The following is a 288358-nucleotide window of genomic DNA, read 5'->3' on the forward strand; positions in this document are numbered from 1 at the left end:
ACATTCATTTCCCAGTGTTCTTTCTTTGGGTGTAGCTGCTCCTGTCCATCCTTGATCAATTGGAACTGAGTTAGATCTCTTTATCGAAGAGATCCACTTCCATCAGAATACATCCTCATACAGTATCATTGGTGAGGTATACAATGATCTTCTGGTTCTGCTCATTTCACTTAGCATCAGTTCATGTAAGTCTCGCCAGTCCTCTCTGTATTCATCCTGCTGGTCATTCCTTACAGAACAGTAATATTCCATAACATTCATATACCACAATTTACTCAACCATTCTCCAATTGATGGGCATCCATTCATTTTCCAGCTTCTAGCCACTACAAATAGGGCTGCCACAAACATTTTGGCACATACGGGTCCCTTTCCCTTCTTTGGTATCTCTTTGGGGTATAAGCCCAGTAGAAACATTGTTGGATCAAAGGGCATGCACAGTTTGATAACTTTTTGAGCATAGTTCCAAGCAATCCCCATTTATTAATCTGAGAGCCTGGGTTTTATATTCTTTACTTCCAGGTGAAACCATATACATTTCAGAGTTAATGAATAAACCATATTTTGACATTTCAGGATCCACCTTAACTATCTACCAAAGTACTTACCAAAACAGAATTGTAAATAGCATAGTTGTGATGCTAATCAATACCAACAGAATTGTAAATAGTTGTAATGTTCATCAATACCAAAGTACTTGTCAAAACAGAGTTGTAAATAGCAGAAATTATCATACTAATATATTTACCAAGACAGATTCATAAATAGCATAACTGTGATGCCTAGTTCCAATCACATGAATTCTCCATCAAGATTATCCAAAATTTGTCTGGAGTATGTCTTTCATTCATTGTTGGGGAGATGATGAACCAATGCTTTGAATTGATTAGCCCTTACAGACATCAAGTCTCAGGTAATACTTGGACCAGACTCTTCCTATACATAGACTTATTCAATACTGGCCTTCTACAACTATTTGTGAAAAAAAAAAATGTTTTAAAACATTCACCTTATAATCTGGCCTCATATTTCTTACTTCTTCTTCTGAACCTGAGCATTCTGTCCATTTTACTGCCTCTTAACTCCTCCCTCCAATAGTCAATATTTGTGGAGAACTTATTATGAAACCTCTTTGAACAAAGAGCTTTAATAGATTTCAGCTCCCTAGGCTGCAGAGGCAGGTTCCCCACAAATAGAAATCAGAAACAATCAAAGTAATAGAGTTTTTCTCAATCCTGTATCTCCATCGCTGTGACTTCTGGGATTCAGAATGATAGTTGACACTAAACTTCATCAAAAAAAAAAAAAAAAAAGGTTAATGTATTATGCTCATTGTCAGAAGAAAGGAAAAGAAAAGAAAGAAAAAGAAAGGAAAAAAGTACATCATTCAAGTGCTCTCTCAGACCTGGATCTGAAATTCCCTCCACCCTAATTAATCCTGATAAAGATCACAAATGTTTCTTTGGAATGGCACATTCCTGTACCAGAATGAATGTAGAGTAGACACCACAATTTTCAAAGAATGGGCCCATGGAAAGGTTTTCTGTCCAACAGGAAACAACTAATGGGGAGGCTCAGTCACAAGACTACTGGTATTACCTTCATAAAAACTGTCTTGTGAAACCTAACTAAAAGTGACTGTAATATTTGAAACACAGATTCAAATTAAGATATGATAACAATAACAATAACAATATTGATGATAATAACTGGCATTTTCATAGTGTTTATTATGTACCAGATACTATATAGTTTTTATCTCATTTAATTCTTACAACAATCCTGGGAGGTAGGTGCTATTATTATTATTATATAGTTGAAGAAACTGAGGCAAATTCACCCAACATCACATAGCTAATAAAATGTCCAAGGCTGAATTTGAATTTAGGCTTTCCTAACTCGCAGCCCCATATTCTATGCACTATGCCACCTAGCTGGTTCAATAGAAATTATAATCACAGCTTTTAGTTAATGCAGAGGTCAACTGCTTACACACAAAGCAAGATGCATTTGATTCTCAAATTAACATTAATATCTACAAGTTAATAGTTGTAGCATAGTACTCAACAATCATAGAGATCTTTTCAAATATCTGGTTCTTTTCTTGTCCTCCTTATTTAGTATATTCCTATGCAAATGTCAATGATAAAATTAAGCATCATAAAAAATTTAATTGCATTCTGGTATTTTATATAAAAACAAGCACACAACAATTTACAAAGAAGCCAAAGGCAAGTTGTGAAGTGAGGCAAACATTCTGGAGAGCAACTTGGAACTATACCCAAAGGTCAATAAAACTATTCATACCCTTTAATCCAAAAATACCACTACTAGGTCTATATCCCAAAGAGATCAAAGAAAAAGGATAAGGACAATATGTACAAAAGTATTTATTTGCAACTGTTTTTGTGGTGACAAAGAATTGGAAACTGAGGGGATGTCCATCAGGTGACTAAACAAGATGTGATATATGATTGTAATGAAATATTACTGTACTATAAAAAAATGACAAGCAGTGATTTCAGAAAAAATTTCTGAACCCTGTGATCTCCATCGCTGTGACTTCAGGGATTCAGAATGATAGTTGACACTAAGCTTCATCAAAAAAAAAAAAAAAAAGTTAATGTATTATGTTCATTATCAGAAGACAGAAAAAGAAAAGAAAGAAAGATTTGTGATTCAAAGTAAAGCAGGCAGAACCAGGAAAAATTACATAGTTACAATATGGTACAATGATCAGCTGTGAAACACTTATTTTCAGGAATACAATGATTCAAGACAATTACAAAGGCCTCATGACAAAAAATGCTATTCCCTTTAGAGAAAGTACTGATGGAGAAAGCAGATCAAAGCTTTTCACTTTCTTTCCCTCTTTCATTTTTGGGGGTTCAAGTTTTCCTCCACAAAATGACTAATATGGGAATAGGTTTTACAAGATTGCATATGTATAACCTATATCAGATTGCTTACCAACAAAAGGAGAAGAGAGGAAAGGGGAGAATTTAAAACTCAAAACAAAACAAAACAAAACAAAACTCGAATGTTAAAAATTGGGTTTATATGTAATTGTGGGGGCTATTATTTAGAAGAATAAGAAGCCACAGATGGAGAATCAAAACTAGAAAGATGCTTGTTAAGGTTAACAATGTTGGCTTAATGTCTCAGATCTCTGGGCTGCATATCAACTTCTCAAGGGCAAAAGCCTCTTATGATGAGGCGGTTCCTGGTCAGGGAACCAAATGATGAGGTCTAGATATGGGGTACAGGAAGTCAAATAGTGTTCCCCTGCAACCCTTTTGGATTAAATGGGGTTAAATGAGGTTTAATAATGGCGCGAGTTCCCTATAAAATAATTTATTGGCCCAAAAAGCTAGATTGATAAAAGAAGTTTATTATGGGGTTCGGAAGTAAGGTTAAAGTATAGTTAAGGAAATAGGTAAAGGTAGAGATAAGAAGGGCATCGGACAAAGAGTTCCAGTGGACAGAGGGTCCTGGCATGCCAGGCGTAAGGCTGGCATGTTTGGAACCTCTGCAAAGAGAGGCTTCCAGCTTGACTCTTTTATAATGGGAGATTTAGCTAGAGGGGCCTGTGGGTGCAGTCCCAAGTTGGCTCAGATCCAGAAGGAGCTGGGACAGGCTTGATCTTCTATTGGAATTCAAAGGGACCAGGATTTGTGAATCCTTGATTGATAATTACATCAACTAGGAGAGGTTGGGAATCAGAAAGAAAGGAATCTTAAAGGGACCACACCTGCGTCATTTAGAATGGGGTTTATAAATCCAAGGTTGAAGGCTGAACATCGGTTTAGCAGCAGTACTCATGCTGGGAAGTCCCTGATACATGTAGTCTTTTCTCAGCAAGTTTCAGAATAGCTTTTTGTCCTCAATTCCTAATTGGGAGTCAAAGTCATCTACACACAGCGTCATCACAAAGGAATAAAAAATGGTTTACAGTTTTATTATTCTTCCCTTTTTTGTCATCAACAGATGAAGCAACCCAGTCCCCAGTGATTCCAAAGATTCCAGAATAATGTTTAATTTTAAATCTATAGCCACATGTAGAATAACCATCCTTTCATTTGGCAGGAGGAAGTGGAGGACCTATGAATGCAAGTGAAATACCCCTCCTCTTAAAAATTTTAATACAGAAAAAAATTGTTAAAATAATAACATTAATTTATATGTAAGGTCATAAATATGTCATAAATATGTATATGTACATATGGGTTATCTAAAATGCAGCTCAAGGACAGCATGAATTGATATCTCTGGATTAGTCCCAGACCTTTTTAAGGAGACAGATTCTTGCCTTCTTCAGAACAGAAGGACTATAATAAGTACTTTTTCCTCTATTCTCTGACAGGGTTACTAGATCAAAATTATCTTTAATTAAAAAAAAATCTGCCATCTAAATATTGCTAATCTAGGGATACAATAGGTTCCCCCAAAAAAACAAAAAAAAAAAACTTTTTTCTTTTAATGTGGGAGGGTAGTCTCAAGTTAATAACTCCTATGTTGACCTTTTTTCACCTAGTTACACAAATAGCAACTAAATTCACTTATCCAAGCAACATAGCAAACAGAAATGGGATAAATTAATTAGATTAGAATATACCAAAAAAACACGAATCTTCTGATGGGAGCAAAATGAAATCACACATCCTAATCTCACTCAGGAAAATTCTCCCTTCAAAGTTTCTAGAGAGAAAATGTGGAATTCAGAAACATTTTGAGAAGCTATCTTCTTCTCCATGTCCATAACTTCCAAAGTCTTTTCTACCCTCAGAAGATCCTAAAGAATATCTAAAAGCACATGTTTCTCTCTCTCTCCTTTAATGCCCCTCACACAGCCACTCAGAATCACATCAGCCTTCTCTCTCTCCTAAGCATATGGGTTATAAAATAATAAATTCTATGTATGTTATTTTTTAATTGTTTTCAATCACATCCAAGTCTATGGTTTTCTTGACAAAGATACTGGACTAGACTGCCATGTCTTTATCCATCTCATTTTACAAATGAAGAAACTGAGGCAAATAGGGTTTTTAAAAATTGCCAGGATTACATAGCTAGTAAGCAAAGCTAGATTTAAACTCAGATTTTTCTGACTCCAAACCTGGTGCTCTCTCCACTCCACCATTTAGCTAACCTCAAACATAATTTAACATCCATTTAATGCCATGGTCTGCAAACTATACAGCCCATGGACCAAATTTGACCCATTTTTTTGGTATCTTGTGACCTAAGAATGTTTTTTACAAAATAAACAAAAACAATCAGTGGGCTAGATTTGAGCTCCAAACTGTAGTTTGATGACCTCTGACATAACTTTTTAAAATCAAATTTCTAATGATTGTGGACTTTCATGTATACCACAATAGGGTTTTGTTTTGTTTTGTTTTTTTTAACAGTATTGATAATTAGGACAGGTTAATGTAATGAGATGGGGGAATTTTCAAAGAAATATCTATGGGGTGATAGTAGCATAGGAAGGATAAGAAAAGGAGACATAATGATAATTTCTCATGAACCCCCTGTGGAGGAGCTGCAGGATTTGCAGTATAGTTCAATGTGTATGCCCATATTTTTATTTACATAATACTCTGTGGGATAAAGAATGTACAAAGAGTTCATTCCTTTGGCAGAACTCCTAGAAAGGAACACATGATAAACACCAGAAGCACATGTTCCAAAAAATTTTTCAAGTTGAGCATTATATTTCTGAATATGTTCACTTGTATTCCCCATACTTCTTTCTTTCAAAAATATTGGAAGGAACATAGTATCATAAATTGGATAAATTTGTTCTAAGTTTTACAACAAGTAAATGAAAAAGAAAATTATTCTTCCCAACCTAACTCTCCCAAACTATGAAAGATTTCTGTTACACAAGACACCAAGTTGGTGCAGTGGTCATTTGGTGATGTGGCACAGAAGCTCAAACCTGATATATGGATACGGGAGTCATCTGCAGAGAGATGGTAGTCAAACATGATTATTGATGGATTTAATCATTGAGAATTTTAATAATCACTGTAACCAATTTCTAAAGCTTAGGTTGGAATTTATTTTATCTATCTTAGTAGAAATGTTTGTACCCAACTGAAAATGATCCTGCGTCTTGAGAGAGATAAGGAAGATTGATGGAGGATAATTCAATCTGGTCAGATGTTCCTAGCATTGGGTCTCTCTAATTTGTGGGAAGGGGTGCCTGGCTGAGGACTTTCCAAAGGGTGTTGTTTAGCTCTGAATTTTCCTTGTTACTATGGCTTTAAAGATCCTGTTCCCTCATGCAAATATAATTATGGGCCAATCACAATCTTAAATTTAGTTGGCACCAGTAGACCTTATGTAATAATCTTATGCAACCTAACTTATAAAAAGCTGCTCTGATTGGTCACTGAGGAACCATTGACTTCTATTATTGGCAATTGCTAAACTTGCTAATAAATAGATTAAGCTTAGATTTTTTTGTGTGCCTCAGTTTTTTTAATTGCAGATTTATCTTGACAAACCCATGGTAATTGATGCACAGCAGAAAGCATTTGGATGGCCTCTCTCCACAGAGAAAACCTTCTTCTGAGAGAATCACCATGTCATGAAAAAAAAGTGCCTTGAAGAGACAGACTATGGAAGATGCAAAGATATTCTATCACTGGTTCTAGTCAGCTCACTATATGTTGAAGAGGAGAGTTTTTCATTTGCTCCAAATGCCTTCAAAAAGCCCTGTCAGGTTTAGGCACTGTCTCTGCTTCATTCCGTTCTTGGGAGATCTTGGTGACATTTAGTTCTAGTGACAACCTTGAGAGTTTCCAAATGTTGGGAGAGCAAACTGCATGAGCAAGTCAGAGACTAGGCCAGATATCTGAGCCAGCAGAGCACTGATGCCCCAGGGACCACAGAACAATCTTTAGGAGTGACCTCCAAAACTCCAGCTAAGCAGAAAGATTCATTCAGCGATTATGCTGCATCTGGACATTGGTGAAACCAGTGCTATACGGGAATAGAGCTGCATCAAACCTACTCTGTACACACACCCCACCCAGTCCAAGGTGGTTAGAAGGTAAGGAAAGGGGAAGAGTATAAATATATATTAAGCACCTACTGTGTGCCAGTTAGATGACTCAATGGACAAGCACTGAGCCTGGAGTCAGGAAGACCTGAATGCAAATCCAGCTTCAGATACTTAATAGCTGTGTAATCCTGGGCAAATCATTTAACCCTTTTTGCCCTACTTCCCTCATATGTAAAATAAACTGGAAAAGGAAATGGCAACTCCCTCCAGTGTCTTTGGCAAGAAATCATACAGAGTCACAAAGAGTTGGACATGACTGAACAACAACAATGTATTTCTAATTATTCACTTAAGATTTATTTTGCATATATTTACATATGTAAATATATATTTTTGACTCCTATAGAATATAATATATTCTATTATAGAATATAAATCTCTGCAGGTAAGATCTTATTCTTTTTACTTGTATTTCCAGCACTTAACAGAGTATTTGTTGCACAGTAAGTTCTATTGACTAATTGATTGATAGTGTTCTAAAAAATAATGCCTTAAAAAAAACTCAGGTATATAATACTCCTAGAATTCCAGGGCAAAGGCCCAGTAAGCAGTCTGTGTTCTGAACATAACAACAATCCTTTGCACTCCAAATGATATCACCCTCTGGCAAAGCATATTGCCTGGACCAGCACCAGGTGTTCACTGAGGGATTTAGCTCTCCCTAGTTCCCAGGGCCATTCAGCACTAGTTCACTATTCCTGTCTCTTGTCCCTGACAAATACTGCATTCCTGTTCCCATTACAGAATTCTGGTTCTGTGCCCTTCAGGGTAGGCATGATCCCCAAAGACTTAAGAAAATATTCTTCCCATAGGGTGTGTGGAAACAGTGAAAAGTCAAAACCTAAAAATGATTATGTCATAAACTAGTCCACTTGTGGTATATAAGATCTGCCTTTGGTTCAGCATATTAAACCTCACTTTTTGTTGGGGAGGAGGGGGGAAGAGAAAGAAAGGTAGGGCAAGGGAGAAGAGGCCTCCATTTACAAATGTAATTTTCCTGACTATGAAATAAATTAAACTTCTGTTTTTGTCCTATGTCTCCTGGCTCTAGCTGGCTCAGTTTCAGCTCTGGCCACCTACAGGTTAGAAGCCAATTCTGGTCTAGTTGATATTAATTGGTGTCAGAAGTGGGATTTGATACAAAAGCAAGCCAAATGGACCTTCCCATACCAATGGGAGGGTGAGGTTGGGGGGAGGGGGGTGGACTAAATGCCACTGGAGATATATTTCTCTGAAATCTGACCCACCCACTCCCCTTGTCTAGTAAGTCCACAGCCCTTGCCTGCTCAAATTCTCCAGCTCACCCTTAATTAAGCTTGACTTTCTTTCCAGGGATTGTTCCAGAGCCTTTCCTCTTAATTTGTATCACTTTGCGGAGGCCTGTTTTTAAACACAGAATTTGTGTGTGTGTGTCTTCTCTTTTATAAATGCATGTCTAGCTATAGACTGTGTGTTTTATTTTCTGCATGCATAAATTACATTTGCATAAGAATTGCTTATGCATTTGGTTTCATATGTATTTAGAACTAGTTAAAAATAGTATTTTAATTGGGCACTTTGTTGCTTGTAGTTGTCTTGTCAGTTTGTCTGTGTCTATGTCTGTGTGTTTACACAGTCTGTGTAGTATTTGTGCTAGGAGATAGAGTCTGTTACCTTGAAAGGCTTAAAATGCAGCCAACCAGGAAGGCTGTTTAATTTCTCTAATTTCTTCTAAGTACTATAGTTAGAGAGAATGCTGTATAAGATTCATTAACTTTACTAACTCTTATCTTAGGCTTTCCATGGGAGATTAGGTTATAAAAATTAAGGAAAAGCATATAAGACATTTTTTCCTGTGGTCCCAACATTCGTTAAGTTGGAGCTATAAAAATAAAGTTAGATAATTAAAGCTGTAAAACTGCTGAAAAATATATAGCATATTCTGGTGGTCTTAAGATAATCTTTAAGGAGTTTGGAAATTAATCATTTTAAGAGTGCAGGAGAGAACTCCTGAGATTTTGGGGTAATTCCAGGAATTCATCCCCTCTGAAACATCTTAATAAGTTTTAAGATAACATTCTGTAGAATTTATTTTAAGGAAAAATAAGAATTAAGTTTAATAAAAGGCTCTTTTTTAAGTTTTTAAAAGTAATTAACAAGATCAATAACTTCATTATTCTAGGGCAGGGAAGGAAAGTTAGTTGTTAAAAAGCCTAAAAATGAAGAGTGAAGAAAAAAATAGATAAATGACAACCTCTTGTTAACCCTTCCTTGACTTCCTATTTTATCCCAGAGTTGCCTTCTGCACTATTAGGGAAGGAAAATATGGTCCCCTTTAAATAAAGACTAGAATAAATACTGACAAATGGAGAGCACCACAGAAAATATTGAGGGAGCCTCCCCACAAACCTAATTCACAAACAATTTTCCCTAGCCCTGCCACCCAGAACTACTTCTAATGGGAAGGTCCTGGCAGCAGTCATCCTAGCCCCTAAGAAGAGCCCTCTCCCTTATTCCCCCAAACCTAGTCAGTCAGCATCTCCAAGGCAGGCCCAGTCCTCAGCAGGCCCATCCAGCTGTTGCTTAGTAGAATCTGGGTGCACTGGCAGTGACTAACATGGCAGTAACACAAGGTGAGGGAGGCAGCCAGCCTCTGCCCTTGGTAAACTCAACTTTTTCTGTTCCAGTTGTAAAAAATGTATTAGCTGTGTAATTTGTGGCAAGTTATTTTATCTCTATTTGTACCAATTTCCTGATTTATAAAGAGAGGTAATAATGGTTGTTATTGTAAGGTCAAAATGATATAATGATTAACACAATGATTAGCATATGCTAAGTATTATATTACTATAATTTCTCTAATTGAATGAATGTATTTTATAACTTTAAAGCAGTTTTAAAATAACATCGGTAATAAGAGCAATAATTTTTATATATGATAATTTGGAAATACAATTGATGTCATATAAATTTTATTGTTTATGTTATTATATTTTTTAATTTATGTTGTAAAATTTGAGAGACCATTGTAAAACAAATGCTATCAAAGCAATTTTAATCTGGATGCTATCATACATGAATTGACCTTTTAAAATCATGTGATAAAAATAAATATTTGATAACTTAAATATTTAGCAAGGAATAGTTATAAATAGATAATAATACTATTAATAGTAATAATAATATTTATCATAATAGAGATTTACATTTGACTATAATGAGAGTATGTAAGGTAATTTAAAGATGTAGCTTCAACACATTAAGAATGAGTCAAACATCAGATATTTGTTGTATGTTTGAAACTCCAGAATATGGATAGTTTTAATTTATAAGTAAAGAACTATTAAAATGTTAAATGTTAGGGAAACATCAGGAAGATATTCAATTCCAAGTTATGTTTAGTAAAATTTTTCTACTTAAGGTAAAAATTCCTGGAACTGGAACTTATTTTGAGCTTTGATTACTAGGATAGTTGTCTGAATTGACATCAAGCCAATAGTAGAAAATGGTATATGGGCAGCCTGGGGACTACTAAGAATGTCTATGCCTGAGAAAGTTCGTGAGAATGACCTAGGACATAACCTTGGTAGCATATTCCTGATTCTATTTCCCCATTGTGCTATTTCCTTCCTGAAAAGGGAAATTCTCCACCTGGTTTATCTTAAGCTTTGCCTTTAACAATCTTTGACTTCATGATTGTCTGTCAAATGTGATCCATACCTGGAATCAAACAGATCTAAAGCAATATTTTTTTTCTAACAGCTAAGGGAATTTTCCTTCTGTTATGATATTATTGTGTTCCTTTTTTTACTTTTATAACAAATTCTATAATCAAGAAATTTTGTAAGTACAATACTAACTCTATTAAATAATGGATTGATAGTGAAATATCTGAATTATTATGATATGTTTCAAATGTGAACATCTTACAATTTTAGCCTGTATTTGTGATCTAATTATAATATAGGGATGATATCCTCCAAAGTGAGAAATGATTAGTCAAGATAATAAAACAAAGATGCAATGTAGCAGTTTTCTAATTAAGTGGAATAGTAAACAGGGTTAGCTGTTTTCTCTAAGAACTAAATACAGATGTAATGATTGGCTTCTAAATCTAGCAGTCATCAAAATTCAGGCTTTAAGTATGTTTTAGTAAAAAGTTTTAATGTTTTGTTAATTAAAGATTAATTGGGTTTTACACATAAATTGTTTTGATAATTATAGAGAAAATAAAAATAATTTCCCATTTTTTATATATCTGTCTGATTTTTAAAAGCAGAAGTACAAACCATAAATGAATTTCCTTTTAAAATGGATGGGGGCATTACAACCAGACAGATTGACAAGTGAATTCTATCAAATAATATATCAAGTACAAGATTTAGGTAAGGATAGAAACAGCAGTTGATATATAGATTGAAATTCTCTGAAGTTTCAAAATTGGAGAAACCAAATTTAAATGTTTGTATTAAATTAGTTCATAACTTCTAGATTTTGAACAGAGAAGCAGAACCCCTTTCAGAGTTGTCCTGAAAATAATACATATCGTCCAAGTAAAGATATGTAGGCATCAGATAACTATGTGAAACAACTGAGACCAATTGTTTCTATATGGTCTGTTCCCCTAAGCAACTGTTCCTACATACTGTGTTTCAGCTTCAGTCCCCCCACATCTTACCCTGTAGACTGCTTAGCTCGTGCTTCTGTTACATGGAATTTTCACATTTTCTTGGCTATTTTGGTGACATGTAAATCTTCTTTCAAACTTTTAGTCCATTGTAAGCCCTCTAAGTAATTTGACATGTACATCATTTAATGTAATTATGGAATTAAGGGACTTGTGAAAAAAATTATTGCATTGTTTAAGCCTTAATCATCTAATCAATCCCTGACTCCTAAATGTATGAACCCAGAAGTATCTGACATCTAAATGAGACAACTCTCCCAAGATTCCAGACAAAGGCTGAATCTACTATCTTATTTTTTGTTAGTCTTTTTTCCCTTCTCTCTCCCCTTTTATTATGTTCTGGGCCTACCAAGGTCCTGATTCAAGCATTTGTTAGCATTTTCTCACTCTGACATTCTTAGTCCCCTCTTTTTTCAATAAATTACCTAGGACACACTTTCACAATAGGTCCTCTTAAGGAACTAATCCTTTGGTCAATATCCCATGGTGTATAATTACCTTTCCTTTATTGTACAGAAAGATAGGAGTCCTTTGGCTGTAAGAGGGAAATGTCAAAAATTTTTTGGAGATAAGCTGTTTTCCAGGACTAAGATCCAGCAGTCAGATTGATTCCTGAGTTTGGCATAACAATAATCCTTTGCACTCAGGATATCATCCTCTGGAAGTGTATTGTTTGGACCAGCACCAGGTGTTCACTGAGAGATTCAGCTCCCCTAGTTTCCAGGAACATCCATCGCATGTTTACAATGTATCTTTGTCACTACTAGGTACTTTTCCCAAAGACTTGAGATAATACTCTTCCCATATGGCTCATTAGAACAACAAGTAAAGACCTAGAAGTGATTATGTCATAATCCAGCCCACATGTGATGTATAAGATCTGCCTTTGATCTAATACCTCCTTTTTAGGAAGGGGTTTCCATTAGCAGATATTATTTTCCTCACTCTGAAATTAAGCTTCTGTTTGTGTGCTGACCCTTCTGGCTATAGCTGGCTCAGTTTCTCCAGCCAACCACAGCTTAGAAGCTGGTTCTGGTCCACCTGTTATTAGATAGTGAAGTGGGCTAAGCTATCTGTTATCTACAGATCCAGAAGAACTATTGAACAGTATCCTTCCTTTCTTTGGGAATATGTAGTATTTTTTCCAGTTCTCTTCTCCCCCAGGGTAGTGGTTTTCTTTTCAAATTCAGCTCATCAATGTAGCTGATCCCAGGAAAGAAAAAATTCACACATTTTTCCCTTTCACAGACTTGGTCTGGTTGCTAACTTGCTCATATTTCAGGAAGAATATGACCCCAAATAATATTCTCTTTCTCCATCCAAGGTCCTGTACTCTCAATTAAATATGTAACACATTCCCTGCCCCACTTCCTCAGCCAACTTACATTGATAAAATGCAAATTGCTTTTACAAAGCTCCAATATTTTAAATCTGTTCCCCTTCTTGGTATCTCTTCCCTGTATTCCTAATTTCACTAGCATTCAAGTAAGCAGTAGAAGCACAGATTGAATGACTATCCTAATGTAATACATTGATATAAACATACTATTAAATACTTATAACAATGTTGTTTATAAAAGCAGGAGTTTTTAAAAAGCAGTCATTAAAACCCATGCAGATTTGGGAAGAGATAGCTATCTCCAAAACAAGTTCTTTTCCCCCTCTCCACTCCAGATATAATTTGAATTCCAACATCACATCCTGACCTCTTAACATTAACTCTGGCATCTTCTTTGCTTACTTTCTTGTGTCTCTTTTGTTGGACTTAGCTCCTCCTCTCTTATTCATAAATAATTTCTCAAGGTCAGTGTCTCAGTTTATCTGAGTAGCTTACCCTCAAGTTAAAATTCAAATCCTCTTGGAGTTTAAGGAATGATAAGAGAAGACTACCATCAATAAATAGCCCTATCCTATCCTCCCATATTTTTGTGTCCAGTTTCTTAGCAGAGTTCCATATGGTAGGCTACAGAGACATTTATCATGATGACTAACAAAAATGATAGAAGAGACAACCAACTTTGGTACTTTCCGGAGATAGAATTGAGTTTCAGGCCATTTTGTATGTCTTTCTACATTCAACCACAAAATGGTAATACTCCAGGCATGGGTAAAAGTAAAATACAACAGCTTTTCCGAAATTTCTTTTTAGCCATAATGATGATTATGATAGTATTTATATAGAACTTTAAGTTTTACAAAGCACTTTACATATGTGTTATCTCATTTAATCCTCACAGCAACCCTATGTGTTAGGTGTCATTATTTTACGTGATATGAAACTGAGGCAAGGAAAGACAAACTTATTTATGCAGATTCACATAGGTAGTGAGTGTCTGAAGCAAGATTTAAACCTAATACTTTGATTCCTAGTTCAAAATTCTGTCAATCAAGCTACCTGGATTCTTCTCTGATAAAAGTGTCAAGACTCAAATAGAAATGGATCTCTCAATTCATATAGTGGTTTGTAAAACCACAAAAAAGGTCCTATGTTGTATTTTTATTTATTTTGTTAAACCTTTCCCAATTACATTATAATCTGAATCTAGTAGCCTTGGAGTTTGTCAGTTATGGGGCATGAATTTGATATCTCTGTTTTACAAGAGATTTTCGTGCAAAGGATGAATGACAACTTGCCAGGTATGGTATGGAGGAAATTCTCGATCATTTATGTATAGGACTGTGTGGTCTCTGAGGTCCTTCACAGCTCTGAGATATGAAGGTTCTTTGATTCTGTATCTCATATGCTTAATTGGCTCTATCATTAACAAATTATTTAATATTGAACAGATTTCACTTCTTTAAATCTTGGTTTCTAGTTTTGTAAAATGAAGTGGTGGTATTTTTCCATCTGCTATATACTACTATCTGCTTTATTCTCTGGTTGGTTTGAAATATATTCACTTTAGAAAAATCTCTTAATTCATCAGGAAAGGACAAGTTGAGGAATTAAGTAGCAGTGGACACAGCTATATAGGAAGTTTTTCTAAACTTCATCCAATCTGCTTTTGATGAGAGGGCTGTTCCATGTCAAAGCTTGCCTTTTAAGTACCACCCCAAAATACTCTCCCACCTACTTTCAAGAAATTGAAAGCATTCTTCACTGTCTCTACTGACATGGTTCTCCCCATAGATAAATGGGAAAGGGAGAGTAAGAAAATATCACTCATTTGGCATGTCAGTGTCTCTATGGAAAAGTCCTAATTAAGGACTCAGAATGATCGACAGATTGTGGAAGCCCAGGAGAAACATATTTGACAGGCAGAAGGAGTAGTATTTGAGATTTTGAAATTTGGCACTTGAAGACCATAAAAACCATTTGCAGGCAATACTATAAAAATTGTGCTACCAAGCTATATACATTATAAATCAATTCAAAATAGCTGCCAAGTGCAGCCAACATTAATACTGTTTTGTTTCCTTTAATGATATGTTATATACATTTAATGGTACTTGTTATTGAAATTTTAATGGAACTTTTTTTTCATACAATAAAAGATGCACTCATTTGGGATAGACATCTGCTAAGGCAGTTTGACTTACTGGAATGGCTAAAGTGAGGGGAGGATGAGAAGAGAGAAAATTTGATTCTACTCCCCTCCCTTTTCTATTCCCATTCCTCCTCATCTTCACTTTCCACCTCCACTTCTAGCCCCCCACCACCACATATACACACATACACCTCATCTTATTTTTTTTTCTTCCTTCCTTTCTCCTTTTTTAAAATTTAATTTAATTTTATTTTATTTTATAATAACTTTTTATTGACAGAATCCATGCTAGGGTAATTTTTTTACAACATTATCCCTTGCACTCGCTTCTGTTCCGATTTTTCCCCTCCCTCCTTCCACCCCCTCCCCTAGATGGCAAGCAGTCCTATATGTGTTAAATATATTGCAGTATATCCTAGATATAATATATATTTGCAGAATCGAACAGTTCTTTTGTTGCACAGGGAGAATTGGATTCAGAAGGTAAAAATAACCTGGGAAGAAAAACAAAAATGCAAATAATTTACATTCATTTCCCGGTGTTCTTTCTTTGGTTGTAGCTGCTTCTGTCCATCATTTATCAATTGAAACTGAGTTAGGTCTCTTTGTCAAAGAAATCCACTTCCATCAGAATACATCCTCATACAGTATCGTTGTTGAAGTGTATAATGATCTCCTGGTTCTGCTCATTTCACTTAGCATCAGTTCATCATACACCTCATCTTAAAGAAAAATAAATGAAAGGACTTTACTCTTTGTGTTAGAAAAGTCCTTAACCAGTTGACAGCATCTTGGTTTTCCTTCCACTTTTCTTGTAAAAATGAATATTCAGGACTTTTATCTTTGACACACACAAACACTTCCAGCTATTTTTGTCCCTTCTCAGATTTCTCCTATCCTTTTCTTTTCTTTTTCTCTTCTCTAGATGCTCTTTTTTTATATATATAACTTTTTATTTACAAGATATATGCATGGATAATTTTTTTCAGCATTGACAAATGCCAAACCTTTTGTTCCAATTTTTTCCCTCCTTCTCCCCACCCCCTCCCCCAGATGGCAGGGAGACCAATACATGTTAAATATGTTTAAGTATATGTTAAATACAAAATATGTATACATATCCATACAGTTATTTTGCTGCACAAGAAGAATTGGACTTTGAAATAATGTACAATTAACCTGTGAAGGAAATAAAAAATGCAAGCAGACAAAAACATAGGGAGTGGAAATGCTATGTAGTGGTTCACACTCATTTCCCAGAGCTTTTTCACTGGGTATAGCTGATTCTATTCATTATTGAACAAATGGAACTGATTTGGTTCATCTTATTGTTGAAGAGAGTCACATTCATCAGAAATGATCATTATATAGTATTGTTGTTGAAGTATATAATGATCCCCTGGTCCTGCTCATTTCACTCATCATCAGTTCATGTAAGTCGCTCCAGGCCTTTCTGAAATCCTCCTGCTTGTCATTTCTTCAGGACAATAATATTCCATAGCATTCATATACCACAATTTATTCAGTCATTCTCCAATTGATGGGCATCCACTCAGTTTCCAGTTTGGGGCCACTACAAAGAAGGCTGCCACAAACATTTTGGCACATATAGGTCCCTTTTCCTTCTTTAATATCTCTTTGGGATATAAGCCCAGTAGTAACACTGCTGGATCAAAGGGTATGCAGAATTTGATAGCTTTTTGAGCATAGTTCCAAATCGTTCTCCAGAATTCGACTGGATGTATTCACAATTCCACAAACAATGTATTATTGTCCCAGTTTTCCCACATCCCCTCTAACATTCAGCATTATTTTCCCTGTCGTCCTAGCCAATCTGACAGGTGTGTAGTGGTATCTCAGAGTTGTCTTAATTTGCATTTCTCTGATTAATAATGGTTTTGGAGCAAAAACAATGGTTTTTGTAATTTTGCTTGTATAGTTCCTGACTTTCCCTTGGCAGATAGATTCCCAAATATTTTATACTATCAGCAGTTACTTTAAATGGAATTTCTCTTTGTAACTCTAACTGTTGGGTTTTGTTAGTGATATGTAAGAATACTGATAACTTATGTGGGTTTATTTTGTATCCTGCAACTTTGCTAAAGGTGTGGAGTATTTCTAATAGTTTTTAGTAGAATCTCTGGGGTTCTCTAAGTATACCATCATATCATCAGCAAAGAGTGATAATTTGGTTTCCTCATTGCCTATTCTTATTCCTTTAATGTCTTTCTCAACTCATTGCTTTTCATATAGCTAGAAATAATTTCAATTTCTTCATCTGAAAATTGTCTTGTTCATATCCTTTGACCATTTATCAATTGGAGAATGGCTTGATTTCTTATAAATTAGATTCAATTCTCTATGTATTTTGGAAATGAGGCCTTTATCAGAACCTTTGACTGTAAAAATGTTTTCCCAGTTTATTGTTTCTCTTCTAATCTTGTCTACATTAGTTTTATTTGTACAAAATCTTTTCAATGTGATATAATCAAAATTTTCTATTTTGTGATCAATAATGATCTTTATTTCTTCTTTGGTCACAAATTCCTTCCTCTTCCACAGGTCTGAGAAGTAAACTATCCTGTGTTCTTCTAATTTGTTTATAATCTCATTCTTTATGCCTAGATCATGAACCCATTTTGATCTTATGTTGATATAGGGTGTTAAGTGTGGGTCAATGCCTAGTTCCTGCCATACTAATTTCCAATTTTCCCAACAGTTTTTGTCAAACAATGAATTCTTATCCTAAAAGCTGGGGTCTTTGGGTTTGTCAAACACTAGATTATTAAGGTTATTGACTATTTTGTCCTTTGAACCTAATCTATTCCACTGATCAACTAGTCTATTTCTTAGCCAATACCAAATGGTTTTAGTGACTGCTTTATAATATAGTTTTAGATCTAGTACAGCTAGGCCACCTTCATTTGATTTTTTTCCTATTAGTTCCCTTGAAAGTCTTGACCTTTTGTTCTTCCAGATGAATTTTGTTGTTATTTTTTCTAGATCATTAAAATAGTTTTTTGGGAGTCTGATTGGTATAGCACTAAACAAATAGATTAGTTTAAGTAGTATTGTCATCTTTATTATATTTGCTCCACCTGTCCAAGAGCACTTAATATTTTTCCAATTAGTTAGATCTGACTTAATTTGTGTGGAAATTTTTTTGTAGTTTTGCTCATATAGTTCCTGACTTTCCCTTGGCAGATAGATTCCCAAATATCTTATACTATCAGCAGTTACTTTAAATGGAATTTCTCTTTGTATCTCTAACTGTTGGGTTTTGTTAGTGATATGTAAGAATACTGATAACTTATGTGGGTTTATTTTGTATCCTGCAACTTTGCTAAAGGTGTGGATTATTTCTAATAGTTTTTTAGTAGAATCTCTGGGGTTCTCTAAGTATACCATCATATCATCAGCAAAGAGTGATAATTTGGTTTCCTCATTGCCTATTCTTATTCCTTTAATCTCTTTCTCAACTCTTATTGCCAAAGCTAGCATTTCTAATACAATATTAAATAGTAACGGTGATAGTGGGCAACCTTATTTCACTCCTGATCTTATTGGGAATGGTTACAGTTTGTCCCCATTACATATGATGCTTACTGCTGGTTTTAAATAGATGCTACTGATTATTTTAAGGAAAAGTCCATTTATTCCTATACTCTCAAGTGTCTTTAATAGGAATGGATGTTGGATTGTATCAAATGCTTTTTCTGCATCTATTGAGATGATCATATGTTTTTTGTTAATTTGGTTATTGATATGGTCAATTATGCTAATAGTTTTCCTAATATTGAACAAAGCCCTGCATTCCTGGTATAAATCCTACTTGGTCGTGGTGTATTATCTTGGGGATGATTTTCTGTAATCTTTTTGCTAATATTTTATTTAAGATTTTAGCAGCAATATTCACTGGGGAGATTGAGCTATAATTTTCTTTCTCTGTTTTCAACCTACTTGGTTTAGGTATCACCAATACCATGTCTGTGTTATAAAAAGAATTTGGTAAGAGTTTTTCATTCTCTATTTTTTCAAACAGTTTATATAACATTGGAATTAATTGTTCTTTAAATGTTTGGTAGAATTCACATGTAAAACTATCTGATCCTGGGGACTTTTTCTTAGAGAGTTGATTAATAGCTTGTTTTATTTCTTTTTCTAAAATGGGACTATTAAAGCAATTTACTTCCTCCTCTGTGAAGCTGGGAAGCCTATATTTTTGAAGGTAGTCATTCATTTTATTTACGTTGACAAATGTATTGGCATAAAGTTGAGCAAAGTAACTCTAAATTATTACTCTAATTTCCTCTTCATTGGTGGAAAGTTCCCCCTTTTCATTTTTAAGACTAACAATTTGATTCTATTGGTTTTTTCATAAAACCAACCTTTAGTTTTATTTATTAATTCAATAGGTTTTTGGTTTTTTTTACTTTCAGTTTTATCAATTTCTCCTTTTAATTTTAGAATGTCAAGTTTAGTATTTGATTGGGGATTTTTAATTTAGTCTTTTTCTAGCTTTTTAAATTGCAAGCCCAATTCGTTGATCTTCTCTTTCTCTATTTTATTCAAGTAAGTCTCCAAAGATATAAAATTTCCCCTTATTTCCACGTTAGCTGCATCCCACAAATTTTGGTATGTTGTCTCATTGTTGTCATTCTCTTGGGTGAAATTATTAATTGGGTGTCTATGATTTGCTGTTTCACCTAGTCATTCTTTAAGATGAGATTATTTAGTATTTAGTATTTAGTATTTCTGCCCTGAGAAGCACAGCAGCCTTGCCGAAGTTCTATTGCCCCGGGCTGAACCTTTTTGCTTTGCATATTTGCAGCTCTCCTGGACAGAGCTCCCTCACCCTGCAGATTAAAGGCTACCTCCTGGTGAGCGCAACCCTCCCCTCACTCCCCCCCCCCCATCCCCTGTCTTGCAGAAGTGTCCTGCACAGCTGTACTGTGGTCTGTGCTGAGTCACTCACTTTCAGTGCTATGTGGGTGCAGCCAGATGCTATCAGATTTTGATGTTTTTTGGAGTACACTCTTCCTTTGGCCTTTTTGTAACTTCTCTGCTACTCTACTGTTTTCAACCAAAGCAGAGCGGCCAACCTGTGGTAGAGTCCTCCCTGTAAAATCTCCACCCACTGGGAGATCACTCCAGCCCCAGTTCGCTCAGTATGCCAGCCTCTTGTTCTATCTCCCTGCCTGTACTTAGCCTGCTCCCGTCAATTAGGACAAACTTTTTCTGGCAACCTTACAAATTATCTTCTGCTGATAAATTGTTGTACTTCCAATATTGATAGACTTTACCAGTCAGGCACTATTTTTGAGGCTGAATTTTTAATTAGTAGTGAGGGTATGAGAGGAGCTTAGAATGTTGCTTGTGTCTTCTCCACCATCTTAGCTCTGCCCCTCTCTCCAATCTTTTTCTTTCTAATTCCCTAATACCAATTCCACAAAAGACTCCTTTAAACCTTGTACCACTAGGAAAAGATATTAAAATGGAAGCTCTTTGAGAGCAAACACTGTCTTTTTCTTATTTCTCAACATCCCCAAGACCTAAGACAATATCTATTGTACTGAGCAAAGTGCTTAATAAATCCTTGAAGATTGAATAATTGACCTGATACTTTATACCTTATCTTGATGTATATCACTATATATGGTCTCCAATAGGTATTAATATTTTGACTCTCCTAGTTATAGAATTCATAAAAGGTCTAAGCCATGACCCCAAAATCAACTTAAGGTCAGAATATAAACTCATTTGCAAAATCTTTTGTAGGAGATAAAATAGTTAAAAACTATGATGGGAAAACTGAGTCTACAAGTTTGGTAGGAAGACCAAATAAACCAAATCAAAATGTCAAGGACAAGAAATAGACTAAAAATGGAAAAGATATAAAAAGACTTGTATAATAAACTTGTTCCTCCTTTAGTGACATTGGAGACAGCATCTTTATACTTTATCAACTATTCCCAGAATGTGATACAAGAAAATAGTAAAGGTACTATAAAAACTCATAATGAAAGAGCAACTGACTTAAACCAAAGATACACAGGGGTGGTTCATGTTGGAAATGATGGATAGAATAAAGAAGGGATATAAATGGCTAGCTGAGACATATCCAAAATTAGACCATCCTGATTAGTTATATGCTCTACAAAACTGATGCAAGAAACAGCTGGAGTGGAGAGTCCTTTCCTTTTTTGGAATAGTGCTGATTTATCAGAGATAAAACCTCTGGGATACCCAACCTGACATTTACAAAAATGATGATGAAACATTCCATGATACCATCTGTTTGAAGACAGTATAAAAGATGTGAAATCCAGTATATTTGATGGTTCTAAGCACAATCCCAAACCTTCTTGACAGTAAAACAGGTATGCTGGTCAGATGCCATGATACAGGAGTATCCCATAATAAATCAATAAGCATGTATTAAGTATGACTATATACGAAGCTCTGACACTTACTATCTGTGTGTGCTTGGACAAGTTAATTAACTTCTGACTGGCTTAATCCACTAGGGGAGGATATGGCAAAGCATTCCTGTATCTCTGCCAATTAAACCTCATTGACAGTATTATCTTGTTATGGTCCATGTGTTCTCAAAAAGTCAGACAGGACCAAATAATAACAATGTGTCATACATGATGTTAAGGATACAAAAAGAGAGAAAAGATACTCCCTTCCCTAAAGGAGCTTACAATTTGAAGAGGAAGACAACATGCAAACAAATATATACAAAGCTAACTATATATAGGATACATAGGAAATAAAGAAGAAAAAAACAAGAGTTAAGAGAGAAAAGATTTCCTGTAGAAGGTGGGATTTTAGTTAAAATCTAAATGAAGCCAGGGAGGTCAGTGTTTGGAATGAAAGAAGGAAAGGATTCCAGGCATGAGAGCACACTCAGACAAAAAGCCTGAAGTCAAGAGATAGTGTATTTAGTTTGTGGAAATCATTGTCACTGTTAATGTCAAAGAGTAAGATATAAGAAGACTGGAAAGGTAGGAGGAGGCTAAGTTGTGAAGTACTTTGAATTTCAAACAGATTGTGCATTTGATCCTGCAGGCAATATGGGGCTATGGGACGTTTATGGAATAATGATGGAGAAAAGGGTGGGGAGAGACCATCCTTTATCATTATCATTATTATTATTATTATATAATATTTATTATATATTACATTATAATATGTAATAAGTATTACATATTATAATAATGTAATAAGATAATGCATCATAATAATATATCATTAATTAATAATTATAACATTAATAAAATAATATATTATTATATGTTATATAAATCATATCTTTAATTTAATAAAATATGAATGTGAATATATAAATGTACATAAAAATATTATAACAAATAATGTTTATTATAATAAGATAAGTGATATAATATATAAATATATTATTATTATTATTATTATCAGACCTACACTTTTAAAAAATCATTTTAGTGACTAAACACAGGATGGATTGGATTGGAGTGAAACTTAAGGTAGACAAATCTACTAGCAGGATATTGCAATTATCCAGGCATCCAACAACGGGGACCTTCACTAGAGTGGTAGTACTGCCAGAACAGGTGCTGCCTCAATCAAAATGAGACCTGTTGAAGAGTTAAGTTTAAAAAGGTCATATTCTAGTCTTGCATTGCTTCCAGGACCATCTCTGTCATCCTGTTCTATATTTTGTCACTTGACCCAGATGGTTTTGGAGGGGAAAGTGAGACAGGTGATCTTGGACAGCCTACCCTCACTTAAATCCAATTCACTTTCATGCCATGGCATCATCTCCTTGATGTCATGGTCCTCTTCAAGAACGAAAGACAAACAACAAGAGAGAAAAGTAATCTGAGAGATTTTGCAAACATGAAATTGAAAGACCTCAGCAACAAATTGAGGAAGAGAGTTGTAAGAAATATTGAGGAGTCCTGGTAAAACTCCTGGATTTCAAAATTGCTGAGGGACTGGAAGAATGGTGTTGTCCTCTACAATGATAGGGAAGATGGGGATGCTGAGATTTAGAGAGGAAGATAACGAGTTCTATTTTATGTATTTAAAAGTTTAAGATGTCTACTGGACACCCAAGTTGAGATGTGTGAAAAGCATTTAGAGATATGAGGTGGGAATTAAGATTTTAATCTGGGACATGAATGATAGATTTGAGGATCATCAGCAGAGAGAAGAATCCTACTTTTAGCATGAATTCCACCTCCAATCCTCCCTGGGTAACCCTGTCCCACCATTACCTAGAATCAGAACATCCCCAGCATCCCTACCTCCATCATCAGGAATGAACGGAACAGTGCCCTCTCCTCCTCCTGGAAGACTCCCTGGTGCCTTGGGGAGGCTCACTTCAAAGACTAATTCAGTGAAAGTCAAGAAATCAACTCAGATTAAGTTCTGGCTGCCAGTTTTCAGCTGGTTAACCCTAAAACCCAACCAGATCAAGATATGAGTGACTTTGAGCAACCATTCAAAACCAAGTCTCAGGACACTTCTTTAGACTTGAATGCCCTAAAAGCCAAGATAGCACAGAAGGCCACAAGTAAAGGGATGCTCATTGAGGCCAGTCCAGTAAAGAATATGGCCATCACTTTACACAAATCAACCTGAGCACTGATTGTATCTGCCAGGCCATAGAGATACAGGATTTGCAGGCCTCCAACCTACATTGCTTAGAGGTCCTGATTTGATAGGATTAATGGTCCCTGAAGGTGTTAGAGGAGAACCAGTTCATGCTGGGATTCAACCACAAATCCCCTCTGTCTGAGGGCTTTCATAGGCAACTTGCCTGATATTGCTCAACTGCTCATGTCAAAATGAAGGCCATTATCACTGCTTCTATATTCCTCGAGTCTTTTGACAAGCTCCAAAATATCTTAGAGATTATTCTGGCCTTTGGGAATTACATGAACAGCAGTCATAGGACAGCCCATGGTTTCAGGCTACAAAGCTTTGAACTACTGGAGATGAAGTCAACAGACCAGAAGCAGACACTACTGAACTATCTGGTGATGGTGATTAGAGAGAAGTACCCAAAACTCAACTGTTTCCATGCTGACTTTCCATGCTGACCTGCCTTTCTTGGATAAGGCTGGGGCTGTGTCCCTAGACAGCATCCTCCAGGATACCCTAGTTCTCTAACAGGATATGGAGCTGACAAGGTGGGAGTTCAAGTGCCAAGATGGTAATCCAATGCTGAAGGAATTCCTGGAGGTCAGTATTCCCAGTATGGAGAAACTATTGGCCAATGCCAGGACAACGCAGGGGGCATGTGAATCTGTGGCAGAGGCCATACTTTTATCTATGGTCTTCCTTGTGTTCAAAAACTTTGTCAAAGTCTATAAGAAGGTGGAACAGGAAGTGGAGCAGTGGAATCAATAGGAGGTTGCAGTCCAGGAGACTGGGGTTCCCATCATACATCCAGGAGCAGCAAATGGACCCGTCCATTTCAGAACTGAAAAGGAAACAGCAGAGCCACAAGAACAATCAGGGACATGTCAACTATTCATGGAACCAACTGAGAACTGCCTTCTCCGTTGCTTTAAATGTGTTCTGATGCACTTTGGAATAACAATCATGAGGAAAGAGGGATTAGAAGCATGTTCATTTTCCTGCTTGCTAGGATTCCCCCAGGTTGCCTCTTATGAACAACTCTCTATAAATGCACTTCTTACCAGAGAGGACAGCAATCCAGATCTTAGCCTCTCAATAAGGAAATGTTCCACCACCTTTCCCCCTAATGCCAAATTCTTCCCCCCCTTTTATCTTTCATCATGTAAGCTATGGGTCAGCTACCAGAAATATGGAGCTACAACTTATGAAATGTCTCTTCATTCCTTGCCCTTGACCTGGGCTAGAGAGATGGCAATAAAAGATGAGCAGAGGAGAAGGGAGGAAAAGAGGAAGAAATTCTTGGGACCTTATTTTTATACATGAAACTCAATAATTGAACTTGGGGGAAAGAGGTGGGGATTATTATAAGGATCTTGATGGTAGCTGCTGCAGTTACTGATTTAATTGGCATTGAAATTCCATATGCTAAGTAAGTATCAACTACATTGAATGCAAACCTCTCGCCCTGCAATGGAGGAAGTGGACCAACATGATCAATTTGCAAATTGGGGGCAGATTAAGAGTCATGTAGGCTCACTGACTATTGATGCTTCAAAGGCTGAGTCCCCAAAAAGCATAAGGAGCATCCTTAAGTAGATATAATCTTTTGTTAAAAGAATCACATCTACCACAATATGACATTATAGCCCCATGAACAAACTCATGATGGACCAGTCTCTAATCTCTGATTTTCTACTGGGAATATTAGCTACATTATTCAATTCAGCACATCTCTGGTTTTCCACAAACAATTGTAAGCAGTAGGAGGCATTAACAAAATTCCTCCATTGATCTTGTCTCCAAAGTAAAAAGACTTTCATTGTCCAAATTAATTCTTTCCAAGCCCAAACCAGTCAAATCCATAGCCAGCTAAGTGGTGAATTGGATAGACTAGGTCTGTAAGTAAGGAAGACATAAATCTGACATTTAAAACTAGCTGCGTGGACAAGTGACTTAACCTCACTCAGCCTCAGTTCCTCACTTGCAAAAAATAGAAATAATAACAACACCCATCTCCCAGGATTGTCATGAGAATAAAATGAGAGAATATTTGGAAAGTGATTTAAAAATCTCAAAGGCTATATAAATACTTGCTATTAGTATTATACCCATTATCTAGGTATCAATATCAATAAAAATTTTGCCTGTCCTTTTCCTCAAGGTTCTTTCACATATCAGTCTTAACCAATATTGGTAGGACTAGAAAGGATCTCCATCCCTAAGGGTATACCACATTAAGGGATTAATGACTACCCAGGTCTAGTTGCACATGCCTTTCTCCCAATGGGCAGACTGATTAGTGAATCAAGCAAAACAATGTTCCTTGAGAGATAGATCTTCATGGACATATACGGCTAATGGAAAAGACAAAATATTGGAGCTTGGCATGAAAGTCTCAGCCTCCCATAATGTCACAGCCCATTCAAAAAGAACACTAATACCAGAGGACCCCTGGGCAAGCCTGATTTTGGAGGTAACATTTACATTCAACAATGGAAGTCTTCTATGCCCTATCCACCTTACATCACCCAACTCATAATAAGTAACTCTAGGCAAAAGATTGAAGCCAATATGGCAGAGGAACAAGAAGTACAGTGAGCCCTTTGCCCCTCCCAGTTTGCCCAAATGGATCTAGATATTGTACCTGATTGAAATGAAATCAGGAAATTTAAGATGAAAATTTCAATGAGTCATTTTTCAAACCAAGGTTGGCCTGTATATAATAAGGAAATAGACTAAGATAGTCTTTGCGATCACTTTCAGCTCTCAATGTTGAATCTTATCAATTATCTCAACTTGATCCTTCAGTTAGACTTTTTTTTTAAAGGTTTTAGTCTTAATTGTGCAATGAACGGGTTTTCCCTCATTCAGGAATTTGGAGTATAAGCAAATAGATGATGATATGTTCTATAGAGGGAGGAATTCCCCCCAAATCAAATAAAATCTACCTAGCTGGTCAAAGAAAGATTAACCTAATGTAGTCTTTTAGGGAAATAGAATCAAGGAAGCAGAAAGAGCTGACCATGATCACTTCTAAGCCTTGTTCTATTCCAACTTTCTGTTAAAGATCTGATTAAAGCTTTTGTCATGAGGAAAAATTGTGGCTCCTCTTTACTGATTTCTTCCAATAATTAGAGCCTGCTCTGTCCTAATACAGAGATCTCCTCCTCTTTTAGAGCTTACCTCTATCCCTGTACCTTGCCTGAATACAAGTAAGACATTCTCTCCCACCACAGCCCCCAAAACTTAACCCAATTCCTACACTCCCTTTCCTTTATCTGCTCCCATAATCTCAAACATAGAGTTTATTTTTCTGATACATTCTATATTGGCTTACTTCCCCTCTTCTCCTTCAACTTCTCTCCCTTGAAGGTCCAATTTAGGAACTAACCTTCTTGCTCATCCTCCAAGCAATCTCTCACGCTTTCCATAGGAATTTGAATCTTGGGTGCTTGTGAATGGATCCAGCCATTCTGGAGAGCAATTTGGAACTATGCTCAAAAAGTTATCGAACTGTGCATACTCTTTGATCCAGCAGTGTTTCTACTGGGCTTATACCCCAAAGAGATACTAAAGAAGGGAAAGGGACCTGTATGTGCCAAAATGTTTGTGGCAGCTCTGTTTGTAGTGGCTAGAAGCTGGAAAATGAATGGATGCCCATCAATTGGAGAATGGCTGAATAAGTTATGATATATCAATGTTATGGAATATTATTGTTCTATAAGACAAGATCTGATTTTAGGCTGATTTTAGGGAAACCTGGAGAGACTTACATGGACTGATGGTGAGTGAAATGAGCAGAACTAGGAGATCATTGTTCATGGCAACAGCAATATTATATGATGATCAATTCTGATGGACATGACTCTTTCCAACAATGAGATGATTCAGGCCAGTTCCAATGATCTTGTGATGAAATCTATACCCAGAGAGAGGACTATGGGAACTGAGTGTGGATTACAACATAGCATTTTCACTCTTTTCATTGTTTGCTTGCATTTTGGGGGTTTTTTCCCATTTTTTTCCTGTTTGATCTGATTTTTCTTGTGTATCAAAATAATTATATAAATATGTTTACATATAAAAAAAAAGAATCCAGGGGGGAAGGAAGGGAAGATAATCTTTTTTTGAGTTCCTTGTTTTTGTCATAGCTATTTTTCTATTTCTAGTCCTAGCATAATGAATGACTTGCATGCACATAGTAGTCACTTAATGAATGTTGAAATTGAATTGGTATGTAGTATTCTAGCACTCAATTCTCTCATTTCCCACTGGAGCTCAGAGAGATTGCTATCAGTATTAAATGATTTTTAATACTTGTAGAGTATGGGCTAGTTCCCTGGAGGGTCTCAAGGTCAGCCAGAGTCAGATTAAATTAAAGTCCTTAGTCTTTAGGGGGAGAAGTGAAGGAGGCAGGCAAACAGCCATGCCAAAGATCTCTCCTGGATTCTGGAATCCTGAGTCACCAGACTCTCTCCTCCTCATCCTGTCATCAAGTGACTCTCTGGCCCCCTTCCCTCTGCCCTCCAATCCTTGCCTATGATTATCTTAACACCAAACATTCAGCAAGCACCAATGGTGAGAAGAGCCATTTATCCAAATATATGTTAATAGAGTCATTGTCTCACATCAAATAGGTAATTAGCCTTAAGTGCTCAGTTGTCTGATTCAAGCATATCTTTTTGGAATTTCAGCCCTCTACAAATACTAATCTTCCCTGCCTCAACACACACACATATACAGTCACATCCTGGAATCTATGGGTCCTATATTGTTTTCTGAGCCTAGTTAGCAAGTTTCTTATTTTAAAAAAGTCAGTCAATAGCCTGCTGTCTCTTGCTTAATGTAGGTCTTACAATACTAAGGAAAAAAATCTGTTTCTCAAAAGTTAAGCTATTTTTTTTAAAAAAGCCAAATTGAGGACTTGAATCAAATTCTTTTTGACTCCAGAAATTCCAATACTCACAGTATAATATCATGTCTCTTTCTCCTTTTCTCATCTATTTATGTATATTTATGTAGCTACAATATTCTCTCTGCATAACCCTTATAGTATCATTTTTTCTTCCCTTAATTGATGATTCTAGTTCAAAATGGGGTGCATGTTATATTTGATAGGAAAACCAAAGAAACTGAATGTTAGAACCTTTCAAGGCAAAGAACACAAAGCAAGCAAAGCTATGTGTATGGGAGACAGACTTTATTTTAACCATTTTAAATTTAATTAAGTGCTATATTCCACAGGTACAGTAAGAGTCATTGTTGCAGTTTGGGAGAAAAAAATCATAATAAAATGCAAGGACATGCTGGGAGCTATATATGGAAGCAATAGGCGATGAATATAGAGCATTCTGACCAGTTAAAAACCAGCATCTATAACAAGGAGGGGTAAAGCAGGGAATAGGGAGGAGGAGGAGGAGGCAGCAGGATTTCTCATTACAAAATTACATTAAAGTCACTTCACAAAGTTTCCATTCTCATTTAGAACTAAATTTAAATTATAATCATAGTAAAATTATTTGGAACCCTTAAAGTAAATTAGGATTTTCTACCATGATAATCACAATGGCAACCTCAATCAATGGCAGAAACCATCTACAGATCCTTACAAGGGAAGGAGGAAGTAAGAGAATAAGCATTTATATAGCCTACTATGTGTCAGATACTGTGTGCTAAATGCTTTACAAATTTTATCTCCTTTGATCCTAACAATCATCCTGCAAAGTAGATGTTATTATGATTTCCATTTTACAAATGAAGAAACTGAGGCAGAGAATAAGTTACTTGCCAAGGGTTACATTGCAAGTAAGTATTGAAAGTCATATCTGAACTTAGATTTTTCAGATGGGGGGAGATAATAGGGGGAAGAGGAGAGGATATTTTCTATTTTACCTTTTACATCACCACTTAGAAGTCTTATTAATTCTCAGTAAACAGAATTTATGATGCTTGATGACCACTGATAGATGTTCACATTGTTATCTTGTTCAAGTCAGAACACAACACTGATATTGGGTGATTCAATATAAAATATCTCCTCTATAATTCCTCAACCTGGAGTAGACTATCACAAACTTGGCATCCAAAAAAGCATTTCTCCCACATCATTGAAAAATTGAGTTGTCTTTTTTTTCTGTATTGAAAAAATAAAAGAGCAATGAAGAGCACTAGCTAATGTCCACAGCAGGGAAGAACAATGTAACAAATCCAGTAATTGGGGCTCTTATTTTATATTTCTGTTGGGTATTCACTGGTTTATTCTAAGTAGCATGCCCTAGTTTTATTGGAGCTATGGATAGCTTTTGCTAAATGCTAATGTGTTTGAATTTTAGCAGGATATTTGGATTTCAAACTTCATTTTATGGCAGAAAACTAGACTTATTTGAAACTTTTTGATGCCACTTGCATTTAAGGAAGACATCTAATCCAATGTCTTTATTTTACAAGAAGGAAACTGAGGCTAAAAGAGATTCCGTAGCTTGCAGATGGTCAGACTAGTAGTAAGGGGTAGAATTAGGTCTTCTGACTCCAAATGCAGGGCTCTTTCCATGCACTACGAAAATTTTTAAAAAGGCATTTCTCAAGTTAACAGGATATTAATTAAGTTGATTTGTAATTGTTACCCCGGTACCGAAAAAAGCTAGATCTTGAAAATAAGATGTCTATTGAAATGCTAAAATCTCAAATTGTATTTCCAAATAAATATTTGAACAATTTTTTCAAAGTAATTATTTTTTAGATAGATCTAGATAGAATAAATATTCTATTTAACCAGACATGTTAATTACAGGAAAATGAAGACTACTTTTAAAATCAATGTCAAAGGAATTTATTCCAGTACTTAAGGAAGGGCAATATTTCTTTGTCTTTTCTATCTGGAGCAAAAAGCAGAGACTTTAAAAAGTTTGTTAAACCATACTAAACCAAGCATTAGTTACATATCATTCCAGTCTTGACATGACGCTGTTCTCAAGGAATTCTATCCTGAGAATATATTCTTTGTTTTGATGCTGCCATTTACAAATTCTTTTCAGATTACAGATGACTTACAAAAGGGCTGGTAGAGGATATGTTTTAAAAAGGAAGTTCTGAACCATTTTTTCCCACCGGTTTTTAAAGTATCTTAGACAGCTATTCTTAGCTTATTCAACTTCAAACTAAGATAATTCAACTGCTTTTTGAAATATATTTTTATCATATTAAATGATGTAGATTTGCCTGTGACACATACTGATTGTATAATTAAAGGCAAGCAGACTAACCTCTCAGTAGCACAGTAGAGAGGCAATTCTTTTAGTTCTGTTACAAAGGACTTGTCAATCTGCATCTTTCAATGGGATTTCCCTATCATCTCACATTCCCCAGAAAACAATCAGTAATAATAATAAGTTTTATCACTAACCAGATTCAAGTTAAAAAGAATTGATTAGCTGACTTGTACAATTTGGGAGATACTTTAAATAAATGAAAATCATTTCTCAATCAGTTAAGAAACTTTAGGTGCTTTTCCCCCTCTGTTTGATAAAATATTATTTTTTGCATTGGTGTCATTGCGGCCATGAACATCTGTAGCACATTAGATAAAACATTAAGACTTGAAATTAGGAATATCTTTGTTGAACCCTGCCTCAAACTTTTAATAGTTGTATAATCTTGGGCAAATTACCTGACCTCTTTTAATCTATTTCCTCATCTGTAAAATGGAGATAATGATAGCACTTACCTCATAAGGTTAGTGAGAATATCTCATAAAATAATATATGTAAAGCACTTTGCAAACCTTAAAAAACTGTATAATTTCTAGATTATTGATTAAAAATCAATAATGAGAAACAAATTTTTATTTTATAGGGAAAGAAATAGAAACTATGTGGTGATTGTATAGGGAACATATTATTGGACCAACAAAATGACTAGTCAATCAACTAGCATTTATTTAGTGCCTACTCTGAGCAAGCACTTTACAAGACATTACTGTGCTGAGGATATGATTCTGTGTTTAGAGTAGGTATTGCACAATATCCTATCAAGTTGCCTATTCAAAAGCATCGAGATCTACTACTCTTATTCTTGAGAAAGAACATTGCCTTCTTTAAATTTACTTTCAAGACATCATTGACAAACATTATATGAATCCTCAAAGCAACCAAATAAGGAAACCTCTCAGCCATCTTCTTAGCAATTTAGAGAGTTGAGAGGTTAAATGATTTGCCTTGGGTGACAGGACCATGTCAGTGGGAGGACTTGAATACAGATCTTCCTGGTTCCAAGGTCTCTTCTCTACCCACTATTCCATACTGGTTCTCAAGCCTTCATAACCTAGTATCTTCAGACAGTCTTCCATTCAAGTATTAACCAGGACTAACTCTGCTTTGCTCCTGTTATCAGTCAAAAATGAGTGCATTCACATAAGCATATATATTTAGCACCTATTACTTTAAAACACACTTAAAGATTTCTGATTTTAAAATTGTATTTGTTTCTCTTCTGGCAGACTTGTGTATCTTTTCTCTCAGACCTAGAAATATATCTGGGATAGTTTAGGCATAATCCCTCCTTAAAATTGAAAAAAGACTAAATACATCATTAAAGTCTTTTAACAAAAAAATCTACATAATTTTATAATGATTATCATCTCATCACTATTCCAAATATAAATTGATTTTGATTTACTAATGTAGATGACCAGTGGAGAAATTCATGATGGGTATAATCAGGCTATAGCAAATTACCAATATATATGACTAAAGGCAGGTTGATGATTTGGTGAATGAATCAAGAATTATTCTAAGTGTTACACTGACAAAATATTCCATTATAAAACAGGAGAGCCTCTTCTGCGTTAAACAGATGCCTTAAATAGAGGATTTCCAGAAATATGTGGGCAACAATGACACAGGATGAGCCACAAATAAGTTGTCATTTGCTATCTTAGAGAAAGTATCCACACCAGTGAAGCTCCCTATCCAATGAAGTGAGGAATAATAAAAAACTTCACTGGTCAATTTCAATCTCCTACATTCATTTTTAGACACAGAACTGTTATTTTGATTTAACCCAATACAAAATCTTTTCAGATTTGTTCATTTTTCTTCATCTCTTTCAGGAAAACAGGAAATATCAAGGAAAAAATTAAAATTAAAATAATAGCTTTAGGTTTACTACCAGAATTCCTAGATGAAAGAAGACATTCAGCATTTAGCATTTTTCTTTATAAAAATCTAATTAACTTAATTAGATCCAATATATGTGATTATATCCAGTCATGGGGTTAACACTGCACAGTGGATGGAATACTGAGCTTGATGTTAGGAAGAACTGTGTATATTTCATCTCTGACAATTGCTAACTGAGCACCCTAGGAAAATCACAATTTCTTTGCATCTTTGACAACTCCTTAGAATTCACATCTTATGGCATCACCAAAGAGTTACATCTACATTGGTTTTGGAAGTTCTCCCACTCTAGTGAAATATGATAGGAAAAGCCTGAAATATCCACATGCCCAGGTGGTCAGAGACAAAGAAGCAGAAAAAAGTTTTTCAGATGCTAGTTTCTTCATTTGCCTGCCAATTCAAGTTTACTTTAAGTTAAAATGAAAATATTCTAATAACACTAGCATGATTAATTTAATTCCATAGCTTATAGGCAAGATACTTAAGATATAAGTAGAATGTATGGAAAAAAAGAAATATTAGGCTCCCAAGTGAACTGAAAGTCTATAGAACTGTTGTGCTGATCTCATTGCTGTATGCTTGTGAAACCTGGAAAGTCTATCATCAGCACCATGCCAGGAAATTGAATTGCTTTCATTTGAATTGTCTTAGGAAGATTCTGAAGAACTGGCAAGATAAGATACAGGACACTGAAGTTCTCTCTCAAGATGAACTGACAACCATTCAAATTCTGCTACATAGAGTGCTACTCTGATGGGCTGGCCACATTATTTAAATAATTACTGCCTAAAAGGTTATTTTACAGGAAAATCATACCAGGCAGATATTCACATGTTAGCCAGGAGAAGCAATTCAAAATCACTCTAAAGATTTCTCTGAAGAATTTTGCATCAAAATCTACATCAAAAAGGTCCTATGCTCTATGAACAAAGCAGAATTGCAATAGCTCAAAAGAAACATGAGATGCCCAAACTTAGAGATATCTCCCAATTGGTCTTCTAGCTATTTGGGCCCAACTTATGGTAGTCTTCCAAGCTCACACTGGTATGATCAGTCACAGATGAACACACAGTGCATTGACCCATGTGATGTCATTTTGGTTCTCTTCAAGCACAAAAGACAAACAACATTCCCCTGGATTTATAGTAGGTGATCTCTCTCTCTCTAATTTACCAAAAAAACTCCAAAAGATTTATACTGACTCAAAATGTAATTCTGTTTTCTTAATCTTTTATCTAATTCCTCTCTCTATCCCTATAATTTTGAAGAATAAATTTTATTTTCTTAATAAAATTCCCAACTCTGGTATGTTATTGTTGATAGCAACTGTCCTGAAATTCTCAATTCCTGGTTAAATTGGTGTTTATAAGCTTATGGTTAGTGAATTCATTATCAATTCTGAAAATGTTTAATCATTAAAATCACCAAGAAAGCTGACAGTTAGCTTGCTACTATTGGGAGTAAGGAAGAAAAATTTAGATACATTTGTATTTCACAAATGCATGTTTAGGTAGCATTTTGAAGTTTCTCTATTGTTTCTTATTATTATAATCTGAAAGCAGATTGATGGAAAGGGGCTTTGAGCAAAATAAAATCTATCTCCTATGGAAATCTAGCTTAAATTAATATATTAAAGAGTCCAGAGCCTTTATCCATGGGCAAAATAAAATTAAATCCTATTACATTTACATGGTTATCAGTGACCTTTAAATTTTTGATTAGGTCTGCTTAATTAACACTATTCTTTCCCTAAGGGGCTGCTGTTACTATTTGCTGTGAAATCTGATATATAGGGAAAATATTCTACTTCTAACAACATAGACTTCTTAAACTCACAACAATCAAGACAACAGGTCTATTTCCTATGTGATTTCATTGATAATGAGTTCCCATATGAGGGAATTCTTAATCTACCAATTCAGATCAACACTTTCTTGCCAATTTACGGTCATAAAGAATTGCCAAGGGCAATGAGAGGTTAAGTCATTTGCCCAGTGCCACACAGCCACACAAGGAGGCAGGTCTTCCTGGTCCTAAAGCCAAAACTTGAACCATTATCTCATACCACACCTCTTCTAATTCCTTATGCAATTACCATCACCCCCCACAAGAGGGACAAGTAGTATTCTACCACTCAAGATTAAACAGTAATATGTCTATTAATTCCCCTAAAATGTACAGGGCTGGTGAGATGTTCTGACGGCATGTGCTTACTTCATTGTGACAGACATAAGTAATTTGCTGAAACCCCTTCATGATGGTGATCAGGGGATTATAAATTTTTCCCCATTAGAGAGTAATTCCCAGTAAATTCAGATCACTAGTTTGCATTGATGAAGTCAGAGCAATATTATGAAATAATTGGCCTTTCTGCAATCACTCACCTTTTTCTTCACCTGTTTAGTAGCAAAATACCAGAAATAAAGAGGCCAAGGGAAAGGAGAAATTTTTTTATATTGTTTCCAAGCTATTTTTTAGCCTTTTCCCAAGTTGTTAGCAATAGTTTCAACAGCATAATTGATATTTTGAGTAAAATATCCATAATCATTCCAAAAATATTCCAAGTTATTTTTTTTGCTACTTAACCATCATTTTAAAAATAATTAAAACTTTAAAATTATTAAGTGGAGGGTTATTTATGGCATTACACCTTTCAACAATTCAAAATTTATCAATATTTTTCAAGTCAGTCAACATAAACTTATTAACAAATGCATTAATTAACATTTTTATTAATAAATTCATATTGACTGATTGACAAGTCTGACTATATCATTCTTCTGCATAAAACTTTCAGGGGCTCTCTATTGTCTATTTGGTTTTTTTAAAAAAATGAAAATCTCTTTGTATTGTTTTTAAGGCACTCTACAATCTGATTTCAGCATATTTCGAATATATTATATATCTTTCTAATAATTAGTTAGCATTTACATAGCACTTCAAAGTTTGAACAGTGCTTTACAAATAGTATTATGTTTTATCCTTATTACCTTTTATCATCACAACTCTAGGAATGAGGTACTATTATAATTTCCACTTTACATATGAGGAAGCAGGCTGAAAAGGATTAAATGATTAGTCCAAGGTCATATAGCTAGAAAAAGCAGGATTCAAACTCAAGTTTTCCTGACTCCAAGTCATTCCATTCACTGTGTCTCCCAGATGACTCTTTGAAACCTGAAGCAGCCTATTCCATTTTGGGATAGATCATTGGACTAGTAGTCAAGAAATTTTTCCTTATATTGGCTAGCATCTGCCTCTTTGCAACTGCCCTTCATTATTCCCATTTCTGCTCTCAGGGACCCATCAAAGCACACCTAATCCATCTTCTTCAGATCCTTTCTAAGTCTTTTCTTCCTGGGCTAAATGTATGTACTTCCTTTACACATCCCTCATTTAACATGGTTTTTAGAATTCCCTTTTCTACAAGTCTTTTTGTTTGTCAGTGTCTCTATTAAAATAGACAACAAAGAACTGAACATTATTCTTCAGATGTGTTGTAATCAATACAGAGTATAGTGAGACTATTACCTCCATTGATCTTTTTGGTGGTGTTATACTCATATGGTTCAAGATGGCACTAGCTTTTTTAAAAGCTCAAAATAAGCAATTTCTAGATCTTTTACCATGAAGTATTGTTAAACCAAGTTTTCCCTCTATTCTGCACTGGTGCCACTGATTTTTTTAAATCACTTTCTCAATAAACTCCAGGGGCAATTTTAAACCTCTTCACATCATGACCTCTTTTTATCTTCCTAGTCTATATACACTTTGAAATCCAGTCATATTGGTCTACCTGCTATTTTATGCAATCTATGAGCCATCTCCCACTTTTGTGATTGCTGGACCTCATGCCTAGAATGTGCTCTTTCCTCCTCTCAACCTTTTGAAACCCTAAGTTTCCTCCAAGGTAGCTCAAATACCACCAGAATGACTTTTCCAATGTCCCAAGTGTCAGATGAAACTTTTCCTGATCCCATAAGCTGCTAAGATATATGGGGGTCTCCCTCATTCAGAAATAAACTCCTTGAGAGCAAAGACATTTATTTTTATGTTTGTATCCCCAGTGTTTAGCACAGTGCCTGGCATATAGTAGGTAATTAATAAATGCTTGGTGATTGATTTATCAAATGATTACTGAAATATAAATCTATTTATATTTCACATTCCTTTGAGTCTAAGAACCCTATAAAAAAGGAAAATGTCCACTAGAAAAGAATTATTCATCAAAAATCCTTGGTATCTTCTGTTAATCACGCTTTTCTTTTCAATTATTCACACACATAACACACAAATCTGTTTAATAATGCTACTTTTTTCAGGAATTGATGTTAAGCTTACTGGCCTTCTAAATCTACCTTCTTCTAACTTATGCAAATTGATATATTATCCTATCTCCACTCTTCTGACACCTATACCATTCTCAATGAAAAGTGGTTCTGTAATGATATCTGCAAGTTCTTTCAATCCACCAGAACCTAAGTTATCTCTGCCTAAAGATTTGGATTCATCTTGGACTTCAAATTTGTCTTAATATTTGTTTTCCCCTTTCCAATCTGAAGATCATTTCCCTCAATATAAACATTAAAATAGTAGTCATTTTATTATCAAATTCCCGTATCTATATCTCCCATATTCTTTACATCAACTCCTACTCTCATTTCCCAACATCTTTACCTGATTATTGTTTATCCCTAGGCCACTAAGCTAGACACTTGGAAAGCATATTTATCATTTCTCTTCATATACCTATCTAAAGAGGGAAATTTTGTGCCATGGACAAACAGAATGAAAAACAGTGTAAATGGAACTCAGAAGAATTAGTAGTGCTGCTTTTCATAAAGAATGCTATATATTCTTTTCTCATATAAGTTTTCTTTTCTTTGTTTTTAACTGATATTTTTCCTCCACCCATTTTCATTCACTAAAATTTCAAATTCATAAAGTATGATATTAAATCTTAAATGCTAAAGTTTATTACAGGCTACTTTATTAAAACAAGTGAAGGACTTTAATTCTTATCCATTTCCCAAGTGCTATAATCTCCACACTTCATTATGAACCCACAGTTTCTACAAGTAAACAAATTCTGCTACAAACTCGTTCCTATTTCCATAAACCAGTTCCACCATCATCATTGTTGCTATTTTATCCATGAAGTCAATGCTAACTAGTTTCTTACCATTTTTTTTCATATGACCAAGAAGCCCTCCTACTACCATGAATAGCATCAATGCTAGGAGTAATCCAGTATAAGAATCAACAATGGGACCCAGCCCTCATTTATTTTTGAATACCAGACTAAATCTTCTTGTGGCCAGTGAATGGTAACTTGGCCACTGGAAATTTTGAGTTTTGTTCTCTTAAGCTATATAGTGATAGTATAAAGTAATCCTAATGTCATTTCTCCATAACATTTACAGGCTATAATCCAATCTCAGTCTTATGTCACAAAAATTTATTATAATATTATTGACATTTCTTTTCCCTTCCTTATTCTCCTAATACACGAGCAACTCAGGGATGATGACGTACTCTGCTTCTATAGTAAGATGGAGAACCATGATGCCTTACCATGTGCTGTGCCATTCCATCCTTGAGACCTGACTCTGCCATCTGGTCTGCTGATCGAGAGTTCCCTTAGGAATCCTGGGGCTTATCATAACATCCATAGCTGCACCCTCAGAACTTCAGGGACTTTTCCATCCTCTTTTCAGATAGGCTCTCTTATATGTGTTCTCTCTCCCATGTGACAGCATGAACTATCTCACTTTTCTATTTCTATCCCCAGCACTTAGCATAGTGCCTGGCACATAGTAGGTAAGCAGTTTTCATATATTCACTTATTCAAGATGCAAAATGAATGGTTGCCAATGGTGTACACAGCCTCTTGAACCTTAGCATTTTTAAGTCCTCAGAGCTTGCCTCCCATCTAATTTGTAATTTGTTTTTACGGAACAGAGTGTCTCCTGTAACTTGTTTAATTAACAATATATTTATACAAACTAGCTCTTAGTCAGGGTATACCAGCATTAACATTCACAGAATCAATATACTGAGCAAGATACAGCCAGACCTTTCTTTCTGATCAATGTAGAACAATAGTATTATTGACAAACATTCTGCTATTGTGAAAATGACTCAAATAGATAAATTAGTTATGCTATAGACTAAATTATCCACAGCATATAAGTGTCTTGAGGATCAAAAAGGACCCATTTATTTGAACAAGCAATGTCACTGAGGTTTACACTGAAAAACATGTCTTTTTTTCTCTTTGTCTCTGGCACTTAAGTCACAATCCCCTGACTATGCAGTCTGATTTTTTGCATAAGTTTAAATTTCTACATCATTCACATACATTCTTCTAGAAACAGATAAGAAAGGAGGTAACCTCTCAAAAGAGGTTTAAATTCTTCTTAATGCTCTGTAGATACTGATGTTTATAAGTTTAGCTTATTATTCATGGTCTAGTTAAGGCATCAGTTCAACAGGCTATGGCACTAATGATTTTTAGTAGAAGAGCACATGATACTGAGATCTATAGCTAATTTATGAAGAAAATATATTGTTGCCGCTAATCCTTATAGAAACTTATGACCATGTGAGTGCTCTTGAATCTGAAGAATCTATCCTGAAAACTGCTCAAATCCCAATTTAGTTCCCTGTAACAGGTAAAAAGTTGTCTCTATACACAAATATTTAAAACAATTACCTATTGCAGGTAATAGCTCTTGAAAAGATCATGACATCTACTCAAGGCTTCTGTTAAATCTGATTTTTGATTTTACTACTTCCCTTGTCACTACCTTATATTTGCTTATTATAGTCTTATCTATAGCATCATCTAGTATTCAGTTCTTTCTATCTAATGCTACGCATGTACATTTCTCTGGGCAAAAATAATTGAAAATGTCTAGAATAATAGTTTATATCACTAATGTTTAGCAAAAAATTCACCTGAGTCTCTAACACCTGAGTCAGCTATAACTAAAGGATGGATTTATGAAGAAAATGTCTTTCTGGTTTCCCAGCAATGATATGTAGGCTCGACATGATGGACAGAAGATAGGAGAAAAAATTATTTGTGTAAATGACTGGTAAAGAAACAAAAGAAAAGTAGAGAAAAAATTTTCATTTTAAAGAAATATAAAAATTCATTTAAAGAAATATAAAATGGGATCAACTTTATTGAAATTGATATAACAGAATCCTGTTTTTTAAAAGGATGGCTCAAAAAGGTCATTACCTTTTTAGGAATGCAGTCAGAAAAATACAGGCCTGGAGAGTCAACATATACAAGTTTTTATGTTGGAACTGCCATGGATTCACTCTTATTATCTTGAGTAAGTCAATTAATTTCTCTCGGCCTCAGGTTTCTCTTCTGTAAAATTGTGATAATAATATTTGCCCAGAATGGTTTCGAAGATTAAGATAGCAGGTGTAAAAACACTTTGAAAAACATAAAGTTCTTAGTGTGTTATTACTTCTTTACTCAGCAACTTAGCTTTCATCAGTCTTAAGCCTCTAGTTTCCAATTACAAAAACAAGACCAGAGAATGATGCTCCAAGGTAGTTTGGGAAATACAAGTGAAATTCCAAGAGAGCCATGTTATGGATCTGGCCATAGAACCAACTATGATTGTCTTTTTTTTAAAAATGAAGCCCAGCTTGACACCTACCACCATAAAAACTTATTTCTTTGACAATAAAGAGGTACATAATTTAAAAAGTAAAACTCTCAGCAATTTAGTTCAATTTTCACCCACATGCATAAGCATATAGTAGATCAAAACTCTGGGGCAAAGATCACACTCTTTTTTTCTCTTGTCTGTCTGACAAAAACAAGTGATAACTCAAAGAAGTTAGTGGCTTTTCATGAAGATCATCTAAAAATCTGTCAATATGTTTGTTAAAATATATTGTGCTACTAAAGAATGCATTCAGTTCATTTAGACATCGAATCAATTTGTTCTATTATTGTTTCTCCATGATTCTACTTGCCAAGAAAAAGAACTAAAAGGAGCATGAAAGAACAGAACAGGAAGCCTGAGGCACATAATGCAACATATCCATAACTCCATATGTAATCATGCTGTACTGACAAATCTCCTCAATGAAAAAGATTTGATTCATTCCAAATTATAGCTACATTTAATGGCATTTGATTGCTCCAAGATAAGAAGATGGATAGAGATCATCATAAGTGATTGCTTATTAAGACTTCTATTCCAAAATTGAGCACACCTCAGTTACAATAACAGTTAAGATTTGTGCAGTTAATCTAAAACAAGAAAAAGACACTGATAAAAAAACAAAATTTTATCCCATCCATTCCTATTGTATAATAGGCACACTGCATATTTATGAGATACAGTGTATGGAAGTGGAAATTCACAACTGCATAAAAACAAACATCATCATCACATATTACATTTAGGACACAGCATGCCCTTTTCTGCTCACTGAAAAGAAAAATCGTTATCCAGTGGACAGAAGACTAGAGGGCCTGGTAGTAGCAATGCAGCAGGATGTCTTTCTTTGCCCAAAAGTAAAAATGAAATAATAATATCATTAGATATCACAATGGAACCATGGCCGAATTCAAAATTCATCTTCAGAACTGTCAGCCAGGAGCATCACTCGATCTTGCATACTGTTAAATTCTCTCTGCTGAAGAAAAAAAAAAGAAAAATTATTCAATTCTTTGTGCCAAAAGGGAAAGATTCTAAAACCAATTTCAAAGTAAAACAAACAAGTAGCAACAACATCAATAGTATACTTGCTTCATTAGGTACCATTTCCTTAATGGAGTAAATTGGACCTCCAAAAAAAAGTGTAGAAACTTAGTATATTTCTGTATTTTTTTCCATACCTTTCTTTTATGCCTTTTGAATCCATTTCGCCTTCGGCGATTCATAATCTTGATACTGTAAAGTGCTCCCAGGATGAATAGGGCTCCTGCTATCCCAACCCCCACAGGCACCAACATTCCTGACATGTATCCTGCCTGCATAAAAAAGGAGACAAGCATTGGAATACTAAACAGACTGCCACTCTGGTTTCTTATTACTTCTAGGTTATAGCATTTTTATAGGTTTTGAATTCTCCTATTTGCCATATTATGGAAAATTGTGCATGTGGTACAAAGTCAGGGAGCAAGGTGTGTGAGTTGTGAAGACTATTTTGGGATCCTTCAAGAACTTGGAAGAATATACTGAAATAAATCATTCAGATTGAGTGACACCTCCAACTACTTGGATAAACACATTTGTCAACATTAGTTTGGTGTGACAAATAAAATTTTTGTTAAAGATGGATGAAGGGGGTTTCTAAAAATATTACCACTATTTAAAGGATAGAAATTCAGAATTTCTGCTAGAGTCAAACTATGATTTGCATGGAGTACTCTCTAGCACAGAAAAGGACCTAGACTTTGGTGTTCATGTTCTTTAAATCTCAGCCAGCAAGATTAACGTCTGTAACACAAAGGAAAAAAAGAAGAGGGGAGAAAGAAAAGGGAAGGGACTTACAAAAGAATAAAAGAGAAAAAGGCTCTGAAAACCACAGGAAAGGTAATTTCCAGCAAAAAGAGAAAAAATGAGTTGTAGAAAGGAAGAAAATCTTTTTGCAGAGATGGGAAAGAGGGTACCAATGAAATTAGTTGCCTAGTCTATAGGCTCATGGGTGAAACAAAGTAGTTGTCTAGAAGTTAATTCTAGGGAAATTCCCTATTGTGAAAAAGGGAGAAATGAATCTGCACAAAAAAACCTGTTCCTTTTTAAATTTTTTTTTTTATTTTTAGGGAGGATTCAAAATATATAATAAATTATCAGTTCAATAAAAAGATATATAATAGTAGAAGAAATTATTTTCATGAGTTTCCATCTTTTTTTTTTTTTTTTTTTTTTACTTCCTTACAGGTTGTTCTTTTCTTGTCTTCTGAGCACATTTTTTTTTTTTTTACTTTTTCCCCTTTCCTCCTCCCTATCTCTCCCAATCAGGCTATAGTTAAGCAATGATATATTTATGTATGCATATATAAATAAATACATAAACACATACACACACTGCTCCCACACACATATTTCCTAACCCTGCTGACTCTTTGCTTTAATTCTGCTCTTAACTTGCCTTGCTATTACTTAACCATCCCTCCCCAGCAGATCCCCACCTTGTCTTCTTCCCCTTCCCTCTGCTTCCCTAAATGCCCATCCCTCCCCACTTATTTCTGTGTAGATTTTGGACGGTTCTATACCCTTCATTGTATGTATGTAGTATTGCCTATTTTACCCATTACTGGGTGATTAGGTTTTCAGAACTACAAGCCCTCCTCCCACCTCTGTATCTATTCTTCTCTCCACCTCATTTGTATAACATAATTACTATTTTTACTTTAACTATGCCCAAATCTTTCTTTTGAGCTACTCAATTGCTGGTGTTAATCTTAAACATATGATATATATTTCCATGTAAAAATCATATGCAATTTGTCCATGTTGAGTTCCTTGAAATTAATCTTTGATATTGGCTCTTTCACGTTAAATTTTCTATTGAGTTTGAGTTAAAAGTCCTGAAAATCTGCAAGTTTGTTGAATGTCCTTTTTTCATTCAATATTATGAATAATTTTGCTGGATATGATATTTTTGGTCACAGGCCTAGTTCTTTTGATTGTCACTATATTTGATTCTAGGTGCTGCAGTCTTTTATTAAGGCTGGTGATATTTCTAGGTCCAGAATATTTAAATAGTTTTTTTTCCTTGTTTCTTGCCAAATTTTTTCTATGATCTGGAGATTTTGAAATTTGGCAATACTATTCCTATATGTTTTCCACAAAGAATCTCTTTGAGGTGGTGATCAGTGAATTTTTTTGTTTTTCTACTTTCTCATCCTATTTTATCACTCCAGGAAAATTTTTTTGGATTATTTCTTGCATTATTGTGTCAGGTTTTTTTTGGGGGGAGGGGTCAGAGCTTTCAGGCAGTCCAATCATTCTTATATTTTCCTTTTTTGATCTGTTTTCCAGATCTGTTGTTTTTCTTATAAGATGCTTTACATTATGTTCTATTTTTTTCATTCTTTATATTTTATTTTGCTATTTCTTTGTCTCATATCTTTACTGGCTTTCTCTTGCCCAATTCTAATTTTCAAAGAGTTATTTTCATTTTTAAGACTCTACTTTTCTAGTTAGTTAACTTTTTTCATAATCTTGTTTCTCTTAAATGGTTTTTAGTTTTTAATTTTTCCTCACTGTCTCTCATTTGATTTTTAAATTCTTTTTTGAGCTCTTCTACAAATTCTCTCTGAACAGGGAGTCATGTAATGTTTGAGCCATGTATCTCTTTGAGACAGAAGAAGCTTTTTTTATATCACAGTCTTCCTCTGAAGATGAACCCTGGTCTTTCTTGTTCCCATAGTAAATTTCTATGGTTGGGTTTTTTCTTCTTTGTTGGTTATTTTTTAAATGAAAAGTGTTAGTGTAAGCATCTCTAATCATGGGGTGGGGAGATGGTGAAGCAGGAGGGAAACTGTTCCCTTTACTGAAGCTGTTTTCCCTTTAAGATTATCACTGAAGCTGTGTATCACTCTGAGATTGTGTCCCCTTTTCTGATCTCAGATCAGGCTCCAATCTGAAGAGTTTGAAATTTACTTATTCTTCTTCCCAGAATTCTCCCAAGAAAAAAAATGTTTTAAAAATCATCATATGGAGGTAGCTCTTTTCAACAACAAGGTGATTCAGGTCAGTTCCTAATGGACTGGTGATGGAGAGAGACATCTGCACTCAGAGAGAGAACTGTGGAGAGTGAGTGTGAATCACAACATAGTATTTTCATTAAATTTTTTGTTGTGGTGGTTTGTTTTTTGTTTTCTTTCTCATTTTTTTCTTTTTTGATCTGATTTTTCTTGTACAGCATGATAATTGTGGAAATGCGTACAGAAGAATTGCATACATTTGACATAAATATATATCAAACTTGCTGTTTGCTTGCTATGTAGGAGAGGGAGTGAAGGGGAAGGAAGAGAAAAAAATTGGAACAAAGGTTTTGCAGGGGTGAATGTTGAACACTATGCATGTGTTTTGAAAAAAAAAAACTTTATTTTAAAAAATCATCATAGACTTGGCATTGGAAAGGACATTCAAAGGATATTTATTTAGTTCAACTTTCTTATTTTAGAAATGAGAAAATTTTGATTCAGAAGATTAAAGTCATTTGCACAAAATCATGAATATAGTAGATTACATTCCAGATTTAAACCCAGATCTTCTGAGTTCAAATCCAGTTCTTGTTCCTCTATATCAGGCTTTTTCCACTGTGTGTGTTTGTTGTGTATTTGTATGTTCAGTGCCTGGCATATAGTAGGCAGTTAGTAAATGTTAGTTGAGTGAATGATTGGATATTAATCCTTTCTTCCCTTCTTGGATAACTTAAAAGCATTAGATCCACTATATCATGTGACATTAAAGAAACAACTTCTCCATGCAGGCTCAAGTTGTCTCCATAATTAGACACAATAGTACAATATACCTAATCCCAATTAGACTCAAGTTACTTCCAAATATCCAATTTGGGGATTATTACCATAATAAAGGAAGGCAAGGCAAGAAAAGGCAACAGTTGCTACTAATAATGTCACAGGTGGTTAATAAATGCTTATTGATTGACAAAGATATTATCTTCTCTACTCCATTAAGATTCCCTATTCTGCTTATTAGGGCAAACCTAACCTGATTCCAGGATGGTATTTCCCAAAAAATCATTATGTTGCAGAACAGGCATAAAGGCAGAGTAAGAAAGCCAGCTAAATGTGTTCACTGGTAGTGTTTAACTGAATCACTACCACTGGCTGTCCCTGTATTCCCTGAAGTTATACTGCAAAAACACTTTAGGGACCCTTCCTAATTTTCTCAAGTGTGCCTGAATCAGGTACTCGTGTGTGTGTATGTGTGTGTGTGTGTGTGTGTGTGTGTGTGTGTGTGTGTGTATGAACATACCTACAGATATTCCCACACATACCTTAAAATTTTCCCACCCAAACTTCTTTATATATGTGTGCACACAGACAAACATACACAATGAAATGAAAAAGAGGGCATTTGAAAAAGGGAGCTAATTTGGTGAAAGCTATCATTAGACAATACAAAGCTTGACCTTTTTATTGACTCTTCCTCTAATTTCTAATTAATCACTAGGGTAGTTCTGAAAATAGAATGGGAAAGAAAAATAAGTTAATAAAGAAATGTCAAAATATGCTAGCCATAATCCTTTCCCATCTTTCTAGTTCCCTGCTGCAAACCAAAATGTTAGGAAAGGGCAATATATTCTAAATCTGCAATATGTTTCTCTTATGCATATTTTTATTCCATTTTCTTGAATTAGTATTAAGGACAAGAATTTTGCTTTTCATTGAAGAATAAAAGTATCCTCCTCTTACTAAATATTTTCCCAAGGGAAAAAAAATTCTGTGAGTTTCTAAAAGGGCATAAAAGGCTTGTATAAACTCTGAACATAAGAGTTTTTCTAACCCTAGTTAAGATTTTTTTTTTCCTTTGAGTTTGGTTTAGTTTGTTTTGTGGTAAGAGTTTTTTTTTCTGAAAATGAGAAGATAGAAGTAGATTAAAAAGTTATGAATATAATATATTAATGAGTCTGATATTGAAATAAATTTGCATTGTGAAATAATCTGTGCCTTAGAACTAACATTCAAGATTTTACAAATCCACATGCTGAAAGAAAAAAATTTTCCCTCCTGGACAGATTTCCAAGAGTCTGAAAATGAAAAAATGCTGATCAAGAAAATGAATATTCCAGAATATGTTGTTCTTATATAATATCTACTTTATATGTTTAAATTATTTCTGTTTCCAAAGCTTTAAACAGAACCTCACAGAAGAAGTTCATCCTTTATGTCATTTTTGAATAAAATAATGGAGAAAGGGGGAAGAAAATGTCTTTTCCATTAGCATGGGGTAGGGTGAAAATATTGAGCATTTTTTAAAGGGGGAGTTACCTTTTAAAAGCATGTGATAACACTTCTCCTGTATTTTAGAAATCACAAATAAATTTAAAATTTAGATAATGTAATAAAATAACATTAACAGTATTATTTTCCTTTTATTCATACAACAATCTTTGGAGGTGGGTGCTATTATTATCCTCATTTTACAGATAAAGAAACTGAAACAATAAAAGTTAAATGAGTCATGCAGCTAGTAAACATCTTAGACCAGATTTGAGCGCAGATCCTTTTGATTCCAGGTCTAGTATTCTATTAATTAACTTATTTTTCCTAAGCAAAAATTATTTTTAGTATTGTCTGTGATTTTTTTGCTTTCATTTAACTGATTCTGCTAATGTTATAAATTATGCTTTGCAATTCTGTCTTTTTAGAGCTACACAGTATATGACTGATTTTAACCTATGCAGGAACAAAACAGTTACTTATAAGAAAGTTACAAGAATCATCTAAGCATTTATGTAATGCTTTATGATTTACAAAGCATTTTACATGTGCTATCTCATTTGAAATGAAAAGGAAAAGCAAAAACTTTTATTTGAAAAGAAAAAATTCTAAGTAATTCTTCTAAGCCTAATTCCACTGAATTCTTTAAGAAGTTAGATGATGATGATGATGATGATGATAAGTATGTATAGTTTTAGTTCTTGCTTCCTTAGTTCCCATTTATTTTCATTTTTGAAAAGCAATCCAGACCTTCAGTTACAACTGAGATTGATACCCTTGAGACATACAAATGGAAAGACTCAGAGTAGGTCAGTCTGGACAATTAGTAGTGATGAGACCCAGGAGAGTGAATGAGCCAAGTATGTTAGAACTTATATTGAAACTTAGGACTGGAATGGAGCAACTAGCTTCAATAAACTTTTTAATTAAAATATTAAATTACAGTAAAGGCAAGAATGAAAGAGATAAAGATCAAAATTATTTTCCCAGTAATTAGCCTTTTGGTCTTTTTGAGGACCTTTTTGCGAATTTATCTCCTTAGATTCCTCCCTAATAGCAGTCTGATCTACCCAATCCTTCAGAGTCAGATATATTCTTTAAAGACAGATTGCAGTGATGGTGTCTTTGTAATCTTTTGATGGATTTCCTACTGCCCAAAAGAACCAAGAACAATTCTTAACTAATGTCAAGCAAGCACTTTTTTTTGAGGGGAAGTAGCAAAGTCCTTGATGAAAAGGTTTACTATATTACTGTATGATTATCCTAAATTGCTTAATAGACATAATGAGATATGGTTGATCAAGAAAATGACCATTCCTGATCCCATCAAAGTAGATAAATCAGAGAAAACTCTGCTGCTTTGGGCAAAAATTCCATTTAACATAGACATCAATACTTCTATTAAGCAATTTCCTAATCTGGTATCTTCTATATAAGAGCCCTATAAAGGGCTCTTATATGTAATCTAATAAATTTTCTAATATGCCTTTTTCAATTTCTGAATCTTCTTTGTCTTGCTACATGGATAAGCTAGCAAATCATAATTTCCTGCCAAAAATTTTTTTGACTTGATTAAAGTCAAAAAGCCTTGCTCTTATTCTGCCAAAGATCACAGGAAATGCCTATACATGTATCTTAGTTAGATTTCTTTTAAATTAATGTTATTTTTTACTTTGTTTCTATGGACAGACCATGAGTATCTCCTCCACTATTAAAATTCTTAAATTATTTGCTCTCTATGAACAATGCCAATCTATCAGTCCTGAAATTCCAAAGTTCTCACAGGACAGTGGTTTATTCTAAGCTTTTCCAATTCTTCATAGCTCCAAGGTTAGCCTATTCACTATAGCAAATAGCTTCACATTTAAAGACATAACGCAGATAAAATATTTTATTTGAGGATGAAAAATATCAGAAAATAAGACTTGTTAATACATCATATTCTTAACTTTTGCATTTCTCCTTTACCATATTCTATCTACTAATATCATATGTTTTGTGGATACGTCAAAATTCACAATTAAAAACAATTCAGTACTAGTTTTAATATCTAAGAGAAAAACATATTCTATTCCAACAGCATATATTTACAAAACCTGAACAGAATAAAGATAATTTACTAAATCTGGATGCCTAGGTTGAGGAGAAGAGAGGCAAGGAGAAAATCTGTATATATACACATGTGAATTTTTGAAAAGGTCATTCTACTGTGAAAATACTTAACCCTACAGCATGAAACTGTCTAGCATCCAAATTGTCTGATGAGTTATAAGAATCTGAGGTAAGTCCTTTACCATTATAGGGAAAAAAATGATTTTTCTTGTGCCTAAAAATCCCATTTAAATCTGGAAAATTAATGAAATCTGACACAAGCTACAGCAATGAATTCAAGACCTGATAAATGCCAGTCATTATGGCTTGAAATTGGAAAATAATTTAAAATTACAAACTTAAGGAGAAAGGGAATAAATCAGAAGGAATAAAAAACTTAAACCTGGAAGGAAAATGCTTTATCTCTGAGCATGTTAGCATGAGTGTTGGACATAATTCAAGGAAGAAAAACATTTTTTGGTAGCTCAACTATTTCAAGCAGGGTTTTGAATGAGAATCAATTGTATACAGGGGCATGTAACTCCAGAGAACCCATTTTAAATTTTCAGTCAGGCAATTACTAGAAATCAAGGCTTAACTTATCATTTTGATAATTATCTAGATGTAAGAAAGTATAAATAAGGCAGATTAAATTTTAAAGTATGTGTGCACACTTTTTTAAAGAGCCCAATTATTAACAAATTTATTAGCATACCTTATACTGCTGTGTAAACACAGTTTGAACACAGCAGTAGAAGATATTGGGAATAAAGATATCTAGGGGTTGTCAGTTAGTACTAATAACAATAACTGGCTTTTATATAATGCCTTACTATTTCCAAAGTGCTTTGCATCCATTATCTTATTTGAGCTTCTCAATATCAATGCCATTCATCTTTGAGTTTATAAAACGAATACATAAATACAAGATAATTTTGTAAAGGAGGGCTCCTGATTAAAGAGATCAAGAAAGGCTTCATGTACATGTGATGCATGAACTAAATTTTGAAACATCCTAAGTGTTTGGTAATGGAAAATTGAAAAAAATATATTTTCCCTCTTAACTCTTAACCTGTGACACTAGAGGGTCAAACTAAAGTAATGAATTAAAGTCACATTATTCTGGAGGACTTTTATTTAAAAATTTCACAGACTATGATATATCCAAAAAAAGAAAATATTTCCTACCTTATCTTTTAGTTTTTCCATCCAACTTCTCACTAGAAAAAAAAATAAAATTTGAATAGACATTGTTACACTTAAGTTTTCATGTTGTTAATTCAATAGCATAAAACATGGGAAAGAATTAATAACATTAACATAATGAGAATGCCTGATTTTATTTTCTTATTTCTTAAGAGATGCAGAAATGTAGCAAAAATACCTTGTCAATACCAGATAAAAAATTAAATCTTGTTTTGTTCTCTGAGTGGTTTTTATTATTGAATACTTCAGAAGGTAGACAACTCATTGTTGGGGAGAAGTGGAAACTCTAGAAAAGCCATTTACTTTTTCAGTTGATACTTATTGTGTCAAATTATTTCTTATCTTCATCATATGTCAAGGGTGAAATGAGCAATGCAAGATTAAAATTACTTCAGTGGGAGCAACTCTACACTTAGGTCCATATGACAAAGTGTGTATGGAGTGAGGTAAGAAAGATCATTGTTTCAGGGACCCAGTGCTTTTCTATTCATGGAATTCAAGGAGATTTGACCCCCCAAAAAATTATTATTGTTATTATTGTTGTTTCTTTAAAATTATTTATAATCTACTTAGATGTTACATTATCTTACGGATCCATAAAATTGTAAAATTATAAAAACGAAAGCAGTACTACAGTAATCTTCCCTTTAATTTTAGAAAGTAATATGTTTTAGTTTGTACCTCTCATTATCTTTCAAAAATTAATAAAATTCCTAAAGGAATAGCTCCTTCCCATCCCTAAGAAAAAATTTTAATAAAAAGTAAAGTTATTCATTTTCTTAAAAGAATAGGGAAAAATATATAGTAAGATTAAAAACAGCATATCTACAATATATTCCTTGTTTTAAAATGAAATATTTACTAAATAGTAACAAAAAAAATAATCATAACATTTATTCATTGGGAGGTGAAAGGAACAATCCAAATATAACAATCTACATATAAATATGGACAACACATTCTCATCAATAAACCTATATATACTTGTGTACATCTCTATATCTGTGTATAGTTATATATATGCCTGTTTTCCCACATTCCCTCCATCATTTATCACTTTTTTTGTCATTTTTGCCAGTCTGATAGTAATGAGATAGAAACTCACAATTCTTTTAATTTCTATTTTTCTAATTATTAATGATTTGGATAATTTTTTCATATGGCTAGAAATTGCTTTAGTTTCTTCTCTTGAGAACTATCTCACAATTGTATAATAATAATTAAAACTATAGCTATCTTTATGCCTCTTATTCTTATAAAATTGAATTCATTTCTTTCATATTGTGGAAATAAGATTTTTATCAGAGAAACTTCTTTAAAAGATTTTTTTACAACTGATTCCCTTTAACTTTATTGGACTTTTTGTGCAAAATCTTTTTAATTTTATGTAGCTAAAATTAGCCATTTTATCTTCTGAGATTCTTCCTATACCTTATATAGCTATGAATTTTTCTCATATATGAAAATCACTATTGATCAGAGAAATGCAAATTAAGAAAACTGAGATACACTACACATCTGTCAGAGTGGCTAAGATGACAGGAAAAGATAATGACAAACATTGGAGGAGATGTGGGAAAACTGGGACGCTGATACATTGTTGGTAGAACTGTGAACAAATCCAATCATTCTGGAGAGCAGTTTGGGATTATGTTCAAAAAGTTATCAAACTGTGCATACCCTTTGATCCAGCATTGTTTCTACTGGGATTACATCCAAAGAGATCTTAAAAGAAGAGACCCACATGTGCAAAAATGTTTGTGGCAGCCCTTTTTGTAATGGCAAGAAACTGGAAAATGAATGAATGCCTAATAATGAGAGAATGGCTAAATAACTTACAGTATATGAATGTTATGAAATATTATTGTTCTATAAGAAATGATGAGCAGGATGATTTCAGAGAGGCCTGGAGAGACTTACATGAACTGATGCTGAGTGAAATGAGCAAAACCAGGAAAACATTACACATGACAACAAGAAAATTATATGATGATCAATTTTGATGGTCATGGCTCTTCAACAATGAAATGATTCAAACCAGTTCCGATTGTTCAGTGATGAAAAGAGCCATCTATACCCAGAGAGAGGCCTGTAAGAACTGAGTATGGGAACACAACATAGCATTTGCACACTTTCTGTTGATGTTTGCTTGCATTTTGTTCTCCTCAGGTTTTTTTTTCCTAGATCCAATTTTTTTTGTACAGCAAGGTAACTATATAAATATGTATACATATATTGGATTTAACATATATTTTAACATATTTAACATGTATTGGACTACCAGCCATCTAGGGGAGGGAGTTGGGGGAAGGAGGAAAAAATTTGGAACAGAAAGTTTTGCAAGGGTCAGTGTTGAAAAATCACCCATGCGTGTGTTTCGTAAATAAAAAGCTTTCATAAAAATAAATAATTTTTTTAAAAGTTATCTTCCAAAAAATAAAAAGAATTTTTCTCATATCCACAAGTTTGATGCAGGCATTTTCCCCATGTTTCCCTAATTTTTGTGGACCTCTAATAAACACATTTTGATATTGCCTTTTATATATATGGGTCAAATTTCCATTTGGAATTTATTGTAATACAAGGTGTCTAAAACTAATTTCTTCCATATTACTGGCTGATTTTTCCAGAAGTTTCTATCCAGTGATGAGAGTTGTTATCTTGGTAGGTTAGGTCTTTATGTTTAACATTTAGGGTTCTAGATATAATTGCTTCTGTGTGATGTGTACTTAATCTGTTCGCTTATCAATCTATTTTTATAATACCCAAATTACTTAGAGAATTACTGCTTTGGGCATAGTTCCAAATTGTTCACCAGAATAGCTGGAGCAATACCCAACTCCACTAACAACATATTAATGTACCTTTTTTCCACATTTCTTCCAGCATTTGAGATCACACCTCAGATTTGTTTTAATTTACATTTCTCTAATTACTAGTGGTTTAGATCATTTTTATATGACTATAGTTAGCTTTGATTTCTTTTTCTGAAATTGCCTTATCCTTTAACTTTCAATCTCCTTTAACTATTTATCAATTGGGCAATGGGCTCTCATTTCCATAAATTTGACTAAATTTCCTATATATTTGTGAAATGAGTCTTTTTTCAGAGAAATTCACTAATAAAAATGTTTTTCCCCCAGTTTCCTTCTAATTTTGGCTACATCAATTTTATTTGAGCAAAACTTTTTTAATTAAATGTAATCAATTTTATCCATTTTACCTCTCATGATCCTCTTGTGCTCATGAATTTTTCCCTTATCCACAGATCTGATGAATGATTCTTACAGTGCTCCTCTAATTTGCTTAAGATATTGCTTTTTATTTTTAAAACATACCCATTTTGAAATTCTCTTAGTATACTGTGTGTATACTTGGGCTACATCTAGCTTCAGACAGACTGCTCTTCAGTTTTCCTAGCATTTTTGTCAAATGGTGAGTTCTTATTGCCCCAAGAGCTAGGATCTTGGGGATTATAAAAAAACTAAATTACTCTGGCCATTTAATCTACATCTTATATACCTAATCTATTCCACTGATCAATTATTTTGTTTCTTACTCAATACTATATTGTTTTGATGATTCTACTTTGAGTATAGTTGGAGATTTGGCCTTCCTAGGCCCCTTTCATTCCTATTTCATTTCATTATTTCCTTTAAGATTCTTGATCTTTATTTTTTGCTCCCACATGAATTTCATTATTACTTTTTCTAGTTCTATAAATTAATTCTTTGGTATTAAGTAAATTAATTTAGGTAATTTTGTCATTTTATCATACTGACCCATTAATATTTTTGCTAGTATTTAGATGTGTATTTCCGTAAACAGTGGTTTATAGTTTCATTTATTTGGTTTCTGTATGTTTCTTTATAGAAAGATTCTCAAATATTTCATATATTCTGTAGTCATTTTAATTGGAAATTCTTTTCCTAACTCTTCCTGCTGCGGTTTATTGGTATATAGAAACATTAATAATTTGAATAATGGATTTATTTTATGCATTTTTACTAAAATTATTGTTTCAATTAATTTTGAGTTGACTCATTTGTGGTACTTTTAGTACACAATCATAACTGCAAAAAGCAATATTTTTTTTTCTTAACCTCTGTTTATTTTCTCAATTGTTTTTCTTTTCTCATTGTTATAGACTGTGTTTCTAGTACTATATCAAGCAGAAGTTGTAAGAATGATATCCCCTTTGTTTCACCCTTGATTTCATTGAAAGGGATTCTAATTGATCACTGTTCCATAAAATGATAGGTCTAAGTTTTTAATATATATTTTAAGGAAATACCCATTTATTCCTATGATTTCTAATGTTTTAATAGAAATGTGTATTATATTTTGTCAGAAGTTTTGTTTCTTGCCTCTATTAATATAATAATGATTTTGTTTATTTACTAATATGGTTAAGTTTATAGTTTTCTTAATGTGTTAAACCAATACTGAATTTCTTGTATAAATCCAATCAGGTCATAGTATATGATCTTCACAACATGTTGTTTTAACCTCGTTACTAATAAATTATTTAAAATTTCTGCACTTCTGGAGAACAATCTGGAACTATGCCAAAAGGACTATAAAACTGTGCATACTCTTTGACCTAGCAGCGCCACTACTAGATCTGTATCCCAGGGAAATCACAAAGGAGAGCAAAAGACCCATGTGGGTAAAAATATTTATAGGAGATCTTTTTGTAGTAGCAAAGAATTGGAAAATAAGTTTTTCCATTTAGGGAATGGCTGAACAAACTGTGGCATATGAAGGTAATGGAATATTATTGTTCTACAAAAAATAATGACTATGCTGATTTTAGAAAGGCCTGGAAAGAGTTATATGAACTGATTCTGAATGAAACAAGAAGAACCAGAAATACATTGTACACAATAATAGCAAAGATGTGCAAAAATCAACTATGAAAGAATTGGTTCTTCTCACTGATTCAGTGATCCAAAGCAATCACAATAGACTTTGGACAGAAAATGTCATCTGCATTCAGAAAAAGAACTATGGAGATTTAATATAAATCAACACATGCTATGATCACTTCTTTTTTCTGGTTTTTTTCTCTCACATGTTTTTTTTCCCTTTTGTTCTGATTTTTCTTTCCCAACATGATTCATAAAGTAAAATGTATTAAAATAAATATATTTTTAATTTCACTAATCTTCATTTAGGATACTAATTTATGATTTCCTTTTCTGTTTTGACTCTGGATTATATATCAAAATCACATCTATGTCATAGAAGGAATTTAATGGGCTCTCTTCTTTTACTATTTTTACAAGCATTTTATATAGTATTGGAATTAATTGTCTTTGAATGTTTAATAGATTTCATTTGCAAATCTATCTGGTCTGGAATTTATTTTCTTTTAGAAGTTCATTTGTGAAATTTTCTTTCTCAGAAATCAGATTGTTTAAATTCTCTGTTGCTTGTTCTATTAATATAAATATATTACATTTCAATAGTGTTTTATTTGTCAGTTTTATTGGCATAAATTTGGACAAAATAATTTCTAGTAATGTTTTGATGTTAGTAATTTCAATTTCCTCTTTCTTCTTTTTATTCAAACCAGTTAATGACATCTATTTTATTGACTTCTTGGGGGTTTTTTCACCAAAGATAACAGTCCATGATTTTATCTACTAATTCAATTTCTTAGATTCAATACTAGATTCAATCTCTTATTTTATTTCCAAGATTTCTATTTTGGTGTTTAATTGAGCTTCCTAAATGTTAGTTTTCTAGTATTTTACTGCAGTCTCAATTGACATTTTTCTTTTTTTGTTAACAAAAATATTTAGACATAAATTTTTTTGCCTAAGAACTGCTTTTTTCATTTGCTGTCTCATTGCTGGTATTATCTTTAATGGAATTACCTATCACTATTATTCATTCACTATCACTCTTCATTCTTGTGGTTTTTTAAATTTTATTCTGATCTTTGCTCTAAAAAGTTTATGACCTGACTATACACAGACAGTTAAATCAGGAATAACATCAATAATAAATCTTTTCCTGTATTTTAAAACATAATCTCATTCATTCTTTATAATGTTCCTTGATGTTTTCTATGTTTAGCATCTACCAATTCCTTTTTTAAATAAAATGTTCCAAATATAGAAGTATAAGACTTCTGTGTTATTTTGAAGTCTTGTGGCCTCTCTCCTTTCTTATTCCTGAAACATGCTTTTCCATTTCTTCCATCTTCAATTTTTACCATTTTTTAAAATTGAAACCGCTAAGTATCACTAAGACCAACTGTTGATTTATAGGGTTTTATAAAGTTCTTCAAAGAATTTCCCTACTACTCAATTCTTAGCAACTAATGATAGCTTATAAGCTGTAATTATTTTATGGGCTTTTTTTTGCAAATACTTGTCATTAGTGCTATAATATATGAAAACCAAACATCTCATGAAATAATCTCTTGTCATCTCTGAATGTACAATGAAACCCATTTTGCCAATTTCTGTTTTTACTTCTCCAAGGAATACCTATTACCCGGGATTCCATTTAACTACAAATTCCTTCTTTTACAAGTCTTTTATCCATCCATCCAAGTCATTTAAGAATCTTTTTTAGATGAAACAACAAATAACCCTATTCAATCTCCCTTTAAAAAGAGACATCAGGTATGATATGATAGGTATATGTATGTTCACCAAATGTATTTATCACTAAGCTGGAAGACCTGGAATCCAGGTCAAACAGAGATGCCCAGTAACTTGTGAGGTCTTTCAGATACTTCTATTTGCAGATGACATAGTGTTGATTATTTCAAGCTATATGGAACCTCCTGAAAAAAGTTCTGTAATAACTCAAAAGAATTTGGTCATGAAAGACAAAGCAATAAAAAACATCTATTGCCCATATTTCATTATGAATTTAAATAAGTATTAACATAAAACTATCTGGCACAAACTTGTTCCAGAAAATATTGTTTATAAAATATTGGGATTTCAGTTGAAAAAGAAGAGCAAAGCAGACTTCATTGCTTTGGAATACTATAAACTTTTATTTAATCTTGTTATTTGTCCTTCATTCTTGAAGGAGACCATGACATCAGGAAAGTAATACCATAACTTGCAAGTGAACTAGATTTAAGTGAGTGTGAGCTTTGCAAAGTCACCAGCCTCATTTTCTCCTCCAGAGCCATCTGGGCCTATTGACATGAAATGGACCAGGACAATCAGAAATGGCCCTGTATGTAATTAGAGAGTATGTAATTGGCCTTTTTAAGATTAGGTTTTTCCACCAAGACACATAGCAACAACAAGATTATGCAATATCAGTTCTGATGGATGTTGCTCTTTTTAACAATGAAGTAATTCAGGCCAATTCATACACTTGTAATAGAGAGAGCCATCTGCATCCAGAAAGAGGATGTGGGGACTTTCACCTTTTTGTTGTTGTTTGCTTGCTTTCTGTTTTCTTTCTCGGTTTTTTGTTTGTTTGTTTGTTTTTCATGTGAATTTTTTTGTGCAACATGATAATTGTGGAAATATGCATAGAATGTGTTTAACATACTTTGGATTATTTGATATCCATGGGAGGGGGTGAGAGGAAGGGAGAGAGAAAAAAAAATGGAATGCAAGGTTTTGCAAGAGTGAATGTTGAAAACTCTCTTTACATATATTTTTAAAATAAAAAATTATTATTAATTTTTTTAAAAGATTAGGTCTTTCTCAGGTCTCAGGTTAAGTGAGGTAACCCTTATTTAATTAATTGATGCTTTCCATGAATGCAAAAACCTATCTTTTTATACCAATATTTTACAGATATTGCTACCAGGTAATAATATGAGGAATACCATGAGGAACTAAACATAAATATCACCCAAAGAGCAATGGAGAAATGCCTAATGGGTGTAAACAGGCAATAAAATATAAGCAATAGGACCTTTGAAGAAAAAAATGTAAAAGATATTATCAAAGAATTTTATGATAGGAAAAAGTAATCCAGTCACATGGCAAGAGTGAAGGAAGACAAATGGACATCTGAAACTATTCACTGATGCCTTCAGGATATCAAAAGAAAGCAAGGAAATCCTTTAACACAGTAGGTAGATTCTGCTAAGTGAACTCTGAAAAGAGTTCTGAGAGAAGAGAAGAATTCTAAGAAGAATCTTAATAAGAATAACCCAAGATGAATGAGCATGGATGTGTTACAATCCAAATCCTTGGAAGGAACATGAGTCAAATGAGATCACAGATTCATTTGAATATTACATACAATATCTCATGCAATTCTAACAATCCTGTGAAGTACAGTACATGTATTGTTCCCATTTTACAAACAAGGGAATTGAGACTCGAAAAGCCTAAATGATTTGCCCATGTCATAGAGATAGTATTAAAGAAAGGCTTCAATATGATTAGTTTAAGTTCAGCCCTTTTTCCTCTACTCTCCCTCTATTTCTTACATTTTACATAGGCATACATCTACATAAATGAGACATATAGGGACACAGCAGTAATCACAGATTGCAGCTATCAAACAGGGTAAACACATAAAGATGAAATACACACATAAACACATATATTTACATATTATATATCTATAATTAAAATAATAATAGTCAACCTCCAATATTATTTTGTTTATGAGTGCTAGTAGGCCCTACTTCATTTTCCCCCCACTAGCAGATTTTCCTAAATTTCATTTAGGCTGTCTACAGGGTCCCAGATACAACTGGTACCCAGAAAGACCTCCTTGTGATCGACCCTCTGTGGAGCAGCCATTCCAATACATGTTAAGGAATCCTGGGCTTCACGAACATCAATCTTGTAGCTACACCGACCTCTAGGTCTCTTGATCAGTCCTACAACTAACCCTCCTATATGTATTGCCTACCCTAATTAGTCTGTGAACTGTTTCAGAGGAAAGACTATTTTCTTTTTCCATTTGGGTCCCCAGTGCTTATAATAGCACTTGGCTTGTGTTTAATAAATGGTTTTATTCATATAAATGTTTTTTCCTCTCTATATAACGTGAAACACAAGGGTTTGAAAGTTAGTGCTTTGTAGCATTTTCACTCTTTTGTTTGTTTTATTTCTTGTGTTTTTTTTTTCTTTTGGTCTGATTTTTCTTGCACGTGACAAATATGTAAATATGTTTAAAAGGATTACATACGTTTAACCTATATCAGATTACTTACTCTCTTGTTGGGACAGGTTAGGGAGGGAGAAAAAAATTAGAACACAAAGTTTTGCAAAAATGAATGTTGATATATTGGTCAACCTGCCATCTGGGGAAGGGGGTGGGTGGAAGGAGGGGAAAAATTGGAACAAAAGGTTTGGCAATTGTCAATGCTGTAAAATTATTCATGCATATAACTTGTAAATAAAAAGCTATAATAAAAAAAATGAATGTTGAATGTTTAACCTATATTATATTACTTGCAATCTAGGGAAGAGGGGAGGAGGAAAGGGAGAGAGAAAAATTTGGAACACAAGGTTTTGCAAGGGTTTATATTGAAAACTATCTTTGTATGTATTTTGAAAATAAAAAGCTATTATTAAATTTTAAATGAATGTTGAAGACTATATATATAATTTGGAAAAATAAAATAATATTGAAAAGTTTAGTGGTTCAATAGGAATAATAATACCAACTGTTCAGGACAACTAAGAAAATTAAGATAAGGAAACAGTATAGAATCATGTTTTTATTCCTTATAATTCATATATTTCTTACAAATAATTCATATGTGGTTCATATAGTCATTTGTTCAATATGCATTTATTGAGTTCTACAGTAGGGGGATTAAAAAAAATATGTGTCCCTATCTATGAATCTCATAATTTCATTTCTTTTCTGGATGGAAAGAAAACATAAGCCAAGAAAAATAACAAATAGTAAATAATATGAGCCTTCAATGCCTAAAACCTCATCCATGCAGTCATAAGAGGATTACATCTAAATGTAGTGGAAAAAAATAGGTTAATATCAGATAACTCAAAATACCACTTTCTTTGAAATCACTAGAACCTGGTGAACAAGAATTGTATATTTGAAAAATGGAAAATTTTGGAGTCTATATCTACTTTACTATTCTTGATAAATATTCAATTCCACTCATACAAATTAGACAGTTCTCATTACCTATCACATTATGTCTACCATGGGTACCACTATTTTCTGATGCCTCAAATTAAAAACTTTGGAACCATCTATGGCTCTTCTCCTTTAACTAATCTGTCACCCCTTTCTCTGTATTCCTGCTATAAGCCTTGATGTTTAAATAGTGGTGAGACAGACCAAATTAGGAAAATCTGGCACCAAGAATTCAGCTGAACTTGAAGGATCAAGTAAAAGTTAAGTTTCTAAATAAGGGAATGAACTCAGAATATGGTCATTCTAAGAATGGACACAAAGAGGTTGAAAATAGGTCTGAGAGTAGTTTGGTCTTAGGCAAGAAAGAATAAGTGAGATGCAAGTAACAAATAGCCTGTGAAGAAGTGATAACAGTATAATTAAATGGAAAAGGTTTGGTAATTACTCAATTGTTATTTACTCCCTCCCAGATCTATAAATGGATGGTAAAGATATTCTTCTGATGCTTATAATCAGTACATTATCCATGGCTAGTAAATTATTTCTAGGAGTATAGGCTAAGTGTAAGAGGCTTTTGGATACAGATCTATTCAGGCAAAGGAAGTCTTCTAGTACAAGCTCATGATTTTTGGGGGGAAATGTGGTCCAGCATTGACTTTTAAGAGTAGTACATCAGAAATCAAACCACAAAATAAATAAGAAAGAAGTCAAAGAGGTAAATAGAATACTAGAAAAGTTAGATATGATAGATCTCTGGAGAAAATGTAATGGAGACAGAAAGGAATACACTTTCTTTTCAGCAGTTCATGGAACCTATACAAAAATTGACCATATATTAGGACATAAAAACCTCAAACTCAAATGCAGTAAGGCAGAAATAGTAAATGCATCCTTTTCAGACCACGATGCAATGAAAATTACATTCAACAAAAACCAGGGGGAAGTAGACCAAAAAATAATTGGAAACTAAATAATCTCATACTAAAGAATGATTGGGTAAAACAGCAAATTATAGACATAATTATTAATTTCACCCAAGAAAACGATAATAATGAGACATCATACCAAAATGTATGGGATGCAGCCAAAGCAGTAATAAGGGGAAATTTCATATCTCTAGAGGCCTATTTGTATAAAATAGAGAAAGAGAAGGTCAATGAATTGGGTTTGCAACTAAAAATGCTAGAAAAGGAACAAATTAAAAACCCCAGTCAAACACTAAACTTGAAATTCTAAAAATAAAAGGAGAGATCAATAAAATTGAAAGTAAAAAAACTATTGAATTGATTAATAAAACTAAGAGTTGGTTCTATGAAAAAACCAACAAAATAGACAAACCCTTAGTAAATCTGATTAAAAAAAGGAAAGAGGAAAATCAAATTGTTAGTCTTAAAAATGAAAAGGGAGAACTCGCCACTAACGAAGAGGAAATTAGAGCAATAATTAGGAGTTACTTTGCCCAATTTTATGCCAATAAATTCGACAACTTAAATGAAATAGAAAAATACCTCCAAAAATATAGCTTGCCCAAACTAACAGAGGAAGAAGTAAATATCCTAAACAGTCCCATCTCAGAAAAAGAAATAGAACAAACTATCAATCAACTCCCTAAGAAAAAATCCCCAGGACCAGATGGATTTACATGTGAATTCTACCAAACATTTAAAGAACAATTAACTCCAATGCTAAATAAACTATTTGAAAAAATAGGGATTGAAGGAGTTTTACCAAACTCCTTTTATGACACAGATATGGTACTGATACCTAAACCAGGTAGGTTGAAAACAGAGAAAGAAAATTATAGACCAATCTCCCTAATGAATATTGATGCTAAAATCTTAAATAAAATATTAGCAAAAAGATTACAGAAAATCATCCCCAGGATAATACACAATGACCAAGTAGGATTTATACCAGGAATGCAGGGCTGGTTCAATATTAGGAAAACTATTAGCATAATTGACTATATCAATAACCAAACAAACAAAAACCATATGATCATCTCAATAGATGCAGAAAAAGCATTTGATAAAATCCAACATCCATTCCTAATAAAAACACTTGAGAGCATAGGAATAAATGGACTTTTCCTTAAAATAGTCAGGAACATATATTTAAAACCATCAGTAAGCATCATATGCAATGGGGAAAAACTGGAACCTTTCCCAGTAAGATCTGGAGTGAAGCAAGGTTGCCCTCTATCGCCACTATTATTTAATATCGTATTAGAAACACTAGCCTCGGCAATAAGAGTCGAGAAAGATAGTAAAGGAATTAGAGTAGGCAATGAAGAAACCAAACTATCACTCTTTGCAGATGATATGATGGTATACCTAGAAAACCCCAGAGATTCTACTAAAAAGCTATTAGAAATAATTCATAATTTTAGCAAAGTAACTGGCTACAAAATAAATCCCCATAAATCCTCAGCATTTTTATACATCACCAACAAAACCCAACAGCAAGAGATACAAAGAGAAATTCCATTCAGAATAACTGTTGATACCATAAAATATTTGGGAATCTATCTACCAAAGGAAAGTCAGGAATTATATGAGCAAAATTATAAAAAAGTCTCCACACAAATAAAGTCAGACTTAAATAATTGGAAAAATATTAAGTGCTCTTGGATCGGCCGAGCGAACATAATAAAGATGACAATACTCCCTAAACTAATCTATTTATTTAGTCTATACCAATCAGACTTCCAAGAAAATATTTTAAAGATCTAGAAAAAATAACAACAAAATTCATATGGAACAATAAAAAGTCGAGAATCTCAAGGGAATTAATGAGAAAAAAAATCAAATGAAGGTGGCCTAGCTGTACCTGATCTAAAATTATATTATAAAGCAGCAGTCACCAAAACCATTTGGTATTGGCTAAGAAATAAATTAGTTGATCAGTGGAAAAGGTTAGGTTCACAAGACAGAATAGTCAACTATAGCAATCTAGTGTTTGACAAACCCAAAGCCCCTAACTTCTGGGAAAAGCATTCATTATTTGATAAAAACTGCTGGGATAATTGGAAATTAGTATGGCAGAAATTAGGCATGGACCCACACTTAACACCATATACCAAGATAAGATCAAAATGGGTCCATGACCTAGGCATAAAGAACAAGATTATAAATAAATTAGAGGAACATAGAATAGTTTATCTCTCAGACTTGTGGAGGAGAAAGAAATTTGTGACCAAAGATAAACTAGAGACCATTACTGATCACAAAATAGAAAATTTTGATTACATCAAATTAAAAAGCCTTTGTACAAACAAAACTAATGCAAACAAGATTAGAAGGGAAGCAACAAACTGGGAAAACATCTTCACAGTTAAAGGTTCTGATAAAGGCCTCATTTCCAAAATATATAGAGAACTGACTCAAATTTATAAGAAATCAAGCCATTCTCCAATTGATAAATGGTCAAAGGATATGAACAGACAATTTTCAGAGGATGAAATTGAAACTATTACCACTCATATGAAAGAGTGTTCCAAATCATTATTGATCAGAGAAATGCAAATTAAGACAACTCTGAGATACCATTACACACCTGTCAGATTGGCTAAGATGACAGGAAAAAATAATGATGAATGTTGGAGGGGATGCGGGAAAACTGGGACACTAATGCATTGTTGGTGGAGTTGTGAACGAATCCAACCATTCTGGAGAGCAATCTGGAATTATGCCCAAAAAGTTATCAAACTGTGCATACCCTTTGATCCAGCAGTGTTTCTATTGGGCTTATATCCCAAAGAAATACTAAAGAAGGGAAAGGGACCTGTATGTGCCAAAATGTTTGTAGCAGCCCTATTTGTAGTGGCTAGAAGCTGGAAAATGAATGGATGCCCATCAATTGGAGAATGGCTAGGTAAATTGTGGTATATGAATGTTATGGAATATTATTGTTCTGTAAGAAATGACCAGCAGGATGAATACAGAGAGGACTGGCGAGACTTACATGAACTGATGCTAAGTGAAATGAGCAGAACCAGGAGATCATTATACACTTCGACAACAATATTGTATGAGGACATATTTTGATGGAAGTGGATTTCTTTGACAAAGAGACCTAACTGAGTTTCAATTGATAAATGACGGACAAAAGCAGCTACACCCAAAGAAAAAACACTGGGAAACGAATGTGAACTATCTGCATTTTTGTTTTTCTTCCCGGGTTATTTATACCTTCTGAATCCAATTCTCCCTATGCAACAAGAGAACTGTTCGGTTCTGCAAACATATATTGCATCTAGGATATACTGCAACATATCCAACATATAAAGGACTGCTTGCCATCTAGGGGAGGAGGTGGAGGGAGGGAGAGGGAAAAAATCGGAACAGAAACGAGTGCAAGGGATAATGTTGTAAAAAAAAAAAATTACCTTGGCATGGATTCTGTCAATATAAAGTAATTATTAAATAAAAATTAAAAAAAAAAGAGTAGTACATCAGGTTGGTGATGATTGCTAGAGACTAAGTGTGAGACTCTTGATGAGAAGTGTGCCTGAAATGACCTGAGACACTGCTTTAAGTAATGTCTCTATGGTAGAAATGAGAAAAGACTTCAATGTGCTTTAATTCTCCTCCACCTGAAATGGTAAATGTCTCAGGTGAAATGTCCACCTGAGACATCTTTTTTTTCCTGTAAACGTATGTTTTTAATTTATCTTTAAACTGTCTGAGTTTTTACAGTCTAGATAAAAATCTAACCAATCCAACTCTAAATGTTGTTTTGATCTGTATGTTTCCTTATTTATGAACAGCAGGCTGCAAAAGAAAATGCCAGTAAATGGTAAGGATTGCTTCAAAAGATACAAAAAGAACCAAGGTTCAAGCCTTAGTCTAATGAATCAGACTTTGTTCTTGGTTAGAACTTTGATCCAAATATCAATGAGGTCTTATTCATTAAAAGCTTCCTAAAATAAGAGTATAATTAAACTATGTGAATCCAAAACAGTAACACTTGATAATAATTTTTAAATAACGAATAAGCAAATTTAAATGGTAGAAAGAAGTTTGGTTAGTAGAAAGATGCTTTTCTGACAAATAATTAGCTTCTGAAAATTTTAATCCCTCCATCATCTCTAATACAAACTCTGTCTTACTAGATGACAAATATCAGTAATTATTTTTTTCTAATGAGTGTCTTCCTGTCAAGAGTACAAGCTCTTTCAAGACAAAAACTTATTATTTACTTCTTATATCCCCATTCCCTATCTCAGTGCTGAACAAGTGTTCAGTTAATACATGTTAATAACAATGCCTAATATTTATATTGGATTTGAAGGTTGTAAAACACTCACATATATTATATTTGAGCCTAACAACAACTCTATGGCAAAGTGCTATTATTATACCCACCTTACATATAAGGAATCTGAGGTTAAGAAGTTAAATGATTTTTCTGGAGTAAAACAACTAGTGAGAATATTTACATTTTTAACTCCCAACTTATTCACATTTACATAGCATTTCATTTTATAATTTGAAACATATTTTGATTGATTGATTTCTTAGAAATAACCAGTAATCTCTGAACAAACCCAATTAATTTTTATATACATATTAGATTTCTATAAAACTTTTCCTGTAAATCACTTTACATGTGTAAATCTCTTAAGATCACCTCAAATCCCAGAAGAGCCCATGCCTACCCCAGATTACCCCAGCCTCATTCTTTCTTAAACCCATTCTTTTTCCTCATAATGATCTCTAAAATCTCCATCTATCACCTCTGCTAGCATCACTTCCTCCCTTTCCTAATCTTGACCTTAGAGTTAGCCTGTTCAACTTCTATTCTAAAACCTCTTGTCCCTTGTCTTACAGTTGTTCACATTTTGCCAAACCCCAATTTTGAATCATTCCAACCATTTGTTCTTTTCACTGATATTCACATTTTGCTGAATGAAGCTGGAGGAAATCATACAACTGAGTTGACTGGGTCTACTATTAATTTATATTATCTAATCTCAACAGGGCTCTTAATATAAGGCAATCATTTCACTGCTCTCCAAACCATTTTCTACTCTGTTCTCCTCAGAGTATCTTCTAAATCTTCTCCTTTCTCAAGTTTCTTATGTCATGCCCTTCTTCCATACTCTTAGCTCAAGATCTCACCTCAAACTTTGAGAAAATATAGACTACTCACCATGTGGTCCCTCTATTCCCTTTCTTCACATTTCAAAAATTCTTGCCATCATCTCTTCCCCTAAGTTTCTACATATTAATCTCTAAGAAGAAATGGCTCTTCTCCTTTACTAGATAAATCCCTCCACAAGTATTCCTCCTATTTTCTCTAGCAAATTGTTTATTATTTTGAATAGAAAAGATTTCGCTGAAACTCTAATCTTCGATCTCTAATGATTTCCTCTCTATTATCTACAAGCATGCTCAAACTTCTCCCAGACTAAAAACAAACAAAACAGTTTTCTATCCCCGTAGTTTTTCATTCTATAAACTTTTCTCCTTTTCACAGTCACTCTTTTAAAAAGCTGTCTATTTTTATTGTATCCATTGCCTCTCTTCTCATACCCTTTTTAGCCTTTTGTAAACATAATTCAACATTACCCTTTCTAAAGTTACCAACAATCACTTAATTGCCAAAAATAATAAGACTTTTATCAATCCTTATCTTTCTCAAATTCTCTGCAGACTTTTTTAGTCAGGGTAATCAAATGGGTCAACACATCAAAGGCTGAGCAAGGAAATTGATGAGAGACTTAAATGCCTGTTCTGACTACAATCCTCTTCTTCATTTGAAAGTCTGCTTCCATGATAAGAGCAACATGTGCTACAACCATCTAGAGGTGATAGTGCTGCTTGTATTCCTCAGTGTACAGACCATGCAAAAAACAAAAAACAGGGGATTGTTAAGGGACAGGTCAATTCTCCAAGAGTCTCCACTGCTGGGGATCATAGCATCTGAAGGAGTTGCAAAGCAGCCTTTGCTGACACAGGTGTTGTGGACTGGGAATGAGATAAATTGGAGGCAGAGGGAAGAGGAGAGAGGTCAGACAATGCCAACAGCCTCTCAATCAGAGAAGTCAGAGAACAGCAACTACCTCTCAGTCTCCTTGTATCATCTTCTCACACAAGGAGATCCATTCTGCAAGTCTGGGTTAGCTCTCTAGCAGCCATTGTCAGGTAGCTCCCATGTATTCTAACACTACCCCACTCCTCAATATCCAATTGGATTCCAAATCTGGCTGTAAGAAGATCTCTCATCTCTAGTCTCTTTTTTCTATTCATATGACTCTGGTTCAAGCTCTCACCACCTCTCACCTGAACTATTAAATAGTCTCCAAATTTAGCCTCTCCATATTTCAATCCATCTTCCACATAGATGCTAAATTGATTTCCCTAAAGTCCCTAAAGTAAACTGACCCTATCACTCTCTTACTTAATAATCTCTAATGACTTTTTTCTTATTGCCTTTTAAATCAAATATAAACATACCCATTTGGATTTTAAATCTCTTCACAATAAAGCCCCAATTTACATTTCCAACTTTGTTATGAATTACCCCCTTCTCAAAATCTGCAATCAACTAGACTAGTTTTCTTGCTGTTCCCCACTCATGATATTCAAGCTTCCATTTCTGCACCTTTACACTGGCTATCTTCTAGTCCTGAAATGTGCTTCTTCCTCACCTATGAGTCTTAGAATTTCTTGTTTCTGTCAAACCTCAGCTCAAGGAATATCTTCTACATGAAGCCTTCCTCTTGCTCTCACCTTTATCTGCCAGTATATCTTCCCCCTCAAAAAAAACATACATATATCTTGTAATTATTTTATATAGTTTGAATATATATATACATATAAATATATATTAATGTAGTTTAAATATATCAAAAAATCTGTGTGTGTGTGTGTGTGTGTGTGTGTGTGTGTGTGTGTGTGTGTGTGTTTGTGTGTAGTTTGCATAGAAGCAGCCTAGGTGTTACAAAGGATAGAGCCCTGGAACTGGAACATGGAAGACCTGAGTTCAAATTTGGCATCAGATACTTACTACCTGTGTGACCCAGGGCAAATCACTTAACTTCAGTTTACTCATCTGTAAAATGTGGATAATAATAGGTCCTATCTGCTAAGGTTTTTATAAAGATCAAATGAAGTAATATTTGTAAATTGCTTTATAAACCTTAAAGCACTGGCTATTAGTAATATTGCATATATCTATATATATAGATATAGATATATAGATATACCTATTGTTTCCCCTGATAGAATATAAACCTCTTAAAAGTGGAGATTATTTCATTTTTGTCTACACCCGGAATGTTGGAGTCATTTAACAAATGCTTGTTGATTAGCTCCACATAATTTTTATACAATAATCATTCTTAAACATAAGAATGAAATTTGATAAGGAAATGAGAAAGGTAATCGAAAGGAAACTTAAGGGAAGGCTTACTTATAAAAAGAGAAAACATATAAGGGAAGCTAATAAATAGTTTCAAAAATGAAATACACCAAGAATTCCCCCTTCCCCTGACCATCTAGGTCAAACAGAAAGAACTTTAAGGGTACACTTTTCTTTATCTTGCCTTATCCCAAGCTACCCACAGCCCAGATAGTCAGGTAGAATAAACACTCTAAAAGTTCCTTTCTCCCCCAAACCTTCTACCAATACACTTTCTCCAACCTAGTTGGATACTGACCCTGAATCAACCCAATCACTATCTCTGTAGGAAAGAACTTACTTTCTATTTCACTTTTGATAAGTGGAGCACCTGCAGCTGACATTGCTGCTCATACCACTTAGATGAACAGGGGTTCATCAACTATAATTCATCTAGAAAGATGGAAGCAATCTCAGTCTTAGCATCTACCCACATTCTAAGGTCTTACCTTCTTCCTTATCTTTATACACTCTAGACCATTGTACACTGAGTCTTTCCATTCTTCTTACTACTATATTCTTAGAACTTTCTAAGAACTTACCATTTGCCCAATGTTTAAACTCTTTAATATGTGTTGCCTTTCTCAATTAGAGCGTTTTTTGAGAGTAGTCTCATTTTTCTATTGTATCCCCAATGTTAGTGCAATGTTTGACACATAGTCAGCACTTATTGCTTATTTCTTTGACTCATTCACTTATTGACACATTAATTCATCTATCAGCTTCTTAAGTTTGATGGAAAACTAGGGGTATGGAAATAATGCAAATGCTAAAGTCTTTTCCCTAGACCGTGAATCTCAAACCCATATCTCCAAGATATATTCTCCTTGCAGTCTCAGAAGTTATATCATTCATCTTTTTATCCTTTTATTCAGAAGAATATATAACCAACTTAAGTCTGGGAAGAGAAACAAAAATTTAGATAGCAGTAATCACTACACAAACATATGATGCTCCACAGTTCTTACGTGCTTTCAATTTGGGGAGGGAAGAGGATATAAGTGTCTGTATAGCACCTACGATGTGCTAGGTACTGTGCTAAAAGCTTTTTACTCATTTTATAATCTTATTTGATCCTCACCATAACACTGCAAGGATATGAACTTAGGTCTTCCTGACTCCAGATTGAGAGCTCTATTCACTAGGCTATCAGCTACCTCAAACACAATTATCTTGAAGTCTATATGAACTTAATCCCTATTTTTCTCATACGAATGACCAGGGGCACAAGCTTTATGAATATTACTTGCAACATCTACATGGGCCTGCAATTATGTTGCCAAGTCCTTGGCATCAGGTCTAGAATGTAACTAAGCAAAAATGAGAGTTTTCTCAAATTCCATCCATTACACTGCACATCCAATGGTGTCTACTGAGCTCACCCATTCAGCCCTGAATGGGTTGGTGGTCCTCGGCATCACAAATAATAATTTGGAGCATTAGACACTTAGCAGATCATAGGATTGGAAAGAATACAAGGAGAATTTGGATAGTTAGAAGGGAAACTAAAGGTATCAGATGACTGGGGAGCAGGAAGAAGAGGTATCAGAAGGCACAGTAGAAGAGAAGAAAGGAAGTAGAAAGGAAGAGGGAAGCTCAAAAACCAAAAGGAGTCCACATTTTAATTTTGCCAGTCAACAGACCTGCCTCTAATCTTTTTTTCCCTCTCACGTGTCAAGTATAACATTACCATTTAACTTGTTAATCCTATCAAGCTTTGCCTTTCCTGGATAAATGATAAAGAACAAGCCAGCCATATAAGCTAGAGATATAAAAGGACTCATGTAAAAAAAAAAGGCTGCACACAGCAAAGTGGGTGTTCAATGTTGATAACAAAATTGGTTTTCTTTTCTGAAGTTTGTGGGGTTTTTTCATTGATACTAAGGGGATTCTACTGGAATGTCTCAAATATCTTTTAAAGAAAGCCAGGTTTTATTGTGGAAAGAACACTGGATTTGGAATCCAAGAAGATGGAGGTGTAAACACTACAACTGTCTCATCTATAAAGCAGAAATGATAACACTACAGTGCTTATCCCCAAAGTAATAAATCTGTGAGATTCAAATGAGGTAAGGTGCATAAACATCTTCAAATATAAGAGCTTTTCCAAAGTTAGCTATTTGTTCTATAAATCCTAACTCTGTTCAGTTCACTCTAAAAATGTTTTTAAGAAAAGGCTGACAGTTTTCAAAAGAAGTACTGGCATTCCCCAATTTATGAGCAGCTTCTATTTCAATAATCATTTGCTATCTAATTATTTAGAACAAGTAAGCCCAAACTGACCTGACTGGTCACAGTTGCATACACTGTAATTTGGCTCCAATGTAATGATGTCTTCAAGAACAAAGATAAATAACCAGACAATCATTTAGAATAAGATCATGTCTTCCCATAGAAACAACTCTATGTTAGGCGTTAGTCTTTCCAACACAATCCCATTTAATTCCTAAATTATCAAATGGATCTGTGAGCTAACCAATTTGAACATTCTCCCCATATTGCAAGTAATCTTACACCTACCCATTCTATTTCATCTTCATTATATAATACAATGTTATCCCATAAGTTTGGCAGAGGAAGTCCACACAAAGTGTTTGAAGCCTTTCTCACTTCCTCCTCAGGATATCAGTGGAATACTTGGGTTTTCTACATTAATCCCCTGCTCTTACAATATGACCAGACCATATTATTTTTTGATCATATATTACCCTGATATGCTCTATCTTACCACTTTACTCACACATACTCTGCTTCTCACCATTGCACTCTGTGCAACTGACACTCATTTTTAATCCTTATGAGGCTGTAATATTCTATGTTTTATAGTCACATAAAAACTGTAGAATATTAATATTAAAATTATAGACCTTTGTTTTCAGAATAAGCTTATGGTACTTAAAGAAGTTTTGTAATATTCTGAGGACTATCTAATATACTCCTTGCTTAATTCTAGGCTCAATTCATTTATTATAATCTATCCTAAAGATACAATATTGTTAGACAAGTTGTATATGTTGCTTATCTAACTGTATGTAATAATCAGAACAATTAATATTCTTCATTAATTTGTTTTTTCTTAAGTGGATATTTAGTCAAACTCTTGCAATGGTTATAGCCCTTTTTGAGAAGGCTCTGCAAGGATCCTGGATGCAACCAGTTATGATGGTATTTACAAACAGGAGGATCTGCAAAGCCATACCATCCATGAGAATCACTCTTGGAGCTTCATCATCACAATAGTTGACATCTTTGCCAAGCATACATTTATTTGTTTTATTCCTCATGTGATATTTATGATTAGAGAGTCGTCAAGTTATCTGTTATTAGCACTTTCAAGCAAAGGTGAATAATTTTGATGTACATAATAGATATCTTGCTGAAAAAAAGTTTTTAAAGTATTATTTTATTCTACTGAATAAATTGCTTTACTGTAAACAGTAAATAACAAGAACAGCTTGATTTTATTTGTTTTGTATCTCTTAGTCAATTTTTTAGGGTAAAGATGTGGTCTACTATGGGATATCACTTAAGGAAATCTTTTTTCTTACTAATACCCCCAATCAAGGATTCCCTTCACTTATCTGCAGACATTTCTCATAAAAATTTTATGTAGAGCTAGCTAGATGGCACAGTGCATAGAGCACTGGTTCTGAAATCAGGAGAACCTGAGTTCAAATGTGACCTCCATACTTTTAACATTTACTAGCTGTGTGATTCTAGGCAAGTCAATTAACCCCAAGTGCCTTGTAAAATATGTATAAATGTGTGTGTGTACATATATATGTAGATAGAAATATGGGCATATAATTGTGTGTGTGTATATATATATATATATATATATACATATATATATATATATATATATATAGTCACTTAGATTGGTAATTACTAATGATGTCTCAGTAACTTTCTTAGTAACTTTTAATTAAGTCCATGATACTGTGCCTTTTCCTCTTTCAACACTTTGTATCCCTCAATACTTTCATAATTGTGTCATCTCTCTCACAGATCTCCTCTATGTCTGATTTGCCCAATTCAACAATTTTTCCTGTCTTTATTTTTCTCAGTGCTATTTCCATCTCCTCCATAAGCACTGGGAATATGATTTTACATCTCAAGTATAGTCCTACTTCCTATGTTGGTTAAAAATAAGATTATTGTAAAAATCTTTGTAGATCCTTTTCATTTTTCTTCATTCTTTTTCAAACTTAAATGTCCTCAGGATAATTTTGTTTTGTTGGATCTTTCCACTTTATGAGAAAATATTGCACATAATCTTTCATCATCCTTCCCTGTAGGATTTTATTTTTTAAAGTTACATTCTAACCTTGTATTGCCTTTTGTAGAATAATTTTCTTTGCTTGGCAAGTAAGCCAATTATTTATTGACTAAAGTGGTTTTTAGCTTTTTTCTGTTGCTTTGGAAATTAATTTACATTAATTAAACTTTTCCATGAACTATTATAGTTTGAATCCATAATAAAAGAAAGGTTATTGATAGAATTCAATTTTTCCATCAGTATATCCATTTATCTAACAAGAATCTTACATTTAGAGTATCAATAGCCTAACTAAAATTTAGAAATGCTCTACAAATTATGTGTTTCTTAATGTAAAAACATGGATTTAGAGTTGGAAAAGACTTTAGAATTCATTTTGTCCAAATCTCTCATTAATGAGACCAAGTGAAATGAAATGACTTTAACCAAGACCACAGAGGTAGTAAATAGAACTGTGGTACTATAAAGAGTCACATAGAGGCAAAAGAAAGATAAAAGAGAATGCTTGAAGAGGGGAAAAGGGGATGTATTGCCATATCCTCTTCCCTTTCTCTATTTTTAAGAGGTTTTTTTTTAAGTTTGTAAAATGGGCCTTTGGACACAATGTAATGCATCCCAGGGCACAAGTGATTTAAAAGACTTGGGAATAAGTACCTGTTTCTATTTGGGAAAAAAAAGATGGTCTTAACTGCCAAGCTACTTCCTCTTGCCTTTTGGTCTTGTGGGCACAAAACGGGAAAACTAGGGAGATCCAGGGTGGTAAAAAAAAAATAAGGAGTGGTCACCATGAAAAGTGCATGAGAAATCACCAAAACTCAAGGGGATGTTACTGAATCACAGTAGTATAAATGAACTATGCATGTCATATTCAGGATAGAACCTCCATCAATAAAAATTTATTGAGGTCAAGGCAGGAAATTTCCGTTTCTTCTTTCCTTTTTCTTCTCTCTCCTAAAAGCACAAGTAGATGACTCCTATTGAGACTGATACTTCTCTTACGGCTTGGGAAACATTTATCCTTTTATGTTAAAAGTTTATTTTGTGTTTTGAACCATCAAATGTGATAAAGCTTTGGTCAATGGAATTACTAAAGTCTGTGTGCTTTTCTTTGAATGCAGTGTGTTAAAGGAGGCAATTGGGAATGACTCAGTAGGGGAAAGAGATTTAAAATTGCTGTAGCTGCCAAATCAAGACTTGTGGGAGGTGGAGGGAACAGTGAAAGGGGAATCAGAGTCAGAGGAGAAAGTTATTGATTTATTTTAACAACTTCACAGAGTACAGAAAAAAATCATTCACCAAAATTTCTCTGGGCACCAAAACAAATCAGTATTAGTTAAGAGTGAAGGAAGCTAACTAGCTGGCATCAAGGCAATCTTCTGCCATTACTTTGTGGCCTGGTTTAAAGAAAAACAACTCCACAAAGAAAGGGGCCAACTGAATGGCTAGACCCTACTGAAAGATACAAGGGAATAAAAGGATTGACAGCTCTGTCTGATTGCTTACTGGTACCACAATTATTATATTTGTTCACTTTTTGCAATGGTTTCCATGGAAATTGCATTGGGAACTCCCAATATTTACAGAGCATAGATCAATTGTAACTTAAAGATGTTTTTACATGATTCCTTAGCTCTACATTTTAAAGTTTTTTCAGGTTTCTCTGGATTAAAAAAAAAAATAAAGGGAAAGAGAGAAGAAACTCAACCAGAAAAAAGTGGCCATAAGCTACTCCAAGGACTGGTGCTAAAATGTAATGTCTTCTTAATGGACAACTATGTTGTTGCTATGAGGACCCAAGGAATAGTTTTTTTATTCTCAGATCTCAGAACCTTGCTTTCAGACTTTGAACAAGAGCTGTCTTTTTATTATTCAAGTTAGTGAGGAAGTAGGTGAGTAAATGGTAAACAAATGAGAAAGAAAGGTCCTCTACATAGTTTAGTTTGGAGGATATATGGTTTTTGTCCACTTTACTTATATGCCAGTTAAAGGTAAGAACAATGAGCAAATTCATAACAGCCGTCTTTGTATTGTATTACTGAGGCCAGCCATTTGTTTGCTTAAGCCATTTGTTTGTTTGTGATTAAGATGGTCTTCCTTCAATAAAGAAACATATATACATGTTGACATGAATAAATGATAATGTGTTTGAATCGTATAACTTGCATTTTACATCAAGGACGCAGCCTCAGTCAATACTCTCTTTGTTTCTATAAAGAATTAAAATATTACTTAAGCCAATAAATTATAATATTTCCTAATAAAAGTATAAATAATAACAAAGATGTATTAATCACATATTATGTGCCAAGAAATTGTGCTACCTGCTGAGAATACAAAGAAAAGAAACAGACAGTCCCTGTTCTCAAGGAGTTCACAGTCTAAAGGAAGGACAAAATGCAAACTATGTATAAACAAGATGTGTGGCTACAAACACACACACACACACACACACACACACACACACACAGCCGACAAATTGGAAATTATTAACAGAGGAAAGAACCTTGACTTCATGAATTTGCTAATAGACCTAATTTAGAAATTTCGCATTATATATACATATATATGTATTCATATTTATAAACACAAATACACAATTATCGGGCAGCTAGATGGCATGGGGAGAAAAGTGTTGGGCCTCAGGAAGACTCATCCTGAGTTCAAATCTGACTGCAGCCACTTACTAGTTATGTGACCCTGAGAAAATCACTTAACCCTGTTTAGTTCAGTTTCCTCATCTGTGAAATCAGCTGGAGAAAGGAATGGTAAGCCATTCCAATATCTCTGCCAAGAAAATCCCAAATAGGGTCACAAAAAGTCAGGCACAATTGAAGCAACTGATCTACGATGCACATTTATATGTATATTAACATATACACATATTATGCATAAATATCAGGTCTCCCCAAAATCTTAGGACAATTTTAAACTTTAATAGCTTAAATAGCAAAAAAATTCACCAAGACTTTTGGACATCAAAATCATCACCATTGTTACAAATAATATTTATATATTACGGTTTTGTTTGGGGTTTTTACAAGGCAATTGGGAGTTAAGTGATTTGCACAGGGTCACACAGCTAGTAAGTCTGAGGCCAAATTTGAACTCGGGTCCTCCCGACTCCAGGATTAGTGCTCTATCCATCCACCATATCATCTAGCTGCTCTGAGTAGCATTTATATAGCATCTACTATGTGCCAGGCACTGTGCTAAGCATTTTACAAGAATTATCTCATTTGATCCTCACAGCAACCCTGGAAGGGAGGTGTTACTATTATTCCCATTTTGCAAAACAGGAAACAGAGGCAAATAGAATTTAAATGACTTGCTCAGGGTAACACATCTAGTAAGGTTCTGAGTCCAGATTTAAACTCAGTGTTTAGGTAAACATTTGACTCCAGGTCCAGTGTTTTCTATGCACTATGATGCCCCCGAGCTTTTTACATTCTCAGCTATTAAATTATAACAGAGCAAGCTGGTCATGAATTTGTGCTTCTCTTGAAGGTGGTCAAAAACCCAGAACGCTACTTGCCAAAAAGAACAATAAGATTTAGTTCTGTATCTTCAAGTAGATCATGTCTCCTTTCAAACCCATATTTGAGACCTATAGATGATTATTACTAAGTTCCTTATTAAACTTTCCTTTTTCAGAAAGTCAACAAAGAGTAAGCTTTTTATAGGTGGATTTTATGTTTCTGTGAGACACTGCAGAGGAATGACAAAGTATTTAAAAGAGTGCAGATGAAAGAAGAGAGGGTTTTGAGGATTGGGAGGAACATGAAGAAGAATTCTAAATACTCCTAGTTCCTATTCTCTCGCATCATTCTCAACCCTCCAAATACAAAGCTTATGGCATTTCTAGTGCTCTCTGGGACCATATGAATTTCAGACTCTCCATAACAACCCACTGATTGCCCTACCATCATTTCTGAAGCTATAACATTGTCTATAAAACCTTGTTTTTACACCAACTCCAGAACTGAAAAAGGTTTTAAAGGGGAAATTTGAGGCATGTTTTATAGAGAGTACATAATGTACTATTTTCATATTCTGAATATACCTACCAATCTAAAAGTGGTATAATTGGTAAAATGGAATGGAGGGAGGAGAAAACATCTTGACAACTTTCAAAGAAGTTCATCCTTTTAAAAGATTATATAGCATTTAATTTTCCCAATATTATCAATTATAATATTTCTCTGAGAAGAATAATGCCCATGATACTATTTTTTTCCCTTTTTTCAACAAAGCACATAACATCTCATCAATCACCAAAGTCAGAAGTTGGCAATACAAAATATATGCATAATAGTAAATGATATGTGGAACAGTAAAATTTGTCTTTGCGAAGAAACCCAGATGTTCTAGGTCATTCAGTCTCCAAGGGATATTCCTAAGAATTTTAATTTTAGCTGTGGTCCTTATAGCATTATATTTAATTTTAAATATTTACACCTTATTTCCAGTCTTTTTAAAAAAAAATTTAGACAACATGTCATCACTAAGAATCTGAAGAGTTTATTCACAGCTAATTTATGTAAATATTTTAGGTTCCAAAAATATTGTATTAGCTGTATTAGATTAGCAATCAGAGTTAATACCATAAAACAAAATTTTTTGCTGTTCAGTAGCATCCAACATTTCATGACATCATGGAACAGAGAGTTTTCTTGGCAAAGATACTAGAGTGGTTTGTTATTTTTCTTCTCCAGTAGATTGAGACAGAGATTAAGTGACTTGCCCAAGTCAAACAGCTAGTATCTTTGCTCCAGATGCAGTGTTTTACCAATTGAGCCATCTAGTTATCCTTTAACAGAACATACTGATAAAAAAAAAAAATGAGGCACTATAATGGACACTGGATTTGAAGAAAGAGAACCTATGTTTAAGCAACCTCTCCAAAACTTATTAGCTATGTGAACTGGAATTTGTCATTCAGCAACCTCAACATTGATTGAACAGCTACCAATTACACAGCACTGACCTAGAATCTAGGTGAGATTAAAGATTTAGGTAAAATATGGTTCCTGTTTTCAAGGAGCCTATGGTCTAGTATGGGACTATGATACATGCATACATAATGGGATTTAATCAAGAGTCCTTGATCAATTTGATAAATTTACCCAATGAATTTGACGAGATTAGAGGAGTGAGACATTGATTTGGAGACTTCTGAGAAACTTCTCTTTATGAGAATACAGTTTTACTATATTTACTATATATAAACATATTATAGTTACTATATTATATTTACATCTTTACACTTATTTAAAAGTAAAATAAAAATTTGTATTTATGTAGCATTATAACACTGAGAGAGAATTCACCCTGTGAGGTACATAGTAAAGTTATTATTATAACTATCTTCGTGATAAGGAAATTGAAGTTTTTAGAGAAGTTAAATTCCATGTCACGTCTCACAGCTAATAAGTGTGAAATCTGATCTTCTAATGCCAAGGCTTGTATTTTTCCCATTACACCATATGTTTTCTCAGTGACCTATATGTAGGAATGTGCTAGTAAATGTTTAGCAACCAGTTCCCCAGGAGAGAAAAATATACCTATGATATACTTTTAAATTTAATGTGTTGGCAGTTAGATAGCACAGTGAATAGAGCACCAACCCTGAAGTCAGAAGGACATGAGTTCAAATTCAGTTCAGACACTTAACACTTCCTACCTCTGTCTTCATAGCTCTGTGATCCTGGGCAAATCATTTTACCTTAATTGTCTCATCAAAAAAAATTAATTTGACATACATTATCTTTTTCTTTACTACTTTCTTAAGTTTAGTCAATCAACAAAACAATAACTCAAACCTTAATTTTTTTTTACCATTTTACTATTCCTGTAAGACATTTCTGTGTAAATGTTCACATAAAGTATTTAACAATCAGCTATCAAGAATCAGCACAAATTGGCAACATCAGATCTTTTACTACTTGACATGACTTGACAGCAAATTTTCCTGACAATACCTCCCCACAAAATATTCTCTGCTGACATTTGAAAAATTTTTAATGAAGAAAAAAAATTTCATTTCATAATTGGTAGCAATGCTTAGCAAGTATCCCCTGGCAGATCTTATATATTGACTTAAATTAAGGGGCCTCTAATCCAAAACCCAACCCCATGAATAAACCTCTACTACAACACAAATGATTGCCAAATCATCTCAAATACAGTAACTAACAACTCACTAGAGTTCAGATAGGCTACTGCATTTTTAGCAACCTCCAATTACTAGGACCTGCCTCTATATTTTGAGATTAAATTTGTTTCCATTTAGACCTTCTATTCATTTGTCCTAGTTCAGCCCTCTAAAGCTGTACAGAATTAATGTAATCCCTCTTCCAGAATAAGATTCCAAAATAAATATTTTAAAGCAAAAATTATATTTTAGTAATATAATTATATTACTTTTTTTCCATAGAAAAGGGTTTTGATAGAAGTGGGAAGAGAGCACCACAGCACCTTAAAGAGGGTGGGAGAGAAGAAAGAAAGCTGAGTTATGGAGATTAAAGAAAGAATAAAGCAAGAATAAACCAAAGTTTTTCTTCAAGAGAGGTCCTGAAGAGAAACATCACTGACCTGACAAGTTTCCCTGAAGTCAGACCTACAGTTATTTTCCAAACTAGGGAAAAAAGTTTTCTCATTATTTTGTCAAATAAAAATTGCATTTTATGGTTCTTTTTCTTAAGCATACTGTCTGAACACTAAAAGTGAACTGAAATAAAGAACACTGATTTTTAACATAAAACTACAACTTTTAGCAGGCTGCTAAGTGGTACAGTGAATAGAGCACTGGCATTAGAATCAAGAAAACTTATCTTCCTGAATCCAAATCCAACCTCAGATATTAAATTTGTGACCCTGAACAAGCCATTTAATCCTGATTTTTCAGTTTTCTCCTCTAAAGAAGGAAATGGCAAATCACTCCAGTACTTTTGCCAAGAAAATGCCAAATTGAATCACAAACAGTTGGATACAACTAAAATGCAAAATAACTTTTAGTAATGTCTAGAAATTAGGATTCCTTTAATTAAACTAATTTACAACTTTCTATATAAGCTTCAAGGAGTTTTTGTTTCTTTTTATTAATTCATAATTTCGCTAAGATAATTCTGAAATATGTAGTGAATTAACAAAAGAGAGTACAAATGTCAACATTAAGAGATATTTGACTCTGTCTTCAACAGGCATGATCAAACAGAGAGGAGGAAATAGCATGAACGTAAGATCTATTATTATTATTATTATTAAAATAACACATTAAAATAATTTACATACAATTTACATAATTTATATTACTTTATGGTTGGCAGAATTCTTTCTCATAAGAAAGAACTCAAAGAGGCAAGGGGAAGGGGAAGGAGAAGAGTACTTACTAAGTAACTAATATGTGCCAGGAACTATACTAAAGACTTTACAAATATTAACTCAATTATTATTATCCTAGTTTTGCAGAAAACTGAAGCCTAGAGAGATTAAGTGATCTCAGAATCACACAGGTAGTAAATGTTAGGATTTGAACTCAAGTGTTCTGCCTCCAAATCTAGTGTTCTCACATACCGTGGTGAATGAAAATTAAGACTGCAAAGAATTTAAAGAAAGAGCAATTGAATTGCATTTCTCATCATTTTCTCTAGTAATTAACTCCTAACTCCCAAAACATCAATTAGACACTGACACTAGAAATAAAATCTGATTATCTTAGAGACTCAATTCCATGAAATCATTTTTAATATGGGTCTGAAAATGGCCCTGAATTAGCTGGAACCAAAATTATATTTACTTATACCTGTTACCAAACAAAATGAGCTCTATGCTAGACTCATTTATGAGTTCTTTCTGCTGAAAGTAACGTTCAGAAATCTTCCATTTAATCAGCAATATAACCCTCTGCATTATTAATGACAAGTTTATTTTCTTCACAGAAGTCTAAAGGCCATTAAGGCTCCAGCAACTTACAAATGTGTACTAAGAGAATCTAACCAAACTACAATCATTTCTTCATGCTCCTATATAATAGGCAAATATTTTCCTAAATTTGCATAATTTTATATTCACACAGAAACATTTGCAATAACTTTCAGAAAGAGTAATAGCCGCTCTGATCTTGGCTCTCAAAAGAGATGTTTTCCAAAATTCCAATACCACTTCTGTTAGAATTAAGGAATTAAGCATCCCAATTAGGTATTAATTATTCATAGTTCCTTGTAGGAACTCAGATCCTAATCATCCACTAGCCATCAAAAAGTAAGAAAGTCCTAGCAATCTCAAAACACAAGTTTTTGTTTGAGTAGTCAGAAGTAAGGCCTTCAATAATAATATATTCTCAATAGGTTTACAGATTTAGCTGCTGCTATGATACACCTGAGGATAAATAGAGGATGCATACATTTTGTTCTTATGGCTAACAAATAACAAGCAAAAAGAATAGGGATATCTCCTTTTTTCATCAGCCTTAGGATTCTATCTCATCACTTAGAATTCAATTTATGGGGTCAGGAACTCTAAACCTATGTTTAAGAAGATAATTCAACTCACACATCTCATTTTCTCACCAAGCTGTTTTGCTTAGGGACTTTTTTTGACTTTTTTTTTTTAAAAACTTCTCCACCACCAAACCTCCATGTTGTGGATCTTTTCTCCCACCACCCCTTCTTCTTCTCAGCTTTCTTTTTTGAGTGCTGTCTTCCTCCATTAGACTGTAAGTTCTTTGCAGGCAGATAGTGTTGGAATCTTTACAAACTGCTAACAAATTAGAGTTGATCTAATCTTACAAGAAGATGTTTTGGGCCAGAACCTGAAACAAGGTACTAAGTAGAACTAATTAATACAAGGCTTGTGTTCACACCTTTACTCATTGGAGTTCACAAGTATGGGAGTTTCACAAAGTAAACTTTGTAATTTTATGAGTTCACACCTCCCTTGAAGCTCTTTGGGCCAGAGAGCACTATGGGAGAAAACCCACAATCCCTCTCTTGAAGGAGCATAAATAGAGCTTCAATGGGCCAGTCAAAGAAGTTCTTCAGAGTGAAGAAGCTACAAGTCGAGATTTCAGCGGAGTTACGCCAGAAGCCCTCTCTCCGAGGCAAGGCAAGAGAGAATATATTTTCCACTTGGCTGGCTGGTCACGGAAGAGAGTTCAGCTGGACTGGAGAGAAGTACTCTGGTGCAGAGAGCACTTTGAGAGATTTCACTGGAATGACATAAAGAGTGGAGCTGGCTGGAGGCTGAAGAAAGCAGAGGCAGAGGCTGAAGGACAAAATCTTTGGATTTGGTGACATTTGGAGGGAGCTCTTGGAACCAAGCAGAGAGATAGACCTCTAAGCTAACCAGGCTGTATTGGAGATAATAAAAGATCTGAACTTTTATCACCTGGCTGTGTTTTGAGAAGAAAAAGCTCACAACATTTACATTTGAACTCATAACAAGATAGTGCCTTCTTTTTTTCAAATTTACACCTCTTGCTCTTAGCACAGTTCCTGGTACACAGAAGAAGCTTAATAAATGTTTATCAGCTGACTGACCAACTAAAAGTTGCTGCAAGATCAGAACATATACGTATCCAAACCAGAGTAGTAGTATAGCTATTATTATTGCATTAATTACAATATATTTATTTATTTCTACCACCTGATATCAGAAAGTATTGGACAGGCATATAATCTATTCCCATTCACTGTTTTTCTTATGTAGGAAAGCTTCTTACTATCTATCTGATCCTGTTATTTGAGGAGCACGAGAAGAGCTATCCATTTGCCCAAATTCTTCCTCCCTAGCCTGCTGCTTGCAGCATGAGTACTAGTCCCCTGAGAGTCAGAAAAGGGATGTCTTAGATAGAACTCCAAGACTGAAATCTTAACTTTCCACTTGCGTAAATTTAAACAAATCACTTACCTTCATTAAGTATCAATTTTCTCATCTATAAAAGAAAGGGCTAGTGTAGAGCAGAGGAAATATAAGTCAGCTATAAAAAGTCAGCAAAATTCTTGAATGCCATTGAACCAGATTAAAACACAATTGAGAAATGTTCGACAAAATAGAAAAATAATTAAATTATAGAATAAAAAATAATTAAAATAAATAAAAATTTAAAATATAATACAAAATAGATCATGTGATTTTTCTAAGTCAATACGCACTTTCAGGGATCAATTTCTATTTGAGTTTGATGTCATTGCCCTAAATGACCTCTGGCCTCCAAGGTCCCTTAAAGTTCTAATCTATGTTCATATGAATTAAGTCACTGAATCTAAAGAAATCTATTATAAAATGAAAAAAAATGAAAAACACTACCAGTCATTCATATAATTTATCAAACACAAGAAATAAGAGAACCACATCATTCCCTCTGAATTTTACATAACATTAGTGGATTGTAGCTAGATATATCAGATTTATGCTTCTAGTTTATATGAATAAATTGTTGCTATTTTCTTCCATACAGAGTTGACTAGTTGGAAAAATATCTGATCAGGAAAACATGATTCATATAGAATATGTATTATCTTCATAACTAAAATACAGGAATTCCTGTTCAGAAGTAGAACACATGAAACATCAGAGAAAAACCATAATTAATTCCACAAATATTGTATAATACCTGTACAGCTAAATCTTGTAAGCCCATGCTATAGAGTTAAGAAATGTTTCCTGTCATCAAGGAGCTTACAATCCACCTAAAAGCAAGGCATAATTGAATTTACTTTCATAATTCAAAAATAATAATACATTTGTTAATGTGTAGACAACACAGTTATATAGACATAAAATATATAGATAAACTATAATTCCATAAATGGGCAGGTAGTTGGTACAGTGGATAGAGCACCAAATCTGGAGCTAGGAATTCCTGTTCAAATCCAGCTTCAGATACTGACTACCTATGTGACTCAGTTTTCTCATCTGTAAATTGAGCTAGAGAAGGTAATGGCAAACCATTCCAAGGTCTTTGCCAACAGTAACTCGAATGGGATCATAGAGAGGAAGGCATGACTAAAGCAACTCAACAATAACAACAGATATAAGATATAAATGTATAGACAGAAACGTAGTGTTATATAATCTATAAAGATTCAGAGTCTACTGAAAGAATGACTAAATAAAACCTAAGATCTGGCCCACCTTTGCCTGGGGGAAGAGGCAAACAAGGTCCACGAACAACAGTGCTTAGCATTCTCCTCCAGTTTCCAAGAAGGATATGAGATTAAACATATTTCTCTTTCACCTCTCAAATATCTCTAGTTCAGAGACATGATTTGAGGATGTTAAAAATGAAAGCTATTTCCCAGATCACTCTCAAGTGAGGAGGGTAACCTTAAACTAAAAATCACCAACTTCGCTTTTTCCCACCAAAAACTAGTTACACAAAAGGCCATCACAAATAATGAATAGCAAGTACATCCATTTATCTAAGAAAACGCAAAGAAAAAGTGGAAAAATTCCACAGATAAGAAGATAACAAGGAATACACAGGAATATATTGAGTCTTCTTCTGAAAATGAGATAGGATTTCCATCAAAATCAGGAGATTTCTAAATCTAAGGAGAGAGGGAATAATTTCACCAAAGGGAGTCTACTCTCTAGAGTTGTAGATGTTAGAAGTCAAGAAACATAATGGAAAATGAAATGGAGAGAGATAACTCTCCTATATATCTGGAGCTTTGGAGCACCAAGATCCATTCAAAATTTTGCACCTCACCTCTATTGATCTATATCTCTAAGGATCCTCTTATAATGTATCTCTAATTAACGGGACTAAGTCCCTTCTTATGAGCAGCTCACTGTTCTCTCAACTAATCAGAAGCCATGTACACAACATAGGTCACGAGTCTGCCCCTCAAAAAAACTACTCCAGGTTTAAGCAAAAGGATAACATAGACAACAATTTCAGTGATGTCATAAAACATTACATGATTAATTGCCAAATGTGTGTAATTGACCAGTATTTCCCAATCTAGTAGATCACTTAAATATCTGAATTCTCCACCTCAGATCATTTCTTCTTGTAAGCCTCAGAACTTCTTAATAGTTCTAAGAACAGGACCTAGAGCTAAAGAAAAGGGAGAGGGAGAGATAAAAGTGAGAAAATAAGAAATCTGTTTCTTTACATTTGATAGAAAATATTTGTGAACCAGTAAAAAAAAATTGTCACAGACCAGAAACTGAGAAACTTTGGCATTTACACGAGGAAAGCTTTCTAAGGAAAATGGATTCTTGAGTTGGCCCCTGTGGATGGGGAGAGTATAAGGAATATTTGAGGATCAACAAATACACCAAATTAGCTGAAATGAGTAAATTTATCTATGAGATTAGGGGAAGATAACGCTGGGAAAGTAAATTGAAGTCAGACTGTAGAATCTGAAGTGTATTCAATGAATGACCTTCCTCTAAAGCTTATTTCTCTCTGTTGATTTTTGGAGCTCAGATTAGGACACAATATTCTAGAAAGGACCTGCCCATACTGCTTACAATGAAAGAATGCCTTTGTAACTCTCATACTTTATGCATGTATTCACAAACACTTATATTTCTTAACTATAGTGCTACAACTATAATTTAAGGGTATCTAAATGGTACAATGAATAGAGTGCTAGGCCCTGAGTCAGAAAGACCTGAGTTCAAATATAGCCTCAGACATTCACTGGTTGTATGAGTCTGGGCAAAACCCTTAACTCTGTTTGCCTTCTTTATTTGGAAAATGGTCTAGAGAAGAAAATGGCAAATCATTCTAGGATCTTTGGCAAGAAAACCCCAAATAAAGTGAAGAGGCAGACATGACTGAAAACAACTAAACAACAATAACATACAGGTAATAAAATGATTGCAGAAAGGTACATAAAATTAATCAATGAGAGAGTTACATAGCTCCAATTTCTAGTTTCTTATTTCCATATTCTGCTTGCTGAATAACACTACCTTTTGGTTTTTAAATTATCTTGAAACTTCTAGCAGGGATCCTCAAACTACAGCCCGCGGGCCAGATGCGGCAGCTGGGGACATTTATTCCCCTCACCCAGGGCTATGAAGTTTCTTTATTTAAAGGCCTACAAAACAAAGTTTTTGTTTTTACTATAGTCCGGCCCTCCAACAGTTTGAGGGACAATGAACTGGCCTCCTATTTAAAAAGTTTGAGGACCCCTACAAAGGCTATAACTGTTTTGTTTATCTTTAAAGCCCTCCCAAAATTTTGTACTAAAGGGAAGACTTTATTATGGCCCACTTTGCCAGTACCTGATCAGGGGCAGCAATGAAGATGAAAGCAGTTAATTTGATAAACACTAAGTGGGGTTAACCTTAGCAACATAATACATGTGGGTATAATGCATGTAACATAAAGGTCTAAGGAAGGGGGAAAACAAGGCCTGCTGCTCGTAATAATTTGGCAGTTTCTAGTGTGGAGTCTTTGAGTTGTTTGTAGAGAGTTAGGCCCAAGTAAACCTCAGGGTCTCAGTAAATGAATGGCTATATTGATACAAGGAGTCTTTCCTGATATGTACACACGGATCCATAAGAAGGCAGAAAATCTGTAATCCTTTTTCTTGGTATCTGGTGTGTTGTGGGTATGATCAGTACTTCTCACTTGGGTGAAAGATTCATCATTTGGTATAGGCAAATCTATGATGATAAGGACTTTCTGAGTCATCATTACTGTTCTATTAAAAAATGATGACCAGACAGATTTCAGAAAAGCCCGGAAAGACTTATATGAATTGATGTTGAATGAAGTGAGAAGAACCAGGAGAACATTGTACACAGAAACAGCAAGATTATGTGATGATCAAGTATGACACACTTAGCTCTTCTCAGCAAAGCAATGATTCAAGATAATTCCAATAGACTTGGGATGGAAAATGCTATTTGCATCCAGAACTATGGAAACTGGATGTGAATAAAAACATACTATTTTCACCTTATATTTTTCTTTCTCGTGTTTTTTCTCCTTTTGGTTTTGTTTTCCTTGCACAACATGACAAATATGGAAATATGTTTAAAAGAATTGCACATATCGGATTGTTTGCTGTCTTGGAGAGGAGGGAGATGAAGGAGGGAAAGAGAAAATTTTGCAACACAAAATCTTACCAAAATGACTGTTGAAAACTCTCTTCGTGTACTTGGGAAAATAAAATACTACTGAGGAAAAGAAAAAGAAAAAAAGAAAAAGAGCAATAAATAGTCTGAATCCTCTGTGTACTATCTGATCTTACCCGGTCAGAAGCACTCAGTAGAGACAGAGTAAGAAGGCCTGAAGGCAGACCAATCTCACAGACCAAAAGCCTGCAGGAGCTTTGAACAGGGACAAGGCAGAACACAACATGAGCTCTGGTATTTGGGATCAGGAGCCAGGGATATCTTCATTCTGGTCTGTCAGAACAGCAGTGGAAGACAAAACCATTCCCCATAGGTGGGGGGAAGAAGGGGAAAAATTGGAACAAAAGGTTTGGCAATTGTCAATGCTGTAAAATTACCCATGAATATAACTTGTAAATAAAAAGCTATTAAAAATTTTTAAAAAACATTCCCTATAGGCAATGGCTCAGGAAGACTAGGCAGGGCAAAGCATAAATACCTCTATGCACTTGGAGCCAGCAGCTGGTGAAGGGGACAGCTCAATGACCAATGCATAAGACTACTGGCTTTGCAGAAGGCCTGAAAAGGCCTCCAGCATGTGATGCAGATTTATCAAGGAACAGAATCAGATCCCAGTAGATGATTGTACAAGAAATAAAAAGAGAATTTCTAAGACCAGCACTATGGGTGCATAGTGAACAAATAGGAGAGAAGGCAGAAGGCAGGGATCAGAGCAGAGGACAGAGCCTAAACAGAGGCGTTGTACCCAGAACTCTACCATCAATATCTAAATGGACTTAGTAGGGCAGGCTGATCCCATCCAAGAGCACAAGAGAAGATGAATCTTGATCCTAGTATAAAGTCTCAAGACAAAATCTGAGGCTGGAAATATGGACAAAAAAAAAAAAAAACACTAAACACAATGAAGCAATACTCTGACTTAATAGAATCTCAAAAGGTCAACTCAGAGGAGATTAACTCCACAAGTGCAAATAGAGCTTCAGAGAAAATAATGAATTGGCCATAAGGATTTCATAGGCGATTAGAAAAAAAAAATCAAACAAATTTTAAAAATAGATATCCAGGGGAAAAATGGAGTAACTTGGAACAGAAAGTAAAAAATATTACCCAATATACTGAACTTGCTAAAAAACAAAAATAATAAATAGACAAAAAATTCAAATATTAGAACAAAGTCAAAAGACAGAAAAATTAGAAAATCATTTACAGTATCTACCATCAAAAACAACTGGGATAGAAAACAAGCTGAGGAGGCAGCATGTAAGAGTCATTGGATGTGATTTACAGTTTATGTGGTAAAAGGTTGCAGGGAAATCCAGATTCCAGCAAAAACTTCAGCAAATATTTGAAATGGGTCCTAGATAGATGAGTGATAAAGAAAACTAAAGAAAATGAAAGTAATCTGTTCTATTCTATCCAAAACTACACGAGAAAGAAACACAGAAACCAATCACAATAGCACAGAGGTTTGTTATGGGCCAGAACTTGAAACAAGGTGTTAACTCATTGGAGTTGATGGAAACAGTGCTTGTGTGCTTAGGATTTACATCTTTGGGGGAGTTCACACATTAGAGCTCACACTTTAGAGCTCACACCTTTGGGAGAGTTCACACATTAGCTTACACATTGGAGTTCACAAATTCGGGAGATTCACAAGTCAGAAACCCACAATCCCACTCCTTCAGAGGAGGAGTCAACCTTTGGGTTCACACCTTTAAGAGATCATATGTAAGAAGCTCTTAGAGCCTCAGTCAGGCAGTCAGGCAGTCAGGCAGTTCCTGAGATTGACAATCTAGAGACTGCAGTTGTGCAGAATAAAGGATTCAGAGGAGTAGAACCAAGATTCAGAAGGAGCTGGAGGCAACAAAAGACAAGCTGCAAGAGCTCTTGGAACCAAGGAGGGAGATAGGCCTCTAAGAAAGTTATCCCGGCCCAAGGAAAGCGACAAGACTTGGAAGGAGACAATAAACGTTTGGATTTTAACTCCTGGCTGTATTTGAAGTGATTATTACTTGGAACTGAAACTAAGGCTGCCTCCAGAAACCTCTCCAAGAAACCTGCTCCCAGAGAGAACCATCATATTTTAGAAGAGAACACCACAGAAGTTGTTATTTATTTTTCATTCTTAAATGACATCAGGGAGGTGATGAAATATCATGCACTTGAATGGAATTTAAGTGAGGGAAGCCTATGCAAAGTCACCAGCTTCACTTCTCATCTGGAGTCATCTCCATTGGGAATCTAGCAGTGGGAAAATATAGATCAGGACTACTGGAGATGGTCCTGGATATAATGAGAAACCTTGCCTTTTTAAGCTAAGGTCTTTAACAGGTCTCAATTTGACTGAGACAACACCCATTTAGTGATTAAGGATGGGTAAGAATTGAAGCAAAGAATTTGGAACTATGCTCAAAAGATTATCAAACTGTGCTTACCCTTTGATCCAGCAGTGTTTCTATTGGACTTATATCTACTGGATTTATATAGAGAGAGATGATCACTTCTGATGGATGTGGCTACTCTCAAAAATGAGACAATTCAGGTCAGTTCCAATGATCTTGGAATGATGAGAGCCCTCTATACCCAGAGAGAGGACTGTGGGAACTGAGTGTGGATCACAGTATCGCATTTTTACTTCTTTTGTTATTGGTTGCTTGAATTTTATTTTCTTTCTCACTTTTTTCCTTTTTGATCTGATTCTTCTTGAGCAGAAAGATAATTGTATAAATACATATGCTTGTATGTATATATATGTATGTATATATATGTGCAAGTAAATCTTGGATTTATATATATATTATCATGTTTAACATATATTGGATTACTTGCCATCTAGGAAAGGGAGTGGGGGGAAAGGGAGAAATTGGAATTCAAGGTTTTGCAAGGATCAGTGGTGAAAAATTATCCTTGCATATGATTTGAAAATAAAAAGCTTCAGTAAAAAAAGAGATTTGAAGCAAAGAATGGCCTCTTTTACCTAGTCAAAAAAAAATCATTCTAGGAAAGTAAGACCCTTAGGGTTTCTGGCCCAAATAGAAGCAACTACTATTTATATTCCCTCTAAGTCCATCAGGGTCCAAATAATGACCAACTGGGGTTTGGCCTGAGATTTATTGCTCGCCAATCAATAAAAGCCAGAATGATTCTGGTTTAAGAAATGATCAAGAAAGAATTCTGTCTAGTAACCCTTACAAGGGAAGCTTGCATGAGCTCCCACACAAGATCGGTAGACTGCTGGACGTCTGAATAAGGAGGTCACAATCCAACAGGAGCTCTAAGTCACTGAGACCTTGAAGCCAAATTCCAGATCAAGCCTTTCAGAACAGAAGTGGAGGACAAGAGTCAATCCCCAAAGGGAGGATACTGCACAAAAAGACATGGACTGGTTATGTACTCCTCAGATCTCTGGGAACCACATCAAGAGAACAAGGCCATGTCAGCGTCTGTCCCATGGGTACTGTGCAGATCTGAGGTCAACATGATTTCCAACATCTGACTAAATTCTATCAGTTTTGCAGCAGGAAAGAAAAGCAATTCCCACTGGAGACTATGGTAGAAATAGGTCACAGAGACCTGCTGAGACTAGAACCTGCTACAAACAACCAAGAGACTAAGAAAGAAACCAAGATTTGAAGTAGAAAAATAAGGTATCTAGAACAGGAATGGCTTTGATATCCATACTACAGAAGGAATAGGATCAAATAATTCTTATCCCAATCCATCTAAGAGTTCCAGAGGAGACAATCCTAAAGACAGAGTTCCACAGATTATCTAAGAATTCAAATTAAAACTAAGAATAATGAAAAGAAAGGCTCAACCATGACAGAGAAATTCTTTTGAGTTAAGAAAAGCTAAGTGGCAAGTCCAGAAGAAGAAGAAAGCAAGATCACAAAGATTATAAGGAATGCCTCTGAAAAAAAAAAACAGTTTGGCCACAAAGATTTCAAGAGGAGTAGCAGAAGAAATGAAGCTAGAGATTAAAAAATAAAATTATAAATGAAATGAGAGTTCAGGAACAAAAAATAATTTATAACAGCAAAGCTTGGGGAAAAAAACTGAATGATGACAAGAAAATAAGCTCAGTTACTCCATAAGAAAATAAGAAATATTAGAATGAAGTCAAAAAATTGAAAAATTGAAGAAAATTTAAGTTATATGATATCAAAAGTAACTAATCTATAAATAGTTCAAGAATAGATAATTTTAAAATCATCAAGGCCCCTGACACATACATAAGCCATGTCACATGAAAATAATGTAATATTATTGTGACATTTTTAAAAATTGCTCCATTTTACAGATGAAGAAATTATGGCAAACAAACTTTCAAAGTGTCACATAGCTAGCTTCCAAGGCTGGACTAGAAGGTTGGACTGTCTAAGACTATGCAAATCACTTAACCTTTCTCAGGGAATTAAATGGGAATTAAAATGGGAATTAAAATGGGAATCTTATATCCCCGTTTTATATCCCAAGATTATTAATAGGATAAAATGAAGTAATATAAACCTTAAAGTATAATAAAAACACTAGCTATTATTATTAACTATATGAAGGACTCTGTACCAACATTTATCACCAATCTTGGTTTTATGTACTGTAAGCATTGATAGAAAAGTCCCCTGAGCTGGTATTCTTGCTGGTTCTAAGTCTTTTTATGAAAGAATGTGTATCTTAAAATATCTAATAAATAATTCTGGCAAACCTATGGTAAATGGTAGTTGCTGTAATGACTGCTAGAACTTTGTTCAGGTGGCAAAATAAAATGAGTTCATTTCAGAATGATAATTGCATCTTTTATCTTCTGCCTGATCCAATGTATTTGAGGTGAACTTTTGCCAGTTTATACCTATTTATAATACATTCTATTGGCACCAGGTTAAATCATATTGCCATAGGCTGAAAAGATTTGATGTGCTATCCAAAATCAATAAAATTTCTCACTTTTTGAAAAGCTTATTTAGATATGATTATTAGGTAGCTGCCTAGAAAAATAATTTATTTTGCATGGTGATAAAAGTATTTTGTAAAATGGCAGTATATTAATGAAAAATATGAAAGATTCTCATATTGCTGGCTAATCTAATAGCAGAAAATTCATTATTTTCCTTAGGCTTGAAATTATCTGCACCTCTGTCCCTGGTAATCTACACCTCATACCCATCTCTGAAGCTGAAAAGAACTTGTCAGTTCTCACTAATGTATGATTTTTTTTGAGCAACAAAGAGAGGCAGAAATGATATAAATGAGGACAATAGGAAATAAGAAGATATTGGAAGTGAAAGAAAGAAATAAGGGAAGAAGAAAAGAACAAGAACAAAAAATAAGGCTAAAATAATGTTTTTGAGTGAGACTGGGGAAAGCAGAGAAGATAATGTTCAGAAAGAACTTCTATCATAGGATGAGGTTAATACCTAGCATTCATATAACACTTTAAGGTTTGCATTGTGTGTATGTGTATACCATTTCATTCGATCTCAGCCCTACATCTAGAAGATACATTAGAAGTCAAAATTTAATATTCTGTGAGTACCAGTGCAGCACTCAGGCTGAGGCATACCAATCATATCTCACTCTCCTTATATGACCTCACATCTTTTTCTATAATACATTTCCTGGAATATATCTTTTTTCACTACTTTTTGCAAAGGGTCATCAATTATATTCTACAATCCACTTATGCTTATTATGTATTTCTCTATCACTTTTGGGGTCTCCCTATCACCTCTTTGGGGAGCGTAGTATAGCACTATCTGTAGCCATATAGCATTGCTAGAAGGGTGACATTAAAAGAATTGAGCTTTGCTGAAAGTACTATGCAATATGAGAAATGCATTCCAGTCTGATCATGTCCTCTTCCATTTGGGCCCAGGCTCAGGTCATTATCCATTCATATGTCTACTGACAAACTCAATCAATAGACTACCCATTCAACTGTATATCACAATCTGAACAATGAATATTCTTCATTCATTTGATTTTCCCATGGGGATTATTAAACTCCTCTTTTTAAAGTAGTCGTGAATCTTATTGGGATGATCCTGTAGTATTTCAAGGATCAATTATCTTTCTGTTTCTGCTTTAATTAATATTAATAGAATATGAAGTACATTGTGTGCAACATGATAGGACAGAGGGAGAGGAGGAGGAAAAATAGTGACACAGAGCATTGATTACCTTCCTCATTACAATAATTTCTGGATAACAAATATAATCATATGTGCACAAACCCACATTCTTTTGTGGAAAGACTTTTCAAAGTGTGCCCTTACTCTCATTCTCTCTCGCTTATTCTCTCTGTGTGTGTCTCTCTCTCCATTTCTCTTTTTCTTCTTCTCCAATTCTCCCCATCACCTACCCCCAGCAGGGTTATACTTCATTAGCCAGTTTTCATACAAAATGATGCGGCCAAAATATTTAACCTCCCCCCCCCCAGCCTTCTTTTTCTTATTTGGAAAATGTTGGGTTAGACTAAACTGGTCTAGAGTGCTTTCCAACTCTCATTATACCTTTCTGGATGTTCACCTACTGAGGTGACCTCATGCTGTGATACAGGAACACTGCCAACAGCAAAAGATCTGAGCAGGAAGTGATCAAAAAGAAAATGAATGTCTGTCAAAGCCCTGGAGCCTGAATGTTGGTTTATCTGCCTTCTAGTCTGATATTGCGAAGGTGAGCGATTCTACTGAGAAGCAATATTGGCACAACCTTTCTATCGATTTACCTAGTCTTATAGGAAATCAAAAATGCCTGAGACAAACTTAGCATTTGCCATTTTACACAATGTACATTTTAGGCACTTGGAATGACATTTTTCTTCCAATAAGCATCACGTGGAAGCTTTTTCTAGTTTTTCTAGCTATTGAAACATTTTTCTAATTGTTTCCCTATTCCTATCCCTAATGCTTTAATGTCCAAACTAGAAAAGAATAATTCTAAATATAGAAGAAATAAAGATCATTGTCTCTGAAGCTCTGAAAAGCTTGTCCAGTCCAGTACTGATTAGTACTGTGGTACTAATGATGACTAGGAGATAGAATGCTTTATTTAAAATCAGAAAGTTTCAGCACTTATTAATGGTGTAGTCTTGGGCAAGTCCCATGAATTCTACCTGCCTCAATTTTCTCATATGTAAGAATAATAGTAATAATAGCACTGTTGTTCACAGTGCTGAAATAGTTTTAAAAATTTTATTAAGGGATCCAGAAAGGATCCCTTCTGGGATGTGACTTCTTTCCACCTAAGATCTGGAAGGTTTAGATTACATAGGAATTAGGCAAAGGTGTCCACAGTAAGCTAAACATGGCAACCCAAAATAAGAAGGTTTTGATTGTATCTAGGACTTGGGAGACCTCAAAATTCCTTATAGCCATCTCCAGCATTCATAGTTACTAGGGTTAGGCAATATTGGTTGCAGACAACCTTTAATCACATGGATTTATACTATATATCAACTTTTCCAAATAATATAATAAATCATTTTTACCACAGCACCTACCTCTCAGTATTATTGTAAGGATGAAATAATACAAAGTCTTTCAAACTTTAAAGTGCCATAAAAATACTAGCAGTTATTTTTAGTAATAATAACACATTATATTATGCTCACTTTCATATAGTACTTTAAAATTTGCCAAGTAATTTCCTCACAACATTCCCATTGGGTAAGTAGTATTATTATTTATATTCCCAACTAAGGAAACCAGGGTGTTAAGATATTAAGTGACTTGTTCATGATCATGTAACTACTAGCTATTTGAGACAGAATTCAAACCCAAATCCCCTGACTTCTACTCCAAGACTTTTTTCCATTATATTATGCTATTTCTGGGGGGACAAACAAAATCCTTAAGGTATAGATTATAGATTATGACAGAGAAAGTGACTCCCTACCTTCAGCAGCTCTACTAAGATCATCCAAACTGAAAGAGTATGGGGTCTGGATATAGAAAGTCTTAAATTCAAATTCAGCTTCAGACATTTACTAGCTATGAGACTCTGGACAAGTCATTAAAATTTTTTCAAATTTCATCTGTAAAAATGGTAATAATAATAGTACCTACCTCCCAAGATTATTGTGAAGATCAAATGAGATAATATCTGTAAAGCAATACATTACAATGCTTGGCACATAGTATATTCTATGTAAATGTTTGCTATTATTTATATTAATAATGTTACTTCATTATTAATTATATCAGTAATAATGTTATTATTATTAAATTCATATTCTTCAGAAGCTTCTCTCAACTTTACCTATTTCTTTCCCAAATACAACATCCTTTCACCATGTCTGATATAGCAATGGTCAAATGAGGCCAAAATATGAACATGAATAATATGGCTCTATTGGTACTCAACAATGAACACACATGTGCACACACACAGCAGCCAAGGGTAGAGACAAGCAACTCATCTAAGTAATTAGAAAGATTGCTCTGTTTACTATTTCTTGTCTTGAATTCTAATAGATAACTCACTCTTTGAGAAAATTACTGAGCATGAAAACTTCCTCCATTCAAATGCTTATTTGGAAAGGAAGAGCAGATGAGGGGGAGGGTCATTTGATATCATCAAGATAATTTGTTCTTTAAAGATCACAACGCTTTTATTTCAAATTACAAAGTGCAAGGCAGAACAATATTAAAGATTGCTTTTACTATTTATAGAAACAGTTCATTATTTATAATCCTTTGGACAGTATAAGATAGAAGTAAATATTTTAGGGACACTGCTGATCATATAAGACAATGATATAAGGAACAATACCAGTCTTAAATTTCTTCCTGGTCGGGGGGAGCTCCAGAAAATCAATAATCTTAATCTCTCTGTTCTAACTATAGTGGTGAAAATATGACAAACCAGCATGTGAGTAATATGCATTGAAGAGCTTTCCAGAAGAATGACAAAAAAGCAAATGAAATGCTGTTCACTTCCAGCACCAGTTCATGGATTAAAATACCAACAAATTAGTCAAAAGGCTCCCTCCCCAACAAAAAAAAAAGTTATATATTCATTTTCAGTATCCCCAAGCTCTCTGAGAAAGACTGAGTTGGGAAGCCTTGCTAGAAAAGCTAATCTTGAGAGAGCTTTGTGCACCTTACTCAAATGACAAATAGAACCAAAGCTCTAGCTCTCCCAATGATAAGCTCATTCTCATTTCTAGGAGCACTAGACCAAATCTACACGCAATATATTGTGCTCCTGCAAATTCAGACTCATAAAATTACAAAGGAAACATTATGATAGATATAATAATGGTTTTAGAATTGGAAGAGACCTTGGAAGTCATCTAAGCCAAACCCCATTATTTTATGAAATTTTATGAAATAAGAAAACCAAGATCCAAAGTGAACAAGTCAGTTGCACATAGGTAGTAGCAAAGCCAATATTTGAACCCAAATCACCTGCTTTAAACACCAATACTCTTTTTACTCTATCACAATAAACTTCTGCAGAAGAAACTATCTTTATTTGAGTAACAAAGATAGTCATTTTAAAACTTTTATTAAAACTTTTTTTAAAAAAAATTTTGTAAAAATTTTAAAAAACATTTGTAAAAACCATTTCAGCTAGTTACTTTATTTTCATTGGTAAAGTCAATTTTGCATTTTGTGGAGCTTCTCTCCCCCATCTCTCAGTTTTTGTCAGTCTCTCAAGGGCACCTAGAATAAGATCTGAGTTCAAATACAGCTTCAGACACTTACTAGCTGAGTAACCCTGGGCAAAAGACTTAACTGTTTGCCTCAGTTTCCTCAATAGTCAGATCAATGAGAATTAAGAACTCTTGTAACAAGTTACAGATCACTCTTCTCTCTTCCCAAACCCCATCATTCCACTTTTTTCTTTTAGATGCAGAGGAAAGAAGGAAGCAGGGATGAGTAAAGCATTCAACTAATTGAGGGGATTAAAATAGGAATGCAACATTTTTTTGCATCTCTTTCTCTTCCTAGGACTCCCAGGATTTGAGCTAAAGGCAGGTAAGTTACCCTTCCTGGGGCAGGAACACTAGGAGACGACAATTTAGAAGGACACTGGACAGACTAAGAAGGCAGCTTTGCCTAATAAGCAGCAAGCAATCAAGAAGTAGCAGTCAGGGAGTAAGACCAAATGGAAGTAAAAAAATTTCTCCTCACACTATGATTATAATTTGAGTTAGAAGGGTCTCTTGTTCCCCTACATCTCTATAACAACAAAAATAGAATTCAGAAAAGAAGATAGGAAAAGTTGATATTTTTGGTCAAAGCTAGTGACAATCTGTTTCTATGAAATTCTAAGCATGTATCTCATATGTGAAGAGAACTGAAATGGAAAACATGTATTGCTGTACTCCAGGTACTGTGTTAAGCAACAGAAATTCAAATACAAGCAAGTCAGACAGTCCCTACCTTCAAAGAACTTGTATTCTAATTACTAAAGAGACATCATATGGCCAAGGATGAAATGTTTAGATAGTCTTGCTAAAGTAGCAAGTGGTAGTGAGGGAGGGTTTGCACAGGTATAAAGATAGCCTTGGAGTAGGTGGTGAGTCTGTGTGTAGGCTATATAAAGTGAATATTACTAATCAGAATCTCTGGGTCCCAGGGCAGAAGTTTGGACTATGGGATAAAAAATGGAAGCCAAGGCACAAGAAGACAGTTGCACAGTTGCAAAAATTATGTTTTGATTTCCCTTTAACCCATACAAAAATAGGAAATTCTTCTAGAGTCATGTTGAAGAAAGAAAAGAAAAGGTGAACCAAAGGTGGGGGTAACAAACTAAGAAGTTGGGGATTAAACCCATGCTTTGATTGACAGAGGGAACTCTCAGCTAATCAAACTAATGGTAGCCATTTCTAAGGCAGGAGAGGAAGGAAAAAAGAAAGGGAAAGAAAAAAAATAAATTTATTTAATAACTTTATAATATATTTAAAAGGAATAGCAAGCTCTACATAACAGATTTGCAGTTTCATGTGCAAACATCTTTTTTATTATACTATGTTATGAAAATACTTGTTTTATTTCATAAATTTAAAATAAAATATTTTTTAAAAATAAGAAATTACCAAGATTTCATATAGGTGGGCAATTTTTCTGCAACTTATAGTCTTAGTAAGTTGCCTATACTATCAAGAATTAAAGTGACTTTTCCAGGATCACCCAAAAGCAGAGCTTAAACTGAGGTGTTTCTAGCTTCAAGGTAAGATCCTTATGCACTATCTCATAACTGCTTCTATCTCATACTGCTAACTAGTCAACTACTTATAATATTCAAAGGAATTAATATATACGCCATACACTAATAATGCAGAAAATGAATGCTTAGTTTGTATTAAATTTCTTGGGGGAAACAGGAGACAAGGGATGGAGAAGAAATGTGAATGTTGAGTCATGTTGGCAATGTACAGCATGAACTTGTACAGATCAAGCTTGGAGACCCACCTGGTGGCTTGTACAGATAATTGCATCACTATTCCAGCCACATATACTCTTAGTGCCAATGTACAGGGCAGAAGGGAAAAAGGGGAGAAATACAATTGTATGTGTATGCATAGATGCTTTACAGAGGTGAAATATATACTAAATATTGCAGGTCTTAAAATGCTATATAAATGTAAGCTATTATTATTGTTATATATACATCTATTCATGTCATTCCTCTGCTCAAAAAATTTCAATGGCCTTTCTTACCTACTATTGAATAAATTTTAAATTTTATGAGAAATGAGTATTTCTCTCTGATAAACTGACAAGCAGTGATTGTATTAGGACCAAGGTTTTCCCTTTTTCTACTTCCTTATCCAGAGACCAACAGAGAGAGACCAATCTCTCTTAACAATTTACCTAGGCCAAGATCTAGTCACAAAGTAAAAGAAATTTTACATTTGGATTAATAGATGTATTCCTGCTCATTGTGTTTTCTCAGACATGTCTGGAAAGTGTTGATTCACTTTTGTGAATTTGTCACAAAATTTTGTCAGACAAGTGATATGGAAACTGGTAAGTCTTTGACCAAGATCTGGGTGACCCAAGTCACGTACCTCAAGACGACCCTCATTATAATATAGTATAACATAGCCCATTCTCTCACTGTAATATTCATTTTCTCATTAATTGTGAACCGGAGTTGATTACTACTCCTCAGGAACACCTACTTTTCAAAGAGCATGTCTAAGAAAGATGGCCTTTTATTAAAATTATTAATAAAATTATAAAATTACCCAGAAATCACATCTCTCAAACTTTTTAATCATCACAATTTCTTTACCTGGTATTCAAGGCCCTATACAATTTGGAGGCAACCTACCTCTCTAGATTTATATCTTATTATTATCCTTCATCTATTCCATGTTTTACCTAAACTAGATTATACTCTCTGTCACTCAAACACACACTGTGCCCTCAAGGTCCCATCAATCAATCAACCAGCATTTATATTAAACATAATTGTGTTCCAGACACTAAGCTAAGAGATGAGGATACAAAAAAAAAACCAAATAACATTCCCTGCTTTCAAGGAGCTCACGGTGTAATGGTGAGACAACATGAAAACAATGACATACAAACAAGATTTACCAACAGGCTATTGCAATAGTCCAGAAATAATGGGAGCCTGCACCAGGTGTTTGCAGAGTCAGAAGAGAGAAGGGGAGAAATGTTATGTAGGTAGAAATGACAAGATTGCCTTTACTTATATTTTCCCTGTATCTAAAATGTCCTCCCCTTTAATCCTTTACCTGTTTGTTGCATTCCCATCTATTTTTAAAAGCCCAACTCAAGTGCCACTTTCTCGCTGACTCCCTTTCTGCCCAGCTGGTAATCACCTCCAAATTTGAACTCAGGTTTTCCTGATTCCAGATGCAGCACTCTATCTACTAAGATACCTAGTTGCTTGCAATGCGAATAGAGGTTAAGTGATTTGCCCAGGACCAAATAGCTAGTAAATGTCCAAGACCAAATTTGAATGCATATATTCTGACTATGGACCCAGCACTCTCTCTACTATACCACCTAACTCTAAAACTTCTCTCCTTATTTTAATCCTTCCTGCCCATATTGTTCATTAGTAGAAAGAACAACTTACAGAAGACAGAAGAATTTTATCTAATATCATGTTAAAAGTCAGTGAAAAACATATCTTCCAACTCAATCTGAAAACATGTTAGTAAAGTCAGTCATCAGCAAAATAATAAATGCTGTAGTTTAAAAGAGGAAGAAACCAATGTGTTTTAGGATTTTCATTTTATTCGCTGTCAGCCCAGGCAAAGTCATTCATTTAGTAAATATTTATTGTGCTTATTATGTCCAAGATTCTATGGGGTGATACAAACAATGAACACAATTCTGTCTCTGCCCTCATCAAAGATTATAGTCTAGTGCTTATCATATAAACATTTACATATATTGGAAATTTTATTACCTGTTCCATTCTAATTTCCCTAACTTTTGCCATTACAATCTTGCCAGCAAACTAACCAATGAAAAAAAGTGATGATAGGAATTAAGGGAGAGTTAGCATTCTAGAGATAATGAATAAATGAATGAATGGCACTTATTAATTAATTACTTTGTACTAATTAACTACTATATACTAGATATTATGAGTAAAAAAAAAACTGCTATTGTTGTTGTTTATTCTTTTCAATTATATCCAACTCTTCCTGACCCTATTTGGGATTTTCCTGGGAAAGATATTGAAATGGTTTATCATTTTCTTCTCCAGCTCATTTTACAAATGAGAAACTGGGCAGGCAGGTGGCAGTGTTAGAGCACCAGCCCTGAAGTCAGGAGAACATCAGTTCAAATCTGGCCTCAGACACTTAACACTTCACACTTCCTAGCAAGTCACTTAACCTCAAATGCCTTAGGGAAAAAAAAAAAGAGGAAACTGAGATAGACAGGGTTAAATGACTTGCCCAAGGTGACATAGCTAGTTAGTGTCTGAGACCAGATATAAAATCAAGTGTTCCTGATTCCAACCCCAACATACTCGATCCACTGCACTCCATAGCTGTCCCAAAATAAAGCCTTAGAAGAATTAACCAACACTCCCTTTCTAAGAACAGAAAGTGAATTTGATAATAGCTAAGGGTGTGGGGAGAATTCATAACTGGTGGCAAGATCACTAACAAGGCTATCAAGAAAACTGACCAAGAAGTGGAGGATCACAGCTTCTGTGAGGATGTGAGAAGATGCCCAGAGAACAGAAAGTCAAGTTAAACAAGCCTCAGTCAGGTTCCCTTAAGTCCAGCTCAAGGAAGCAGTGGATGAGGTGAGAAAAGGTTGTCCTTGAAGCCCCCTGCTCTGCTTTGTGGCACTATTGCTTCACTCAAGGTCAACCAAAAAAAATGTTTCCTTAGTCAGGAATTACAGCAGCTCCTAACTGCACCCAAAGAATCAGAAAAGTCATAAGCCTGCAGCTCCTCTGTCCATAAGACATCCATCTCCCCTCAACTGAATCCAAGTCAGGAATTCTGAGCACTAGCAGCAAAATGTCTTGGCTTTATAGACAAGTTCCCCAGAACTAATTAATATTTTATGTCAGGATCATTAAATTCCAGGTAATAAAAGGGTATGTAGGTTTATGAAGGAAGCTATGAAATTCATCAAAAGTGAGTTGTATTAGCTAAGGTCGAGTTTGATAGACTTCAGTATCAGGAAAAGGTTATATATTGAAATGTAAATGCCTTTTCGACTGTTTCATTTTTCCCAGGATACAGATAAATCTGAGTTGTGCATTAACTGGGCCTCCTAAAGACTAAACCACTTTGCAGACATTTTTTTCAGACCCCAAGCAACAAATATTTTGCTAATAAGGTACAAGACTTTACAAGGGCCATGATAATATGATGCTAAATCTAATCAGGGACTGAGCTATAATTCTGAAATCAGTTTACAGCTAAACTTCAATAGTGAGTTTGTGTTTCTTGAATGAGAGGAAAGAAGTTCAAAATGCTTCTTTTTTTATTCTTCCTGAGAACCCATTTCTGAATGGAATACTGAAAAGTGAATCAATTAATGTCTGCATTACTAATTCTTCCAAATTTGCCCCATAAATAACTAATTCATCCATAGACAGATAGATAGATATGTGTTCTTTGTGAGAGATACAGAGGCAAGAGAGAGACAGAGAATCACTGAAAATTCTCTGTTGCAATAATGATGAGAGTATTCTGTTTTTTATGGAAAATTAAGCACCAACTAAATTCCCTCTTCCATCTCCATGCCTTAACAAAGTGTATCTGTCCACCCCCTATTCTTGGAATGCACTTTTTCACTTCTGCCTGTTATTCCAATGTTTCAGTAATGTTCTTTCATGACCTCACTGGGGTTTTCCTGGCAAAGATACTAAGTGTGAATTGCCATTTCTTTCTCCAGCTCATTTGACAGATGAGGAAACTGAGATAAATAGGGTTGAGTGACTTTCTTAGGGTCCCACAGCTAGTAAGTATCTGAGATCCAAACTTGAACTCAGGAAGATAGTCTTTCTGACTTCAGGCTTGGAGTTTTATTCACGATACCACCTAGTAAGTTGCCTTTTCATATTTAAACTCAACTCAAACACTGATCCCTTCAATTGTATCTATATCTGCCTTCATATTTACCTCATATTTATTTTGTATATACTCATTTTGTGCATCCTTATAAATGTACATTCTCTCTCCTGCCACAAAAGGTAAGCACCTTGGGGTAATTCTTGTTTTTGCATCCCACAGTACTTGACACATATTAGGCAATAAATGTTTATTAGTTGATTGCTTGAAACCCAAAAAGCATTAATCCATAGGAGAAAAAAACTGACATATCTAATTCTTTCCTCTAAAGTAGCATCTTCAAATTTGGGATAAAATATGAAACCAAGGAGATGCTACAATATAATGTAAACTCCCTAACATTTTTAAATAGCCAGATGGGTTTATATTAGTAGAATCATCTATTTATTATCATTCCAGATTTCAAGCAGTTGAAATGCTAATAAGATTTGGCAGGATGATGTTTATATTTTTAAGTCACGCTGTCAACATGTACACAATAATATGAGACTCAGAAATAGTATCTAGAATCTGAAAAAATATGATAATGTCTTTTTATAACATTATGTTTTAATAACATTTATATTTATAATATTTTTAGAACATCATGGTAAACTTTGGTCAAATGCAGGACTATTTATGCATTTTATTTATTTTAATTACAATTTCATATTTGGTTCAATTTGCTTTATTTTATATTTTATTTACTCTTTCATTTTGTTGCCTATGTAAAAGAGATTGCGTAATTCATCTCTAGAGTCTCTTAAACTCAGTAACAGAAGCATCAATTTTACTGTAGTTTTCTACATCACTGTGTTAGCAACAGAATTTAGGCCTTGATTTTATGCCCCATAGTATTCATTCCAGTTTTTTAACCTGCATTTTACATGGAATAGGAAATCTGTTTTTACTTCAAACATAATTCATCATCACCAAAAGATGAGACAAACCCCACCAAGTTATAATGATTCTGCTGTAGTGACTGTAGTCACTAAATTAAGAAATGTGGAAAAACCATATAGCCAGGGAACATTCTGAGTATGCACAACAGAATACCCATCTGAAAGAAAAATGCTACTGCTCTTCAGAAGCTATCAAGCTATTACTGCTGTTATTCAATGTTCTGGTCATTTTTGTTTTTAGTAAGAAGTAGAAATCTCTAAGGTGCTTAGAGCTACCATAATACTCACAAAGTTCTCAGAGACCATGACTCTATCTCTATATGTACTATACTAGATGGTATAATTGGGAAAAGTCCTGAATTTAGAGTCTGCAAGATCTCAGTTGAAATGCTACCTCAGATATAAATTATATGACCCTGGGCAAGCCATTTAATGTAGGGATTAAATGAGAATGTGTGTGTGAATGTGTGCATGCAAACACACATATGTGTGTGGGAGAGGTGCTAGATTCCCTTTCCCAAATTAACTAATCAGAGACATCTTCAGGTACAAAGAGAAAGCATTTATTTAGTCCCTGCAAAGAGAGGCCCAGCACACCTGGGAGACATCTCAAGTTCCATCATGTGCTCGTGGAGCCTGGCCAGCTTCTGGCTTCTCTGGATTTAAAAAGCAAGAAGCCTGAACTTCTCATTGGATAGACTAAAAGGGCATAATCATCCTTGACCAATGGTCACCAATGTTGCCTGCTTTCCACAGGTCATGTCACTTCCTGTAACTTCCTAAGGATCTGACAATGTGATTCCCTGCAACCCAGGATTCAAAACCTCATCTTCCAGCTCTGGGAATAGGGATCATGTGACCTAGTCTCAAACTGAGAAAACTTCATCCAATTAGTCTCATTCAGTCCCCTCCCTTTTTCATCCATTTGAAGTATTCTCACCCCAATATATATCTTCCACTGGCCACTTGCTTTAATTACAGAAATTTGCTATAAGAGGAAAAATCAGGGACCTGATTTAAATAGTATCAAAACTGGTCCTTCAAGTCTTGACCTTAAAGCATTCTTTATACAGTTTTACTTCAGGTAATTGTCTAGTTTTTAATAATTCCACCTTAAGCCAGACTCAGGAATAATCAGGTGGATTCTTATCCAAAAGAATACCACTGGGAATTTGAGTCTACCTTCATTAGAGGCCAATATTGTCTTTCTGATTCGTTCCCAGATACTAACTTCCACCTGTAACAATTTCTTCTGAGTAGCTCATGGCATATTCCTTTCAGATAGTGTTTCACTACTTGATGATCAGACAGTCATATCTGAATTTAAACCTCCAAATAAATATCAGCTGCAGTCCCAATGGATTTTATCTCCAGTAACAATTATCATTAATCAAAACTTCAGATGAATCTAACTCTAAAGGATCACAGTAAGAGTTTCAACCTAGAAAATTCACAGCTTATCTTTCATATCTAAATAGATGGTTAAGTTCAACATTACACAGATCATTTTGCTTTTAAAACGCTCAATACATAGAAAAATTCTAAATTGCATATTTTCCATAACAGAAACATGTTCAAAGGAACAAAGGCAAAAATTATTATTCTCAGAGTCCTTTTAAATAATGGGTACAACTTTAAGATGACACAATATAATCAATTAAAACTCATATAGAATATAGAATATTTTAATTTCACATAAAAGAACTTTATCAGAATTCACAATTTCTTTATTCTTAAAAAAAATTGTTAAATCAACTTCCTCCAATTGAGGAGTCCCTATAAATTTTTTGCAAATAGCCCTATCAACTTATCAAATCAGGTTAAAATTCTACTCTAGATGTTTCAAGAAACCTATAGATCACATTTGTTATCATATTCCTTAAACAAAGAGACCATTATGCACTGAGAGAAACATTAAATAATTTGCTAAAGACAGATGGACACCTTAGTAGAAATAAATCACTTTCAGAAAACTTGTGGTTCCAACAAACTTCTTAGAGCAGCTATAAACTTGAAAAATAAAAATAAAACATTCAGTTATTAACACCATATAAATCTAGGCTGTTCCTTTAAACAATATAAGCAATTAATGTTTCATATAGCGAGGGGGAAGGGAGCTCCAAAGAACTGCAATTTGTTAAAAAAGCAGTTACACCACACCTAGTGGGAAGGAGGGGAAAATTAGATTGTGCCCCAACAATCTAACCTGACAAGCTCCTCTTACCCTTCCTCCACTCCATGTGGCTGCTCTTCTCTCCCTCCTCCCCCTATTTCTCCCAACTCCACCATGCTTCCCAACCCCCATATCTCATAGCTAACTTTTTAGGATGCCAAGTCTCCCAGGATCCAGCCTGCCAGCCAAAGACATGCCCCAACCTCATGGGGCATCTCCTTTCCCCCTGGCAAATGGCAAGTTCCACTAGGAGTTGCATCTTTCTGTCCATTCTAATGCTTAGGTTTCCCCTATTTCCAATACACCATTTTCCTCTCTCTTTCTTTTTCCTCTCATGCCATCTTTTCCCCTGTCCCATCTCTCTCTCTCCTCCTGATTCCAACATACTCTATCCTTCTCCAACATACTTTCTTCCTTTCTCTAACATGCCCCCAAACCAATAACTCTTCTAATTAGATGCTCCATTCAAAATATTAATTGCTTTTGCAAATCAATCTTTCTTGTCCCTTGTCTTCAAATCATTTTTTTAAACTTTAAGCTTTAAGATTCACAATTAAATGATTTTGGATCAAATTTCATAAAACTTATACATATATCCAGCAGAACTGACAAAATGTTAAGGCATAACTCATAATTTTACAAATTAACCAATATACTTTCAGAAAACAACATATCAAGTAATTAGGGGGACACAAACATCATCTCCCCTAAGGTAAACAATCAGAACTTGGCTTTCATAATTTATATTTTAACTTAAAGTCAAATCAAATACAGCTTTAAAATCCCAATAATATAAAACTGCTTTTACTATAGTATCTCAAATAACAAATTTCACTAAACTGATTGAGCATAGTTTCTTTCTGTCCCTCTGGCCTCGTGTGTCCCTGTTGCAGGCAGGGAATAGGTTAAAGGGGAAGAAAAAGACTCTCTTTACTTTATGCACAAGTTTATGCCAAATTTCCTAATCATTACTCTCAAAGGACTTTCCAGCTTTGGCCAGAGTTGCGCTCTCTCTCTCTCTATCTCTCTCTCTCAAACAAATTCTAGCTCATGGAATAGACATAACAAAGACATTCTGCACAAAGACACAAACAGATAAAAATCTCATAGAAAAGAACCATCCCTTCCCCACACACAACAGAAATACCCAAGTGCATTTTTCCCCTTCTCTTTTGCTCTGAAGATTTGAGTTGGACTGTTCCCTCTCTTTAATGATCCCAGGATCCCCTATTCGAGGGCAACCTCTTCCACTGGATCATCAGAACATCCAATCTCACAGCTTGATCCTCTATAATTCCCAAAGTTGGGTCGACTTTGGTGACTTGGCTGATCAAGCTTGGAAGGAGTTGTCTACCTTCCTGGCCAACCAGAGTGCCCCCGCCCTGTGTCATTAACAAGACTTCCTTCCTGGTGCACCAACCTGGATCATCATCCTTGATGATCCCAGGACCCATACCACCTAGGGACAGTCCAAGGACACATTCACAGACAGTGCCCCTGTGGATTACGCATGCATAAATTACCTGGCTCTCTTACCCCGGCTTCATCTTTGAAGACTTGTATGCCTTCTGTTTGTATCTGAGTGTCTCTCCTAGGCCCAATCTTCACAGAGAGGGAGGCTGAGAGTCTTATCTCAAGGTCAGAAGGAGAAAAGCAATCCTGGGGCCTGCCTTGAAATCAGGATCCCAGCCACATCTCTGGGAAGCCATAGATCCCAGACCAAGCCCCCATAAGCTGTGTGGGGACAGGTGCTAGGCCCCCTTTCCCAAATTAACTAATCAGAGACATCTTCAGGTACAAAGAGGAAGCATTTATTTAGTCCCTGCCAGGAGAGGCCCAGACACACTTGGGATGGCTCCCAAGTGAGCCATCCTAGCCTCACCACGTGCTTGTAGAACCTGACCATCTTCCAGCTTTTTGGAGTTTAAATAGCAAAAGACGCAAGCCTTTTCACTGGATAGACTAAAAGGACGTAACCATCCTTGATGGTCACCCATGTTGTCTGCTTCCTGTGGGGTCATGTCACTTCCTGTAACTTCCTGAGGGTCTGCCCTTTAGAGACCATATGATTCCCTATAACCCAGGGTTCAAGACCTCATCTTCCAGCTTTAGGAATAGAGATCATGTGACTTAGTCTCAAACTGAGAAAACTTAATCCAATCAGTCCCATTTACATGTGTATATACACACATATATATACACAAATATACATGTGAGTATATGTGTAACATGAATATAGAAAGTATTATCTACACATATATATATGAAAGCACTCTGAAAACCTGAAAGTGCTATATAAAAGCTAACTGTAATATTTATTTCTATCATTCCTAAAACATAATTTCAGGTATGGTTTTTTCCAAGGTATAAGGATGGCATTTCCTACTTCCAGGTCTAGCTTTGTTCTAGAAGTAACACAGGAATTGTATGTAGCACTAGTGGCCAAGAATAAGAATTCAATTTCTACTTCCACATTAGCAATTTCCTCCACTTTTATGTATTTTATTTAATGTATTTAAAATTATTTTTCAAAGATTTAGCCAGACTGCCATGACAGCAGAAAAGTTGAGAAATGCTGAGCTTAAGCTACTTCCTAATATGCTAAATAATAGGGTGTCACATTTAGACAATTTTAATCTGATAAAGTCCAGGTTACATCTAGGGCATCTAGGTCATTTGGTGGAGAGAGCAGCAAAGCTGGAGTCAAGAAGATCTGAGTTCAAATCTGGCCTCAGATACTTCCTAGCTATGTGACAAATCACTTAACCCTGTTTGCCTCAATTTCCTTGCCAAATGATCTGGAGAAAGAAAGAGCAAACCACTCCACTATCTGTGCCAAGAAAACCCCAAATTGGGTCATGTAGCATCTGACATAATTAAAGAACTCAGACAACTATAAGAGAGGAAAAATTTAAGTCTTAAAAGTTACCATTTGGTCACAGAATAATAGGATAGAATTAGAGAAAATGACTACAGTGGATGTGAGCTATTTTTAAAATTATCTTGCATTCTCTGAGTTACCATCATGATAATCTAAAATAAGTAGTTTAGCTCCATGCTAAATGCCAATGAAAAATCAAAATGTATTAAAGTACCATGGATAGAGCACTATCCTAGGGCTGAAGATAATACAAAGTTTAGATAGAATATGGCTCCTTCCTTCAAAGAGTTTACAGTTTAGTATATGAAGACAAACTGGAAATATTAAAGGTTTTGACCCAATTCTCTCACATTCTAAGCCTTCTAACTACAATTCACTTTTGGACCAGGTGGGCCTTGAATCAACCAACTAGTGTCCATCTCCTGTACTCTGCTGCCACTATTCCCTCTCGGCTCTTGGTTTTCCTAAATTGTATATTCTATTCAAAGGGATGCCCACAAGGACATCTTCTGTCCAACACTATAGTCAGCTTACTCCAAAGGACTATCTTGAGGTTCATGGGCTAGATTTCTTTTTTTTTAAGGACCATGCTTTAAACCCAAATCATTCTGAATATGTCTTAGTGAAAGCCTCAGTTTAGTCATTGTGTGAGCTCTGTTAGCTCATAGTGAGCATAAATAGTAATTCTTTTTGTTTTGGCCAAAGAGGCCATTCCTTGCCTCCTTTCTTACCTAGCCTTAATCATAGAATGGACATGGTCTTAGTCAAACAGATCTGGGAAAGACATTGGTTTAAAATGATCAATATCTCCCATTGAATCTTGAGGTCACCTCCAGTCATTCTAATTCATATTTTGCCACTGGACCCAAATGACTCCCAAGGAGAGAATAAGGCTTGTGACTTTCTATAGCCCTGCGTCACTTAAATCCAATTCACTTGCAAGTCAGGACATCACTTTCCCAATGTCATGGTCTTCTTACATAATAAAGGACATACAATAACTATTAACAACACTTATTCCCCAATAATAGCACATCAAACTCTTAAAAACAATTTACCAACAAACACTTCAAGTGAAAAAATATACAGCAGAAGAAGGAGAACTACATAACAATGTAAATTATAGTTTTATATTTTGCAAAGATTCTAATAGACAACATCAAGGAAATACATGACAAGAAAAGTAATGAGCCAGACAGCCATGAAGCAAGAATAACAGAGGCTAGATGGGCATGGGACATCAAAAGCTATTAAGTAAGATTCAAAAAAAGCCTCTGGTGCTTTGGGTAGAAGCCCTAAGGAGGATTTAAGGAAAGATGAAAAGTCAAAGATGGAATGTGACCTGTTCCCATGGATGGTGTCACTGAATCAATAAAATTAGAGTCTCTTACAGTTTATTCCTCATCCTCAGTACCAGTTACAGAAAAATCTTCTTTTTTTTCTTATTTCCCTACTGCCTCAGTGCCTTCTACAGTTCCAGCTTTGATGTTCACTTAGTTCTAATTTCCTTACAGTGGATTTTAGCACGCCAGGTAATTGTCTTTCAGCATTTCTAGCCTTATTTTTCAAGTCTTAGTTATGAGGTGTGGGAGTTATAGGCTTAAGCAAGTCTTTTCACTTTATAACACCTAGATAAAGCTTTATCAAAGTACTTCACTGCCTAGGCAATGTACTTGTTGACTCCACATTCAGTGCAAGAATATACCACCACTACCACCCTCAAGCATTTATTTTAACTTTGAGGAAAACACTATGCAAGTTGCTGAGGACACAAGAAAAAATAACAATTGCTGCAATCAAGAAGCTTATGCATTGAGACACAAGAAAAGGGATTAGATTTCATAGATACAGGGAACTTTTAGGTAAGAAAATTCTTTCAACTAATGCATGTCATCACCAATGACTTAAGTCTTAAAGAACTACTTAAAGGACTGAAATGTAAAGTGACTTGTCCAAAGCCAGATGTATCCAAAATAGGATTTAAGCTCCTAACTTCCTATCTGCTTCAACATGTTTGCTCCATTATAGTGAAGGAATTCAACATATAACAGATAAGCACATACATAATTATTTGAGGAGGAAGATAATTAATTAGGGAGATAAGGAAAAGTTTTCATAGCATAAATTTTCTTAACGTGGGGTCTGTAAACTATTTTGAATATATTTTGATAACTATGTTTCTTCTTTTAAAATTTGTCCATTTTATTTTTTATTGAATAAAACAAGCATCTCCATAACATAGTATAATTTTTTAAAAGATGATTGCACATGAAACTGAAAATCTATTATGTACAACTTGCTATTCCTTTTAAATACATAACAAAATAAAGGCAGCTAGATGGAGCAGTAGATAGAGCACCAGCCCTGAAGTTAGGAGGATCTGAGTTCAAATACAGCTTCAGACACTTAATACTTAACTAGCTGTGTGACTTTAGGCAAGTCACTTAATCTCAAGTGCCTTGCAAAAAATAAAATTATTTTTATCAAGCAAAATTTCTTTTTCCCCCTTTTTTTCTTTCCTCATTACCTTCCCCTAGAAATGGCTATCTTTAGACATAAATGTGTGTATATGTGTGTGTTTGTGTGTGCGCATAATGTAAAATTATTCTATACATACTTCTATTTATCAGGTCTTTCTATGGATGCAGATAGCATCTTTCTTCATTAGTCTTTTGCAGCTAATTTGGGTATTTATAATAGTCAAAATAACCTATTTGTTCAAAGTTGTTATTAAAATAATGTTACTATTACTGTATACAATGTTCTCTTGATTTTATTCATTTTTACTCTTTGTAATTTCATGCAAACCTATCCATGTTTTTCTAAGACTATCAAGTTCATCATTCTTATATCACAGTAGTGTTCCATCACAATCATTTATCACAACTTGAACTATTTTCCATTTGACATGCATCCCTGCAATTTCTATTTCTTTTTTACTACAAGAGCTGCTATAACTGTATTTCATTATTGTTGGTTTCACTTGTAATCCTATGCATTTAAGCACATCATTCTAAGAAAGGATCCACAGGTTTTACCATGCTGCCAAAAGGGTCTGTGACCCAAAATAATTAGGATATAAATCCCTGCTTTGGAAATTGGTATATAAATTGGGTCTGGAAAATAATTAAGAATTCTCAGAGGAGAGGTGAAGTACATTCTAAGCAAAGGGGACATTCTGGGCAGAAACATGAAGGCTGAAAATGGAATACTGAGTTTGGAAATATTAAGCCAACTGCAAATAAAGGGCTATCATGAACAGTTAAATCCTCGTCTGGCTCATAAATGCATTTAAGGAGTGATTTTTGTGGACAGAATTTTCCTATCTCCCTCACTGTTCCCTTATGGCTATGGGAATCTATTAAATTTATGTGCTCTCCACCTCCTTACTATCCTCTGCCTCACTGCTGCTTGGCAAACTGGCATCACTTACTCTTGGGAGTTTCTAGCTCTCTTTAACCTTGTGTATTTGCTTTCTGTCCTTTTATAATGGGTTTTGTCTCAAGATAGAGATAAGCTGATTTTTATTGCATTTTGAGCTAGTGTTTGCCACAAAGTAGGGAGAAGGGTAAAAGGAAATCTATGAGACCAATTGCCCTAGATTTAATGGGAAACCTATATCAAGCTCTCTCTCTCTCTCTCTGTAACCACAAATGGAAGCTTTACTAGTATTATATCCTAGATTCAAACTTAGGTCTCCTTAGACCAAGTCCAGCACATTTTCCACCACGCCACCATGAATAAATAAAATGTGACTAGAAGAGATTTCATGTGCAGAAGATTTTAGCAGAATGCAAACTCAATATGAATTAATAATGTGAAATGACAGCCAATTGAACCCTTAGGATATACTAACAGAAACATAGTGCCAGAAACAAGAGAGATTATAATCCTGCTATACTGTACTAGTTAGACAACTGTACATGTAGAATACTGTACTCAGTTATGGGTACCATATTTGATAATAATTTGGGAACTTGAAATTTCACCAAAGATCAGTTTAATTAAGTGGTATAATGCTTAGCTTGTCAAAAAAGATGATTAGGAAAGAAACATAATAGATTTACATAAATACCTCTACTTCAAAAATTATTTTTGAAGATGGATCTGTATACATTTGAAATGTTATTTTACCTAGCTCCAGAAGTCAGAACTAGGACTTATGGACAGAAAGCATACTGAGGCAGATTTTGGCTAAATATAAAGATAACAATCAGAACTTCCCAAAAGTAGAAATGTGAGATGTGATCAACTCTTTATTCTGAAGGTCTTCAAACCAAGTCTTACTTGTTATAGATGCTGAAAAGTTCTGGTTTGTATTAATTAGAGTAGAAGACCTCTGAAGTCCCTTCTAATTGTGAATTTTTATAAATCTAGGATTCATTTGGAGACATATTTGTGAAATAGGGTGGGTGATTAAAAGAGATTACTTCAAAGAAAATTCACTGTGAGATGGATCATTGTCACGGTCAAAGAACCAGCCACTGAGACATAATTCACACATTTTGCATTAAGCAGATTCTCTTCACAACTCCAGAATTTCTTCATAGAAACACTGACTACTTGAATGTGGGATCAATTTGAATCATAAAGAAAGAGAATGTTAGAGTTTAAAAGGATCATCTTCCAGCTAGTTGGCTCAGTAGGTAAAGAACCAAAGTTGGAATCAAGAAAGACAAGAGTTCAAATTCTATCTTGCAGAAAAAGCAGCAGGTACAGCAGGTAAATGGATACAGAGGCTTCTATAGCTCTAAGCTCAGAGAAGTAAGGGGAGAGAACTCTTTACTAGCAAGGGGGAACAGAACTCTTTGTATTGTCCATATGCAGCTCTAGATCACAGTCCCAATGCAAGATGAGAATTAGTAGGAGGGAGGACTGTGACAAAGCTCCAAGGCACAAGCCAGGAGACCAGTTACCATACTTCTCCTAAGATTATACTTCTTATAAAAACTGAAAACTTACAAATCCCCCAGAACTAACTCTGAAAACAACAACAACAACAACAACAAAAAAAAAAAACCTGAAGCTTGGAACGGTGTCTTCTCCATCCCTGGAGCAGAACCCAACTTTAAAATAAAGTTAAAAGTCTTGATATATGATGGAAAATGAACAAACAACAAAAAAGAATCCAACCATAGAAAGTTACTATGGTGACAGGAAAGATTAAAACAAACTCAGAAGAAGACAACAATTTCTAAATAGCTAACATGTGAAACATCAAAGAATAATTCCTGGGAGAGCTCAAAAGGGATTTTAAAAATTAGATAATATAGTCAAAGATAAATAAGGAAATAAATTAGAGTGATGAAAAAAATCATTATGAGTTAACCACTTAGTAAAGGAAGAACAAAAAATACTGAAGAAAATAGCACCTTAAAAACAGAATAGGCCAAATGGCAAAAGAGGCATAAAAATCCAATGAAGGAAAAAAAAACTCCTTAAAAAGCAGAATTGGACAAATGAAAAAATGTGTACAAAAATTCATTGAAGAAAAAAACTTTTAAAAATACAATTGACCAAATGAAAAAGAAAGTACAAAAAATCATTGGAAAAAAAATTCCTTAAAACTACAATTGAACAAATGAAAGCAAATGATTCTATGAGATAACAAGAAACAATAAAATTAAAGAATGAAAAATAGAAGAAAATGTGAAAAATAGTAACACTGGAATATGGAAAAATAACATTAAATCGAGGAAAACTAATGTAAGAATTATTGGAATATCTGAAAACTATGATAAAAAAAAACCTAAACATCATCTCAAGAAATTATCAAGGAAAACTATCCTGATATCCTAAAACCAAAGGGTAAAATAAAAATTGAAAGAATCCACTGATCATCTCCTGAAAGTGATATATAAATGAAAACTCCCAGGAATATTAAAGCCAAGTGCCAGAGCTCCCAGGTCAAGAATAAAATATTGCAAGCAGACAAAAACAATTCAAATATCAATGAGTAAAGTTGGGGTGACACAAGATTTAGCAGCTTCTACATTAAAGGATTAGAGGATTTGCAATATGATATTCTAGAGGATAAAGGAGCTAGAATTACAATAAAGAATCATCTATTCAAGAAAGCTAAGTTTGATCTTTCAGGAGAGAAAGTAAGAGAAAATAGTGCTAAATAGAAAATCTGACTTTCAAATACAAAACTCAAAAGAAATATAAAAATGGTAAGCAGAAAAGAGAAATCATAATGGACTCAATAACTGTTTATAATCCTACAAAGGACAATGATATTTATAACTCTTAAGAACTTTATCATTATAGGGAAGGCAAAAGGAGTATAAACAGAAGATGAATGGTAGTTGACTATGATGGGATGATATCCAAAAAAATTAAGGTGGGAGAAAAAGGCATATACTGGGAAAGTAAGGAATAAAGAGATAGAATGAGGTAAATTATCTCATGTAAAAGAAACATGAAAAAGCTTTTACAGTGGAAGGGAAGATGGAGGAGTGACAGGCAATGAGTGAATCTGATTCTCATCAGAATTGTCTCATGGAGGAAATAACAAATGCACTCAGGTGAATATAGAAATCCATTTACTATAAGGAAAGTAGAAGGGAAGAGGATAAGAGAATGGGGGTGTTGATAGAGGGAAGGGTAAATTGGAAAAGGTGAGGGTCAGAAACAAAAAAATTTTGACAAAGGATAGAGTGAAAGGAAAGAGAGAGAAGGATAAATGGGAAAGGGAGAAAAATAGAATGGAAGGAAATACACAGTAATTATAACTGAGTATGAATGGGATGAACTCACCCATAAAACAAAAGTAGGTAGCACAGTGTATTTACATGATTTAGACATAAGATGGTGATATAACCATAAGGAAATTAGAGAAGAATCTATCATATTTGTTAAGAAGAGAAGAATTACAATCAAATGAGTTATTGAGAGTATTACAAAATATAAAATGGATAATCTTGATATTAAATTTGAAAGTTTTTGCACAAACAAAACCAATACAGCAAGATCAGAAGAAAAGAAGAAAACTGGGGAATTTATAGACAATTTCTCCAATAAAGGCCTCATTTCTCAAATATATAGAGAATAGAGTCAAATTTAAAAGAATACAAATATTCCCTAATAGATAAATTTTCAAAGGATGTGAACAGTCAGTTTCCAAACAAACAAAAAAATCAAAGCTATCTATATTTACATGAAAAAAATGCTCTAAATCATTATTTATTTAAAGTACAAATTAAAATAATTCTGAGGCATCACTCTACACCTATCAGATTGGCCAATATGGCAGAAAAGAAAAATAACAAATATTGCAGGGGAATATAGGAAAATTAGGACAATAATATACTTTTGGCATAGTTGTGAACTGATCCAACCATTCTATAGAGCAATTTGAAACTATGCCCAAAGAACTATAAAACTGTTGACCCAGCAATACCACTATTAGGTCTGCATCCCAAAAAGATCAAGGAGAAAAAAAATCTATATATACAAATGTATTTGTAGCACCTCTTAATGGATGTAAATATTGTTTTTACATGAAAAAAGGAAGGAGTAAGGAGAGGGAGGAAGGGAAGGGAGGGATAGAAGGAAGAAGGGAAGGAAGAAAGGGAGAGAAAGGATGTGGAAGGAAAGAAAAGGAAACAAGGAGGGAAAGGAGGGAGGGATATTCAGATAATATCAATTCTTTCTCTGAGGGTGGACAGCTTGCTTCATCATGAATCCTTTGGAAATTGTCTTGATTATTGTGTTCCTGAGAATAGCTAAGTCATTCACATTCATCCTACAATATTGCTGTTACTGTGTACATTTTCCTGATTTTGCTCACTTGATTTTGCTTTGGTTCATATAAATCTTTCCAGGTTTTTCTGAAGAGGTCCTGCTTGTTTTTTCTTATAGTACAGTAATATTCCATCATAATCATATACTACTGTTTATATACCATTCCCCAACTGATGGCATGCTCTCAATTTCCAAATCTTAGCCACCACAAAAAGAGCTACTATAAATATTTTTGTATGTTTGTCCTTTTCCCTTTTAATGATCTCTTTGGGATACAGAGGTATTGCTGGATTAATGGATTTGCAGTTTTATAGCCCTTTGCTCTCCAGATCATAATAACATCTTAATCTGTTTCAGGCTACCCTAAAGACTGTTGTGGCTGCATTGTAGGCTGCATGTTTGGTACTTTTGATCTACTCCCTTCTACCAATGTGGAGAATGACGTCCTGAGAGGTGAAGAAACTTTTCTAAGATTACACAGAAATTCAACATCAGAGTCAGGACTAAAACAAAGGTTTGATCTCTAATTCTGCACAAACTGTGCCACTCTTACAAATTAAATAAGCAAAACAAATGATTTCACTTGTGATTTTCAAACCTAGGTTCTCTTGGGTCTTAGGATAGTAGAGTTTTCCATGGGAAACTTTGACTTTTTGCTTCAAGGTTACACTAAAAAGTCAATGTTTAGTTGGCAATTGCTATTTTCCTCAAAAACCTATCATTTTTCTCATTTTTTCCTCAAAAATGCTGTCAAATATCTATCTCTGGAAATGGATAGTACAATCTTCATGTAAATTTTCCTCATGTTCAAGGGCTAGTGTTTTCCCAAAACAAATCTAAGTATATCTTTAGTCACCACTATCATATCTTCTTATCTATTTTAAGTACATTTCCAATATTATTTTTATCAGTCACAAGAATGGTTAAATAATTTCCTTATACATCATCATAGCATCTATTCTAGCTCTTTAAACTGTTTGTATCATTTAAAAGCTCATGCTCTTGACATTCTTTTCTTCCCATGTTTCTTTTAAAATGTCAAGTGTTTCACCTGCAAGTTTAACTTTATACAAGATACCACTCTGTTCTAAGTAACATCCACTCATTGTGATGCCATTTAGTCCATTCTGTTTTCACCACAGTTGATAGTTTAAAATCTACTGGAAAAACTTATAAGCATTGTTTTAGCAAGCTAAAGCAAAATCACAATAGGTCACTGCTATGGTTACTCCTCCTCTCCTCCCATTAGAAAAAAGTTCAAAATGATATCATTCTTTAGTGAACAAGATTAAATATATATCAGTGATGTCATGAATATTCAGAGAAATCTCATAATAACAACCTTTAATAATCAGTACTAAGAAGAGGTTACAGCCTTGAAATTGTATTTTGTATATTTACTATATAAATTGTATGTCTAGATATAATCTTCTTACATCATCTTTGGTATCATCTTTGCCTCATTCAGTATTCAGTATCAAGGCATTCCACTGATATTAATGTTTTCCACATTATACATATTTTATTTGTAAATGTATGTGTGTGTGTGGCAGAAACACACTTGTAAGTTACAAAAGAATAAATAAAAAGGCAGTAACAAAAAACATAAAGCACACTAATCTGGTATCCAAGGCAGGAGCCCACAAAATTGTAAGTATATTCTTTTTCCAACTCCTCTATTTATTCACTTTGAATTTTTGAGCTATAAGGAACCTTAAAAATCATGTAGGGGCATCAAGGTGTCACAATGGATACAGTGCTGGCTGTGGAGTCAGACAGGCCTGAGTTCAAATTCAGCCTCAAACACTTACTAGCTGTGTGACCCTGGGCAAGTCAGTCAACTCCATTTGCCTAAAAAAAAAAAAAAAAGAAAGAAAGAAAGAAAGAAAGAAAGAAAGAAAGAAAGAAAATGAAGTTCAGATTCAATTGCAGTGGAGAGAATGCTAGATTTGGCATCAAGAAGACAAGTTCAAATCTAGCCTTGAATACTTACTAACCATATTACATTAGGTAAGTCTCCTAAACTCAGCTTTCTATCTTTAAAGTGGGAACAAAAAAAAAAAAAGAAAATAATTATAATACTTACTTAAGATGAATGAGTTAAAACTTGTAACGTGCTTTATAAACCTTAAAACATTATATAAATGCTGTTATTATTATTTGTATTATTACATCTTAAAATCTCGATAAATCTCTGGGTCAGATGCCACCTGTCTCCATAATTTTAAAAAACACTTTGTTTTCAGTATTCATTAGTCTCAAGCCTTTTAAGAAATGAAAAATAATTCCTCACAAAAGGGTGGAAACTTAAGATCTAGGACTTGGTGTCATCTTCATTTTTTTAATAGTGTATATTTTGGGAGAGTAAGGCACTGAATCATTAGATACCTTCCCCATGGCCACATTACTACTTATGCAAAATTTAAACCCAGCTCTCCTAACTTCAGAGTCCAAAGTTCTTTCCAGACATCACACTATTTCCAATTCAAAATTTATGAATAAATAGAATATGTGGAATTACCTGGATAGGGAAGACAGAAAAGGAAATTTCAGATGATATTGAGAAAAGGCATAAAGATCTTTTCCATCTTATTTAGTTTGGAGACAATGGATGTGCTGACACTAGGCATGAATAGACATTATCATTATTTTAATGTGACTATAAATCAGAAGATTATATAAAAAAAATGTTTCATTATTTTTTAACTTAAAAGAAATATAAGCTGGCTCTTCAAAAAAAAATTGTCTGCTGCCTTTGAAATGCAAGTTTTTATGCGGAGACCACAGTTTTCTTAAAGCTCCCTAATACTATGCAGTTTGAATTTATTCTTTCCAAAAATTAACATTTTGGTCTCATAATTTAATTTTTGATATTAAAGCATGATTCACTTGGGAGACAACAAATACTGAAGAAAATTCATATGTATATATATAGAATATTCTGTACTATCTGATAATTATTTCTGAAAAACAGTTTAAAAGACTGCATTTTCTTGCCAGCCAATTTCCATTACAATGGATGAGCTAAGTTTCAGTCTGACTTTCTAATCCTCTGAAGATACCTAGAACTTTTTAATTTAATCTTAAAACTTCTGTGATGGAGAACAGGGACAGGAAAAAGAAAGTGTATACTTTTTAATCTTATTGTAATGACATTCAATTCACTCCTTGGTATATCTACTAGTATGTGTGGAAGTTTCTGAAAGAGGAAATCAATTAAGGAATTTTCAAGCTCTCGAAGAGGATTCAACCACAAACTATATGATTACTTTTTAGTAATTTCAAATGCTCTAAATATACTGAAAGGGAGAAAAGTTGCACATTATCCCCATTTAAAATAGCATTGATAAAAAGAGATATATTGATTACATTAAATTATGAAGTTTTTGCACACAAAAAAAATCAATGCAAGATTCCAAGGTTGGAAAGGAAGCAGAAAACTGGGGGGAAATTTTTACAGTCAGTGTTTCTGATAAGGGCTTCATTTCTAAAATACATAGAGAACTGATTCAAATTTATGACAATGCAGGCCATTTCCTAATTGATAAATGGTCAGGAAATATGAGTGGACAATTTTCAGATGAGGAAATAGAAGCCACTTCTAATCATATGAAGGAGTGCTTTAGATCATTATTGACTAGAGAAATGCAGATTGGGACAATTCTGAGATACAACTTCACATCTCTCAGATTGGCAAGGATGGAAAAAAGATACTGATAGAACTGGGACACTGGTTCATCATTGGTGGAGTTGCGAGATGACCCAACCATTCTAAAAGACAGTTTGAAACTATGCCCAGGGGCTGTCAGGTTATACATGCCCTTCAATCCAACAGTGTCTCTGCTGGGTCTATATCCCTAGGAGATGGTAACAGGGAGAAAGGGACCCACATGAGCAGAGTTGTTTGTAACAGCCCTTTTTGTGGAGGCAGGAAACTGGAGGTTGAGTGGATCCCCATCAATTGGGGAATGGTTGAATGGATTATGTTTGTGAAAATAGAGGAATATTACTGTTCTGCAAGAAATGATGAATGGGCTAGTTTTTGGAGAAGCTTAGAAATACTTACACCAACTGGTGCTGAGTGAAGTGAGCAGAACCAAGAGGACATTGTACACAATAACAGCAAGACTATATGATGACCAACTATGATGGACTTGACTTTTCAGCAATGAGGTGATTTAGGACAATTCCAATAGACTTGTGATGGAGGGTACCAAACATATCCAGGGAGAGAACTATCGAGATTGAATGTGGATTGAAGCATACCATTTTCATCTTTTTGTTGTTGTTTGGTTTTGATCTGATTTGTCTTGCACAGCATGATGAATATGGAAATATGTTTAGAAGAATTACACATGTTTAACTTACTTTGCTTACTGTCTAGGGAAGGAGGAAAAGGGGAAGAAGGAGAAAAAATTGTAACACAAGGTTTTGTGAGGGTGAATGTTGAAAACTGTCTTTGCATATGTCTGGAAAAATAAAATACTATTAAAATAAATTTTAAAAATTTAAAAATTACTCTTCATAGGACAGAGAGAGACAGAGACAGAGAAATTCACAACACTATATAAATCTAATTGCATTTTAAATACTGTGAGTCATCTATCACTTTCATAATCTTGGTTCAAAATCAATTTAATTCTTTATACTTCTTATTTTCATAGCCCATCAACATAGCTTTTGAACAAAACACTTGAAGAAAATAATGTTTTCTGAAAGAAGTATTAATTCAATTATGTTTTTGTTTTTTGTTTTTTTTAAAGAGACGCATGAGGGAGTCAAAACTCTAGGGTTTCTTAGAACAGAATCATTTTGGTCCAACATTCCTAGACATTTTAGTTGGCTGCAGCGACACCTACTGTTATTAATAAGAAAGAACAACCTGCTCAAATACAAGCTATATGCAATCTAATAGGCTTCCTTCACAATGAAAGATACACCCTCCATCAAGTTTTCCTCCACTCTATGTCAAAAAAAAAATTTAAATGATATCATACACAAACAAAATCCCTAGATTTCATCTTTTCAAGATTTCTAGATTTCTTTTCAAGAATTATATTACTCATATTATTGTTCTGTAAGAAATGACCAGCAGGATGAATACAGAGAGGCTTGGAGAAACTTACATGAATTGATGCTAAGTGAAATAAGCAGAACCAGGAGATCCTTGTACACAGCAACAACAAAATTACACAAAGATCAACTCTGATGGATATGGCTCTCTTCAACAATAAGATGATTCAAACCAGTTCCAATTTTCAGTAATGAAGAACTATGGGAAATGAGTGTGAACCACAACATAGCATTTCTAACTTTTCTGTTATTGTTTGCTTACATTCTTGTTTTCCTCCTCAGATTTTTTTTCTTTCTTTCTAGATCCGATTTTTCTTGTATAGCAAGATAAATATGTATACATAGTTTGGATTTAATATATACTTTAACATATTTAAGGTGTATTGGACTACCTGCCATCTACAGGAGGAGGTGAGAGGAAGGAGGGGAAAAGTTGGAACAGAAGGTTTGCAAGGGTCAATGTTGAAAAATTACCCATGCATATGTTTTGTAAATAAAAAGCTATGATGATAATAAAAAAGGTTTAAAATGCAAATAAAGAAATCCTGGCATAATCTGTTTTTTAAAAATCATATTCCTCATCATGCATCCAGGAAAAAAGTCCTTTACAATCAATGACTCAGAGATGGGACAGAAAACATCGAGTCCAAATACCTTGTTTTATTGATGATAAAACTGAGATACAGGGGAGGTAAATGACTTGCCCAAAGATAAATATACTAGCAATTAGAGATGATATTTGAACCAATGAGGTAGACACTGGACCTCAGATCAAATCGTGAGTTAAATACAATTCAGTAGATAGAGCGAAGGCACAGAAAGAGTCAAGTACAACTGAATAATAATAACAAAATGTTTGACCCTGGAAAAAAATCACCTCATCTCTTTGGGTCCCAGTTTCCTCATCTTGTAAAATGAAGAATTGAGCTCATTATTTCTAAAGTCACATTCAACAATAAATTGATGATTCTATGAATTCAAATCTTCTGATTTCATACCCAGTGCTGTTCCCAAATCTATCATGATGCTTCTTTTCAATATTATCTATGGAGCTTGATTATCTCATCTTTATTGATATCACTATTGCCATTTAATGCTATGTTTTGAAAAGTTATTTATATTTAGGATTCTCTTTTCCTAGAAATAACATGTAAGGCAGGTTTTTTAAATTATCTTCATTTTATGACTTTGCTATTCTCAGCTTTACAGTGATTCACAACCACTCTGAAGCATTTATGATAAAAAATGCTATCTATACCCAGAGAAAGAACTGGTTGTGTTTGAATGCAGAATGAAGGATACTTTTATTTTATTTTAGTTTTCTTGAAGTTATTTTCTTTTGGTTGGTGGGACTACTATATTTTCTTTCACAACATTTCTTTTATGGAAATATTTTATATAACTTCACATATACCTTCTTAATGGGGTAGAGTAGGAATAAAAGGAGAAAATCTGGAACTCAAAGTTTTAAAAAAATAAATGTAAAATAAGTTTTACATGTAATTGAGGAAAATAAAAATATTAAACTAATTATCTCCATTTTATAGGAAAGAAAATGTAAGCAAAGAAGAGATTTCCAGTCTTGTGAGACAAATCCAGACCACAATTTCTCTCCTTAGAGCCCTCTTAGATGCTCTAAAGTTTTGATATTTATAGCCTAGAAGACTTAAAAGAAATGTAACTCCTGTGTTTCTTTTATAATTTTTATTACAGTTCCACATTTGTACCTGACCTCATAAGAGAGAGAGGCCCACTTCTATGTTAATCTCCCTTTTAGGAAGGGAGCAAATACAAGTTTAATTATTTCAAAAGAGTGAGCAGGAAAAGGAAAAAGCAGAAAAGGGGTCCCTGTCCAATTTTGATACCTTTTAGCAATAAAGAAATTCAATTTCTTTCCCCAAGGTTCCAAGATTTTTTTAAGGATCACTCACCCTGAATAAAACTTATCACTAAAAATTTTCCTCATACTTAAAAAGGGGGGAGCAAAAACAGAATATGGAGGTTACTTGACAATTAGAGATCAATGATCATAGAATCATAGATTAAGAGATGGAAGGAACCTTTGAGAGTATCTTTTTCAACCCCCTTATTATAAAGTTGAAGAAAGTAAAGAAAGGTTAAATAACCTTAACATCTCACAAGAATAGCAAAAGAGCAAAAAGATTTGAACCCAAATTCCATGGCTACAGAACTGATATTCTTTACACTGTACCAGAACATCCCTTCTATTGCAGATCCTTTGGGAGGGGTCACTAATCCTTAGATCAAAATCAAGTTAAAAGGCACCATACATATTCAGAGCTCCTGCCCTTAAGACCATTTTGTTGATTATTTCTTTTTAAAATTTATTTTATTCTAAACTTAAATCAAATAAGCATTTCCATAGCACTACGGAATAGGAAAAAAGAGATGTTGTACATGAAACTGCAGATCTATTATATATGACTTACTATTCCTTTAAATATATAATAAAGTTATCATGTACTTTTTTATTTTTTTCTTCCCCATCCCATCCTGAATTTGCACAATCACTATGTGCTGCTGTGATCTTAAAAATCATTTTATTGCTATCAATTCCATCCTACTGTTCTCCCTTTTCCAAGTATTTAATCTCAAAACAAAAAGATTTATGGGCTTTTTCAAAAGAAAGTTCTACTGATGATACTGCTCTTCTAGGCAGGCTTTTCTTAAAATTTGACAGGCTCTAAGTAAATATAATGATGTTGCTATTACCATCCTATTGGGAATTTCTGTACAATTCTGTACAAGCAGTCTCAACACACTGCTCTGAATAAAGATCTCAATGAAGAAGAATTATTGTTTTTGACACGTGGGGGTACAGATAAAACTGAGCCAAGCAAGCTGAATAGTAAGAAGCTCAGGATCTTAAGCTGGAAGGGTCCTTAGGAATCATTTCATACAACCCTCTCATTTTATAGATAAGGCAATCAAAACATGCGTTCACACAGGTAATAACTCAGTATAAGATTTCAACCCACTTTTTCTTACTCCAAATATAGCACTTCCTCCAATACACCATATTTCTTTCACATAAGAAATAGTATAACAGCAACAGGGTGATAAACTAGGTTTTTTCCCTCATGTCTACTAAAAAAAAACCCCAAAGAAGAATTATTTACTAGATATAGAATAATTACAGCTGAGTCAACAGGACAAAAAAGAAAGAACCCATCAAAGTAAAATCCTTATGAACTAATCCAACAATTCAGTAATTTTTTGAATGTTCTCTCAAAATCTCTCCCCTATCGACCTCCAAATTTCCATCAGGGATACACAAACCAGAACAAATTGACTCAAGATTTTGCTTGGGACTTACAGTGAATTCCTCTCCAGTTATATGTACTTTGTCCACATTCCATGCCTACCCTCTCCACCTCTGTCCTCCATCTCAAACAAGCAACAGACGAATTCTAATTCTGCCCAAGCATTTGGTAAAATGGTAGGGAGAGCTTGCTACATTATGCTTTGGTGATCCCAAGATCCCCAAGATCTATGTGCAACACCCTCCCTATACCACTCACTTCAACAAAAAGCAGTAGATGCTGATTCAGTCTAGCTATAAAAGGATGAGAGACAAGGGAAGAACTAGCACAGAGGTCAATATGACTAGTTTCATTGGGCCTAAAATAAAGAGAACTGAAAACCATATGGGAACAGTCTTCTCTTTATTAATGTTCTTGGGTAAGTAATCAAATCTTGGATTAGTAATATTGACAGTTCTTCCATTCCTGGGGGGAAAAACTCATAAATCAATTGCCTTATGGATCTTTTCATCATCCCAGATCAAATCATCTTTTCTTCATCTACATTTACATGTGTTGCATTCTCTATTTTAGAAGGCAAGCTCCTAGAGAGTTTTCTTTTTTACATTTATGTCCTTGGCAATATTCCTGGAATATAGAAAGCACTTAACAAATACTTTTTTCATTCTTTCAATTAATCTATCAAATCTTTGGGTTAAAAGATCACTCTTAAAGGAAACACTTCAAAGAGGATTCAGGCTATTAGTTACTCATAAATTATAAGGAACTTTTAAAATTAGATACCTTCTTCCTATAAATATCAAGCTAAATTTAGTTGAGTGAACCAGATTGGAGAGGAAAGAGATAATTTTGTATTTTAGAACACCTTTAGTATGCCATAACAGGAGTATTGGGAGAATCTCAGGGCAATCAGAATATGATACTAAATCATTGAATGTCTTGGAAGAGACAGACAGAACAGAGTAAGCAACTTTTAAAAATAAAAAGGATGTGGATAAAGGAGATATTTTTGAAAGAAAGAAAAAATAGAGAGGAAAGAAAGAAAGAAAGAAAGAAGAAAGAAAGAAAGAAAGAAAGAAAGAAAGAAAGAAAGAAAGAAAGAAAGAAAGAAAGAAAGAAAGAAAGAAAGAAAGAAAAAAAAAAAAGAAAGAAAAAAAAAGAAAGAAAGAGAAGAAAAAAAGAAAAAAGAGAAGAAAGAAACAAATGTTAGGAAGATAAAAGGAAGTCATTGAGAATAAAATTTTGCCTACTTCAGTTTTGCATAAGTTTGGCTCTGATTAAATAGAAAGAGAAGGAAAGGCTGAATAATTAGATTGTTTTTGCATCTCTTCAGTGTCCTCCAATAACCAATTAGAGGTTAATACTGAGCAGTAAGACCTAGTTGACAATGAATGGTCACGTTTATCCATGAATGCACAAGATAACATAAACCATCCATCTTTTTCCTAAGTAGTAGGAGTTTGGAAGTCCAATACCTAAAACTGCAGTTTACTTTACGGCATGTTACTTTGGACTTTAAACCGAGTTACAAATAGTTACTCTTCTCTCTCAAGAAGAGTTAGATGGAAAATTCAAATTCTGTCATTCCAAAGATTTAAACCTTGTACAAGGACTTGGACATAAAAAGTAAATCACATTTGCCTTGGGAACTGTCAGCAATATCTCATTTTAAATTCTCTTCTGGGTTTTCTTGTAGTTCAGTCATTTCAATCATGTCCAGCTCTTTCTTATTCAAGGTTTTCTTGGAAAAAAGACTAAAGTAGTTTGCCACTTCCTTCTTCAGATCATTTTACAGATGAGGAAACCAAGGTAAACAGGGTTAAGTAACTTTCCCAGGGTCACACAGCTAGTAAAAATGTCTGAGGCTAGATTTAAATTCAAGAAAATGAGTCTCAAGTCTTAAAAATCTGAAATTTCCTGAAATTATTTTAAAGGTTCTCAAGTAAATACAGATTAATGTCCTTTCTTGATTAAATATCTATATAAATGAGTAAATTTGTCTATGGAATCATTCTATGAAATATATTACCTTCTTTACCAGCATAGAACATGTGGAAGCTTATGGGGGGCATTTGATCTGGTTCTATTCAACATTTTCATCAAATACTTGAGGGAAAAGAAACAGCATACTTAGTAAATTTTCAGATGACACAAAGCTAGAAGTGATAACTAGCCCTGGATAGAAAGAATTGAGACACAAAAAGATCTTAACTGGAACACTGGGCTAAAGCTAAGAAGATTACATTTATCCCTTTTAAATTCCAAGTCAAGCTCCTCTATTCAAAATAATTTACAAGGAGAGAATGGCAGAGTAGCTAGAAATCAGTTCATGTGAAAAAAAGATCTGGGTTTTATTGGATTACAAATTTAATAAGCATCAGAGCATGATGCAGAAGCCAAAAAAAGCTAACATGATCTTAAGTGGCATTAAGCAGAAATATAATGATCGAGCAAGGGAAATAAGAATCCCATGCCACTCTTTCCTGGTCAAACCACATCCATCAATCATTTCTGGGCAATGTATTTTATATAAGATCAGCAAACTGAAACAAACTAAAAGAGAGTGACCACGGTGGTGAGAGCACAAAATCATGACATCTTTCGATTGGTTTGATCAACCTAGGGATAGATAGCAACAAGGGAAAAAAGGCAGGAATGGGGACAAGGTTGCCTTGCAAATATTTAAAGAATTATCCTGTAGAAGAGATAGCTGATTAGTTCTGACTGTCTAGTTCTGACAGAACTAGAAACTGTGGGCAGAAGTTTCAGACCCAACACAGGAAAAAGATTTCTCATAATTAGAGCTACCCCAAAATTGACTTATTTAGGAGGTAATGAGTTCACCATCACTCAAGGTCTTCAGGTTGAAGCTTCATGATCATTAATCAAGTAGGTTATAGACCCTTTTGTTCATTCCTCTATAGAGCACTATTAAGTTAAGGGCATAGTGGAAAAACTTAGAGTAAAGAACTTGAGTTGAAATCCAGCCTCAGACACTTATTAGGCAAGTCATTTAATCCTGTTTGCCTTGGTTTTTTCATCTGTAAAATGAGCTGGAAAAAGAAATGGCAAACCATTCCAATCTCTTGCCAAGATCAACAACTACCAAATGGAGTCACAAAGAATAAATGATATCAACAAATACTTGTCTAAAATAGTGAAAAGTCATAAGTGACAAAAAATTATTTAAATCAAAGGTTCCTGATATCCAAAATTTTTAAATTTTTGATTGCCATATCTTAAGATAGCATTGGTTTCTAATACTATGTATTTTATGCATTTAAGAATATAATTCTGAGAAAAGATTTTTAGGCTTCATTAAATTGACAAAGGGATCTATGAGTTGAGTCAGCAAACATTTATTAAGCACTATTATGAGCTAGGCACTGTGTTAAGCACTCAGCATACAAAGAAAAGAAAAAGTTGTTTCTCTCAAGGAGCTCAAGGTCTAATGTGGAACACAACATGTACACAACTACATGCAAACAAGGTATAGATGGGCTAAATTTGAGCTAATCTCAAAGGAAAGGCACCAAGATTAAGGAGGACCAGGAAAGTCTTCTTGCAAAACATGGGATTTTAAGTGAAACTTGAAGGAGCCAGAGAAGGCAGAGGACAGAGATAAAGAGGCAGAATTCTAGGCAAAGAAAATGCCCAGAGTCAGGAGAATATCATGTGTAGAAAATAGCCAAGAGCCAGTGGAAAAGAGTAAGGTATAAAAAGACTAGAAGGGTGGAAAGGAACTAAGTTATGGGGAGCTTTAAAAAAACCAAAAAGATGATTTTAATTTAGATCCTAGAGATAATATGGAGACACTGACACAAGACCTTGGCTTCTCCTTCCTCACCCTTCTTCATATTAAGATAACAAAATAGAAAGTGATAAAATGTAGAAACAGAAGGAAGTGAAGAACCCATGATGTGCCATGAGTGGCAAAAATGAAATGGCAGTACTATTTCTTAACTGGCCACTAAGTTTACTCACACTGCTCTGCAATGGTCTAGCCAAGGAAGAAATCAGTCAAAGATCTCTGCCAAATATAGGATGGCCAAGGGAGAAAATCATCACTGGGAAGTATTGAATCTATGATTGATCTAATTTTTTCACTTCCAAGTGAAACCACTTTATCCTCCTCTATAGATTTTACTCCATCATGTGCTTATGGTCAATTTGATTACCCAGAGCCACAATCCAAGCAGCTTGGAATCAAAGATCAATCTCACCACTGATTCTACTATGTCTTTGTATGATAGTTCTAGAAATTAGTCCAGGGGATTCTCAATCTTTCCAATCCCTGTAATCCCCTGGCTTTCTGTAAATTTTCCCATAGTCCTATTCACTATAAAAGGAAATACGTTTCAAAGCTTATTGTGCATATACACATAAGAAACAAACTCAAAAAGAGAATAATGTTTTGTAAGGAAAATTGTCTTCCCCAGAATGGAAACCCCAGATCTAGACTAATGCTTATCCAATATGTCAGATATTGTCTCCCAACATTAACATTCTGTCACCTAGTCTTGGAGATTGAATTTCTTTCTTGTTTCCCGATCTTGTTTCTCTATCTTGATACTTGGCACTATATCCTAGCATTTTATTTTTCATTTTGTTTTGTTTTGTTTTTCCAGTAATGTTCCCTGCCTTGCTAATCTTCTCAGGTATTTAACTTATTTTCCTTGGTAATTTTCTCAGTTATCCCTCTATATAGATAACACAAATCTCTGTCTCCAGTCCCATTCCTTTCCTCTGAATTCTAATTCTGACTCTTCACCTAACTTCTGGATATCTCTATCCAATGCATCATATTCCCCAAAAAGCTGGCTCCACTCCCAACTTTCTTCTTTATGCAGCTTAAAGATTCAAAATCATCTATTGTCTCTAAAATAAAACAGAAACTCTTTAGCATGGTACTTGAGATTCTTTTCAGATTATTACTCAGATCCACCATTTCTTGCTATAAATAATATTCCTTTAAATTCATATACTTTTGACCAATAATTCTCTGATCAATAAGTATTCCTTTTATTTTTATTTTATTATTAAAAAGTACCACTATGACTATTTTATATTTATGGAATCTTTCTTTTATCTTTCACTTCTTTAAGAGTATAGGTCAATTCAATTATATGAAACACTATATTCACTGATGATGTCAGATAATTGAGATGACCACATATAATATTCTTATTTTCAATTTACTATTTTAAATGTTAATTTATTCTGAAGAAGTAAACATTCAAAATTGTGATATTTTCTATATTATGCCTAGAAAGATCTGAGTGCTTTGCTGACAAGCAAATTGAATATTTGATGGCTCCAGGATTCAAGCTCAAAATTTCCTCAGTTTTAATTCTGAGATTTGCCAGAGTGACATAATTAGATCCAGAAGCAATAGTTTTGGTTTGGTTTTGGTTTTCAAGTACAGAACAGAAACAATATAGGACTTTTATTCCAAAGACATAATTGAAGTCCCCCATAGCAGTGATTTTTTTCCCTCTTCTTCTCCACTCCAAGTTTCTTTGGTTTTCTTCAGGTAAAGTCATATCTTCTACAAGAAGCTTTTCCCACACTGATACATTGTTGGTGGAATTGTGAATACATCCAGCCATTCTGGAGAGCGATTTAGAACTATGCTCAAAAAGTTATCAAACTGTGCATACCCTTTGATCCAGCAGTGTTACTACTGGGCTTACATCCCAAAGAGATCTTAAAGAAGGGAAAGGGATCTATATGTGCACGAATATTTGTGCAGCCCTCTTTGTAGTGGCCAGAAACTGGAAGCTGAGTGGATGCCCATCATTTGGAGAATGGCTGAATAAATTGTGGTATATGAATGTTATGGAATATTATTGTCCTGTAAGAAATGACCAGCAAGAGGATTTAAAAGGCCTGGAGAGTCTTACATGAACTGATGCTGAGTAAAATGAGCAGAACCAGGAGATCATTATACACCTCAATAACAATACTATATGATGATCAATTCTGAAGGATGTGGTTCTCTTCAACAATGAGATGAACCATATCAGTTCTATTTGTTCAATGATGAATAGAACAAGCTGCACCCAGTGAAAGAACTCTGGGAAAGAATGTGAATCACTACATAGCATTTCCAATCCCTCTATTTTTGTCCACCTGCATTTTTTTATTTCCTTCACAGGTTAAGTGTACATTAATTCAAATTCCGATTCTTCTTGTGCAGCAAAATAACTGTATGGATATGTATACATATATTATATTTAACATATATTTTAACATATTTAACATGTATTGGTCTACCTGCCATCTGGGGAAGAGAATGAGAGGAAGGAGGGGAAAAAAGGGAACAAAAGGTTTTGCAATTGTCAATGCTGAAAAATTACCCATGCATATATCTTGTAAATAAAAAGTATAATAAAAAAAGAAGAAAAAGAAATAAAATAAAATTTTTATGAAAATAAAAAGAAGCCTTTCCCAATCTTCCTTAATGTTACTCCATTCCTTTGACACCTAATTTATCCTTTATATATCTTGTTTGTACATCATTTTTTAAGGTTGTATTCCCCATTAGACTATATGTTTCTAAAGAGCAGGAATTTTTTTGCTCTTTATTCACATCCCCATTGCATAACACAGAATATGTCACATAAAAATGTTAGACAATTGATTAATCGATTCAAGAAAGATCTGGATTCAAATATCACCTCTAGTGTTTACTAAATGTGTTTGTAGACAAATCATTTAACCTTTCTGAGCCTGTTTCCTCATCTTTAAATAGGAATAATAATAACAGTGATACCAATCTCACAGTGATGTTTTAGTAATCAAATGATTTAATGAACATAATTTTTTCAAACCTAAAGGTGTTAAATAGATGTTAGCAATTATTGCTGTTATTGTCATTACTATTTCATAGAGACAGGTAGATAGACTTGTGAGTTAGAGTAAAATACTTAATGCTTGCATGGTTAGCCTCAGATTTGCTACCTGAACTTTATCAATTATTTCCTAATCCTTCCCTTATACAAAACCCTCCACTAAAGTGCTACTGCCATGCTTCATTTGGGTTCAGAGGTCCCCCTGGATTTTCAAAAACAAAACCAGCAAAGATCTTACAGATCCTCACAAGCTAGCAAGATTTATAGGCCATACTGTTTGTCTCTCATCCAAAGAATAAGAGAACGAAGTAGGAGGTTGATCTTCAGAAGATTGAGCACAAGGTGATAGTTTTGTTTTGTTTTGTTTTTTCAGGAAACTTTAAATAACCCTTATTCCACCCAAATCCAGAGCAATTTTAGTAAAGGACAGCTCTGAGAATTATGTACTGCATGAACAGAGAAAAGTGTGAGTTCTGAATGACTGAGAGAATGCTGAACCGTGATACTTCATAAGAAAAGAATAGACCTACTTCCACTATGTACAGCTGAAAGAGAGCAGAAGAGATGAGATGTAAACTTTTGAAGGTTAAACTGGAACCCTCAGAGTCTCAGACATATATGGGAAACCAGTCCCATCATGCCCCTTAACCTATAAGGCTTGCAATTCTAGAGATTGCCAAAAATGGCCTTTTTCTGATTGAGATCATTCTTTCTGTCCTGGTTTAAGTTGTGATATACCTCAGCCAGCTAAGGGCAAGACTCATTTACTCGTCAATATTCTTTGGTAATTCTAATATGTACAACTTCCCTAGTTTCTGTTTGTCATTTTTCTAGACAGAAATTTCTCTAGCAGAAATTAATTTGTTCACTAATTCTTCTTTGTTGTCAGTCTGACACTCTAATTGAAAATAAAGTGTAGGAGGAAACATGCATGTTATAAAGCTGTCCAGCCACAAAACCACCCTATGTTGGGGCAAAAACAGAATAAAATTTGGAAAGAACATTAGCTCTCCATTAAGGAATGGAGGACCTGTAATCTGAATCAATCAAAATCATATCCACATCAATGAAATTATTTATCATTAACATAAAGTTAGTTCCTTCACTTTGGTTGTACAGAATTTTGTAAGTGAAAATAAATACCAGTGAATTATAATAGCTACCAGATTAATTAAGAAATCATTTTCTCTTCCCCTTTCAAAAAGTTCCTTTCTCCTGAAACCGTTCTATGCAGAAAGGATGAATGGAATCCTTCATGGCTTTCAGATAATAAGTGAACAATTCATAGGATAAAAAAAAACAATGTCAAATTAATCCAGATCACAAAAACATGAGTAATGAAAGCAATTATTAAACCTTCCCAAATGTGCTGTCATTTATTGACCAATTTTTTTTGATTTGTTAATTTATTGATCAATCCAGTTCAGCAACCTAATATCAAAATATTTTCATTTTCATTTGTGATTGATATAAAAAGGAAGAAAGTTATTTCAACAGACAAGATTTAGAAAAAGTTATTTTTGGGGCAGCTAGGTAGCGCAATACATAGAGCACCAGCTCTGAAGTCTGGACAACCTGAGTTCAAATCTGGTCTCAGACATTTAACACTTTCTAACTATGAGACCTGGAGCAAGCCAGTTAACCCCAATTGACACAGAAAAAAAAAAGAAGAAGAAGAAGACGTTATTCTTACCAAGACCTTGATTCTGTTGTTCCCACTCAATAGTATCTGGAACCTGATATGATGCTCCTTCCAATGGTTCCAAGTTTCCCCTGTCTAATCTGGGTTCCTGGGAAGTAATTCCAGGGAGAGTAAACCCAGGCAGATCAGTGTCACCCTCCATGCTTTCATCTAAAGAGTCTTCATCTTTATCTTCCTCTTCTTCTTCTTCTTCCTCCTCTTCCTCTTCCACTTCTTCATCCTCCTCTTCCTCTCCCTCTAAAAAGGAAGAAATCAAAACATAACACTGTTAACTAATACAAATGTTTTATCATTGTTCAGTTACTGTAAAATGATGGTATATCATCTTTTTTTAAAGATTATCCATGATTTGAACCAGATTATATGGTGTTGAAGAAAAGGAAGAATTAGCATTCACCAAATATCTTACACTTTAATCCTTTCACATTATGGTTTTGTTAGGAAAGATTATCACATAAATTCTCGTTATCATAATGAAAGTCCTAAGAAAATAAGTGCCTAGTATAATCTGAAGAATAATTAAATAAATTTTTAAGAGTTCTTGACAAAAAGCAGTGTGTTATAATCAGTGGAAAAAGCACTTGCACTAGAGTCAGAAGACTTGACATTTATTATCTGTGTATTCCTGGATAAGTTTTCTCTGAATGTCAGTTTCTTTATCTATAAAATGGGAACTGTAATACTGTCACTATCACAGGATTGTGAGAAGAAAAGAATAAGTGTAAGGTGTTTTTAACTAAGGTTCTTACAAAAATAAAAATAATAGGGTTTTCTGTCATATGCAGTGAAATAGAGCAAAAAAACAAAAGGACTATATGCATATTGAATTTTTAAAAATTAAGCAGCAACAAAACATAGATTGTATATAATCGATGATATTGATACTTCCTTTTTTTGGATAATCATTCATATCCTAAGCCCTAACTGTGAGAATCCCAAGGTTCTGTATAGAGTCTTTTATTCTTTGTCTACACTCTTTCTGGATGACTTCATCAGTTCCCAAGCATCCCATTATTATCTCTAGACAAATGACTTCCAGACTTCTATCTGGAAGTCTAGTGTTTAGCATAGTGTCTGAAACATAATAGGTACTTAATAAATGTTTATTGACTGAGTGATCTATGTAACCAGCCTGGTATCTTTCTAAGCTTCAGTCATACATCATCAATTACTTATTAGACATTTACAACAGGATGATCTATGAGTATCTCACACTTAATATGTCCAAAAAAAAAGTTCATTATCTTTCTCCCAAAGCTCTTCTTCTGAACGTCACAATTTCTTCTTAGAAGATACCATCATCTCATAAAAAAGGCAAAAGGACCCATATGTACAAAAATATGTGTAGAATCTCTTTTTGAGGTGTCAAAGAAATATAAATTGAAGGAATGCCATTAATGGGGGAATGGCTAAACAAGTTGTGGTATATGTATGCAATGCAATATTATTGTAAGATGTGATATATCTTACAATGATATATGTGATTATATAAGGAATGATAAGCAGAATGATTTCAGAAAAATTTGAAGACTTATTCGAACTAATGTTGAGGAAAGTGAGCAGAGCCAGGAGAACATTGTACACAGTAACAGCAACATTATGCAATGATCAACAGTGACAGATTTAGCTCTTCTCAGCAATGCAATGATACAAGACAATTCCAAAAGGTTCATAATGGAAAATGCTATCCACATTCAAAGAAAAACATGAAATTAGAATGCATAGATCACAGCATAATTTTTTCACTTTTTTGTGATTTCTTTCATGGGTTTTCTATTTTGTTCTGTGTCTTCTTTCACAACATGACTAATGCGAAAATATATTAAACATGAATGTACATGTACAACTTACATCAGATTGCTTGCCAATTCTGGGAGGGAAATGACAAGGAGGGAGAAAGGGAGAAAAATTTGAAACTTAAAATTTTATTTATATAAAAAGAAATTAAAATTTAAAATTTATTATAAAAAATTTTATTAAAAATATTAAAATGAATGTTGAATTTTTACATCCAAAGGTTCTGATAAAGACTTCATTTCTAAAATACATAGAGAATTGACTCAAATTTATAATAGTTCAAGCCATTCTCCAATTGATAAATGGTCAAAGGATATGAACAGACAATTTTCAGATGAAGAAATTGAAATTATTTGTAATCAAATGAAAAGGTGCTCCAAATAACTATTGATCAGAGAAAGACAATTGAGATACCACTACATACCTATCAGATTGGCTAATATGACAGGAAAAGATAATGACAAATGTTGGAGGAGGGAAAAATTGGGACACTGATACATTATTGGTGGAACTGAACAGATCCAATCATTCTGGAAAGCAATTTGGAATTATGCTCAAAAAGTTATCAAACTGCATACCCTTTGATCCAGCAGTGTTTCTATTGGGCTTATATCCCAAAGAGATCTTAAAGGAGGAAAAGGGATCCACATGTGCAAAAATGTTTGTGGCAGTCCTTTTTGTATCAACTGGAGAATGACTGAATAAATTATGGTATACAAATGTTATGTAATATTATTGTTCTGTAAGAAATAACCAGCAGGATGATTTCAGAGAGGCTTAGAGAAAACTACATGAACTGATGCTGAATGAAATGAGCAGAACCAGGAGATCATTATACATGACAACAACAAGACTATATGATGATCAATTCTGAGGGATGTGGCTCTCTTCAACAATGAGATGATTCAAACCAGTTCCATTTGTTCAGTGATGAAGAAAGCCATCTACACCCAGAGAGAGAACCATGGGAACAGAGTATAGACCACAACTTAGCATTCTCACTCTATCCGTTGTTATTTGCTTGCATTTTGTTTTATTTCTTAGTTTTTTTTCTTTCTTCTTAATCTGATTTTTCTTGTGCAGCAAGATAACTATATAAATATATATATATATATATATATATATATATATATATATATATATATATTGGATTTATCATGTATTTTAACATATTTAACATGTATTTCACTATCTGCCAGCTAAGGAAGGGGATGGGGAGAAGGAAGGGAAAATTTGGTACAAAAGATTTTGCATGGGTTAATGTTGAAAAAATTACCAATGCTTATGTTTTGTAAATAAAAAGCTTTAATAAAAAAGAAAAAAAGAAAAAGAAAATGAATGTTAAAAATTATTTTATATATAAATGGAAAAAATAAATACTATTTATGAAAACAAGATACCATCATTCTTCTAGTCACCCAAGTATCCTCCATTCCTCCTCATTTAATATATTCAATCAGTTGCCCATTGAACTTTGTCTGTTGTTCCTTTTTACTAACCATCTCCCTGGGGCCAAATGCTGCTCTATGTCCTACTGTGGGACTAAGAAATATACCCCTCTTCTAGAGTCAAGTGCTTCCCCCAGACTGCTTGTGGCAGACCTGTGACAGAACCTGAATGGTATCCCTTTGGGCTGGGTTAAACATAATAGGTACATATTTTTCCCCTATTCAAGAGCTGAATGATACTCTCTGAGCTGGAGCCTGAGAATTTGTTGAGAAAGATTTTTTGTAATTCTCCACAAATGTATAAAGACTAGCAACTTTAAAATAGAACAAGCTATTAATCAACTCCCTAAAAAAAATCTCCAGGACCAGATGGATTTACATGTGAATTCTACCAAACATTTAAAGAACAATTAGCCCCAATGCTTTATAAACTATTTGAAAAAATAGGGAATGAAGGAGTTCTACCAAATTCCTTTTATGACATAGACATGGTACTGATACCTAAACCACGAAGGTTGAAAACAGAGAAAGAAAATTATAGACCAATCTCCCTAATGAATATTGATGCTAAAATCTTAAATAAGATATTAGCAAAAAGACTACAGAAAATCATCCCCAGGATAATACACCATGATCAAGTAGGATTTATAACAAGAATGCAGGGCTGGTTCAATATTAGGAAAACTATCAGTATAATTGACCATATTAATAATCAAATTAACAAAAACCATATGATCATCTCAATAGATGCAGAAAAAGCATTTGATAAAATCCAACATCCATTCCTATTAAAAACTCTTGAGAGTATAGGAATAAGTGGACTTTTCCCTAAAATAATCAGTAGCATCTATTTAAAACCAGCAGTAAGCATCATATGTAACGGGGACAAACTACAACCATTCCCAATAAGATCAGGAGTGAAACAAGGTTGCCCACTATCACCATTACTATTTAATATTGTATTAGAAATGCTAGCTTTGGCAATAAGAGTTGAGAAAGAGATTAAAGGAATAAGAATAGGCAATGAGGAAACCAAATTATCACTCTTTGATGATGATATGACGGTATACTTAGAGAACCCCAGAGATTCTACTAAAAAGTTATTAGAAACAATCCACACCTTTAGCAAAGTTGCAGGATACAAAATAAACCCACAAATGTCATCAGCATTCTTATATATCACTAACAAAACCCAACAGTTAGAGTTACAAATGGAAATTCCATTTAAAGTAACTACTGATTGTATAAAATATTTAGGAATCTATCTGCCAAGGGAAAGTCAGAAACTTTATGAGCAAAACTACGAAATATTTTCCACACAAATTAAGTCTTATCTAACCAACTGGAAAAATATTAAATGCTCTTGGATTGGGTGAGCAAATATAATAAAGATGACAATACTACCTAAACTAATCTATTTATTTAGCACTATACCAATCAGACTCCCAAAAAACTATTTTGATGACCTAGAAAAAATAACAACAAAGTTCATAAGGAAAAACAAAAGGTCAAGAATTTCAAAGGAATTAATGAAAAAAAAAAATCAAATGAAGGTGGCCTAGCTGTACCAGATCTAAAATTATATTATAAAGCAGCGGTTACTAAAACCATCTGGTATTGGTTAAGAGATAGACTAGTTGATCAATGGAATAGATTAGGTTCAAAGGACAAAACAGCCAATAACTTTAATAATCTACTGTTTGACAAATCCAAAGACCCCAGTTTTGGGGATAAAAACGCGTTATTTGACAAAAATTTCTGGGAAAATTGGAAAAGAAAAAAAAGACTAGCAACTTTAGATGGCAAATTTAGAAAAATTGGAACAAAAATCTATCACTATCAAGTTCATGGATTTTTCAGCAAGGTTCTTAACAAGGTTAAATGAAGAGTGAGAAGAGGCATTTAATGAAACAGAGAGCTTCCAAGCATTCCTGATGAAAAAACCAGAGCTTAATAGAAAATGTGACATTCAAAATAAGACTCAAGAGATACATAAAAAGGTAAGCATAAAAAATTCCTAAGAATTTTATCATTATTAGGATGGAAAAGTTGGAGTTGCATGCAAATTCAGAGGGCATGATTCATTCAGTAAATGAGATATAGAGAGATATATAGATATGGATATATGAATGAGAAAGAGGGATGTGCTAAGAGAAGTGGGGAAGAGAAACATAGTGGAGAAAATTTTCTCACACAAACAAGGGACAGTAGGAAGAGTTTTTATAATGAAGGGAAAATGAGGAAGGGTAGCACAACATATTTGAACCTCACTCTCATTGGAACTGGTTTAAACAGGAAAGAATATATAAACACATTCATTTGGGCCTAGAAATCTATCTTATGCAATAAGAAAATAAGAAGATACAGGGACAAGAGATATGGATAAGGGGGAGGATGGATTGTGGGCAGGCAGCAATCAGAAGCAAGACAGACTTTTGAAAAAGAAAAGGATAAAAAGAGACAAAGAAGAATAAAAAGGAAAATGGAATGGATGGAAATACACAAAGTGAATATGCATTGACTATGAGTGTGAGTCTATTATATTTTAGTTGAAGTGAAAAGGGAAAGTTTGGCAATCATAATCCCAGAGAAAGCAAAAACAAAAATAAACTTAATTGAAAGAGATAATGGGGGAAAGATACCATAGGCAATGAAGTAAAATCAAAAAGTTTTACAGCAAGTTTCTTTGATAATGGCTACATCTCTCAAATATATAGGGAATTGAATCAAATGTATAATAATAAGAGCCATTTCCCAATTGATAAATGGTCAAAGTATATGACCAGGCAGTTTTCAGGGGAAAAAAAATCAAAATTATCTACAATCATATGAAAAAAAGTGCTCTAAATTACTATTAATTAAAGAAATGTATATTAAAACAATTCTGAAGCACTACCTCACAACTATCATAAATGGATGGACGTGACCCTCTTCAACAATGAGATGAACTAAATCAGTTCCAAAAGAGCAGTAATGAACGAACCAGCTATACCCAGTGAAAGAACTCTGGGAAATGAGTGTGAACCACCACATAGAATTCCCAATCCCTCTCTTTTTGTCCACATAAATTTTTTATTTCCTTCACAGGTTAATGATACACTATTTCAAAGTCTGATTCTTCTTGTGCAACAAAATAATTGCATGGACATGTATGTGTGTGTGTGTGTGTGTGTGTGTTGTGTTTAACATATAATTTAACATATTTAACATGTATTGTTCTATTTGCCATCTAGGGGAGAGAGTGGGGGGAAAGAGGGAAAAATTGGAACAAAAGGTTTTACAAATGTCAATGCTGAAAAATTACCCATGCAAATATCCTGTAAATAAAAAGCTATAATTTTAAAAAAAACCAACTATCAGAAATGACTAATGCTGGAAGAAATGAGGGAAAATAGATATGTTAATGAATTGTTGGTGGAGCAGTGAACTAGTCCAAGCATTCTGGAAAACAATCTGGAACTATGCCTAAAAAGTTTTATAACTGGGCATACTCTTTGATCCAACAAAATCATTACTAAGTTTATGCCCCAAAGTGATTGAAGGAAAAGAAAAGGATCTCTATGTACAAAAATATTTATAGCAGCTCTTTCTATAGTGGTAAAGAACTAAAAATTGATAGGATACCCATTAACTGAGAATGGGTAAACAGGTTGCAACATTATTGTGATGGAGTACTACTGTGCTATAAAAAAATGATGAGTGGTATGATTTCAGAAAAAAAACCAGCAAAATCAATATGTATTGATGCAAAGTAAAATGAGAATAACCAAGTGATCACTGTGCATGATAATAACAATGTTGTAATGATGATCAACAGTGGGAAAACTTGGCTACTCTATTCAATATACTGATCCAAGACAATTCCAAAAGACTCATGATGAAAAAATGCTGCCCACCTCCAGAGAGAGAACTGATGAGTTCTGAGTACAAATTGAAGTATACTTTTCTCACACTGGGGGTTTTTTGTATTTCTTTTTTTTTAATATAGTTAATATGGAAATGTTTTGCCTGATTTTACACATAAAACTGATATTAAATTGTTTTCTTTTCCAATGTGTGGGGGAAAGTTAGAAGGGGGAGAGAGAATCTGAGAACTCAAAATTTTTAAAGAATATTTTAAAAATAAATAATAAAACTAATAATATTTAATCTATGTGATCTAGGAAAGTGTCTCTTGTATTTCAAATAGCCAACATGCAACAAGACCCAAAAGATGGTACAGAGGCACGTACAATCCATGATTCCAGTTAGACAACAGAATGAATGAAGTATTAAATGTGTTTAGTCATGGTAGTTTTTGAGAGATGTGCTCAGTAATTCTCAGGCATTTACATATCACTTAAAAAAGAGAAATGTTCCATTTTAAATGGTAAGGGAGAAATGTCTAAATATATTTGCTTCCTTTTTTCCATCTCTAAGTTGTTTCCTTGTCGTTTTTTGTCAGCTTCTCTTGGCAGCTATTTTATTGTCATAATACTTTGTGTACTTTGTATTTATGCAACATCTTTCTGTCAAGAACTACAAAGTATGACAAAGAAATAATATCATGAGGTACAAAGACAGGTAGACAGACATAAGATTATATAATTCTCATTTCATGACTTCAACCCATATATATTACAATGGAAACTAAAACTAAAACAAACAAACAAAAAAGCCTATCTACTGTTTAATCTAGTGTTCTGTTGACCAAAAATTGGCAAAATCCCTATGCAGAATGTTTTGTCCATTCTTGGCATAGATAAGATTCTTTTCTTTAGTCATTACTAAAATTTCTGCCTGGAGTTGATAGATACAAAAGGCTTAATTTGTCTAGAAATAACTAGATTCAGTCTCACTGACATAAAGAGGAAAGGGAAGAAAGTAAACATTTACGTAGTGACTATGTGCCAGGCACTGTGTTAAGTGATTTGCACATATTATGCATAACGACCCTGGAAGGTAGGTATAATTATTAATCCCCATTTTACACTTAAGACAATTGAGGCAAACAAAAGTTAAATGGCTTACCCTGAATCAACTCTTTGAGGCTTGTTTTGTACTCAGGTCTTCCTGACTCCAAGCTCAATCTTCTATATACTGTTCTGCCTAGGAAAGCAAAGGAACCTGACTAAACAGCATGGGGGAAAGGTGAAGGCCATCTCTGGATCCAACCAAAATAAGCTACAATTAGCTATAAATTCCATTTCTTTCTTTATATGCAGATCCTTCAAACTCTTTTCCAGTTTTCACTCCCATATCCTCTACTGCTAAGAACTGCAAAAAAATTCTGGTGGATTTGAAAAACCGCTGTCATAGTCAGTCTTCACACTGACATTTTTCTGTAATTTCTTCTTAATCAATATGCATTAGAAGTATATAGACATATCATCCCAACAAAATATTAAGTGCAGTTTTCGAAAATTATTTCTTCTGTTAAGGTATTTGTCTTCTCTGTCTTCTGCTTACTCATATAACCCTTCCCACCGTTTCACTTCATACCAGCATCCTCTTTCACTCTGCCTCTGGCATTTCCACTTTGTAATTAATAGACTCCCCTATATTTTACACCTCTTTCCCTCATGCCCTTTTTAAATTTCTAGTTCTCACTGAAACCTGGTACCTCGTGGATGTCACTGCATCCCAAGCTTCTTTCTAAAATTGAAACCTTCTCTCATATCTGATTCTCATTAGATCCTGGAGGGAACTTGCAATACTCCATCATTACAGGAAGAACAACAGTTAATCCAAATCCCTCTACCAAAAGCAACCATCAATCTTTCCTCTTATGAGATTTACTCTCTCCAAATTTATCACCATATCAAGATCCTGGTGACTGTTAGCTACCAATCCTCCAGATCTTTCTTCCTCTTTTCTCAATAAATTCAGGGTCTGACTCACAATCTCCTTCTCTACCCCAATTCCTGCCCTCATTCATACTAAGAAACTTCCAAGCTCTCCATCTGCTCCATTCCCACAGCCTTCACTCATCTTGCCATCACTCCTGAGAGAAATGATTATAACCAAAGTTATGGGGAGATTCAATTTCCCCCCTTTCTTAACATCTTTATTTCAAGACCTCAGTCTCTGAAAAAAGAGCTAACTTTCTCCTCTTCTAGAACCCACCCGAATAGGGGAGCCACTGTGTTCTGCTCAGGCTTGGGTGGGGCACAAGTTTTTTTAATTAATTTCTCAAGACTGGGATTAATTTAAGAAGTAGATGACATAATAAAAGTTCAGGTCCAGCCCCTCATTGTAATATTCATTCTCTCATTTGCCTGTCAGATATGACCGCCACCTTGGGGAACATGCCTCTTCCAAAAGGAAATATAAACTATAAACTCACCTCCACAATTGTCTTTAATCTAAGAAAGATATGACCAAATGGCCATCCTTTTTATGAAAACACTGATATTATTAATAAAATGATTAAATTACCCAGAAATTATGTCTCCCGAACCTTTTCAAATGCCACAACCCAAAAGAATTCTGATTCCATGAAAAGAACTATCAAATTCCTTTTAATAATAATCTCATATAATTCCACATCTCTCTATTGTCTACTTTTTCCAAACCTTTTCTTCATTTTCACCATGACATACATTCTCACCACTCCATGGTATAGTTATGAGGTCATTATAAGTCATACATCTGAAATAATTGAGATCATTACAATTTTATGTTATCTAATCTCAACTGGACCCTCAATGAAGTAAAGCAGTATTTTTATTCCTATTTTTAAATTTTTTTAATTTTAAATTTTTTAAATTAAATTTTAATAAAATTTAATTTAATTTAAATTTTAAATAAATTCCTACTATTTAATCTGCATTGTTGGTTTCCTGCAAGACACAATACAAAGAATACCTTGTACATAAAGTTTTTCCTAATTTTCTAACTGTTAGTGTACTTCCTTCCAAAGCTACCTTGTATTCATTTTGTAAATATTATATCTATATTTATCTGTGCACATGTTGCTCCATAAGGCAAAAATTGTTTCACTTTTGTCTTTTGAATCCTCAGCCCTTAGCCTTGGGCCATAATAATCATTTCATACATGCTTACTGATTAAGTGACAGCAAATAATCATTTTATATTCTCACTCATTTAGTAAAATGAGTTGTTAATTTGCTAACATCTTCTGCCTACTAATTCCTATCAACTCTAGAAGGAAACTAATGTTTCATCAATCTGTTATTTTTCTTAGCTAAGTTTAAAATTAAATCATAGCAAAATTTCAAGTGGCCAAAAGAAACAAAGAAAGAAGCAGGGAAATCAATATTTAACAAATAAATTTATTGGTCTTTCAGCAACTTTTCTTGCAAAGACTTTTTTGCAGCAAGTAAAGCAGAATCTCTTCTAAACATGTCTCTGGGATGTTTTTTAAAGAAGGAAAAGCAATGACAATAAAATTATTACCTCACAAAAAAGAGATGTCCCAATATTATGAAACTGGATTTACTTCTTGGATAGAATTTCAAGAGGAAAAAAAATCTCAAACATCAAATCATAAACAAGACATGAAAGTCAGAATTTAAAAGTAAGTTTTAGAACTTGCTCATTCTTCATGGAAAATGCACTTAAGAAACTCTATAATTTGATATGTGTAGTCATCAAATGGAAACTTTTTGAGTTTATTATGTGATTCTCCAGCAGATGGCCCTCAAAGCTCAGGAAGAACCCAGTAACCTAAGTTTTTTTTTTTTTTTAAATAGCTACGACAAAATGCCAGCTACTCATAGTTAATTTATTGAAATGAAATAAAATTAAACTATCTAGTTGTTTAATCTTCTACAGATTTTTATTATATTGATAAAGTTTGAGACACTAATTCCAAGTGCAAGAAAATTATCCAAAAAGCCTATACACTATATAAGGATTGAGTTTTCATTGACTTTTTGGACTAATTCTAGAGATACAAAATACTTGGAGAAGCACATGTAACCTGGAAAACACGTTCAAACCAAATTCAACTCATTAGCAGAAGCAAAGCGAGGTTGTTATTTCACAAAATCACAGAATTTCAGAATTGCAAAAAAACTCAGAACCTATTTGGGGCAAACCATATATAAAAGAAACCAGTAATAGATAAATGATCTTCCAACCTATGATTGAAGACTTCTAAGAAAACAGGAGCCCTCCATCTCTTAGATCAGCCCATTCCACTTTTGGATAGTTTTAGTCATTACTAAGTTTTTCCTGACAAAAAGCTTATTTTTCCTTAATACATTTTTATTTATTTCATTAAATATTTCTCAATTATATATGCATTCAGACTTCATCAGTTCTTTTTCCAAATGTAGATAACATTTTTCATCATAAATTCAATCACAATTGTCTTGGATCATTGTATTGATCAGAACAGCTAGTCATTTAGAGTTGATCATCATACAATATTGCTATTACTGGGTACAATGTTCTGTTTCTGCTCTTCATTTTGCATCAGCTATGTAAGTCTTCCCAGTTTTTTCTGAAACTATCCTGCAGATCGTTTCTTATAGCACAATACCATTCCATCACAATTACATACCACAACTTGTTCAATCAGTTCCCAATTGATGAGCTTCCTTTAAATTTCTATTTTTTCACCACCACAAAAAAAAGAGCTGCTATAAATATTTTTGAATATATAAATCCTTTCACTTTTTAAAAATCTTTTTGGTATACAGATCTAGTAATGGTGTTTTATACACAATTTTATAGCCCTTTGGGCATAGTTCTAAATTGCTCTCCAAAATGGTTGGATCAATTCACAAGTCCACTAACAATGCATTAGTGTTCCAATTTTTCCACATCCTCTCCAAAATTCTGACATCAAGCTGAAAAATGGCCTCTTTTTAACCTCCAAATATTGTTCTCAATTATGCTCCTCTGTAGACCAAAGAAAACAATTTTGAACATTCCTCCACATAATAGCTCTTAAATATTTAAAGGCACTTATCACATCTCTCTTGAGTATTCTCTTCTCCAGGCTAAAAATGCTCAATTATTTCAATTAATCTTCATGTTACAAAAACTTAAGGTCTTTTATCATACTAGTTGTCTTCCTCTGCACACTGTCCGGCTTAATGTCTTTTTATATTCTGGTGTCCAGAATTGGACAAAATATTCCACATGAGGTTGGATATCACAGAATATGGTAAGATCATCCCTTCCCATTTCTGGCAGCTGTGTCTCTCTTTTAAAGCAACACTCAAGAAATCATTGACAATTATGGCTACTATATCCCACTAATTAGCTCATCTTAAGCTTCCCATCTACTAAAACTCACAGATCTTTTTTTATAACTACTTTCTAACCATGCCTTTTCCATCTTGAACTTGTGAAATTGATATTTTTTTAGTCCAAGTATAATACTTGATATTTAGCCTGATGGAATTTTACCATATTAGATTCAGCCCAGTTCTCTAACCAACACAAATTTTCTTAGATCCTGATCTAATGTTATTAGCTATCTGTCATAGCTTTGTGTTATCTGCAGACTTAATAAGCATGCCCTCTTTTTTTTTTTTACTTAGACATTGGATACCTGTCAATTAACTTAAGTTAATTAAATCCTTTATCTTATTGTTTTCCATTATGTATAGTCAATCAAACAGAACCAAATGAGCTATATATACAATTATTAAAACACAGATCATTTCAAATAGCAGATTAAAAACTCAATCATATATTAAGTGTCTATGTGTCAAGCTTTAGGTGCTGAAAAGATAAAAGAAAAATGAAACAGCAAGCCCTCAAGAAGTTTGTTTTCTATTGAGAGAAACAAAGTGTACACATAAGTATATTCAAAAAGTAATAAATTAGGGAAATATTTGGGTAGTAGACAGTAACCACTGAGAAGGAAGGATAAAGAAAGACTACTGTAGATAATTTTTGAACAACCTTATGAAGGAAATAAAAATTTTAAGAGACAAAGGTAAAGTATTAAGACATTTCAGGTATGAAGGAATATCCAACACAAAGAGCAGAGGCAAAAAGAAACGAGTCAAGGAAACTACTTAAAAGGCTGTCAGAATTAATCCAGACCACAGATGATGAAGATCTGAATGGAAGGGAAATATGGGGTGGGGAGAGATATCTCAATAAAAATAAAGAAACAGAGACATTAGTGAAATAAAATTGAATGAGGAATCAAGAATAAGCACCAGGTTGAAAACCTGATTGCCTGGAAGACCATTGTGCCCTGGACAGAAATAGAAAAGTTGGGAAAGGAGAGGATTTGGATGAGAAAGACAATGAGTTCATAGTACAAGTTGAACACCAACTTATATAGCTTGATTATTTCCTTTTAACAAATAGAAAATTACTAAAGTATAAAGTTACATGTACTATCAATTAGTATCACATTTTATTCTCTTTTATTTGTTTGAGGGTTTTATAATTCAACTGAAGGACTGAAGGGATTTTGTATATGTGTCAAAATAAAATGTATCCATTGAAAAATTAAGTATTTCACTAAATAGAAAAATATCAATAATCTTTCTACTTCTGGACTGGCTCTTCAATTTATCTAGTCCTTTACCTCGGTAAATTCCCATATTAATTTCTCTACTAAGACAGCATCATAATGTATAGATGATGCATGGTTCTTAAAAAATTTTCCTGGCAAACTCTGGCAGATTCCACACAGATAGAAAGGCTTCTATCCCAAGCTTTTGGTGATGCATTACATATCTGTCATCCGAGTACTGACTGAATGAACTCAGAAAGTTGAAGAAATAAAATGTTCATTTTATTTTAATTCAAGAAAAAAGAAGAAACTTTTTTCTTCTACAGAGGCTGCAATTTCACTTAAGTATATATAAGGTATATTACTCATATTTGGAGAGACTTGAACCAAATGGAAGTCTCCCTTTGTTGTTGTTGTTGAGCCATTTCAGTCATACCCAACTCTCCATTACTCCACATGGGGTTTTCTTGGCAGAGATACTGGTATAACTTATCATTTTCTTTTCCAGCCCATTTTACAAATGAGGAAATTTAGGCAGAATTAATGGCTTGCCCAGGGTCACACAGCTAGTGTCTAAGACTAAATTTGGACTCAGATTTTCTTGACTCTAGACCCAAGACTTTATCTCCCACGCCACCTAATCACCCCAAGTTCCCCTTACTTAATTTTATTTATTTTTATAAATAAACCACACTATTTGATGGAGCAATAGATAGTGATCTATATTCCAGTTATTCAGATACAAGCCTAGTGAACCTGGACAAGTCTCATAACTTTACTCCAATGCAGTTTCTTCATTTTTATAAATATGATAATAATATCACAGATTTCTTGTGAGGATTAAATGATATAACATGTAAAATACTTTGCAAATCTTTAAGCACTATAGAAATGTTAGCTATTTGTATGTCCCATAGCTATTTCCAGAGCCCCAGTGATATAGCATTTCTGCACATATTCTTTTTCTTAGTATCTCTCACCTTGCCTTTTAAAAAATTTTTCTTTTGACATAGCTATCTTCTCAAATATCAAAAATACCTTTGCCACCTGCTGTGTATTCCCAAGGAATCTTTTGTTGTATACCTAACTATATACCACAAAGATGGTGAGCCCTTCTAAGTGCAACAATCACAGTGATCTTCCCAAATCACAGAGTAAGAGTCCATGGTAATAGCCCAGGATAAAACCTTTGACCCAAGCATTGGAACAACCCTCTTCACAAAGGATTAATTTAATGTCTCATATTTCAAAAATCTTTAAGCCTCAGGGCTAAGCACCTAGAACTGTCTGCTACATTAAAAAACAATTTATTAAGTACTATATGTACTAAAAAAAAAAAAAAAGACCAAGAAGCAGCCCAATGTAACCTGAAACTGATAAGAAAGAGGAATTTTTTAAAAATTTGGAATGACAATTATGAAAAATATAAAAATAGAACTTTAATACACTAACTACAACCATATGACGAAAAGTAAGTTGGGGGAAAAAGGACAAAGAAACTTAATGGATCTGTAGAGAGAAACAATTAAAGTGATTTTGCTATGTTATGCATTGAAATTAATTCATTAAATGTTAATATGCCACTGGTTCCCCTTTACCCAGAAGTTAATTCATAAATTTGAGGGGCTTAAAGAACAGGATTGTATGAAATGGAGTGAATAAACTAATTCTCATCTCAAGACAATGAGTTATTTCATCTAATCTATTCCATCCCATTAGTCACCAAAGCCTAGCCAGTATTGACTGATTACACTCTCCTCTCCAAAAAAAAAGTATTGTCATGCCCTATCCACTTTTTACATTTTGCTCTGGGAATATTAATAATCAAGTAAATACTACCAATGCTGTTGGAAAAGATGTGACAATCTACCTCCCATTACCCACATTCAGAATCCTTATGATTGCCTTGATTAATGTGATCAATCCCCAATATGTGTTATAGCTCCTTAATTGAACGTAAACTCTATGAAGGACTGTCTCCCTTTTATATTTTTGCCTTTAGTGCCCACTAGCACAATGCCTCACACATAGCAAGTGCTTAATAAATGCCTATTGATTAATTTATCTGAATTGATGTTAAGTCTTCAATAATTCCTTTAAGTTAAAGATCATACAAGAAACAAAATAAGAATCATTTGACTAACAGTCTATAGTGTATGGCTGTTTTTCAGTACCTACTCCTCTCTTCCTTCAATATTTCCATGTCACCTAACTTAATTTTCACAAGAGTAACTTGGAATATAATGAGTATATAAAGGATAACTTTTGGATATAAATAGTAACCAATAAGGTATAATGAAAAATATTCATAGAAATCAAGTCCCACAATATTAGAGATAAATCTTAAAAATGATTAGTTGAGTCCCCTCATTTTATAGATAAACTGAGGTTTACAAAATTACATTTTTTTCCAAGATCATACAGTCAGTCAATAAACATTTACTAAATATCTGCTGTGTGTTAAGCCTTGAGCACACAAAGAAAAGCAAAAAATAGTCCTCTATCCTCAAAAAGTTCACAATTTAATCTAGCTAATTAGTGATAGGCCCGAGATTAGAATTTCTTTATTTCTTGACTTCCAAATCCAAATTCTTTTTAAAATGACATGTTGCATCCCTCTAAGCATCTGATAAGCATGTATGAAATAAATCATTTTTACTTTTTCCAGGTAATAAAATACTATAATAAATATAAAGGGGTATTTTTAAGTGACTCCAACCTTTTGACAGAAGACCAGAAACACAAGAGAAGTGAAAAGAAATTAATACTAGGAAGATATTTTACTTAATTATGATTATATAAAAAGAATTATTTCTATAAGGAAAATATAACACAAAAATCTATTAAAATGTGTGCTGATGACAACAGAAATTGTGAACCAAGTTTTGTGACAACATAGGGCAACCAACATAAATTTACAGTGTTTTAAAGTACTAAAAGCATAGCAAAAATATAACAACCATCCTGAGCACTGGGATTTACTGAGCATTTAAAATATCTGTGCTAGCAGTAAAGTGCTATAAATATGCCATCAATTGCAGACACATAATGATGATTTTAGGACTAGGCAACAAAATTATTTATTGTCATTTTTAAAACCATCCTCTAGATAGCTGAAAGAAGAAAGAAAACCATGATTTGGGGAAGAGGATGTGGAATCTTAGATCTTATTTTGAGAGAAAGAACAGGGAAACATAGGTGGGAGGAGTGAGGAGAGGCAAAAAAGGAGAAGGAAGGGAAAGGAGGAAAGGAAAAGGGAAGGGAGGGATAAGTGGGGTGGGGGAAGAGAGAGAGGAGAGAGAAACAGAGACTAAATGAAAGAGAGAGGACAGGGAAAAAAGAGGAAGAGAATATCAATAATTATTGAAGCTAAATGCCTACTTTTCTATTTCTATAAAATTTTATAAGACTAAATCAAGGACATCTTTGATGAAAGTATAAGACAGGAATAGGCAGGTTTTCACAAATGATATATTACAACACACCACACCTATAGAAGCATACAGTTGACTAAAAGATGTTTAAAAAATAAAAAATACTTTTGATTTCGTCAAATTGAAACACTATCTTTAAAATTTTTCTCCAAAAAGGTTTTTCCCATGCAAATGTCAGAAACCACAAAAGATTTCCTGAAAGATGTAATAGAAATGACTTTGTTCAATGACACTCTGAATATTAATACCAAGAAATACATAAAACATGGAGACTTGATAATGATGTTTGCTGTCATGGAAATTAACCACACCAGAGGCCAAATTGAAAAGGATTTCCCTCTAGATGGTGATATCCAAACACTCCTTTTTGTTAATAATATTGTTTTGATTGTACCAAATGCCTGAACTGAGATACATAATCATTCAAAAGAGTTAAACCAAATTATACAAATAAGAAAAAACAAAGGCATAAAGAATTTCTAGTTTCCACAATAGGTAGATGTATAGAAAACTCATTAAGTCAGTCCATCAACATATATATTTAGACAAGCATTAGGCATGGACAATGAATTAAACTTATAATTGAAAAGGAAAAAGGAGCAAGCTGGACTATCTGAGAAATTTCACAATACTTTTAATGAGTCTGAGTTTTTCCTAGAAACAAAGACCACTTCTTTTTAACCACAGAATTATTTTGTTGTTTCTGTTTTTGAGTCATAGAATTTTATAATATACAAAGAATTAAAATTTCAGGTTACCTGAAAAGCAATGAAAAGGTACATGGCATCATGATTGCCACTAAATAATTGTATAAGGGAACTGATGTAAAAGATGTTATCAGAGAAAGATATGACTGGCCAAAAAAAAAAAAAAAAAAAAAGGCAGGGGGAGGAGGGATAGGTCAGTCATGTGGTGAGTGTGAAAGAAAAATCAATAGAAAATTCATATATTCCTCCCTATGTCAAAAGATCCAGAAAAAAAGTTCCCTAAATACTAGAGGGAATTGCCTATGAGGAGTTTCTGGAAGTTCATGGAAAAGAGATCATGCCAGATGAAAATATATAAATAGAATGTGATCAGCAATGTGGAAAGAAATTGTCACAATGATAAAATTAGAGATCCATTAAATCATAAAGTTACAGGAAATCATCAATAACTGGGATCCTTATACTTAGCATCCTTGTACTTTATGAATCACATTTTGATTTACATAGATTTTTAGATAAATTTTCATAAAAATCTTGAAGTAGCTAAGAAAATGAAAAGACACAAACTACACTTCCCCTACTTTACTTCATGCAACTAAATCTAACTCAGCAGAAGCTTCATTTGCTTAATGCTATATAACAGGTTATAAAACCACAGTCTTAATTTAAAATTCATTATTTCAACTAATATGCAGGTTTGTATATTTTACTCATTTTGCCATCAAAATAAAAGGGCATGTTCTATCATTCCATCCCATAACAGCATCCTTCTCTTTTGCTCTTCCCATATTTATTCATGGTTTAGTGCTTTAGTCATTGATACCAAATTAAAATTCGAAGCATTTACACAACATTTAAGCCAAAATCTGTATTCCTCCTTAGGATAACAAAAAATGATTAACACAATACTGCAAAATTTTCAGTAACAATAAACTGTTCAATTTGATTCCATTTTTCTTATTCATTAATCTTATACAACCAAACAGCAGACACTGAAAACATTTAAATATATTTTACAAATAAAGCCTTTGATCTCTGAGGAGACCCCTGATGAGATTGTAATTGAATCACATCTCCAGTTATCTGTTGCATCTAACAGTGATATAAAAAGCTGGCAAAGGCAATGAAGTTCTTTCTAAGAAAGAAACTATTCATTCAGATAGAAAACTCAGGTAGATGAAAATTCAAATAGATGAACTCAAGTATATCTTCTATTTTAACTATAATGGATAAAAGGCACATGTTTCTTCCTCAAAATTATATAAAAAGAATAAAGAACTGAGCTGCAGGTCAGGATGGTGTGATTTCAAGTTCAAGTCACATACTGCCTATGTGACTCTGGGCAAAGTGAACTGTTGATTCAGCAATCCTGTAAATGACTTCATGTTCTAATGTTTAAATCTCAGCCTCCAGGGAGAGCTTGACAGTACCTATGTATTATGGCATGTAGTCTAAGTCTTTGTATGTCTTTTGAGTGAGTACTCTGTGTGTGAGTGTGTGTGTGTGTGTGTGTGTGTGTGTGTGTGTGTGTCCGTGTAGTGGAAATAAACAGCTGTTTTATGCCTGATTCACAGTGAACATTGAGAATATTTCTAAAAGGCCTGGAGAGACTTACAAGAACTGATGCTAAGTGAAGTGAGTAGAACCAAGAGAACATTGTGTACAGCAACAAGAAGATTATGTGATGATCAACTCTGATGGACTTGGCTCTTTTCAACAATGAAGTGATTCAGATCAATTCCAACAGACTTGTAATAGAGAGAGTCGTCTGCACTGAATATGGATCACAACATAGTATTTTCATCTTTTTGCTGTTGTTTGCTTCCCTTTTTTCTTTCTCTTTTTTTCTTTTTGATCTAATTTTTCTTGTACAGCATGATAAATATAGAAATAAGTATAGAAGAATTGCACATTTAACATATATTGGGTTACTTGTTGTCTAGGGGAGGGGAGTGGGGGAAGAGAGGAGAGAAAACTTTGGAACACAAGGTTTTGCAAGGGTGAATACTGAAAACTATCTTTGCATTTTAAAAAATTTATTATTTAAAAAAATAATATTTCCACTTCCTTTTTGAGAGATTTCAGACAGGAACCAAATCTAAACTTTAATAGACTTTTTAGTAGAATTCTGAAGTGGAAGGTATAAATAACAAGTGAATTCAAGAGGGGAAAATAGTGTGACCCCATTCCCCTATTCCCCAGAATTGAATCCAGTTCACATTGTTGAGTCCAGAACTTAGAATCCCCTTAGTGGAAGAGAGGGTTAGTGGCCCAGCCCCATGGTTACCGCAGTGGATTATATGTGTTACAATATTAATAACTATATCAGTTAATTTATAATTCCCCTTTTTCAAAAATAAACTTTATTTCAAAACTGCTCTGTCCCCTCTTCCTTTACCCACCTATTTTTTCTCCATTTCACTTATTCTCCTGAAACACTTTAGTAATTTAGTCTCTTACAAAGAATCTGAAAATATTGCATGAAGATAATTTCTAATATCTCTATAATAACATAAATTAATCTTAATGAATGAATTGTTGGGTAGATGCAAAAAGCCAGAAAGGTACATCTCTTTGCATTGTATTCAAGTAGAAAGTTATATTATTCCATGGAGTACAATTTTGTGTTCTCTTAAATAAAACTGCTTTCTTCAAGAATTCTAAGCAGATGCAAATCCAACAGTGAGATTATTCAATTACTAATTTATTTTATTTGTGAAACTGTTCTGGAGATTTGACAGTTGAATACACAGTGCACCCACTCTATTAATTATCCAAAATGTTTGACACCAGCAAATATTGGAAGTGAACTAACTACTTAGCAACCGGCCTTGATTTCAGATCTCAGTCTGGTTTATTTCTCCCAATCACTGGGATAGGAATGTTTAGTCCTAAATTCCCAATGAACACAAAACATTCCTTTGCAATTATCTCCCTAATGATTAAAAAAGATTTTTTAAAAATAAGATTTTTAAAAGGGAGAGTAGAGAGAGAGATGATGATATTTATCTCTCCCTCAATTTCTTATTTGGGTTTCAGCACTTTTAAATAGCTTCAGTCATGTTGAGGAAAAGCAAAGGAAAAGGAAAATAAAAGATATATAGATATATATAGATATAAAAGCTTGATACATATATATATATAAGCTCTGCTATATTCAACTCTAAATTAAAATATTGCTATTTGGGGGGTTGCAAAACTTCAAAACAAAATATCAACCCACTGATTTAGGAATAGTTGAACAAATTATGACACATGAATGCAAAGGTATACTACTTTACTGAAAGACATAAAGAATATGAAGAATTTTGAAATGAAAGAAATAAATGCACTAATGAAGAGTAATAAAATAAGCAAAGGCAGGAGAACAATATACACAATGCTATTGTTAATGGTCATCTTTTGTTTTTGAAGAGGACCAATGATATCACAATGTTGGGGTCAAGGTATACTGTGCTCAATTGTGAGCCTGAAAGATTCTACCACAGATCAGGCACAAATTATTTGAACATTTGAGATAGAGATGTGTCTCCATTTGTACATCTCATATATCCTTTTTGCTATTAGTACTATATGATATCATTACTATAAACCAAAAAAAATACTAAAAGATAGACAACTTCTGATTTAAATAATTACTCATGGTCTAGGAGAACAAATAATGAAATGAATTTTCAGTAGAAAGGGGAAGAACCACTACTAGTATGGAATGATGCACATATTGTTGCTGAATCAGTTTCATTTAATTTTTATTCTTTGTTACAAGGAAAGGCTTAATGAGAAAATAAGAATATATTGAGAAATGCTAATGGTGTAAAAATAGCAAGAATTAAAAAAACAAGAAGGAAGGAAGGAAGGAAGGAAGGAAGGAAGGAAGGAAGGAAGGAAGGAAGGAAGGAAGGAAGGAAGGAAGGAAGGAAGGAAGAAAGGAAGGAAAAGAAGAAAGACAATCTTTTTTTCAAGAGTTTCCCAGTGTTCATAGGAAGGGATTCTATATTCCTTCAAACAATATAATTTGGTGACCCTTGGATATTATCTTTGGCTTCAGCATCTCAAGTCAATGTCAAATATCACAGCATGTTAATTTCTGTCAGGGCTCTCTGTTTTAAGTGAAATAAGTGTTTCAACTAGGTCAGATATCACCCTTCCAGTCAGAGAAGAATGTCATTAGAATAAGAATTTTGATACATAGAAAAGAACAAAAAAAGAATATATAAGAAAATTAAGTTGGGATAACTCAAACTCCTTTCTTTTCTTTTTTTCTTCCTTTCCTTCTTTCTTTCTTTCTTTCTTTCTTTCTTTCTTTCTTTCTTTCTTTCTTTCTTTCTTTCTTTTTCTTCCTTCCTTCCTTGCATTTCTTAGACTAGGTTGCATTACCTCATCTAAGTTGGAAGTGTAGAAGTCTCTCATGGATCAAATCCTCCTCCTGATTGGCACAGGAGTTCTGACCTACTCAGTCTCTTATTTGGGCCAATTCTCCCCTCCTTAAGAAGCCTGGTAGCCACTGCCCTCTTTTTGGAGTGTACCACATTGGTGCTAGATTTAATAAGAATATCAAATTGCTTAGATAAGATAAACTGCAGCTCAGAACTCCCAAGCTGAAGAAATCTATCAACTTCAGCTACCTCAGCAAAAGTGATTATAGGCATGTACCATCACACCAAGCTCAAAATTTCTACTCAGACAAAACTAGTTGAGGAAAAAAGCCTTCCATGAGACTTCTGAGATGAGATGAAATAGCTTTGCATCTTTCACCAAAACCCGCCCCAAAATGCTCCCTTCTAGATCAAAGATACCTTGTGATTCCATCTGTTCCAGGTCATATGTCACAGAAGTACTAATGTGTCTTATAGATGGAAGGGTTCTTAATGTAGAAGTAACAGAAGCAGATGTCAAGGAAATATCCATCGTCTCCTCCATCATTCCTGGAAGAGTCACTGAAGGATCAAAGGCTGGAGATAATGTCTCTTCTTTTGAGCTGGTGACTGTTAAGGTTATCAATTTAAAAAATGTTTTTAAAACAGGACAGTAAACAAATTATCACAGAAAATGAGAAACATTCACGTGAACCCTTATTTCTCAAGCAAGAGCCAAAAATACCAATAACCCAAAATACAAAATAAATCATGCTTAGCAATAAAGTGAAGGGGCTTCCCTGCATTAAAACAGCTCATCCATTTTTAATTAGAGTTTCTCTTCTGGGAAAGGAAGTCATAGAACTATCATGGGATTATAGATTTAGAGTTGGAAAGGGCATGTCACAGGTCACACAAACTGTTTTTCACTACCCAATTAGTCTGTATGACAAATTATGAGCAGGTATGTGGCAGAATATATAAAATGCTGAGCCTGGAGTCAGAAAGACTCATCTTTCTGAATTCAAATCTGGCCTCAGACACTCTAGCTATGTGACTCTGGGAAAGTCATTTAATCCTGTTTACTCATCTGTAAAATGAGCTAAAAAAGGAAATAGCAAACCATACCACTATCTTTACCAAGAAAATCCAAGGAGTCACCAAGAGGCCAACAGGACTGAAAAAAATGACTGAACATATTATGAACTCATTACAACTTTGGTGGTTTCAATCCAGAAGCAAATAAATACTTATTGAGCATCTACTATGGAGAGGCAATGAAGTATAGTAGATAAGAAGGCTTCAAAGCAAGGAAAGCCTGAGCTCAAGTTCCATTTCTGACACATTTTGGCTGTGTGGTCCTGTAGAACATAGCCTAATAATATTAGGAGTTGTTGATCTGTATTGGTAGAGAGAATTTCCTTACCTGGAAGCTCTCTATACCATTAAAATCAAAGGTCCAGGGTCAATTAGATGGCACAGTGGAAGTTCTGGAAGTCAGGAGGACCTGAGTTCAAATCTGGTCTCAGACATTTAATAATTACTATTATCTATGTGACCCTGGGCAAGTCACTTAACCTGACTGCTTCTCAAAAATGAAAACAAACAAACAAAATCACAGGCCCTTTCCTTTCATATGCCCTATCTTCTACAAAGAAGTAAAACATAAGAAAGTTCAACCAGAAGTTCATCACCAAAAATTAAGGAAACTAGAAAAATATTCAAGGGTTTTCTCCAGCTCAAAAATCTGACAAAGTAGTAGCTTTGTCTACTACTTTAGCAAATTAAGATAGACTTGGGTAGATTGAAGAGTATTGTACTAGACCAAATTTATTCTGCATACAGCTTATTTTTACAGTTACTTACATGTCATCGCTCACATTACACCAAGAGTTTCTAAAGGGAAGTCTTATTTTTTCATATTTTGGGGATATCTCCAGTGCTTAGCCCAATGCCTTGATATATAATTAGGACTCTAAAAATGTTTATTGGTGTGACTTGATTTGAATGGGCATGCGATAAACTATATCAGCTCAATGACTGAGCCAGGCTTTTTGAGATGTCATTATATTTAAACATCCTCTTAAAATTCAACAAATAATAGTAGACTGATCTCTGAATATGCCAGACTATTCTAAGTATCCCAGAGAATGACACATCCCTTTTGTATTCAACCCCGCTTGGCTTCTAGATACATATGTATGTGTTGTTCTTTTTGAATCATTTTAGTTGTCCAACTCTTCATGACCCCATTTGGAGTTTTTTTGGCAAAGATACTGAAGTGGTTTGCTGTTTCCATCTTCAACTCATTTATATGGGTACATGCATCCCCACATTCAATTTTCCATGTCATCTCATGGAATGTACTCAACCCATAATATTAAGCCAGACTCTCTAACCTTAATTTTCATACCTAGAGTAACTGCCAGAGATAAAGGCATAACAGTAGCTGAGACAGTAGTTGCCAAGTATTCTGACTTTCTTGGTAGCTGAGTCACACTAGAAACCACTGTGATGGGAGACGGACTCTTATTTCTCTCCTCAGTCTCACCAGATTTGCTGGTGATCTCCACTGTAGAATCCTGCTTTTGTGTAACAGATGATAATGTAGCTCTTCCATCTTGACTAAGCATCATCTCTTGAGATATACTGTCTAAAAAAGAGAACATTTTAAATTTGTATTTCAAATATTCAAGTAAATCTCTGTATCCTCGAGTATGTTTATATTAATAAAACATGACAAAACAAAGATATGTTTCAGGAAAAGGAGTTGTAGTAGTTACAAAGGAATTTTTTAAGGAAAAGAACCAATAAATAAGTTTCATCTTTTTCCCCAAGAAAAAAAGAAAGCTATAAAATCAAATAAAAAATAAGATTTTATTGTAAAAATAAATTCTGAAAACAAAGAAGAAAGAGCACAACAACAATCCAGTTTTTAGCTAAGTCAAAGCTCCATTTTAGGAATATTCAAATGTTAAAATGATCAATTAAGAGGAAACAAATTTCATGCAATTGTGTGACAGGCTAAAATTTTCAGAGGTAAAATTTTTCATGTAAAATTCAAACATGAGAGGTAAAAGAGAGCCAGTTTAAAAAAAAAAAAACACTTAATGCCTCATCAATAAATGATCATTCAATATCTACATATGTTCACTAAGGGAAAATGGCCATATGAATGCCACTAACACACTTAGGTTTTTGTTGCACAGATCATAAATAGACTGGAAGCTTCTTAAATAAATTATTAATAAGGATGGAGATTGAAATGTGTTCTTTTATGCCTACTAACAGAAGGCATCCTCAACAAAAGTCGATTGACTCACATTCTAAAATTCAATTTCCAGGATAGCATTATGTTTTTTTTCCCCCTCAGTCTTACTGCTAGTTATAAAATATATTTGAGATTCTGTTCAATTCTAAAAACTAATTTAAAACCTTAGAGAGTTGATCAATAAATTTAAATATCATGTTTCAAAAGATGATAGCTTATTCAAATTTTATTGCTATGCTTATTGTCTAAATAATCTATCTACTTTCTGGTGTTGAGTGTTTTGATTTTTCAACATATAGTAGTTAATTCCTTTTTTTATCAATCTACTGGGATGCCCATTTTTTCTGTGTTTTTCTTTCTAAGGAGATGAAATACCTCATATGAATAAGAAAAAAGGTTATAAAGATCATTCCTATGTCAATAATATATGTATTCATTCATTATATATATTTATGTACATATATATATATACACACATATTATATAGTTATCCAGTGTGGTGCAATTAACAGGTTTTAAACAAGGAGTCAGAAAAAACTCAATTTGAATTTGACTCCAGAGATATGATAATTAGGTGATTCAGGATAAATCATCTCACTTCCCCTCAGCCTCAGCTTCTGGATCTGTCAAATGTAGATAATAATAGTGCTTAACTTACAAAGTTGCTATGAAGATAATAATAATAATAAATAATAAAATACCTAGCATTTATGTAGGGTTGCAAGGATTGCAAAGTACTTTGTGAGTATTATATGATTAGTTAGATTTTATTGTTATCTCCCTCTTACAGATGAGATTGCTGTTGTTCAGTCATTTTTTAGTTGTATCCAACTCTTCATGACCTCATTTGGGATTTTCTTGAAAAAAGATATTGGAAAAGCCATTTCCTTTTCCAGCTAATTTTATAGATGAGGAAACTGAGGCAAACAAAATTAAGTGACTTGCCCAGGATCACACAGCTACTGAGTGTCTGAGGCTAGATTGGAACTCAGGAAGATGTCTCCTGACTCTATACATTGCATCACCCATATGCCAAAGGATAAGGAAACTGAGGTTAAATAACTTGTTCAGGGTCACACAGCCAGGAAATGTCTAAGGCCAAATTTGAAGATGGACCTTTCTGACTCCAAATTCAGCACTATCCACTGCACCATCTAATTAATATTATTAACATAATATACATAACACTGTTTTATCTTTAAAGCCATATATCAGAATCATCTGTCATTATTATTACCCATGGTACAAAAGAAAGCTAAATTTGGAGAGGCCTTGGGATCAAATCTCAGCTGTGATACTAACAATTTCTATGATTTGGGGTAAATTACTATGGGACACAGTTTCCTCATCTATAAAACTGGAGTGGGGAGGAAGAGGATTAAATAATCTCTGATGTACCTTCCTTCTCAAAATCTGTAAAACAATAAAATTCTATATATTTATGTATAAGTATATGAATATGAGTACATCCTTAATGGTATCAAAAAACGTCAGTCAAGGAACTATGGTTATACCTCTCAGAATTAATAGTACCTAGTACACTGTCCTTTATGCTTTTAGAATTCTTTGGATGTGCATTGATTTTTATCAGATTGATATAAGCTTATCTTATTGCAAGTTCTTCAGGATCTTATTTAATTTTGAATTTTTCTCATTTTTCCATAGCATATTTTTTCATTAACAAGAGGAAAATCAAATAAAATAGCCTCTGTCTAGGATTCCAGGAGGGAGCAGATTTAGATTTCAAGTCTTAAATATCAAGTTACCCTACAAAAGTGATTGGTAATAAATGGGAATAAGAAAACAGGAGAGAGAATTGGGAAAAGTTATTGCTACAAAAAACGTAGTTAAAGCATGCTATATATTCATCCTTCCTACTTTAGATAACTAAGAAATAATTTTGTTAACTGTAGAAAAATTGAAAGGCCTGATCTTCAGCTGAAACCAGGTATTAAAAATAATCTCATTTAGAAGAACAATCTTTAAAAGACTATTATGCTATTTCTGGAATCAATTAGGAAAATGGCTAGTATCCTAAATCTTGTAGTCACCAAATACAGACTAGAAAAAGAAAGTTATATTTTTCCTTCATTATCTAAATTGGATTTAATCATTCTTTTTAAAAAGTCATTTCAACCTTGAAGTTTTCAATTAAGATTGAATATTTGAGTTGAATTGAAACCAAATTGAAAATCTGAATTCTCCATTGAAATGGAGAGAAATGTTTGACATCTTTGAACTCTAAGATGCTTTTTCAAACTCCAAAATGAAATAAGCATTAATTTCCTTCTTTCAGCTCATCATTAAAGGAAAATTCACTCGGTTTTAGAATTTCCTTTGTGTCTGATTCTCTAGCAGTGAACAAGAGAGAAGCTTCCCCTACTCACATACGTCAAAGTCAGATATACATGTCTCCCCAGCAGATAGCACTTGATAACCTGACACTTACTTAGATTTTCATAAATGCTTATTGAATGACTGACAAAAGAGGCTAGACAGCAGCAGATGGTTGCCCTCATTTTTTTTCTCATCCCCATTTACAGTCCTTGGGGGAAAACAAATTCAGAAGACTTGTGAAATTCATATAAATAAATATTCACACCTAAAACTCCTTTATACTCAATGTCAGGAAATTCAATGCTTTTAACTGGGTATAAAGTGAAATGCTACCCTGGAAAACACTGTTTATTGTAACCTTGTCTTGACATTGTAAACAAGCTGCATATGTGGAGTTATATTTAAGAATTTTTTAATTCTTAAAACAAAGTCCAAATTTGTGCTTTTGCGAATGTAGGGAACTTCTGGAACAGAAAATCCCCAGACTGATGATGCAGGTCAGCTATTCAGGAGCTATTTATGGCATTAGAAAATTCCCTGGAACCCTGAAAAGTAAGAGGACCCGACTTAAATTCAGACCACTATGTACTATGCCATATCACTTCTCAGTTTAATAATATTTTATGTCCATGTTTATTTCATTGATAAAATTTTTTAACTTTTATTTAATAAATTGTATGAATAATTGCTTTCAACTCTCATTTTTAAAAATAAAATCAGAGGCAAAATTGTGAGTCAAAAATGTGTTCCTTACCTGTTAGTGTATTTCCCATAGGGTAGTATGCCTCAGACTGAGAATCTGTGATGGGAACTGTAGTCACTGGAAAAAATAAGGCATCATATTCTCTACCATCTAGTTTAGGGTGTTTTATGTTTTGGAGTAGACTCATAGTTGTCACTTTAGTGTCTTCTTTAGGATTCATAAAGGGAAAGGAACTTTGATCAGTAAAGGCAACAGATTTTTCTTCTGCATGCACCATCACTGGAGATGCCCCCGTATGTGGTCTCCCTCTAACTTGTCCCAAAGAACCATCTGCAAAATCTGTCAAGAGTTCCCCTCCTTTCACATCATCATGGTCTGGCTGTAATATCTGAGGAGCTTTGGCTCCCACAGAAATAGTCCCTGCGTTGTTTCTGGGCTCTGAGACTCCCATTCGGCTTGCACTTGCTAATTTGGTATCATCCCAATCCTCATTTAGGGCAGAGACAGCTGGAATATCTGAAGCTGCCGTCGGAGTGTTGGTTGCCATTGCCATGCCTCCTGGCATGCTGTCAGTTTCTGACTCAATACTTGGTAAGTACTCTGAGTAGTCAAGCAGGTGTTCAGTCACGGTGGTCTGAGGTTGATGAGCTGTCAGTTGTGAAGGACTCTCTCTACTTGCAGTGAGCATCCCATTCCCAGTCTCTGTTACGGGACTTGTCACAGGAGAAGACACTGTTGTATGTTCAATGGTTATTTCCAAGTTTCCAGTCTGTGGGTTAGTAGTTAGCATTTCTTCAGTGTTCAACTGAGTTGTCATTGAATGTTCCAAATTCTCACCTGTCTTACTTCCTGTCTCCAAGAATTGATCACCCAGAAGCCTTGGAACCCCTTGTCCTGTTTCTATGGCTTTTTCAACAGTGGGCATGCTACTGGAACTACTAAAAAAATCAACTTTCACGTTACTATTTGGGGAGACTATTGTAGTAACAGCTGTGGTTAACCTACTTTCAGATAAGTCTTTATTGTGTTCACTAGGATTAAATCCTCCTTCATCTGAAGAAGCCATTGACTCAGTAGGGGTATACACATCAGTGCTCTGACCATATGTGAACACAGTGCTTACTCCAGTAAGCTGTGTTACTCCCCCAACAGTGAACCCCTTATTCAATGATGTTTCCGACAGTTCTGTTAAAATTATATTTGAATCTTCTATTAGTGCCATTTGAGCTGTTTGCTTTGAAGGTCTGGGTTTTTCAAGGTCATCTATATTCCATCTCTCAATTTGATCTTCAATGTGTTCTATCTCTCTCCTTCCCATTTTGGGGAAAGCCAGACATTGTGAGACAGAGAAAAGCAGGATGTTAAGAAGAGCCATGCAAATGTGAAGTTCTAGCAGTCTGCTCATAGTGGAAGAGAAATGTGCACATAAATTTGCAAAATTGGTGATTCCAATAATTGAATCCTGTAGAAAAATAAAACATTCAAACTGTCATTTTTTCTTCTGATATATCATTTTTTTTTAATTTTATTTTATTTAATAATAACTTTGTATTGACAGAATCCATGCCAGGGTAATCTTTTACAACATTATCCCTTGCACTCGCTTATGTTTCGTTTTTTCCCCTCCCTCCCTCCACCCACCCCCCCCCCAAGATGGCAAGCAGTCCTATACATGTTAAATATGTTGCAGTACTGATATATCATTTAAATTAAACCATAAATGAAGAAGTCTATAGCATGCTCAGGGGATAGTGTATAAGACAGTTATCTCCTTATTTCTGAGATGGTGATGACCCAGTTCATTTTTCCCTTTTGAATTTTTAAGCTAATTTAATTTTCTTAGGAAAAGGTACCAGGAAACAAAATTAGACAAAAAGGTAAAATCAGATATGTGCATATTCGGTATAAGTATATATCCCCAAGATTAATGTTGCCTAGAAATTAGGCCTACTCTGTAACATAATGATGCCAGGTCCTTGGCTGTAATCATATCCCTATTTATTCTTTCCAGTTTTGGATTTCTTAACTTTTGACTAAATTTATTCTTAAGACCAATCAAAATCAAACTTGTTTTCTGTCATTACTAAAAATTAAAATGATTTTAACAAGAAAATAAAAAAGAAAATATCAAGAATATCCATTTTAAGTTTCTTCTATTTTTAGATTTTTAGAAAATCAGATAAATCTACTATAATAATAATATTAGTCTAAACTAATATAACAATTTAAAGTTTCAAAGTGCTTTACATATGTTATCTCATTGGATCTCATAACTACACTTTGAAGTAGATACTGTATCATTATTCCTTTTTTCACATATAAGCAAAAAGAAATTCAGAGAACTTAAATTATTTGCCCAAAGTCATAAAGCACAGTAGAGGTAAAATGAATCACAGTTTTCTGACTTCAAGAGACTAGTGCTAACCCAACTGCACTTCATTACCACCATCTTTTCAGAAAGACATATGATCATTTCATATCATATAGAATAATTCTGATTTCAAAGTGGAATCAAACAAACTCATGATATGACTAAGAATTTTAGAAATTTAACCAAAAAAAACAGATTTGGTATTAAAGTGCTAAAACAATAAAGAGTTGTTGTTTTACTTTAATCTTTATCTATTACATAAAAGATAGAAAGAGGAAAAAATAATATCCCTGCCCTCACTGAGTTTACATTCTACTAGGAGAACAACATATACACATAAAAGTGTAAAGTAGACACAAAGTAATTTCAGGGGACAGGACAACTGGGGAAACTCAAGAAAGGCTTCTTCTGTCCTTGAGATGATTCTTGAAGAAAGTTAGGGATTCTAAGAAGAGGAGTGTGGAAAGAGAGCACAAGATATCATTCTAGGGGTGGAGGTAGAAGACAGACTTGCTCTGTGGAAAACAGAAAATAGGCAGTTTGGTGGGACATAAAAGTTGTAAAGCAAGATAGTGTGAAAATAATCTTAAAAAGATAAGCAAGAGGCTAATTGTCAAAGATCTTAAATTCTGAACTGAATTTTTATTTTAACCTAGGGGAGGCATAAATCATCAGGAGGTAACATGGTTAGACCTTGTATTTTAGTAGGCAAGAAAGAAATGGAACAAGCATTTAAGTGGCAACTTTATGCTAGAAATTGTGCTAAATGCTTTACAAATATAAACTCATTTGATTTTTAGGAATATAATTTTGGTACCTACATGGAAGATGAAGAAGAAGTGGGGAAGGAGAGAAGAGTAGAGGCAAAAAGATCTGGCTAAAGAATAAGATCTTCTAGTTAATTAAATTCTAAATATACTATACAAGTATAAATATTTAAATATAATTCTAATTAGTTAAAGTGTTACCATTTGAACATAATTGTCTCTATATTATATATACATATAACACTGTTTTAAAAGATAATTCAGCTTTATTTTATATAGCACTTTGCAGAGTGCTTTGCAAACATTATCTCATTTTATCCTCACAACAATCCCCAAACAGCAAGGGCTATTATTATTATTTCCATTTTACAGATGAGAAAACTGAATGAGAGGCTAAGTGACTTGCTTAAGCTTACACAATTAGTCTCAAAGACTCCAGTCTTCCTGACTTTAGATCCAGCATTCCATCACCCTGTCATATAGCTAGCTATTTCCAAGGACATCACTACTTCAACTTCAAAACCTAAAGAATCCACGACTTCATATATGTAGATTTTCCCATACTAGATGTAGTCTATTGCCTTTTCATGTCTTAGTAGATAATTTAGTAAGTTTCTGTGACCAAAATAAAATTCATAAACTTTTGGTGTTGAATTTCTCTGAACTTACCTATGCTGGTTCCCAGGTAGTGGATCATCAGACCTAAAACTGAAGGCTTTCTAGCTAATACAATATAAAAAGCAATGGATTTGGAGTAAAAGGACCTAGATTCAAATCTCACCTCTGACAAGTTCTAGCTGTTTGACCTCAAACTTTATGTCTTTTGGGACTTTCCCCATCTATAAAAATGAAGGGGTTGGACTATGGACACTAAGGTCCCTTCTAACCCCTCTTCTCTAACTTTTATAGACCTTGCCAGAGCTTATACTCTCCTAACATTGCCTTCTAAATCCTAGAATCCCTTTGACTGTATAATGAAACATTGGAATAGGATTTTAGTAAATTCCTGTAAGTCTGTTAAAAGAGCACTCTGCTCAATAAGTAGCCAAATAAGACGGTTAATATATTTTGTTAGTTATATGATATGCCTTTAATTTTAACTAAATCAAATGACACAAATATAGAGAAATTATATAATCATGCACATTGCTCAGTGAAATTGTCATATATACTTTTCTCTCTGTTGGAAGATTCAAATAAACTGCCTCTTTACATCTCCATATAGAAAAGCTGACATGTAAAATTATTATATATTAAGAGTTAACCTAGGGTGAAACATGTACTATGCCATCACATACCTGTCTGGTTTATTCTCAACCCATTCAGAAAATTGCCCACCTTGTATAAACACATATTTGCCTATTCAATTAAATCCCTTGGTGATTACCTCAGAAGATACTGAGCTATTTAGTTTGAAGCTATATTTTTAAAAGTCCAAAGCATAAAATAAAACCTGAAAATTTCAATCATCTAAATATTCTAGTTTGCATAGCATAAAAACACTCAGATGCATCCACACTTCTATATTTTTAGCATTCTTAAGTCAAACTTTAGACAATTGGAATGAATTTTTCACTTTCATCCATATGTTTTCACATCATGAAGAGGCACATTCAATTCCGCGTGAAAAAAAAACTGAAAGAAATAGATCATGAAGACAAAGATTTAAATGAATGCAAGACCTTTTCCTAAAATAAAAATTTCCTGCAAGCTTTCTAATGTTTCTCTAGCCATTTCTCTAAAGACCATAGGAAGTCCAGTGTTCCAGGGGGCCTTCCAAATTTCCTCCAAATACGAAAGAATACCAGTGAAACATTCAGATTATTATCTTATCTCACCATCTCATTACATAATCAACCCACCTCCTTTTGCTCCTGTATTTTCCCTGATGACACTGTTTCATTCAGTTTTTCTTCAAAGGTCCTTACTTTGTTATATGTTGCACCCAACTCACACCAACATATGCCTCTTCATTGTATTTTGTGGGACAATGAAAATTTTTAATTTATTGGAGACTGTAGTGTTCTTTGTTTCCTTACCATACAACACTGAAAGAATATTGATGTTAAAAAGATTATTCTAATTTTTGGGAGAAGCTTAAGGGCATTTGCAATTTCCTGAAGGTCATCTAACCAACTGCTCTCCTTTTTAATTATGTACACAATTTGTTGTGTTTGTAGTTGTTTGTTTTTTAATTTCATTATTGAAGAAAACCATAATATTAGGGAGATGATGCCATGATATTAAAGTGAATTGGATTTAAGTGAGAGAGGGCTATGCAAAGTCACCAGCCTCACTTTCTCCTCCAGAGCCATCAGAATCAGGATGATTGGAAATGGTCTTGGATGATTTCACAAGATATCTTGGGGTTTACAGGCTAAGAACCATGTCTTAAAACCAAATCATTCTGGCTCTCATTAATTGACCAACAAGAAATCCCAGGCCAAGCTCAACTTGGTTTGAGCCCTGATTGACTCAAAGAAAAAGTAAATAATAATTGTTTCTGTTTTGGCCAGAAACTCTAAAGATCTTCCCCTCCCCTGTTGATTTATGGGTTGAATTTTTTTTTTGGACTAGATAAAAGATGCCATTCTCTGCCTCATTTTTTAATCTATCCTTAATTGCTAATTGGGCACACAAACTGAGACCTGTTAAAGACTTTAGCTTAAAAAGTTAAAGTCCATCACTACTTCCTAGGCCATCTAGAATCACACACAATATACTGTCTTTTTGAACTAGCAGATAGTTAGACAAGCAGTACAAATTGCCCATCTAACTTTATAATCTGAGTAACAGTTAGTTATTCTGTTTTTTCTGTTAGTTATCCAGTTAGTTTTTTCTGGTGCAAATAAGTAGGGCAAATTTTTAGAGAGCTTACAAATAACTCCTAGAAGCATCTATAATAGTTAAGGGTTGAGGGCAAGCAGGAATACCAGTGCAACAAGCCAGGTGTTCTCAATTTTTTTTGGTCTAAAAACTCCTTTACACTCTTAAAAATGGTTGAGAACCTTAAAATGCTTCTGTTTACTTGAATGACAGCAACAAAAATTTACCATATTCAAAATTTAAAATGGTAATATTTAAAAACATTCATTTAATTTAAAAAAAACCTTACATATTCACATAAATACATTTTATGGAAAAAAACTTTATTTCCCCAAACAAAAACTAATAAAGGTATTGAGAAGAATATTAGTGTTTTACATACTTTTGCAAACTTCTTTAATGTCTAGCCTAATAAAAGACTATTGGATTCTCCTGTCTGTTTCTGATTTCAATATGTTGCAATATATTGTTTTTACTAAAGTATACAATTTGACAGATATGTAGCTGAAAAAAAGAGTAGCATTTTAATAAATAAATAATGTTTTAGTCTTTTTATTAATATAGTTTTGACCCCTTAAAAGATCATCAGGACCCCCAGGTCCTTTGAACAACACTGTTCGAACTACTATATTATTTACTAGGTTCAGGTGTTAGGCCAACTGCTCAGAATACAAATGCAAACAAAAAGAAATATATCCTCTGTTCTCAAAGAGTTTATATTCTAATACCAAAAATAATACACAAAAGAGAGCTAAAAAGTAGAGGAGAGAGGTATCCAAGCAAGGTATGATAGCAAGTCTGAGAGTCAGGGAATGAAGAATGGCTGGTACAGATTCATCTCCACAATGGAAATTTACAGAAGAGACTCACAATTGGGAGAAGAGTCTGCATGGCAGAGGGATGTTTTCAGGATGAGAAGGTCCTAGGCACTGGGGGGAAATTTCAGGCTAGAAAGTTGAACCATAGTGACAAAGTCTGGAAAAATCAGTACCACTGCCATGAAGAAGAGGGAAAATCAGCCTTGATTAAATTAGAATGATGTCATATACAGTCAGGAGCATCTGGAAGACTTCATCAATCACAGGAAATCTCTCTTTAATCTGAACTCTGCTGGATTTTCTCCATCACTGTGACAAACTTATGAAGTCCTTTACTAAGCCTATTTCCGGATTTTATGGCCTCATCTGATATTTATGATCAGAAGTTTGAACATGATTATTTCTATTATAGCTTTAAAGGAATCAGTTTTGATTATGTATGGGAAGCACTTTGTTAAAAGAGAATTTTAAGGGAGTATTTTGCTTAAGCAATAAGCATAGTGCAATCTTACGTTTTCTTTTTATTTTTCAGTCAATTGTGTGATAGTAAAGATATAGTCTACTGTGTAAAATCAAGTGCTAAGCCTATTTATTCACTACTAATATTCTTATCAAGAATGCCCATAAAAACAAAAGGTCAAGAATTTCAAGGGAATTAATGAAAAAAAATCAAATGAAGGTGGCCTAGCTGTACCAGATCTAAAATTATATTATAAAGCAGCAGTTACTAAAACCATCTGGTATTGGCTAAGAAATAGACTAGTTGATCAATGGAATAAGTTAGGTTCAAAGGACAAAACAGCCAATAACTTTAATAATATAGTGTTTGACAAACCCAAAGACACCAGTTTCTGGAATAAGAATGCATTATTTGACAAAAATTGCTGGGAAAATTGGAAATCAGTATGGCAGAAACTAGGCATTGACCCACACTTAACACCGTACACCAAGATAAGGTCAAAATGGGTTCATGATCTAGGCATAAAGAATGAGATGATAAATAAATTGGAAGAGCATAGGATAGTTTACCTGTCAGACCTGTGGAAGAGGGAGGAATTTATGACCAAAGAAGAACTAGAGATCACTATTGACCACAACATAGAAAATTTTGATTATATCAAACTGAAAAGTTTTTGTACAAACAAAACAAATGCAAACAAGATTAGAAGGGAAACAATAAACTGGGAAAACATTTTTACAATCAAAGGTTCTGATAAAGGCCTCATTTCCAAAATATATAGAGAACTGACCCTAATCTATAAGAAATCAAACCATTCTCCAATTGATAAATGGTCAAAGGATATGAACAGACAATTCTCAGACGAAGAAATTGAAACTATTTATAGACATATGAAAATATGCTCCAAATCATTATTAATCAGAGAAATGCAAATTAAGACAACTCTGAGATACCACTACACACCTGTCAGATTGGCTAGAATGACAGGGAAAGATAATGGGGAATGTTGGAGGGGATGTGGGAAAACAGGGACACTGATACATTGTTGGTGGAATTGTGAACACATCCAGCCATTCTGGAGAGCAATTTGGAACTATGCTCAAAAAGTTATCAAGCTGTGCATACCCTTTGATCCAGCAGTGTTTCTACTGGGCTTATACTCCAAAGAGATACTAAAGAAAGGAAAGGGACCTGTATATGCCAAAATGTTTGTGGCAGCCCTGTTTGTAGTGGCTAGAAGCTGGAAAATGAAAGGATGTCCATCAATTGGAGAATGGTTGAGTAAATTGTGGTATATGAACGTTATGGAACATTATTGTTCTGTAAGGAACGACCAGCAGGATGAATACAGAGAGGACTGGAGAGACTTACATGAACTGATGCTGAGTGAAATGAGCAGAACCAGGAGATCATTATATACCTCAACAATGATACTGTTTGAGGATGTATTCTGATGGAAGTGGATCTCTTTGATAAAGAGAGCCTTAATTGATCAAAGATGGGCAGAAGCAGCTACACCCAGAGAAAGAACACTGGAAATGAATATAAACTGCTTGCATTTTTGTTTTTCCTCCCGGATTATTTATACCTTCTGAATTCAATTCTCCCTGTGCAACAAGAAAACTGTTTGGTTCTGCACACATATATTGTATCTAGGATATACTGCAACCCATTCAACATGTAAAGGACTCTTGCCATCTGGGGGAAGGGGTGGAGGGAGGGAGGGGAAAAATCGGAACAGAAATGAATGCAAGGGATAATGCTGTAAAAAATTACCCTGGCATGCGTTCTATCAATAAAAAAATTATTAAAAAAAAAGAATGCCCATAAATTATTTTATTAAAATTTTATAGCTATAAGAAAGTAGTAATATAGGTCAGCAGTTGTCAATCTGATTATCATTTTTGGATATTTAATTAGGTCCAAGATTTTTTTCAGCTTCCTCTATAAGCATATGAGACTGGAGTTCATGCAATGAATTTACTGCCCCGATGGTGAAAAACATTTTATCTTTGGAGATCTTTTGTATTTCTCATCTATTTGTTGTCTTCCCTCCATTTTCATTCTTCTATGTCCATTAAAAGGCTAATCAATTATTTGATCTCTTCATACAGGTTTTGAATCTCTTCATACAGATTTTGACCTCCACTGTTTAAAAAGGAAATATTTCTTACAACATCATCATCCTTTTCTATAAAATTTTACAAAAGAGTTTATATTGTGAACTAATCTTGCCTTTGGCTATCATCTCTCTCCACCTGGAAAATACGTCATATGTTTGCTGACAAAGATACTTTTGGGACATTTTTTGTTTCTTTTATAGAAACTTATTAACATTAGTTAAAATTCTGCATGAAATTATCATAATCTATGCTTGTTATTTCTTCCATAATGAACAGAAACCCATGTTTAATTGCCAATATTTTAATTAATTCAGAATTGAGTTTTCAATTGCATACTCTATCTTTTTCTCATTTTTTTTCTTCCAGATTTCTATTTATTTTGATCTTTGTTCTAACAAGTCAGTGCTCTGCTTACACACAGACAGCTGATCAGGTATAGCTACCCATATTGGTAATGAGTCCTCTTCTGGGTATTAAATTATAGTCAATATCATACATTGTAACAATATTAAGTGCTCATTAAATTCAGCAATTTTTTTCTTGGTAAAAGTATCATGATATGTGGACATGAGGCTTTAATACAGTCGATCAGACTTCGGCTATTTCATTTTCTTATCCTGATCTATGTTTTCTAAGTATAAAAGTATATGTTGACTTGATTTGGAAGTGTACTTTATAGAAAATTTTTACCTCTTCATTCTTTGCAATAGATATCGAGGCATAACCATCAACTATTTTCATTGGGGCCTTTTTTGAAAATACTTTTCATGAGCAACGCAGCACAAAATGACCAAATTTTGCGTGAAATAATTTTTCTCATTGTGTTAGGGCTCAAAATAAAGCCAACTTTATCAATTTATTGATTTTCCTCTTCAGGAGGAATCTATGAACCATCCTTCCATTAAGTAAGAACTTCCTTCTTCTTGGTTTATCTATATAGCGATAATATCAATACTAACATGGTTTTAGTTCCACTAGTAAGCAGCATGCTCACTTATTGTCCAGTGGATAATATGAAGTGGATTCATGTTAACAGTACTAACATCTTAATTTAAATATAATCTAAAAGTTATGAAATCTCCTTTGCCCTCTTTTCTTCCATTCTTCCACTGTCACTACAGAAGTAGAAGAGGGCCTGCTCACAATTAAGGGCCATTTTGTATTTTTTTTTCCCTTGGCAAAGAGTTCGCTGCCAAACAGTGTACCTACTGGCAATGAATCTTGGAGAGCAGATTCAGTCTGTTGCTGAGATAACATTCAGTCTTTGCAATATGGTAAAAACTCCCAAAATCTGTGCTCTGCCAGCATATTTTTCAACCACCCTTCATCATATCTATATTATGATGAGATATTAAGGTAAAGACTTTCTGAAAAGACTGATTTAGGGATAAGAATCGTTCAAAGATAAATTAATTACAAAAGAAAAATAATATCTAAACTATAAATGAATAACCAAGTTACATAGCCTTAGTAAATAAAAACCTAGCGCATTTTTAAATCCCCAATTGTGTTTTTTCAAAGTTTTTTAAAATAAAAATGAAGGATCTGATGACAAACCAGCATATTACATTTTATGAATATGGTCTCTGTAAATTCTAGACACAACCAAATAAGAATAAGTCATGGATATATTTGCAGTGAGAGTTCCCTGAATACAAGGACTAGTAAATATAAACCTCATATTTTATTCTATGTATTTTTCTCTTTTTTAACAATAAATAGATAGCATTTATATGACACTTTAAGTAGGAGTGTACTGATAAATGTTTAATATCTATCCAGGAAGAAAATTTTACCCACAAAACACTTTTAAGTTTAATCTGTATTATTAACATTTTCTCCATAATTTTCTTAATTCTAGACAATCAACAAAACTCAAAGCTTTATTTGTAACACTCATCAATTTCTGAAGTGTAAATGCTCATAGTGAAAAGTTAGCAATTGTCTTTAGTTCTAGTTGTTCTCCAACATGGCCATGGTTTTAAAGTTTGAAGTTTTTCCTTTGGCTTACCTTTCATTCATTCAGTCTTTTAACAATATCCCTACAAATTAGGTTCCACTATTATCATTCTTTTATAGATGAGGAAACTGAGGCAGAGAGAAATTGTTACTTGCCCAGAGTCATATGGCTAGGAAGTATTTAAGAAATTAATTTAATTTAGTCTTTCTGACTTCAAATCCAGTACTCTGACCATTACACCACTTAGCTGCTTAAATTAATGGAACAGTTGCACCACTCAAAAAGCAAACAAACAAATTTACGGGTGGGGAAAATAAGTTAATCTAATCTTATGTTTTCACTATCTAAAAGATATTTCTACTTCGGTATTCTTATATCTCAAACACATTACATTTAAAATTGAATTCTTCATCTTTTCCCACTAGTTAATCTCTCTCCTAAATCTTCCATCTTTGTCACTGACATCCTATTCTCAGTGACACAGTTTTATAACATTAGAATCTTATTAAGAATCTCTTCTTCCTTCTCTTTTATCCCTATATCCAAACTTGCAAGAACTCACAGAAAATCATCAATCATTGATTACGCCTTCATAATATCACTTGGTATTGTCCCTTCATCTTTATTCTCATTGCTACCATCATAGTCCAGGCCCAAATCAATTCACTGGATCATTAAAGCTACCTTTTCATATAAATTCAACAAGCTGATTCATCTCTTGTCCATAGTTTTTCCTTGATACATTCATATTATATGTTCTTATCACTATGATAATTTTCATTACACCATTTTCTTGCTTTTTCCACTTTTCACAGTTCCAATTTTATCTTCACCATTCTCCAACTTAAACTATACAATCTAATAAAACTAACATTCCTTTCTCATGCTCATTCCAATATCCAGACCTTCACTCATTCCATCCCCTATAAAAATCTCATTACAGAGAGTCTTTCCTAATATTCTTAGTGACTTTCATCTGTTAAATTATTTGCTATTTATCCTGTATATAATTTGCTTTGTATACATTTGTTTACATGTTTTCTTTCTCATTGGATTGGGGTCTCCTTGAAAGTAGGAATTATCTTTTACCTATTTTTGAATCAGTGCTTAGCATGTGTCTGGCATAGAGTAGGCATTTTATAAATGTGGATTGGTTAGTTGCTGAAATGTCTCCTCTTTCTTCCCCAAACTTTCACATTTCAATATCCCACCCCTTTCAAGACTCATCTGAAGTTCCATTTCCTTACATTCTTCTCTAAATATTCTGGGCACACAGTGATTTGTTCCTTCTCCAACATATTTTAACCCTGATCTATGCCACTTTTGATCATGAATTTTATTTCATATTTACATGTCTCATTGTCCCAACAGCTACAGGTTCTAAGTAGATAGGTACTACCTCATATATCTTTGTCCCACCACAATGTCCAACAGAGTTTTAGATATACAGGGAAATAATAATTTGAGTTTGAACCAAATACAAATAATCTTTGCAGAATGTAAAAGAAGAGAAAGTATTTAGGGATTCATATATTTAGGATAATATTTCTAATAATAATTGCTTCATGGATTTCTCTAAGTCTAATTACATGCACAATATTTAGCTCATTATGATGACAAAAGGTTTTCTGAATTCATCATTCAACTGAAACTATTTTACCCAAGTAACCAAAAACCTCTCAATTGATTTTTTTTATCATTCACCCTTTTTTGACCTTTCTGCAGCATTTGATATTATTGATCATCTGTTCTCCCATATGCTCTCTTTTCCATGAGCTTTGATGACATTGGTCTCTCCTAGTTTTCCTTCTATCTGTCTGACTGAGGTTTTAGTCTCCTTTGTTGACTCTTTAACTATATCACTCCCATTGATCCTAGTATTTACCAAAGCTCTGTCTCAAGCCTTCTTTCCTTTTCTCTCCATACTATCTTACTTGATGATCTCATCAGCTCCCAAGAGTTTTGTTGTCATCTCTATGCAAATAACTCAGTTCTCTATGTCCTTATCACCACTGCCAATTAAATATTTTGAACCGTATATCCCATAGGAATCTCAAAAAAAAACATATTTCAAAACAAAATGTTTTTATTTTTCTCCCCAAAACCTACCCTCTTCCAAACTTTTCTATATTACTCAAAAGTATTATCATCTTCCCTGTAACTCAGGTTTATGTTAGTATCATCCTTTATTCTTCGTTTTAACATACCACAAATCTGTTCCAAAATATTGTCTTTCCACCTTCATAATATATCTAAGTCCCCTTTTCTCTACTCACACAGTCACGACTATAATTCAGGACATTATCATCCATTTCTGGACTGGATTATTACAATCGTCTTTTCCTTAAGCCTCTCCCATACTTTCCTACTCTGATCACACAACTGTCAAAAGTAATTTCCCTAAAGTATGGGTCTGATTATGTCACATCTCTTTTCAATATATTTCAGTAGTTCATTGATACCTCCAGGATAGAATTTAAAATACTTTCTTTGGAATTTAGAGGCCTTAAAAACCTATCTCCTTTCTACTTTTCTGGAATTCTTATACTTTATTCTCTTTCATATAACTAGAATCCAGCTCTAGGGCCCTTCTTGCTATTCTCACAAACAACACTATCTCTAAGTCTTTGTGTTAGCTTTACCACATAACTGGAATGTCCTTCCTCCTCATCTCTGCCTTCAATATTCAGCTCAAATGCTACTTTCTACTGAAAGCATTTTCCAATCCTTCCAACTTAGAGCTTTCCCCTCTAAGATCTGAGGGGTTTTTTTTTTACATATTTCTATGTATTTTATATACCTCCAGTTATTTACATATTGACTCTTCATTACAATATAGGTTCTTTGAAAGCAAGGACTGTTTTTGCTTTTGTTGTATTCCTAGCATATAACATAATACTTGTTCCATAGCAAGGACTTAAGAAATGATTATTAATTGATTGATGAATTATTGCCACTAGTACTCTGTTCAAATTCCACTCCAATATATCATAACATAAGGGATGGCTAAATAATGTGGTATGTAAAGATAATATTTTCCATCTTAATAAACAATGAATAAGAATAGGAAGATATGAACTGATAAAAAAGTAAAGTAAGCAGGATCATTACTATAATATAAATAGAAATTTTAAAAATAGAAACAATGCCAGATAATTATAATGTTCAACTTGAAGCTAAAATCAAAAATTTTAAAAGAGGAAAGAATGTACTTTCCATCCTTGTTTGCAGAGATTTAAAAGGCATAATAACACACTGAGTTAGGATCTGTTATTTTACCCATTTTATAGATGAGAAAACTGAGGCAGAGAGGTTGTGGCTTACTTGGATCACATAGCAAAGAAGTGTTTGAAACAAGATTCAAATCCAGATCATCCTGACTCCCAATCCTAAATTCTAGCCACTACAGATATGACATGTCTGTATTATCTGGTTTACTTAACCTGATGCATAATTTTATTTAACTGTTTTTTCCATTCTCTCTTTTTTAAAAATAAATTTTTTAATACATAGGATCCATCTCTTCAAAAGAGGGAGAGAAGAAATAAACTTGGAAAGGAAAGTGATATAAAAATAAAAGATCAAATATTATTTTAAAAGAAGTAACTGCTAGTAATAATAACTTTCCCATGTGTATTTGGTTTTAGTCTTTATTTTCTTTTTTACTTATTTTTAGAAATTGATCAGATACACTGCACATAATGTCAGAATTTTTTGGTATGTTACTTTTGCCAAACATTTTTTTCTCTTTGTTATGAGGGATTGCTCTCTGGAAAAGAAGAAGTTTGCTCTTGGGAATGTGCACAATATTAAAAATAAAAGATATCAATAAAAATGTATATGTTCTAAAAAGAAAGAAATAGATCAGATTTGTCAAAATGGCTTTTTCTGACCTCCTCAAAGTTTCAATTCTATCATAGGTGCATTGACTTATCATTGCTCCCAAGTTTCTTTCACAATTTCTCTTCACATTTTGTGTATATATGTGTTTGTATATGTGTGTGTTACATACATAAATTATTTATGAGATAAAAGAAGAATATTTTCCTCATTTGCATTTATCTCATCATTTTATCCAATGAATGTTTCTTCTTTAATATACATGTCAACATACTTCTTTCTATCAATCAAGTTCATTCTTATCTAATTAAATTTTTTAACCAAAAATCTGCCACTTCCAATATAACTCCTCAATGGCTCACCATACCTTATCACCATAAACCTGGCCATATGAATATAGTTTTATCTTCATTGTTCCCTCTGGCACCCTATGACATCTGCATCACTGGGCAAATTGACAATTGTCATTGTCCTGCTACATCCTTCCAAATTCATGCTCCAGTCATCTTCTATGTAATTTAAATAAGCTGGAAAGATGTATGAACTTTTCAAAGAACAATTCTCTGAACACTAAGGGAGGGAGGATGAGGAAAATTAAATACAAATTGTTACAGCAAAGAGGTGTTATTGATTGAGAAAGATCAAGGTTGGATGCTTTATTCACCATTTTTAAGAATTATATCTAAACTCTACATGCCAGACTTTCAGATATCTCCGTGGAACTTAGCAATGCAGGGCAGGAAGAGAACCTTCCCATAGCTATGAATTATCATCTCATCCCTAATTTAGTGATATGAAATTCTGGCTTTTACAGAAAGAAGTTTGCAACATCCATGACATCAGTCAAGAGATGCAGTACTATATCTTCCCTACCCACCCATCCTTCAATGATTCAGTGGATTTTCCATGCAAAGAAACTCATCTATGAAATTCTAGGTCTCACATGGCCTTGTTTTCCCTAATCTTAATTTTAAAAATCTTATTCATCAATGATACAGGTATTCTACTAATCTAACCTGCCATTTTCTCTGCCCAATATATGATTTTTTTAACCTCACTTGGCAAACTGAATGATTACCAGACTTTTTTTAAATCTTTATACATATATACTCCACTTTAAGCAAACCCAATATAGGTAATATAAATTAGGAAGGGTTTTTTTTTCATTTTACAAAGAAATTCACCCCAGGGTTCTTTTAAATAGCAAGGTTGCCTGGTTTATTTAACATAAAATCTGATGCAAAAACTGTCATTTTGCACACAACTTTTCAGGAATACATTTATTGCATAATGCAAAATACACTTATAACTGAAGTGGGGGAGGAAAGTCTTTAACATAAAGTTCCATATTTTTGATCCTCACTTTAAGTATATAATGAAATGAGATTTTGTTATTAGTTTTAACATGCAATAATTGCCCAGTGATGTGAGACCTCTTGCAACGACATCAGTAAAAATAAAATGTACAAAGAACGGAAGGAGAAATACAACTTATATTTTCTTGTTGGAAAAGTTTTCCATCTAAGCTCAAAAGGATTGTTTATTTGAGTTACCAGCTAAAACTTTCAACGATGAAAGTGCCCTTTAAATAAGTACTCTCCCTTTCTCCCACTCCCTTCAGCTCTGCACTGAAATTAGTTGCAGGAGCTGGGCACATCACCCAGTATGGATGACATCAACTTCCAGGTAGGCAAACATGGCAAAGCACATAAACTCTTGACACCAATCCCACATTTTCAACTCTGGCATCTTCCTTATCAGTCTCGTTTTCCTTCCTGACACCTGGCAGATTATAAGCATCATTGGTCAAAGTAAGGACAGGCTTGCGGCTAACGCACATATTGAGATGCTCTCTGAGAACTGGGACATTTAGCTTTTCTTACTTTGTCCACTTCTAACCCTTAGGCATTAAAAAAAAAAAATTAATGACCTTTTTAGTTACAAGCTGTGTGCAAAACAAAACCAAAAAAAAGAAAAAAAGACAGACATAAGTGACATTTCTGATCTCAACTGTTTCTTTTCACCAAAGTACAAGAAAAGATTTCCACCACCTAATATCCCCATTTGTTCCTGCTGATCTGCGGGGAATACTACTGGATGAATAGTGGCCATCTGATAGAAGCAAACACTTGTCTTGAACTTGTTCTTTGTTATATTAAGGGCTAAAAGGGGAGAGAAAGAAAGAAAAAAAAGGCAAACAAAAGCCAGGCTCGCCAGTTCCCCTAGCACAAAGGATCCTCCAGAGTGAAAGCAACGAGTCTGGCCTTTAACTGGGGAACGCCCGGGAATTCTCCGAGGCCTGCTGTCTACCTGGTTTGCTCCACCACTCCGAGTCATACATGCCAAGGGGGTGAAGGCATATCCTACTCCCAGGCCAACAGTCCTCAACCCCCGCAAAAACGGCACTTCTCCCAGAGAATCACCCGACGAGCCTCGAGCGGCCAGGAGCTGAATGGCCACTCAGTCACTCACCCCCCGGTTCTCCCAGCCACCACCCCTCACCCTAAGTATTAAATGGGGCGGGTTCTACTGCATGCAGGACCCGTACGCCCGAGGGGGCGGTGCCCCCGGCCCCTTCCTTACCTGAGCGTTGCGCCCTTTAGGGGGGCAGCGCGCAGAGGAAAGAAGCGGTGCCAAGGCTGCCAAGGCGAGGCATTCTATCTCGGCGCCTGCGGCGGTGGCGGCGGCGGCGGCGGCTTCTGCTGCTGCTAACGCGGGTGCTTACTCGGCTGCCTCCACCGCTAGGACATTGGGAGGAGGGCGTCTCGCTTGGTTGCTTATTCATAAGGCCTCCTTCTCGGCTAGGGATTGGGCTGGGGGGAAGATGGATCCGCCCCAGCTCCGCTGTGCCTACCGACGCAGACGGACAAACAAGACCATCCCAGCTCTCCGTTTTCTCAGCTTCCCCGGCTCCCACGCTCACCCCACCAAGACTTTCTCGCCTTCTCTCCACCTCATCACCACCGCCCCGGACTCGAGAACAGAGCGGTGACTAGACCGCTCCTGTATAGCCTTATCCTCGCCATCCCCTCTCTACAAGATCCATCAGTTTCAGGTAGCTTCCAGATCCTTTCTGCTACCCTCAGACTTCTGCAGAGTCTCCCTGGACACTCGCGATGGATTCTATTTACCTGCGGTGAAGAAAAACACCGTACTCGTAGGCAAGTCCGCAATTTCTCCGGTTTCCCCACCCCATCCCCCGGCGTAGGTCTTCAGGTCAATTGTTTTTTTTTTTTTCTTGCGGGTATTTTGTAGGCTGTTCTATCAAACATCTCCGCCGGCTCTAAAGTGATCCTGGGTATATTTATTCCCAAATGTTCTCACTTTCCTCCAAAGCCAGAAAAGAGTTGGAGTGGTGACATAACTTGGACCTCCTCAGAACCCAGTCTTACTAGATGTAGCTGATTGTGGGGTACTGAATTAAAACCAAAAAACAAGTGTCAGGAAACAATTTGAACGCTATGACCTGTTTCATCATATAGAAATGATTAACACAATAGAGTCTGCTCTCCCCATTATCTGGATGGGAAAACATGAGCTGTAATGCATTTATTTATAAAAACGCCCAAACATTTTCTTTTCTGTCCCTTCCTCCTGAAAGTTCATGAACAGATGGACTGGAGAAGCATCTCCCAGTGTTCTCTCTAAGAATCTTCTAACTATGTAAGTCTTTATAGGAAGGTCACTTTTTTATTTTGGGATCATCAGTAGTGGACTCCAAATTAAAATGGCATTGCTACATATAGTTCTAAACTCTATCAACAATCAATGAATACATTGGTGAATATGACAATGACTAAAGATAGACACTTTTCAGTTTGTATTAGTGCAGACCAGAGCTTCAGGGTATGTTTAAAGTACTATTGCGAAAATATTACTGGATACCAAATCACATCATTTCTGACTTCTTTATAAAACCATTTTCAGTCTTCCTGTTTTATATCTTACCACTGGACCCAGATGGCTCAAAAGGTATAAGTAAGCTTGGTGACTTTGCACAGACTTCCCTCACTTAAATCCAATTCACTTGCATGCCATGATCCTCTTCAAAAGTGAAGGACAAACAACATTTATTTAACTATAGTAGAATCTATTATCATCAAGCCTTTTATTAATAGATTGGTCAAATAATTCAAATCATCTGTTAATTAGCATAACTAGAAGGAATATAGCTTAGTTTACTAGAAAGAAAAGAATCACAGAATCTGACAGTTGGGAAGGGAATCTAAAAGAATTCCCATTTACAATATACTCAACAAGTAACTATCGAGCCTCTGAAGATTTCTAAGGAAGGAAAACTTATAATCTCCAGATGCAGAGCATTCCACTTTTCGGCAGCTCTAATTTTAGGAAGTTTTTCCTGACAAAAATCCTAAATTGGTCTTTTGGCAATTTCCAACCATTGTTCCTTCTGGTGACAAACAGAACAAGTCTGAGCAAACTTCAAATAACTTAAAAATAGCTATCAGGGTCCCCATTAAGTCTTCTCTTCTCCAGGCTAAACATCCCCAGTTCCTTCAATTAACCCTCTGATATAAAATAGAGGCTTTTCTCTATCCTAATTGCCTTTCTCTAGACTCCCCAGCTTCATATCCTTCTTAAATTGTGGCAATCAAAATTGAACACAATATTCCAGATGAGGTCTGGCATGGGCAGAATACATTAAGACTACCATCTCTTTATTGCTGAAAGGTATGACTCTCTAAATGCAACTCCAAATCACTCCAACTTTTTTGATTGCCACATCATACTATTGACTCATACTAAATTTGACGATCACTAAAACCCCTAGATAATTTTCAGAACAATTGTTGTCTACCCACATTTCTCCTCTCGTGCATGTGAGGTTGATTTTTTTTCTATCCAAGTGTAACACTTGACATTCATCATTATACATTTCTTTATAGTAGATTTAGTCCAATTCTGCATCCTGTCCAGATCTTTTTGAATTATGATTATTGCTGACTATGCAAGCTTTTACCTTTAAGCTATCTGAAAATTTTATATATGTGCCATCTATTTGTCTATCCAAGTCATTGATGAAAACGAAACAATGCAGTAAAGAGCAAAGCAGAGATCCCTAGGCTACTCTGCTGGAGACTTCTTGTCATGTTAACAGTCAATCATAAATAACTATTCTTTGAGTCCAGCCATCAAGCCAGTTCTGAGCTCATCTAATTATATTGGCATCTAGTCAACATTGCTCCATTTTCCCAACAAAAATAGTATGAAATGCATTCTCAAAATCTTTGCTAAAATCTAGATAAACTGTAGTTAAAGCAATCTCTCCTCTACTAGCTTAGTAATACTGGCAATAAAAAATTTTAAAAGGAAATGAAGATAATCTTTGGTGACTTACTACACACCTGGCAGATTGGCTAAGATGACAGGAAAAAATAATGATGAATGTTGGAGAGGATGTGGGAAAATTGGGACATTGATGCATTGTTGGTGGAGTTGTGAACAAATCCAACCATTCTGGAAAGCAATCTGGAATTATGCTCAAAAAAGTTATCAAATTGTGCATATCCTTTGATCCAGCATGCTACTACTGGGCTTATATCCCAAAGAAATACTAAAGAAGGGAAAGGGACCTGTACGTGCCAAAATGTTTGTGGCAGCCCTTTTTGTAGTGGCTAGAAACTGGAAAATGAATGGATGCCCATCAGTTGGAGAATGGCTGGGTAAATTGTGGTATATGAATGTTATGGAATATTATTGTTCTGTAAGAAATGACCAGCAGGATGAATACAGAGAGGCTTGGAGAGACTTCCATGAACTGATGCTAAGTGAAACGAGCAGAACCAGGAGATCATTATATACTTCAACAATGATACTGTATGAGAATGTATTCCGATGGAAGTGGATTTCTTCAACAAAGAGAAGATCTAACTCAATTCCAATTGATCAATGATGGATAGAAGCAGCTACACCCAGAGAAGGAACACTGGGAAATGAATGTAAACTGTTTGCATTTTTGTTTTTCTTCCCAGGTTATTTTTACCTTATGAATCCAATTCTCCCTGTGCAACAAGAGAATTGTTCAGTTCTGCACACAAATATTGTATTTAGGATATACTATAGCATATTTAACATGTATAAGCCTGTTTGCCATCTAGGGGAGGGGTGGAAGGAGGGAAGGGAAAAATTGAAACAGAAGTAAGTGCAAGGGATAATGTTGTAAAAAAATTACCCAGGCTTATGTTCTGTCAATAAAAGTTATAATAATAAAAAAATTTTTGGTGATCTATTGATAAAGTTATGCTAGTTCTTTATGATCACCAGTCATTCAACTAACATTTGTTAGTACCTGCCATGTGCTAAGTGTAGAGGATTAAAAACAAAACAAAACAAAGGATCCCTTCCCTTAAGGAGTCCACAATCTAGGGGGGTATAAAACATGGAAACAATTATATACAAACTAGATAGATAGATAAATAGATAGATGGATGATAGATGTGTGTGTGATAGAGGATGATCTCAAATTAAAGGTAGCTAGGTGGCACAGTGGATAGAGTGCTGGGATGGAAATGAAGAAGAAATGACTTCAAATTCAGCTTGAGACACTTACTAGCTATGTGACTCTGGCCTACTCACTTAACCCTGTTTGCCTCAATTTCTTCATCTGTAAAATGAGCTGGAGAAGAAAATGTCAAATCATCCTAGTATCATTGGCAAGAACCCTAAATAGGATTACAAATAATCAGACATAACTAAAACAACTTAAAAACAAGAAAAACAATCTCAGAATGAAAGCAATATTAAGAAGAACAAGAAAAGTCTTCTTATAAAGGGTGGGATTAGCTGAAATTGAAGAAGTCAGAAAAACTAGAAGATGGAGATGAAGGAGAGAGTTTCATGCATGAAGGACAGCCAATGAAATTACTTGGAGTCATGAGATTCCTATAATTTAAGGTTTCTGTTCTTGTTCCCTTATTTTTTAAACACCAGCCTTTGCTTCAGAAGACCAGAATTCAGGCAAGTTCCAGTTCCCACTTCATGATTTTCATTTCATCTCTATGGGCTTCTATTTCTTCATCTATAAAGGGGGATAATAATACTTGCACTACCTAATTCACAGAGTTGCTTATAAACATCAATACACCTAAAATCTGTGATTTTATTTGAAACAAGATCCCAATCATTTGTAAATGAGTGGACTCGTTTTAGGAAGATGCCTGAGATGCAAAGAGTTCAAGTGTCTTACCCATAGGTATAAAATTAATATATAAGCAAGGAAAGGGAAATTGAGTGAATGTCCATAAATTGGGGAATTGCTGAATAAGTTATGGTACATGAATGTAATGGAATATTATTTTTTCATAAGAAATAATGAGCAGGCCGATTTCAAAAAATCCTGAAAGATTTACATGAACTAATTCTGAGTGTAGTGAGCAGAACCAGGAGAATATAGTACACAGTAACAGCAAGATTATATGATGATCATTACATTGATCTAAGACAATTCCAATCCACTTGTGGTAGAAAATGCCATCCACATCCAGATAAAGGAGTATGGAGACAGAGAATGTATTGAAGCATATGTTTTCACCTTTTTTGTTGTTGTTATTTGTTTGTTGTTTCTCATGGTTTTTTCTTTTTATTCTGATTTTTTTCTTTTACAACATGACTAATATAGAAATATGTTTAAAATTATTTTACATGTCTAACCTATATCATCAGATTGTTTGCTGTCTTGAGGTGGGGAGGTAAGGAAAGGAGAAAAAAATTTGGAATTGAAAATCTTACAAAAATTAATGTTGAAAACTGTTTTAGAATTGCACATGTTTAACATATATTGGATTATTTATTGTCTAGAAGAGAAGGGAGAGTAGGAGAAAAGGGAGGAAAAATTTGGAACACAAAGTTTTGCAAAGGTGAATGTTGAAAACTTATCTTTGCACATATTTGGAAAAATAAAATACTATTAATTTTTTAAAACTATCTTTGCATGCAATTGGAAAAATAAAATACTATTTAGTATAAGGAGCGAGACAGACAGGAAAAGACAGGCAGAGAGAGAGATAGAAAGAGAGAGGAAGTGGGGAGAGGGAAGGAGGAAGGGAGGGGGGAGGAGGTAGCAAGGGAGGGAGGGAGGGAAGAGAAGAGGAAGAGGGATAAGGAAAGCTAAAGAGAAAGGGAGAGGGAAAAAAAGAGGGAGAGGGAAGAGAAAGAGGGAAAAGGGGAGGAAGGGAGGGAAGAAGATTAAGAATACTGTAAAACACCACACAATAAGAAAGCAATTCAGAAATGGAATTCTTCCTGGCTTCAGGCTTATTTTTCTATTCATCAAACCATGCTGGTTTCTCAAGTTGTGTGTGTGTGGGGGGGTGTATATATAATTTGTAAGAGATTATCAACACTACTTTGGTGAACTAGTCTTATGGATAGCAAACCACTTTGGAATCAGGAAGACCTGACAAATAAACTGTATAATTCTGAACAAATTATTTAACCTTTCATTGATATAAAAAGCTCTAAAAATATAGGTTGTAAAGCAGATGGGGATTTGCACTGGTAAAGGGAATATCCTCATTGGGAGTTCTCTGTTGCAATTAAATCCCAGGTCCAATTTAAAAAAAAAATTAAAACCAGTGTTAGCTTGTCTGCTCACATATTTAACTCTCTTAATACTTATATAAATATATCAATGGTTTCTTATACTACTTTTTTGCTAACATGTGCCTATTATATATTGCCTTACATAATACAAGGTTCTAATATTACCTTTCTCCTTTAAGGAAATAATGAAAAGAAATGACCTTATGATGTAATATAAGATGTAGGTTGGCACACAAAAAAGAAACCCCTTTCTTACTGAGAAGGTTGTTAAACATGATAATAGCATACACAAAAGGCTATATACTTGCCTATATGTTTTAAAACAGAATGTATGAACTGATGCTAAGTGAAAAAAACAGAAAACATTGTACACAGGAACAATAAGATTATATGATGATCAACTGTGATAGACTTGGCTCTTTTCAACAATGAGGCAATTCAAGGCAGTTTTAATAGACTTGTGATAGAAGTGCCATCCTCATCCAGAATGAGAATTGTGGAGATTGAATGTGGATCAAAGCATATTTTCGCCTTTTGTTGTTTTGCTGTTGTTGTTTGTTTGCTTGGTTTTTTTTCTTTTGATTTGATTTTTTTCTTGTTTAGGATGACAAATGTGGAAATGTATGTAGAAAAACTGCACACATTTAACCTATATCAGATTGCTTGCTGTCTTAGGGAGGGAAAAGGAGGAAGAGATGTAGAAAGATTTGGAACACAAGATTTTGTGAAGGTGAGTGTTGAAAACAACCTTTGTATATATTTTGAAAAACAAAATATCATTAATTTTTTTAAAAAGCCAGAGTATTTTAATTTGGCTAGAATGTGTATTTCCATCTGGAATAGCATTTAATCATTCAAGGTGATGTCATAGCTGAAACGAAGTCATAGCTGAAATGAAGATATCAGATGTTTTTGCTATAATTATTTGCACCAGGCCAGACTATATTTTAGCACAATTTGTATTTGTTATCTGCTTCTCAATAAATGTCCTCAAATATTGTAATGTAAGTGTTAACACTAAATCTAGGCCAGACAAGAGTACATTTATTCTGCACTGCTTTGATAGCAAAGCTACATATCAAAGTCAATTGCTGAAAATGTTTTACATACCATATATATATATATATATATATATATATATATATATATATATGGGAAAGATGACTGAATTTAGGGCAAGAAGAATCTAGGTTTGAACTCCAGCTCTACCAACTTTACTGATAGTATGATCTTAGACAAGTCACTCATGTCTCCAAGCCTCAAGTTCCATATCTGTTTAAAAAAATTATATTTGTGGTAGCTACTTTGCAGAGCATCTATAAAGCCCAAATGAAAAAATGCATCTGAAATTTTAACTATTGCCATTGTAATCACAATAAATGCTAGATTGCTTTGTCATTGCTATACTTTACTTTGTTCTCAAGTCACCAGAAGACACAGTACCACTCATTTAACTAAGTAACTTTTCTCCAAAAGTTGTGAAAGCCTTTTGTTATCTTGGTAATATATCTCATAATAATACCACATAGAAAAAATAGCTGATTGTCAAAAATCAGTGTTGTTTGAAGATGCTCAATTAAACATCCATGGAAAGAACATACCTTGTATTGGTAGTTAATTTTTCCATACGTATGTATCCCCAAACCAAAAATCTCTTAATTGATGGAGATGAATACCCTATCTTATAAGAGGGGCAAAAAGAGATGATGGGAGCTGAAACTTTCATCAGTCCCCTTCCAATCCCCTTTAGGGGATTTTTCGATCAGGAGAACAAAAGACGTCAAATAGGTGACTTCAAAGTACTCTTGGTTTTCAACTTCAAGAGAAAAGATGAAAAAGATCAACCCTACTTCACATTGCTGAAAGAAAAGACCTGGGGAGACATGAGAAGAGTTAGTAATCTCCATTATGTTCCTAGTCCTAGGTTGCTACTCTAGAGACCACAGGATGTCTCCCCTTGGGAGTTTGCAGAAATTGGGTGAGATCTAGAACAATCTCTCTTAGTTGAGCTGTTATCTTACTCCCAGTGGGAGAGTTCCTTCAGTCTATATTATCATGCACACAAGCATGAGTATATACAGAATCCATGTTGTCATATATGTGTATGTATGTAGTATATATATATACACACACATGTGTATGGTGTGTGTATGTATAGTCTTTTACAAACCTCTGATTTCTGTTTTGCTACAATTTGGACAAATGGGCTTCTCTGCTATTTGCTATATGTATTCATTGTGGAAGTGATTTTTAGTGAAAAAGGGGCCAAGTCTTGGATTTAGAGATTGGGGTTTTTCTTCCCTCTAACATGACAAAGGGATCAGAAATTAGATAGAGCCCAATCATATTCCCTAGATTAATAGCATTTAAGAAAGCAGACAGATATGCTTCTAGTCCGATATCCCCTCTTTCTGAAGAGATCAGAGTAGGTCTCTGGCCCCAGTTTCCTGCTGTCCCTCCTGGAAGGAAAAAAAAATATCCCTTGAAGAAGGCTATGGGGTAAGAGGCTAGAGTTAACCTATCCACACACACATACACACACACACACACACACACACACACACACACACACACACAAAAAAAAACCTTATGATCCTTAACCTCTTCCATTTCAATATTTATTATTGCATCAGTCCTAGCCCTTATCCTGCCTATTTTTCTTCCCTTCAAATTACACAATGACAAACTCCTTTCCAACCAATGGGCCTCCTACAGATAGGACCCACTATCATATTTACATAGGTAATCATAGATTTAGAAAAGGAAAAGATTCAAAAGATAATCTTTTTTAATCTCTTCACTATACAGATGCAGAAATTGAGACAGGCTGAGAATATATCATAGCTTCCTTGAGTATTTCATAAGTTCCATAGGGGCAAGAACCATGTTTTTATTTCCTTACATGCTTATAAATTCATTCATATGTATATGCATATATGTGTATATACACATACTTATATATATCCATGTGTATGTACCGTGTTTCCCCAATAATAAGACCCATCCTGAAAATAAGCCCTCCCCTTACTGTGTAAGCTTCCTCTAAAATAAGCCCTCCCCCGAAAATAAGCCCTATTGAGATTGCTACTGTAGTGAAGGTGATCCCCTGCGCTACACGCTATGGTACCCTCTGTATGCACCATCCTCCATCTCTCCCCTCCCTCCCTACCCACCCCCCCTACCCCCCCACTCTCTCCCCCGTGAAACGCATGCCGCGCTTTGAGCTGCATCTAATAATCAGAGCTGCAGCAGTGAGCATGTCATCCTGCTCTTCCTTTTTTTTTTTAAATAACTTTTTATTGATAGAGCCCATACCAGAGTAATTTTTTACAGCATTATCCCTTGCATTCACTTCTGTTCCGATTTTTCCCCTCCCTCCCTCCACCCCATCCCCCAGATGGCAAGCATTTACATATTGAATAGGTTACAGTATATCCTAGATACAATATATGTGTGCAGAACCAAACAGTTTTCTTGTTGCACAGGGAGAATTGAATTCAGAAGGTAAAAATAACCCAGGAAGAAAAACAAAAATGCAAGCAGTTTATATTCATTTCCCAGTGTTCTTTCTTTGGGTGTAGCTGCTTCTGTCCATCTTTGATCTATTGAAACTGAATTAGCTCTCTTTATCGAAGAGATCCACTTCCATCAGAATACATCCTCAAACAGTATCATTGTTGAGGTATATAATGATCTCCTGGTTCTGCTCATTTCACTCAGCATCAGTTCACGTAAGTCTCGCCAGTCCTCTCTGTATTCATCCTGCTGGTCATTCCTTACAGAACAATAATATTCCATAATGTTCATATACCACAATTTACTCAACCATTCTCCAATTGATGGGCATCCATTCATTTTCCAGCTTCTAGCCACTACAAACAGGGCTGCCACAAACATTTTGGCACATACAGTTCCCTTTCCCTTCTTTAGTATCTCTTTGGGGGATAAGCCCAGTAGAAACACTGCTGGATCAAAGCATCCTGTTCTTCCCCACTGATTTGCTTGCTAGCGCCATTGAGAGCAGTGCCGCAGAGGAGAGCTGAGGCAGGACAACATAAAAACCTGGTATATAAGTGGGAGTGAGGCGGCATGATGGAGGATAAACGGGGCATGATGGAGGATAAAAGAAGAACTCAGCCAGCACTCACCGCGCTAAAGAAATGAAGAACTTCCTTGCAGAGAGAAGAATAGATCAAGTAATGATTCCTACAGGAATGACTGCCTATCTCCAGACCCTTGATATTGCAATAAACAAGCCATTCAAGGACCATTTGCGCATGGAAGTCAATGACTACATTGAAAATAGAATGAAAGAAATCAGCGTGGAAACTTTGTGAAGCCCTGTCTGCAAGAAGTCGTGACTTGGGTGAAGAAGTCATGGGATCAAATTACTGACAGCTGTGTCGCCAAGGCATTATGAGCAGGTTTTCTGGACAAGACATGTTCATTTAAAGAGAGCTGTATTGCTGGACATGACAGATTGGGTCCACTTCTTCTGAAGGAAATAGAGGCGCAAGACATCCAGGACGGAATTCAGGGTATGGACACTTATGACGATGTTGTTGAAGAAGATGACATGATCATTATTGAATAAAGGTACTTTTTTTTGTTCACATTTTCCTGTTTATTAAAATTGCTGTCAGTGTTCATTAAAATAAGCCCTCCCCTGAAAATAAGCCCTCTGGTGTTTTTCTGACCAAAAAAATTTAATAAGATAGTGTCTTATTATCGGGGAAACATGGTATATATGTGTGTATATAAACATGTATATATATACATATATATATACCAAATGGCATAGTACTTAAGTACTTTAAGGGAAATTTAATAAAAATAGGAAGAAACATCTCATTAGACTCCTTTCAGATACCAAGTCTAACAAAAATATAAATAATTAAGAAGTTAATGTGCTGAATAGAATATAAGAAAAGTTATATTTAACATTTCTCTGACAATTACTGAATGGAGCAATTAGAACTTAGACTATACATAATTCTCAAAAATGTATGACATATTTACCCTACCCAAAAAAAAGATCATGTGATAGGGCATAAAAACCTCATGTACAAAAAATGGAAAAGCAAAATTATTCAAAGCATCCTTTGCTAGCCACAATATAATGCATATTATAATCAATAAATTGAAAAATTGATTCCAAGTTAAATGGAGACTAAAAAAATAAATTCTGAAATATTAGTGGGTCAAGGAATAAAACACAGAGAGAATAATTGATTTCTCCAAACAAAATGGCAACAATGAGTCAATATGACAAAACTGTTGAAATATACTCAAAGCAAGTAATAGGAGAAATTTTGTATCTCTTAATGTTTGTACTTTCCATAAATTAATTTTTAAAAATAAAAAGAACTAGAAAATCAAGCAACCAAAAAACCAAACCAAATACAAAAATAGAAATTCTAAACATCAAAAAAGTAATCAAATTTAAGAGAAAAAATAACTGAATTGGCCAAAAAAAAAAAAAAACCTAAAAATGGGGGGGAGGGGGAGAATGTTGGGGAAAGGTATAAGAAAAGGCCTAGCAAAATAGTCAAACCATTAGTTAATTTAATCCAAACAAAAAAGACAAAAGAAATTTTCATTTTTTAAAATTTATTTTATTTGAAAAAACAGTAAGAAAAAAAAGAAAAACAGAAAAGGAATACAAAATAAAATAAAGCAAAACAAAAGAGAATATTGTCATGTGCCCAGCAGAACATAGGTCCCCAAGGAGGATTCAAAATACCAGATCAAGAAAGTATGATGTAGAGGGCAGAACTCTATAGAAATATACTTGATATAAGGATATTTACAGCAAGGTATTAACTCAGTGTGATTAATGAGATGATTGTTCCCTAGTTCACATATACTTAATACTTAGTATGGTGATGTAATGGTTCTCTAATTCACACATACTTAGTGTGCTGTGATGACGGAACCATACTGAGGTATTTAAGGGCTGAGAGGACTGGAAATAGACACATTCCATCTTTGACCATCCTCCTGGAGGCTCTCCAGGCCTCTCTGAAATCATCCTGCTGGTCATTTCTTGTAACACAATAATATTCCATAACACTCATATATCATAATTTATTCAGCCATTCTCCAATTGATGGGCATCTACTTGAAACAAGAATACTTACAACAGAGTTCTGGCCCTCTACAGTATATATATATATATCTGGCCCTCTACTATATATATGTATATATATATATATATATATATATATAGAGAGAGAGAGAGAGAGAGAGAGAGAGAGAAGAAGAAGAAGAAGAAGAAGAAGAAGAAGAAGAAGAAGAAGAAGAAGAAGAAGAAGAAGAAGAAGAAGAAGAAGAAGAAGAAGAAGAAGAAATTATATTCATGACTGTCCATTTTTTTTCTTTACTTCCTTGTAAATTATTCCTTGGTTCTCTGCTGCATACCTTATTTACTTTATTCTCTTTCCCCTTTTCATCACCCCCATCCCTGCTATCCCCAAGCAAGCTACACTTAAAATATATTTATGTATATATATATGTAGATAAATATATACATATACACATTCATACACACACACACCCCACACACATACGCATGTCTTTCTTAACACTGCTGATTCTTTAATTAAATTCTGCTCTATTACTTGCCTTGTTATTACTAAACCTCCCTTCAGCCAATGATCCCTCCTCTGTCTTCTTCCTTCACTCTTTGTTTCCCCATCACACCCTGCCCCTTATTTCTTTATAGATTTTGGAGGGTGCTATTCCCTTTGTGGTATATATGTAGTGTTGCCTATTGAACCCATTCCCAATGTAAAAAGGTTTTCAGAACTATGAGCTCTCCTCCCTCTAATGCTTCTATGTTTATTCTTCCTCTGCACTTCATTTGTATAACTTGATTACTATTTTTATCTTAATTCTGTCAGTCTTTCTTTTGAGCTATCCTACTATTGATGTCAGTCTTAAAATATATGGTATACATTTCCCATGTTAAAAAAAAAACACAATTTGTCCATGTTTAAACAGTTTGTCCATGTTGAGTTCCTTAAAATTGATCTTTCATATTGGAAATTTTCTATTATGTTAAATTTTTGTACATTAAATTTTCTATCAGCTTTGGTTGATAGAAAGTCCTAAAAATCTGCAAGTTGAAAGTCCATGTTTTCTTAGTCAAAATTATAGATAATTTTGATGAATATGATACTTTGGGCCACAGGTCTAGTTCTTTTGATTGTTGGTAGATGTGATTCCAGGACTTGTGATCTTTTGTTGTAGCTGCTGATAAGTCTTGTACAATTCTAATTGTAACTGCAGCATATTTTAATTATTTTTCTTGTTTCTTGCAAAATTTTCTCTTTGATCTGGGGATTTCAAAATTTGGCAATAATAAATATTCCTGTGTGTTTGCCACAAAGGATCTCTTTGAAGTGGTGATCAGTGGATTTTTTTTTTCTATTTCTACTTTCCCCTCATGTTCTATCACTCCAGGACAATTTTCTTGGATTCCTTCCTGCATTATTTTCTGGGTCACAACTTTCTACCAAAACTGTATTACAAAGCACCAATCATCAAAACCATTTGGTACTAGCTAAGAAATAGAGTAGTCAATCAGTGGAATAGGTTAAGTTCACAGGACAAAATAGTCAATGATTATAGTAATCTAGTGTTTGACAAATCCCCAAACACCAGCTTTTAGGATAAAAACTCACTATTTGACAAAAACTGCTGGGAAAATTGGAAACTCAATATGGCAGAAACTAGATATTGACCCACATCTAACACTGTATACCAGGATAAGGTCAAAATGGATTCATGATTTAGACATAAAGAGTGATCTTATAAGCAAATTAGAAGAAAAAAATATAGTTTACCTCTCAGATCTGTGGAAAAGGAATAAATTTGTGGCTAAAGAAGAACTGGAAATCATTATTTAATAAAAAAATAGATAATTTCGAATATAGTAAATTAAAAAAGTTTTATATAAACAAAATTAATGCAGACAAGATTAGGAAATAAGCAATAAATTGGGAAAACATTTTTATATTCAAAGGTTCTGATAAAGGCCTCATTTCTAAAATATATAGAGAATTGACTCAAATTTATAATAATTCAAGCTATTTTCCAATTGATAAATTGTCAAAGGATATGAAGACAGTTTTCAGATGAAGAAACTAAAACCATTTCTAGTCATATGAAAGGGTTTTCTAAATAATTATTGATCAGAGAAATGCAAATCAAAACAACTCTGAGTTATCACTACATACTTCTCAGATTGTCTAAGATGACAGGAAAAGATAATGGCGAATGTTGGGAGGGGATGTGGGAAAACTGGGACACTGATATATTGTTGGTGGAACTGTGAACAAATCCAACCATTCTGGAGAGCAATTTGGAACTATGCTCAAAAAGTTATCAAACTGTGCATACCTTTTGACTCCACAGTGTTTTTGCTGGCCTTATATCCTAAAGAAATCTTAAAGGAAGGAAAGGGACCCACATGTGCAAAAATGTTTATGGCAGCCCTTTTTGTAGTGGCAAGAAAATGGAAACAAGTGAATGCCCATCAGTTGGAGAATGACTGAATAAGTTGTGGTATATGAATGTTATGAAATATTATTGTTTCATAAGAAATGATCAGCAGGATGATTTCAGAGAGGCCTAGTGAGACTTACATGAACTAATGCTAACTAACTAATGAGCAGAACTAGGAGATCATTGTACATGGCAACAGCAAGATTATATGATTATCAATTCTGATGGATGTGGCACTTCTCACCAATGAGACCATTCAGACTAGTCCAATGATCTTGTGCTAAAGAGAGCTATCTACACCTAGAGAGAGGACTGTGGGAATTGAGTGTGGATCACAGCATAGCATTCTCATTCTTTTTGTTGTTTGCTTGCATTTTATTTTCTTTCTCATTTTTTTCCCTTTTTGATTTGATTTTTCTTGTGCAGCAATATAATTGTATAAATATGTATGCATATATTGAATTTAACATATTTTTGCCATGTTTATAACATATTGGATTACTTGCTTTCTAGGGGAGAAGATGGAGAGAAGGGGGGATAATTGGAACACAAGATTTTGCAAGGGTTAATTTGAAAAATTATCTATATATATAGCTTTTGAAAATTAAAAAGCTTTAATTAAAAAAACTTTCTGGCAGTCCAGTTATTCTTGTTTTCTCTTCTTGTTCTATTCTCCAGAATTATCATTTTTCTTATAAGGTGTTACACATTCTATTCTATTTTCTCATTCTTTGTAATTTGTTTTGTTATTTCTTAGTCTCTCATAACTTCATTGGATGCCCCTTGCTCAATTCTAATTTTCAAAGAATTGTTTTCATCTTTGGGACTCTGTATCTCCTTTTCTAGTTGGTTAACTTTTTTTCATAATCTTGTTTTTCTTGGATATTTTTTAGTTTTTCCTCAGTGTCTCTCACTTGATTTTTAAATTCTTTTTTGAGTTCTTCTATAAATTCTCTCTGGGCAGGGAGACATTTCACATTACTCTTTGGAATATAAGTTGTTTTTTTTTTCTCTAAAGTGTCTGAATATGAACTTCCCTATTCCCCCAATATATTTCAATAGTGGGGTTCATTTTTTTTAAAAAAATAAGAGGTATTAGTGTAAGCACCTCTAATTGTTGGTTGGAGGATAATGACTCAAGCTTCCCTTTAGCTCTCCATCTTGACCAGAAATCCCAGTCCAAGACCCTCACCCTTCCTTGACTTGCCAAAGCTAGCATTCATCATTGCCCCACTGCTTCTGCACTGAGTGGGTACTGCTTTCTTCTTGCTCAGGGCTTTGTCTCAGCTGGTAGGCCTGGAGTTCCCTTTCAGTCTAAATGAACAAATAATCCGAAAGGTGAAAGTCTCTGTGGTCCCTGTTGAGACTCCAGCCACATCCAGATAGCCCAACGGGTCCCCATTTGATGTTTCTTTGGAACAAGTCCAGAGATGTTTGCACTTCAGACAGGTTAATCCCTAATCTGAGACCTGTCTACAAATCTTCTCTGGTTGTATCAAGAGGACCCTTATTTTGTCCTAAATCTTCTTGATTTTTCAAAAGATTATGTTCGCCCTGAGGTGTGAATTTGTTCTATTTGTGGGTGAAATCAGGAGAGTTTGAAATTTATCCACTTACTCTTCCATCTTCCCAGAATCCTCCCAAATGAAAATTTCAATATCAAACATTAAAAAAAATTCACAGCAAATAAGAAAATTTTAGAACAATAAATTATTAGAAAATATTTTGCCCAACTATATGCCAACAAAACTGATAAATAAAATGAATGAGTGTTTACAAAAATATAAAATACCAAAGTATCAGAAAAAGAGATAGGAATATTTAATAACTCAATCCCAGAATGAATTACTAAAGGAAGAAATTCCTAGGACTAGGCATATTTACAAGTGAATTTTATCCAATACTTAATGAACAATTAATTCTATTATAACATAGTTGTTTGAAACGAAAAAAGAAGGGGTCAGATCCAAAACCATCTGAAAAAACCAAATATGGTCTTAAAACTTAAAACAGAGATAGACAAAGTAGAGAAATAAAATTATGGAATAAAATCTGTAATAAATATCAATTTTCAAATATAGAATAAAATTCCAGCAAAGAGGCTATAATAGCTAAGTAGAAAGAATGCTGATTTCAGAAAGGCCTAGAGAGACTTACATGAACTGATGCTGAGTGAAATGAGCAGGCCCAGGAAATCATTATATACTTCAACAACAATACTATATGTGATTAATTCTGATGGATGTGGCTTTCTTCAATTATGAGATGAACCAAATCAGTTCCATTTGTTCAATAATGAAGAGAACCAGCCACATCCAGTGAAAGAACTCTGGGAAATGAGTGTGAACCACAACATAACATTTCCACTCCCTCTGTTTTTGTCTGCTTGCATTTTTTATTTCCTTCTCAGGTTAATTTTACCTTATTTCTAAGTCTGATTTTTTTGTGCCTCAAAATAACTGTATGGATATGTATACATGTATTGTATTTAACATATACTTTAATATATTTAACATGCATTAGTCTACCTGCCATCTAGGGGAGGAGGTGGGGGGAAGAAGGGGAAAAGTTGGAACAAAAGGTTTTGCAAGGGTCAAGGCTAAAAAATTACCCATGTATATATCTTGTGAATAAAAAGATATAATAAATAAATGAATGGATGAATGAATGAATAAATAAATAAAAGGAATGAAAAAAAATTAAAAAGAGTGCTGAACTTGGAGTAAAAAAGAACTGGGGTTCAATTCAGACTTCAAATACTTAATAAATAACCCTGGACAAGTCAGCCAACCTCTGTGTGCCTCAGTTTCCTTTTCTGTAAAACTAAGACAATAATTGTACCCACCTTACATGGTAGTGATGAACAAATGGAATAATACACAAAATGCAGGGTCATCACTTCATGGAATGACTACTATTAAATATGAAGTCGAAAAGTTTTGCACAAACAACAATGAACATAATCAGGCTAGGAATACAAGCAGTCAATTGTGAGGAAAACTGTATCAGATATCCCCAATAAGTATCTGATATCCAAGTCATACAGCTAATTGAAAGATATATATATATAATACCCAAAACTATTCATAAATAGATAATTAAGTCTAGGGATGTATGCAAATAACTCACAAAAGAATTTATATTATTATAAACTAAATGAAACATTGTCCAAAATGCTAATAAGAGAAATGCAAATTAGAACAAGTCTGAAACTCCATCTTATACCCATCAGATTGGTGACCTATATAGCTTGTCCATCAGTATGTTTATCTAGGACAAGCAATAATGAATTGGGCCTAAAATTGTACAAGAGAACAGGTTTGATTGCCTTTGGGAAACTGCAAAGTTCTTTTGATAACTCCAAGCTTCCCATTAAAGCAAAGTCCTATTTTTTTTAATAAAATTTTATTGATTTAGTTTCTATTTCACTTCCATTTCCCAATTTGTTCCCTCCATTCACCCAGCCCAGAAAGTTATCCCTAAAACAAAAGGAAAAACATTTCAGCAAAGCTAAGTACTACCTTGAAAAATTATGTTTTAAATATAGATTTCCAAGTCTGAAGAGAAGGGAGGAGGGACCTTCTCACAACTAAAGTACATAGTGTATAGTTTAGATAATTTTGTTTTTGTTCTTTTCATTTATATTGTTGTAGTCATTGTTTATTGTTTTCCTGCTTCTGCTTCCTTCACTTTTATCCATTCATATGCCTTTTCATGTTCTTCTATATTCATCAGTTCATTGTTTCGTATAATGTGGTAATACTCTTAACATACTGCAACATACTTAATATACTGTAACCTTTCCCCAATTGACAAAATATGCACTTTGTTTCTAGTTCTTTACAACTGCAAAGAGCTGCTATAAATGTGAAATATATATATTGTTTCTCTTTTTTGTCCTTTTTGAGATATGTTTATCAATTAATGTACTATCTTGGTAAAAGAGTATGAACATTTTAATCACTTTAATCACTCTTTTTTTGTTGATGGTAGATCAAATTCTTTTGAGTGATTACAAAGCTTTTTTAAGAATCTCTGAAAAATTTTGAGACTTGAAGCATTAAGTAAATGTCATTCACAAAAAGAAACCCTTCGAGGGTCTCCCTATTCACAAATAATCCATTTTGAATTTAGATTATCATCTGGATCTCTTCCATCACAGTCTCAAACATTTGGGGAGCACATAGCTCCCCATTATATGCCTTCTAGGCATATAGGCTATAGGTTATATAGGACATACTGGTTTGTGAACAGGGGATCATTAAATAACTTTACTGGGAGGATAAAATATTAATTGTTTTCAAGTACCTATGAAAGCCATTTTGTTTAATATGAGCCTTTGCTCTACCAAATCAAAGGCTTTTTTTTCATAATCAATAAAAAATAAGCACAATGAAATTTTATATTCTCCATACCTTAGAGTCAATTACAAAATTATAAATATGTGGTCTATTATTAAATATTGCTTGCAAAAACCTGCTTGTTTCCTAGGAATACCTTACAGAGGATGCCCTCAATTTTTGTATACATTTTTTCATAAATATTTTATATGTAGGAAGGTAGACATATTCAATCATTGTCGTTGTTTTCATATTTGCCTTTTTTAATATTAATTTTGATACCTTCCTCTCCTTCAAATATTTTGCATCTTGATTCTTTGGGGTCACAGATCACTTCCATATATACTTGTTCCAATCCAAATTAGATTGGAAAACCTTTCCCATCTTTTTTCTCCTTAGTTTCTAATTGTCCCATGGATACATCTGAGAATGTGATAGTTTAGGCCAAATGATTTTATATGTGTGTGTGTGTGTGTGTGTGTGTGTATATAGATATATATATATATAGATATATATATATATATATATATATATGACAGTTTTCAGCAACAGAATATATATATATATATGTATATATACACATACACTGAATACACACACACACACACACACACACACACACACACACACACATATATCTTTATAGATCATTTCCATTTCTTTTCTATCTATTGTCCTCCTTCTCTTCCCATTTTTAAATGATTTCTCTTTGTTGGATTTCTTGCTAAGCTTTATTTGTTAGTTTTACCCTCCACTGCTTCTCTATGCTTTATAAGACAATACTGGGATTTTTTCCATAATCTAGATTTGAAAAATTTTATAAACATGTTTATATATTAAACCAGTGTGGTCTTTATCTTTCTCCACTTGGGAAATAAATCCAATATTTTCTTATTAAGGCATTTTCTAGATTCTTTCCGTGTTGTGGTGGCAATAGGTTTACAATGGTTAAACTTCTGGATAAAATTATTTTAGTCATTATTGTCCATCTTTGACTTCTTAAAATGCTTCATCTCATCATAGAGGAGAACCTGAGATCTCAAATGCTATGCCAGGATAGCATAAGCTCTGATGTGCTGGAAATATGATAATTAATATTAATATAATTTTAATTGAATATGCTAAAAAGATTTCGAGTATGACATTAGGAATAGACCAGATATGTTTTCTGAGCACTGACTTAGCTAACAAAGGATAGGCATATCATCGGTAGTCACCTGATGTCAAAATGATTTTTGACCAACTCAGTCCAAGAAACAAATAAAAATGTAAAATTGCACTTAGTCCTTTGTAACCTCCTTCCACTTCTGGAATGACAGTGACAGAATAGAATAAAATGGGACACAAAAATCAGACAGTTTTTAGAATACTGATCAACTCTTCCTTGTCTATATATGTACTCAAAATGTGAGAACCTTCTCCAACAACCAAGTGGATAAATTGCTAGAAGAGATGAATTATATTAGCCTTGAAATTATTGATATACATATATAAATGAAAAAGGAAAGGAAAGGGATCTATTTGTACAAAAAATATTTATAACAGCTCTTTTTCTAGTGGAATAGAATTGAAAATTGAGGGGATGCCCATCAATTAGGGAATGGCTAAACAAGTTATGGCACATAATTGTAATGGAATACTATTATGCCATAAGAAATGATGAGCAGGATGCTTTCTGAAAAACTCAGAAAGACTTAAGTGAACTGATGCAAAGTGAGCACAACCAGGAGAACATTGTACATATAACATAGTACTATTATATGATGATCAACTATGAAAGATAAGTATTCTCACCAATGCAATGATTCAAGATAATTCTGAAGGATTCATTATGAAAAATGCTATCCACCTCCAGAAAAAGAATTTTATTTTTTCAAGTTTTTGTCTGTTTTCTCTAATAACATAACTAATATATAAATTTTGCGTGGCTGCCATGATTGCATATGTATAATCTACATAAAACGCTTGCTATTATAGGGAAAGAAGAGGGAAAAGGAGAGAATTTGGAACTCAAAAAAAAAGTTTTAAACAAATGTTTAATTGTCTTTACTTGTAATTAGGAAAAAAGTATTTTTTAAATAATAAATGGACTCCTGGCATCTGCCCTTAAGTAAAAGGAACAACGATATGGTCTTCACTATAGAGTGTAATTTCTGTACTACTTATTTCTATTTGCCATTCTTTGAATCCACAATATATAGCACAGTTCCTGGCACATAATAAGCATGTTATAAATCCTTGTTGACTCTTTCTAAAATTTTAGTTTATTTTAGTTTTCTACAAAACTCATTCCACTAATTGTGGACTTATTACCATAGAAAGTAACATGATTTTGGAAAAAACTTTAAACTCTCCCTTAATACATCATTTTTATCAGGGTGGGAAAATATGACAAAACAATAATAATGGGAGATTTGTGGCAAAATATGCCTGTGAAATTATAATCATTACATGTTCTTTTCTTTCTCTTGTGGAGAGAAAACTAAAATTCTTAAATTGGTATTTATTTTCTACTAAAAAATAGATCCAAAAGGAAACAATTCAATGGAAGAAAAATGTGATTTGTCTGAAGAGATTGATGCAGATGCATAGGACACTTATCAACTAATCTGGATTTCGAAAAGAAATATTCAAGACATGTATAATCTGTATCAGATTGCTTGCTGTCTTTGGGAGAGGAAAGGGAAGAGAGGAAGGGAGAAAAATTTGGAACTCAAAATCAAAAAATTTGGAAATTAAAATCTTTTTTTTTAATTTTAATTTTATTTTATTAAATAATAACATTGTATTGACAGAATCCATGCCAGGGTAATCTTTTACAACATTATCCCTTGCACTCGCTTATGTTTCGTCCTTTCCCCTCCCTCCCTCCACCCCTCCCCCAAGATGGCAAGCAGTCCTATATATGTTAAATATGTTGCAGTATATCCTAGATACAATACATATTTGCAGAACCGAACAGTTCTCCTGTTGCACAGGGAGAATTGGATTCAGAAGGTAAAAATAACTCGGGAAGAAAATCAAAAATGCAAATAGTTCACATTCGTTTCCCAGTGTTCCTTCTTTGGGTGTAGCTGTTTCTGTCCATCATTTATCCATTGAAACTCAGTTAGGTCTCTTTGTCATAGAAATCCACTTCCATCAGAATACATCCTCATACAATATCGTTGTCAAAGTGTATAATGATCTCCTGGTTCTGCTCATCTCACTTAGCATCAGTCCATGTAGGTCTCTCCAAGCCTCTCTGTATTCATCCTGCTGGTCATTCCTTACAGAGCAATAATATTCCATAACATTCATATACCACAATTTACCCAGCCATTCTCCAATTGATGGACATCCATTCATTTTCCAGTTTCTAGCCACTACAAACAGGGCTGCTACAAACATTTTGGCACATACAGGTCCCTTTCCCTTTTTTAGTATCTCTTTGGGGTATAAGCCCAATAGAAACATTGCTGGATCAAAGGGTATGCACATTTTGATAACTTTTTGGACATAATTCCAGATTGCTCTCCAGAATGGTTGGATTCGTTCACAACTCCACCAACAATGCATCAGTGTCCCCGTTTTCCCGCATCCCCTCCAACATTCATCATTATTTTTTCCTGTCATCTTAGCCAATCTGACAGGTGTGTAGTGATATCTCAGAGTTGTCTTAATTTGCATTTCTCTGATCAATAGTGATTTGGAACACTCTTTCATGTGAGTGGTAATAGTTTCAATTTCATCATCTGAAAATTGTCTGTTCATATCCTTTGACCATTTATCAATTGGAGAATGGCTTGATTTTTTATAAATTTGAGTCAGTTCTCCATATATTTTGGAAATGAGGCCTTTATCAGAACCTTTAATTGTAAAGATGTTTTCCCAGTTTGTTGCTTCCCTGCTAATCTTGTTTGCATTCGTTCTGTTTGTACAAAGGCTTTTTAATTTGATATAATCAAAATTTTCTATTTTGTGATCAGTAATGGTCTCTAGTTCATCTTTGGTCACAAATTTCTTTCTCCTCCACAAGTCTGAGAGATAAACTATCCTATGTTCCTCTAATTTATTTATAATCTCGTTCTTTATGCCTAGGTCATGGACCCACTTTGATCTTATCTTGGTATATGGTGTTAAGTGTGGGTCCATGCCTAATTTCTGCCATACTAAGGAAATTAAAATCTTATAAAAATGAATGTTGAGAACTATCATGACATGTTATTGGAAAAATAAAATACTATTTAAAAAACAAGTGCAAGAAATTAAAACAAGTAATTTAAGAGCATGAAGTAAAAATAGTTTCAGAAATGCTAAGGTTCAGAATGAAATGAAGCTAGCAAGGGAAACTAAAGACAACAAAAGGAGATGTGTGTCTATATAAAGAGGAAAAGAAGTATAAAAAGGGGATTGAATCTAAATGTCTTCAAGTTGATTGGGTTGATGAAAGCAATTCCTATTTTGCTTGTTTTTTCCACAAAGGAGAACAACCTTTATGCTGGAAATTACAGGAATCTGTGCTTGTCCCTGTGCTGTTTGCCATTTTCACTAGGGCCTTGCATAAAACCAATACCAGATGGTTTTAGTAACTGCTGCTTTATAATATAATTTTAGATATGGTACAGCTAGGCCACCTTCATTTGATTTTTTTTCATTAATTCCCTTGAAATTCTTGACCTTTTGTTTTTCCATATGAACTTTGTTATTTTTTCTAGGTCATCAAAATAGTTTTTGGGAGTCTGATTGGTATAGTGTTAAATAAATAGGTTAGTTTAGGTAGTATTGTCATCTTTATTATATTTGCTCACCCAATCCAAGAGCATTTAATATTTCTCCAGTTGGTTAGATCAGACTTAATTTGTGTGGAAAGTGTTTTGTAGTTTTGCTCATAAAGTTTCTGATTTTCCCTTGGCAGATAGATTCCTAAGTATTTTATACAATCAGTAGTTACTTTAAATGGAATTTCTCTTTGTAACTCTAACTGTGGTGTTTTGTTAGTGATATATAAGAATGCTGATGACTTATGTGGGTTTATTTTGTATCCTGCAACTTTGCTAAAGGTGTAGATTGTTTCTAATAACTTTTTAGTAGAATCTCTGGGGTTCTCTAAGTATACCATCATATCATCAGCAAAGAGTGATAATTTGGTTTTCTCATTGCCTATTCTTATTCCTTTAATCTCTTTCTCAACTCTTATTGCCAAAGCTAGCATTTCTAATACAATATTAAATAGTAATGGTGATAGTGGGCAACCTTGTTTCACTCCTGATCTTATTGGGAATGGTTGTAGTTTGTCCCCGTTACATATGATGCTTACTGCTGTTTTTAAATAGATGCTACTGATTATTTTAAGGAAAAGTCCACTTATTCCTATACTCTCAAGAGTTTTTAATAGGAATGCATGTTGGATTTTATCAAATACTTTTTCTGCATCTATTGAGATGATCATATGATTTTTGTTAATTTGATTATTAATATGGCCAATTATACTGATAGTTTTCCTAATATTGAACCAGCCCTGCATTCGTGGTATAAATCCTACTTGATTGTAGTGTATTATCCTGGGGATGATTTTCTGTAGTCTTTTTGCTAATATCTTATTTAAGATTTTAGCATCAATATTCATTAGGGAGATTGGTCTATAATTTTCTTTCTCTGTTTTCAATCTACCTGGTTTAGGTATCAGTACCATGTCTGTGTCATAAAAGGAATTTGGTAGGACTCTTTCATTCCCTATTTTTTCAAATAGTTTATAAAGCATTGGGGCTAATTGTTCTTTGTATGTTTGGTAGAATTCACATGTAAATCCATCTGGTCCCGGGGATTTTTTTTTTAGGGAGTTGATTAATAGCTTGTTCTATTTCTTTTTCTGAAATGGGACTATTTAAGCGATTTACTTCCTCCTCTGATAATCTGGAAGCCTATATTTTTGGAGGTAGTCATCCATTTCGCTTAGGTTATCAAATTTATTGGCATAAAGTTGGGCAAAGTAACTCCTTTCTTTAATTTCCTCTTCATTGGTGGAAAATTCTCCCTTTTCATTTTTAAGACTACTAATTTGATTTTCCTCTCTCCTTTTTCTAATCAGATTTACCAAAAGTTTATCAATGTTATTGGTTTTTTCATAAAACCAACTTTTAGTTTTATTAGTTCAGTAGTTTTTTTTTTACTTTCTATATTATTAATTTCTCCTTTTAATTTTAGAATTTCAAGTTTAGTAATTGATTGGGGAGTTTTAATTTGGTCTTTTTCTAGCTTTTTAAGTTGCAGGCCCAATTCTTTGATCTTCTCTTTCTCTATTTTATTCAAGTAAGCCTCTAAGGATATAAAATTTCCCCTTATTACTGCTTTGGCTGCATCCCATAAATTTTGGTATGATGTCTCACTGTTGTCATTATCTTGAGTGAAATTATTAACTGTGTCTATAATTTGCTGTTTCACCCAATCATTCTTTAAGATGAGATTATTTAGTTTCCAATTACTTTTTGGTCTATTTACACCTAACTTTGTGTTGAATGTAGTTTTTATTGCATTGTGATCTGAAAAGAAAACATTTACTATTTCTGCCTTCCTGCATTTAATTTTGAGGTCTTTATGTCCTAATATATGGTCAATTTTTCTGTAGGTTCCATGAACTGCTGAGAAGAAAGTATATTCCTTTCTGTCACCATTCAGTTTTCTCCAAAGATCTATCATACCTAATTTTTCTAATATTCTATTTACCTCTTTACTTTCTTTCTTATTTGTTTTGTGATTTGATTTATCTAAATCTGAGAGTGTAAGATTGAGATCTCCCACTATTATAGTTTTGCTGTCTATTTCTTCTTGCAACTCTCTCAACTTCTCCTTTAGGAAGTTAGATGCTATACCACTTGGTGCATATATGTTTAATACTGATATTCCTTCATTGTCTATAGTACCCTTTAGCAAGATATAGTTTCCTTCCTTATCTCTTTTAATTAGATCAATTTTTGCTTTTGCTTAATCTGAGATAAGGATGGCTACCCCTGCTTTTTTTACTTCATCTGAAGCATAATAGATTCTGCTCCAGCCTTTTACCTTGTTTTAAATGTGTTTCCTATAAACAACATATTGTAGGGTTCTGACTTTTGATCCAGTCTGCTATCCACCTCCTCTTTATGGAAGAGTTCATCCCATTCACATTTATGGTTAAAATTACTAATTCTGTATTTCCTGCCATCCTAATATCCCTAGATTATACTTTTTTCTTGCCCTCCTTCCCTTCTTCCCTAATATTAAACTTATTGGTCCCACTTGCGTCACACAGCTCTCCCTCTTTAGTATCCCTTCCTCTTCCCTTTGAATCTCTTTCCCTTTCTTGTAACCTTCCCTTATTACTCTTTTTTCCTTTTCCATTTTCCTCTTCCACCTTTTAATGAAATGAGAGAAGATTTTCTGTAAAACAAATATGTCAATTATTTCCTTTTTGAGCCAATTCTGATGAGAATAAGATTCACACAATGTTCCTCCCCCTCTCTAAGTTCCCTCAGATATGATAGGTTCCCTCATCATTGCATGTAGTTTCCCTCTTTTTATCTTCCCTTTTCCCTTTTTCTGACACTATCCCCTTTCCATTTCTACCTCCCTTTTTTATGTTATATCAGTAAAATAAAATTATACATATGGTTTTTATGTATATCCTCAACAGAAATACAGTCCTCAAGAGTTCCTTTTACCTTTTTCTACTTCTCTTGAGTCCTGTTTTGGAAATCAAATTTTTTTTTGTTTAAGTCTGGTTTTTTCCTTAGAAACAAATGGAATTCCTCTATTTCATTAAATGTCCATCTTCTTCCATGGAAAAAAATACTCAGCTTAACTGGATAGTTTATTCTTGGCTGCATTCCAAGCTCTTTTGCCTTTCGGAATATCTGATTCCAGGCCCTTCAATCCTTTAATGTTGAGGCAGCCAGATCTTGTGTGACCCTTATTGTGGCACCTCAGTATTTGAACTGTTTTTTCCTAGCTGCTTGTAAAATTTTTTCTTTAGTCTGAAAATTCTAAAGTTTGGCCACAATATTCCTCGGAGTCTTTATTTTAGGGTCTTTTTCAGAAGGTGTTCGATGAATTCTTTCAATGCCTATTTTACCTTCCGGTTCTATTACTTCTGGGCAGTTCTCTTTGATGATTTCCTGTAAAATAGTATCTATGCTCTTTTTTTCATCATAATTTTCAACTAGTCCAATGATCCTCAGGTTATCTCTCCTAGATCTATTTTCCAGGTGTGTTGTTTTTCCAAGTAATTATTTGACATTTTTTTCCCCAATCTTTCATTTTTGGGGTTTTGCTTGACTGATTCTTGATATCTCAATGAATCAGTCATTTCTATTTGTTCAGTTCTGATTTTTAGTGAGTTATTTTTTTCATTAGCTTTTTTTACTTCTTTTTGTATATGTCCAATTGAGTTGTTTTACTCTATGGAATTTTTTTCCATTTCACTAATTTTTTTTTTAGTGAGTTTTCTTTTTCCAATTCACAAATTCTGGTTCCCTGCACTTCTTGGGAGTTTTTTTACCCTTTCCAATTCACATTTCAGAAAGTTGTTTTTTTTTTTTTTTCCACTTTATCAAATTTTTCTTTTAGTGAGTTATATATGCCTTTTCTGTACTCTCTTGCATAGCTTCTCTTTCCTTTCCCCATTTTTCTTCTAGTTCTCTTTTAAGGTTTTTAATAGTCTCTTCTAGGAGAGCCTTTTGTATTGGGGACCAACAATTGTCTGGAGACTGTCTGCTATTAGTTTCTTCAGGGTTGAAAAGCTGTTCTCTTTCTGTATAGAAACTATCAATCATTCTTTTGATTTTTTACTCATTTTGTTAAAGCCTGTAGGGTCTGCCTTCAGAGCCAGGAGGTTACCAGCTTCCTCTGCAGAGCAGTGAAAGGTGTATGGACGGGTAGCTGTCCTGCCTGCCGGCTACAAAAAGCAGCGAGGTACTGGAGTGCTCTGGGAATCCCCACCCGGGAGTAACTCAGGCCTTCAAGGCCATGCTGGGAAAGTGCCCTGAGAAGAACCCCACTATGTGAGATAATGACTGTCCTGGGGCTAGACGCTGAGCAGTGAGAGTTTCACTACCCCAAGCCAAACCCTGCCCTTGTGGGTATTAGCAGTTGAGCAGTGAATGGATTTGCAGGGACAGGAAGTGTCTGCCCAGGAAGCACAGTCAGGTGGGGAAGTTCTATTGTCCTAGGCTGAGCCCCCCACTGTGCCATTTAGAGGCTGCCCAGGATGTGCCCCTCTGCCATACAGATTTATAGCTGCCCCCGCAAAAGCCCTGAACTACAGGATGTGGCTGCAGGGATGCCTTACAGTCTGCCTGAGTCACTTCTGGGTTTGAGTGGTTACAGCCAGATCTCGTTAGGTTCTGGCGTTTTTTAGACTACCCTATGTTTTAGGCTTTAATTTCTCTGCCAGTTTACTGCTTTGTAGTCAAGGCAGATCAGTTATCCTATAGCAGAGTCGCCTCTATAACTTCTCTAGCCACAGAGATCACCCCTGCCCCTGGTCTGCTCAGGATGCTAATCTCTCGCTGCCTGTGCTAGTCTGTTCCTGGCCCCTCAGGACAAACCTTTCCTGGCAATCTTCCAGATTGACTTTGGCTAGTAAGTTGTAGTGCTTCTAATCTTCATGAATTTAAGCAGTGAAGAGCTATTTTTGAGCCTGAATTAAATAGTTGGTTATGAGGGGAATGAGAGGAGCTTAGAAAGTTGTGTGTGCCTTCTCTGCCATCTTGGCTCCGCCCGGTTTTATCATATTCCTAAGAGCAACAAGAACTATTATTTCAATGGAGTTTGGGTCATGATGATACGGCACTAATAATAATTTTTAAATCCACATAAAAATAATTTTAGTTTATGCACTGACAGCAGTTGCTAAGGATGACATTGTAGAGAAATTGTACATTCAAGAGAATCTTGATAACAACCTCCTAAAATTAAATCAACAAACCTGATTTTTTTATAAGGGGGATCTTACCAAGGATGCTCCATCATCAAAACATGTACATTGTTCTTTGCCTATTGTCAACTTATTTTGAAGAGATCCTGTTTACATTTAACAAGTTCCAGGAAGTAGGAAAAAGTATGCACAGAAGCCTCATATCTGTATCACGAAAATCTTTTTCAAGAAAAAGGTTGATATATGTTGCTTGTGGAAAGCATCAAAATACACAAGGAATGAAACAGATTCAATGTTAACAGCTAGAGGGAAATCAACTATCTGTGAGTAATCAGATCATTAGCTTATCAAAGTTGAGGCCAAAATTAATATTAAAAATAAACAAGAAGAAATCATCATTTTAGTGGGATATGGCATACAATTGAAATGACTTATCCCTGATTTAACCAGCAACTGAAAATCGAAAATGGGAAATGGACCATAAAAATGACAATGACATGGAGTATGATAATTTTACCCAGAAGTTTAACCAATGTAAATTGCTCGCCACAAAAAGGAGACCTAGAAAAGGCTTTAGTCAGCAAACATCTAACTTAATTTTCCATCAGCTGTTCTGCTTGGTCACCTGAAATTTCATCATCATGCACATTAATTCAGTTTTTGATACTCCCTACCTCCTCAGCATGCTCAATTGCTTTCCCCTTATGGTTGAAGACAAAGCAATAAGCACCTTCCCAAACTTTCCCTTTGTGGAGGGCTCAGAACTTTCCAAGTAACATTTTCCATTAGCAGGGTGCTTGATTTCAACTGCAAGAATATCATGCCCCCTGTGCCAAGTAACCTTTGGCTACCTTTACCCCTCCTTTTCAGTTTTTGTATATTGTCTTCCTCCATTCAATAATAAGTTCCTTGAGGGCATTAACCCCTCTCCTGACCTCCAGTTTCATATCTCAAACTGTCTTTTGGACATTTCTAACTGAATATCCCATAAGTATCTTAAATTCAACATGTCCAAAACTGAACTCTTTATCTTTCCTCCAAAAATCCTCCCCTCTTTCTTATTACCTGAACTATTTTTCTCCCAGGTTCCTAGGCTCTAACTTAGATATCAGACTCATCTCTTCATTTTTTCTCACCTCCCATACCCAATCTGTTACAAAGTATTGATTCTACCTTCACATTTCTTGTATATTCTCCCTTTACCCTTCTGATGCTGTGCTACCACCCTAGTGTAGACCCTAAGTAATCACTTCACATCTAAACCAGGACTTTTTAAATTTTTTCCTCTCTCAAACATCTTTAGCCCAAAAAAATTTTACATGATCAAAGGTATATAGATATATAAAATAGGTATACAAATCAAACATTTACTGATAATACAGTTTTGAGACCCCATTCAGTTATGAGACCCCATATAGAGTCATGAACTGCAGTTTAAGAAGCTGAGATCTAAAACTGAAATACCTTATTAGGCTCAAATCTTTCCCCACTCAGATCCAATCTCCACTTAACTATCAAAGTAATCTCTGAAGTGCCTCTTCATTACTTTCCACTCTTTCTTTTTACTGTACTGCCATCCAGTAAGTCTGACCTCCTCCCTTACTCTTTTTTATTTTAATTGCCTTTTATTTACAGGTTATATGTATGGGTAACTTTACAGCATTGACAATTGCCAAACCTCTTGTTCCAATTTTTCCCCTCCTTCCCCCCACCACCTCCCCTAGATGGCAGGATGACCAGTAGATGTTAAATATATTAAAGTATAAATAAGATACACAATAAGTATACATGACCAAACCATTATTTTGCTGTATAAAAAGAATTGGACTCTAAAATATTGTACAATTAGCCTGTGAAGGAACTCAAAAATGCAGGCAGGCAAAAATATAGGGATTGGGAATTCAATGTAATGGTTCTTAGTCATCTCCCAGAGTTCTTTCACTGGGTGTAACTGGTTCGGTTCATTACTGCTCCATTGGAACTGATTTGGTTCATCTCATTGCTGAGGATGGCCAGGTCCATCAGAATTGATCATCATATAGTATTGTTGTTGAAGTATATAATGATCTCCTGGCCCTGCTCGTTTCACTCAGCATCAGTTCCTGTAAGTCTCTCCAGGCCTTTCTGAAATCATGCTATTAACCTCCTCCCTTACTCTTGCCCAAACTCCATCTCCCAATTGGATACCTTTTCATCTTTTGTTTTCCATGCCTAGTGTCCTCTTCTCTGCTTCCTGGTATTCTTCAAGTCTTAGCTAAAATCTCACTTTCTGCAGGAAATCTCCCACTCTCACTTAATCCTAATTAGCAATAGGTAGGTGACACAATAGATAGAACTCTGAAATTAAAATTGGGAAGATCTGAATTCCAATCCAAGTCAGATACCTACTATTCATGTGATCTTGGACAAACCATTGGATTTCTAGTTTTCTCAGTTTCCTCATCTGTAAAATGGGGATAACTATACTATCTATCTCTCAGGGTTGTTGTGAACATCAAATGAGATAATAATGGTAAAGGACTTAGCACAGTAATTGCCACACAATAATCACTATATAAATATTAGCTCTTATTATATTATCTCAAATTTGCTTTATATCTTGTTTAAACGTAGTTGTTTTCCTGCTGTCTCTCCCATTAGAATGTGAGTTCTAGACGTTACTTTTGCCTTTCTTTGAATATTCAATATTTAGCACAATGTCTGCCATATATTAGGAGCTTAATAAATACTCATTAACTGGGAAGTTGACTGATTGAGGGAGTACCAATGGAATATTCTATTTACCTCTCTTTTCTCCTTTCTCCTTCTTTCCATGTGACCAGGTTGTCTTCTTTTCCTGTCATACAATCCCTTAATGACATTTTTATTATTCTTAATCATCTTTGAAATTCTTAATTGATATATATAGATATGTAGGTGGGTTTGTGTATATATATGTTTTATATATATATACACATATATATTTATGTGTGTAAAGAGATGGAGATAGAGATGTGTATATTTATGTATGTGTATATACACGAGTCTCAGTGTAGTTTTACACTTTAATAGTTTAAGACTGCACTTAGACTTTTGGGACACCCTCTATGTTGCAGCCTGCTCCCACCTATCATATAGCTTTCATTGCCTTCTGTCTGATAATTTTTAGTTCTTCAGAAACTGGTTTAAGCCTCCACCACTTCTCTTTGCATTATATATTATATCATTCATGATCATCTATCTTTTTTTAAATTGCTATAAATGGAAATTTGCACATTTTAAAATTTTTTCTCTTAGTTAACTATTTGTTTCTTGAGCTTTGCCCTTATTTTCTGCTAGCAAAAATCCCTTTTCTTATCAGTGCTCAGTTTTTTGAGGATATAAACATATTCTCTGTAGGCTTATTACTTGTTCTCCTTCCATTACTAATTTTATTATAACAAATTCATTGAAATGTTACCTATTTTGCTAGGGTCTTCATAGCTGAATCAGTAATGGATCACAGGGCTATATCACAATCAATCACTCCAGTTTCCAAAAGAATTTGCTTTTTTAACTTTTCGAAACTGAAGGTCTGATTATAGCTGGGGATCATGAACTTTGTTTTTCCTCTTAACAATCCTACGATGCATTTTATAGAAAAGAAATTAGAAGCTGACAGAGATTAAGGGACTTGCCAAGCAAGTTCAGGTGCAATTCTTTATCAACTACACCCCAGCTTCTTAAACTGTGGTTCACAATCCCATATTGGATCTCATAATTGAATGTGAGGATCACGAAATTATGATTTATTATCAGTAAAATGTTTGATTTATATAAATGTGTGTGTGTGTGTGTGTGTGTGTGTGTGTGACCTAACTAGGGTCACATAAAAATTTTTCAGGAAAAAAGGAATGCTCTCATGGGAAGAAATTCTCTACCATCTCAATGAAATTTGCCACTACATTGACTACTACAACCCTCTTGGTTCTATTTCCTAGACTATCCTGTATTTAATCCTCCCTTCTCTCTCTTTGAATCACTAATATGGCTTCTTTTTAGTACTTCTGGATTTTTCAATCCAGTGAATTCTGCCTTTACTCATGCAAGGTATTCTGTTCACCCTTTGGTTAAACCACCCTTAGCCTGCCTTAATCACAGCATCAAGCCTCATCCTCAAAAAGTTAGAGATTGGGCAGGTCCCCAGCATATAGTGAGTAATCAAGTCAACAAGGGTTCATTAAGTACCTTCTTTGTCCCAAGTACTCTATTAAGTACTAAGCATACCAAAAAAAAAAGGCAGTGATAGTCCCTGCCCTGAAGAATCTCACAATATGAGTTATTTTCACCCTAATAAGCAAGTTGCTTTGTTACTATTATTGTTGTTAATCAATCATTCAGTTATGTGCATCTCTTTGTGACCTCATGGACTTGTCCATGCAGTTTCTTGGTAAAGATAATGGAATGGTTTGCCATTTCCTTCTCCTATGTGTCTCCATTTTTACAGATCAGGAACTGAGATAAATAAGTTAAGTGATTTGCTCCCCTTACAGTTAATGGGTACTTGAAACTGAATATGAGCTAAGAGCTTTCTAATACCACACCAAGGGCACCCTATCCACTGCACCACTTTAGTTATAGGATAGACAATTCATGTAGAAAGTCAAACAATAACTTCTGGACCCCCAAAATGTTCCTTCTAGCTTTCTATATCATGATCCTATGATAAATTAGATACCTACACAGATCCAAACTTTCAGCCAATTTTTAGCCTGACTCATTATATCTGTATGACCTAAAGCTCACATCCTTATCTTCCTCATTTTTAAAAAAGAGGGACTTGAACTAAATGCTCTCTAAAGTCTTTTCCAAATCCAAATCTATACCTTTATGACTATAAATTCAACCTAGTTACCTCAAGGAGTTTAGCAAATTGTTTTCTCCAAATTATTTTCCCCAAATTCCAATTTACTTTAGCATTTTATTTTATTTTATTTTATTTAACATTAGCAAATTATCTTTAATACTTTAAGCTTTTTTTCAGCACTAGACTATTGTCTTTATATATAAATGATCAAAAAGAGGTTCAGAAAAATATTGATACAGGGCTTTTGAAATGATACCATGAAAGAACTCACTATCATTTGATTTATTTTATTTTCATATGATTAGATCATAGTAAATTCAGAGTGCTTAATATGATTAGATCATAATATCAAGCACGCTGAATTTACTACTCCTACATTCCTCTAATTATAAGCAGAGGTTAATGAAAAAATATATATGTACATATATATGTGTGTAATTTTTACTTCTTCTGTACTAAAAATGCCTATATACTATAACAAATGCCAAAATATACTTGAATCTTTCTAGAAATAATTATACACTTAGGAATAATACATAATGGTCATAAGTAAAAGTAAAACATCTGCCAGAGCTATCTAGCTTCATATTTCCTTCTGTCCTATTTATCAAAATAGAAATCTATCCTGAAACATAATTAACTGTTAAAATTAGAAAGTGTTTTAACAGAATGTTACAGATAAGCCTAAGGGTACACATATAAATCATTACATAGGTATTCTAATTGAAAAATGAAGCCAGAAAGAATCTTAGCCAACATGAAACTTTTACCCTTGAAATAAAGAAACAGGAAAACCATATTCACAATGACTACAATAATGTAAATGGAAAAACACCAAAAAATCAAACTGAATACAGCAAAATTATGACCAACCTTGGTTCCAAAGAAGAGCTATAAAAAGGCACTTTTCTCCCCAACTTTTTTGGAGCAGTAGAGAACTATGGACATGGGACAGTTAATATAATATCAGGTTTTTTCAATGTGTTAGTTTTACTGAACTCTTTTTCTCCTTCTTTTTCATTCTTTATTATAGGAACTGCTCTCTGGGAGAAGGAAGAGTTATCTACCTACACTGGGAAATGTAACTAATATAAAAACAAAAAAAATTAAAATTTATTTTTAAAAAAGGGTAAAACTGTCTCAATTCTAGTAGTCTTATTTCATACTTAAAATTTCTCTAAAGTGGATAGATATTTCCTTGATTGATGGAGTTCAAAACCACTTTACAACTTTGCTTTCTAAGATTGCTGTAGTCAAAAATTTTCTATCAACCTCTCAAAATTCATCTAGTATAGTCTTGTTCATTTGAACCATTAATGATGATTCAGGATAGATTTCTATTTTGATAAAATAAGAAAGAAGACAATAACAAACTTAATTAAGTTTGGCAAATATTTTCCTTTAAAGTGTCAATCTCTATGTTTTTCCCTGTAAATGTTCAAATAATCTGCCTCCTAGGCCTTCAACTCAAAGCTTTCTAAAAGAACAGGACCTGGTAGAGTTTATGTTCTGCAGTCATGGCATTTGAAAACCCAGGGTCACTTTAAGACAAGCAGCTTAGGATTTAAGTGTAGGCCCTTGTTTTGTGCAAAAAGAGAAACTAATGATCCAAGATTCAAATTTTGGATCTAATTTGTTTGTAGATTTTTATAATTGCTACTTATGCACTTGGTTAGTATAACTATGTATTATGTGACATTGGCACCACAGTAGTGCTGGGGACAAATCAAATTATACACCGCCTTTTCTTCTAAAAAAAAGAGAATGCATCACTATATTGCTTGTTTTGTGCAATATCTAGATTGTTCACCATGTGGCACTATAACTTAGGATTTATACAAGTGATCTTGTCAAATCTCTAAAGTGCCCACACTAATTTCCCATATTCCTCAACAAACATTTGGCTCAGATCAACTGAGAGGCTGAATAGAGAAAAGGGATAGATGAAATATTTGTAGGGAGTGTAGGATAGAACACATTTCCCTCTCAGTGTTCCAGGATAGAGTTTCTTTTCTCTATAGCCATCATCTTGAGCCCCTATTCCCCTTCCTCTCTACTGTTAGAGAGCCAGTGACTATTGGTTGACATCAATTAGCTTTTACAAACAGATATTTATTTCAAAGATATAAAGAAGAAAAAAAATAAAAACATTTTCCCCAACGAGTTGAGGAAAATTTTTTTCTATACCTCTCAGTCTCTGGGAACTAAACTTGAAACTTTTATCAGTTTCTGGGTAGCATTGGTTCCATTATGTTTATGTACAGATTCATTCTCCTGAATGAATCTCTCTGCAGGGTTGGAATCCCAGAGGCCATTCCCAAAGATTTCTCCTTTTCCTCAGGACATCAATGTCAGGATGATTAAGGAACCAAACCAGATTTACTGAGTTACTCATCTGAACTTTTGAAAGTCAGAGACATTCTTCCTTTCACCAGATGCAAAGGAGATACAGAAATTACCTAGAAACAAATGGGATAAAGGAAAAGTAGCTGAAGTTGAGAGTCTTTTTGAATGCCTGTACAACCAAACTAAGAATCTCAGATACTTACTAGCCTTATCACCCTGGACATTCCCTTGACTTCTTCACTTTACTCAACTGTAAAATGAGAATAATAATGATCTCCACCTCTCAGGGTTGTGATTAGGTTCAATAAGATAATTCTTGTAAAGTGCTTAGCACAGTAACTGGCACACAGTAGGCACTTTAATGTTTATTCTCTTCCTTCTTTCCCTATTCAACATGTAGCTAGCCAACCAGTTATAAAATGTCTACATATGATTAAGTGTATAGGCATTCAGGGAGGACTAGCATCTCTGGCGTGAGGGCCTTCTTACCTTTTGTTCACCTCTCACCCAGCTCTCACCTGTGCCTCTAAGACACTGGAGCACACACAATGGCTGAGGTAACCAACAGGCTTCAAACCTTCCAGTGAATTAGAAGGATATCTACCCCAAGCATGTGAAGACTTTCCCTGGTGGAATGGCTATTTGAGAACAATTTGTTCCAAAGACCATGAAGTTGAAACAGGTGCAGGGGAGTACTTAGAGCTGAGTCAGACATCAAAGTAACCAAGCATACAACAAGTAGAGACACCATCTGAGGAACCCTGGGCATATGCCAGACTCTCATCATCTGCTGCTAAAAACAGATTAAAAATAGGAAATGGTATCTAGACACTACTCTAGAAGCTTACCCCAACTTGAACTTGACTTTCTCAGTCCAAACAACCTTTAACATTGATAGAATACAGAGATATTCAGTAGACTGGTCAGGAAATTTATTTAGCATAGCAAATATTCAAGGGGAAAAGGTACAACTAGTTGAAGGACAACACCTTCAGGAACTCCTCCAAATTCCTGCCCTCGTGTCCACTTACCTCTTCTTTCCAGGTTATAAACAAAATCAAAGAAGAGATTTGGTGTCTGGGTTTCTAGGTATCTAGGATTCTGCCTCAAAGTTCGGACTATAAGTAAGGGGAAACAGGGAGTGTATACAAAGGTGTAGAGGGTCACAGTCAGAGGGGAAACTCTGGGTAAGGTATAAGACCCTTCAGCCCAGAGGAGACCTGTTAACAATGTCTGGTTCCGCTCCCCATCTCCCCTAAGGGCTCTCGGCCTTCCTGAGAAGTCAGGGGGTGGTGACAACCTGGGTAGAGATTGAAGCAAAGAGATATCAGGTGGCAAACTACATAGGAAGTTGTTTAAGGGATCCCACGTGCATAGTGTTGTTTTTGTTACATTATAAAAAGGGGAAAGTCCTTGGAATAAACAGACTCCATTTTTCCACATCCTCCAGAGTCCCGCCTCATCGCTTCTCCACTAGGAAGATATATTTTAATCACCCCAGTGTGGGGGCTCTAGAAAGCAGGATATTTTAATCACCTTAGAGTGGGGGCTCTAGAAAGCAGAACACAACACAGAAGGCAAATCAATCTCCCTATATTCTCACCAGTCTATCATTAGCCATCCTACCTTTGTCCCATCTAGTCACCATAAGTGCTTGTGTCTTTGATCTCGGAATGCATCTACATCACTTCTGAATCATTGGTCTCAGACAGTTTCTGATCCTGATAGAGTTTCAATCAAATGATCATTAGCATTTATTATGTATCTATTATCCCTGTATGAGGTAGAAATTTGTTAGATTCTGGAGATAGACAAACAAAAATGTAACAGTCACTGCCCTCAATGAGCTTATTCTATTGGGGAGAAATGGCATGTATATGTGCGTCTATGTATTTATATGCATACATACACACACAGAAAACACATTTTGGGAGAAGGAAGCCCTATCAGCTGAAGACAGCAGGAAAAATCTCATCTAGAAAGTAATACTTGAAAATTTGAAACTATGCCAAAAGAACTATAAAACTGCACATATCCTCCGATCCAGCAATACCACTCTTAAGTCTGTATCCCAAAAAGAAAAACAAAAACAAAAAGAGTAAGGGACCTACTTGTACAAAAATATTTATAGAAGCTTTTTTAGTAGTGGCAAAGAATTGGAAATTGAAGGGATATCTATCAATTGGGGAATGGCTCAACAAGTTGTGGTACATGATGTAATGGAATATTATTTTGTATAAGAAATTAATGAGCAAAATGATTTCAGAAAAACCTGGAAAGACTTACATCATCTGTTGCAAAATTAAGTAAACAGAACCAGGAGAACATTGTACATAGTAAGAACAACATTATGTGATAATCAACTGTGAAAGATTTATCTTACTCTCAGCAATATAAGGATCTAAAATAATTTAGGTGAACTTATGATTAAAAAATGCTATCCACCTCCAAAGACAGAATGATGAAGTCTGAATGCAGATTGATGCATATTTTTAATTGATTTTCCTTATTTTTTCTAAGTTTTTTTGGTCTTTGGTTTTACAACATGATTAACATGGAAATATGTTTTGCATGACTATACAAGTATAATATCTATCAAGTTATTTGCCTTCTCATTGAGGAAGGAGGGGAGAAATGAGGGAGAGAATTTGGAACTCAAAAATTGTTTTTATATATAATTGGAAAAAACATATTTAAAAAAGTGGTGTTTGAGTTGAGCTGTGGAGGAAAAGAGGGATTTCAAGAGGTAGAAGTGAGGAGGAACTGCATCTCAGGAAAGCAAAAGCAAAAAGAGATGGGATGCCATGCATGAGGAATAAAAAGGTCAGTTTGGCTAAACCCTGTGATATATGGGATTACAGTGAAATAAGATTGTAAAAGTAGGTTGGAGCTAACCTCTAAAAGCCTTAAATTCCACAGTAAGAAGTATGTATTTGATTGTAAAGATAATGGAAGGAATTGATTAAACATAAAAGTTACAAACTCAGATAGACATGCTTTAGAAATAGTACTTTGACAGATGGACAATAGACTAGATTAGAGAGGGAAGTAACTGAAGGAAGCAAAACCAATTTAGAAGTTTATTACAACAGTCCAGGGAATAAGGACCTAATAGGTATAAAGAAAAAAGTAATACAGGAGAAATGTTAGGGAGAAATAACTGGCAATACTTAACAAAGGAATTGATTACTTGCCATCAAGGGGAGGAGAGAAGGAGGAGGAGAAATTGGAACACAAGGTTTTTCAAGGGTCAATGTTGAAAAATTATCCTTGCATGTGTTTTGAAAATGAATTTGAAGTAAGGGAAAGTGAGAAGGTGAGGATAACTATAAAGAATCAAACTTTGGTTAATATAAGGATGGTAATGTGCTTAGACACAATTATAAGGAAGTTGTGAACAGAGATAGTTTGAGGAGAAAAATATTGAGTTCTATTTTGGGGCATAGAGTTTAAGATTACTATGGGATATCCCCCTCAGACAGTGTAGAGTTCAGGAGAGCTTGTAGTCATCTACCTAGTGATTTTAACTGAACCCATGGAAGCTTAGAATATAGCAAAAGAGAAAATAGCAAAAAATCTAAAGCAGATTCTTGTGGTATACACACTATTTGGAAGTGGTATATGGATGATGATCCAGCAAAGGAGAGTGAGAAAGAACAATCAGAAAGAAAGGAGAACCAAGAGTTTTAGGACATAGTAACTGATATGACTTCATGCTTAGCATCACTCCAAGCACTTCAGCTGTATACTTCTTGTACTCAGCAAGGTAGTAAAGAGGAAATCTCTGTTGAGGTCAAAGAAAGGACACAGAAATCCGAAAATGGTATACATAGGAAATTTTATACCAAACAATACAAAGTAAAGTTGTTCTGCCTTTGAGAACCAAGCAATTCAGTTGAAACGAGAGAGTATTAATTTTCACCAAAGGTGTAATCCCAGTTCAAGCTGGAGAAGTAGGAACAGGATAAAGATTACCAGTCCCTCTCATATCTTTCCAGAGTCTTTCATTTCGGTAACCTCTAAAGGTTGGCCTCTTGCATCTTCTCTTGTACCTGGAAGCCAGAAGTACACGAAGCAACTTAAAATTCAAAGACTTAATGCTTGCATTTTCTCCAAAGGGACTGGCTGAGAACTGAAACTCTTTCACCTCTCACCAACTCTGACACAGGTCTCATACAAAGCAAGACATCCATCTCCACTGAGAAGGAGAGAATCACATACCGATGGGCCTTGGAACAGGGAGTATACTTTTCACAACACTTATCAAACTAAGAATGCCTTGTCAGATGTTTAAAAACCAAAAAAGTGAAAATACAGTTAGTAATATTAAGATGTTTCTTGGAATTCACATTTATCTTATCATCACACTTGGTTTCAAAGATAAATTTTTCATCCTTGAGTTGTAGTTCTCAGAGTAGTAATATTCTGTGTGGTTAAAATTCAGGTATTTTAATATTTATATTACTGTTGCACATACACACCCATCTTGAGTAGGTATCCAACCTTTCCTCCTTGTATATCTACATTCAGGTTAGATCCTGAAAGGGCAGCTATTATCTCTAGGTTCTATACATACTGGTAGAACTGTATTACTAAAATTATTGTTTACAAGACCCCGGTAGTGTGTTTGCTTTTATCATTAACAATTATGTATATGTGCAAAAATGTTTGTGGCAGCCCTTTTTGTAGTGGCAAGAAACTGGAAACTGAACGGATGCCTATCAGTTGGAGAATGGCTAAATAAATTATGGTATATGAATGTTATGGAATATTTTTGTTCTATAAGAAATGATCAGTAGGATGATTTCAAAAGGATCTGGAGAGACTTGGAATAAAAGATGCTAAATGAAATAAGCAGAACCAGGAGATCATTGTACATGGCAACAGCAAGATGATCAATTCTGATGGGCATGGCTCTTCTCAACAATGAAATGATTCAGGCCAGCTCCAATGATCTTGTGATGAACTGTGTGGATTACTACATAGCATTTTCACTTCTTTTGTGGTTGTTTGCTTGAATTTTATTTTCTTTCTCATTTTTCCTTCCTTTTTGATCAATTTTTCTTGTGCAGCACGATAATTGTAGAAATATTTATGCCTATATTCAATTTATATACATTTTTACCATGTTTAACATATGTTGGATTACTTGCCATCTAGGGGAGGGGGTAAAAGAAGGAAAGGAAAAATTGAGACACAAGGTTTTGCAAAGGTCAATGTTGAAAATTTATCCTTGCATATGTTTTGAAAATAAAAAGCTTCAATAAAAAATATAAAGAAAAAAAATTGTGTAATCACAATTATTTCTATGACAATGGTATTCATTAAAATAGCATAGTAACTATAATTTTAAAACAATACTTCCACCATGCTTCTCCCCCATAAATGTAGGATGCTTCTCCTACTAATACACACAACATCCACAAGAAAAGTAGGCACAAATATAAAGCACGTGGAACATAAAGGAACATGGAGGCACTTAAATAAAAAATATATATGACTAAGGAAGGAAACTTTTATCTCCTCAGTGTTCTTCCTCTCCTAATAAGAATCCTTCTGAAGTTTTCCTGTGGGCACATCATCTCTGCTCTGCAGGTTGCTTATATGGACTCCTCTCTTCAAAGTGACTTTCATTTGTCAGGGTTAGCTTGCTCATGAGTCCAAAACCACTATCTTTTCTGATATCAGAAATCACTTGTCAGTAGCTAGTAGGAGAAAGAGCTGAGAAAAGTAGCCACACCCAAAAATTCAAAGGTGTGGGTGGGCAAGATGCAGGCTGCTCCCTTTTGCTTATTCTCTTATACTGCCAAGCAGCACCACCAAGTGGTCATAAATAGGAGCCTTTTTTTTTGGAAAAAAAATTTTTTAACTTTTTTTTTAAATTGCTTTTGCCTTGGGTGTTTAGGTAACATTTTAATTCTTTCTTCCTACATTTTTCAATGGAGAATTTCCTGTGTTGTTCCATACATTGAAGATACTTGGACTACAAAAAATTTAATCATTTTTTTTTCTTTTTGAATTGTCATTTTTATACTATCATTGAATTTTCTTATTGCAGCTTTGACTTTAAAGCCGAACACAGTTCCACATTTTATTTCTTTTGGATAAAATTATTGCTTGTTTAAAATTTTGCTGATATTTTCTCTTAGAATTTTGACATGATTTTATTTTGAAGTATATTTTCTTATTATGCTATTTTATTCTTTCACTTAAGTTATAAGTTGGATTTTCTTTTGAATGTTGTTTTAACTTGGGATTTTTTTATTTTGTATTATTTTACTTTTCTTTTTTTCTCAATATACTAAGTTTCATTGTTTCTATTGATGTATTGCATATGCCTATATCAGTATTATTACCTGTAAATTCGTTTGATTAGAGAATTTTCCTTGGAGACCCATCAAATACTTGCATTATGGATAGACATTGTGAAGATATGGGTACAATATTTTAAAAGCATTCCTGATATTCATATATTTGGAGTAGAGTCTTTAAGTATAACTGAGAATATTAAAGAAGTTTCAAAAGTCAAAAGTGAAATATTTGTGGAATTTTAGAATAGTTTATTTGGGAAAAAAGATAAGACAATCCATTAAAGTTATGTTCTATAAAAACTTGATCATTCAAAAATACCTGACAAAATTCAGATAGAAGACAGTACTAGGAAACTGGCTTAGTATCCTCTCAGAAGTAGCGAAAAATATAGAAATGCTATAAAATTAGTGACTACATATCATTACAAAGGACCACAGTTGAGGATCACACATATTTTCCTCATATAGGAACTAAGGAAAGATCCTTACTCTCATACTCAGACTCTTCATTTGTAAATGAGGAATTTTCAGGACCAGAATGAAAGCTCTGTCTGTGCTTAGACTAAGGGTTGTTTCTCCTACATCAGAAAGAGCCCTAATACTTCTGAGAGAAACAAATAAACAAAAAATCTAGATCTCTGATAGTGCAAAGAGATACCTGTGTATCAGGTGAAAATTAGATCCCCTGAGCTGTGTCGAAAAGTTTCACAAATAGGCAGTCCTAAACAAAATAGCTAATTGTGAACAGAAAGGTTAAATAAGCAAAAGAAAGAAAATTTTCTCAGGAAAAATATCTTTGTGTTCCCAAGGAAGACTCCATTAAGTATCTAGGCCAGGAACACAACAGAACTTCTATAGACTTCTGATAGGGACAAAATAAATTATTTGATGAAAATCCTTAAAGACCTAGAGTTTAAACATCTGCAGGATTCTATGAACAAAAAACAAACAAACAAACAAAAAAATAAATAAATAAACAAACCTGCCCACATATCTAAGATGCATTTACAAATTCACTATGCTCTACAATCCTAGACAAACTGTCATTACAGTGATAGCTATGATGGAAGGCCAGCAAAATTCAAATAGACTAGTTGTGAATGAGTAATAGCCCATGCAGATACAAATATGGCCAGAATGAACCAAATAGCCAATGAATTAGGGGCATCTTAAGACTTAGGAGCATCTCCTAAAGAATATCATAGCATTGAAACATTCCCTGAATTGTATTGACTTGAGTGCCAGGAAAAGAAGCCACAATATCACTAATATTGCAAAGATTAAACCCCAACAACAGGATCTCAAATCACAGATTTGGAATTGAAAATTCAAGACTATCATGTCCTACTCCTTCATTTACAGATAAGAAAACTGAGGCATAGAGAAATTAAATAGAATTCTCAGGATCACATTCTTAGCCAGCATCCAAGTTGTGGTCGAAATTCAGGTCTTCCTGGCTCGTTTCAACACTCTTGTCTACTACACTGCTTCTTACATCATGTTTAATTAAGACAATTCACGTATGGTCCAAGAAAACCAAGCAAAGGTCCTACATGAAAAGAGTCAACTTACAAAATTCACAGGAAATCTGATGAGAATTGAATCCATGAGAACCCAGAAAGGAAACAAGACAAGAATGACACCATGACACTGACATACAAATGTCAACATCATGAGAAAAGAGAAGAGCAGAACTACCTTCTTTTACAACAGTAGAGAAAATAGCCATACAATGTGGCTCTCTGCAACGATGAGATAATTCAGGCCAGTTTCATTGGTCTTGTGATGAAGAGAGGGAGGACTGTGGGAATTGAGTATGGATCACAACATAGCATTTTCACTCTTTTGTTGTTGTTTGCTTTAATTTCCTTTTTAATCTGATTTTTCTTGTGCAGCACATATGTGGAAATATGTATAGATGAATTGCACCAGTTTAATATATATTAGATTACTTGCTGTCTAAGAGAGGGGGTGGAAGAATGGGAGGGAAAAAATTTAGAAAACAAGCTTTTGTAAGGATGAATATTGAAAATTACCCATGAATATATTTTGAAAATAAAAGGTTTTAATTTTTAAAAAAAGAAAATGGCTATTCTATGCAGGCAACATGCACACAAAAGGAAAATGCATTATTGGTGATTAACAAAAAATATTAAAACTACAACTAAGCACAAAAGGTGCTACCCCAGGGTGCAGGGTTATCTGATTATTTGAAATGGTTCTTGGATTAGACGATAGATTCTTCTTCACTCGAAATGTTTATTTCAGAGCTCTTCACTGCCTCAGTCAGTTTTTACATCCCCCTCCCATTAAAGTCCATTGAGGAGAATGTTTATCAGTTCTGTTTGCTCACAAGCAACTGAGACCCAAATTAAAACTGACAACACAAGAGGATCTAGCTTAGCCATGAGAAACGCCATCTTTTATTAAGAAGATAAAAGATGTGGGGCCAAATCATAACAAGTCTAAGAAATGTCAAAATATAGAGTAATGTAGTTTTCTCAAAATTGATTTCAATATCAGCAGCCATATACTTAAAAATCTATCATATAAGCTGAATGAACAATTTTTAGTGTCATTCAAATTGCTTTTGGTACCCAGTTGGTGGAGTCCTATCCAGACGATATAAACAGCATTATAATGCCTCTACCTTCTAAAGCAGAGATTCTTATTTTGGAGTCCATGGACAGCTTTCCACTAGACTAGGAACTTAGATGGGAAAACTACCCTCTGACTGAAGTTAATATTTCCTTCAATTATGGATTTTTTAAAAAATATGTTATTCAAGACCTCATTTCTAAAATATATAGAGAATTGACTCTAATTTATAAGAAATCAACTCATTCTCCAATTGATAAATGGTCAAAGGATATGAACAATTCTCAGATGAAGAAATTGAAACTATTTCTAGTCATATGAAAAGATGCTCCAAGTTATTATTAATCAGAGAAATGCAAATTAAGACAACTCTGAAATACCATTACACATCTGTCAGATTGGCTAGAATGACAGGAAAAGGTAATGCCAAATGCTAGAGGAGATGTGAAAAACAAGGGACACCTGATACATTGTTGGTAGAATTGTGAATACATCCAGCCATTCTGGAGAGCAATTTGGAACTATGCTCAAAAAGTTATCAAACTGTGCATACCCTTTGATCCAGCAGTGTTATTACTGGGCTTATATCCCAAAGAGCTCTTAAAGGAAGGAAAAGGTCCTGTATGTGCAAGAGTATTTGAGGCAGCCCTTTTTGTAGTGACTAGATTACTGGAAACTGAGTAGATGCCCATCAATTGGAGAATGGCTGAATAAATTATGTTTATGAATATTATGGAATATTATTGTTCTGTAAGAAATGAGCAGCAGGATGAATGCAGAGAGGCTTGGAGAGACTTATATGAACTGATCTGAATGAAATGAGCAGGACCAGGAGATCATTATATACTTCAACAACAATACTATATCCTGATCAATTCTGATGGACGTGGCCTTCTTCAACAATGAGATGAACCAAATCAGTTCCAATAGAGCAGTAATGAACCGAACCAGCTACACCCAGTGAAAGAACTCTGGGAGATGACTATGAACCACTACATCGAATTCTAATCCCTCTATTTTTGTCTATTGCATTTTTGATTTCCTTCACAGGCTAATTGTATACTATTTCAGAGTCCGATTCTTTGTGTACAGCAAAATAACTGTATGGACATGTATACTTATATTGTATTTAACTTATACTTGAACATATTTAACATGTATTGATCAACCTACCATCTGGGAGAAGGAGGGGAAAAGTTGAAACAAAAGGTTTTGCAATTGTCAATGCTGAAAAAATACCCATGCATACATCTTGTAAATAAAAAGCTATAATATAATTTTTTAATGTTACAATAAAAAATAAATAAAAGAAACACATGAAAAAAATATGTTATTCTAGGAAGGGGTCCTTAGGCTTCACTAAACAGCCAGAGTGGTTCATAACACACCAAATTAAATTTTTTTAAAGGTTAAAAACCTCTGTTCTAGAAGAAAATTAATCCCCTTGAAGTATCTGGGAACCAAATCCAAGAGCAAATAATGATATGACAATGGGGTTTTAGATGACTGGAATATGGACTAAGTCTTCTACGACTAAATTCCAGTATCTGGAATTTCTAGAATTAGAAGAGGCCTTTTTTTTTTTTTTTTTAGGCAATTGGGGTTAAGTGACTTGCCCAGGGTCACACAGCTAGGAAGTGTTAAGTGTCTGAGGCTAAATTTTAACTCAGTTCCTTCTGACTTCAGGGATGGTGCTCTATCCACTATACCAACTAGCTACCCCCTTTATAAAAAGGCCATGCTTTTAAAATAAAGCTCAATATATGTAATCATTTACTCTGGTCTGGAGTTCTCCAGCAGGTGGCAGCAAATTGAGAATAAATATATCATATGTTAACATGTCAAGTAAAATGAGCATCTGTCCAAGCTGATAAGTGGTTCTCATCATGGAGAGCAGCTCATTCATCAGGGTCACATATGACGATAAATGTGGAGAATCCACAGATTGATGTCTATAGGCCAAACTTGCTTAATAGAAATATAAAAGGAGGCCAGGATTCTCAATGGAGAAATATTGTTGAGGAAGCACCGCTAAAGGAGTTCATGTTTTATAAAAGTTTCTTAGAAGCTGATATTGATAGCTTTCCTTTTCAAAAACAGAAGAAATAACCCAAATTGCCAGGAATCCTCAAGTAATCTATTGGGAAGGTGAGCCACGCTGTTATATGGCTTTTTTTTACTTTACCCACATATCGCAAAATTACACCACTTCACCGTTCTGTTATTCTATATGGAATAAACCTAACCTAAATAGGTTCTCTGTGGAACTAATGAAAGAGAATTGATTGGAAGTCATAGAAGTTTGTAGAGTTATCTATAAAAAAGGTTGAATGTGCTTTTTTCCACAGATCCAAACCCATATATATAATGAATATTCCAATGAGGAAAGCAGATAGCCGTGGTGCTAGGCTATGAAATCTTTTTTGTGTCAAATACATTTTGCCATAAATATAATTAAACGTGCCCAGAAGAAAACAATCCCTCTCCTAACATCATGGAGCAGGATCCGTGGATGATCAAGATGGAAGAAGGAGGGTAGTTTTCATAAGAAACAGCATATATTTTGGTGCGGAACAAAAAATTGACTTATAACACCTTAGGAATTCTTAAGAATAATTTCCTCAAAGCCATTTGCTTCTTAACTTTGATTATAAACCAAGCCTATGTGGAAAAGCAATACTCAGATATTTCATTTCAAAAGAGAAGAGGTAAACTGATGCTGTAGTTCAATCTTTGGATAATAAATTATGCAAATAGAATCACAAAACTTGATTGATAAACTTGAAGTGTAGACATTATAGAATCCCTGTTACTTATTCACCTCTCCCAAGCAACAACTAAATATGCTTATACAACTCCTATAAGGAATGCAATGCTCTTGTTATTACTGCTCTTCTATGTTCGGAGTGAAGAAATTAAATTGATTCTTTTTTTAATTGATTCTATAATGTAATTAAACTTATTCATATTATTATCCCATTTTAAATGATTGCTCAAGCCACATAGCCATGAGCTAAGTTTAGAAGTTCAGTTCTCTAGCCAATCACTATTCTATTCTTGTCTCAAGGAAATATGTTATCCTTGAAGGATGCAGGTGATCACCAGGGAGTCTGATCCAATATCTTTACATCAAGCTATCCTTCAATGATGTCTGGTTTATCTAAAAAATGTTTGGTCCACTATCTCTAATCTTGAAGATAGACTCAAACAACGAACATTTCTTAGTTACAGGAGGGAAGGAGGGGCCTCTTGTTAGACCCCAAATTCCCAATTTCCATGTCACCTTCTTCCAAAATGTTACCAAACCGGTGACCAATTTCATTGTTTCAAATAAAACCCAACTCTTTTCTTTGTTCTCTTGTACTTCCCAAAACTATATGAAGGCTAGTAAGACCTACTTTAGGGGGTTTTGGTCATTGAGAGAGGTCATTGACCCAATTTATTGGTTAGTGCTATCCTAACTAATAAATTGATCATGTTCAGACCATTGCTGTTGGAATCTTTACAAACTGCTAATTCATTAGAATTGATAGATTATTGATCTGATCTTACAAGAAGATGTTTTGGGCCAGAACCTGAAACAAGATACTAAGTAGAACTAATTAATACAATGCTTGTGTTTACACCTTTACTCATTGGAGTTCACAAGTATGGGAGATTCACAAAGTAAACTTTGTAACTTTGTGAATTCACACCTCCCTTGAAGCTCTTAGGGCCAGAGAGCTCTCTGGGAAGAAACCCATAATCTTTCTCTCTCTCTTATCCCACAATTCCTTTCTCTCATATATAAGATTCAGACAGAGGCTCTCATACAGAATTCAGCCAAATTACATGGAAAGGAGAGCATCAAGTCAGAAGAAGCCACCAGTCGGAGTTGAGCTAGAGCCAGAAGAGAATTACTTCGGAAGGCAAGAGAGACAGATCCATCTTTGTGCTGGCTGGAGGCTGAAGGGAGCAGTGGCAGAGGCTGAAGGACAAACCTTTGGATTTGGAGACATTCGGAGGGAGCTCTTGGAACCGAGCAGAGAGATAGGCCTCTAAGAATCTAGCTATCCGGGCCCAAGGAAAGAGACAAGACTTGGAAGGAGAAATAAACATTTGTATTTTTACTAGCTGGCTGCATTTGGGGTAATTATTGATCTGAACTGATACTAAGGCTGCCTCCAGAAAATCTCCTCGAGAAACCTTCTCTCGCAGAGAGAACTATTATATTTAAAAGAAAAAAATCACCACATATTGTCTCTGAGTTTATCCCAACAGGAGTCAGTGTAGGTGGGGATGAAATCAAATATACTAGGTATGGAACAAAATGAGGTGACATTAGAGTTACTTTGCCTAGAAGCTAACTAGGTAGAAAATGTAATATTCTCTAGCTTTATGTCTTTTCTATGTTTTCCATATCTATTAAAAATGGAGGAAAATTGTTATGGTATTTTCAACAAAACCACCACAGTGAAAAAATGGGGCAAAGAAAAGGTCTGGGCAAAAGATTTCTGTGGACTGAGAGTATAACAAAGGAATGTGCATTAAATTAACTAGATTGACTGTGTACAAACCTTAAGTCTATAGAACGAGTGTGTGTGTATGTGTGTGTGTGTGTGTACATACACATACATTCATACATACACACAAACTACATGTATATGGAGTAAAATGGAAATTGACAAATGAGTTATACCTACTCACAGAGAGAACCTAAAAGAATTGCATGACACATTTTCAGACACAGGCAATGTGTTTTTTGCCTGTGTTTATTTGTTACAAGGATTTTTTTTTTAATTGAGGGGGAGCAGTATTGCAAGAAGGCTAATGATAATTATGCCAAGACAAAAAAAAAAAAAAAGTGTCATTGAAGTTGCTTGTTTTTTAAATACACAGCAGAGAGGTGAAAGTTTAAAGGCAGACACAAACGGGAAAGCTTTGAAACTAACACGTTGCATAAAGCCCAGCCAAGGCCACAGATCTATACCTCATGTGTGTGGCACCCTGGTTCTCTCTAAGTCTGGGCTGGCCTCATTCACCCCAACCTATGCGAGTTGATCAGGGAATTTCCCCAGAGCAGGAGCTCATCAGTCTACAATTCTTGACTCTTTCAAGTTCCTAATAGTAACTCTGATGTGCAGAAGGAATACAAAGCTGGGCAACTGAAACAATGATTCACTTTTAGCACTGTCAGCATTGCAAAATGCTCACAAAGCGTTTCTATACTCTCCCATTTCTATACTCAGTGCTCCCTCTTGCCCAAGAAGAGTGGGTCCCCGCTTCTGGCCAGAAACAACGATTTCTTAAAATTCTTCTTTCATAATAATAAATTTTCCTCGATATCTGATTTTCAGTGTCAAGATTGTTATTTTTAACATTTTCTATTATATATGCTTTCTTAAAACGGTAATTTATTGTTACATATTCTGAATCCTCCCTGATGTCCTGCTTGGGTATGTGACGATGTTATGTTTTTTCTTACTTTGTACTTAGTTTTAAATTAATATAAATAATATAATCTACGCATGCATACACATAAACATTGTGTGCACGCAGATGTGCATATACACACATACATACGTATACCTATATAACATAAAACTTAGCCATATAATTTATAGATGACTTCCGTCATCGAGTACGCTGGATTGGATTTCTTTCTTTTCCCTTAGTTACATAATAGCTGTAAAAACTGTCGAAATTTTCTTATGCCACCAGACCCAAATCGCAGGTTTCCAGTGAGATTCTCCGGGATACGAAGAAGAATAATGGACGCTTCTATTCGAGACTCAGCTTCCCGAGCCAGATAGCTCACCGAGGCATTGCCTGCTTAATTCTGACACTGGGCCCCAGGAAATTAGCGAACCCTGCCTTCAGGCACTTGCAAAAACCTCCTTGCCGCCGTGGCGGGCCACGGTACAGGAGAGCGAAAGGTCCTGAGTATACGAATTCTTTCTGCGTCCATGAAAGGGAAGGCCCGGGAATGACACAACTTCTCTGCGCCAGAGACAGCAGAAGGCCCTCCTTTCTCTGCCTTCCAGGACTCTCAGTGGCAGCCATTGTCCCTTACCGAGAGGATCTCTGAGTTAATCCCGTGCTCCTGGGTCTGCCCCGCAGCCATGCCACTCTACGAAGGTTTGGGGAGCGGAGGGGAGAAGACGGCGGTAGTGATCGACTTGGGTGAAGCCTTCACTAAGTGAGTCGGGCGGGCACCGCCACTTTGATTTCGGAGGCGGCGGGTGACCCAGTTTCTCTCCCCGATGCTGGCGCCCCTCCGGGGATGGGCGGCCTTAGAGAAGGCCCGGGCTGTGGGATCCAGGCATTGTCCCCCAGGGTGGCGAGAAAACGAATTCACAGCTACCGTGGCTTTGGCCTTATTGGTTCCTTCGGAATCATTTGGAAGGGGGATAATAAAACTAATGATTTAATTCATTAATAATTTATTAAGCCCCTGCTTTATGCGGGGCACTGGGCTAAATTCTGGGAGTGCAAAGAGGCAAAGGAGCTTACGATCTAAGGGGGGCGACAACCTCCCAACAAACATAAACAAAGCGAGCTATGTGCGTCATAAATAGGAAATAGTAGGGGAAGACGCTGAAATTGAGAAGGGTCAAAACCCAGCCTTTCCACGGGGCTGTTTTCGTAGGAAAGAAGAAACAGCTGTAATGCTAGAAGATGATATATCAAATACATACTTTTTAGTTAATTTTTATTTCGAATAGCACAAAATGATTATTTCTAGATACATAATAGAACAAGATTATTATTTTTTTTTTTTTTTTTTTTTTGGTATCTAAGTTCAACCTGTAGCTTCAAAGCTAACCTGCTTGCTCTTATTTCTGACATTTTTCTCATCTCAGCATTGATTTAAAAGGGATGCCTTGATGATATCGATATTGTTTGTATGCTAAGCAATTATTTCTATCCTCCCCCATCCTCTTGCTCCCACTGATGGGAGAGAAAAAGAAAACCTCCTCATCAAATATTCATGTCCTACTTGTGCTAGATGCTGAAGATAAAAAGAGGCCTAAGGTTCAGCTCCTTCTTGTCAAGGACCTTAGGGAGACAGGACATAAAATATTGCTAGCGCGATTTTAACATTCATGAAAGGAAACATCTTGTCATCATCTTTCTATGTAACCCGGCTGTGTCATTTAATAAAGGATTTTTGTGGAAAATTGTATATGTGTATGTATGTATATTAAAATTGGGGAATAAGGAGACAATTGTTAAGAGAGCTTGAAGCCCATGATCATGACATGAAGAAGCTTCCAGCTAGCTCTAAATCTGTAAGACTGTTTAAAGGAATTGGGATTGAGAATGATATTGGTTCCTAAAATGCTCAAAGAAACCTTAGAAATAATCTAGTCCAAATCCTTCATTTTATAGAGTAGGTGACTGAGACCCAGAAATGGTTAAGTGATTTGCTTAGTAATAGGGAGTATTTTCTTATACATTTATGAATTCTCCAGGGCTTCTAATACAGTGGCGTAAGCTCATCAAATAAACCTTGAATGAATAGTGGAAATGAGATTTTTATGGAAAATGGAGAAGGGGAATTAACCAAAAGCAAATGGAGGTTCCTCTATCCTTAAATTCAGTAATCCGATAGAAAAGATATATTCTAGAAATATTAAGAAAAAGAATCAGCAGGAGATTATTGTGCACACAGCATTGTTGAAATGATGATCAACTGTGAAAGATTTGGATCCAAGACAGTTCCAAAGGACTCATGATGAAAAAAAGCTATCCATTGCCCAAGAGAAAAGTGATGAATTCTGGATGCCAATTGAATAGTTTTCTCACTTTCTTGCTTTTTAAAAAAATACGGTTAACATGGAATTATGTTTTGCTTGATTTCACATGTATAACTGATACCATATTTTTTTGTCTTTCTCTATGGACATGTGCAGGAGCTAGGAGTGGAAGGGAAAGAGAATTTGAAATTCAAAATTTAGGAGAAAAAATACCAAAAATAAATAATAAATTTTTGATAAAATTAAAAAATCTGCAGGACTTTATAATTGTCACAGCATATTAAATAAAGATCAGAATGTAATTTAAGATCTAAATTGCATGCCTTGAAAGTTTGGAGCATTCTAATGCCCCTTTGGGTGATGGGAATATAAGGAAGATGGGAATTCCAGAGGAAAGAGTAAAGGGATTTAGTTTTAAATCTAAGCAGGAACTATAAGTGAAAATACTAGTCAGGAAGAAAATTGAATTTAAAGTTTAAACAAAAAATCAGAATGATATCTGCAACTAGCATGGTTTGGTAGAAGAAAGAGGGTATTTAGAAGGTTTCAAATTGACCTTTCTGTGTTGTGCCTATTATAAAATCATTGATACTCAAGTTATTTGCATTCATTTTCTTTGTTTCTACATTTGTAAGCTCTAAGAAGGCAAATACTTAGTCTTATTTTATCTCAGTATCCCTTGCACCTAACACAGTATCATACATAAAATGTTTAAGTGCTAATTATACTGAAATCCCTCATTCAGTTAAGTCAGTATCTCCGAGCTTCAAAATCTTCATCTATAAAATAGAGGTTAGTCTGCCTCAAGGGATCATAAAGCTCAAATGACAATGTCATTACTGCAAGGGGAGAGAAGGTTTGATAGGTAAAAATTACCAGGACATCAGACTGGTTTCTCAAATTAAGAGGCTCTGTTGTCACAAAAGCAGAACAAAATTAAGTAGCATCAAGGAACTGATTGGTCGGAGGAGATAGTTTGTGATGGGTATTTATGGAATAAGGGGTATCTCCTCCCAAAAAGGAGATGTTTACGCTTTAACCATTGGTCAGAATTTGTCAAAACAAAACTTTGGAAACATGTAGCATAACCCAAGTTTCCCATATCCTGTTACCAGGACCCAAGCTCCCTGCACCTGGGTAAGTGGGTAATTGCATCCAATTTATGACAAAGTAGGCAACAGCATCTTATTTTTCTGCTCTTAGTTAACAAGAAGGACCTAACAAAGGCCCTGCTGATGCCCATTCCAATTACCATAAGTGCTTTGAAAACTGCAAAGTGTCAGAAAATAAATGTCAGAAAATTTTTTCTTATATCACTATCATCTATAAAAGTGTTAGTTCTGAAGTTATAATGAGAAATATATTAATATTAATATGTTATACAAATTATATTAGAAACCAGATAATTTGATGCATTCCTCAATGATTGTCTCTGTATAGAACAACAAAGACTGATATCTCCGGAGGCCCTACTTTTTATTTTTCTCCTCTGTGATCACCCCTCCAAAAAAAAAAAAAGGAAAGGAAAGAAAAATATATATAACAATTATGCATAATCAAGCAAAACAAATACTGACCATCTCTAATAATATTATGTGAGGGATGAGGACAACCAAGTGAAAAATAAACAGAGGGAAAGATCAGGAAAAAGGTAGTTACCATAAAACACAGCAAGAACAAAGGTAATTGCTTGCCTTTCATAGTAATTTAATGTTTTACAAAGAGCTTTTCTTATAAATTTTGTGAGGTAAATAGTATGGTTCTATAGAAGAGAAAACTGTGGCCCAGAAAAATTAAATGAGTAGTCTGAGATGATAGATTCACACTAAATCTGTCATCCTATTCAGAATTTGAAACCAGTTCTCATGACTCCAAGATGAAATAGCCTAAAGAGGAATACAGAAAACAATACATTTCAAAAGATTTGAAATGAATGGAGAAGAGAAATACTTATAGTTGAAGCACATTAGATGAGAATTAGAAGGAAATTCTATAGGAAAAAAAATAAGTGATAAAATTTTCTGACTGAAATAACAAGTGAAGATCAGGATCAAGAGAAGTATACTTACTTTCACTTTTTAAATCTATTTCTATGTTCCTGAAATGAAACAATTGCATTAGATATTCTCAAAAGTCCCTCCAACTTCTAATAGGCTATTATTCTCCATTAAAAGTAAAGTAAAATGCTTTTGTTTGGAAGTTGACCAATAAAGTAATATTGTACAATAAACAACTTTAAAAAGTGACCTCAACCTAGTTTAATTTCTGTTATTAATTAATTATAATTAATAATTAAAATGTAATTAATTAAAATTTTAAAATAATAATTAATTTGAAATTAATAATAATTATTAATATTTTAATTAATTAATAATAGTTAACTTATCTAGTACTTTAAGATTTTCAAAACATTTTAATTATCTCATTTAATCATGTTGATATTAGTTTGACAAATCAATGAGACAAAGAATAGATATTTTGATCACTTTTACGATGAAGAAACTGATCCTTGGGTCAAGAGACTTAGAAATATTAAAGTTAATCTCACAAAAGTTAAGTGATTTGCCCAAGATCATACCCTTTGGTAATAACATTGTAGCTTCAAACACTGGTCTTTCTGAGTCTTGAAAAGTGAGTAAAAATGAGTTTAAAAACAAAAAGAGAGAGAGAGCAAGGTATCCAAAAGCTTTGATTCTTGCTTCTTTGAAATTTTTAGAGAAATCCTTTCTTTAGGGAATATTATTGATTTGTCATTCATCTCTTTTTATATATTATTATGTGCATTATATTGTATTGAATTATATTGAAAATCATGCAAAATGTTTGAAAATATTTTGAATTTATGATTTTCAGGTGTGGATTTGCAGGAGAAACTGGTCCAAGATGTATAATCCCTAGTGTAATCAAAAAAACTGGAGTGTCCAAGGTACTTATTTAATTACTTAATAGTACAATAGAATACAAAGTAGATAACCAATAATTATTTTTTCTTTTTTTTTTAGTCTGGAAGAGATTAATACCATTTTAAAATAAATTTCCATGATATTTCCTGTTCCCAAGTGAAAAAATATGTGATCTTGAAAATTTTTAAAAATCATATAGCAACTTTCTAATTTTCTAGAAATTCTCAATATAAACTAAACATGTAATTGGTATTTGTAGCATCATAATAAATAGAATAGAATAGAATAAATAGAATCCTATAGAATTGTTTTTCAAATTATAGGAAACCTACTTCCTTTGTAATGTTATAGTACAAATGCTGACATGTAACTGGATGGCCATTTTAACCTGGGTTTCTTTCTTGTACTTTTCTAAATACTTTTGACTTGCAAAAGAATGAAATACCTAATAAAATTTCTACATTGTCTTTCAGCACCAATTAATTGTATTTCTTAAAAAAAGAATACATTAAGCTTTAACTAAAATTTTTTTGATTAAGTGAAAGTATCTTTCAAATCTATAAAATGAATGCTTTTTAGCTATAAGCTGCTAATAACATTTTAATATTTTTCAGTCTATTAAAGTTGTTCAGTATAATATTAACACCGAAGAATTGTATGCCTACCTAAAGGAATTCATCCACACATTGTATTTCAGGTAAGAGATATCTTTTTTCTTTTGTTAGCAGATGCCTTTTTTTTTTTAAAGCCGTGAACATAATATCTGTCAGTAATTTTTGATTGCTTTGTGTCACATTAGTTTTAAAGTAAAGTTTACCCTCCTAATATTAGGAAAATTAGAAAAAATTTTGAAAATGAAAGAATTGGTAAAGTGGAAAACAAAATAATATAGAATTAACAAACAAAGTTGGAAAATTCTTTCTTTGAAAAGACAGAATCAATAAATCTTAAGCTAAGCTAATCAAAGGAGATACAAGTCAGATTGCTAAAAAAAAAAAAAAAATTAAGGCAAAATCATAACAGAAAAGAAATTTTAAAAAATTATCTGAACTTATTACATATAATTACATGCTGGGAAGTAAAAAATTTTAAAGAAATGGATAGATATTTACAAAAATATAAAATACATAAGTTAAAAGAACATGAAATAAATATCTTAAACCACTCAAGAAATGAAATTGTACAAACTGTAAAGCACTTATTAAAGGGGAAAGGGAAGTAACTTTGGAATTCTTTCAGATACTTAAAGAGCAATTAATATTACATAAATTATACTCAAAAAATTGGAAAAGAAAACACTAGACTTGTTTTATTTGGCAAATGTGGCCTTCACAGTCAACCAGAGAGAGATAAGGTAAAGAATGAGAACTATAGATCAGTATCACCAAGGAATAATGTTGCAAAAATGTGAAATAATCCTAGCAAAAAAGATTACTGCAATATATCAAATGACTAAGTTGAATACACATATAAACCTATATATAGACACATATATGCATGTAGATGTCTTTATATACATGTAAATACACACATATAAACACAGGATTAAAGATATAATTTTAAAATTATATCACAAAATGATTATCAAAATTTTCTGATTCTGGCTTTAAGAATATAGAAGTTGATCAATGGGAGAAAATGATTTGTTCAGGAATCAGAAATCAAAGGGAACAGTTGGGTGGTGCAGTGGATAGAGCACCAGCCCTAAAGTCAGGAGGACCTGAGTTCAAATATAGTCTCAGACACTTAACACTTTCTAGCTGTGTGACCCTGGGCAAATCACTTAGCCCCAATTGCTTCAGCCAAAAAAAAAAAAAAAAAAGAAAGAAAGAAAGAAAGAATCAGGAATCAGAACAGTCAATTGAATTCAGTAACCCCAAGTTTAATAAACCAGAGGACATAAATTCCTCAGAGAAGAATGCTCTATTTGACAAAAACATCTGGGAAAACAGAGAAGCCATTTAGAAGAAATTAGGTTTATACCAGCATATTTAATCACATACCACCATTAGCTTAAAGTAGATATAAGAAAGTCCTCAATGTGATTTAAAAAAAAAAAAAAAATTAAAGAAGGAGAAAAAAAAAAAAAACTTTCACAGCTATGGCAAGGGGTAGAATTTTTAACCTAAACAAGGGACAGAGCATATCCCCTAAAAAGTAGCCAGTTTGTATTATTTGAAATTTTTAAACCTCTACGTAAAGAAAATCAATGAAGCTGAAAAAAGTTATTAATCAGGAAAATAACAAGATGAAAAACATTATCCAATGAATAAGTAATTAAAAGTTAAGAACAAACAGTTCTTAAAAGAGTAACTGCAAGCTATTAACAATATGAAATATTACACCAAATTGCAAATATCAAAACAATTCTGAGGTTTCACCTTATACCCAACAAATTGTCAGAGATGAATTAGCATTTTTTAATGCTAACAGTTGGTGTTAAAGGAGTTGCAGGCAGACAGGTAACAGTAATACACTTTCAACAAAACTATCATTGGGACCGACAGTTCTTAAAAACATTTTGGAATCATTCTTTTAAAAAATGACTAAAATTAACTTTTTCCTTTAATCCAGAGATGTCCTCTCTAGACATATACCACAAGAAAATTCATCACAGAAAAAAAGATTTTTATTTTTTATATACACACATGCAGATATAGATATAGATGTAAATATAAATATATATGGGAATGCCTCTATTAATAAAATACTTCATAATTATAATGAGGATGCAAGGATGCAAAAATGTTCTTTCTGTCTCTTTGTGTGTATTTGTGTGTGTGTGTGTGTGTGTCTATAGAGGCACACAATTTAAAAGTGTACACAGAGAGAACTCTCTTTGTTTCTATCTATAAATGTATATGTGTTTTTGTGTCTACATATACACACACAAAAACCCAAAATATTCATAGCAGCACTTTGATAGCAAAATATTGAAAACAAAGGTGCCCATTATTTGGGAAATGGCAAAACAAAATGTCTTATATTAGTTTAGATTATGGAATGGTATAGTATTGTAAGAAATTAAAGATATAAAAAACTCAGAGAGGATTCAGGAATGGTTGGGAAGAGTTATATACTGATGAAATGAGCAGAATCAGTCAAAATAGTCTTAATGACTTCAAAAAGATAAAAAGAAAACAGAATTGAACACTAATTATGAAGATCAAACTTTACCCTAGAGACAACTAAAGAAAGTGGGCCCTTCTCCCTTCATGATAAACTTCGGGGATTATGATTGTACCAAATTAAAGTCTTTAAATGCAGAAAAGTACCTGGTGCGAGCTTGTATTCCTTCCCATAGCACTTACATATTGCTTATTTACTACTGCATTAAAGCACAAATGTAATTAAAAGGTTTTTTTCAGGTGTACTGAGTTTCTGTGTGACTACCCTGAGTAGCTATTTTAGTTATACACTGTCTTATAAATTAGTGAAGTGTCATTACTAAATTTTATGGTAACTCACATAGGGCAAGTGCTCACATCAGGTCAGAAAACAATGGCAGAAACTAAGTATTGACCAACACCTTACATTCTATATTAAGATAAGGTTGAAATGGGTTCATGATTTAGACATAAACAGTTATAAGCAAGTACAAAGGATAGTCTCTCTCTTAATTCTATGAAGAAGGAAGGAATTTGTGGCCAAAGAAGAACAATAGTACATTATGAAATGCAAAATGGATCATTTTTAAAAGTTGATAAATTGAAAAGTTTTTGCACAAACAAAACCAATGCAGACAAGATTAGAAACAGAAAACTGGAATGGAGAATTTTACATCCAAGGGTTCTGATAAAGGCCTCATTTCTAAAATAGGTAGAGAATTGACTCAAATTTATAAGAATACAAGCCATTCTCCAATTAATAAATGGTCAAAGGATATGAAGACAATTTTCAAATGAAGAGATTAAAAACATTTCTAGTCGTATGAAATATAGCTAAAATCACTATTGATCAGAGAAAAGCAAATTAAGACAATTCTGAGATGATACTGCACACTTCTTAAGATTGGCTAAGATGACAAGAAAAGATGACAAATGTTGGAGGGGATGTGGGAAAACTGAGACACTAATGCATTGTTGGTTGAGTTGTGAAGTGATCCAACCATTCTGTAGAGCAGTTTGGAACATACCCAAAGAGCTATCAAACTGCATACCCTTTGATCCAGTAGTATCTCTGGGCCTGTATCCCAAAGAGATGATAAAAAAGGGAAAAGGACCCACATGTACAAAAATGTTTGTGGCAGCCCTTTTTGTAGTGGCAGGAAACTGGAAACTGAGTGGATATCCATCATTTGGAAAATGGCTGAATAAGCAATGTTATATGAATGTTATGGAATATTATTGTTCTGTAAGAAATGACCAACAGGATGATTTAATAAAGGCCTGGAAAGATTTACATGAACTGATGCTGAGTGACATGAGCAGAACCAGGAGATCATTATACACAGCAACAACAAGATGGTTAATTCTGATGGACATGGCTCTTTTCAACAATGAGGTGATTTCAGAACAACTCCAATAGACATGATGGAGAAAGCCATCTGCACCCACAGAGAAGACTATGGGGACATAGTATTTTCACCTTTTGTTGTTGTTGTTTGCTTTTTTTTCTTTCTCATTTTTTTTATTTTTGTTCTGATTTTTCTTTTGCATGATAATTGTGGAAATATGTATAGAAGAATTATACATGTTTAACATATTGGATTATTGCTATCAAAAGGAGGGGGAAAAATTAGAACACAAGGTTTTGCAAGGATGAATGTAATCTTTGCATATATTTTGAAAATAAAAAGCTATTTTTTTAAGAGAAGAAAAGAAAAAGCAATACAAGAACACTGTCAAGGTATCGCTTAAGAACTTTAGAATTGATTGTTTGACATGGGAGACCCTAGCATAAGACTGCCTAGCATGGCATGCCCTCATCAGAGAAGGTGCTGTGCTCTGAATAAAGCAGAATTGAATTAACTAAGGAGAAACACAAAGTGTGCAAAATTAGAGGAGCTACCCAAGTGTTCATATAGACTATTTGTGTCCAGCCTGTAGCAGAGTACTCTACACTCTTATTGATTTGATTAGCCACAGTCAGAAATACTATAACTTGACTCTTTAATGTTGGGATTTTGGTTCTCTTCAAAAGCAGAGAATAACAACCAACCAACCATTTCTTAATACAGAAGAAAATCTCAAAATATCATTTTTTAAATGTATTTTTTGTATCTTTTAAAAATTAAAAATTTAAAAATTCATTGTTTTTCAGACATCTCTTGGTGAATCCCAGAGACCGCCGAGTTGTGATTATTGAATCTGTTCTGTGTCCTTCCCACTTCAGAGAAACACTCACCCGTGTTCTTTTCAAGTATTTCGAGGTATCTACTTTTTAATTGAATACCTAGGTTATTTTGAAGTAGAATTCTAAAAGAACAACAATATAGGATTTTGTTGAGTTTGTTCTATTGCTTACAGTGTTGCACTGATTTTTTATCAAATGTATACACTGAACGACTTATTCAGATAAGTGACAGGATATTATGTCAGAACAGGTGACAGAGAGGAACTGAAGGATTCTTTTTAAAAAAAAAAGAAAGATTACTGTAGGATTCCTTCAGTTTCCTGTTTCTTTTCAACATTAGAAAATTTGGAATACTAACAGATTTCTTGATTTAGCTAGTTTTTATTGCCCTATCTCAAAAATTCTTTTAAATTTAAAAAAAAAAAAAAACATTTGGAGCTTTTATAAAGTGAGTTTATTTTAAGCCTTTTTATCACTCATTGATGCTTTGTATTATGACTCTCTTAATTATTTCTTACTTCAAGTTTTCAGTAGGTATGGTTACTCCTTCTACTGGAGCAATCTGCTCCATAGTCTTTAAGAATCACTGTGGCTGAAAAAACTAATTACTACAATTGTGGCTCCTCTGCTAGTGATGTGCATGTATGTTTTGGTGTTTTTTAAGTCCTCTATCAAGGAAAGTTGAGCATTTGAACCATATTTACCTTTAAGATCTTCATCTGCAGATTACTTTTAAATTTCTTAGCTATTAAGTAAAATTATTTTAGTTTGATATTCTAGAAGCATTTTTTAAGCTTTAGCATGAGTTTTAAAATTATATATATACATAGATAATCTGCCTAAAATGTTAATTGATTTTGTGAAAATATAATGAAACAACATTTTCAGACTACTTTAGTTAAATAATGAATGCTAAATAACATTACAATGAGATGGGATTCATGACTTTATAGTGGGGATTTGGTTAAAATATATTAATGATTTTAGTACAAATTTATTCTTTCAATATTTATATGTAAAGCTTTAAACAAACTTAGGAAAATAGGTGGCTTAGTAATAGAGAATGGACCTGAAGTCAGGAAGACCTGAGTTCAAATTCAACTTCAGAAAGACCTGAGATCAAATTGAGTTTTGAATACTTATTAGCTATGTGACCCTTGGCAAGTGACTCAACCTAACTTAATTAATTAAGCTTCAGTTTCCTCATCTGTAAAATAGGAATAATAATAGCATCTTTCTCACAGGATTGTTGTGAGAATCAAATGACATATACTTAGCATAGTGCCAGATACAAAGGCATTAAATAAATACTTGTTCTCTTCCTTTCCCATTGAACAATTTTTGAAAACCCAATAAAATAGAATAGAACCATCAGTGAAACCATTAACATTGATTATTAAATTAATTCCCTCAAAATAAAAGTTTCTAGATAGTGGAGAGAACTTTTTTTTTTTCATCAACAAGTAGAAATAACAAGTATTTTATTATTTGGAGCACTTATAAAATCACTTTGACACCAACTGGCTCCTTTTTCCATCAAGACACATTTTTAATTAAGATACAATAAGCTCTAAATCTTGCTAATTAAGTAGATTACCAAGTATAAGGCTAGTAATTGAAATAATACTTACATATTTGAAATAATAGTTACAATTTCATGGGCCTGTTTTCATAGCCTCTCTTGATAGATAAACTCTGGGTACAATTTTTTTTATAATACTGCAGCATATTGTTCCTCAGTTAAAAATAAGAGAGGATATCAATCTCAGATCTTTTTGTAAGGAAATTATGCCATGACTTTCATTTGCATAATTGAAATTTTTTAAACACTCTTACAATTGATTAGAACCTTTTCATTGTTTAAATTTTTAAAGCCACACCTTTAGGATTTATCCAAAAGGAAAAAACACTTATTCCACGTACATCGATCTATATTTGAAGACAAACTATTCTCTGTGAACTGTTAGAAACCTGTATGCTACAATTACAGTTTCTTAGCTCTTCATCTTTTATAGTTTTAAAGAGTTTTATCACATATCAACATTCCTAATTAATTGTTATATCTGCCACATATTCCTTACTTAGAAAGTATCATCCTGAGGCAGCTAGATGGCGCAGTGAAGAGAGCACTGGCTCTGCAGTCAGGAAGAGACCTGAGTTCAAATTTGGCTTCAGACAATTAATGCTTCCTAGCTGTGTGATCCTGGGCAAGTCACTTAACCCCAATTGTCTCAGCCAAAAGAAAAGAAAGAAAGTACTATCCTTTTTTTCCCCCCAACAAATTTTTAGCTGTTTTTGTATTTCTAGTTAGTATAATTAAAATGTGCTGGAGGAGAGTGCTATTATCCTCCCATTTTAATGTATAAAGAGTACAAATAGTTTAGTCTCACAAAAGTCAAAGATTTAATTTGATGTGTCAATTTTAACTATACTATAATCTTTTAAAATACAGTTTTTGTTATAAATTGTGAATGATGCTTAGTTTCTCCTTCATAATTTTGAGAATGTAAAAAAGAATATTTGAGACATGCATGTGGCTTTTCCCCTCTTAAATTTTGGATCCTTTTCATAGAATTACTAAATTTTAGAATTGAAAAGGGACCTCAGCAGTCATCTAGTTCAGTCATATAACATAAAATAACTTAGCTTTTTTTTTATTTCCCCATAATCCACTTCCATTATTTTATTCAATTCAAGAAGATATTGTATTAGACAAAACCAAAACAAAGCAGTCCCTACCTTCAAAGACCTTATATTCTACTGGGAGGATAGAATATGTACACAGTTAAATAAGTAAAACTAAGCAGATTTAAATAATATTAAGTAATGTAAGTAATCTTTAAGGCATTCAAAACTAGAGGGGTCAGGAAAGAGTTTATATAAGAGGTTGCAACTCAAGTAATACCTTGGGCATTCTAAGAGATGGATGTGAATAGAAAATGTCTTCCAGATGTGAGGACAACCTGTATAGAAATCCAGAGAGAGGAGAAGATGGATTGCCTAGAACTTGCTTTTTAAACTGAGGTTTATGACCCCATGTGGGGTTTTGTAGCTGAATGTGGAAGTCGCCAAGTTATGATTTATTATCAATAAATGCTTGATTTGCATACCTATTTTATATACTTATTTTCCTAGTGTCATGTTAAAATTTCTTGGGCAAAATGGTGTCACAAGTCAAAAAAGTTAAAGAAGCCCTGATCTGGATTGTTGAGATCTAGAGAGTGAAGGAAAATAATATTAAATTACTTAATATGGATTTCTTATTTTAAAAATTGGTATTTCTCCAATTGATAAATGATCAAAGAATATGAACAGGCAGTTTTTTGATGAAGAAACAAAAACTACATATAATCATAAGAAAAAAATGCTCTGTCATTATTGACTAGAGAAATGCAAATTAAAACAACTTTGAGATATGATTTACCTATCAGATTGACTAAAATGAAAGAAAAGGAAAATGACAAATGTTGGAAGGAGATGTAGAAAAATTAGGACATTAATATGCTGTTGATGAAAGTGAACTGATCCATCCATTTTGGAGAGCAATTTGGAATTTTGCCCAAAGAGTTATAAAAAACTATGGATACTCTTTGATCCAGTAACAATAATATTTCCTAAGTTGATCAGGGAATGGAAAAAGAACCTATATGTTCTAACATATTTATAACAGGTCTTTTTGTCGTAGTAAATAACTGGAAATTGAAAAAATACCCATAAGTTTGGGAGTGATTAAACAAGTTGTGGTATATAATTGTGATGGAATATTATTGTGCTGTAAGAAAAGTTAAAATGGTTTTAGAAAAACGTGGAAAGACATGCATGAAATAATGAAGAGAATTGAACAGAACCAAAAGAATATCATATACAGTAATAACACAGTCATTCAAAGAAATTTTTGAACAATCAAGTTATTTTGAATATTATAAATACTCAAATCAACTACAAAAGATTTATGAAGAAAGAATTGATAAATGCCAGTATAATATGGACATACATACATAGATATAGTTTTAAATTGGAGTAATAGAACTTCATGGTTTCTTATGTAATTTTCTTCCTTTTCTTTATATTTTGAAATGTGTTTTGTTTACTTTTTAAAATTCACAACAAAAAGAAAATTTTTAAAAAATATTAAATAATTCTGGAAAAGAAGGTAGGAACTACATATTATGGAAAGTTTTAAAAGCCCCTTCTCACATACATCTTACTGCTTCTGCATTCCATCTCCCCCCCCCAAAAAAAAGAGAAAATAAATTAGAATTTTTTTTAATTATTACTTTTTATGTAAAGTCAGGTAAAGTTATTTTCCTTCTTTATAATAGCCTTCGTTTGAACATTCAGTAAATATAAATAAATTAATCAAATAAGCACAAAACTTTATTATTATAATTGGTAAAAAACATAATTAAATTTTTATCATCAGTTCTATGTTTTCTTCCCCTGTCTCTGTCCATTAAGAAGGCAAGAAAAACAGTTCCTAAATAAATGTTGGAGGAGATGTGGGAAAACTGGGAAACTACTACATTGTTGGTGGAATTGTGAACAGGTCCAGCCATTCTGGAGAGCAATTTAGAGCTATGCCCAAAGAGTTATAAAACTGTACATACCTTTGATCCAGCAGTGTAACTACTGGGCTTTTATCCCAAAGAGATCTTAAAGAAGGGAAAGGGACCACATGTACAAAAAATGTTTGTGGCAGCCCTTTTGTAGTGGCAAGAAACTGGAAACTGAGTAAATGCCCTTCAATTGGAGAATGGCTGAATAAATTATGGTATATTAATTTAAAGGAATATGATTCTATAAGAAATGACCAACAGGATGATTTTAGAGAGGCCTGGAGAGACTTATGTGAACTAGCATTCACTTAGAAATGAGCAGAAACAGGAGATCATTATACACGGCAACAACAAGATTATATGATGATTAATTCTGATGGACGTGACTCTTTCCAGCAATGAGATGATTCAAACCAGTTCCAGTTGTTCAGTGACAAAGAGAGCCATCTACATCCAGAGAGAGAACCATGGGAACTGAATGTGGACCATAACATAGCACTTTCATGCTTTCTGTTGTTTGTTTACATTTTATTTTCTTTTTTTTTTTTCCTTTTTGGTCAGATTTTTCTTATGTAGCAAGATAATTGTATGAATATATATGTATTGTATTTAACATATTTAACATATATTGGATTACTTGTCACCTAAGGGAGCAGGTCGGGGGAAGGAGGAGAAAATTTGGAACACAAGGTTTTGCAAGGGTCAGTGTTGAAAAATTACCCATTCATATATTTATAAAATAAAAAAGCTTTAGTAAAATAAAATAAATAAAAATAAAAAGCTTTAATAAAAAAAGAAAAATAGTTCATTACAAAACTGTGTACTCATGCAAAACAATTTCCTTCATTAGCTGTGTCAAGGGAAAAAAAATGCTTTAATCCATATCCTGATTCCATTAGCTCACTATCTGGAGGTCACTAGCATGTTTTATCTTAAGTCCTTTGAAGTTATGGTTGGTTATGATGTTGATCAGTTACTGTCTTCCCTCATTCATTATTTTTACAATATTGTTGTAATTATATAAATTGTTCTCCTGATTCTTCTTATTTCACTTTGTATCAGTTTATACAAGTCTTCTGAAAACATCATTTCTGATAATAAGTAGCATGCCATCACATTCATATATCGTAATTTGTTCAGCCATTCCCCAGTTAATATGTGTCCCTCTAGTTCCCAGTTCTTTGCCAGTTGGTATGAATTATTGTAAAAAAAAAAAAATTCATTATCAAATACATCATTTAATATGTAAAGGAACTTCCTCATACTGAAACTCAACTGAATTTTGGGGGGCGGGATATTTTTCTTTAGGTTCCATCTGTTTTGCTTGCTCCCAGTCATCTGATGTCTCTTCTTACACTCGGGATTAATTCTGCCATGGTATTAGACTGCGGATATAGGGAAAGCATGGTGCTACCTGTATCTTTTGTTGTCAACAAACTTGAAGGTAGATCTACTGGGCAAAAATTACATGTTTTTAACTAATTGTAATTGTTTACTGCAGATGCTTCTCACTGTGTGGTTATTTGTGGATATATGGGGAAATATAATAATATTGACTACTGGATTCATGGAACATTTAGTTTATCAGAGAGGAAACTCTATTAGAAAAAGAGTAAAGATATCATTGTTCAAAGGATCATAAATTCTAAGCTGGAAGAGACATTAGAGATTATTTTGTAATTCTTGTAGTTTGAGGGATCTATAATTGGTAAATTTTAAGCTTTACAAACCCAAAAGAATGTTTAAAGAAGGTAAAGCATACATTTTTCTTAGACTACTATTATAAAGAAATTTGCCAGCCTTTGGGCTTCCTGAGAAGCCCATTGAACACCTGATATAAAGGACAATATGAAATTTGGGATGCAAAAAAGAAAAGGTGATATTTGTGATCATGTTGCTTATTGCAGGGAAAACAAACATTTAGTCTCAGTATAGTGTAAAAATGCAGTAATAAAGGTTTGAAGCATTATTAGGCTACAAAAGAGAGAGTTGTTACTTCCATCTGGGGAAAGATATGCCCTTTTTGGGGAGACGGAAGGTAGACCTATGATTTCATCATCATAGGGAAATCCAGTTGTGCCAGGTCCCTCCACCAATATTGCTTAGTAATTGCTCTGTGACTTAGAATCAAGGAGTGTACTATGATTCGGGGAACTTAAATGTCTTGATTGTGATCATATAGACAGTGTGTGTCTTAGGTAGGACTTGAAATCAAGTCTTCATGACTGACCCTCTGACCTTGGTGTTATTACTACCTCTCATAAAAATAATGAAAATTTTCAGCCACATATTAAGAATCTGATGATATATGTAGGCAAATCACATTTAACTTTTATCAGTATTGTAAGATTTCCTTGACTACTTTATAGATATATGAAGGAATACCAATTCTGAATTGTTGGGGAGCCCTCCCCCTAGGAGGAAAGGCCATTCACAAGTAAGTTTTTTGGGAAACTGATATGTGTTCTCTAGTGACATAAAAATACATATGCAACTGTTCAACTTTAATCCATAGAAAATGCCCTAATATGGAAATTATTTTAATTATGCAATCCCCCCCTTTCCAGTGCTGTTACCTTTATAAATAAGAGGATATTCTAATAAAGTGAATAACTTAAGGATATAAAATATATTTTTAGATCTTTTGCCTCATGTTCAGAAGGAATATCAAATTCAGTTTAGGATATTAGTTACAGTGTACTTGTGTCACTAACTTTATTTTTAAAAACTTCAGGGAGTTGGAAACTCAGCTATTGGAGCAATGCACTGTTGACATAGGTGCAACTAAAGGACAGAGTCTCCCATCAGTAATGAGTAAGAAATATTTAAATTAAACTAAGCATATTGTTTCTCATGTGTATCTTCTTATTGTTATTACCAGTAAAGTTAATTCAATAAACCTGAGATTATCCATTTGAGACCATGCACTTTTAAAAAATATCTTGATAACTGTTTTTCAGTGTAGTTTCTTTGTAACTAGGCCTTTATATTTTATGCATTTTTGAAACATTCTGAGGAGTCCGTTCGCTTTACCATACTACCAAAAAAGTCCATCATGCAAATAAAAGGTTAAGAATCCTTGATATAAACTGATATGCAATTTCCTTAGCTCCAGGTTGAAATATAAAGTGGCTCCTTTGCATTGTAGTACAAATTGATACTATAAATATGAAGAGTATCTGATAATAATTTACCAAGTGTAAGATCACAAGACAATTTTATCAAATGTCTGCAAGGGTACCAGGGCCAAAGACTGATGAATTTTAAAAGGTGACAAGTACAGTTTATCATTATGCATATTTTTCTTGCTGAAACAGTTACTTTTTCCATTTGGTTTTTCTTTAAGCAGCATTTGCCATTATAATTTTGTATAAAAATATAAGCATATTTTATTTTTAACTATTATAATTCTTTATCTAAATTTAATTTCTCTCTTAGGCTCAATTCCAGAAGTTATTTTAGAAGACATTAAAGGTAATATTTTATACTTGTTTAAACCCTGATTTTTTTCATTCCCTCATAAAATGTTAATTTTCTTATAAGTTTCATAATGAAAAGATATATATGCCCAAATGCACATGAAAATAAATTTATGCATGTGTAGTTTTCTAAGGAAAAGGTTAATGTACTTTCATGCTACATTTTAAAATATTCTCTCCTTCCTTTACAGTTAGTTTTGTAGGGACCTGTATCAATAATTCATAATATTTTATTGAGAAAATTCTATTATGCTTTCTTTAGAGAATATATTCTTATAGGGATAAAGTGGGCTTGAAATGACTATTTTTTAAAGCATTATATTAATGTTGTTTAGCATTTTAATATTTTTTCCTTTGTTTTACATTTATTAATTTAGCATATAATACCATATTACATGAATTGTATACTGTTACTTGATTGGCTTTCTCTTCAAGAATTATGAGATTCTCCCCAAGTATATGGATTCCTACTTTGCTATTGCCAACATACTGAAAGTTTTTTTAGTTTTATTTTTTATTATTTTTTTAATTTATTAATAGTGCATTTTTATCAGAATTTTCTCATTTTAGTGTATGTTTGCCATTAATTCACTGAAAAATGAAAGCTTGTAAAATATATTTTTTTTTCCAAATTTATATTTTGTGTAAAACATTGCCTCATCATATTATGGAAGATCCCTAGATTCTTTAAGACTGTGCCAGCAGATCTTCATCCTTTAGGATGACAAGACTTCAAGTTAAATCTAGCAAAAGATTGCCATTCAAAAGCCAATGTACCTTTGAACAGGCCTATTACCTCAGTTGACCACGAGGGGGCAGATTCTGGTCTACTTTGGTTTGGAGGACTTTTGGTCTCTGTCGCTTGAGGAAATACTCAAGTTGATGCAACAATATATGTGAAAGTTTTATACAATCCTAACAAACAATCTAGGATACAATAAGACAAATGCTAAATATATGGATAATCATAGAATGATGGAATTTTAGAGAAAGGTGAGACCTTGAGAGATAATTTAATCCAAAATTTTCATTTTACAAGTGAGGAACGGAAGGTCATAGATTTAGAGCTGGAAAGGGATCTCAGAGCCCATCTAGTTCAACCCCCTCATTTTACAGATAAAGAAACTGAGGCCCAATAAAGTTAAGTGACTTATCCAAAGTCACACAGATACTAAGTGACAAAGATGGGATTTGAACACAGGGTCTCTGACTCTGTAGCCAATATTCTTCCCACTATACCAAAATAATAAAACGACATTAAGTGACTTTTTAAAAAATCTAATAACTAGTTAACGGTAGAGCTTTAACTTTTATTTCTTGATTTTCAATCATATCTCATTGCAAAGATGGTAGGGATCTTTAGTCCAACTTCTTTTTAATGAAGGAGGAGACTGAGGCCCATTGAATCTAAATGACTTGCTCAGATTCATATAGCTAGTAACAGAAGTGGAACCTAATTCCAATGTCTTGGAATCCAACCAGTATCTTTCCTAAACAGTTTAAATTTCCAAAGCTTAGAATTCATCTCTAACTATAAGGAAAGCTTTCCTTTAAAAAATTTGGGTGTTTCACCAATAGAATGTTATCTGAAACTATCTTCAGATTATTGTTGGGAGAATAAAATAATAAATACAAAAGTACTGAAAATATAAGAGAGTTAGGTAAATGTCAGTCATACTTGTAGAGAGTTCAAATTTACTTGTTTTGTCTGCATTTAATTAGCCAATTCACCACTTTTACCATTAATGCTTTTTTTCTATTTTTTTCTGTTAAGTTCGTACTTGTTTTGTGAGTGATCTACATCGGGGACTTAAAATACAAGCAGCAAAGTTCAACATTGATGGCAAGGCTGAGGTGAGTTTGAAGTACACATTTGTTTGTTCAAAGATTAGAAATTATGATATCTTTTCTAATGTAGCTCTTTATATTTTTAGCGACCTTCCCCACCTCCGGAAGTAGACTACCCATTAGATGGAGAGAAGATTTTGCACGTAATTGGATCAATCAGGTTGGACATTCTTTTTCTAAGCAGGATAATGAATCGAGCTGAAATATTTACTTGCATAGTTTTTCAAAAGAATTTGATTTATAAAAATTTCATAATTTTTATAATAAGTTAGCTTAACATCAGTCTTAACAACACTGTTTTAAAAATCAGAATCTTATAGCAAGATTAGTTGCAACTAATCAGATTCCCTTATTTTACAGAGGAGGAAATTAAAGAACTAACCTAGTCAGTCACAGAACCAGGACTAGAACTTAAGTCTTCTGGTTCACTGCCCAGGCACTCCAGAAACTTGTCATTTATCATTAATCTAATAAATGAACCTATAACTAGATTTTAGAGTTAAGTAAGAGCCATATTACCTTTATGTGCATCAAACATTCCCTCTCTTATTAAGGGTTTACAATGTGCCAAACATTCTGTATGTAAATAATATAGTTCTATATATACAAAGACAAAAGTGAAAGTCACTGTTGTCAGGGATCTTGCATTTGAATGGGGGAACTTGCATGTATATCTGTATATACACAAAATATATACACAATGAATCCCAGGTTATTTGGAGAGAAAATTCACTGGCAGTTATGAGAATTGGAAAAAGCTTCATGTGAGAAGTAGTATTTGAACTCTCTTGAAGGAAACTGGGAATTCCAAGAGGTGGAGAGGAAGATACAGTGAATAACAGTACAAGGCATAATCAGGGCAAAGGTAAGGAGAAAGGAAACAGAGGGTTTTATTTGTGCTAAATAGCAAATAGAACACTTGGCTGTATCACAGAACGAATGAAGGATAGTAATGATTAAAAAGATCAGAAAAGTACAAAGTCCAGTTTGTTTAAAAAAAACTAAATGATCAAGAGAAGAGTTTATATCAATTTATCCCAGAAGTAATAAAGAACCACTGGAGTTTATTGAGTAAGGAGGTGACTTAGTTGGACTTGTACTTTAAGTACAAAGTCCCTTTAGTGACTATGAAGGATGAAATGAAATGTGGAGAGATGTGAGATGAGGATCCCAAATAGGAGTCACCAAGAGAAGGGGGGGAAAAGTAACCAAGGACATAACTGTAAGCTATACCTACAGCTAGTGAGCATGATGTGGATGATGAGCTAGCAGAGGAGACTGAGAAGGAGTACTTAAACAAGTAGAAAGAGAACTAGGAGAAACCAATTAAAATCCACAGAGGAAAGAATATCGAGAAAGAAAGGCTAGTCAATCAAATAAGGAGAAGGATTAAGAAAAGGTCATTTAATTTTTCAGTCAAGAGATCATTAGTAATTTTAGAGAAAAGAATTTAAGTTGAGTGATGAGGTCAGAAGCCGAGTTGTGGGATGTTTAAAAAAGAATGAGAGGAAAGGAACTGGAAATAATAAATATATAACTTGTTCAAAGAAGTTGAATGAGAAAGGAGGAGAGATATAAGATAAAGTTAGGGATAATGGAACTTAGTTGGTTTTTTTTTATTTGTTTTTTTAAATATAATGGACACAGGTGTTTGTAGACAACAAGGTAAGCTTGATAGGGAGAAATTGAAGACAAGAAAGAGGATGAGGATGATATTGCAGACAATATTCTCAAGACATTAGGAAATGACATAGAGGATAGGTAAGATTGACTTTGGCAGGAGGAAGGGCGACCTTTTATTACAGCCTGGGATAAATGAGAAAATATTGAGGGATGGCATCAGGAATTGTGATTTGAGGAAAGAGAAAGAAAGAACTCTGTGAATAGCTTCACTTTTTTGTGATAAAATTGAGACAAGGACCTAAAAGAGTGAGGGAATGGTACTACTGTGGGGGCTGAGGTTAAAAAGAGAAGATTCAGAACAGCTGTCAGAGAATGAGAAAAACAATTGGGGGGATTTAAAAAAAAAAAAAGATTCCATACGCAGCGAGGACCTGGTTGAAATTATATATAATCAATAATTTTGCAAGTGGCTGTGGGGAACATGATCAGTAATATGAAAAGCTGAAGAGAAGTCAAGTAGATGAGGATTAAGAGGAGGCTTTTGAATCAGAGAGAATCAGCAGAGGACATGATGTGTGGCACAGAGTTTAGAAATAGGTGGGAGTGAGGAAATGGAGGCAACAGAAATATAAATGTTTTTAGGATCTTGGCTCTGAAAAGATATCTTGCACGCTTGGGTAAATGGATGATAGTTTGAGGAGATGGCAGAGTTTTTTGGTTTTTTTAGAAGGTGTGGGGAAATAATTATCTTTGTAGAGCCAGTTAATAGAGATTTAATATATGAGAGAGATGGTATCTTTTTTTTTTTTTTTTGTAATTAGAAAAAAAAACTTTATTGTCAAGAAGACTATTAGCAAAAAGATAGAAAACACACACATAAGAGCCAGTGGCTCTTTATTACTTCTGGGATAAATTAATATAAACTCTTCTCTTGGTCATTTAAATTTTTTTAAAACAAACTGGACTTTGTACTTTTCTGGTCTTCTTAATCATTACTATCCTTCATTCATTCTGTGATACAGCCAAGTGTTCTATTTGCTATTTAGCACAAATAAAATTCCTGCATGTGCGTACGTGCCCACAAGCATGCACACACACACACTCCCCTAGAAACCACACTACTCAAAAATAGAAATAACACTATGATAGTGATAGTGTTATTTCACAAAGGAAGTTCTTTGGTTACAGTGTACAAGCATATATTCTTTTCCCTAAGAGACAATATGGAGATGTACTCAGAATTAAAAATACCTAAGTTCAAGTCCTACCTTTGATACTTAATGGCTGTATGACTGGGTGAGATTCTTTTATTTCACAAAGGAAGTTCTTTGGTTACAGTGTACAAGCATATATTCTTTTCCCTAAGAGACAATATGGAGATGTACTCAGAATTAAAAATACCTAAGTTCAAGTCCTACCTTTGATACTTAATGGCTGTATGACTGGGTGAGATTCTTAATCTTAATGTTTCAGGAAGCATTTTAAAATGCAGAAGAGTTACTGATGTGCATTGGTAGAAGGAATTTTCTCACCAGGAATTCCCTATACCAAGAAAATCATAACAAAAATTTAAAACCCTGGGGCAGCTAGATGGTGCAGTGGATAGAACATCAGCCCTGAAGTCAGGCATTTAACACTTCCTAGCTGTGTGACCCTGGGCAAGTCACTTGACCCCAATTGTCTCAGAAAAAAAAAAAAATTAAACCCCCACATGCTATCTCACATTCAGAAAATTTCTAAGAAAAATTTTAGATGAATATCTGACAGAATTTTTGAATTACAAAAATGTGTTATTCTCTGGCTACTACTTATTTAATATGAGGGCTCTACCAACATTTTAAATATAAGACATTCAGCTAAACTAATGGTCTTTACTAACAATTCATAGTGGCTACTAAACTAAAAACTTGCAGTCAGTCAAAAAACCGCTAGAATGTTAACAATGAATTTGTATAGTTCTTTATGCCCGCGGCCTAAATCAGACTTTCAAAGATAAATGCTTCTTCAAAGAAACATACATGTGTGTGTATGTGTATGTGTGTGTGTGTGTATGCTATACTATACTAAAAATCTTTTAGTGATAGATTAATAAAAATTAAGAATAATGTACAATAAAGTTGATTACCGACACCAAGATATATACCTCACATAGAGGTTGTATTTGGCTTCCAAGTCTATTATCTTGATGTCCTGCTCCTGGATCAAATCCCGTCTAGTAGAGACCTGGTATAATGCCTCAGTGGCCACAAAAGACTTAGATTTTGGGGGTTTTTTGAGATTATTTGGTGATACCATAGAATAGACAATTCCTCTGCCTGTAAGATTTGTGGTGAAGAAACTTTGAAATTCAGTTTCTGAAAAGGGTATAAGCTTGGACACCAGTTCTCTACCAACTGAGTGATGGAAACAACTAATTTTAATTTTAAAAGTATATTTATTTCAAAACACAAGTCTTGTTAATAGTCAACTTTATCAGTTTCTGCTCAATTTCCAAATGATTGCTAAAATCTCCTCCAGTGGAGCAAAATTACATTTGATATATTTCCAGATATTAGAACTTTTAAAACTCTTAATACTAAAAGATAAAATTTACCCTCAAATAATTGTAAAAAAGTGAAACTTATAGTAGTGATCTCATTTGAAAGAGCATGCAGTATCCCCTGTCTGTCTTCCTCTGTGACCCCCTATTCCACTTTTAAAATATTAACAGAAATCTATTTTCTTTCCTTGCCAGACCACTAGTTAGGGAGGGGGAGAAGAAAAAATAAATTCCTTATAACAACTATAGTCTAGCAAAACAAATTCCCTCAGTTATTATATGAAAAGTATGACTCAGTTTATATTCTATATCCATCACCTTTCTATCATGGATAGCATGTTTCATCATCAGTCTTCTAGATTTATGAACGATCATTATATTGATCATAACTATTATGGCTTTCAGAATTGTTTATTTACATTATTGTATAAATTTTTTCCCTGGTTATGCTCATTTTATTCTATATAAGTTTATAATAGTATTCAAAATTATTCATTTTTATAATGTTGCTGTTATAGGATAGGTTGTTCTCATTTGCTTAACTTCATTCTGAACCACTTTATTAAAGTCTTTATCTTTTTAAAATCATATCTTCATTTCTCATAGCATAATGCTATTCAATCATTAGTAAATATGTAATGACATACATAATATATATATGAATATGTACTTATAAATCCTGTACAATTCTAATTATAGCTCCAACGTGTTTGAATTGTTTTTATTGTTTGCAAAATTTTCTTTTTGATCTAGGGATTTTGAAATTTTAAAATAATATTCCTGTTTTTCTTTTAGCATCTGTTTGAGATTGTAGTCAGTGGATTTCTTATATTTCTACTTTTCCCTCTTATTCTATTTCTTCAGAGCAATTTTCTTTATTTTTATATTATTGTGCCAGAGTTGGTTTTTTGGTCATAGTTTTTAGGTAGCCCAGTTATTCTTATTGATCTGTTTTCCAGATCTGTTGTTTTTCTTAAAAGATGTTTTATATTCTCTTCTGTTTTTTCATTCTTTATTATTGTTTAGTTATTTCTTGTTTTTTTATAGTTTAACAGGCTTCCCTTTGCTCAACTCTAAGTTTCAATTATTTTACTGTTTTTATTTTTAAAATTTATCTTATTAAAAAAAAGAAAAAGAAAAAACAGAAAAATAATACAAAAGAGAACATTATCATGGACCCAGCAGAACATCAGGAAGGATTCAAAATATATAACAATAAATCACTAGATCAAAACAGTGTATATATATATTAGTAGAAGAAATTATATTCATGAGTGTCCATTTTTTCTTTGGTTTTCTGCTGTGTACCTTTTTTACTTCATTCTTTTTACCTCCTCTCATCTTCCCTATCAACCCCAAACAGGCTATATTAAGAAAGGCTATATTTATATATTCATGTTGATATATACATGCACATATATACATACACATATCCCCACACATAGACATTCATATATCTTTCCTATCCTTGCTGACCCTTTGCTTTAGTTCTGCTCCTAACTCGTCTTGCTATTACTTAACTTCCCTCCACCCATAAATTCCTCCCTTGTCTTTTTCCCCTCATTCTTTACTTCCCTGTCCACCCATCTCTCCCCCCTTATTTCTTTATAGATTTGAGAGGGTGCTATATCCTTCATATTATATATGTAGTGTTGCCTATTTAATACATTCTCAATGTGAGTAGGTTTTCAGAACTACAAGCCCTCCTCCTCCCTCTAATGCCTCTGTGTCTTTTCTTCCTCTGTACTTCATACTTATGTATGACATAATTACTATTTTTACCTTAACTCTGCCCCAATCTTTCTTTTGAGCTACCCAATTGCTGGTGTCAATCTTAAACATATAGTATACATATCATGTAAAAAACACACATACACACAAAAACCACACAATTTGTCCATGTTGAATTCCTTGAAATTGATCTTTGATATTGGCTCTTATATGTTAAATTTTCTATTAAGTTTGCAGTTGGTTGATAAATAGTGCAAGTTCATTAAATGTCCATTTTTTCTCATTCAGCATTATAATTTTGCTGTATATGATATTTTGGGCTGCAGGTCTAGTTCTTTTGATTGTCAATAGATATAATTCCAGGATCTGTAATCTTATTGTGGCAGTTGATAAGTTCTGTATAATTCTCATTGTATCTCCAGCAATTTTTGTTTCTTGCAAAATTTTCTCTTTGATCTGGTGATTTAAAAATTTGGCGATAATGTTCCTATGAGTTTTCCACAAAAGATCTCACAAATTTGGCATTCAGTGGATTTTTTCCTACTTCTCTTTTCTCTTCATATTCTATCATTCCAGGACAATATTTTTGGACTATTTCTTGCATAATGATGTCAAAGTTCTTTTTTAATTTTCAGACAGTCCAATTCTTATATTTTATCCTCTTGATTTGTTCTACAAATTTGTCGGTTTTCTTGTTTCACATTCTGTTCTTTTTCATTCTTTGTAATCTATTTTGTTATTTCTTGGTCTCTCACAGCTTTGCTGGCTTCCCCTTGCCTAATTCTAATTTTCAAAGAGTTATTTTCATCTTTGAGATTGTATTTCTTTTTCTAGTTGGTTAACTTTTTTTTTTCATTATCTTCCCGTTTTTCTTGGATTTTTTTTTTAGCTTTGAGTTCTATAAATTCTCTCTGGGGAGGGAGCCATTTCATGTTACTCTTTGAGATAGAAGCTTTTTTTTTAACTTCAGCGTCCTCTGAAGATGAACCCTGATCTTCCCTGTTCCCATAGTATGTTATTGTGGTGGGGTTCTTTTCTTCCTTGCTGGTTCATTCTCTTTTTTTTAATAAGTTATTACTATAAGGACTCCTAATCCTGGGGTAGGGGGATGGTGTCTTCAGCCCCTATGAATTGAATACTTACCAGGAACCCCAAACTGGGAACTCTACTCTCCAACAAGGCCCACCACAGCAGCTTTCTGCCCCACTGCCTCTGCACTCAGTGGCTGGTAGTTCCTTCTCCCTCAGGGCCATGTCTCACAGCACAGCAGGGCCTGCCCTTCCTAATCAGTGAGGTTCCCTCAGTCTTCCCAGACTCAGATCCTGGTCTCCCACAAACAGTTGGGGAGGTGAAAGTTTCCATGACTCCTGCTGAGGCTCCAACCACACCCCACCAACCTGAAGAGTCCCTGCTTGGTGTTTTTATAGGAGCTAACCTGGAGGTGTTTATACTTCACACGCGTTAATCCTGGCTTGGGGTCTTTCTTCAGATCTTCTAGGAAATCCCTGTTCTACCCCAGGTCTTCTTGATTTTTCAGGAGTCTTATGTTCTATTTGTGGGAAAAATAGGGAGAGTTTGAAATTTACCATCTTCCCAGAATCCTCCCCCAACTCTAAATTTGAAAGAGTCATTTTCTTCTGTAAGACTCTGATCTCCTTTTCAAGTCGGTTGACTTTTCATAATCTTGTACTTCTTTGTTTTTAGTTTTTCTCAATTCTTATTTTATGTTTAAAATTTTTTTTGAGTTCTATAAATTCTTTCTTGGCAGGTAATCATTTAGCATTATCCTTTGGGATAAGAAGATTTTACTTCACTGTTCTCTTCTGAAGATGAACCCCTATCCCAGTCTTCCCTATTCCCCATAGTAACTTTCTGTGGTTGGGTTCTTTTTTTGTGCCTGATTTTTTTTTTTTTTTAATACAAACTTATTAGTATAATCACCTCTAGTGGAGGGGGAGGGAGAAACTTCCATTTTCCTCTGCCCTGGAATCCAAAACCTATAACTCCATGATCCTATAAGTAAGTGCCTGCAGCTAGGAAGGTTCCCTGCCCCACTGCTTTTGCACTCACCAGGTATGCTGGTTCCTTCTCACCCAAGGCAGCAGCATTTCTACAGCATAGCTAGACCTGCAATTCCTTATCCACAGAAGTTTTATCAGTCTTCCTAGATTCAGACCCCTGACTTTCCATGTTGTCTGGGAGATGAAAATTCCTGTAGTTTTGGCTGAGGTGATCTCCCAAAGCAGCTAGCCCCAGGGCTTCTAGCTACATATTTCAATGGAGCTAAAGTGGAGATATTTTCTCTTCACACTGGTTAATCCTTTGTCCTGGGATCTTTCTTGGTCTTTCTTTGAGTCTTCTGAAAGTTGTCCTAGGAGGGTTCCTGTTCTACCCCAAGTCTTAATTATTTTTCACCAGTCCATGTTCACCCTGAGGCACAGCTTCTGGAAGCACTGTACTAGAAGTACTCTTCTAAGTTGACAATTTATCTTTGAATCTGGCCATTTAATCAGTTCTGAATCCATTTCACTGGACTATATTTTGGTCCTTTTTGCTAGGCAATGAGATCAGATTAAAGGACAAGAGCATCAAGAAAAGGGATGTTGTTTGTAATAGAGTTGAGTGGGAACCATGTCAAATTAGATCCCTTCCTAGGATTGGAGAGTATGGCAGAGGAAGTGAGGAGAAGCCTGGCCCAGGTGGGCAGGTTCCAGAATATGAAAAAACACAATGGTAAGTTAAGAATTTGTCAGACTGCTCAGGAGTCAACTATATAAATTCCTTTTGTAACTCTACCCACTCTGACAAATGTTTGTTAAACTGAATTGAAGGAAACCCCAAACAGCATCTGGAGGAAGAAAAAGAAATTTATATAATTACTACAACTAACACCTACTGAGAGAATTTCTTGCTTTTAATAAAAAATGTCTACTTTGGGAATATAGACTTCTTGCAATCTGTACTTGCTGTGTTCTAGGAAACGTTATTTGACACATGACACTTTTAAATCCAATATCCATAGCTCAGATATTGGAATGGGTTTAATTGGGGGGGAGTGGGGAACATGTATGCAGGTTGGTACATATTCAATTATATATATGCATATATTTGATATAGATAGATTGATTGATTTGAGGCAGATAGATTTTGTTGTGAAACTTGGTTAGTAGGATCTGCTTAATCATTTTGTCAGTGACACTGAACAAATCTCTTAACTTCTCTGCCTCTTTTTCACTTGTTTTTCTCATCTATAAAATGAGATTGATTTTAACCATCCATCCACATTTGTGGTACGAGGATCAAATGAGATACTAATGCTCTTTGCAAACCTTAAAAGAGCTGTACAAATTTTAGCTATTGTTATATTTAGAACAGACAATTCTGGTGAACAATGAATGGGTCCAAAATTAAAGAGAATAAAAATGTGCTAAATTACTTTTAGAAATCCAAAAACCTCTTTTACTGCCCCATAGCTTCCATGAAAGAAAGGACTGTCTTTTCAAAATTAATATTTTGCTAGTGTCCTACAAATGAAGAACTACAAAGGACAAGAATATGTTGCATGACAGGGAAAAAAGATAGATATGTAACAAGAATAAGAAATTATAGGTAAGCAACCCAAGTGTTCCACTGGTAGCCTTAAAATGTATGGCTCCCACTGGCAAACTTTAGGGAAAACACAAAATAGACAATCATGGATGTTATGTTCTGTATCATGGGAGAAATTTTTTAAATTGGTGATATCTTATTTCCATTCTAAACATTTCTAAATCTGTTTAATAACATCCTATTTTGTCATTGAATTATACTGTATCATTTTAGAATTATTTCTATATTATATTCAATACAGTGGTTGCTATGATATTATTAGAGTTTTCTTTTTTATCTCACTAGAGATTCTGTTGTGGAAGTTCTGTTTGAGCAAGATAATGAAGAGAAATCAGTAGCCACTTTAATTTTGGATTCACTTATGCAGGTATTCCTATTATCTTAATGAATTGATATAATTCAGCAAATGTTTACAAAGAATGTATTGTGTACAGAAATTACAAATTCCCCCATATTTTGGTTTCATTTTGTTCATTCAGTACCATTCAAGAAATATAAATTATCTACTACCTACAAGATATTGTACCAGGTGCTGGCAATCAGAGACAAAAGTGAGAGGTCTTACTCTTGAGGAGCTTTTGCTCACACTCTGCTAGAGAATAAATAAGTTTACAGCTACCAAAATAAAAAGTAATTTGAGAGTAGAAGGTACTGACAATTAGAGGAATGAAGGAAGGCAGGTAGAAGGAAAAGATAATATCACCTGAGCTGAGCATTGAATGAAGATGTGGCTATTGAGAAACGGCAATAGAGTGGTAATAAAGGCCTAAACTAGAATAGTGACACTGTGAATGGGGAAGAGATAGATGTAAGAGGTAGAATCAATAGTATTCAGCAGCTGTTTAAATTTGAGTGTCACATGAAAAAGTCAAGATGATAAAGTTATAAATCTGATTGACTTTTAGCATCCTATACAATTTTTGTTTCTCAAGGTGTACTTGTCTCTATAAGATTTTTCATAGCTGTATTAAAATATTATCAACATTATACTATCAAATAACAGTGATTGTATGTGTAGCTTCAGGGTCACAAAATTTTAAGTATTACTACCTTAAAGGATAGTGTTTACATTTAAATCTCTTTTCTGAAGAACACTTTGTAACTATTGTAGAAAACATTAACACCTATGAACTTCAAAATAAAGATGCACATGCTCATTTTTAGACTGAAATGTTTCAAGGAAATTGAATTTATTTTCTCTTCTAAGGAGAAAAACTTATATGTATAAATTTATGTATAGGATCATAATTTAACTGTATCATCATTTGTGAGAAGAAATTTCCTTTTTTGTAAACCACATAATTATTTTTTAATAACATCACATATTATTCTATGTTCATTTTTTAAAAATCATTTGTACCAGTATATGTAATAATTTGTTTTCCTTTCTCTTTAATTCTAGTGCCCAATAGATACAAGGAAGCAGCTGGCAGAGAACTTAGTAGTTATAGGTGGCACTGCTATGTTGCCAGGATTCTTACATCGATTAATGGCAGAAATCAGGTATTTGGTAGAAAAACCAAAATACCAAAAAGCACTTGGCACTAAGACATTTCGAATTCATATTCCACCCGCAAAGCCTAACTGTGTAGCCTGGTTGGGAGGTAAGAGTTTAATTTAAAAGTATTATGTTTAGAATGTTAAAAATAAATTTACAAAGTATTATATTCAGGACTTAATTTTTTTTTTTTATTGATGATACTTGTTCATTCAATAACCACTACTGTGTTTTTAATGATATTGCTATGTGGTAAAGTACAGCAATAATTTCTTTATTCAGAATTGTCCATTGTTTGCTATAAAAAATGTACATTTTTTTTTACTTTGCTTACTTTTGCTTAAATTGTAACAATTGTCTAATAAATTTATTTCTCATGTCATTCAAATGGAGAAATGAAATATAAAGTAACATTGTTTATCTAAAAAAACCAGACTCATTTTTAAATGAGACTTTTAAGTCAAAACTAACAATTGGAGGAAAGTAGATAGAAGGAAAAAATGATATTACCTAAGCTGAAAGTTGAATGAAGATTTACGGCTTCTGAGAAGCAACAATAGAAGAGGGACTGGTAAACCTTTAGTTAATTTAATTAGAAAAAGGGGGGAAAATTACCAGCATCAAAAATGAAAAGGGTAAATTTACCCTCAGGAGTTATTTTGCCAATAAATCTGACAACTTAATTGAAATGAATGAATATTTATTACAACGTAAATTGCCTAGATTAACAGAAAAGGAAATAAATTATTTAAATAACCCCATTTTAGAAAAAGAAAATGAACAAGCCATCAATGAACTAACTCCCTAATAAAAAATCTCCAGAGCCAGATGGATTTACAAGTTCCATTATTTAAAGAACAATTAATTCCAGTACTATGAAAACTGTTTGGAAATAGGCAAAGGAAGAGTCCTGACACAAATATGATGCTAATATCTAAAATAAGAAGAGCCAAAACAGAGGAAGAAAATTACAGGCCAATTTCCCTAATGAATATTGAGAAGTGAGATTGAGTGTATACTTATTTTACATACCTGTATTCCCAGAGTCATGTAAAAAATTTTTGGGTAAAAAGAGTAGCAAGTGGAAAAAGTTTTAAGAAGCCCTGCCATAGAATACAAAAGGAATTATTACAGTTGGAAAGATAGATTGCAGCCAAATTGTAAAAGACTTTTAAAAACCAAAGCAGTTTATATTGTATCTCTGAGACAAAAGAGAATCCTTTAGAGTTTTTTTAGTCAGGGATAAGCAATGTGAAATATGGATATATTTAAAAGATTATATATTATGGCAAGGTTGGAATTATACCAGAAATATATTTGGTACTGAACCATGTGTATAAACATGTAATAACAAGAATCATATTAATCATTCATAATCCAAAAAATCATTAATAACAAAAACAACAAAAATGTGATTATATCAATAGCTGAGCAAAATTATTTTGATAATGTGTGCTGAGAGTTTATATTAATATTAAAAGTATTTTTACGTAGAAATGAATTAATTCTTTGTTAATATGGATCAGCTAGGTAGCACAGTGAATTGTGCTGGACTTAGAGTCAGAAAGATTCCTCTTCCTAAGCTCAAATCTGGGTTCACACACTTACTAGCTGTGTGATCCTGGATAAGTCACTTAATCCTATTTGTCACAATTCCTCATCTACAAGATGATCTGGAAAAGAAAATAACAAAGCATTCTCCTATCCTTACCAAGAAAACCTCCAGTGGGGTCAAGAAGAGTCAGATACAGGTGAAAAGCTAGTAAACAGTATCTTTCTAAAACAAAGAATCAGTATAATGGAGTAATGCTAGAAAGGATCTTTGCTGTAAGATCAAAATAAAAATAGCATGTCCATTAATATTGCTATTACTTGATATTGCTACTAAAAATGAAATTTAAGGAATAAGAATAGACAAAGAAAAAACAAATGATGTAACAGTTAACTGAAAGCATCCTAGAGATTCAACTGAGATATCAATTGAAATAATAAAATAAGCAAAATACCAAGATGTAAAATAAACATACAAAAGTCATGAGTGTTTCTATATTTTAACAAAAAGCCATCAGGAAAAGGTAATTGCTTTCAAAATGACTATGGAATGTATAAAATAACTCAATCCACCTACCAAAACACATATAGGAACTATATGAATAAAACTACAAAACATTTTTTATTAATAAAGGCAGAATTAAATAATTGTTTCCTGCTTATATAATAAAAAGGAAAATGCTACCTAAATTGATAGACATATTCGGTGCTATACCAAACTGAGTGACTTTATGCAACTAGATAAAATAATAATAAAATTCATATAGAAATAATGGAAGAAAGAGATGTGTATTTAATACTGCAGTACTAGATTACTCTAAAACAGTAATCATCAAAAATTTAACTTTGGGGGCAGCTAGGTGGTACAATGGATAGAGCACTAGCCCTGATGTCAGAAGGACCTGAGTTCAAATCTGGCCTCAGAAAATTGACTCAGATTAACACTTCCTAGCTGTGTGACCCTGGACAAGTCATTTAACCCCAATTGCCTCAGCCAAAAAAAAAAAATTAAATTTGGTTTAATTTAAAAAGTAGAAAAGTAGATCAGTGGAAATAGATTAAGTACATGAGATCTGGAAACAATCAAATATTTTAGTGTAGTATTTGATAAAACTTAACTTTTTATGTGGCAGAAAACTGCTGGGAACACTGAAGCAGAAAGGTTAAGTGACTGCCCAGAGTCACTCAGCTAATCATTGTCTAATGTAAAAGATTACGTTACATTTGTTTTATGAACAAAGCAAACAAAAGAAAGACTTTTCACAAATATGGTAAGGGAAGGATCAACAAAAGATAACAATCACAGGTATAGAATGAACAATTTTAATTATATAAAATTGAAAGTGTTGTTGCAAAATCAAAATTAATTAAATTAGAATTATCTTTGCATCATATTTTTTCAATTAAAAGTCTAATATCCAAAATTAATTGATACAAATATAAAGAATAAGAATAATTCCTCAATCAACAAATGATCAAAGGAAATGAATAAGCAGTTCTCCAAAGAAGAAATGTAAACTATTCAAAATCAGATTACTAATAATGATAATAATAATAATAAGAGAAATTCAGATTAAAACAATTCAGAGGATATGCCTTTCATCCACTAAGTTGAAAAAAAACACAAAAATGGAAAATTATTTTTTAAGTAGCTATAGGAGGACAGGTGTACTTAAATGCTGGTGGAGTAAAAATTGATTAACTCATTCTAAAGAGCAATTTAGACTTATATCTAAAACATCACAAAATTATGTATCAAAAATACCATCTGACCCAGTAATTTTACTAGTAGGCATATGTTCCCAAAAAAGATAAAGGACAGGACTCATGTGCAAAAAATATTTCTATAACAGCATTTTTTGTAATGATAACAAAGTAGAAACAAAGTGAATACTCATTAGTTGGAGAGTGGCTGAACAAATTGTGATTTTTGAATGTAACTTAATAATGTACCAGAAGAAATTATGAAAGATTAAGGATCCGGAGAACCCTGGGAAAATTTATGAACTGATTTAGAGTAAAGTGAACAGAATCAATAGAACATTTTTTGCATTGATTATAGTGTAAAGTGGAACAAGAATGGAAACAATATAAAAGAAAAAACTGTGAAGACTTAAAAAAGGGGACCAGCACAATTGACCAGTCACAGCTCCAGAAGAATAGTAATGAATCATGCTTCCCACCTCTTGGCAGAGACTAAAGAGACCAAGAAAAGAGCTTCTGTTTTGTGGGGAGAGGTAGAAGTATGGGAGGAATGATTTCAAAACACCCAAAAAAGAAAGGACAGAAGCATCACTAAAACATTTTTTAAACTACAGAGAGGAGTTCAAAAAGGGACAGAGGCAAGCAAGTTATTATTGGACCTACTGACTTAAATTTAATATGTGTCTTTTAAAAAGCAGCAAGTTGTATAAGAAATTTTGTGTATGTTTTTCAAGTTCATAATTAAGAAATTTTTTTCCTTAAAATTTTGGGGACAAAGTGATTAGAAATCATGGTGAGGGCAAATATCAGTTTTTAAATAAGTTTAAAAGAAATAAGACATAGGGAGAAGTTGAATGATAGGAAACTAATCAAATGAAGGATTGTCAAAGGTTTTATCTTAGAAATGGAATGAGATTCCATTGTGACCACTGACAGGTAAAAATGTATTGAAGGAGTAGATAGAAGATTTAAGAACACTGATGGAGGTTAAAATGTTTGAGGGACGGCAACTAGTTGATGCAATGGATAAAACACCAGCCCTGACATCAGGAGGACCTGAGTTCACATCTGGCCTGAAACACTTAACACTTCTTAGCTATGTGACCCTGGACAAGTCACTTAACCCCAATTGCCTCAGAAAAGAAAAAAGATGTTTTAGGAAGAATCAGTATGAATGTTGTTATAAATTCTGGTATTTTTTTTTTTAATTTCATTTACAAAGTAATTTCATAATATAACAATTGAAATTTTTTAACTGCTTAGAAAAAGAAACGTTTTTCTTGATTTTTTTCTCAAAATGTAAATGTGAACAAAAGTACAAGTGATTATTAAAATCTCTTGTATTTTTATTGCTATTTTTCTAGTTCAGAGATGACATTGTTGATTGTTAATGACAATGATAAAATTTAATCATACATGGGGAGGAAACGAATTTTAAGATTCTGAAATGAGAAAATAATTGAGTTTTTTTTAACTTAGATGAAAAAAATACAAATTAACTTCAGAGAAAGTATTTTAACATGTAAACACGGACATAAACTTGGAATGTTTGTTGTGAAAATAAAATTGTAGAATCTTAGAGCAGACTATATTCACAGTGCTATGAAATAAGTCATTAAGTATTTCGAGTATCAGGCTATAACAGATTTAACTGCCAAAGTTAAAAAAATAAAGTAAAAATATTATAATTGTAGACTTACTTACAAAACTATAATGAGGCTTAAGGAATTTGAAGTGATGTACAGTTTCATTAATGAAGCATAGGGCCACAAAAACCTTTTGTATTATTGATTGTATCTAGTTACAGCTACTTATAACAAAAGCTTAGTTCAAAAGTGAAATACATGTGATTGAGTAGAATCTCATAATTTATTTTAGTAAATTAATAACAAATTATTTCTAAATGTACATAAAAGTTAAGAACAACATATCATCAAATGACAGTGTAGTTTAAAAGAAAAAAATTTTTTTTGCAAAATTGTAAAGTATCATGTCTATAGTATCTAAAAAAGGATTTTTTAATTGTTTTTAATTTACATTCTAAAGTAGAGTTTGTAAACTTGCTCTTAATTCATTTAGTTTTTGTGCCTGGTGATGAAGACTTACATCATTCAGAGCTCTGTTTTCTTGAGATGAAGTAAAATAAAATCTGCAAAAAGAAACCTAAACCCAGAATTCCCAATATTCTGAGCATAAAAACTTTTTTAAATGTCTCACAATTTTCATTCACCATATTTTTGTTTTTTGTTTTACACTCAGGTGCTATTTTTGGAGCCCTCCAGGACATTCTTGGGAGCCGTTCCATTTCAAAGGAGTATTACAATCAAACTGGCCGAATTCCTGACTGGTGTTCACTCAATAACCCCCCTATAGAAATGATGTTTGATATGGGCAAAGCTCCACCCCCACTGATGAAGAGAGCATTTTCCACTGAAAAATAAAATCCTAAAGAAGATGGAGCTGCACTTGACCCAAGAAAAGACCCTATTATGCTTAGCATATATCATCACAACCTAATTCTAAATGTGTCACACAACGTATATAGGATGTTGTGTTATAGTTAACTTTAGTATTAGTGAAAGTAAATCTGTGTTTCCTTTTCTGACTTTTTTGTTTTTCTTAAAGAACTTCAGTATGTGACCCTTGTGAGATTTTCTGTATTTATATTAACAGTGTATACAAGCAGTTTAATTCTGGAAGTTTGTTAGAAGGTTTGTTACAAGAAAAGGGTAACAGTTGTTTCTTTCTGAAATGTGTAAGACCCATTCTTGCTTTTGGAGAGTATTGAAAATATCGTAATAGTTAATAATTATTCACTAAATATTGAACAATGTTAAACATTATTAAATGTTATTTCCAATATTAAAGTATATGTACAAAAATGTTCAATTGCAGTCAATAACTTATTTCAGTGGGCATGGTCTTTAAAAAAAGATATAAATTATCTATCACAAGGGCCCTGCCAGCTTGCCAGATTTTACACAGTCTTCATGCACCCACTTACATAACATGATGAAAAAACAGAGGCAGATTTTAATGAAGCGTATTAGTTCTATTTCTACTAGACTTCAACTCTTAAAAGCACTTTTATCGACCATTTCATTAATCCTATACTCTGTGTATCAAATGTTCCTTTACATACTTCTTAAATGTATACTTAATCATAAATTTTAAGTATAAATGATCTTGTTGAAATTTTTGCTTTTTTTCTTTGTTTTCTGTAAAGATAAATAATATACTTTATTTCTTATTTTAATTTGTTATAATTATTTTATGTCCCTTAAATTCTCTACAAAAAAAAAGCAGCTTCTGAAAACCTATTACTGTGTCTAATTTATATGTTTTCAAACTTCCATATTCAATGGAAATTACTTTTCCCAAAGTTACCTGTTAGCAAGATCTTAACTGCTAAATCTAAAAACTAATTTAAAAATCTTAGTCTTCATCCTGTGGACATCTCTGTAGCATTTAGTGCTGTTGATCTACCATATATACTGCTCTCTTTCCTATCTCTTTAACCACTCTTCTTTCTCTCTCCCTTCCTGGTTCTTTCTCCACGTTACACCCATTAACTATAATTATCTCCCAATACTCTTGTCCTCTTCCCTTTTCTCTTTTGCTTCTGAACTTATCTTACTTGGTCTCTCATGTGAGTTTTCAATCATTTTATACAGATGATTCCCAGATCTCTCAATTCAATCTTAGTCTCTCTGCTGAGTTGCAGTCACAATCACCAAATATCTTGATTGTAGTGGCATTTTATTTAAACAACTGAAAACAATTCATTATTCAGAAATAGTGAAAGAGAAATCAAGTCAAAGACTTTATCCTATACTCTATTCTTTCTTTACAGCTAAAGCAAGAGACTTGTTTTCAGGACAAAAAAAAAAATTAGACCATTTATTTTTTTCTCCTTCAAAAATATAGTTGTAATAAGATAAATTTGATTTTTGACTTGCACATGTTCATTCAAGAAGGCAGCAGGATAGTGGATGAAATGATATGTGTTCCTAGTTTTCACTTAAAGAAAGCTAGTCCCAACAGTGTCTCACATTCCCCATCAAATGATGTCCATGCTTGCCTTACATAAAGGATAACTAAATAAGGCATATGCCAATTACTGCTTATTTATTTTAGTCCCTATGTTGTATAACATCTATAATATACAATAGACACTAGAGCCTGACCTTTTGGAACTGAAAGTTTAGATGCAATCTGAATTTTCTGAGCCAAAAATCTTCCAACAGTTTTATGTTGTCTCTGGAAATGAAATCTCCAAAGACTACCAGAGTCTGCCATAGTCTCCATGACCTATCCTCAAAGCATACAGTTTTCCAAAAGCCCTAAACCTGACATAGCAAAAGGACCAAAATGTTCTTTGTCAGATTCTAGCTCTTCTCCGCAGTCGTAGTCATATTTATAAAGCTCAAAATCTTCACTGCTTGCAACAACAAATTGTTTAGTGAAAAACTTCAGAATGGATTGGAGCAAGAGCTTTAAGAGATTTTACTGGCTCCAAACTGCTTATTAAAAGCCATGGTTTTCCATAGTAATTACCAGAATTTCACCTTCAGGACATGTTCCATGCTGCTAACTGACATACTAAAATTAGGTGACTTCAATTTTGTCCACTGTCCCAGAGGCAGACAGTTTTTAGCACTGGCTGAAGTTAAAGCCTTTTTAATACCAGGGGTGTGACAGATTAGGTTCTGCTTCATATTTATTCAAAACATGTGCATAAGAGTTTATACAGTCCACTTGTCAATGGTTGGGTGCTATCCTAAGTAAAACCCACACTCTTGATAATGTTTTCACGAGCCAAGGTCATAGCAAGCCACATTTTACCTGTAAAATCTGAAGTTGCCATAGTGACTTTTAGAGCATCTGTCTTCAATGCTGGAACCTATACCTCACCGTATTACCCAAAAATGTCCCAGGCTAGTCCCCCGTGTCTTCTTGGCGCTGCATAAGTTCACCATCTTTGCATTTTTTTTTTCACACTGATTAGGAAAGAGTTCTAGAGCGTGACACCATGAAAGCCAGGCCACATGTGCCCTGTGTAAGTGATTGGGGTCTGCCTATGCCACGGAGTGGCTGATGATCTGCTGCAGCTGCTCCTGTTCCTTCTGGGCAACAATTTGGATCGCTCAGGAAAGTCCTAACCCAGGACTGGGAAGAGGGGGAAGAACAGGAAGCTGGCTAGTTGGCAGTGCTGGTGCTGAAGGACCCTCCTCCAACATGGTGGTCTTGTTAGGACAGGGATGGAAGGAAGGAGGAAGAAAGGGGAGGCTCTTCCAAGGTCATTTTGAGCTGCACATATCCAAAATACAACTCATCCAACTTTCATATTACTATCAGTAACACTAAGATCAGCAACCTCAGCATCTTCCTCTCACGCTCATCCCCCATGTCCATTCCCAAATCTCATCATTTCTATGTTCACAGTATCTCACAAATAAATAATCCCTTCTCCTCACTTACATATCCACAAACATAGTTCAGACCCTTATCACCTCTTGCATGGACAACTGCAATAGCCTTCTCTCTGCTCTCCCTGTCCCAAGTATCTCCCACAACAATCCATCTTCAGCTGCCAAAGTGGTCTTTCTAAAAGCAGATGCCATCCTGTTGAATGAACTCTAATGGCATTCTTTTACTTCAAGAATCAAATATTAAAACCTCTTTTTGGATTAAAGCTATTTATAACCTGACTTATCTTTCCCATATTTTTACAGTTTATTTTTCTTCCATTTAATTTCCAATTCATCTCCTCCAACCTCATACTCTGTATCTATTATCTATTACTTTGCACTTGCTGTCTCCCATGTCTGGAATGATTGGCCCTCTTATCTTTAGCTATTTCCTGGCTTCTTCCAAGAACTAGCCCAAATCTGACCTACAAAAATACTTTTCTGGTCTCTCCCATTTCTAATGCCTTTCCCTCTAAGGTTACTTTTCATCTACTCTACATATCCTGTATCTATTTATTTGTTATCTCCCCTATTTTTTTACCTTTCATTATATATACAGTGAGTACTTGGCACATAAAAATTTTTTTTAATTAAACCTTTTTCATTTTCAAAACATATGCATGGGGGACTTCCGGTTAAGATGGTGGAGAGGAGGCTCACAGCTGCATAAGCTCCGCGCTTTCTCTCACTATCCACTTCATTACAAGCCTCTGAATTAATGCTTGACTGAAAAAAAACCCACAAAGAGTTACCATCCTTGAGATTCGCCAAGAAAGGTCTGTCTTTACTGGAGGGCTGGGACGGTTTTAGATCGGGCGCAGGCGGCGGGCAGCGGCAGTGAGGGCACAGGAGCAGACTGGAGAGGGGGTGGGGAGTGATCGCAGCCGTCTCTGCGGGGAGAGCTTCGCTACAGGTTTGGATGCTTTGCTCCGGCAGCAAGTCAGCAGCCCAGCAGAGAAGCTAAAAACACCGGGGCTGAAGAACACAACCCCAAACAGCTGGAGTCTCTCGGGACCTGGCCGCCCCCCCCTTCCCCCCCCCCCCAGTGACTCAGCACGCTCTGGGATCTCAGAGCGCACGCGCATACAGTCCTGCTAGTGCCTCACTGCTGCCCCCTGCAGTCTGTAGAGGAAGCTCAATAACATACCCAGCCCCTCCCCCAAAGAAAGACTCCAGTTTTTTCTGTTTTTCTTTGGTAGTTTGTCTCTGATTAATAGACAGAATGAGCAAGAAGCTGAAGAGGACTTTAACCCTTGACAGCTTCTATACAGATAGAGAGCAGACTATAAATCCTGAGGAGACTAAAAACAGGCAGTCCCCAGGTGAATCCCCAAAGGAGGAGATCATCTGTTCCTCAGCACAGATGAACCTCATAGAAGTGATTAAAAAGGCTCTCACAAGGGAACTAGAAGAAAAATGGGGAAAGCAGAGTGAGGCTTGGCAAAAGGAGAGGGAAGCTTGGGAAAAGGAGAGGGAGGCTTGGCAAAAGGAGAGGGAAGCTTGGGAAAAGGAGAGGGAGGCTTGGCAAAAGAGCCTGGAGAAAGTTAAAGAGAGAGTGGATAAAGAAGTAAAATCCTTGAAAAATAGGATTGGTGAACTGGAAACAGAAAACAGCTCTCTAAAAAACAAAATTGGCGAAATGGAAAAAAATTCCACAGAACAAAAGAACTCAATTGGACAATTAGAAAAAGATCTTAAAAAAGTGAGTGAAGAAAATACTTCACTGAAAATCAGAATTGAACAAGTGGAATTGAATGACTCGAGGAGACAAGAAGAATCAGTCAAGCAAATCCAAAAAAATCAAACAATGGAGAAAAATGTGAAATACCTTCTGGGGAAGACAACAGACCTGGAAAACAGATCCAGGAGAGACAATCTGAGAATCCTTGGATTTCCAGAAAAGAATGATGAAAAAAAGAGCCTGGACACTATTTTCCAAGAAATTATCAATGAGAACTGCCCAGAAGTCATAGGAACAGAGGAAAAAATAAACATTGAAAGGATTCATCGATCACCCACTGAAAGGGATCCTAAAATCAAAACACCAAGAAATATAGTGGCCAAATGCCAGAACCCTCAGATGAAGGAAAAAATATTGCAAGCGGCTAGAAAAACCCAATTCAAGTATCAAGGAGCCACAATAAGGATCACCCAGGATCTGGCAGCATCCACATTAAAAGATCGAAGGGCCTTCAATATGATATTCCGAAAGGCTAAGGAACTTGGTATGCAACCAAAAATAACTTACCCAGCGAGAATGAGCATCTTTTTCCAGGGAAGAAGATGGACATTCAACGAAGTAAGCGAATTTCATCTATTTCTGATGAAAAAACCAGAACTTAACAAAAAGTTTGATCTACAAATATAGAACTCAAGAGAAATCTAAAAAGGTAAAGATTAATCTTGGGAACTATATTTTGACTATATAGATGTATAAAGAATACATGTATACCTTGTTCTAGAAATTGATGTGGAAAGGACATTGTATCAGAAAAAGGGTAAAGTGGGGGTAGTACATCTCATGAAGAGGCATAGGAAACCTATTATTATATCTGAGAGAAAGAATGGAGGGGGATGAATATAGTGGGTATCTTACTGCCTTCAGAATTGGCTTTAAGTGAAAAATCTTAAGACATATTCAATCTATGATGAAACTTCTCCCACCTCATTGAAAAGTGAGAAGGGAAAAGTGAAAAGGGAAGGAATAAGCTAAGTGGAAGGGAATACGGGAACTGGGAGGGAAAGGGGTAAGATAGGGGGAGGAACTCTAAGGCGGGGGGAGGGATACTAAAAAGGGAGGGCTGTGAGAAGCAAGTGGTGCTCACAAGCTTAATACTGGGAAGGGGGGGAAAGGGGAAAGAAGGGAGAAAAGCATAAACCAGGGTTAACAAGATGGCAAGTAATACAGAATTGGTCATTCTAACCATAAACGTGAACGGGGTAAACTCCCCCATAAAGAGGAAGCGGTTAGCAGAATGGATTAAAAGCCAGAATCCTACAATATGTTGTTTACAGGAAACACACCTGAAGAGGGGAGATACATGCAGGTTAAAGGTAAAAGGTTGGAGCAAAATCTACTATGCTTCAGGTGAAGTCAAAAAAGCAGGGGTAGCCATCCTGATCTCAGATCAAGCTAAAGCAAAAATTGATCTAATTAAAAGAGATAAGGAAGGGCACTATATCTTGCTAAAGGGTAGCATGGATAATGAAGCACTATCTATATTAAACATATATGCACCAAGTGGGGTAGCATCTAAATTCTTAAAAGAGAAACTAAGAGAGCTGCAAGAAGAAATAGACAGTAAAACTATAATAGTGGGAGATCTTAACCTTGCACTCTCAGAATTAGATAAATCAAACCACAAAATAAATAAGAAAGAAGTCAAAGAGGTAAATAGAATACTAGAAAAGTTAGATATGATAGATCTCTGGAGAAAATGTAATGGAGACAGAAAGGAATACACTTTCTTTTCAGCAGTTCATGGAACCTATACAAAAATTGACCATATATTAGGACATAAAAACCTCAAACTCAAATGCAGTAAGGCAGAAATAGTAAATGCATCCTTTTCAGACCACGATGCAATGAAAATTACATTCAACAAAAAACCAGGGGGAAGTAGACCAAAAAATAATTGGAAACTAAATAATCTCATACTAAAGAATGATTGGGTGAAACAGCAAATCATAGACATAATTAATAACTTCACCCAAGAAAACGATAATAATGAGACATCATACCAAAATGTATGGGATGCAGCCAAAGCGGTAATAAGGGGAAATTTCATATCTCTAGAGGCCTATTTGTATAAAATAGAGAAAGAGAAGGTCAATGAATTGGGTTTGCAACTAAAAATGCTAGAAAAGGAACAAATTAAAAACCCCCAGTCAAACACTAAACTTGAAATTCTAAAAATAAAAGGTGAGATCAATAAAATTGAAAGTAAAAAAACTATTGAATTGATTAATAAAACTAAGAGTTGGTTCTATGAAAAAACCAACAAAATAGACAAACCCTTAGTAAATCTGATTAAAAAAAGGAAAGAGGAAAATCAAATTGTTAGTCTTAAAAATGAAAAGGGAGAACTCACCACTAACGAAGAGGAAATTAGAGCAATAATTAGGTGTTACTTTGCCCAACTTTATGCCAATAAATTCGACAACTTAAATGAAATAGAAAAATACCTCCAAAAATATAGCTTGCCCAAACTAACAGAGGAAGAAGTAAATATCCTAAACAGTCCTATCTCAGAAAAAGAAATAGAACAAACTATCAATCAACTCCCTAAGAAAAAATCCCCAGGACCAGATGGATTTACATGTGAATTCTACCAAACATTTAAAGAACAATTAACTCCAATGTTATATAAACTATTTGAAAAAATAGGGATTGAAGGAGTCCTACCAAACTCCTTTTATGACACAGACATGGTACTGATACCTAAACCAGGTAGGCTGAAAACAGAAAAAGAAAATTATAGACCAATCTCCCTAATGAATATTGATGCTAAAATCTTAAATCAAATATTAGCAAAAAGATTACAGAAAATCGTCACCAGGATAATACACTATGACCAAGTAGGATTTATACCAGGAATGCAGGGCTGGTTCAATATTAGGAAAACTATTAGCATAATTGACTATGTCAATAAACAAACAAAAACCATATGATCATCTCAATAGATGCAGAAAAAGCATTTGATAAAATCCAACATCCATTCCTAATAAAAACACTTGAGAGCATAGGAATAAATGGACTTTTCCTTAAAATAGTCAGGAGCATATATTTAAAACCATCAGTAAGCATCATATGCAATGGGGAAAAACTGGAACCTTTCCCAGTAAGATCTGGAGTGAAGCAAGGTTGCCCACTATCACCATTATTATTTAATATCGTATTAGAAACACTAGCCTCGCAATAAGAGTCGAGAAAGATATTAAAGGAATTAGAGTAGGCAATGAGGAAACCAAACTATCACTCTTTGCAGATGATATGATGGTATACCTAGAGAACCCCAGAGATTCTACTAAAAAGCTATTGGAAATAATTCATAATTTTAGCAAAGTAGCTGGCTACAAAATAAATCCCCATAAATCCTCAGCATTTTTATACATCACCAACAAACCCCAACAGCAAGAGATACAAAGAGAAATTCCATTCAGAATAACTGTTGATACCATAAAATATTTGGGAATCTATCTACCAAAGGAAAGTCAGGAATTATATGACCAAAATTATAAAAAAGTCTCCACACAAATAAAGTCAGACTTAAATAATTGGAAAAATATTAAGTGCTCTTGGATCGGCCGAGCGAACATAATAAAGATGACAATACTCCCTAAACTAATCTATTTATTTAGTGCTATACCAATCAGACTTCCAAGAAAATATTTTATTGATCTAGAAAAAATAACAACAAAATTCATATGGAACAATAAAAAGTCGAGAATCTCAAGGGAATTAATGAAAAAAAAATCAAATGAAGGTGGCCTAGCTGTACCTGATCTAAAATTATATTATAAAGCAGCAGTCACCAAAACCATTTGGTATTGGCTAAGAAATAGATTAGTGGATCAATGGAAAAGGCTAGGCTCACAAGACAGAATAGTCAACTATAGCAATCTAGTGTTTGACAAACCCAAAGCCCCTAACTTCTGGGAAAAGAATTCATTATTTGATAAAAACTGCTGGGATAATTGGAAATTAGTATGGCAGAAATTAGGCATGGACCCACACTTAACACCATATACCAAGATAAGATCAAAATGGGTCTATGACCTAGGCATAAAGAACGAGATTATAAATAAATTAGAGGAACATAGAATAGTTTATCTCTCAGACTTGTGGAGGAGAAAGAAATTTGTGACCAAAGATGAACTAGAGACCATTACTGATCACAAAATAGAAAATTTTGATTACATCAAATTAAAAAGCCTTTGTACAAATAAAACTAATGCAAACAAGATTAGAAGGGAAGCAACAAACTGGGAAAACATTTTCACAGTTAAAGGTTCTGATAAAGGCCTCATTTCCAAAATATATAGAGAACTGACTCAAATTTATAAGAAATCAAGCCATTCTCCAATTGATAAATGGTCAAAGGATATGAACAGACAATTTTCAGAGGATGAAATTGAAACTATTACCACTCATATGAAAGAGTGTTCCAAATCATTATTGATCAGAGAAATGCAAATTAAGACAACTCTGAGATACCACTACACACCTGTCAGATTGGCTAAGATGACAGGAAAAAATAATGATGAATGTTGGAGGGGATGCGGGAAAACTGGGACACTAATGCATTGTTGGTGGAGTTGTGAACGAATCCAACCATTCTGGAGAGCAATCTGGAATTATGCCCAAAAAATTATCAAATTGTGCATACCCTTTGATCCAGCAGTGTTTCTATTGGGCTTATATCCCAAAGAAATACTAAAGAAGGGAAAGGGACCTGTATGTGCCAAAATGTTTGTAGCAGCCCTGTTTGTAGTGGCTAGAAACTGGAAAATGAATGGATGCCCATCAATTGGAGAATGGCTGGGTAAATTGTGGTATATGAATGTTATGGAATATTATTGTTCTGTAAGAAATGACCAGCAGGATGAATACAGAGAGGACTGGCGAGACTTACATGATCTGATGCTAAGTGAAATGAGCAGAACCAGGAGATCATTATACACTTCGACAACAATATTGTATGAGGACATATTTTGATGGAAGTGGATTTCTTTGACAAAGAGACCTGAGTTTCAATTGATAAATGACGGACAAAAGCAGCTACACCCAAAGAAAGAACACTGGGAAACGAATGTGAACTATCTGCATTTTTGTTTTTCTTCCCGGGTTATTTATACCTTCTGAATCCAATTCTCCCTATGCAACAAGAGAACTGTTCGGTTCTGCAAACATATATTGTATCTAGGATATACTGCAACATATCCAACATATAAAGGACTGCTTGCCATCTAGGGGAGGGGGTGGAGGGAGGGAGGGAAAAAAAATCGGAACAGAAACGAGTGTCAATATAAAGTAATTATTAAATAAAAATTAAATTAAAAAAAAGAAAGTAAAAAAACAAACAAACAAAAAAAAACATATGCATGGATAATTTTTCTACATTGACCCTTGCAAAATCTTGTGTTCCAGTTCCCCCCTCTTCCCTTCACTCCCTCTCCTAGATGGCAAGTAATCCAATATATGTTAAACATGGCAAAAATATTTTAAATCCAATATATGCATACATATTTATAATTATTTTGCTGCACATGAAAAACCAGATTAAAAAGGAAAAAAATAGAAAAAATAAAATGTGAGCAAAAAATAAACAAAAAAAAGCATGAAACACATACTAAGTTTTTTGTTTGTTTTTGCTGAGGCAATTGGGGTTAAGTGACTTGCTCAGGGTCACACAGCTAGGAAGTGTTAAGTGTCTGAGGCCAAATTTGAAGTCTTCCTGACTTAAGGGCTGGTGCTCTATCTACTGCACCACCTAATTGCCCTACATATATAAGTTTTAATAAAAGCTTGTGGATTATCGACTATCTTCATATTCCCAGGACTTAGGAGAGTGTCTTGCATCTTTGCTGAATGATTAAAATAGAACATTCAATTTTGCCTATAATCATTTTGTTGAGCTCTTCTAATTTTATCCCAGAATGTTATAGAATTCAACTAAAAATCAGCTTTAGTGTTACAAGAAGTCTTATTAAACTGTATATAGATGTTTACTTATTAACACTTATCCTGTAAACTTGTTTATTATCCATCATCTTGCCACACTTGCTTTCTTTAAAATCTAATATTTATTATGTATATTTGTTCATCTTATCACACTTTCTTTAAAATCTAACATTGTTTATCCATATTTATTTAATTGGCTGCTACTATTATTCTCAAGAATTTCACTAAACATTAGATTTCATATTTTTTGCATGGCTTAACTAACTCTAAAAATGTTTCTACTGTTTTACATTTTCTTGAAAGAGGATAGAGAAAAAAATTGCAAAAAAAAAAAAAAAAAGAAAGAAAGAAAGAAAAAAGAAAAATACCTCCCCGGCAGGGACAAAGGGCTCAGAATCCAGAAGTTGCAAGGTTGCAAGGGGACAGAGCACGTGTACTCTCTCAAAGTGGCCTAATCCTAAAGTTCACAGAAAGGGGCCAGAGCAGACTGAGTTCCCCAGAAAGCGCCCAATCCCCCAAAACCGGAGAACTTGCTCATGACCTCCATCTCTCCTTTGTAATTTTGTTTGTTTCCTGGCCCTACCACACTTATCCACTCAGAGACCCAGGATGTGTCAGAGAGGGACCTCAGCCCCATCTTCCTCACTTGAAACCAGGTTCTAGACTTGCTTTATGCACTCACTGTGTCCAGCAGCAGGGAGCTAAGGGCCCCTCCATGCAAGTCCAAACTCACACATTTCTGGCTATGAGACCCTGAGCAAGTTACAATCTCTCAGCGCCCTGGGCATCTCTAAAATAGGAAACTGAAAGAGAAAGTAAGCATTGGCTTTGGTAGAGGGAATTTTCTCATTCAAGAGGTTCCTATATTTTATACTGAGTTATTATTGTTTGTGTTATTTTCCCTTAAAGAATATAAGCTCCCTGGAGCAAGGACAGTTTTGTTGTCTTTTAATTCCTATCCTTGTATATAATAAATGCTTGTTGAGGCTCTTTTCAACATTGAAGTGATTCAAGGCAATTCCAATAGGATGGAAAGTGCCATTGTATCCCGAGAGACAACAATAGAGACTGAGTATGGACGGTATTTTCACATTTTGTTGCTGCTGTTGTTTGGTTGGTTTTTCCTTTTTCGTTTCCCATTTTTCATTTAAAAAATAAAAAACTATTAGAACTTTATATAAATAAATGCTTGTTGAATGAATGAATGACTGAAAAGCTTCTTCCTAGCCCCTTCTGCTCCCCTACTACACACACACACACAATATCTTTTAGCTTATTCTGTTTATTTTTTAAATTTATTTTATTGAAGCTTTTTATTTTCAAAACATATGCAAGAATAATTTTTCACCATTGATCCTTGTAAAACCTTATATTTCAATTTCTCCCACCCTTCCTTCTACACCCTCCCTTAGATGGCAAGTAATCCAATATATGTTAAACATGGTAAAAAAATAATAATAATACATAAATCCAATATAGGCATACATATTTATACAATTATCTTACTACACAAGAAAAATCAGATCAAAAAGGGGAAAAAATGAGAAAGAAAATAAAATTCAAGCAAACAACAAAAGAAGTGAAAATGTTATGTTGTGATCCACACTCAGTTCCCAAAGACCTCTCTCTGGGGGTAGATGGCTCTCATCATCATAAGATCATTGGAATTGGCCTGAATCGTGTCTGTTTATACAAATGTTTGTACACAGCTGCTTGCATATTGCTTCTCCCATTAGAATGTAAGCTCTTTGAGTGCAGGGATTATTTTGGCCTTTTTCTTGAATCCCCAGCACAGTTCCTGCTATATTATAATCAATTATTAAATACTTGCTTAAAGCATTCATTAAAAGCTTAGTATGTACCAGACACTTGGCTAAACTTTGAAGATAGAAAGAAAAGCCAAAAAACACATGTAGGAGCGTTTTATGAATAACTAATTGATTGATTTGATTTATCCCATTTTGCTGACACTCCCTACTGAACTCATGCTGACATGCATCCAGTCTCCCAATCTCTGCTTCCTATTCACTTTTTTTAAAATAAGGGGATAAGAAAATGGTAAAAACCCACCTTAGGATGGCAGTGTTACCTGTCTGTTCAGCAGAAAGAAGGAAGGAAGGAAGGAAGGAAGAAAGAGGGAGGAAGGAAGGAGGAAAAGAGGGAAAGAAGGAGGGAAGGAAGGAGAAAAGGAGGAAAGAAGGAAGAGAGGAGGAAGAGAGGGAAGGAGGAACAGATGAATAGATAAATGAGTGGATGAATGGATGAACAAATGAATGAATGAATACGACTAGTCTCCGATCTCATTTTTCTTAGTCCACCAACAGCTACAGCAGAATCCTGGAGTTTCGGAACAATCGGGAATTCAGCGTTCTATTTGCAAACAAAGAGGGAGTGTACCCCTATCATCGAGCATGCATAATTATATAATTTTTCCTGGAGTGAATTTTACATTCTTAAAAGTTTAGGTTTTATTTTTTGTTTTGTGGTGCTGTGTTTTAAATAATCGGCTTCAAGTTGTGCTAGGGAAAAAAAAAGCCAGGGTGGAGTACCTTGGCTTTCGATACGCATGCGCAAAAAACTTCCGTCCTTCCTGTTTCCAAAATGAAACCATTCTGTCGGGACCCTTTACTTTCTTCCAAATTGTTTAAATTAAATCAAATATAAGTGTAGTAGTGACTTGTGTTATGCTTGTTAAGGGAATTCCTGGTGTGAGAGAGGAGAAAAAAGCTGAACGCCCAACGTGGGGCTCGAACCCACGACCCTGGGATTAAGAGTCCCATGCTCTACCGACTGAGCTAGCCGGGCAACCCTAAAGGGTGGCTACTTTTTTACCCTCTTGATAGGTATATATGAATCGCCAACTTAAAAATTTTATTTTTGTTTTTAAATTAAAATGGGTGCAATATGAAGCTCCATTACGCAGCTTACATTGAATCAGAGGAATTTAAAAATTTGTGTGCCTACATCTGGAAATATCGTTGAAAGATAAGTTTTAATAGAGATACAAAGTCAAAGCTTTGACGTAATCTTAAATATTCTTAAGGGAGAAAACGGTCGGTTGATTTATTAAGAGACTAGTAAAAGGAAGAGAAGTCAAGATAGGACATTATGAAAGTCAAAAAACATGGACAGAGTAAAACATGGTAGAGTAAAGCATCAAAATCGAAAGTAACTCAAACTGATTAAGATGGGGGGAAAACAATACCAAAATCAAAAAAGAAAAAGAAAGAAAAGTTGAGATAAATTGATGTAGCGTAAGAATTCAAGAGGATTATTTTTTCCTTTGAAATATTTTGTTCGAGCTACGATATTTCAGAAATGCTAAATCAGCAATGATCGTTTTATTAAATAATTTTTAAATTATCTTAATTTTTCAGAAAACTAAATAAATCATCAATTTAGTTGAACTGAAAACTCAAAATTAATTCACTAAAATTAAATCAAAATCCATAAGCATCCATGATATGCAAAACCTAACCACTGATAAAAAATAAAAAAATAAGTATAATAAAAGGGTGTGTGCTCAAAGGCACACCCTCTAATAGGAAAATGATATGCACCTCAAATCAGCCAGGGGGTGCAAGTAGGACACAGTGGTAGGCCTGAAGTCCGGAAACAAAGTCAAATCCACTCCATTTTCTAGCTTTGTGCCTGTGGGGAAGTCCTTGATTTTTCTCACCTCAGTTTCCTCATCTGTAAAAGGGAATAATAACAGCACTATTTCCCAGGATTGTTATAAGGATAAAATGAAATAATATGATTAAAATGCTAAAATAAGTAAATCTTAATAAAGTTATATAGATGCTAGCTATGCTTGTTAAATCAATAACCAATTATTAAGCACCTATCACCTAAAGACTCTTTAGGTGTCTTTGTTAGACTTTGTTAGAAACTAGGTGAGCTAAGAAGTTTAAATTAAATATGATTCCTGCTCTCATATATTGTTTAAGAGGAAAATGACCTATAGGCAGAGCCTTTTAGTTGCTTTTTAAAATTTTCTTTGTATCCTTAGCTAATAGTAACACAACAGGTCCCTGAAAAAAAGGTTTATCAGCTTAAATAAGTGCTTCAGAGAGCTGCAAGATAGAAAGTTTTTTGTAAAGTGGGAAAAAGAAATGGTAATAGTTTGGGGAAATAGAAGGTGGGGTTTGAATTGGGGTTTGAAGAAAGAATAAATAATAATTGGGTAAAGTAGGGGTGAAGAGATCTTCCAAGTCTAGAGAAAACCAGGGAAAGACAAGGCCTGTTCTACCCAAGGATAAACACTGTCCCAGTCTAACTGGAGCATGGTGAACATGAGTTGAAAAGATAGACTGCCCGGATTAGGAGTGATAGATAGGGATGTCATGAATGCCAAGGGAAAGGACTGGAAATGTATTTAACAGGTAAAGGATGCTTGAGAGAGGAATGATGTTGCTGGATGTTTGCATAAGAAATATTTATGGGGCATCAGTGAGAAGGATAGATTTGGAGTTAACTGGAAGCCAGTGTCCAGAGTGGAGACATTTAGGACACCTAGTAGAATTGCTGCAATAGGAATACAGACAGAGAGAAGGATTCTAGTGATAACTTGTTAGGTGAGGTGAAGGAAATAAAGGAAGTTGGCAGAAATGGTAAAGTTAGGAAGAATTTAGAGAAATAAACCTAATTTTGAAAATTCCAATTTACAATGCAAAAAGGGACTCATGAGAATGTGAAGCTGGAACCACAAGTGAAATCAGGCTTGGAGCTATTGTCCAGGAAATCATATGGAAAGGATAACAAGTTGGTCAAATGAAGAAGACTGATGAGAAGACTAAAGAGGGCAAAGAGCAAACACTTCAGGGGAATAGTAACTAATGGAGAGGAAAATCAAGAAAGGGGTGACTCTGTATTTAAGGAAAAGGGGTACTCAATAGGCAAAGGTATCAGTAGAGTCACATGCCTTAAAGAAGGTGAAGAAAATGAAGAATATAAAGAGGCCATTGAATTTGACTGTCCTTGATTGAGGGAAGGTGTAGAGGTGGGGCATAAAATTGGGACTCAAACGGCAGAACAGAAAAAACAGGAGAACCTAGAAAGAGAGGCAGTAGGTTTGAACAATATTTTTTCTTCTACTTTTAAATTTAAAATATTATCTTTTTATGAACTAAAAAATCCACAAATATCTCAATGTACAAAGAACTAGAAAGAAATGAACTATTTGTACAATTTTTTAAAAAGAATCATATGTGATTGTGTGAATGGTAGTAACAAAATTGCTCTATTTGTGTCCCTTCATTCATTTACTTTTGTTTTTTCCTATGCATTTAATAAAATAATAATAATATCTATCATTTATATAGCACCCACCATGGGCCAATCACTGTGCTAAATACTTATCTCAGTTGATGTTTTGTAATGTTATATTGATGTTCTTTTTTTCGAATCTGTCCCTATCCACCATACTATCACCCCACCCCCACCCCCAACTTCTGCACATAACAAAAATGTACAGTTAAGCAAAAAGGATTTTAAAAACTATTCATGTTTACTCTGTATTTCTAGTTCCTCTGTCTGAGACTATATGCTTGATATACTGAGTCGTACAGAATACATGACATAACGATATTCAAATATTAAGGGATTGTGTGACAGAGGACTGGAATTTAAACTTGGGGGAAAAAAAGAAATTTACCAAATGTATTCGAAAATAATCAACTCAGGCTACAATTTTCAGAAGTTCTCAGATTTTTTTTAAAACTACATTTAACAAATGTCAATGATTCCACAGTCTTGTATTTCAAAGAACTTTTTTCCCATCTGAATTAACTACTGTGGTACTACTGTTTTGTTTTCTTTTGTTTTAAGATTTTGGTAAATTTATATAGAGGAACAGTTTGTTGAATTTTTGTTTATATTTATTTCATTCCAGTTTGATTTATTTTAATTGTTAAAACTTTAAGTTTGTCAAATAGTAGACACTACTCATTTAATTTATGATCTATTTCAGTTTAGTCAAGGTATGTAGATTTGGTGTTTTGAAGAAAAAAAACCCCTCTGCTAAAAGATGTTTCTGGTTCAGAAAAAAAGATGCTTTGATTCAGAGCTGATATCTTAATGAGTTGTTTCTCTTTACATTATTGCTGTGATAACTAACTACATTGTCTGAGTTTTCTTCATTTCATTCTTCAGTAGGTCATATAACTAACTCTTTCCATATTTCTTAGTTCATATTTATTTCTGGGATCATTACAAATATTCCATTGTATTTATGTATCACAATTTGTTTAGCTATTTTCCATCTGAGAAGCACTGGTTTTCTTTTCATTTCTTTGCTACTATAAATATTTTAAAAGATATGAGCCCTTTCTCAGTGTCATTGATCTCTTTGTGTTATAGGCCTGGTAGAAATATATATATATATATATATATAATTTAGTGACTTTGGAAGTATATTTCTGAATTATTTTCTGGAAAGTTTAAACCAATTACTGGTCCACTAACATTTTATTACAGTGCCTGTCCTACCATGACACCTTTGAAAATGGCTATTATCCACATTTTTCATCTTTGCCAACCTAAACATTTGAAGTAGAACTTCAGAGTTGTTTGTAAGGATTGATTTCTGTGTGAGGAAATAGAAAGGAAAAAAATCCTGCATCTCGCCATTAATAAGTGGGTATTAATATCAGAGAGAAATAACAATTTCTCATTTCAAATCTGTTAATTGCTGGCTATATGACTCTGAGTAAGTCATTTCACTGCTCTCTGCCTCAGTTTCTTGAACTGTAAAAACGGATAATAATACCAAACCTACTTTTTAGGGGAATTATTGTGAGGATAAAATGAGATACTATTTGTAAAGCATTTAGCGCAGTGCCTGGAATAAAGTAAGTGCTTAATAAATTCTCGTTTCCTTCCTTTCTTTTTGGGATAATGGTGATATTCTTGAACAAAGAAGAAAATTGGGAAGAAGGAATGGTTTGGGTGGGGGAAATAATAAGTTCAGTTTTGAACATATTGATTTGAAGATAGCTATGAGACATCCAATTCAAAATAGGAAATCAACAGTTGGAAGAAAGGAGAGAGGTTAAAGATAGACATCTTAGAATCATATACATAGAGATGAAAAATAAATCCATGGAAATTAATGGGATCACTAAATGAAATAATAGAGAAGGAGAAGAGAAGGGGCTCCCAGACAGAGCCTTGGGAGTTACTCACAGTTAGTGAGTATAATCTGGATGAAGATTTAGAAAAGGAGACTGAGAAAGAATGGTGAGACAAGTAGGAAGACTTACATGACAGAGCAGTATCATAAAAACTTAAGGACAAGTACCAATGGAGGGGTCAAGAGGGATAATGAGTGATAAAAGGAATGAAATCATTGGAAATTGGAAAGAGTACTTTCAGTTAAATGATAAAGTCTGAAGTCAAACCACTGAGTCTAGAAAAGAGTGAGAAGAGAGGAAGTGAACCAAATTACTAAAATAAAAAATGAAAAAATGAGAATTCTTAACAAATGAAGAGGAAATAAAAGAAACAATTTCACTCAATTATATTCCAATAAAACTGATAGCTTAAAAGAAATAGACTAATATTTACAAAAATATAAAATACCCAGATTAACAAGAAATATAGCAATAACTCAGTCATGGAAAAATACATTTAACCAAACATAAATGGACTGCCAAAGGAGAAAAAGCCATGACAGCTATGACTTTTTTAAATGGCTATTATCCACATTTTTCATCTTTGCCAACCTAAACATTTGAAGTAGAACTTCAGAGTTGTTTGAATTTGCTTTCCCTTATTATAGTAATCAAATCACACATTTTATCCTTTATAATCACCTTTATCCTCTATTTGGTTAATAATTTTTTCCCTAGCTATAACATCCTTATGAGTTCAAATCTATTCTTGGACACTAGCTGCATGAACTGAAGGTAGATAGAACATAGGCAGACTGTTGGACCCAGTGTTAGAACCACTTGAACTCAAAGCTACTTACTAATATTGTGATCCTGCAGAAGGCAGTTAACCTCTGCAAGCTTCATTTGTAGTTTATAGATCTCCCAGAATTGTAAGGGGGGAGGGAGAGAAGAAGTAATATTTGCAAAACACTTTGCAAAACAAATTGTTATATATAAATGCTAGTTGCTGTTATTAGAGCTATTGGACTTTATTTCTCTCTTTATTTCTTTCCCATTTATTAGGGCCATATCAAGTCAAATAAAATGCTTCCTTCTGAAAGAGTTCATTTGCTGCACCCCACAGTGCTAGTGCCTTCCTTCTGAAATTACCTCCAGTTAACCTTCTATATATCTTATTTGTACATTTTTTTTTACAATTTCCTCCATTAAAATGATAACATCAGTTTAAAATTAAAATTTTAAATGACCTCTCCTTGAGGTCAGTGGTTGATTTTACTTTTGTTTGTATCTCCAGCCCTTATCATAGTAGCTGACATATAATGAAAATTTAATAAAAATTTATTGACTTGATTTGAGTTTTTTGTCTCTAATCTCTTAAGTAGGTAGGAACATGTTTCAATCACACATAAGTCTTAAACTAAGTGATGAGAAGGCCTTTGACTCTAGAAAGAAGTTGCATCTAAGAACACAATTTGAATAGACTTGGAAAACTTGGCCTTGCCCCATGGATTGCCTATAAATTATCAAGTGAATTAAGGAGGGATAAAATTTCAAAAAATAAAACAAATTTGCCTTTCTAGCACATCCCTGAGAAAGGGATTAACTGAGGAGAGAAGGAAGAAGAGTGGTGTTAGCTTCAACCTTGACCAACTTTAACTTTGGCCAAGTCTCCTCTTCTGAAAGGTCCAGAAAATATTGGACCTCCTATCTTCCCTTTGCTATTCTAACTATATCTTAGTAGCCTGGTTTAAATAACGTAATAAAGACAGACAAGTCTCATGTCTCAACAAGTAACCCTTACAAAGAAATTGTTCTGTGCCTGAGGAAAATTTTTTCCCCCAATATAACTGAAACATAACTTTATTTTATTGTTGTTTCTTTATTTAATATTTGTATTTTTCTGTTATGTGTAAAAGAAATTTTTTACATTTGTTTTTAAAACCTTTTCTCTCCCTTCCTCCACACCCTCCTTCCCATTGAGAAGGCACATGTGAAGTTATACAAAACATTTCCATAAAAGTCATGTTTTAAAAGAAAACATAAATTTCTACCCCCAAAAAAGCCCTCAAGAAAAATAAAGTAAAAAAAAAGGATGCTTTAATCTCTATTTAGACACAATCTTTCTCTGCTTATGGATAGTATTTTTCATCATAAGTACTTTTGAGTAATCTTGGATCATTGTATTGCTGAGAACAGCAAAATCATTCACAGCTGATCATCCTGCAACATTGCTATTACTTTATACATGGTACATTTCACTTTGGTTTTTCTGAGAGCATTCTGATGATCATTTCCTAACAGAAATTTCTTGAGAATCCCAGCAATGGGAAAACAGTGTCCAGGAACCAAGGGCTGTGAGTTAACTCTTTCATCAATTTTAGGTCAAAGTGAGATTCATTTGATCCACTCGCACATTTTATACTACCTTTGCATACTCCAGTTATAAGAAATAGCAAGTTTTTCTTTTTTATATTATTATATTTATTTTATTTAACTTGGTAAGAAAATGTTTCAATAAAAGGCCTTCAACCTAAAAAATTCACAAAAATAAGCTTTGAATAGGTCCAGGAAGCTTGGCTATGACCCAGGGATTACCTATAAATTATTAAGTATGTTGAAAAAAGATTAAATCCAAAACTCAAAGAGAGAATATGAACAAACAACTCTCAAAAGAATTGTAAACTATTAGCAGCTATATGCAGGCATCCTCCAAATCACTAATAATAAGAGAAATGCAAACTGAAACAACTAAGAGATCTTATTTCACAACTAGCAAATGGGCAAAGATGAAGGAAGAGAGGAATAATCTTTTCTTTAGTTTTGTAGTTTAATACACACTTTTTTTTTTATTTTTTTAGATGTTTGTCAAGGGATTTGGCTTGGCTGAAACCTTTCACATTACATCTTAACTGGCAGTTTTTAGACAATTTTCTCAAGATGTGTATTAATGAAGGGGAGAAAGAGATGAAATATAATTGTATAGAAGAAATCAAGAGAAGTTTTTTTCCTCTTTTTTTCCTCTTCAAATGATTGGAGAAACCAGAATCTTTTTATGGGAAGATAGGAAGCCAAGAGAAAGAGATAAAGTGAAGATATTTCACAAATACTGAATGACTAATTGAATAATAAGTAACTAGATGGTACAGTGGATAGATTGCTGGCTCTGGAGAAAACTCAATTTGAATTCAAATCTGTCCTCAGATACTTTTTAGCTATGTAATCCTAGGCAAATCATTTGTTTGCCTCAGTTTACTCAACTAAAATGGTGAATAGCAAAACACTCTAGTATCTTTGATAAGAAAACTCAAATGAAATCAAAAGAGTTAGACAAGACTGAACAAGATTGGCAAATTATTTTGAGTTCATCAAAAACGAGTTGAAAAGTTTGGATATTGTTTAGCCTGTAGGAAATCAGACCTAAGAGGAAAGAAATGACTGTTTTCAAGCATATGAAGGGCAGTAATGGAGAAGGTCCTTTTCTCTTTTTAAAAAAATCTCTTTGGGATACAGACCTTGAAGTGCTATTTCTGGGTCAAATGGTATGCATAGTTTTATAGCCTCTTTGGGGTAGTTCCAAATTGTTTGCAACTCCACCAATAGTCCATTAGTATCCCACTATTTTTAAATCTACTTAGCCCGTCCTAACTTCTCTGCTGACCTGCAGACATGAATCTTTTATTGCCTAATGGACATCTCAAACTGAATATCCC

At 34.1% G+C, this 288358-nt stretch overlaps 2 protein-coding genes, 1 non-coding gene and 1 pseudogene across 3 annotated transcripts; 2 read left to right on the forward strand and 2 right to left on the reverse strand.

Moving 5' to 3' along the window:
• The first annotated feature begins 23537 nt into the window (after positions 1-23537).
• On the forward strand, positions 23538-24631 carry LOC127546670 (formin-like protein 1; annotated as a pseudogene).
• Positions 24632-29042: 4411 nt separating this feature from the next.
• ARMH4 (armadillo like helical domain containing 4) lies at positions 29043-179596 on the reverse strand. Its single transcript, XM_051977735.1, has 8 exons — positions 179505-179596; positions 161808-163218; positions 157859-158098; positions 155887-156075; positions 133264-133509; positions 50282-50313; positions 41915-42049; positions 29043-41712 (listed from the first exon to the last, which is right to left on the reverse strand). Exons 2-8 carry the CDS (start codon positions 163159-163161, stop codon positions 41644-41646), a joined length of 2265 nt encoding a protein of 754 aa, XP_051833695.1. The 5' UTR covers positions 163162-163218; positions 179505-179596; the 3' UTR covers positions 29043-41643.
• A 50704-nt stretch (positions 179597-230300) lies between these two features.
• On the forward strand, positions 230301-267260 carry ACTR10 (actin related protein 10). Its single transcript, XM_051977736.1, has 13 exons — positions 230301-230481; positions 234896-234968; positions 235560-235642; positions 240208-240316; positions 246105-246212; positions 247166-247233; positions 247531-247610; positions 248235-248270; positions 250050-250129; positions 250210-250283; positions 259911-259992; positions 261028-261229; positions 266638-267260. The coding sequence occupies exons 1-13, from the start codon at positions 230405-230407 to the stop codon at positions 266817-266819; spliced, it is 1254 nt and encodes a 417-aa protein (XP_051833696.1). The 5' UTR covers positions 230301-230404; the 3' UTR covers positions 266820-267260.
• Positions 267261-280265: 13005 nt separating this feature from the next.
• TRNAK-CUU (transfer RNA lysine (anticodon CUU)) lies at positions 280266-280338 on the reverse strand. The gene has a single exon. It is a non-coding gene; the product is annotated as a tRNA-Lys (tRNA).
• Positions 280339-288358: the final 8020 nt, after the last annotated feature.

This window comes from Antechinus flavipes, chromosome 2 (genome assembly GCF_016432865.1).
Source record: "Antechinus flavipes isolate AdamAnt ecotype Samford, QLD, Australia chromosome 2, AdamAnt_v2, whole genome shotgun sequence".
Taxonomy (NCBI): Eukaryota; Metazoa; Chordata; class Mammalia; order Dasyuromorphia; family Dasyuridae; genus Antechinus; species Antechinus flavipes.

What these genes read in the sequence shown, in the direction of transcription:
- ARMH4 (XM_051977735.1), bottom strand. Translation starts at nt 163,161, where the DNA reads ATGAGCAGACTGCTAGAACTTCACATTTGCATGGCTCTTCTTAACATC. An exon ending in TATGGGAAATACACTAACAG is followed by an intron (nt 158,099 to 161,807) that starts GTAAGGAACACA and finishes TCTCTTTTTTAG; the next exon opens with ACAGTATATCTCAAGAGATG. An exon ending in GGAACAGATGGAATCACAAG is followed by an intron (nt 133,510 to 155,886) that starts GTATCTTTGATC and finishes CTTCCTTTTTAG; the next exon opens with AGGGAGAGGAAGAGGAGGAT.
- ACTR10 (XM_051977736.1), top strand. Translation starts at nt 230,405, where the DNA reads ATGCCACTCTACGAAGGTTTGGGGAGCGGAGGGGAGAAGACGGCGGTA. An exon ending in GGAGGAAAGGCCATTCACAA is followed by an intron (nt 247,234 to 247,530) that starts GTAAGTTTTTTG and finishes TAAAAACTTCAG; the next exon opens with GGAGTTGGAAACTCAGCTAT. An exon ending in GAGTCTCCCATCAGTAATGA is followed by an intron (nt 247,611 to 248,234) that starts GTAAGAAATATT and finishes TTTCTCTCTTAG; the next exon opens with GCTCAATTCCAGAAGTTATT.